Here is a 275,926-nt window from a genome sequence, read left to right as displayed (position 1 = left end):
GTCGAGAATCACTGCGTGATAGAATTGCGAAGAAAGCTGGTGAAGCTTGGCTTCTTCAATTGGTCTTGGAAATATTAGCTAGCCTGGAAGAGATAAATCCAACAAGCTTTGTTCAGGTATGTCAGAGGAATAGGATAGCTGGGTGGAAGGGAAATTTAGGACAGATTTAGACAAGTTCTGAAAAAACAGCAAGTGGAAACATTCATTTCTGGCCTCCATATGACAACAAACTCTCCGAGGTCCTGGGAAACGGTGCATGATGGATTTATGAGTATGATGATGGTGGCATATTACTGTTCACTTGGGGAGTCCAGGTTACTGTGGTAACGTGCACTTGTCTAGAATCATAGAATAGGATCATAGCATCCCAGCAGTGCAGTTCACGGTGACACAGTGGTTACACAGTGCCAGGGACCCGGGTTCGATTCCCAGCTTGTGTCACTGAGTGTGTGGAGTTTGCACATTCTCCCCATGTCTGTGTGGGTTTCCTCCAGGTGCTCCGGTTTCCTCCCACAGTTTGAAAGATGTACTGGTTAGGTGCATTGACCCGACCAGGCCCCCAAGTGCAGCGACTAGGGGAATTTTACAATAACTTCATTACAAGGTTAATGTAAGCCTACTTGTAACTAATAAATAAACTTTATTTTACTTTATTTTCTTTAATAAGGGCATTTGGTCCATTGAACCTGCTCCGACCACAATCCCACCCAAGTCCTATCCCCATAACTCCACATATTTACCCTCCTAATCCCCCTGACACTAAGGGGCAATTTAGCACAGCCAGTCTTTGGAATGTGGGAGGAAACCAGAGCACCTGGAGGAAACCCACGCAGACATGGGGAGAACGTACAGACTCCACACAGATGGTGATCAAAGCCAGGAATTGAATGCAGGTCCCTGGCGCTGTGAGGCAGCAATGCGAACCACTGTGCCATTATGGATTGTAACGTTGGCGGTTTCAACTTCCTTTCTGTCACATGACTGTCCCTTCCTGTCCATTCCTTTCACTGTTACGTGTTGAGGTGTTGGCAGTGTCATGAATACACCTCCCTAATGATCAAGGACTCGCATGGACTAAAGAACAAAGAAAATTACAGCACAGGAACAGGCCCTTCGGCCCTCCAAGCCTGCACCAACCATGCTGCCCCACTGAACTAAAACCCCCTACCCTTCCGGGGACCATATCCCTCTATTCCCATCCTATTCATGTATTTGTCAAGACACCCCTTATAACTCACTACCGTATCCGCTTCCACGACCTCCCCCAGCAACGGGTTCCAGGCGACCACCTCTGGAAAAAAAAATTGCCTCATTCCTTTCCTTTAAACCTTGCCCTTCGCATCTGGAACTTGATCCTGGAATTTCTGGTTCAGTACCCACTGCGCCACCAATCATTCCCGCACGTATAGAATCAGAAAAGTCAATCTAAGCTTTCAATTTGGACTTTCAATTAACACAGACTGTTCTCTTATAAAATTATAAACCTCTCACAAATCTGATTAATGTTAAATAAGCAGATTTTTTTTTTTGCAAGGAACAGCTTTCATTGCTAATGAGCGAGATTTGTTTTAGTGGAGAAGAATAAATTCCTTTAATTCCCAAAAGACGATGACTCAGAAATCTGGAAGACGAGACAAACTCACAACACATGAATGAGGCAAACCACTTACCATCGAGGAACACCTGAATTCGTCAACCTCCACATCAATCTCTTGAATAATTCCAAACATTTTTCATCCACTACCTGAACATATCCCAGGCGTTATGTAGAATTTTCACATCCCTACTGTAATATGGAAAGCAGAACTGTGCTCCGTAAGTAGAAACAAACTTATTTTTTATTCATTCATGGGACGTGACCCAGCATTTATTGCCCATCCCTAGTTGCCCTTGAGAAGGTGGTGGTGAGCTACCTTCTTGAATCTCTGCAGTCCATGTGCTGCGGGTTAACCCACAATGCTATTAGGGAGGAATTCCAGGATTTTGACCCAGCAACTGCGACGGAACGGCGATATACTTCTAAGTCAGGATGGTGAGTGGCTTGGAGGGGAACTTGTAGGTGGTGGTGCTCCCCATGTATCTGTTGCCCTTGTCTTTCTAGATTGAAGTGGGTTTGGAAGATGCTGTCTAAGAACTAAGGACTAAGAACTATTCTAAGTTTAACTTTTCAATTCTATCCCTTTAGAAATGCACTGCTTGCAACTTTAATGGCCCTGTTAACTTAGGATCCCGACGGTGCAGAAAGAGGCCATTTGGCCCATTGAGTCTGCACCAGCTCTCTGAAAGAACACCCCATCCAGGGCCCCCTCCTGTCCCTGTAACCCCATACATTTGCCATGGCTAATCCACCCAACCTGCGTATCTTTGGACACTAAGGGGCAATTTAGTGTGGCCAATCCTCCTAAGCTGCACATCTTTGGACACTAAGGGACAATTTAGCATGTACAATCCACCCAACCTGCACAACTTTGGATGCTAAGAGGCTATTTAGCATGATCAATCTACCCAACTGGAACATCTTTGGACACTAAGGGGCAATTTAGTGTGGCCAATCCTCCTAAGCTGCACATCTTTGGACACTAAGGGACAATTTAGCATGTACAATCCACCCAACCTGCACAACTTTGGATGCTAAGAGGCTATTTAGCATGATCAATCTACCCAACTGGAACATCTTTGGACACTAAGGGGCAATTTAGCATGGCCAATCCTCCTAAGCTGCACATCTTTGGCACTAAGAGGCAATCTAGCATGGCCAATCCACCCAACCTGAACATCTTTGGACTTGAGTTGCTAAGGTGTGTACATTTGTATCCACATCAGAGTCAAGACCAAAACCTGAATTCTCTGACTTTCCTGCAGTATCCTTCTTGCAGCAGGAGATTTTCCAGTCGGACCTGCCGCCAGACTGGAATTTCCCACCCAAGCTCCATCGAATTGTCCATCTCTCCCGTGATGATTCTCACAGTAGATGGGCGGGTCTGGAAAATTTACATCTGTCATTATTGTTGTATTTTCCAATACAAATTTCACATAGCACTGTGTCAAATGGCCTCTTAACGTGCAGTGATGACTCTATGTGCAGAACTTTGCAGCTTCCCCACAGCGGGGCTGACGAACCATTGGAATCTATATTCACCTCAGCAGGATTAGAAGATCCTGCCGGAGTGAAGGGCTGGAATAATGGTTGGCATTGCTGCCTCATGGTGCCGGGGAACCGGGTTCGATTCCTGGCTTGGGTCACTGCCCATGCAGAGTCTGCACGTTCTCCCTGTGTCTGCGTGGGTTTCCTCTGGGTGCTCCGACTTCCTCCTACAGTCTGAAAGACATGCTGGTTAGGTGCATTGGCCATGCTAAATTCTCCCCCAGTGTACCCGAACAGGTGCCGGAGTGTGGCAGCTAGGGGATTTTCACGGTAACTTCATTGTAGTGTTAATGTAAACCTACGTGTGACACTATTAAATAAACTTAAACTTAAACTTAAGCTTGAAATTCCGGTCTGTGTATATTTATAATAGTAATTAGCATGGTTGCCTCACAGCACCAGGGGCCCGGGTTCAATTCCTGGCTTTGGATGACTGTTTGTGTGGAGTTTGCATGTTCTCCCCGTGTCTGCTTGGGTTTTCTCCAGCTGCCCCTATTTCCCCTCACAGCCTGAACGGCATGCTGGTAAAGATGGATTGGCCATGCTAAATCCTCCCTCAGTGTATCCGAACAGTTTATGTATTAGTGCCACAAGTTCCTTCCCTACAGGAACCAGATGGGTTTTTCTAAAAATCAACAGTGGTATCAGTGAAACTCTTTGCCACAGAAGGCTGTGGAGGCTGGGTCATTGAGTGTCTATAAGATAGAGATAGGTTCTTGATTAATGAGGGGATCAGGGGTTATGGGGAAAAGGCAGGAGAATGGGGATGAGAAAAATATCAGCCATGATTGAATGGGGGAGCAGACTCGATGGGCCAAATGGCCTAATTTTGCTCCAATGTCTTATGATTTCATGGTCACCAGGAGTGTAGCTACTGGGGGATTTTCACAGTAACTTCACTGCACTGTGAATGTAAGCCTACTTGTGACGAATAAATAAACTTTAACAGAAACATAAGCATGAGATAAGCATAAGCATAAGAAATAGGAGCAGGAGTAGGCCATCTAGCCCTTCGAGCCTGCCCCGCCATTCAATAAGATCATGGCTGATCTGAAATGGATCAGTTCCACTTTCCCGCTTTCTCCCCATAACCCTTAATTTCCCTGTCTATCAAAAACCTATCTACCCGTGACTTAAATATATTTAGCGAGGTAGCCTCCACCACTTCAACGGGCAGAGAATTCCAGAGATTCACCACCCTTTGAGTGAAGAAGTTCCTCCTCAACTCTGATCTAAACTGCACCCCCCCCCCCCCCTTATCCTGAGGCTGTGCCCTCTAGTCCTGCTATCCTTTCTAAGCGGGAAGAATCTCTCTACCTTGATTCTATCCATCCCCTTCATTATCTTATACGTCTCTAATCTGGCCTTCATAGCGAGGGGGGTTGAATATAAAAGTAGGGAGGCCTTACTGCAACTGTACAGGGCACTGGTGAGGCTGTAGCTGGAGTACTGTGTGCAGTTTTGGTCGCCGCACTTGCGCAAGGATATTTTGGCCTTGGAGGGAGTGCAGAGGAGGTTCACTAGGCTGATACCGGAGTTGAGGGGCTTGAGCTATGAAGAGAGGCTGAATAGACTGGGTCTGTACTCATTGGAGTTTAGAAGGATGAGGGGGGATCTCATTGAGACGTATAAGATGATGAATGGGATGGATAGGATAGAGGTGGAGAGGCTCTTCCCGCTCAGAAAGGACAGTAGGACTAGAGGGCACAGCCTCAAGATAAGGGGGGGGTGGTTTAGAACGGAGTTGAGGAGGAACTTCTTCACTCAAAGGGTGGTGAATCTCTGGAATTCTCTGCCCGTTGAAGTGGTGGAGGCTGCCTCACTAAATATATTTAAGACGCGGGTAGATAGGCTTTTGGTAGGCAAGGGGATTAAGGGTTATGGGGAGAGGGCGGGAATGTGGAACTGAACCACGACAGATCAGCCATGATCTTATTGAATGGCGGGGCAGGCTCGAGGGGCTAGATGGCCTACTCCTGCTCCTATTTCTTATGTTCTTATGTTCTTATTATGTTCTATAAGATCCCCCCTCATCCTTCTAAACTCCAACGAGTAGACCCAGTCTATTTAGTCTCTCTTCATAGTCCGACCCCCTCAACTCTGGTATCAGCCTAGTGAACCTCCTCTGCAGTCCCTCCAAGGCCAAAATATCCTTGCGCAAGTGCGGCGACCAAAACTGCACACAGTACTCCAGCTGCAGCCTCACCAGTACCCTGTACAGTTGCAGCAAGACCTCTCTGCTTTTATATTCTATCCCCCTCGCTATAAAGGCCAGCATCCCATTCGCCTTCTTGATCACCTGCTGCACCTGCAGACTGGGTTTTTGCGACTCGTGCACAAGGACCCCCAGGTCCCTCTGCACCGTAGCCTGCTGCAGCTTTTCGCCTTTTAAATAATAATCCCTCCTACTATTAGGAAACCGCAGATATAAAATTGTCACGCTGAAATTGCAACTCCCACCAGTGGTGGCACTATAGCATTTCTATTGAGGGGGAGATGACAACTGCAACGTGACCAGTTCACATGGAAATTGTCCATTATAAATGTGAACAGTAATTTATAATGACAGTAAATGACTGTGTGCATGCACAGATGTCACCATTTCACACATTGTATAGCTGTCACGGATTGAAGAAAGATTTCTGTCACGAATTATGAACTTACAGGATTTTTTTTTGTCCTGTAAGTTACTTTTCAGCTTCATAAAAGGGCTTTTCAGTATTCAAACTGTTAAAATTGCAGGGCCATCAAATGCAAAATCTGTTCATTTGTGTTGGAGCCTCGGCTTCTGAAATGTGTAAATACCACAGATTGTTTCGATCACAGACTTTCATTCCTGGAAATTAATTCTTCTGCCATTTCAAAGGATAAGATATTCTTTTATTCTCTTCTTCTTCACATTCGCTGCATTTTATTTCCAAGTTACGACGGCACCCATGTTGCTATAGCAATGGAGTGAATGGGATATTTTGCCTAAGAGATCCAGCAATTTTGACTTTGGTGAATGCAATCGCAAGTATCCGTGTCTAATCTGAATGTAAGTGTCAGTTTAGCGGAGCTGGTCGCTGGTTCTGGACTCCAGGCCAACTATGGATTAGGCTAATGATCCAAAGCTAGATCGGCTGCCCTATTCACAGGGTGAGATGTTTAAAACCAGGGGTCTGTGTCTGTCAAATCCGGCGACTGTGGATGAAGAACGAGGTGGGAGGGTAGAGGAACCCGGGGCTGGTGGAGGGGAGAGGGGTACTTCATCAGTTCATGAGATATAACAGCAGAATCAGGCCATTCGGCCCATCGAGTTCACTCTGCCATTACATCATGGCTGATATGCTCCTCATCCCCATTTTCCTGCCTTCTCCCCATAACCCTTCAAGCCATTACCAATTAAAAATCTGTCTAACTCCTCCTTAAATTTACTCACTATCCCAGCATCCACCGCACTTTGGGGTAGTGAATTCCACAGATTCACAACCCTTTGGGAGAAGTAGTTCCTTCTCAACTCGGTTTTAAATTTGCTACCCCTTATCCTAAGACTATGACCTAGAATGCCCCACAAGAGGAAGCATCAACTCCACGTCTACTTTTTCCATACTTTTTATCATCTCGTTTTCCTCAATTTGATCTCCCCTCATTCTTCTAAATTCCTGAGAGTATCGGCCTAAACAATTTCTCTTCGGGGCGGGGGAACCTAAGCTGGGATTCTCCGATTCCACTGCCAGACAGAACGGAGAATTTGGCACTCAGCCAAAGTGCCATTCACTGCAGCGGGACTGGAGAATCCCAATCTCAATTTATCCTGGCCAAGTTTCTAATTATCCCAAAGGGTAAGCAGGAATTTTGCCAATGTCCTTGCCAACATTCCTATTTGAAAGGACGGTAATTAGCCATGGTCCCAAGAGAGTACAATCTCATCATTAAATAGAGATAATATTTATATTCAGAACAAATTTGTCCTTATTTCCTCTGCCCCATCTCCTCTGCTCCCTTTTTTTATTCATTTGTGGGACATGGGCCCCACTGACTGGCCAGCATTTATTGTCCATCCCTAGTTGCCCTTGAAGGGCAGTTGGGAGTCAACCACATTGCTCTGGCTCTGGAGTCACGTGCAGGCCAGACCAGGTAAGGACAGCAGATTTCCTTCCCTATAGACCATTAGTGATCCAGATGAGTTTTTCCAACAATCGACAATAGTTTCATTGTCGTCTGTAGATTCTTAATTCCAGATTTTTTTTATTGAATTCGTATTCCACCATCTGTCGTGGCAGGATTCGAACCAGGTCCCCAGAACATTAGCTGAGTTTGTGGATTAATAATGATAATAACACTGAGCCATCGACCCCCCATCTATAACTCTGTCATTTCTAACAATATAATTCTCTACATTTCTACCTTGCTTCAGTTCTGTAGAATGATCATATTGGTCATCATCAAAATGTTAACTGTTTCACTCCCCATGGATACTGCCAACCTGCCGTGTTTATCCAGAATTTTCTGTTGTTATCTGAGGTAATTGGGAATATGGCTTGAAGGGTATCATTTCACAAGTGTGAGCAAGGTGATGAGGCAGGCCTTCAAGAACACAAGACGTCAAGAGATAGGAGAAAGAGTAGACCACACAACTTATTCAGCCAACTCAATCATTCAACATGATCATAACTAATCTTGGGATCCAATTTCATTTCCCACCTGCTCCCTGTATCCCATAATTTCCTGAGAGCCTAAAAATCTATCCATCCCAGCCTTAGATGTATTCAACAGTGGCGTGTACACAATACTCCAGGGCGGAGAATGCTAAACACTTAGATGAGGAGAACCCTTCATTTAAAGACCTAATTGATCAGTTGGTTGGGTGGCTGGTTCGTGATGGGGAGTGACGCCAGGAGCCAGGTTCATTTCCAGTACTGGCTTATTCTTGAAGGTCCATCTTCTCAACCTTGCCCCTTGCCTGAGGTGAGGTGATTCTCAGGTTAAAATCTCCGCCAGACAGGTCCCCACTTCAAAGGACAGAGCAACCTAAGGCCCTCTCGGTCCACGGTGACGTTAGCTCACCTTTACAGGGATTGAACTGGCGCAGTTGGCATCATTCTGCATCATACTCCAGTCACTTGGCCAACTAACCTGTTTGATAACAACCACGGAATTATCTTGGTGTTCAACTTGCTGTGGCCTGCAAGGTCTGATCAAATGGCTAAACGAGAGAGTACGTGAAACTGAAAGGGGGAGAAACCACTGGGATTATAGAGCTGTAGACTTTTACAGCACAGAAGGAGGCCCTTTGGCCCATCATGTCTGTACCAGCCATCAAGCACCTATCTATTCTAATCCCATTTTCTAACACTTGGTCCGCATGTAACCTTGTGTGCTATGCTGTTTCAAGTGCTCATCTAAATGCTTCTTAAATGTTGCGAGGATCCTTCAACTCCACCTGTTCTGAACTTGCAATATTGTTTGAGTTCTATTTCTCCCCTTTTCATAAGATATAGGAGCCAGAATAGACCATTCGGCCCATCGAGTCTGCTCTGCCATTCAATCATGGCTGATGTGCTCCTCATCACCATTTTCCTGCCTTCTCCCCATAACCCTTCAACCCATTACCAATTAAAAATCTGTCTAACTCCTTCTCAAATTTACTCACTGTCCCAGCATCCACCTCACTTTGAGGTGGCGAATTCCACAGGTTCACAACCTTTGGGAGAAATAGTTTCTCCTCAACTCTGTTTTAAATTTGCTATCCTTTATCCTAAGATTAGAACATAAGAACATAAGAAATAGGAGCAGGAGTAGGCCATCTAGCCCTTCGAGCCTGCCCCACCATTCAATAAGATCATGGCTGATCTGTCGTGGCTCAGTTCCACATTCCCGCCCTCTCCCCATAACCCTTAATCCCCTCGCTTATCAAAAACCCATCAACCCGCGTCTTAAAAGTATTTAGCGAGGTAGCCTCCACCACTTCAACGGGCAGAGAATTCCAGAGATTCACCACCCTTTGAGTGAAGAAGTTCCTCCTCAACTCCGTTCTAAACCGCCCCCCCCTTTATCTTGAGGCTGTGCCCCCTAGTCCTACTGTCCTTTCTGAGCGGGAAGAGTCTCTCCACCTCTATCCTATCCATCCCATTCATCATCTTATACGTCTCAATGAGATCTCCCCTCATTCTTCTAAACTCTAACGAGTACAAGCCTAGTTTATTCAGCCTCTCCTCATAGCTCAACCCCCTCAACTCCGGCATCAGCCTAGTAAACCTCCTCTGCACTCCCTCCAAGGCCAAAATATCCTTGCGTAAGTACGGCGCCCAAAACTGCACACAGTACTCCAGCTGCGGCCTCACCAGTGCCCTATACAGCTGCAGCAAGACCTCCCTACTTTTATATTCAATCCCCCTCGCTATGAAGGCCAGCATCCCATTTGCCTTCCTGACCACCTGCTGCACCTGCAGGCTGGGTTTTTGCGACTCATGCACAAGGACCCCGAGGTCCCTCTGCACCGTCGCCTGCTGCAGTTTTTTGCCACGTAAGTAATTATGACCTCTCATCCTCAAATGCCCCACAAGAGGAAGCCTCCGCTCCACACCTACTTTATCCACACCTTTTATCATCTCAATTTGATCTCCCCTCATTCTTCTTAATTCCGGAGAGTATCAGTCTAAACTTCAATCTCTCTCCCAACGACAAACCCCTCACTTCTGAAATCAAATATTTGTTGTTCACTTTTAGTTTTAATTAAATGTTTTAAAATTTACAACCCTTCTGGTTTGAACCCCAAGTGGACTGGCTAGTCCTCGGTCAGAGAATATGGACATGCACAATTTTGTAACTGGAAATGATCAGGGACAAAAATAATGATCGCTGAATCCCTAATTAACAGCCCACTCGCTGACAGTAATAATTTAATCTTGAGCCTATTTCGGTAAGAGCTACAGACTTTATTGAATAAAAATATCTCAAGTTGCTTCACATGAGAGATTATCAAACCAAATTGGTTAAACCACTGAAACAGATATTCGCTGAGATGGCCAAGAGCCTGGGGAAGGAGATAAGATTTAGGGAGCGTCTTAGGGAAGAGAGAGTTATGAAATGGAAAGGTTTAGGAAGGAAATTCCAGCGTTCAGGGCCCAGGTAGCTACAGGTGGGAGAATGGAGTCAAGACACGTATCAGCCATGATTGAATGGTGAGGCTGACCTGATGGGCTGAATGGCCTAATTCTGCTCTGATATTTTATAATCTTTTAGGTATGGCTACCAATGATGGAGCAATCAGAATGTGGAAGAGGCCAGAAGAATGCAAAGTTCTCAGGGTCTTGTAGGGTTGGAGGAGATTACAGAGCTAGGGAGGAGAGAAGCTATGGAACAACTTGAAAACATACAAACATACGAATTAGGAGCAGGAGTAGGCCCTTTGGCCCCTCAAGTCTGCTCCGCCATTCAACAAGATCATGACTGACCCGATTGTTTCAATCCCAAGTTGCTGCCTCCCACTAATAACCTCTCACCCCCTTGTTAATCAAGAATCTGTCCAGCTCTAACTTAAAAATATTCAAATATTCTGCTTCCACTGCCTTTTGAGGAAGAGAGTTTCAGAGATTCATGACCCTTTGAGGGAAAGAAATTTTCCTCGCCCCTGCCTTAAATTAACAACCCTTTTTTTGAGCAGTGACCCTTATTTACAGATTCCCTTCACTTCCACCGAGGATTCCCTTAGGATTTTAAAGCTTTTGATCAAAATGCCTCTAATACTTCTAAACTCTGGTGGATATAAACCTAACCTTCCCAACCTTTTCTCATAAGACAACCCGTCTATTCCTGCAATTAGTGTGGACTAGCTTCCCTCAACTATTTCATTTCCAACTTTCCTCAGAAGATGAGGCAATAATCTAGTTGTGGTCTCACAGATGCCCTGTACAACTGAAGCATTTCCTCCCTACTTTTATAATCAATTCCCCTCACAATAAAACAATAACAGTCTATTAGCTTTCTTAGTTCATGCACTAGGACACCCAGGTTCCTCTGCACCTCACCGTTTAGATAATCAGATTCTTCCTTATTTCTCCTGTCAAAGTGGATAATTTCACGTTTGCCCGGGACTGGAATTCTAGTGGGCGATGGGGAGGCGGGGGGTGAGCAGACAATGTTCAGTCCATTGAAGTCGGTTGGGAATCTTTGGTTTTCAGGCGAGCCAGGCCAGAGAGTCCCACCCCAGATCTTTGTCCATTCACTTAACCTTTCGCTGTTCCTTTGTAACCTCCTTACATTCTCTTCTCAATGCACTTTCCCATTGATTTTTGTGTCATTAGCAAATTAAGGAACCATATGTCCACACCCTTCATCCAAGGCAATCATACAAATTGTATAAATGGTCCCAGCACTGATCCTTGTGGTCCACCACTTATTACACCCTGACAAGAGAAAGTCCCATTTATGTCACCTCTGTTTCCTGTTAGCTGGCTAATCTTCCATCCATGCCAATATCTTATCCCCTACACATGTGTTTTTATTTTCCAAATAACCTTTGATGCAGCACCTTATCAAATGCCTTCTGGAGATCTAAGTACAGTACATCTACTGGTTCCCCTTTAACCACAGCACCGGTGACTCCTTCAAAGAACTCCATTAAATATGTTAAATATGATTTCCCTTTCACAAAACCATGTTGACTCTGATTGCCTTGAATATTTTCAAGCACCCTGCTGTGACCTCTTTAATAATGGCTTCTAACATTCTCCCTGTGACAGAAACTAGGCTAACTGGTCTTTAGTTTCCTGCTTTCTGTCTCCCTCCCTCTTTGGATAAAGGAGTTACATTTGCTATCTTCCAATCGAATGGAACCTTCCCTGAATCAAAAGAATTTTGGAAAATTAAAACCAACGCGGCAACTATCTCATTAGCCACTTCTTTCGAGATCTTAGGGTGAAGCCCATCTGGACTAGGGGATTTGTTTGCCAAAGACCCGACAATCTGCTCAATACCATTTACTTCCCAGGCTGTAAATGTCCAGAGTTCCTCCCTCCCTTCCATTTCCTGATTTACAACTACTTCTGGGATGTTATTTGTCTTCTTTATAATGAAGGCTGACGTAAAATACATATTTAATTAATTCGCCACAGCCCTGCTTTCTGTTATCAATTCCCAGATAAAATTTCTGCAGGAACAAGACTCACTTTGACTCTTATTTAAATATTGATAGGAATACACTTATAAAACATCTTTGGATTTTCCTTCATTTTTATAATAACTCCACGGATGTGAAAGTCCTGTCACCAAGTTACTTTATTTACACCATACATCTGTACACAGCCAGCTCTCCAGTTGCTCCTGGCTGAATGCAGGCAGAGAGTCTGACACACCTGCTTTAAATAGGGAGCATGAGGTTCCCTGATTTAACCATCGATTAGGAACATCTTTTCATACCAACCAAGTAAACCAAGTCAAATTAACTTAGGGATAAATTGAAAGGGCCAGCTCCCCAAAAGGCCACTTACTATCTACCCTATCTCTGTCGCTCATAATTTTGTACACCTCAATTGGGTTCCCCACTCAGCCATCTCTGCTCCATGGAAAACAACCCCAACCTAACCAGTTTCTATTCCTAGCTGAAATGTTCAAACCCAGGCAGCATCCTGATGAATCTCCTCTGCACCCTTTCTCATTCAATCACATCCTTCCTGCAGTGCGGTGACCAGAACTGCACACAATACTCCAGCTGTGGCTTAACAAGCTTTCAACACAGATCCATTATCACCCACCCCCCCCCCCCCACCCACCCTGCTCTTATATTCAAAGCCTCAGCTAATAAAGGCAGGTATCTCTCACTGAAACAGAATGTAAAATTCAATCACAGTATGATTGCTGCTATCTAAGGGTGCCTTTGCTATGAGGTTGTCAGTTAATCTTATCTCATTGCACAATGCCAGGTCTAGTATAACTTGTCCTCCTGTTAGCTCCAGAATGTGCTGTTCTAAGAAACTATCCCAAAGACATTCTATGAGCTCTTTATCAATGCTACCTTTGCCCATTTGATTTTTTCAATCTATATGTAGATTACTATCTCCCATGAATAGTGCAGTTCCTTTCTGACAAGCTCTCATTATCTCTCTTTAGATATTCTGTGCTACTGTGTGGTTACAATTAGGGGGCCTGTACACCACTCTCACTCCTTGCCTTTATCATTTCTCATCTCACCCCAAAACTGCTTCTCAATCCCAATTTCTTGAAGTTAGGCCACCCTTCTCTCATGAGCAAATATCCCTGTTAATTAACGGAGCCACCCCTCCACCTTTCCCTCACCTCCTGCTCTTCCTAATTGCCACACACTCCTCAATATCTAGGTCCTAATCCATGTCATCCTGTGGTCATGTCCCTGTAAAGGCTAGCTACCACATCCTATTTATTCATTCTTAATTGCACTATTATCAAGAATCCAAAAGAGGGGTAGGAAATTTGATGGGTGGCACAGTGGTTAGCACTGCTGCCTCACAGCTCCAGGAACCCGGGTTCAATTCCGGGCTTGGATCACTGTCTGTAGGGTTTACACATTCTTCCCGTGTCTGCGTGGGTTTCCTCCAGATGCTCTGGTTCCCCCCCACAGTCCGAAAATGTGCGGGTTAGGTGGGGGGGATTGGCAATGCTAAATTGCCCTTAAGTGTCAGGGGGACTAACTAGGCTAAATGCATGGGGTTATGGGAACAGGGCCTGTGTGGGGTTGTGGTCGGTACAGACTCAATGGGCCAAATGGGCTCCTCCTGCGCTGTAGGATTCCAAAATTCTATGATATCAGGTCATTACTGGACCAGGAGCCAACGTAGATGAATGAGCACAGGGCCAATGGGTGAATGGAATATGATGCATATTCAGGAAGGAGAGCTTGCGATGAGCTCCAGAAGACTGAAGGCTGACCAGGAGAGCTTTGGCATGGTCAAGTCTGGAAGTATGGACGCTGGGGAGAGTCTGAGGCAGGAGTGAAGCTGAGCAGTGTCACAGGGGTGGAAGTAGACACCCTTGGCAATGAGACACATAAATACATAGCTGGAAACTCAGCCCTGGGTCAAATATGGCATGAAGTTTGGGAATGGTCTTGCTCGGTATCGGAGAGTTGCTGTGGAACAGGATGGATTATGTTTAAAATTTATTTATTAGTTACAAATCGGCTGACATTAACACTGCAATAAAGTTACTATGAAAATCGAGTCGCCACACTCCAGCGCCTGTTCAGGAACACTGAGGGAGTATTGAGCACGGCTGATGCAGCTAACCAGCGTGTGTTTCAGACTGTGAGAGGAAACCGGAGCACCCGGAGGAAACCCATGCAGACACAGGGAGAACATGCAAACTCCACACAGACAGTGAGCTAAGCTGTGAATTGAACCCGGGTCCCTGGACTGTGCCACAGTGCAATCTGTGTAGCTAAAGAGCTGAGTTTGTTCTGCCACACAAACACATTGACTTCACTCTTCCCAATATTCCAATAGAGGAAATCTCTGTTCAGCCAATATTAGATGTTGGACCAGGACTGAGACAGAAACTGTGAAGGGTGTTTTGTCATGTGTTCGGGGTCTAGATAGGGGGTTCTTTGGGATTTGTCTATTTTCACTAAGTAAGCTACCAAAGACATAGTTTGTTAAAACCATTATTTATTTACAGCTCTATGCACATCTTAGGACTCTGCAGAAGGTTAGATTTTGCCTCCCTCCAGGTCACTGTTACTTAATCAATTGAGTAACATTTGTGCCACTCAAGTGTCAGGTAACGACCATCTCCAACAGGAGACAATCTAACCATTGACCCTTTTCATTCAATTATATCACCAATGCCAAAGAGCCCACGAGCAACATTCTGGAGGTTACCATTGATCAGAAACTGAACTGGTCAAGCCATACAAATACTGTGACTACCAGCGCAGATCAAAGGTTAGTGACAAATAACTCACATGCAGACCCCCAAAGCCTGTCCATCACCTACAAGGTACAAGTCAGGAGTGTGATGGAAAATTTCCCACTTGCCTGGACGGGTGCAGCTCCAACAACACTCGAGAAGCTCAACACCATCCAGGACAAAGCAACCCATTTGATTGCTACCCCTTCCACAAACATTCAATCCCCCCCATCTAAGGTGAAACACATTCTTCACTCTCTCTATTTGATACTATTGTCCTTCTCCTGGGTGGCTGTAAAGCATTGTCTTGTTTCTGGTTCCATCAGAATCGGAATTGTGAGCCCAAGTTTCTATTGGCATTCTTTCTGAGCACATTAAGGTTCTGCAGTTTCTCCTGAGATTTCCCTGTCTCAATCCTGTACCATCACAGCTGTGGAAGTCTTTTTGATTTTTTTGCCTTCTATCTGATGATCTTATATCCACACTCTCTCTCTGGATTGGAACGCAGATAACTCTCGTGCCCTGTGGCTGAGGTTATGAGCTTGCTTGTGTCTCTGTTTAACTCTCTCATTGTCACTTGAGGTGATATTTGGTGTTAGTTTCTGTTGCAGAGCTGGATGCTGTGTTCTCAGTCATCTGCCCATGAGCAAGTCTGGTGTTGCAGACCCATTTTGTGGCAGAGAGACACTGTAACTAAGAAGGTCTAAGTTGAGATCCTCATTCTTCTCATCAAGTCTTTGATGGTTCAAACACCTCTCTCGTTACCCATTCACCTGATGGTGAGTATTTTGTAGTCACTATTAATCTTGTAGTGATGATTTTCTGCCAGCTTGTCTCAATCATTGATGAATGAATCTGGGTTTTACTTTGTTTCCGCCTGTTAAATTTAGCCTGTGCTATAATTAGATTTTTGTGAATGCTGAAATGCCAATCATATGCCTGGCAGACCTTATCATGAGAACTTGAAATCTTAACAACTCCCTGTCTCGCTATTACGTCATTTGCAATAATTAATCGAATTCTTCCACTTTTGGCCTCTTGTACATTGCAATGACTTCAACCAAGACATTGAGGTTGGCCTATTGGAAGATGAACTCCCTGGTTAAGGATCCAATTGATGGGCCAATCAGGGAGCCTTGTACTTAACTGGGTGTGTCAGTTCCTCTGGTACCCCCGGAGGTAGACTGCTGACTGCGAGTACCCTGTGTATCGCTGTTAGAGTTTGTAAATAAAGGGATTTTGGTGAAGGGATTTCTGCCTTCACAGACTTATTACATACATCCCCCCATTTTCTTTGCTGCATCCCTGCCTTTACGGCTGAGGGCCTCAGCTCTGGAATTCTCTCCCGAAATCTATCCTCCCCCCTCACATCTTTAAAACGCTCCTTTAAACTTCACTTACGTGATCAAACATTCTGTCACATTTGCCCGACCCTCTGCTTATGAAGCTCACATTTTATTTTCAGTGTTGTAAGATACCTAAAGACGTTTTACTGACTTAAAGATGCTATATCGATGCAAAGCTGTTATTTTTGCTTAATTAAAATGTGTGGCACGAATGTTCTTGTCAGTAGAAGGTGTATTGGCCAGGCATGACACAGCATCATAACTTTGTGAATCACCAGTCATGAGTTCAGACTAACTGCGCCTTCCTGACTTGGAAATGTATCGCTGTTCCTTCACTGTGGCTGGCTCAAAACCCTAGAATTCCCTCTCCAACAGCGCTGTGAGTGCACCTACACTACATGGACTGCAGCAGCTCAAGAAAGCCGCTCACCACCACCACCACCTCAAGGGCAACTGGGGATGGCCAATAAATGTTGGACTAGCCAGCGATGCCAATGTCGCACCAAAGAATGAAAACAAAAACAAAATTTGAAAATCTCCTGTTTTTGATTTGATTTATTATGGTCACATGTACGGGATACAGTAAAAAGTAATGTTTCTTGTGCGCTATACAGACAAAGCATACCATACATAGAGAAGGAAAGGAGAATGTAGTGTTACAGTCATAACTTGTGTGTAGAGAAAGATCAACTTAATGCGAGGTAAGTCATATGTTAAGAACATATGTTCTTATGTTCTTAAGTCCATTCAAAAGTCTGATGGCAGCGGGGAAGAAGCTGTTCTTGAGTCGGTTGGTACGTGACCTCAGACTTTTGTACGTTTTTTCCCAATGGAATAAGGTGGAAGAGAAAATGTCCAGGGTGTGTGGGGTCCTTAATTATGCTGTCTGCTTCGCCGAGGCACTGGGAAGTGTAGACAGTGTCAATGGATGGGAGGCTGGTTTGTGTGATGGACTGGGCTACATCTATCTCACCAAGAAAAAAAACACACAATGCTTGCTCTGAGTTTTTTCCACTCCACCTTTCAGAGAATCATTGGGCAATTCATCCTACAGTCATGGACGATTGACAGAGCATTTCTTGGCTCAGTGTGTGACTTCCACCCCCAACCTTTGGGGAAAAGTTCCAATCGGATTAGTTGGCAGCTCTGTAGTCCTGGCAGCAGCAGGCTTGAGTGGTGGTCATTGTTGGGTCTACAGCCAACCCCCAGTGAAGAGGAGCTAATGGCTCAGGTAAGCCTAATGGCAGGGTCTGGCTGGCGTGTGCCAGCATGAAGGAGGGTGGGAGGAGGTTCAATTTGAAAGGCAGGGGGAAGAGGGGGGGTTAAAGGTGTGTAATGTCTTGCAAAGGTGTGTGACCACCAAGTCTGAATAACAAACAAACGGTTTCTTAAGGTGAGTAATTATTTACAGAGAGTATAATTGTTCGGTACTCCGCGACTCCAGACCCCGAACTGGCAAAGAAAACCTGCCCTCAGCTCCAGGAATCGCATGCTCCAGCCCGACTGGGCATATGGGTCAAAAACCCTGCAAGAGCTTGTCCCTTACAGGGGCACCCAACCACAAGGTGTTAGGGTTAAAAGGGGGGGTTAACGGGCATTAAGATTAGGATTAAAGAGTGGCACAGTGGTTAGCACTGCTGCCTCACAGTGCCAGGGACCCGGGTTCGATTCCCGGCTTGGGTCACTGTCTGAGTGGAGTTTGCACATTCTCCCCATGTCTGCGTGGGTTTCCTCCAGGTGCTCTGGTTTTCTCCCACCAGACATGCTGGTTAGTTGCATTGACCAGACATGTTGGTTAAGTGCATTGACCATGCTAAATTCTCCCTCAATGTACCCGAACAGGTGCCCGAGTGTGGCAACTAGAGGATTTTCACAGTAACTTCATTAGTGTTAATGTCAGCCTATTGTGGCACTAATAAATAAACTCAAAAAATTAAACTTAAATCTTACGGGCAGGGATGCCTCTGATTGGCACGGAGATTCCCTAAAAGAGGTCACTGTCCTTCTTGCCCGAGGTGGGCCTCCCCATTGCTGTGGGCGAAATTGCACCAAGGAAATGGTAGACTCTTAAGTGGCCATTAATTACTCCCTTACTATGCCCAACCATATAGCATTTCGATTGCTGCCCCCCACCCCACCTCTCCCACCCCCCATCCATAGAACAAGAAGCAGGTTATGGCAAGCAGGGAACAAGCCATTCACTGAATTTTACAAGCCCGTCCTCCCCCTTCACCCACATTCACACCTACCAGTGAGAGACAGTAAAATTGCCCAATATCCAATCAATTAACCAGTTAATCCTCTCTTTCTCCTAATCGTGACAGCTGTTATTCTCTGATTCTCCTTGTAAGAGTGTATTTTTCTCTTTATCCTGCCTTTATTCCCATGTGTTTATTCATGTAATACTTCCATTTATCATTGTATTAAGCACTCTGTTCTATTCTGGTTTTCTTTCACTCGTCTGAGAAATTACATGGTTTAATTATTCATTACTGCTGATAATTATCTTTGCTGACTCCGTTTTAATCTGTCTCCTTCCCACCTCTGTCTCCTCTATTCATGTTCCCTCTCACGCACTCCTACGTGTTAATCCACCTGCCAGCCCAATCTTTTGCTCTTTTGACTTTTGCCTGTTTTATTTCTCTCTCTCACTCTCGAACTTAATGGCCTCAAACATATGAGCTCAAATACAGGGCATTGAAGTTGGGACTGGCATCGTGGCTGCTTTAAGGGGAAGGCTAGGGCCATAAGACCATAAGACACAGGAGCAGAATTAGGCCATTTGGCCCATCGTGTCTGCTCCACCATTCAATCATGGCTGATATTTTTCTCGTCCCCATTCTCCTGCCTTTTCCTCATAACCCCTGATCCCCTTATTAATCAAGAACCTGTCTTAAAGACACTCAGTGACCTGGCCTCCACAACCTTCTGCGGCAAAGAGTTCCATAGGTTCACCATTTTCTGGCTGAAGAAATTCCTACTCATCTCAGTTTTAAAGGATCATCCCTTTAGCCTGAGATTGTGCTCTCTGGTTCTAGATTTTCCTACTGGAGGAAACATCCTCTCCACATCCACTCTATCCAGGCCTCTCAGTATCCTACAAGTTTCAATAAGATCCCCCCTCATTCTTCTCAACTCCAATGAATACAGACTGTTTCTCGTACAACAAGTTCTTCATTCGAGGGATCATTCTTGTGAACCTCCTCGGGACTCTTTCCAAGGCCAGCACACCCTCCCTTAGATATGGGGTCCAAAACTGCTCACAATATTCCAAGTGGGGTTCAACCAGAGCCTTATAAAGCCTCAGAAGTACATCCCTGCTCTTGTATTCTAGTCCTCTCGACATGAGTGCTAACACTGCATTTGCCTCTGTAACTGCCGAGGGTGGAAGCTCTGTATTGAATCACCTGGGACACGTGTGCAGCCGGGGGAGCGGGGAGAATGGAAAAGAGTGGGGTTGGGGCAAACAAAATTGCATCTAGCCCTACTGCGAAAGATTCAGGTGTTGACTTTGAAGGCTGAGGAGAGAGCTGATGGGCACTCAAGGAAATGCCTGGTGTCCTGGTAAACAAGCTTCTGGGCAATGGCCCCGAGTATGGAGGAGTTCAGCTCCAACTTGTGTCAATCCTCCAGCAAGCAGCCAGCTCCATTAACCACTGCAATGGGGCCTAACGCTGACGGGCCCTCTGCTGGGTGCTCACTCTCTAAGCTCAGAGGCTTACCATTAATAGGATTTTCAAGAAAGTCATGTTTCCCCTGCTGAGATAGGAGGAGACTCAACATTGCAGCCCCAACATATTAAGAGGATAATAAAATGTAGAAGCAGAAGTAGGCCATCCAGCTGATTGAGTTTATTACACTATTCAATTAGACCATGACTGATCTGATGCTGGGCGGCATGGTGGCACAGTGGTTAGCTCTGCTGTCTCACAGCACCAGGGACCTGGGTTCGATTCCCAGCTTGGGTCACTGTCTGTGTGGAGTTTGCACGTTCTCCCTGTGTCTATGTGTGTTTCCTCCAGGCGCTCTGGCCTCTTCCCACACTCCAAAAATGTGTAGGTTAAGTTGATTGGCCGTGCTAAATTGCTCCTTCAAATCAGGGGGATGAGCAGAGTAAATATATGGGGTTACAGGGATAGGGTTTGGGTGGGATAGTTGTCAGTGCAGGTTTAACGGGCCAAATGGCCTCCTTCTGCACTGTACAGATTGTATGATAATCTGCAACTCCACTTTCCTACCTTATCCCCATAACCCTTGATTCCCTTACTGAGTAGACAGTATCTCCTCACTGGCAGTGACTGTGGGACCTTGGGAGGAGGCATTTGCTGCCCTCTCATAGGACTCATACTTCTCACCTCTGCCCGCACATCGTGCAGCCTGGCATCCAACCCACGGTGGGACCCTGCCGTCTACATCTAGTCTAGGCCCAGAGCTCACCCACCACCTGAACCATCCTCACACCTCCCAAGCTGTGTTCACTGTAAAAGCAACGGAAAGAGTTAAACAAGAGACAAGCTAAAGAAAGGGATTTCACAAGCGCAACTCTTAATTCTGCAAGTTGACTGGTGCTTAATTATGGAGTGAGTTTGCAGCCAGTTCTTCTGTGTATACTTGGCGCTGGCGTTGATATTTCTTATTAGGTGAGGAAGTACCCATGAGATTAGTGCAAGCAGTTCGATTGTAGCCATGAAGAAAAATCAGAAAATACTTGGCAATGTTCAGCAGGTCAGGTAGCTCCTGTGGAGAGAGGAGTTAAACGTTCCAGGTTTGTGTCCTTTCATTAGACCGGAGAAAAGTCAGGGTTTTGAGCGAATGAAAGGGGAAACGGTGGGAGGAAGAACTGAAGGAAGGGTCTGTGATGGGATGGAGGGCAGCTGAGATGAGGTGAAAGGTGCGAGGGGCAAGGTTTAAAAGAGATGTACGAGGCAAGTTTTTTACGCAGAGGGTGGTGGGTGCCTGGGACACGTTGCCAGGGGGAAACGGACTTTAAAAGGGCAGAATCTCTGGAATTCTCTGCCCGTTGAAGTGGTGGAGGCTGCCTCGCTAAATATTTTTAAGACGCGGGTTGATGGGTTTTTGATGAGAGAGGGGATTAAGGGTTATGGGGAGAGGGCGGGAATGTGGAACTGAGACACGACAGATCAGCCATGATCTTATTGAATGGCGGGACAGGCTCGAAGGGCTACGTGGCCGACTCCTGCTCCTATTTCATATGTCCTTATCTTGACAAATGCACGAATTGGGTGGGAATAGAGGGATATGGTCCCTGGAAGGTTTTAGTTCAGTCAGGCAGCATGGTCAGTGCAGGCTTAGAGGGCCGAAGGGCCTGTTCCTATGCTGTAATTTTCTTTATTCTTAACTTCATGGTGCAATGGCCAAAGGAAATGGGACACGGACAGAAGCAGAAGACATGTCTCGAAGAGGTGCGAATGCCAGTATAGCTGCTGTCTAAACGCAAAGTGAAGGAATGAAGGCAGAAAGAAGAGAGAGACAAAGAAAACAGAGCGGGGCAGGGGTTATGATCTAATATTGTTGAACACCATGCTCAGATCAGAAGCAGTAAAGTTCTCACTCAAAGGACAAGGGGCCAGGTTCTCCAGCCACCCGGACCCAAGCTTCCCGCCGGCGGGAGGTGGCGTGCTGTTTGCTCGCGAGGGATTCTCCAGTCCTGCCGACATCAATGGGAAATCCCACTGATGTCGGCAAACCCGCAGGGGGAGGGGGTGCACTGCCGGCAGGACTGGAGAATCCCACCGGTGTGGAAGATCGGAGAGTTCCGGCCAAGGCGCTTTTTTCTCAGGCCGGCTTTGAGCCTCATTGGAACAATGCGGCAGACCGAGGACGGAAAGGTCGGGGATGAGTAACAGTGGATGGTTAGAGTGACTGGCGATTGGTAGTTGTGAAGAGGTGGTGAGAAGGACAGCGCAATTATTGGAGGGGAGCGATAGCTCAAGGGTAACTCCATAGGATTGGTTGTTCCCTGAGAGGGAAGGCCAATGGATTCTGCTCCTGATCCTTGTACAGCAAGGAAGGAGGCCATTCAGCCTATGCTAGATTTTTGACAGAAGTGTCCAATTAGTCCCACTATGTTTTCCACATATCCCTGCGATTACACGGCATGCACACACACAGTCCCAATCTCTGTCCATCTCGTATGCGTATTCTCACTGTCCGTCTCCCTTTCCTTTACTCCTCTAGTGTTGCTGTCTATCTCCATCTCCCACCATCTGCCTTACTTGTTCTCCTCCGTCTCTCTCTCTCTCTCTCTCATGGTTTCGGCCTTGCCTCCCTCTCATCAAGGATTGTGCGGGTTAGGTTGACTGGCCATGCTAAATAGTCATGATATGGAGGTGCCGGCGTTGGACTGGGGTAAACACAGTTTACCATGCTAAATAGTGTCAGGGGGACCAGCAAGGTAAATATGAGGGGTTATGGGAATAGGGCCTGGGTGGGATTGTGTTTGCTGCAGGCTTGATGGGCTGAATGGCCTTTTTCTGCACTTTCCGGCTTCTATGATTCTATTCTATGATTTGTCTCCCTTCCCCGGAATCAGATTGTGCTCACTTAATTCCAGAACTGCAGGTGTTGGATATCGGTGAAGAGATTTAATGCCTCCAGTGTCTGTAGAACACTTTACCCTATCCCAGAATGCTACTTGCTACTCCCCCCCCCCCCCCCCCCGGTCTCCCTGACTCTGCTTGATTGAGATTGCCAATTAAAAATCAATTAGTATCTAATTATTTCCCTCAGTATCCTTACATCTGTTACAAACAGGATGCTTTCAACCCATCATTCTGGGCTTGAATCCAATTTCACTCCCCATGGTAAAAGAGCAACATACTGATCGCCTGTTCCACCCAGTTCCATGTTTGTTATCCTTCTTGAACTCAAACGTTGTTTGAGCTGCTAAATCCCATCCTAATTAGATCAGTAACATCAAGGCCGAATGTGCTCCTGCCTGATCACCACGCTCTCGACTTCCGTTGCAGCAACTGAACTGAATCATAGAAGATAGGGGCAGGAGGAGGCTATTATCCAAGCCCTCTCCCCACACCCTATCCCTCCGACCCCACACATTTACCACGGCTCATCCCACCTAACCTACATATCTTGACACACTAACATGGCCAATCAACCTAAAACACGCACCTTTGGAGTGTGGGAGGAAACATAGAAGATAGGAGACCATTTGGCCCTTTGAGCCTGCTCCGCCATTCATCCAACTCAACAGCCTACTCCTCCTTCCTCCATAACCTTTGATCCCATTCGCCCCAAGTGCTATATCCAGACACCTCTTGAATACATTCAATGTTTTGGTGTCAATTACTTCCTGTGGGAATGAATTCCACAGGCTCACCACTCTCTGGGTGAAAAAAATGTCTCCTCATCTCCATCCTAAATGGCCTACCCTGTACCTTCAGGCTGTGACCCCTGGTTCTGGGCTCCCCCACCATCAGGAACATCCTCCTACATCTACTCTTTCCAGTCCTGTTGGAATTTTATAAGTCTCTATGAGACCCCCCTCACCCCACCTCATCCATCTGAACTCCAGCGAAAACAATCCCAACCTAGTCGATCTCTCCTCGTACATCAGTCCTTCCATCCCCAGAATCAGCCTAGTGATGAGAGACTCGCACTTCCACAGCACCTCCCACGGACTTGGGACCATCCCAACACATCTTACAATCAATGTAAAGTGAAACGCGGCCACCGATTGACGCACAGCAAGATCCCACAAAGAAAAATGACCGGATCATTTGTTTTGGTGACACTGGTTGAGGGGGTAGGTATTGGTCAGGGCGATGGGAGGGGCTGGAGAACGGCATCACCCCCCCCCACCCACGCCAACTTCTCTTCAAAATGGTGACACACAGTCTTTCACATCTGCCTGAGAGAGTGGGCGAGGCCTTGGAAAGATGGCTCTGACTCCCTCAGGACTGCGGTGGGGAGTCGCTGTAGATCCAGTGCTCTAGACTCTGGAGTGTGGCAGCGGAGCGAGAAGGGTCAAGGGGAGGTCAGGGGGATTTGTTGGATAATTGTGTGGCATTACGGGGATAGTACCTGGGTAGGATTGTGGTCGGTACAGACTCGATGGGCCGAATGGCCTGCTTCTGCATTGTGGGGATTCTATGATTCTAAATAGGAAGACAGAAACATATTCAGAAGAATGGGGCCTGTGCAATTTCAGTAACAACTTGCATTTATACAGTGTTTTTAATGTTGAACATTCCAAAGGTACTTTCTGGGAGGGTTATTAGATAAAATGGGCACTGTGTTATCCAAGGAGATACAAGAGCAAAAGCTTGGTTGAGGAAGTTGGTTTTGAAGAGAATCTTAACGAAGTAGAGAGTCGCAGAGCGGTGTAGCAAAGAAATTACAGAGACTGAGGCCCAGGCTGCAGAACACGTGGCCACTAATGGCATGGCATGTCAAATCTCTTAAAGTTTATTTGTTAGCATCCCTAGTAGGGTTACATTAACACTGCAATGAAGTTACTATGGAAATCCCTGAGACGCCACACCCTGGCGCCTGTTCGGGTACACTGAGGAGCGATTCAGCATGGCCAATACACCTAACCAGCACGTCTTTCAGACTGTGGGAGGAAACCGGAGCACCCGGAGGAAACCCACACAGACACGGGGAGAATGTATGGACTCTGCACAGACAGTGAACCCAAGCCAGGAATCGAACCCGGGTCCCTGCTGCTGTGAGGCAGCAGCGCGAACCATTGTGCCAACATGTGGTTAGAATTGGAGGAACGCAGATATCTCAGAGGGGTGTAGAGTTGAAGGAGGTCATAGAGATTAACTACCTCCACCCTAACTGTTTTCAAACCCTCTCCCAGGCTTCCAATGCCGAGCGTTACCCTCATTTCATCAGTGACAGCTGTGACACCACCTCCAATATTTAAATTACCCCTGCAGCCAGAAAGTCATCTATGATCGGGGGGCGTATGTACTGCCGAGGGCTGGAGAATCACCTTACTTTCAGAAGGCTTCTGACAAAGTCCCATATAAAAGATTACCGTGTAAAATTAAAGCCTGTGGGATTGGTGGCAGTGTATTGAGATGGATAGAAAACTGTGAGACCAAACTGGGTGACCACTTTGCTGAACACTTTCCGTCCATCCACAAACAGGACCCAGGCCTTCCTGTCACCTGCTCCTTCAACAGCCCACCCTGCTCTCCTGTCCACGTGTCTGTCCTTGCAAAGTTCGAGCGAACCCCAACCCAAACCGAAGGAACAGCACCTCATCTTCCAATAGGCAACATTACGGCCTTCCAGACTGAACATTGAGTTCAACATCTTCAGAGGGTGAACTCTCCCCTCTACCTTCACCCCATCTCCATTTATTTTATTTCAACTCGTTCACCCATCCTTTTTCACCTCCATTTTTCCACTTCTCCATTCCCACTCTCCTTCTTGCCACAAACCCCCACCCCCAAACCTTTCAGGGCAACTGCCACATCCCTCAGGCAGGAGCTCTGTTTTGTCATTCTTGCATTCTGATCACTTAATGGATGCTTTCAGCACCTTCTCAGCCTTCTGTATCCTCACTAACATTCCCTTTATCCAATCTCTCTCTCTCACACACACACACACACACACGCATACATACACACACACATGCATGCGCATACATACACACACACACGCGCATATATACACACACACACGCTCATATACACATCACCCCAATAGTATAAATCTCTTTGCTCTCAGCTCTGACCAAGGGTCATTCAGACTCAAAACGTTGGCTCTGTTCTGAGTGAGTGGTACTCTTCATTCGCCTGATCAAGGGTCAGAGGCCCGAAAGCTCATGGGTTTTGCTACCAACTAAACCTGTTGGACTTCAGCCTGGTGTTGTGAGACTTCTTACTGTGTTCTCTCCCACAGATGCTGCCAGACCTGTTGAGGTTTTCCAGCATTTTCTATTTTTGTTTCAGATTACAGCGTCTGCATTATTTTGCTTTCATATTATGGATAGAAAACTGGCTGACAGGAAACAAAGATCAGCAATAAATAGGTCCTTTTCCAAATGGCAGGCAGTGGGGCATCACAGGGACAGTGCTGGGACCCCAACTGTTCACATTGTATATGAATGATTTAGCAGAGGGAGCTCAATGTAATATCTCCAAATTTGCACATAAGAACATAAGAACATGGAGCAGGCCATCTAGCCCCTCGAGCCTGCCCCGCCATTCAATAAGATCATGGCTGATCTGTCGCTGCTCAGTTCCACTTTCCCACTTTCTCCCCATAACCCTTAATCCCCTCTCTTATCAAAAACCCATCAACCCGCGTCTTAAAAATATTTAGCGAGGCAGCCTCCACCACTTCAACGGGCAGAGAATTCCAGAGATTCACCACCCTTTGAGTGAAGAAGTTCCTCCTCAACTCCGTTCTAAACCGCCCCCCCTTTATCTTGAGGCTGTGCCCCCTAGTCCTACTGTCCTTTCTGAGCGGGAAGAGTCTCTCCACCTCTATCCTATCCATCCCATTCATCATCTTATACGTCTCAATGAGATCTCCCCTCATTCTTCTAAACTCTAACGAGTACAAGCCTAGTTTATTCAGCCTCTCCTCATAGCTCAACCCCCTCAACTCCGGTATCAGCCTAGTAAGCCTCCTCTGCACTCCCTCCAAGGCCAAAGTATCCTTGCGTAAGTGCGGCGACCAAAACTGCACGCAGTACTCCAGCTGCGGCCTCACCAATGCCCTATACAGCTTCAGCAAGACCTCCCTACTTTTATATTCAATCCCCCTCGCTATGAAGGCCAGCATCCCATTCGCCTTCCTGACCACCTGCTGCACCTGCAAGCTGGGTTTTTGCGACTCATGCACAAGGACCCCGAGGTCCCTCTGCACCGTCGCCTGCTGCAGTTTTTCGCCACGTAAGAAATAGTCCTTCCTACCATTATTCCTACCAAAGTGGACCACCTCGCACTTGCCAACATTAAATTCCATTTGCCATTTCCTGGCCCATTTGCCCAGCCTATCTAGATCCTTCTGCAGACTCTCCACACCCTCCGCGCAATTTGCCGTTCCCCCAATCTTGGTGTCATCAGCAAATTTCGACACCATACACCCGGTTCCCTCCTCCAGATCATCTATATAAACGGTAAATAGCTGAGGCCCCAGCACCGACCCCTGGGGCACTCCACTAGTCACCAACCGCCAATCCGAATAGCACCCGTTGACCCCCACTCTCTGCCTCCTATTTGACAACCAATCCTCTATCCATGCTAACACCCTACCCCCAACTCCATGCCCCCTTACCTTCTGCAATAACCTCTTGTGAGGTACCTTGTCAAACGCCTTCTGAAAATCCAGAAAGACCACATCCACCGGCTCTCCTCTATCCACCGCCCTAGACACATCCTCATAGAACTCCAATAAATTTGTCAGACACGACTTCCCCTTAACGAAACCGTGCTGCGTCTGCTCAGAGATGGTACATAGTTGGGTGGGAGGGTGAGCTGTGAGGAGGATGCAGAGATGCTTCAGCATGATTTGGACAGAATGAGTGTGTGAGCATCTGCATGGCAGATGTAGTATAATGTGGATAAATGTGAGGTTATCCACTTTGGTAGCAATAATAGGAAGGCAGGTTACTATTGAAATGGCCATGAATTTGGAGAGGGGAATGTACAATGAGAACTGGGCGTCCTTGAGCACCAGTCGCTGAAGGTAAGCGTACAAGTGCAGCAGGCGGTGAAGAAGGCATGTTGGCCTTCATTCTGAGAGATTCCAAGTACAGGAGCAGGGATGTCTTGCTGTAATTACACAGGGATTTGGTAAGGCCACACCTGGAATATTTGGGGCAGTTTTGGTCTCCTTATCTGAGGAAGGATGTCCTTGCTGTACAGAGGGTGCAGAGAAGGTTTACCAGTCTAATTCCTGGGATGGCAGGACTGACATATGAGGAGGGCTTGAGTCGATTAGGATTGTATTTAGTGGAGTCCAGAAGGATAAGGGGGGGTGGAATCTCATAGAAACTTATGAAATTCTAACAGGATTAGACAGGGTTGATGCAGGGAGGATGTTCCTGCTGGTGGGGGTGCCCAGAGCCAGGGATCACAGTCTGAGGATTCAGGCTAGATCATTTAGGAAGGAGATGAGAAAGTTCTTCACCCAGGGAGTGGTCAGCCTGTGGAATTTATTATCACAGCAAGTAGTTGCGGTCGAAATATTGCATGTTTTCAAGATGCAGTTAGATATGACATGAAGGGGGTCAAAGAATATGGGGGGGGAGAAGGGATCGGGCTATTAGGTTGGATGATCAGCCATGATCATAATGAATGGTACAGCAGGCTCGAAGGGCCAAATGGCCTCCTCCTTCTCCTACTTTCTAAGTTTCTCCCTTTCCGAGAAGCAGAAAATCTGAGCCACTGAGCTTTTTTAAACAAAATAATTTCTTGCACAGGGATAATTGACCCATCACAAACATTCCCTGCAGGCATGGATGGTTTATGTTAAACATTGACTATATTCAATGATCCTGTAAAGTTCACATTGCTACTGAATTGTAAATAACCACCGCTGAAACCTCAAAAACAGTCCCATAAAAAACAAGTCACAAAACCTTCCGCCTTGTTCGTCATGTTGGATTGTCAGACACGGTGCAGTTTGCCTCAATGTCACACGGAAGTACACCCAAGTCAGGTCTCTCGTTGCAGTGCAGTACTGAGGGATTGCTGCATTGTCAGAGGTGCTTTGTTTTGGATGAGTTGTTGAGCTAAGGTTCCCACCCACCCCCCCCAGGTGGGTGTAAAATATCCCAAAGGGCTGATGTTGAGGAAGAACCTAGGTGGAGGGGGCAGGGCAGTGTGGGGTGGTTTTCCAGGGTGTTCCGGCCAATGTTCATCCCACAATCAACATCATAAAAATAAATGATCTGATTCTTGTCCTATTGGAGTTTGTGGCTCAACTGGCCACTGCTACAAGCGCTCTGGAGTGGAACACAGCTTCCAACTGTTGTGAAGTTGGGTAGAGTAACTGGACGTTGATGTTTATAAAATTGTAAAATGCTCCAACCGGCGGTGGGGTGGGGGGAGGGAGGTGGGGCAGCGGGGGGGTGCTGGGGCGGTGGAGGGAAGCATTGCATGGTCCCTTTAAAAGGTGGTGCTATTTCCGAGAGTTGTAAAGAGTGCAAGTACACAGAGAGCCCTGACTGAAACATTTGTATCAAAAGGCCAAACAGCAGTGTTACCCAAGACAACAGGCTTTTGAATTTAGCCAATCAATTTGAATCTGGCACTTTGATATCAACAATCTATTAAATTTAAATCTGATGGTTTTGACAACCTAGGGCCAATCCTATTGTGGGAAATATTGATACGTCATCACAGGTATCAAAGAAGGGGGCAGTGGGACAAAAAGGAGAGCAACTGCCACTTGCCAGGGTTCACAGCCCTCAGACAGTGAGAGAGAGAGAGAGACAGAATCGTTGGCTCTCATAGCTTCACCTGTGTCTTAGAGAAAGCACCGTCGAGATAGCAAAGCTACCAAAGAAGAAAGAAGTTCCAGACAGAAAAATCAACAGAGAAGGCCCAGAATATTCCAGAAGGCACAAAACCTGGTCGTAATTTAGAGAGTGACTAAATTCTATTTTTTGTTGATGAGCGGGAATTGTATTTATTGGAACAGCATTCCATTAGAATCTTGTTTTATTCAGGAATAGTTAATAGTTGGAAGGGATTTATTCGGTTTGTTAATAGTTCAGTTAATTTGCTCACTCTAATTAGATAAATAAATTATTATGTATTGACTTTAGAGAGTGTGTCAGGGGTTTATTTTAGCAGATTTATTTCAAGAATGTCTTCAAGTTCAATGTCAATGAAGTCACCTTGTAGACCTAAGGATATATCTTCTGTTTTCACTGGGTTATCCAATGAACCCAGCAAGTTGATTGGCTTGTACCTAATCTCACAGTCGTAACTTTGAATCTTTATCCCGAGACGTTGCCGTCTTGGGGAGACAAATAGTGATGTCTTGAGGAGTGTACATATTACAGAGAAGGAGGTGCTGGAAGTCTTAAAGTGCATCAAGGTAGATAAGTCCCCGGGACCTGATGAAGTGTATCCCAGGACATTGTGGAAGGCTGGCGCACTGGTCAATGGTTTGCAGCAAATCATTTCAAGGTGGCTTGTGGTCACTCTCTGCCACAAACCTTCTGCCAAAGAGGTTGGCCTTCACAACAACACAGTGCTGGTGACAAAGGGAATGATTGCCATTGCCAATGACACCACTAAAGCAATTAGAACAAACAGGAGCAGAGCAAAGCGTGGACAATAACAGCTGGAGCAGAGTCCTACAGCACAACACAACAACCTCCTCCCAAACTGGAATGACTGAGATGGGATTTTCCAGCCACACTCACCCCAAAACTGGAAAATCCCACCAGATATCAACGCACCTTTGCATAGTCTGCACCTCCCTCACATTCCCACCCCCGATTGCACCAGCCCCCCCACTCCCCGGTGCTCTTCCTAAAGTTATAAAGAGGATTCATGATGAGACAATAGAGCGGAGGAACTATTGTATAAGTCAGGATGTTATCCAGGCCACTTTATCACAACTGGGACTCAGCAACCTGGCTGCTTCTCTGTGAGGGCCCAAGGTCCATACACCAGGCCACATCCTGCACCAGAACAGACAGCTCGGTCATTCTACAAGTACTGATCCGGCAACGCTAAGCTTTGATTTTGAAAGATCGGCAAGATCAGAGCGAGCTGAATTTTCCAGGCTCTTTGGTGGCGGGTTTGGAGATGGACGAGTCAGGAAAATAGGAAGAAGCCGGGCTGGGAGCGCATCGGGAAATGTGGGAACATGGATGAACTGTCTGCTCCACAAAGACGGACAATTAATATATATTTACAGATTTAAGATCCCAATAAGGGGCAAATCAACAGCGTCACTGGAGCTTTGTGATTGTTGCCAATTCCATAGAAGCAACCTTCCTGCAGGAACTCAGAACAAAGAAAGTTACAGCACAGGAATAATCCTCCAAGCCTGCACCGACCATACTGCGTGACTGAACTAAAATCCCCTGCCCTTCTGGGGACCATCTCCCTCTATTCCCATCCTATTCATGTACTTGTCAAGGCACCCCTTAAAACTCATATCATATCTGTTTCCGCTACCTCTCCCGGCAGCGAGTTCCAGGCACCCACCACCCTCTGTGCAAAAAACCTGCCTGGTACATCTCCTTTAAACCTTGCCCCTCGCACCCTAAACCCATGCGGCACGGTAGCACAGTGGGTTAGCACTGCTACTTCACAGCTCCAGGGTCCTGGGTTCCATTCCTGGCTCGGGTCACTTTCTGTGTGGAGTTTGCACATTCTCCTCGTGTCTGCGTGGGTTTCCTCCGGGTGCTCCGGTTTCCCCCCACAGTCCAAAGATGTGCGGGTTAGGTTGATTGGCCATGCTAAGAAATTGCCCCTTAGTGTCCTGGGATGCGTAGGTTAGAGGGATTAGTGCGTATAATATGTACTATAGGGTAGGACCTGGCTGGGATTGTGTTTGGTGCAGACTTGATGGGCCGAAGGGCCTCTTTCTGTACTGTAGGGTTCTATGATCTATGCCCCCTAGTAATTGACTCTTCCACCCTGGGAAAAAGCTTCTGATTATCCACTCTGTCCATGCCCCTGATAATCTTGTAGATTTCTATCAGGTCGCCCCCTCAACCTCCTTCGTTCCAGTGAGAACAAACAAATTTTCTCCAACCTCTCCTCATAGCGGATGCCCTCCATAGCAGGCAACATCCTGGTAAATCCTTTCTGTATCCTCTCTATAGCCCTGACATCCTTCCAGCAAAGTGGCAACCAGAAGGGAAGGGGCTGGAGTACCCCTTGCAGGAATATAGGGCGATGTTCATGAAAGAACACATCCGTGGCCCAAAAGAGAAGGTACTGGAAAGTCTCGGCAGGTCTGGCAGCATCTGTAAGGAGAGAAAAGAGCTGACGTTTCAAACCCAGATGAGCCGTGGGGGAGATATCCCTCCACTCCAACCCCTCTATATCACTGTTAATTGATTACTGCTGTACAGGCCAGTGAGGTAGCCTCCATGCCCTCACGGTCCCCAATCGGTGATGTGCCACCAGTGCCCATGCCTGCTGGTGGTGTTGCCAACACTCCAGAGCTGCCAGCTCTCTGTTTGGATCGGGAGCTTTGAAATCCCAGCCATTATCATTAATAAGACACGGTGTCACTGTGGTTAGCACCACTGCCTCACAGCCATCTGAATAATACAGAGCTGAGTCACAGCTGACAAACTGGAAAGAAAGCAATTCAAATTCATTTCCACCCCGGAACCGCAACAAAAGAAAGCAAAAAAAAACTCACATTCAGGCCACACTGTCAATCAAAAATCTGTCTAACTCAGTCTCGCATATCATCAATGACCCAGTCTCCACTGCTCTCTGGGGAAGAGAACTCTAAAGGCTAACAAACCCTTGAAGAAAAGAATTGCCCCTAATCTCAGTCTAAGACGGGACGCATCTTATTTTGAAACTGTGCCCTCAGATCCCCCGGCTACAATTTTCAGCTGAAGAGCTCAGCACGTTACTGCCTTCCTCCAGTAAGTATCTAAAGGGGATCGCGTGTGTACTTAGACAGGAGAAATTTGCAAGGGATAAGGGCAAGGAGTCAAGATGTAAGATGTGTTGGCAGCACAGTGGCACTGTGGTTAACAATGCTGCCTCGCAGGGAATCGGGTTTGATTCCCAGCTTGGGTCACTGTCTGTGCAGAGTCTGCACATTCTCCCCATGCCTGCGTGGGTTTCCTCCGGGTGGTCCAGTTTCCTCCCACAGTCGGAAAGACGTGCTGGTTAGCTGTGTTGGTCATGCTGAATTCTCTCTCTGTCTACCCAAACAGGCGCCGGAGTGTGGCGACTAGGGGATTTTCACAGTAACTTCATTGCATTGTTAAGGTCAGCCTACTTGTGACATTAATACTTAAACTTAATTGAATAATTCTTTCATAGGAATGCGAAGAGTTGAATCACCTCCAACTGGAGCGGGATTTTACGGCCTCGCTCATCCTGAAATCATAAAATCCCTCCTGAGATCAACACACCTTTCTATAGTCCACCTGTCTGCCTGCTCCGATTTCTGAGTTGGTGGGACAGTAAAATTCTAGCCATATAGTCATAGGGATTTACAGCACGGATACAGGCCCTTCAGCCCAACTCATCAATGCTGACCAGGTTTCCTAAACTAAACGAGTCCCATTTCCCTCCATTTGGCCCATATCCCTCTAAACTAAAACAGATGGTGGGAGAAATAGCAAATGCAGTAGTGGTAATTTAGCAAAATTTGCTGGGCTCTGGGGTGGTTCCCGCAGGTTGAAAAATAGCAAATGTGATACCCCTGTTTAAAAAAGGAGGTGGACAAAAGGCGGATAACTATAAACCAGTTAGCTTAAGTCGGGAAAATGCTTGAAACTGTCATCAAAGAAGAAATAGCGAGATAACTGGATGTAAATTGTCCTATTGGTAAAACACAGCATGGGTTCATGAAGGGCAGGTCATGTTTGGCTAATTTGGTGGAATTCTTTGAGAACATTACATATGCAGTGAACAATGGGGAACCTGTGGATGTGGTGTATCTGGATTTCCAGAAGGCATTTGACAAGATGCCACACCAAAGACTGCTACATAAGATAAAGGTACACGCTGTAACAGGTAATGGATAGAGGATTGGTTAACGAACAGAAAGCAAAGGGTGGGGGTAAATGGGTGTTTTTCTGGTTGGCGATCAGTGGCTAGTGGTGTGCCTCAGGGATCAGTGTCGGGACCACAATTGTTTACGATTTAAGTAGATGATTTGGAGTTGGGAACCAAGTGTAGTGTGTCAAAATTCGCAGATGACACTAAGATGGGTGGCAGACCAAAGTGTGCAGAGGATGCTGGAAGTCTGCAAAGGGATATAGATAGTCTAAGTGAGTGGGCGAGGGTCTGGCAGATGGAGTACAATGTTGGTAAATGTGAGGACATCCATTTTGGTAGGAATAACAGCAAAATGGACTGTTATTTAAATGGCAAAAAATTGCAGCATGCTGCTGTGCAGAGGGACCTGGGTGTCCTTGTGCAGGAATCTCAAGGAGTTGGTTTGCAGGTGCAACAGATCATTAAGAAATGGAATTTTGTCCTTCATTGCTCAAGGGATAGAGTTTAAAAACAGCGAGGTTATGTTGTAACCGTATAAGGTGTTGGTGAGGCCACACCTGGAGTACTGTGTACAGTTTTGGTCTCCTTACTTGAGAAAGGATATACTGGCACTGGAGAGGGTGCAGAGGAGATTCACTAGGTTGATTCTGGAGTTGAGAGAGTTGGCTCATGAGGAGAGACTGAGTAGACTGGGGTTATACTCATTGGAATTCAGAAGAATGAGGGGAGATTTTATAGAAACATATAAGATTATGAAGGGAATAGATAAGATAGAAGCAGGGAAGTTGTTTCCACTGGTGGGTGAAACTAAAACTAGAGGGCATGGCCTCAAAATAAGGGGGAGCAGATTTAGGACTGAGTTGAGGAGGAACTTCTTCACACAAAGGGTTGTGAATCTGTGGGATTCCCTGTCCAGTGAAACAGTTGAAGCTACTTCATTGAATCTTTTTAAGGCAAGGATAGATAAATTTTTGAACAGTAAAGGAATTAAGGGTTATGGTGAGCGGGCGGGGAAGTGGAGCTGAGTCCACAAAAATATCAGCCATGATCTTATTGAATGGTGGAGCAGGCTCGAGGGGCCAGATGGCCTATTCCAGCTCCTAGTTCTTATGTTCTTAACCTTTCCCATCCATGTACCTGTCTGAATGTTTTTTTAAATATTGTAACTGTACCCAACTTTACTGCCTCCTCTGGCAGTTCATTCCACTTATGCACCATCGTCTATATCAAAAAGTTGCCCCTTGGGTCCCTTTTCAATCTTTCCCCCCCTCACCTTTTATCAATGCCCTTTAGTTTTGGACTCCCCTAACCTGGGAAAAAGAGCTTGGCTATTGACCTTATCTATGCCCCTCATAATTTTATAAACCTCTATAAGATCACCTCTCATCCTCCTGCACTCCAGGGAAAAATTTTCCACTTTATCCAGCCTCTCCTTATAATTCAAACCTTCCAGTCCCAGTAACATCCTTGTAAATCTTTTTTGCACCCTTTCCAGTTTAATAACATCCTTCCTATAGTAGGGCGATCAGAACTGTACGCAGTGCTCCAAATGTTGTGTACAGTTGTATGACATCGTGTCCCAACTCCTGTACTCAATGCACTGACCGATAAAGGCAAGTGTGCCAAATGCCTCCTTGGCCACCCGGTCTACCTGTGACACCTTCTTTCAGGGAATTATGTACCTGCAAACTTAGGTCTCTCTGCTCGACAACACTCTGCCATTATCTGTGTAAGTCCTGCCCTGGTTTGTCTTACCAAAATGTGACACCCTGCACCACATTACAGATTGTACCCTCTGATCCTCAATGACCAAGCCTCTCAGATTCAATGGACCTTCTTCCTCACCCAGGACCCTGCTGCATTTCAAACTAATTATTGCAACCTGGGTATAATTTGTATAATTCTCCTTTCACCCAAAAGGTGACAATAAAAGGAAAAAGAATGGCAAGAAATGAAAGAACCTCAACAGAAAATGTTGGAAAATCTCAGCAGGTATGACAGTGGACATAAGAACATAAGAAATAGGAGCAGGAGTAGGCCATCTAGCCCTTCGAACCTGCCCCGCCATTCAATAAGATCATGGCTGATCTGAAGTGGATCAGTTCCACCTTTCTGCTTTCTCCCCATAACCCTTAATTCCCTTGTCTGTCAAAAACCTATCTACCCGTGACTTAAATATATTTAGCGAGGCAGCCTCCACCACTTCAACGGGCAGAGAATTCCAGAGATTCACCACCCTTTGAGTGAAGAAGTTCCTCCTCAACTCTGTTCTAAACTGCCCCCCTCTTATTTTGAGGCTGTGCCCTCTAGTCCTGCAGTCCTTTCTGAGCGGGAAGAGCCTCTCAACCTCTACCCTATCCATCCCTTTCATTATCTTATACGTCTCTATAAGATCCCCCCTCATCCTTCTAAACTCCAACCAGTACAGACCCAGCGGAGAGAGAATAGAGCCAATGTTTCGATTCTGGATGACCTTTTTCCAGCATTTTCTGTTTTTGTTTCAGATTCCAGCATTTTTTGCTTTTATGGAGGAAGCTCTCCGTGTTTTAACTTTTCACTCGCCTCCCGTTGGTCCTGATCTGGTGGAGTGCCTTATCCACAGGGATCCACCTCTGTGCTGGTGGTGTATGTCTTAGCTTTGACCTCTCGTGTCTCAGTTAATGCCTTCCTTGTGCTGCAGGGGTGAAAGATGCAGAAAGCAGGAGCAATCAGACTTATTAATTGCACTTGAACTATGTGATGAAGTATAATTTCACAACCTTTAAATTGTGCCATACATCTTTCTGAAAGCTTTTAATTATTGAAGAGCCAGCTGTGCATCATTCCAGTTTTTTTTTTAACACAATTAGGTAGCTTCAAAGTTGGATTTGGATATTTCCGGGCAAAGATGGAGCCGCGAGCAAGAGTCCACGCAGTGCTGAAGTCACCGTGACAAAGGTTCAGTGTGAGATTTTGCACTGAGCCCTTCAGCACTGGGGAGCGAAACAAGCCAAAGGGACCCGTGAGCCTCATGTAGCTCGTCACAAGTGTAAGGAATGGAATTTTACCATCAAAATGCCCCTTAAAAGCTACTACCGTACCTGCTTCCACTACCTCCCCCAGCAGTGAGTTCCAGCCACCACCTTCTCAGTAAAAAATCTGCCTCATACATCTCCTTTAAACCTTGCCCCTCACATCTTAAATCTGTGCCTCCTAGTAATTAATTCTTCCACCCTGGGAAAAAGCTTCTGACTTTTCACTCTCTCCATGCCCAGAATCCTCAATCTTTCCTCATACGACAAGCTCTTCATTCCAGGGATCATTTTTGTGAACCTCCTCTGGACCCTTTCCAAGGCCAGCACGTTCTTTCTTAGATATGGGACCCAAAACTGCTCACACTACTCCAAATGGGGTCTGACCAAAGCCTTGTACAACCTCGGAAGTACATCCCTGCTCTTGTATTCTAGCCCTCTCGACATGAATGCTATCATTGCATTTGTCTTCCTATGGACTCAAGCTGCACATTAACCTTAAGAGAATCTTAAAGATGATTCCCAAGTCCCTTTTCATTTCTGATTTCCTAAGCATTTTCCCATTTAAAAATGCTCCTTCCAAAGTGCATAACCTCATACTTTTCCACATTGTATTTCATCTGCCACTTCTTTGCCCACTCTCCTAACCTGTCCAAGTTCTTCTGCAGCCCCCTGTTTCCTCAATACTATCTGTCTCTCTACATATCTTTGTATCATCTGAAAACTTAGCAACAGTGCCTTCAGTTCCTTCCTCCAAATCTTGCGAAAAGTTGTGGCCTCAACACTGACCCCTGAGATACACCACTAGTCACCGGCTGCCATCCTGAAAAAGAGCCCTGTATTCCCAATCTCTGCCTTCTACCAGTCAGCCAATCCTCTACCCATGCCAGGATCTTACCCTTAACACCATGGGCACTTAACTTAATTAATAGTCTCCCATGTGACACCTTATCAAAGGCCTTCTGGGAATCTAAATAAGTCACGTCCATTGGTTCTCCTTTGTTTAACTTTCTACTTATCTCCTCTAACAGAACTCTAACAGAATCAGATATGACCTCCCCTTGAAAAAGCCATGCTGACTCAGTCCTATTTTATCATGCACTTCCAAGTACTCTGCAATCTCATCTTTAATAATGGACTCTAAAATCTTGCCAGTGAATGAAGTCAGGCTAACTGGCCTATAATTCCCCTCCCTTCTTAAACAGAGACGTTACATTAGCTACTTTCCAGTCCTCTGATACCTTCCCTGCCTCTAGTGATTCCTGAAAGATCACCACCAATGCCTCCACAATTTCCTCAGCCATCTCTTTTAGAACGCTGGGGCGAAGTCCATCCAGTCCAGATGATTTATCCACCTTTAGACTTTCCAGTTTCCCCAGAACCTTCTCCTTATCTACACTCAGCTGTGCCCCCTGACTCTCCTGGAGCTCTGGCATCCCACTGGTGTCTTCCACTGAGAAGACTGATGCAAATACAGACCCAGACTATTTATTTCCTCTTGATGGAACAACCTTCTCATCTCTGCAATTAGTGTAGTGAATCTCCTTTGGACTGCCTCCAATGTTACAATATTTTTTAGGTAAGGGATCAAAATTGTATTCTAGGTGAAGCCTCACCAACACTCTGTACAATTGCAACAAAACCTCCCTGTTTTTAAACTCCAAGCCCTTTGCAATAAAGACCAAAATGCCATTTGCCTTCTTAACTATTTGTTGGCCCTGCCTGCTAGCTTTTTGTGATTCATGCATGAAAACACCTAGATCCCTCTGTACTTCACTCACCTGCAGTCTCTCTCCATTTAGATACTTCCTCCTGCCAAAATGCGTGACATAAGAACATAAGAAATAGGAGCAGGAGTAGGCCATCTAGCCCTTCAAGCCTGCCCCGCTATTCAATAAGATCATGGCTGATCTGAAATGGATCAGTTCCACTTTCCCGCTTTCTCCCCATAACCCTTAATTCCCTTGTCTATCAGAAACCTATCTACCCGTGACTTAAATATATTTAGCGAGGTAGCCTCCACCACTTCAACGGGCAGAGAATTCCAGAGATTCACCACCCTTTGAGTGAAGAAGTTCCTCCTCAACTCTGATCTAAACTGCCTCCCCCTCCTTATCTTGAGGCTGTGCCCTCTAGTCCTGCTATCCTTTCTAAGCGGGAAGAATCTCTCTACCTCTACCCTATCCATGAATATCCTACTCTCACATCCCCACATTAAACTCCATTTGCCAGGTTCTCACCCAGTCACCCTGTCTATCTATATCCCTTTACAGTGGCACAAAATCCTCAACACAACCTGCTCTTGCACCGATCTTCGTATCATTAGGAAGTTTGGAAACCTTACATTCTGTTCCTTCCTCCAGGTCATTAATGTAAATAATGAACAACTGTGGGCCAGGAACTGATTCCTGCCACTATTTATACCTTTTTACTCTGAAAAGGGCCCATTTATTCCAACTCTCTGTTTTCTGTGTGACAGTTAGCTTTCAATCCGTGCTAACATACTTCTTCCATGGGCATTCACTTTATCCATCAGCCTCTCATTTGGCATTTTGTCTAATACATTTTGGAAATCCAAGTACAGTACATCCACATGTTCCCCTCTATCCATTCTCCCTGTTACATCCTCAAATAATTTGAGCAAATTTGCCAACGCTACAGATGGGGGATTTTACAGCCTCACTCGTCCCGAAACCGTAACATCCCACCCAAGGTCAACGGACCTTCCCGTGCTCCGCCCCTCACCCATTCTGATTCCGGTGCCAGGCGGGGCAGTAAATTTCTGGCCTATGTCTCAAGGGAACTTGTCTATGCAACTTGCCTTCGTAATTTAACCCTTTTAGGCCAGATACCATTCTTATCTTGGGGCTGCTTGGCAACGCGGTGCAGTTCAACTTGGCATCTAGCACTTCCCACATCTACCCATTCATATAGAATCAGGAAGAGGTCATTCAATAAGATCACGGCTGATCTTTGCTCCATGTTCTCTTGACCCCCTCTCCCATCCTATCTATCTCAGTGCTGAATGCTCGAAATGTCCTTCAGAGATTTTTTTTATGAACTGGCTGTATAGCCTGTTTAATGTTATAAAAGAAAGGAAGAGCAACTTTCCATTTCTATCGCTCAAATCTCTGCTTGCCTGAAAGCACTTATAAAGTGCTTTTGAAGTGAAGCCACTGTTGAAAGATAGGAAAGAACGTGCGATCTCTCCACGTGCCACCTTTGCAGGGCAGGTGTGTAAAGCCCTCACACACGGAGCTCGCAGTTGGCAGACAGAGAGCGATTGGCAGAAGGCAGGGCAGGACAGCACTGGCATTGAATGCTGAAGCAGCGATACAACAGGGGAGGGGGGGAGCTTGATGCCAAAGTGGAAAGACTCCCGCTTGCTGGAAACGCAACAAACACCTCTCCAAATAGGGTGGCACGGTGGTTAGCGCTGCTGCCTCACAGTGCCGGAGAACCCGGCTTCGATTCCCGGCTTGGGACACTGTGTGGAGTTTGCACATCCTTCCTGTGTCTGCATGGGTTTCCTCCGGGTGTTCCGGTTTTCTCCAAAGATGCGCAGGCTGGTGGATTGTCCATGTTAAATTGTCCCTTAGTATCGGGGGACTAGCTGGGGTAAATGCATGGGGTAAAGGGGATAGGGTCTGGGTGGATTGTGGGCAGTGCAGACGCAGTGGGCCGAATGGCCTCCTTATGCACTGTAGGGATTCTATGATTCAAAGCTCTCTATTTTCTCCCCGAGTTTAACCCTCAACCCTCTCATGTTGGCCTTGACATTATCACCCGTATTGTCTCACCCGGCTTCCTGTCAAATAGCCGTTCTCTTTCTATCTTTTGCAGCCCCGCGTTGAGCAAGGTGCTCATTCATTCTCACACTCATCTCTTGCTGAATCAAGCAGAGCAGTCTTATATTGCAAGCACGCAAGCGAAGAGCGAACTAAAAGGCTCGTTTCTCAAAATCTCTAATTGCTTTACTTAATGAATCAATGTGTGTCAATGTGATGGGTCATGAAATTGTTGCTTGTATAATAAATTAGCCTGGTACTTATCTTAAAGGGGCAGTGTGCCCTCGGCAGGCAATTTCGCTTTTCTCCTCAGGTTTCTCCCTTGCACTGAGAGTGAACTCCCCCCCCCCCCACCCAGTGAAGCCCCGAATGAGGGTATAGAGAGATATGGGCAAAACACAGGCAGCAGGGTCTAACTTAGGGGTTCCAAAAAGGGGTGGCATGGACAATTTGGGCTGAAGGGCCTGTTTCCATGCTATAAATCTCTATGACTCTATGAAGCCGCAGCTATACCCCACCAATTCCTCTACCCCCTCAGTAGGCATGAGGTGGAAATGCCAGCATTGAACTGGGGTGGACATAGTACACCAGCAGCGTTGGACTGGGTTGGACATAGGACCTGATGAAGGAGCAGTGCTCCAAAAGCTCGTGATTCCAAATAGACCTGTTGGACTTTAACCTGGTACTGTGAGACTTCTTGCTATCCCCTCATTGGGCACCAGATTTCTTTCCCCTGACAGCTGATCACTCTATTACTCATTCCTGAGAATGTGGGCCAGTATTTGGTGCCTATCTCTAATTGCCCTTGAACTGAGTGGACTGCTAGTCATTTCAGAGGGCAGAAAAAGAGACAAGCACATTGTTATGGATCAACAGTCAAGTACCACAGAATCCTATAGAATCCCTACAGTACAGAAGGAGGCCATTCAGTCCATCCACCCTGCACTGTCAACGGCCCTACCCATGTCCTATCCCCGTAACCCCACTTGTTTACCTTGACAGTAAGAGGCAATTAAGCACAACCAATTAACCTACTCCATACATCTTTATAGAGTGAGAGGAAACCAAAACACCCAGAGGAAACCCACACAGACGGGGGAGAATGGGCAGACTCCATACAGTCACCCAAGCCGGGAATTGAACCTGGGCCCCTGGCGCTCTGAGGCAGCAGTGCCACTGTGCTGCTCACACATGTCGGCCAGGCTGCGTAAGGATGGCAGATTTCCTCCCTTAAAAGGGGCATTTGTGAATCAGGTGTGTTTTGTGACAATCAGTGATTAGTCATGGTCAATACAGTTCCGGGTTTAGATAATTGAATTAAAATGGTGGGATTTGAACTCTTGCCCCCAGAGCTTGAGCCCAGCATCTGGAATACTTACCCAGTGATATCACCACTCTGCTGCTGTCTCCCCTTTTAGGGAGTGGTTGAGTAGGATCCCTTATACCCCAGTCATCACCAACCCACCCTCCCTTGCTCTTTCTCCTTTGGGATCTTCATCAACTGTTCAACAAAAACAATTTATTTTACTGCAACTTCCTTCAGCCTAATAAAACATTCCAAGACACTGCATAAGGAGATTTCCAAAATAAAGTATGGTACGAAATATCATAAGAAGGTAATACATCAGATGACCATAGGTGCACACGGTGGCACAGTGGTTAGCTCTGCTGCCTCACAGTGCCAGGGACTTGGGCTCGATTCTCGGCTTGGGTCACTGTCTGTGTGGAGCCTGCATGTTCTCCCCATGTGTTTCCTCCAGGTGCTCTGGTTTCCTCCCACAGTCCAAAAGACGTGCTGGTTAAGTAGATTGGTCGTGCTAAGTTCTCCCTCAGTGTACCCGAACAAGCGCCGGGGTGTGGCATCGGGGGGATTTTCACAGTAACTTCGTTGCAGTGTTACTTGTGGCTAATAAACTAAACATAGGTGTGAATGTCATACTCATGAGGATTGGTGAACTATTTAACAACAGAGGGTATCACAGTTGATTGGCAGCCAGACGGGACCTCCTGGAAGGCTCTATTCCTCCGCCCTCGGGATTCAGGGGCATAAGTCCACGTGAAATGCCCCCTATTTCAACCCCTGCTGAGATCAGTTAGCTCAGTGGAAGCCAAGAAATGAAAGCTATTTTGCTCTAATACTTTATATATATCTCTGTCTATAAAAGCCATTCACAACACATGAGAGAATGAATTAACATCTGCAGAGATACAGTCATTAACCCCCCGGGTGCATCAACAATCGCAGTGCTCTGACTGTGAATGTTAATTCAGTTTCATCTCACTGTCAGCTTCTGAAGCTCCTTCCAGCTAGTTCCTTCCATGATGTCCTCATCACTCTCTTTTAATGAAAATATTTTTTTTTTTACAAAGTTTAACATGGGGGGAAAATAGCATAAAAATATTCAGAACTAATTTAATCTCTTGTCTCTCTCCTCTTGGCCAATTGCTGAGTGTTGCAGGGCGGGCAGTATTGTGGTCCCTATCTATGGCTCAGTCGATGGGTGCTATGTCTTGGTGCAAGGACTCCAGCAGATGATCTTGACTGACAATCCCACAGCGATTGCCACAGTATTGGAGATGCCATTTTATCTTTAATGAGACATTAGCACAAGATTCCCTCTTTCCTTCCAGATTTACCTCTGTGTTTATTCACTCTAGCATTTATTCTTTATTTGTTTAATCTTTACTCATTTAGAGCAGGAACGAGCTTGAGAATCGGGTGAACTGGTGCAGTGACGATAATCTCGCCCTCAATATCAACAAAACGATGGAGATAGTCATCGACTTCAGGAAGCGTAGTGGGGAACATGTCCCTGTCTGTATCAATGAGGATAAAGTAGAAAGGGTCGAGAGCTTCAAGTTTTTAGGTGTCCAGATCACCAACAATCTGCCCTGGTCCCCCCCACGCCAACACTATAGTTAAGAAAGCCCACCAACACCTCTACTTTTTAGAAGACTCAGGAAATTTGGCATGTCAGCTCCGACACTCACCAACTTTTACAGATGCACCATAGAAAGCATTCTTTTTGGATGTATCACAGCTTGGTATGGCTCCTGTTCTGACCAAGACCGCAAGGAACTACAAAAGGTCGTGAATGTAGCCCAATCCATCACGCAAACCAGCCTCCCACCCATTGACTCTATATAAACACTTTCCGCTGCCTTGGAAAAGCAGCCAGCATAACTAAGGACCCCACGCACCCCGGACATTCTCTCTTCCACCTTCTTCCGTCAGTAAAAAGATACAAAAGTCTGAGGTCACGTACCGACTAACTCAAGAACAGCTTCTTCCCTACTACCATCAGACTTTTGAATGGACCTACCTCGCATTAAGTTGATGTTTCTCTACACCCTAGCTATAACTGTACATTCTTCACTCTCTCGTTTCCTTCTATATGCATGGTATGATTTGTGTGATTAGCGCGCAAGAAGCAATACTTTTTACTGTACACTAATACATGTGACAATAATAAATCAAATCAAAGCATTTTAGGGATATGGGCATCTCTGTCTAGGCCCAGCATTTATTGTCCGTCCCTCATTATCCCTCGAGAAGGTGTTAGTGAGCCACCTTCTCGAACTGCTGCACTCCCTAAGGTGTAGGTCCACCTACAGTGCTGTTAGGGAGGGAGTTCCAGGATTTTGACCCAGCGACAGTGAAAGAATAACAACACATTTCCACATCGGGTGGTGAGTGGCTTGGAGGGGAGCTTGCAGGTGGTGGTGTTCCCAGATACCTGCTGCTCTCATTGGCAGTGGTCACGGGCTTGGAAGGTCCATTGTCAATAAACTGATTATCTCTTCACATCAAATTCCTCTTGTGAATAATCTGAAACTAACGATCACTATTTAAAAATAAGGGGTCATGTATTTAAGACAGAACTAGAATCATAGAAACCCTGCAGTGCAGAAGGAGGCCATTCAGCCCATTGAGTCGTGCACGAACAACCTAGGACCTATCCTTGTAACCCCACATATTTACCCTGCTAATCCTTCCAACCTACGCATCCCAGGACACTAAGGGGCAATTTAGCTAACCCGCACGTCTTCGGAGTGTGGGAGGAAACTGGAGCACCCGGAGGAAATCCACACAGACATGGGGAGAATGTGCAGACTCCGCACAGACAATCACCCAAGCCGGGAATCGAACCCGGGTCCCCGGCGCTGTGAGGCAGCAGCGCTAACCACTGCGCCACCGTATCATCCACTTGAGGAGAATTTCTTTTTTCCCAGCGGGTTATGAGTCTTTGGAACTCTCTTCCTCAAAAGGCAATGGAATCAGAGACTTTAAATACTTTTAAAGCAGAGCTGGGTAGATTCTTGATAATCTATAAATTTATTTATTTATGGGCAAATAAATAAATAAATAAGCAAGCGGGTGAAAGGGCATTGGTACAGGAATGTTAAGCTGAGGTGAAAATCAGATCAGTGCTGACTTTACTGACTGGTGGAGCAGGCTGGGGGGCCTAGTGGCCTTCTCCCGCTCCTAATTCATGTTAGTAGGCTTTTGCTCAGAGGTTTAGTGACACAGTGGGTAATGCTCCTCCCTCTGAGCCAGAAGCTCGAGGTTCAAGTCCCAGCCCAGAGTTTGATGATTTAAGAAAGTCATAATACAGCCAAAGATGCTCCATGTAAATCCTTCCAACATATGACAGGCAGTAAGAGTGGGTGAGATTTACCAACCAAGTGATGGAAAGAGAATTGGAATGCCTACCATCACTATCCATAAATCCTAAAGACTACAACATGCGTGTGGCCCCAACACCTTGGGAACAGGCTGGCACAGTTGGCTGGATGGAGGTGTGGATCAGATTGGTGCCAACTGCATAGGGTTAGGTCACTGGGGTCGATTTGGGGGCTTCCTTCCTTGCTCTGTCCATAGTGAAGGTCGTGCCACTCTGGGTCGGGACTGCCTATTGGGCAGACAGCTGGAGACGGAGCTTGCTGTTGATTGTTGTTCTGCCAACATTACAGCAGTGACTGCATCCCACAAACATGGGATGGCACGGTGGCACAGTGGTTAACACTGCTGCCTCACAGCGCCGGGACCTGAGTTCAAATCCCGGCTTGGGTCACTGTCTGTGTGGAGTTTGCACATTCTCCCCGTGTCTGCGTGGGTTTCCTTCGGATGCTCCAGTTTCCTTCCACAGTCCAAAAGATGTGCTGGTTGGGTGCATTAGCCACGCTAAATTCTCCCTCAGTGTCCCCGAACAGGCGCCAGAATGTGGCGATTAGGGGATTTTCACGGTAGCTTCATTGCAGTGTTAATGTAAGCCTACTTGTGACACTAATAAATAAACTTTACTTTAAAAGTGTTCTGGATGTTTAACTTCCCTCAGCCTTGAGATGGTGATTTTCCCTCAGCACGCTCTCCAATTAAAATTATCTTTCAATATCCTGATTTTTCGAATATTTTACTTATGTTGACTGCACTAATGATGCCAGCAGGAACTGCCTCGGGGGATGATATCCACATAAGAAAGTGTGCGCAACTGTTGGCAGTACTTCCAAGTTAACGGAGTTTATCAGGTTGGGATCTCTTTCTGCAGAGTTTGGAAAGATGAGTGGTGATCGCACTGAAACATATCAAATTCTTTGAGGGTTTGACAGAGCTGATGTGAGAGCCTGTTTCCCTGGACCTCGGAACCAGAGACCGTTCATACTGGGGGGGGGGGAGGATAGTCCCATCCCGCTGCAGTGAATGGAGATTTGGCTGGGCATCAAATTCTCTGCCTCGCCAAAGCAGGGATGTGGCGTGAATGGCCACATAGATCGCGCCCGTCGTTTCAAGATAAGGATTCAGCCATTTCCAATTGAGTTGCTGGGAGATTTCTTCACTCAAAGGATTGTGAGCCTCTGGAAGTCTCTAACCCAGAGGCCTGTGGACGATTAGTCATTAAGTCATTGCCGAGGTCATTAGATCTTTGACGTAACCACGGGGACGTGGCAGCAAAATATCCCAGACGCTGAAACTCTGAAAAGAAAACAGGAAGCGCCGGATAAACGTAGCAAGCCTGACAGTGTCTGTGGAGAGAGAAACAGAATTCGATGGTTCAAGTCAATGATGTTGAGAATTTTAGAATTCCTACAGAACAGAAGGAGGCCTTTTGGCCCATTAATCACATATAGAACACATAGAATCCTACAGCGCAGAAGGAGGCCATTCAGCCCATCGACTCTGCACCGACCACAATCCCACCCATCCCCTATCCCCATTACCCCTTGCATTTACCCTCACTCATCCCCCTGTCACTAATAGACAATTTAGCATGACCAATCCACCTAACCTGCACGTAGAATCCTTACAGTGCAGAAGAAAGCCATTCGGCCCATCAAATCTGCACCGACCACAATCCCACCCAGGCTCTATTCCCATAACCTCACATATTCACCTGCTAATCCCCGAACACAAAGGGACAATTTAACATGGCCAATCCACCTAACCCGCACATCTTTGGAGTGGGGGAGGAAACTGGAGCACCCGGAGGAAACCCATGGGGAGAATTTGCAAACTCCACACAGTCAGCTGCGGCTAGAATTGAAGCCAGGTCCCTGGCGTGTGAGGCAGTAGCACTAACCGTAGAGTCATAGAGGTTTACAAGCATGGAAACAAGCCCTTTCGCCCAACTTGTCCATGCCACCTCTTTCTTCTAAACCCTAAACCAATTGCCCGTATTTGGCCCATATCACTCTATACCCATCTTACCCATGTAACTGTCTAAACGCTTTTAAAAAGACAAAATTGTACCGGCCTCTACTCCTATGTCTGGCAGCTTGTTCTGTCACCAGAACTGATGATAGAAATGTAGGAGATCTTAAACCTGTGATTGTGTGGAGGGCAAGAGAAATTAAGTAACAAAAGGTCTTACGAAGCAGAACCATGGACTGATATAGTAAATGGATAATGTAAAGAAACAAACAAAGTGTCCAAATGAGGCATGAATGACTACAGAAAACAAACAAGGAATCGAAAGCAAAGGCAATTAAGTTGACGAAGCAGAAAATTGACGTTGCGGTGGAGAAGATTAACCGTGATTTTATTGAATGGCAGAGCAAGTTCAAGGGGCTGCTGCTCCTATAAGGTGGTGGTGTGTGACACATCACTCAGAGAATCCGGGTTGCTGTAGCAACGTGCAATCTTACAGGCACGGTGTTGTCTGGAGCTACGGACAGCGATGGTGGAGCTTCAATGTTCATTCCATCAGACAACACTAGGAATCTCTCCCACTCCAACAGCATGCCATTGGTATGTGACTCCAAGCAGTTAGACCTCAATATGGAAGCACCTTGGCTTTTAAGGGGTGTCTGGACATATACGTGCATAGGATGGGAATAGAGGGACATGGATCTGGAAGGGTAGGGGATTTTAGTTCAGATGGGCAGCATGGTCGGTTTGGAGGGCCGAAGGGCCTGTTCCTGTGCTGTAATTTTCTTTGTTCTCTTTGCTCTTTGTTGTGTTTTTGTTCACCTTCCTTGGCCATCAAGTGCTGCGATGGGACTGGAACCTGACTTCGAGGCAGAGTGCCCAGCATAGCTCAAGACCTCCAGTCACTCTGTGCAAACTCTGCGATATTGTCATTGATACAAACCAGACAGGCATCCATTTAAATAACTCATTGACACATCTCAAAGCTCCTCACATACAACAACTCACTTTGGATTCTCCTCTCTACTGTACCTTAGACTGAAATCTTGTTGCTGTCCAGTCTGGCAGGATCTTACAGTCCTGCTAACAGCACAATCCCCACTGCTGGTTTCCTGGTGGCGAGGCGTGCGTTCAATGGGAAACCCTGTTGACCATGGCTGGGCCATAAGGTCCCACCACCAGCGAATGGCATGCCTCCTCCAGCCACCACGAAATACGCCACAGAGAGTGAGAAAAATCACACTCATAGGGTAGGATTTTCCAGCCCCAAGCACTAGCCCCAAGACTGGAAAATCCCTTTGCATGGTTCGTGTCCCATCCGCCCAGTAAGATTCCCATGGCAGGCAAAATTCTACCCATCGTCTCTCTTTCTCCCGTGACCCTTACCAGCGAGAAGGACAAGATTAGAAATGTGAAGGGAATGCTGTTGGGTCCATTCATTCGTTTGAATAGATGAGAGGACAGCACTTGGTATGAGTTTTAAAATCATTTTCTTTTATTGAAAAACACGATAGAAGCAAAAAAAAGTGAACTTGGAGACTTCACAGTCAGGCCTTGAACTGAACTGAAACACTCTAATTCCAAACTATATTTCAACTCTTATCTGGTTATTAGGAATGTCCTTCACAGGTTGTCTCCATCTAGAGAATCAATCCTTGCAGCTACTGGCACTGTTGTTTCCCTACATTGTGTACCCTTCAGGAAAACAATCAATTTCTAGCTAACCCATCGTGCCTTCTGGTACTACATGTAGTCAAGCCAGCTACAATTGGTCAGTTTGCAGAATTAGCTTCATAGGCAGAAATATCTTAAAATGAAGGTTTTGCATACACTGAAGCAGGTAGGGCTACGCATACACAGGATCTCTCAAACACAGTCACTTGCAAATCATCCCGACCAGAACATTTATCATTAATCTAAGGCAAAATACTGCAGTTGCTGGAATCTCAAACAGAAACAGAAAATGCTGGAAAATCTCAACAGATCTGATGGCATCTGTAGCAAGAGAGAATAGTGCCAATGTTTTGAGTCTGGATGATCTCTGAGTCAAAACATTGGCTCCATTCTCTCTCTATGCACCATTGATCCAAGACCACAAGGATCTACAAAAGGTCATGAATGTAGCCCCGACTATCGCGCAAACCAGCCTCCCATCCATTGACTCTGCCCACACTTCCCACTGCCTCGGCAAAGCAGCCAGCATAATTAAGGATCTCATGCACCCCGGACATTCTCTCTTCCACCTTCTTCCTTCAGGAAAAAGATACAAAGGTCTGAGGTCACGTACCGACCGACTCAAGAACAGCTTCTTCCCTGCTGCTGTCAGACTTTTGAATGGATTTACCTTGCATTAAGTTGATCTTTCTCTAGCTATGACTGTAACACTACATTCTGCTCTCTCTCTTACTCTATGAACGGTATGTTTTGTCTGTATAGCATGCAAGAAACAATACTTTTCACTGTATGTTAGTACACGTGACAATAATAAATCAAATCAAATGATCCTTCAGTGATGTAAACATCCTAGAATCTCCTGCTTAACCATTAACACAGGGTACCATCCAAAGACCAAAAACTGCAGTGGCCCAAGAATAAAGCCCATTTTCTTCAGGCAACTAAGGTTAGGCAACAAGTGCCAACCTTACCAGCCATGCCCATGGCCAGGGAGAAAAAAATGTTAAAAAAGGCGTCAATTCTGCAGAACAAATTAAAATAATTAAACTCCCCACTTCTAATCAGATTGGTGATACCAGGAGGAATTCTAAATGAATTGTTTGGTATTATTAACTTGGAATTGAAATTGGGATTGTGAAACTTTACTTTCTACAGTTTCACTAAAACAGAGAGGTATTTTTTTCTGCTTTATTGTCAGTATGTAGAACACAACCTCTGGTTTTACGACCTCCGCTTTATTAATTTCTGCTTGAAGCTTCAGAACCTGTTATTCCTAAATGTGAGTTCTGTCATATTCTTGTGTGATTGGATACTAATGTAAATAGCGCACTTCCTTTTTTTAATTCATTGAAGAAATGTAATTGCGACTAAGCTCATTTCTGTATGCAAATGAGTCCTGACCGTTCTAATTTTCATTTTCAGACAGATAAGCTTAATTACAATTTCTGATACAGTGCTTTCCCTAAGGGGGTGTCTAAAAAATTCATGAAACAACCCCAAACGTACAATGCTCGATGCAGAATTGGAAGACCTATCCTCCCAGAGGCTGGTGACTTTTACAAAACAGTGGGCTCCACCATCTGTGTGGGAATGTAGCAAGCTTAAGATAGATCGGCTGCTATATTCCCACATCGCAATTACTTCCTTTATGCCAACCAAGCCCATTGATATTCTCCAGCCAATCACCCACTCCTTGGGGCAATCATTCAAACATCAACAGTGATTGGCAGCACGGTGGCACGGTGGTTAGCACTGCTGTCTCACAGCCCCAGGGACACGGGTTCGATTCTGCCCTGTCTATGTGGAGTTTGCATGTTCTCCCCATGTCTACGTGGGTTTCCTCCTAGTGCTCCGGTTTTCTCCTACAGTCCAAAGATGTGCAGGTTAAGTGGATTGGCCATACTAAATTGCCCCTCAGGGGGATTAGCAGGGTAAATGCATGGAATTAAGGGGACAGGGTGTGGTGTCAGAGAGTCAAAGCAGTCTCGATGTGGAGCTGAGTCCAGAGAAAGATCAGCCACGATCTTACTGAACGGTGGAGCAGGCTTGAAGGGCCAGGTGGCCTTCTCCAGCTCCTAGTTCTGATGTTCTTATGAGAAGCTGGTGAACATCTTGTCATGAGACAACTGAAGGAACTCCTAATAAACTTGTACATTTGTGCCAGAGACCACGGGGTGTCAGTGAATTCTTGAATCTAACAGGAGGTTATTCTCTCTTCCAAATTATTAACATATAATGTGAATGTGAATAAAACAAGCTTTATTTGACAATGCAGTTAAAATATAACAAAATGAATTAGCATAGCTTTCATCAATTGAAATATTTAAATATAACAAGTTTAATTAACTGTTAGCAATTTCTATTAGTTCCAATTTAACCAACAGATGCAATGCCTACATGTGACTCTAGAGCCACGGCGATGTGGTTGACTCTCAGCTGCCCTTGAGCAATTAGGGATGGGCAATAAATGCTGGCCCAGCCAGCGATGCCCATGTCCAATGAATTCTTAAAAAATACCCATAGATGTAAATTCCTCACGGAATCAGTTAGCAAGACACACAGGAATTCCCAATCCTCCAGCCTTACCACACCTCTGAGGTACAGAGCATCTTCTGACTCTCAGATAGCAGATTCCAGAGGAAATCCTGTCTTCACACAGCAGAACCCCAATGAAAGTGACTTCACTCTTTAAGAGTGCTCCTAAGAGTGCTTCAGCTACAAAGTCAGAAGACCATAAGATATAGAAACATAGAAGATAGGAGCAAGAGTAGGCAATTTGGCCCTTCAAGCCTGCTCCACCATTCATTACGATCATGGCTGGTCACCCAACTCAATAACCTAATCCTGCTTTTTCCCATAACCTTTGATCCCATTCGCCCCAAGTGCCATATCCAGCCGCCTCTTGAATACATTCAATGTCTTGGCATCAACTACATCCTGTAGTAAAGAAGAAATTGGGTGAAGAAATGTCTCCTCATCTCCGCCCTAAATGGTCTACCCCGAATCCTCAGACTGTGACCCCTGGTTCTGGACTCCCCCACCATCGGGAACACCCTCCCTGCATCTACCCTGTCTAGTCCTGTTAGAATTGTATAAGTCTCTCTATGAGATCCCTCCATTCGTCTGAACTCCAGGGAAAACAATCCTAACCTAGTCAATCTCTCCTCATACATCAGTCCCACCATCCCCGGAATCAGCCTGGTAAATCTTTGCTACACTGCCTTAGGAGCAAGAACATCCATCTTCAGAAAAGGAGACCAAAATTGCACACAATACTCTAGGTGTGGCCTCACCAACGCCCTGTATAATTTCAACAAAACATCCCTGCTCCTGTACTCGAAACCGCTCGCAATGAAGGCCTACATGCCATTTTCCTTTTTTACCTCCTGCTGCACGTGTATGCCTACCTTCAGTGACTGATGCACAAGGACACCCAGGTCCCACTGCACACCCCCCTCTCCCAACTTACAGCTATTCAGGTAGTAATCTGCCTTCTTGTTTATATAGCAGCAGAATTAGGCCATTCGGCCCATCGAGTCTGCTCTAACTTTCGATCGTGGCTGATATGATTCTTATCCCCATTCCCCATTTTCTCCAAAAGTCAGAATCTAGAGTGTCAGTCGCCCTGACACTCCTCAATATAGACGTAGGTGAGATTGTTGATTGGGCAGGCAATCATTATTTCAATCAGGGAGCTCATACTCCAAGGGGCCCACCTCATGGGTCTCATTGATGTCATTACACCAGTGACAACAAATGTACAGATAGAGTCTTCATTCAGCAGGGCAATTTTCCAAACCGGCATCTACTTAACTTGCTGAATTCTGAAGACATTTCAACATAGAATCATAGAACCCCTACAGTGCAGAAGCAGGCCATTTGGCCCATTGAGTTTGTACCAGCCACAATCCCACTCAAACTTCATTGCCATAATCCCACATATTTACCCTGCTAATTCCCTGACACTAGGATCAATTTAGCCTTGCCAATCCACCTAACCCGCACATCTTGGAAAGAAACCAGAGTATCCAGAGGAAATCCACGTGGACATGGGGAGAATGTGCAAACTCCACACAGATAGTGACTCAAGGCTGGCATTGAAATTGGGTCCCTGGTGCCATGAGGCAGCCCATGCTAATCACTGTGCCACCGTGCCATCCTCTGTGCAATATCTGAGATGAAACTTATTTTCCCCACAGAGGGGAATCAGCTTTAAACAGGCAGTGTCCTTATCAAAGAAGCAAGGATGGCTTTGTCGTGATCTCAGCAAGGGGCTCCACTCCAGGGGACGTCAGCAGTCACGTGAGTAATCAAAGTTTGAGCTCGGGCACCAAGTTGTGAAGTGGCTACAAACTTTCTGCTGTGATTTTTTTTTAAACAAAATAGAAACTTCTCCCTTCCACACACTTCAGTGGAAAGTTACCGCAGCTCGGAGTTTGCCTCATGTCCGGTTGAAAACTTTGTCGCTAATCGCTGGGTTTAGCGGAGTTTATTAGTGTTTAGTGATAGTTGCTGAGACCATGCATGCCCCCTATGGCTCTCACCAACTTTTACAGATACACCATAGAAAGCATTCTTTCTTGGTATGGGCTCCTGCTTTGCCCAAGACTGCCAGAAATTACAGAAGGTCGTGAATGTAGCCCAATCCATCACACAAACCAACCTCCCATCCATTGACTCTGTCTACACTTCCCGCTGCCTCAGAAAAGCAGCCAGCATAATTAAGGACCCCACGCACCCCGGACATTCTCTCTTCCACCTTCTTCCATTGGGAAAAAAGATACAAAAGTCTGAGGACACACACCAACCAACTCAAGAACAATTTCTTCCTTACTGCTATCAGACTTTTGAATGGACCTTTTGCATTAAGTTGATATTTCCCTACACTCTAGCTATGACTGTAACATTATGTTCTGTGCTCTCTCCTTTCCTTCTCTATGTACGGTATGCTCTGTCTGTATAGCATGCAAGAGACAATACTTTTCACTTAATACATGTAACAATAATAAATCCAATCAGAAGCATCTATGGAGAGTGAATAGAGCCAACATTTCAGGACTAGAAGACCCACTGTCAGACCTTGGAATGTCTTTATTAAATATGCTACATAAACATATACATGTTTACTTTATTAAATATGTTTACTTTATTAAACATACACATATCTTGCTTTATTAAATATGCTAGATAAACATGTTTTGTTGTCTCTGCATCTTCCTTTTATGTTTATTTCATAGAAGCCTTACAGTGCAGAAGGAGGCCTTTCGGCCCATTGAGCTTGCACTGACAACAATCCCACTCAGGCCCTATCCCAGTAACCCCATGTATTTACCCTGCTAATCCTCCTGACACTAACAGATAATTTACCATGGCCTATCCACATAATCTGCACTTCTTTGGAGTGAGGAGGGAAACCAGAGCACCCAGAGGAAGCCTACGCAGACAACGTGCAGACACCGCACAGACCGTGATCTGAGGCCAGAATTGAACCTGGGTCCCTGGTACTGTGAGTCAGCAGTGCTAACCACTGTGCCACCGTGCTGCCCATGATAATTTAACAATTATTTTCTGGCCTGATACCCCAACATCAATTTTCTCCCATTATTTCTAGAAGATTTTGAATCCTTGGCTTTTTTCAGTGCTTCTCCCGAGGTGATCATTAATGACATGAGACATTGCGTCTAATGCCAGCCATTACCCGAATATGAAATGCGACACCCCTGGAAGGGTTATCTTTGGAGTGAAACATTAAACTGAAGACCTGTCTGCCCACTCAGTTGGGTCTTTTGGGACTATTTGAAGAAGAGTGGGGAAGTTCACCCCAGTGTCCTGGCCAATATATATTTATATATCCCGCAACAAATATCACCAAAAGCAGATTATCACCTCATTATCACATTGCTAATTGAGGAATCGCTCTGCAGAAACTGGCTGCCTCGTTTCCTATATTACAACGGTGACTACCCTTCGGAAAGTACTTAATTGGCTGTCAAGCACTTCGGGACATCCTAAGGTTGTAAAACATGTGATATAAATGCAAGTCTTTATTGCCTCCACGATGCCAAAGTGACATCTTTCGATTTCCCACATGTGCCTCTCAGATTGAACATGCCAACTTTAGTATCAATTAGGGCTACACTTAGCTTGCGTTCGGATGGAGTTCCACGTTTCACAGAGTTAGCAGACTGAGGGAATGAACCCATCAATCTGGGCTTCATTTCAACCCAGATACTGGAGGTGAAAGACCAGTGTTTCGAACATTGCACACTTAGTACTGCTTTCTCAATGCAGACATATTAACAGCTATATGATGCAGTAAAGTCGCTTGAGTTGTAAATTCAATCATCCCCGCACACAGGGTTACTAGCTTTGTGCCAATTAATGAAATTAATTAAAATGCCTTTCCCTCAAAGATCCTTACCCTTAACTACTGTTATCTCTGAACCAATTGAACCTTTCTCTGTGCTGCAGTCACAGTGTGATACTTCCTCTCACCATATCTAATGTTACACAGGACTCCAATGGAATTAAGAATAGAACATAGCAATTGCTTCATTAGGATGTGGAAATCCCTCTAATTGCAGTAATGAATCCCAGTAATCTCTTCAACCATTGCAATGCACATTTCAATTATATTGTCATCCCAGCAATACTAGTGTAAGAAAACATTCCAATCAATATTATCCTGAGATAAAGACTTAATCCCATCTAATTAACCAGTTCTCTGTTGGTTCATTTCACCTCTCCTGCCTGGTGTCACTGCCAGCTATTTGTCTTTCTTAAACTTTCCAAAGTGTGTTAGCACTGCTTTTGTGGGGAACACTCTTGCCTCTGAATCCGAGAGCTGTGTTCCCACTCCCACTCACACAACATCAAGGCTGACACTCCCAGCACAGCAAAGGAGTTGGAGGTGCTATCTTCTGGATGAGACATCAACCCAAGGCTCCATCTGGTAAAATAACCCACTATTGCATTATTGCAAAGCAGTGCTACTGAATGTTTCTGCCATAGCGTCAGGGACCCAGGTTCGATTCTGGCCTCGGCTGAGCGTCTGTGTGGAGTTTGCATGTTCTCCCCATGTCTGCATGGGTTTCCCTCTCAGGTGCTCTGGTGTCGTTCTGCAGTCCAAAGATGATGTGGAGGTGCCGGTGATGGACGGAGGGGGGAGGTGGGCACGGTAAGAAGCCTCACAACACCAGGTTTATTTGGAATCACAAGCTTTCGGAGCACTGCCCCTTCACCAGGTGAATGGCTCATGAATTCAAATAAACCTGTTGGACTTTAACCTGGTCTAGTGATACTTCTTACTGAATCCATTAATGTGCAGGTTACGTGCATTTGCCATGCTAAATTGACTCTTGGTGTCAGGGGAATTAGCAAGGTAAATACAGGGTCATGCAGGGTTAGGACCTGGGTGGGATTGTTATCAGTGAAGGCTCAGTCGCTGAATAGTCAACGATGGCGATGAAGTCAGTGCCTTGGACATGAAAGAGGTCAGACCTTGTTTTGGATTAAGGATGGTTAGGAGGGTTGTATGGAATCGGAGGCTCTTTGTGTTATCCTGGCAGAGGCTCTTGACATAGCTCGCACATCTTGACCTTGGCAGCATAGTAGCACAGTGGTTAGCACTGCTGCTTCATAGCTCCAGGGACCTGGGTTCAATTCCCAGCTCGGGTCACTGTCTGTGTGAAGTTTGCACATTCTCCTCGTGTCTGCGTGGGTTTCCTCCGGTTTCCTCCCACAGTCCAAAGATGTGCAGGTTAGGTTGATTGGCCATGCTAAAAAATTGCCCCTTAGTGTCCTGGGATGCATAGATTAGAGGGATTAGTGGGTAAAATATGTAGGGATATGGGGGTAGGGCCTGGGTGGGACTGTGTTTGATGCAGACTCGATGGGCCGAATGGCTCCTTTCTGCACTGTAGGAATCTATGATTCAGTGTCATTGTTCATATTTGGCCAATAGGCTGCCTCACTTGTGCGTCTTCTCATCCAGTCAATGCCCATGTATGAGTGATGAAGCTGTTGAAGAATATCAGGTTGTAAAGATTCTGATGTGATGATCTGCCGGCTTCCCAGTTGCCAGGTGAACTTTTATGGTTTCCTTGTCTGGGTTCAGAGACACCTGAATCGAGAAACCATGGCCGGAATTCTCTGACCTCTCCCACAGCTGGGATTCTCTAGTCTCACTGCAGTCAGTAAAGATATAGTTCAGCACCAACTTTCCCACACTCACTGGCAGGAGTGGCGACGCGGGAGAATGCTGGCCCAGAGGTCTACACCCTGTTTTGACATTTGGAATTCTGACAGTAAGCCATCTGCATTCTGACTCAAAGTGGGAGATTTTGTGAAAGTTTTGACAATAACCTTCCTTCTGCTATAGAACCTGGAATGAGAATTGCTGTCGCCACTTTCACATACTTTTCTGCTCATTATAATCACAATCTTCTCTGGCCCGACTTTTCTGATGGCTTTGTTTGTTTGTATTTACGTGACTCTCCCTTGCTTGCTATCAGTCTGGCCGACATCCTGGCTCCAGCCCTTCCTGACTAAGTTAACCCTGTTCTGGTCCTCTCGATGCAATGTCCCACTTACTGAACTGACAGACTATGTCCTGCAGTCTTACCACAAGGGATCTGTCAAGCAATGGCCAAGGACATTCAGCCTCCGATCTTCAGGTTAGCGTTCTCCAAGGCAGCCTTCAAGACAAACAACAATGCAGAATCACCAAGCAGATACTGATAGTCAAGTTCCATATACATGAGGATGGCCTCAACCGGGATCTTGGGTTCATTCACACTACATGTAACCCCCACCATACTGCCTAGGTTTGCAAAATCCTACTAACTGTTCTGCTTAAGACAATTCACACCTCTTTAACTTGTGATTATCCCTCTCTCCACTCACACTGTCTATACTTGTAAAGACTCGCATTCCAACCATTCCAATCTGTAATTATCTTGTAATTCTGTCTTTGTCTATATATGCTGTATTTATGAACTAACCTCCACTCACCCGATGAAGGAGCGGCGCTCCGAAAGCTTGTGATTCCAAATAAACCTGTTGGACTTTAACCTGGTGTTGTGAGACTTCTTACTGTACACAAGAAATCTGGTTGCTTTCCAGCTGTTTATTTCAACACTATTCTGGCACTGCGTCTTCAGAATATCCCTGTGCAAGCTCCACACTGCACTTTCAGCACTCTCTCCAACGTTGTGACTTTGTTACAGCCTAACCAAAACATCGAGGGCCGTCTCACACAATGCGACACAATCTCAGCCTGTTAGCCATGTCATATCTGTATGTAATCTTGCTGCAATGGTTGCTTGACTATTGCTGAGCACAATGGCGTGTTGTTGTAATGATATAAAGGCACCAATCACTCATCAGATATTGAGTAAACATGCTCACTGATTGGGACGCATATAGAAAGTGTGATGATATCAGTAGCAGAGCTGTGAGTGTGTGCTCTGCTCAAAGGCAAAAGTGACACTAAGACTGGGTCCCATGAGATATTTCCCTTGTAGTGATGTTATGCTGCTGTTCCTTAAATCAAATTACAACACCTTGTCTTTCAGTGAGAAATTTGACAACCTCCTGAACTCTGGGTAAAATAATGTCCATTAATAACCTCATCTCCATTTTCCAGGCAGCAGTTGGTGGCAATGATACAGTTCCCACTCACACCTCTTTTAGACCCACATTGTGGCTCTGTAATAAGTCTGAGGGGGCGGAAGTCCCTTCACCAAAACCCCTTTATTTACAAACTCTAACAGCGGTACACAGAGTACTCGCAGTCAGCAGTCTATCTCTCGGGGGGTGCCAGAGGAACTGACACTCCAGTTAGATACAGGAAAAAGACTCTCCGATTGGCCCATCAATTGGATCCTTAATCAGGGAGTTCATATTCCAATAGGCCAACCTCAATGGCCTGGTTGAAGTCATTACAGGTTCTTTATTTGTGCCATTATCATGCCCTCTTGTCTTTCTTCAACATCTATTTTACTATTGTATCCCTCCCTTCCACCTTGTTCTTTACTCCCCTCTTTTTCTCTGCCTCTCCACTTGCTTCAAACCTGTTCCAACTCTAACTTTTTTTTTCCATTCTTGCTGAAAGGTCAGTGACCTGAACTCTATTTTCCCCTCCATGGAAGTTGTCCTGGCTTGCTACCTGTTTCCAACATTGTCTAGTTATGTGTTTCATGTATCCTTCTATTCGTTCTTGGCCTCCACTAAAAGGCATCTGCATTATACAACAACAACAACAACACACATTTATATGACACCCCTAATATAATAAAAACTACCCTACATTCTTCACAAGAGTGTTCTTAAATAATATTTGATACTGAATCACATAGGGAAACATTAAGACCAAAAGCTTAACAAAGATATCAGTTTTGTTGCGGAAGAAAAGAAAGTGGGAGAGAGATTTTGGAGGGAGTTTAGGGCCCAGGCAGTTTGCAACATGGCTGCCAGTGATGACGTGACGAAAATTGGGATTCGCCTCCAAAGCTCCGTATTCGAAATACTCTCAAAGAATTCTTCTGAATTCCTGATCGGGCTGACTAATGGCAAACCTATCCGTGGCCTCTAGCCTTGAGCCACAAGGATAGAATCATAGGGTGGGACTTTCCAGTCACCCTTGCCCCGAAACCAGAAAATCCTGCCCATGATCAACAGACATTTCAATAGTCCACCCCTGTCCGCTATGATTCTCATAGCAGGTGGAATGGGAAAATTCTGCCGTTGAACCCCTACCGTACAGAAAGAGGCCATTTGGCCCATCGAGAGTGCACCAACAACGATCCCACCTAGCCCTATCCCCATAACCCCATGTATTTATCTTGCTAATCCCCCTGACATTAAGGGCATTTTTTTTTAGCATGGTCAACCAACCTAACCTGGATCTCTTTGGACGGCGGGAGGAAACCGGAGCACCCAGAGAAAACCCACGCAGATACGGGGAGAATGTGCAAACTCCACACAGACAGTGACCTGAGACTGAATTCGAACCCAGCTCCCTAGCACTGTGAGGTAGCATAGAATCATAAAATCATAGAATCCTATGGTGCAGAAGGAGGCCATTTGGCCCATCGAGTCTGCACTGACCACAATCCCACCCAGGTCCTATCCCCATTACCCCATGCATTTACCCTAGTTAGTCCCTCCGACACTAGAGGGCCATTTAGCTTGACCAATCCACACAGCTTTGGATTGTGGGAGGAAACCAGAGCACCCGGAGGAAACCCACGCAGACACGGGGAGAATGTTCAAACTCCACACAGACAGTGACGGAAGCCAGGAATCGAACCTGCTAACCGCTGTGCCGTCCCAGTGAAAACATTTCCTGTCTGTTTGCCATTTCAGACCCTACTGTCATTTTCAGAGTTTCTATGAGGTCAGCGTTCAGTCCTCTCTGTACAGGAAGGAGCTCGAGGCTGTTGTTCACTCTCAGAGTTGCTGCAGTCTGGCTCAGACCTGTTTGTCTCTCATTGGCGCCACTGTCTTGGGTCTTCATGCTATTTAACAGCAGCGTCAGTCTCCTTTGCAGCTCTGGTTTATCAGCTGGAATGTAGTGTTTAATTATTAACCTTGCTTTATCTGTCGTGCCATGCCTTTTGGGTCACGTTTTACAGCCACTTTGGACCCAAGTTTAAAAGGGTTTCAAGGAAACAGTGTCTGGAAGCTTCTCGAAGCAGGCAATGTGCCCAGAGGGTTCGGGGCCATAGGAGCTCAGGGCTCACAAACATCTCAATCTGGATGAAGAAATCCTTTCGAACAGTTTGATCTCCAGTGTACTGTAGCCACCCTCTCTTTTTTTATTCATTCCTGGGACATGGGCATCGCTGGCTGGCTAGCATTTATTGCCCATCCCTAATTACCCTTGAGAAGGTGGTGGTGAGCTGCCTTCTTGAATCGCTGCAGTCCACGTGCTGTGGGTTGACCCACAATGCCGTTAGTGAGGGAATTCCAGGATTTTGACCCAGCGACTGCGAAGGAACGGCGATATATTTCCAAGTCAGAATGGTGAGTGGCTCGGAGGGGAACTTGCAGGCGGTGGTGTTCCCATATATCTGCTGCCCTTGTCCTTCTAGATGGTCATGGGTTTGGAAGGTGCTGTCTAAGGATCTTTAGTGAATTGCAGATCTTGTAGATGGGACACACTGCTGCTACTGAGTGTTGGTGGCAGAGGGAATGGATGTTTGTGGATGTGGTGTCAATCAAGTGGGCTGTTTTGTCCTGGATGGTGTTGAGATTCTTTAGTGTTGTTGGAGCTGCACCCATCCAGGCAAGTGGGGAATATTCCATCACACTCCAGATTTGTGCCTTGTAGATAGTGGATAGGCTTTGGGGAGTCAGGAGATGAGTTACTCACCACAGTATTCCTAACCTCCGACCTGTTCTTGTAGCCATTGCGTTTATGTGGTGAGTCCAGTGAGTTTCTGGTCAATGGTAACCCCAAGGATGTGGGGGATTCAGTGAGGGTTACACCATTGAATGTCAAGGGGCGGTGGTTAGAGTGTCTCTCATTGGTGTTGGTCATTGCCTGACATTTGTGTGGCGTGAATGTTACTTATTACTTGTCAGCCCAAGCCTGGATATTGTCCAGGTCTTGTTGCATTTGGACTGCTTCAGTATCTGAGGAGTCGCAAATAGCGCTGAACATTGTGCAATCATCGGCGAACATTCCCACTTGTGATGGAGGGAAGGTCATTGATGAAGCAGCTGAAGATTGTTGGGCCTAGGACACTATCCTGAGGGACTGCTGCAGAGGTGTCCTGGAGATGAAATGACTGACCCTCCACAACCACAACCATCTTTCTATATACCAGATATGATCCCAACCAGCAGAGAGTTTTCCCCCTGATACCCATTTCCAGTTTGCTAGGGTTCCTTGATGCCACACTCAATCAAATGTGGTCTTGGTGTCAAGGGCTATCACTCTAAACTCACCTCTGGAATTCAGCTCTTTTGTCCATGTTTGAACCAAATAGCATTTGGCTGTTTCTTTAACGTGCCCAGTATTATAGGCTCAGCCGCCCATCCTGACAACCTGTGGTGTCAGCCATGGTTCTGTGGCTGCATCACTTGTCGTGGAATCGGATGATTGTGGCTTCACATCCACCCCGGGAACCTGAGCGCAAAATTACAGAAACACAGAATTGCTACAGCACAGAAAGAGGCCATTTGGCTCATCACATCTGCACTGGCTCTCCAAACAAGCAACGTGGCAGCATGGAGGCACAGTGGTTAGCATTGCTGCCTCACAGCGCCAGGGACCTGGGTTCGATTCCTGGCTTGATGACTGTCCCTGTGGAGTCTGCACATTCTCCCCGTGTCTGTGTGGGTTTCCTCTGGGTGCTCTAGTTTCCTCCCGCAGTCCTAGGTGGTTAGGTGGATTGGCCATGCTAAATTGCCCCTTAAGTGTCCCAAGTCGTGTAGGTTAGGGGAATTAGCAGGATAAATGCGTGGGTTGAATGAATGGGGTGGAGGTTGTAATATGGTATGTTGGAGAGTCGGTGTAGTCTCAATGGGCTGAATGGCCTCTTTCTGCACTTCAGGGATTCTATAATTCTGTGATGTGGTCTGGCACATCCTGAGATCGTGAAAACACTTGTTTCGGGGGATGAGGGGAGTAGGGTAGTGTGGGAGGGTAGAGCGTTTTGGGGTCAATGGTTGGCAATGGCTAAATCTACAGAAGATGACAATGTATTTCAGACCCAGGCCATGAGGAAGCGAGAGACGAGAACTTATAAAAAAGCCTCTTGTCACCCTTGAAGTCGTGAGTGACTGGCAGTGCCAACAATGATTAAAATAGCACAGAGTAAGAAGCAAGAAGTAGAATGGCGAGGGCTGTGTCAGCGAAGACACACTAATTGATAGGTTATGGATGGATGGTCATTGTTGTGGGGAATAAATAAGTTACACCAGAAATGTCTTCATAAAAATGAAAAACAGAGCTCACAATTTCTTCATGATCGTTTGGGAACGAGTCGTGCTGAGTTAGATATCTTTCTCTTTGGAGTTAATCTTGACACCAAGCCCACGCATAAAGAAATAATGTACATATATATAGCACCTCAGGACCTCCCAAAACCATTGACATGTAAGCAGGTGAGGCAACTTACTTAAATATCGCAAGACACAATCATAGAATCGTAGAATCCCTAGAGTGCAGAGGTGGCCATTCAGCCCATCAAGCCTGCACCCAAAATGATCTAGCCCAGGCCTATCCTTGTAACTCCAGATATTTACCCTGCTTATCCCCCTGACACTAATGGACAATTGATCATGGCCAATCCTGGTTGCCCCCATGTCAAAACCACAGTTAAGAAAGCCCACTAATGCCTCTACTTTCTCAGAAGACTGAGGAAATTTGACATGTTACCTACAGCTCTCACCAACTTTTACAGATGCACCATAGAAAGCATTATTTCTGGTTGTATCACAGCTTGATACGGGCTCCTGCTCTGCCCAAGACCACGAGGATCTACAAAAAGTCATGAATGTAGCCCAACCCATCACACAAACCAGCCCCCCATTCATTGACTGTGTCTACACTTCCCACTGCCTCAGCAAAGCAGCCAACATAATAAGGACCCCATACACCCCGAACATTCTCTCTTCCACCTTCTTCCGTCGGGAAAAAAATGTGAAAGTCTGAGGTCACGTACCAACCAACTCAAGAACAACTTCTTCCCTGTTGCCATCAGGCTTTTGAATGGACTGACCTTGCATTAAGTTGATCTTTCTCTACATCCTAGCTATGGCTGTAACACTACATTCTGCACTCTCTCCTTTCCTTCTCTATGAACGGTATGCTTTGTCCATATAGCGTGCAAGAAACAATACTTTTCATTGTATGTTAATACATGTGACAATAATAAATCAAATCAATGCACCCTAACCAGCACATCTTTCAGACTGTGGGACGAAACCGGAGCACCTGGAGGAAACCCACGCAGACACAGGGAGAATGTGCAAAATCCACACAGACAGTGACCCAAGCTGCGAATCAAACCCGGCTCCCTGGGGCTGTGAGGCAGCAGTGCTAATCACTGTGCCACGGATGAGATAAGTTGCTAATCATTCATGTCTTTCAGATGAGGCATTACGCTGAGGCCTATCTGAGTGGATGTTAAGAGCCCTATTGAACTACTGTGAAAAACAGAAAGAGAGTCCTCCCTTGTGTCCAGACTAATATTTATCCCTCAGTCAATGTCACAAGAACAGATTATCTGACCATTATCACATTGCTGTTTGTGGGATCTTGCTGTGTGCAATTTAGCTTCCTGCATTATATCAGTGACTACACTTCAGAAGTACTTCTTTGGCTGTAAAGCGCTTTGAGGAACCCAATGGTTATGAAAGGCACTCCTAACCGCAATCCTTTCTCTATTTTCTGATGTTGGTTGAGGGTCAAGTTTTGGCCAGGACCCTGGGTGGGTGGGGGTGGTGGGGGGGTGGGGGTGCCTCTACTCTTCTTCTACCATGGGAGCCTTCCCACCACAACAACCTGAGACACCAGAGCAATGAGATCTCTGGCAATGCAGAAACCCCCAAGTGCTGCAGTGAAATGTCAACCAAACCATGAGATTAGACTCCGAGCGAAAAAACCTCCAATCCATTCAGATGACATCTGCAGCAAGGGATTACAAGGTAATATCATGAAGTTTTAAGAGAAGAGGTAAGATGGAACAACAAAAGGAGATTTGAGGATGTTAATAAGGATTTAGTGTGGGAGTCCAGAACTCGGGGACGTAGTTTGAGGATAAGGGGTAAACCTTTTAGAACTGAGGCAAGGAGAAATTTCTTCACCCAGAGGGTGGTGAATGTGTGGAATTCACTCCCACAGAAAGTAGTTGAGGTCAAAACTTTGTCTGATTTCAAGAAGAAATTAGATATAACTCTTGGGACTAAAGGGATGAAGGGATATTGGGGGGGAAAGGGGGAAAGGATATTTAATTTGATGATCAGCCGTGATCAAAATGAACGGCGGAGCAGGCTCGAAGGGCCAAATGGCCAACTCCTCTTTCTAGTTTCTATGTTTCTATGATTTGTGTGCAGAGAGGCAGTAAAGCCAGGTTGACAATAAGGCTGATGTGTCCATCACTGACTGAATACAAGCCCCAGAATACTGCATGAATTAGATTCTGTGTAGGATGAGGCTGGAGTTTATTGAAGTCAGAACAAAGTGTTTTGAGTAACGGACAGATGAGGTGGGGTGTGTGCAGGTGAGGTTCCGGAGGTAGGAGAAAATGATCTTCTCAGTGGACTGGAAGAGGTGTTAATAGCTGGTGAAGTCAAAGCTAAGGTGCGGGTGCCTTTCACTGCTGAGTTTATTAACTTTGTTTAGTGTCATAGAATAGAATCCTTATTGTGCAGAAGGAGGCCATTTGGCCCATTGAGTTTCACCAACTCTCTGACAGAGTATCTTACCCAAGTCCTCTTTCCCATCCTATCCCCATAACCCCACGTATTTACCATGGCCAATTTCCCTAACCCACACACCTTTGGACACTAAGGGACAACTGTAGCATGGCTAATCCCCCTAACCCATTCATCCTTCCACTGTTGGAGGAAAGCGGAGGACAACCCACGGACCATCCATTTCAGACGGAAATGAGGAGGAATTTCTTCTCTCAGAGAGTCATTAGTCTGTGGAATTCTCTATCACAGAGAGCTAGCAGGCGGATCATTGAAAATATTCAGCCGTAAGTTAGACAGCTTGTTCATAGAATCCTACAATGCAGAAGGTGGCCATTTGGTGTCTGCACTAACTCTCCAAAAGCGTATCTTACACCAAGGCAGCCTGTAGCAAGAGACCTTGACGTGAGGTCCCTGAGAGCACCATTCTCCTTGGCTTTGTTTCACCTCAGACCCTGGTTACTAAGAATTGTTTCTGCATTGTCAACCGGGAGAGAGAGATAAGAACCTTCTAGTTAGGTGGATCAAACTATGCCCACTAATTGTATAATAATTCAATGCCATTTCACACAGTGCTACTGTTAACGCTATTCTTAAATCTTTCATTTAACTCTATCTGCATAACCCTCTACTTCCTTCATCCACAAATGCTAATAAGCTTCCCCTTAAATGCATTCATGGTCTTTACTTCAACCATTCCCTGTGGGAATGAGTTCCACATTCCCACCACCTTTTGGTAAGAGCTGTCTCTGGAATATCTTGCTGTGTTTCTCAGTGATTATCTTATATCGGTGGCTTCTGGTTTTGCTATTCCCCACAAGTGGAACCATTCTCTCTCTGTGCCAGTAAGGATTAAGAACATCACCATTATGTACTTGCATTGATTCTTATTGGCTTACTGAGCTCTGTTGTGTTAACGTTATCACATATTCACGGCGACACAGTGGTTAGCACAGCTGCCTCATAGCGCCAAGGACCCGGTGAGAGATCCTAAGTATGCTAAGCTCTATTTTCATGTCTATGCAGAGACTTCAGTCTATTCAAAGACTTCATTTTAAGATAATTCTGCCTTTGCAATTACACTTAAATGCTAGACTGTAGGGGGTAACTAACTCTGCTATCTTGACTACATTTAGAATTCAGAAGTCATGCTGTGTTAGCTAAAAATTGACTGCATTCCTGCAGGGTACACGATGCAGGCACAACAAGGCTTGTTTTTCTAGTCAGAGACAGCCTGCAAAGGACGTACAATAACCAGATAAGGGTTGAGATATATTGTGGGTTTTAGCGTGTGTTTTCAGTTCAGTTTTAAGATTCTGTTCAAGCTCAGTTCGGGATTGGCTCAGCAGCCAGTCACCCCCCAGTTTGCTTTTTCTTTGCCCTTCTGTTATGTTAATCCTCTTAAGTCCTTTTCAATAAAATACATCCATTTTAGGACCCTGTATCAGTGCTGTCCCCTTGTCTGTTCAAAGGAATGAATGAATCCAACACCTGGGTTCAATTTCCAGCTTGGGTCACAGTCTGTGCGGAGTCTGCACCTTCTCCTCGTGTCTGCATGGGTTTCCTCCAGGTACTCCAGCTATCTCCCACAGTCTGCTGGTTAGGTGCATTGGCCGTGCTAAATTTTCCCTCAGTGTACCTAAACAGGCGAGCAGGGGATTTTCACAGTAATTTCATTGCAGTGTTAATATAAGCTTACTTGTGACGCTAATAAATAAAACTTAAATGTTCAGCGGAGGTGATTTTGTAAATCCCTAGCGCGGGAAAACAGCAGAGAAGAAGCAGTGAATACACACCTGTAAATAAAACGTCATAGTTTTAAACCCTCCGTGCTCCTTCACATCATTCTCTAATGTACAACACTCACACCTTTCTTTTCACCCTCCTCTTGGCTTCCCATCACTTGCAGGAGCCAGTGTTCCGTACAGAGCACTGATTTGCTGGAAGTTGCTTGGAAAAAAAAAAGCCCAGTGGCTGTGGCACAATTGTCCCACCAGGCACGGGACTCAATAAAAGGCAACCCCACTGGCATCTGTCATGTTACATCTGGCCCACTGTTCATTACTTCAGTCCTCCAGCCACAGCTCCAACCTGCTCCCTCACGACAGATGTATTTGCATTCCAGCGGCTGTGGCTAAATTTATTAATCATATTTTGGCCTGTAGTAAACATTTTACTCAGAGCTTCGATCATACAGAGCGACCTTCCGTTGCTCCTTTCAAGTCAACTGAGAAAACTGTTTTTTTTTATAGAGAATCATTCCAGGCATGGCGCTCAAAAACCTGTTTCTAAGTATTCCTCTCAGAGCTGTTTTCTTTGCTTAAAGAGCGCATGTGGAGAGGGAGGTTGGAGAACAAACTGTTTGTCTGAAGTTATTTACCCAGTGTTGATCTGAAGAGCATCAACTTATAGAATCCTTACAGTGCAGAAGGAGGCAATGCAGCCCACCCAGTCTGGACTGACTCTCCGACAGAGCATATTACCCAGGCCCATCACTTCCCCGCCCCATTCCCTTAGCCTCACACATGGCCGATCCCCATAACCTATACACCTTGGGACACTATGGGACAATTTAGCTTGGCCACCTTCCCCTAACGCACACCCCTTTGGACACTAAGAAACAAGTTAGCATGACCAATCCACCTAACCTTCACACCTTGGGACACTAAGGGACAATATAGCATGGCCAATCTCCCTAACCAACACACCTTGGGACACTAAGGGACAATTTAGCATGGCCAATCTCCCTAACCTACACACCTTGGGACACTAAGGGACAATTTAGCATGGCCAATCTCCCTAACCTACACACCTTGGGACACTAAGGGACAATATAGCATAGGCAATCTCCCTAACCTACACACCTTGGGACACTAAGGGACAATTTAGCATGGCCAATCTCCCTAACCAACACACCTTAGGACACTAAGGGACAATTTAGCATGGCCAATCTCCCTAACCAACACACCTTGGGACACTAAGGGACAATTTAGCATGGCCAATCTGCATTTAACCCTACATTTATAAAGCACCTTTAATGTGGAAAATTTCTTAAGTCGCTTTACCGATCGACTTGGCAAGTGTGAGGTGGTCCACTTTGGTAGGAAGAATGGTAGGAAGGACTATTACTTACGTGGCGAAAAACTGCAGCAGGCGACGGTGCAGAGGGACCTCGGGGTCCTTGTGCATGAGTCGCAAAAACCCAGCTTGCAGGTGCAGCAGGTGGTCAGGAAGGCAAATGGGATGCTGGCCTTCATAGCGAGGGGGATTGAGTATAAAAGTAGGGAGGTCTTGCTGCAGCTGTATAGGGCATTGGTGAGGCCGCAGCTGGAGTACTGTGTGCAGTTTTGGGCGCCGCACCTGCGCAAGGATATTTTGGCCCTGGAGGGAGTGCAGAGGAGGTTTACTAGGCTGATACCGGAGTTGAGGGGATTGAGCTATGAGGAGAGGCTGAATAAACTAGGCTTGTACTCGTTAGAGTTTAGAAGAATGAGGGGAGATCTCATTGAGACGTATAAGATGATGAATGGGATGGATAGGATAGAGGTGGAGAGACTCTTCCCGCTCAAAAAAGACAGTAGGACTAGGGGGCTCAAGATAAAGGGGAGGCGGTTTAGAACGGAGTTGAGGAGGAACTTCTTCACTCAAAGGGTGGTGAATCTCTGGAATTCTCTGCCCGTTGAAGTGGTGGAGGCTGCCTCGCTAAATATTTTTAAGAAGCGGGTTGATGGGTTCTTGATAAGAGAGGGGATTAAGGGTTATGGGGAGAGGGCGGGAAAGTGGAACTGAGCCACAACAGATCAGCCATGATCTTATTGAATGGCGGGGCAGGCTCGAAGGGCTAGATGGCCTACTCCTGCTCCTATTTCTTATGTTCTTATGTTCTTATGTTCTTATGATCATAAACATACAAACAGTGGGTCAAAAATAGGAATAGCAGGAGGATGACTAAAATCTGAATAACAGCACTGTTTAAGTTTAAGTTTCTCTATTAGTGACATAAGTAGGCTTACATTAACACTGCAATGAAGTTACTAAGAAAATCTCCTAGTCGCACACTCCAGCACCTGTTCAGGTATACTGAGGGAAAATTTAGCATGGCTAATTATCCTAACCAGCACATCTTTTGGAGTGTGGGAGGAAACTGGAGCACCCAGAGGGAACCCACACAGACATTGGGAGAACATGTAAACTCCACTCAGACAGTGACCCAAGCTGGGAATCGAACCCAAGTCCCTGGTGCTGAGAGGCAGCAGTGCTGACCACTGTGCCATTGTGCCACCCACTGAGACCACTGTCTTTCAGTTTGGAGATGATACCCAAAGGATGAGAGGCCTGTGTGGCGAATAAATGAGAAAAAACATTTCTGTTAAATTTAGTGAGGTTTGTGACAGAGAATCAAGGCTCTCGTGATCTCTTTGGCCTTATTAAGGATGACATTTTGGGGGCTGATGCATATTTGGTTCTTGTGACGTTCAGTTCAGCCAATTTTTTAAGCAGATAAAAGCCACAAAAAGACCTCAGGAATGTGGGGGAATGAAAATCCAGATGTCAGACCACCTCAGTTTACAAAGAAAGATTCGGAGACTAACCTAACTGTTTCTTCTCACAATGAATCTACCTAAGACAATGTCCAGGACCAGTGTGCACCCAAGTAGAAACTCTTAAAGGGCACCATTCTCATTCACAAACAAACCATTCTGTTGCTTCAGTTGAGGTTGGCAAAGACAAAATCTTAAGGTTCAGGAGCTATAGACACTGTCGGAGCTAAAAAGATATTCAGACGCAGCTTTCGCGAATGATGGATCCTTTATTGCCTTCTTATCGATAAGGATAGGAGAACTGAAAAATTCCTAAGGCTTCTTCAGTCTGCTCTGTTCAATTGAATACAATCAGCCTTTTTTATAGGGTATAACTTCGAGGAAAGATAATTGCTTCTAGTCACGCATACTGGTAAATTATTTACATATGATACAAAGTGGTAGACTCAAGACAATAACTTTTAATCACGTCCCATCAGTAATTTCACAATCTTTGGTGGTGAACGGATGGAATGTCTGTTCAGACAATGGTCACTTAATCATGTCTTAGTTACAGTTTTGGTGCTGTTAGCAAGGACATTCAGCAGTGCCCTGTTGATAGACATAGTAAAACATCCACCTTTTGTCTGCGCTGTCTATTTCATGTATGTGCAGAGACAGCCAGTCTACAGTGAGGGTACTGCTAATTTTTCTGGCCCCATGGCCAACCCCTGCTGAGCTCAGTTCCCTTCTCTCCCTCAATACCCAATGAAGTAACTCTTCAGAAGCCAGTATCCCTTCGCCAAATGTCCTTTATTTACAAACTTATCCCCACTCCTAAAAGTGCTTCAGGTACACAGTCAGAATCTGGAGTGGCCCTGGCTCTCCTCAATATATACACAGGTGAGATTCCCTGATTGGGCAGGCAAACATTACCTCAATCAAGAAGGTCGTACACCAAGGGGCTCATCTCATGGACCTCATTGAGGTCATTGCACACAAACAGACAGTCGACTAGTCATAAGGACTTTTAAGATGGTTTATTAAGAAACAATAGTTTAAATCTGATAAATTAATTAATTATGCAGAAAAAGTGCATGACGCATGAGAGTAAGAAGCAGTTTGCTCATCCCGGAGGATCTCGGAGGTGGCATGGTGGCACAGTGGTTAGCACTGCTGCTTCACAGTGCCAGAGACCCGGGTTCAATTCCCACTCGGGTCACTGTCTGTGTGGAGTTTGCACATTCTCCCCATGTCTGAGAGGGTTTCTTCCAGGTGTTCCAGTTCCTCCCACACTCCAAAGATAGGATCATAGAATTCAACAGTGCAGAAGGAGGCCATTCGCCTATCAAGTCAGCAGTGACCACAATCCCACCCAGGCCCTAGTCCCATAATCCCATGCATTTACCTAGCTAGTCCCCCTTACACTAAAGGCAATGTAGCATGGCCAATCCACCTAACCCACTCATCATTGGGGTGTGGCAGGAGACTGGAGCACCCAGAGAAAACCCAAACAGACACAGGGAGAATGTGCAAGACTCCACATCAACAGTGACCCAAAACCAGGACTTGGTGCCTGGCGCCATGAGACAGCAGTGCTAAACACTGTGCCACCATGCTGCCCATAAAGATGTGCAGGTTAGATGGATTGGCCATATTCTGAAGTGGCCTCCATGAACATCCATACCCCCTGGTCACCTGGCAGGATTTTAATTCATTGCAGCATTCCATTCTGCAGCAGAGATGTTCCCTTTCTCCCTTTCAGAATCTGCAGGTGTGAGCAGGCCCCTTGAAATCCTCTGACAAAGAGGAGATGTCAGTTTTATCTGGGAGAGTCCTGGGAAGAGAGGGGAGGGGTGGGAGTGGTGAAGGGGGGTGGTTCCAGTCTGCTCGGCTGTGAATTCAGCCCCAATGTATTCACACAGCTTTGATTTGAAGTAGTTGTGGCTTTCCAATGAGCAGGAATCTTTGAAACCCACTGCATTGCACTTGAAGGGCAGGATTTCCCGGCAACACTCACGGAATGAAACAGGAGTATCCAGCTGGAAATCAATGCACCTGTCCATGGTCCGCCCCTCGCCCACTATGGTTCCCATGGCGGACAGAACAGGAAAATTCACCCCAAAGTCTTTGACCTGCAACAAGTTCAACTGCAGTGCCTCATAAAGGATCCAGTTCTCAGAACAAGGGCTTTCCATCAGCTTCCAGCTACCTGTGTTTATTGTAAATTCCCTTCACAGTTGGAAAGAGGATGTGAAATCACAGGCTGTCAATCAGGATTAGATTCTGTCAACACTGCGGTCAGGATCAATGGGGTACTTGAGGTACAATCAACTGTGAAGGGGAGTGGAAATAAGTTGGACTTACCTAGTGAGACAAGAGGGGCTCGAACAAATAATTTTCCCTGAATAAAAACAGTCGCGCTTTAAGAGTTTGGGCTGCGCACGTTAACCAAAGAAAGAGACGGAGAGAAAAGAGGAGACCTCACTTTACATCTCAATCTCCATAATTAAGTCCTGTCATTATTCAGAAGTGCATTGGGAACAACTTGTACTGAACACAATGACACTTTAACAAAAGAGAAAACGAGGTACGTTTGACAGGAGTTATAAGGTTTATTTTGGTGAGAAATGTAACTGAAGCCTTCATCAACTTTAAGAAAAATGATGTGTAACACAACAGTAAGTCACCAATAACCCACCAATTACACTGGGAGCATTTGACAGCAGACATGATACTCTTGAGAGTGCGGTTTTGTTAGTAAGTCACCAATTATGGATGAAAGAAACACTGATTTTATTCTGCGTATTAGTTATTGTTGAATGTGTGCTGTTTGTTTTTTAACAATAGCTGGGGTACCATTAACAGGTGAAGATTTGAGCTCAGAGCATTTCTACCTTAACATTATTAGAGATCTCCGTTGGATACCTGTATAGTTATGTTGTGAACTAACAATAGATTTATACCAGTAGGAGATTCTAGACATCTATTAACATACTGTAATAGGGAAAATGTCTGCAGGGACAAAGGGGAGGCTTTTCTCTGCATTGCTTTCGAGACTGGTTCCTCACTCAATAACGAGTAAGAAAGCTTCACTCGGTTATGGGAACTGAGATTCAGACTGGGGTGACTTGAAATTAGGGGAACATTTGTGGCCACAGTATAGTTCAGCTCTCTGCAAGAATGGAAAAGAGAGTGAGAAGCTGAATAAGCAGGGATACATATCTGGTCAGAAATAAATGATGGTGAATACTAAAAGGATTAAAAGAGGGAGGCATGAGCAAGGCCAAGTGGTATTATTCCTGACTATTAACCCAGAAACTTAGCTGGTGTTCTGGGGACCTGGGGCCACAGCAGTTAATGGAATATGACTTCAATAAAAAAAATCTGAAATTAAGAATCTTCTGATCATCATGAAACCATTTTCGATTGTTGGAAAAATCCATCTGGTTCACTAATGTCCTTTAGGGAAGGAAATCTGCCATCCTTACCCTGTCTGGCCTACAGGTGACTCCAGATCCACAGCAATGTGGTTGACTCTCAACTGCCCTCAGGCCACTAGGGATGGGCAATAAATGCTGGCCAGCCAGTGACGCCCGTGTCCAGCAAATGAATAAAGAGAAAAAGGAAACATTGCAAATGGAGCTACAGAAGAGGCCAAAGGGAAATATTTAAACTGTAGACAAAGGAGCGGCAGTGGTTAGCATTGCTGCCTCACAGCACCAAGGGACCTGGGTTCCATTCCAGTCTCAGGTCACTATCTGTACGGAGTTTGCACGTTCTCCCCGTGTCTGTGTGGATTTCCTTCGGATGCTCCGGTTTCCCAAAGATGAGCATGTTAGGTGGATTGGCCATGCTAAATTGCCCCATAGTGTCAGGAGGACTAGCAGGGTAAATACCTGGGTTTAGGGGTATAGGGCCTGGGTGGATTGTGGTTGGTGTGGACTCGATGGGCCGAATGGCCTCCTTCTGCACTACAGGAATTATATGATTCTATGAAGAGTACAACTCAAATACATGTCAAGGCAGTAAGGGTGCAAAGAAGTTAAGAGAATAAAAAGACAAACAGAATCTGTGATTTTACATCTAAACATATAGAATATAAATGAGGTCATATTGCAGCTGTATAAAACTCTGGTGCAGCCATACTTAGAGTATTGCGTACAGTTCTGGTCACTGCGTTATAGGAAGGATGTAGAAGCATTGGAAAGGGTGCAGAGGAGATTTACCAGGATGTTGCCTGGTATGGTGGGAAGGTCTTATGAGGAAAGGCTGAGATACTTGAGTTTGTTTTCATTCGAGAGAAGAAAGTTAAGAGGTGACTTAATAGAGGCATATAAGATGATCAGAGGATTAGATAGGGTGGACAGTGAGAGCCTTTTTCCTCGGATGGAGATGGCTAGCACGAGGGGACATAGCTTTAAATTGAGAGGTGATAGATGTAGGACAGATATCAGAGGTAAGTTCTTTATTCAGAGAGTAGTAAGAGGGTGGAATGCCCTGCCTGCAGCAGTGGTGGACTCGCCAACATTAAGGGCATTTAAATGGTCATTGGATAAACATATGGATGATATTGAAATAGTGTCGATTAGATGAGCTTTAGATTGGTTTCATAGGTTGGTGCAACATCGAGGGCCGAAGGGCCTGTACTGCGCTGTAATGTTGTATGTTCTATATTCTATGTTCTATAAAAGCAATGTAGTAATGTTGACTTGACACAAAACCTTGGCAGCATTGCAAACAATTTTGAGCAAAGGGTGGCATATGCATTGGGTCATTGATTAGCCATGATCTCAATGGATGGTGGAACTGACTTGAGAAGCTAAATGGCCTACTCCTGTTCCTACTTACCTCAGGATGTAAAAGCAATGGGGCAGCACGATGGCACAGTAGTTAGCACTGCAGCCTCAGAGGGTCAGAGACCTGGGTTCGATTCCAGGCTTGGATCACTGTCCATGCGGAGTCTGCACATTCTCCGCGTGTCTGCATGGGTTTCCTCCGGGTGCTCCAGTTTCCTCCCACAGTCCAAAAGACATGCTGGTTAGGTGCATTGGCTGTGCTAAATTCTCCCACAGCGCTAGACTGTGATGCCTAGGGGATTTTCACAGTAATTTCATTATATTGTTAATGTAAGCCTACTTGTGACACTAATAAATAAAGTTTAACATAATGGAGAGGCTCAGTGTAGATAGATTAAAATGTTGCCATGGACAAATAGCTGCAATTATAAATAGAAACCAGAGAATACTTACACTCAGGTTATTGTCTAAATGTGTGCTCTTTGTGATGTATCTGAGAGGCAGCACCTCCAGCAGCTAATTTGTTTTTATTCATTCATAGGATGTAAGCGTCACTGGTTGGACCAGCATTTATTGCCCATCCCTCATTGCCCTTGAGAAGGATGTGGTGAGCTGCCTTCATAGAATCCCTCCAGTACAGAAGGAGCACTCGGCCCATCGAGTCTGTACCAACCACGATTGCACCCACAGTCTTGTTTCTGTAACCCCACACATTTACCCTGTTAATCCAAAGACATTAAGGTCAATTTAGCATGCCCAATCAACCTAAACTGCACATCTTTGGACTGTGGGAGAAAGCTGGAGCACCCAGAGGAAACCCAATCAGACACGGGGAGAACATGCAAACACCACACAGACAGTGACCCAAACCGGGAATCAAAGCAGGGTCCCTGGTGCTGTGAGGCAGCAGTGCTAACCACTGTGCCACCATGCTGCCTTCTTAAACCACTATAGTGCATGTGGTATGGCTTTGCCCACAGTGCTTTTAGGGAGGAAGTTCCAAGAATCTGACCCAGCGACAGTGAAGTTATGGTCATATATTTCCAAGTCAGGATGGTGAGTGGCATGGAGGCGAACTGCCAGGTGGTAGTGTTCCCAGTTATCTGTTGCCCTTGTTCTAGTTGATAGGAGTAGTAGGTTTGGAAGGTGCTGTTGAAAGAGCCTTGGTGAGTTCCCGCAGTGCATCTTATAGATGGCATATATTGATGCCAGTGTGCATGAGTGGTGGAGGGATTGAACATTTGTGGATGAGGTGCCAATTGTTTCATCCTGGATGGAGTTGAGCTTCTTGAGTGTTGTTGGAGCCGCACTCATTCAGGCATGAAGGGTATTCCATTCTGGCTGCCTTATAGGTGGCGGGTAGGCTCCAGGGAGTCAGGATTTCTAGCCTCTGACCTGCACTGTTGGCCACAGCATTTATATGGCTAGTCCAGTTCAGTTTTTGGTTAATAGCAATCCCCAGGACGTGGTGGTTCAGCGATGGCAAAGCCATTGAATGTCAAGGTATGGAACAGACATTTCACAAAGTATCAGACAATTCCATAATCGGACTGCAATAGATGGACTAGGAGTTAAAGACAAAACCGCCCCAGAGTTATAGACTGATGTATTTATTGTTGTAGAGCTAGTTAAGTGAAATGGATAATTGCCAATGTTGTACATGGAAAATAATGATGGGGTTAGAATGCAAATGTCACTGGAGCTATCATCAATGATGGTGTCAATAGAACAATTGTTTCTGATAGAGAGGGAAATATACAGATGAGGAATGAAGGGGCATTGCAGGGGATAGTGTTCAGTTTCTCAGAGAGTCAGTGCAAGCACAGGGTAGGGAATGGCCTTCATTTGTGCTGTTGAATTCAATGATTCCAGGTGATAACTGAAGCTTTTAACTAGCCTGTGATTTTCATTTCCTGGTTACTTTATAAACGGCAGTTGCCTTATTACCATTTAAACATAGACTTCAACAAAAGCTTGCAGTAATTTTCTTCTGAAAAGCTGAAATCTCACCAGCAAGTACAAAATAGCATCAGAGAGTTCTTGATTGATGTTAATGCAACAAAGGAGAGATTTTTTCAAATGTCTGTCACGTCTTGTTATTCTCTGCTTTAAACCTGACGAAAGAACAAACTATTTGCATTTCTAGATGTCTACCATGGCCTCAGAACATCCCAAACGAGAGGAATACTTTTGAAGTCTAGTCAACAACAACAATAAACCCGCGATATAGGACATGATGAAATTATCTCTTGGAAAAGCAGCCAGCATAATTAAAGACCCCACACCAGACATTCTCTCTTCTAACTTCTTCCATCAGGAAAAAGATACAAAAGTCTGAGGTCACCTGCCAACTGATTCAAGAACAGCTTCTTCCCTGCTGCTATCAGACTTTTGAATGGACCTACCTCGCGTTAAGTTGATCTTTCTCTACACCCTAGCTATAACTGTAACATTACATTTTGGACTCTCTCCTTTCCTTCTCTATGAACGGTATGCTTTGTCTGTATAGCACTCAGGAAACAATACTTTTCACTGAATGTTTAATACATGTGACAATAATAAATCAAATCAAAAGCATCTGTGGAAAGAGAGTAGAGCCAACCTTTCAAGTACAGATGACCCACTGTCAGAGCCTGGAATGTCTTACTGTGCTAACTATACTAGATAAACATTGTTTTTGTTGTCTCTGTATCTTCCTTTTGTGCTTATTTCGTACAGTGCAGAAGGAGGCCATTCGGCCCATCGAGTCTGCACCATCAACAGTTCCACCCATGCCCTATCCCTGCAACCCCACATATTTACCCTGCTAATCTCCCTGATGCTAAGGGGTAATTTAGCATGGCCACTCAACCTAAACTGCACCTCTTTGGACTGTGGGAGGAAACCCATGCAGGGCACGGGGAGGACATGCAAACTCCACACAATCGCCCAAGGCCGGAATTGAACCTGGGTCTCTGGTGCTGTGAGGCAGCAGTGCTAACCACTGTGACTGCTGTGCTGCCCCATTGCTTTTGTCTGTACAGCGCTCAAGGAACAATACTTTTCACTGTATGCTGATACATGTGACAATAATAAATTAAACCAAATCAAAACATGAGGCAGCCCAACTTTTGTACAGCAAGATCTCACAAGCAGCGATGTGGTAACACCAGTTCTTCTGTTTTTAGTGATGGCCATTAAAGGATAAATATTAGCCAGGATACCAAGAGCTCATCGTAGTATCATGGCCTCTTTTACATCCAGGGGACAGACAATAGTATCGACTGAATATCTCAGTCACAGGACACTGGCCAGAATTCTCTGGTCTCACACAGCCCACTTTCGCTGCCAGTGAGAATGAGACATTTTGGCACTCAATCAAATCTCCATTCACAGCAGCGGGACTGGATAACCCCAGCTTTGGACGAGGTCAGAGAATTCCAGTCAGCATCCCTCAGGTATAGCACACCTTTGGTACCGGCTCACAAGTGTCGGGGCTGGGTTTTGTGTGTGGGAGTTGGACTTGGAAACACAACTTTCTGATGCCTAGGGCAAGAATGCCACCTACTGAGGCTTGGCTAACCACTAAACAGACTCAATCAAATTTAATGTGATTACAAGTATACATCTAAGTCAAAGGGATAACAATGTTGTCACAAAACCACTCTTCAAATGATTATATTAAAAACTTTAGGGGCAAGAAAATGTCACTTTTTGCAACAAACCTGCATTTGGCCCTTAAACAATCCTGCTCCATTGTACCCTGTTATCTTCTTTAATTCCCAATCTTCCTGCAAATGTATCCATTGTCTTCTGAATCCATTGCACCACTTGGTTCACTATCTTCCCCCAGGAGGCACAGCTCCATTAACCTACAGTGAAAACATTCTATCCAAATTCGTCATTTGAACACTCTTTACTTGTCCACTTGCAACTGGAACTCTTCCCTGGGTGAACATCAATGTAGCCAGTTTGACTTCTTCGATGAATTCAGACCGGTAACATTCTATCGCAAACACCAGACCCAGGAGTGGACAGGTGAGGTGATTTCAGCTATTCGAGCCTGCTCCGCCATTCATCTTCATCATCGGTAATCATCAAATTCAATATGCTGATCTCCCCACTTCCCCCCATATCACTTGCCCCCTTCCAGAGCTATATCTAATTCCTTCTTGAAATCAGACAATGTTTTTGATTCTGATTTGATTATTGTTACATGTATTAGCATACAGTGAAAAGTATTGTTTTTGTGCACTTTTCGAACAAAGCATACTCTTCATAGAGAAGGAAAGGAAAGAGTGCAGAATGTAGTGTTACAGTCATAGCTAGGGTGTAGAAAAAGATCAACTTAATGCAAGATAGGTCCATTCAAAAGTCTGATGGCAGCAGGGAAGAAACTGTTCTTCAGTCAGTTGGCACATGACCTAAGATTTTTGTATCTTTTTCCTGATGCGAGAAGGTGGAAGAGAGAATGTCCAGAGTGCTTTGCCGAGGCAGTGGGAAGTGTAGATAGAGTCAATGGATGGGATGCTGGTTTGCATGATGGATTGGGCTACATTCATACCTTCTGTAGTTCCTTGCAGTTTTGGGTAGAGCAGGAGCCATACCAAGCTGTGATACAACCAAAAAGAATGCTTTCTATGGTACATCTGTAAAAGTTGGTGGGAGTTGTAGCTGACATGCCAAATTTCCTTAATCTCCTGAGAAAGTAAAAGTGTTGGTGGGCTTTCTTAACTATACTGTCTGCATGGAGGGACCAGGACACATTGTTGGTGATCTGAACACCTAAAAACTTAAAGCTCTCGACCCTTTCCACTTCGTCCCCATTGATGTAGATAGGGGCATGTTCTCCTTTACGCTTACTGAAATTGATGACAATCTCCTTTGTTTTGTTGACATTGAAGGAGAGATTTTTGCTACCACATCAGTTCACCAGATTCTCTATCTCATTCCTGTTCTCTCTATCATCATTGTGTGAGAGCTGACCCACTATGGTGCTGTCGTCAGCAAACTTGAAAATCAATTTGGAGAGCAATTTGGCCACACAGTAATAGGTATATAAGGAGTATAGTAGGGGGCTGAGAACCCAGCCTTGTGGGGCACCGTATTGAGGATGATTGTGGAGGAGGTGTTATTGCCTATCCTTACCGATTGTGGTCTGTGAGTTAAGAAGTTCAGAATCCAGTCACAAAGGGAGGTGCTGAGGCCTAGGCCACAGAATTTGGCGATGCGTTTCATGGGAATAATGGTGTTAAAGGCTGAGCTGTAGTCAATAAGTAGGAGTCTGACATTGATGTCCTTGTTATCTAGGTGTTCCAGGGTTGAGTGTAGAAACAGAGAGATGGTGTCAGCTGCAGATCTGTTAAGAACATAAGAACTAGGAGCAAGAATAGGCCATCTGGCCCCTCAAGTCTGCTCCACCATTCAATAAGATCATGGCTAATCTTTTTGTGGACTCAGCTCCTCTTACCCGCCCACTCACCATAACTCGTAATTCCTTTACTGTTCAAAAATCTATCTATTCTTGCCTTAAAAACATTCAATGAGGTAGCTTCAACTGCTTTACTGGGCAGGGAATTCCACAGATTCACAACCCTTTGTGCGAAGAAGTTCCTCCTCAATTCTGCTCCTCCTTATTTTGAGGCCATGCCCCCTAATTCTAATTTCACCTGCTTCTATCCTGTCCATTTCCTTCATAATCTTATATGTTTGTATAAGATCTCCCCTCATTCTTCTGAATTCCAATGAGTATAACCCCAGTCTATTCAGTCTCTCCTCATAAGCCAACCCTCTCAACTACAGAATCTTCTCTGCACCCCCTTCAGTGCCAGTATATCCTTTCTCAAGTAAGGAGACCAAAACTGTACACAGTATTCCAGGTGTGGTCTCACTAGCACCTTATACAGTTGCAACATAACCTCACTTTTTAAATTCCATCCCTGTAGCAATGAAAGATAAAATTCCATTTGCATTCTTAATTATCTGCTGCACCAGCAAACCAAATCCTTGTGATTCATGCACAAAAATACCCAGGTCCCTCTGCACAACAGCATACTGTATTTTTTTACCTTTAAATAATAGTTCATTTTGTTGTTACTCCTACGAAAATGGATGACCACACATTTACCAACATTGTACTCCATCTGTCAGACCCTCGCCCACTCACTTAGATTATCTCTATCCCTTTGCAGACTTCCAGCATCCTCTGCACACTTTGGTCTGCCACCCATCTTAGTGTCATCTGCGAATTTTGACACACTACACTTGGTCCCCAACTCCAAATCATCTATTTAAATCATAAACAATTGTGGTCTCAACACTGATCCCTGAGGCACACCACTAACCATTGATCGCCAACCAGAAAAACACCCATTTACCCCCACCCTTTGCTTTTTGTTCATTAACCAATCCTCTATTTATGCTAATACATTACCCGTAACACCGTGCATCTTTATCTTACACAGCAGCCTTAGGTGTGGCACCTTGTCAAATGCCTTCTGGAAATCCAGATACACCACATTGCCCACTACGCATGTAAATGTTCTCAAAGAATTCCACCAAATTAGTCAAACATGACCTGCCCTTCATGAACTCATGCTGCGTCTTACCAATGGGACAATTTCTATCCAGATGTCTTACTATTTTTTCCTTGATGATAGATTCAAGCATTTTTCCTACTACAGAAGTTAAGCTAACCGGTCTATAGTTACCTGCCTTTTGTCTACCTCCTTTTTTAAACAGTGGTGTTACATTTGCTGTTTTCCAATCTGCGGGAACCACTCTAGAGTCCAGCGAATTTTGATAAATTACCACTAGTGCATTTGTTATTTCCCCCACCATCTCTTTTAGTACCCTGGGATGCATTTCATCAGGGCCAGGAGACTTGTCTACCTTTAGCCCCATTAGCTAACCTTTTACATCTTTTGTGATAATGATAGTTTCTAGGTCCTCACCTGCCATAGCCATCTTGTTATCAATTTTTGGCATGTTATTTGTGTCTTCCACTGTGAAGACCAACATAAAATACCTGTTCAATGCCTCAGCCATTTTCTCATTTCTCCCTTCTCATCCTCTAAAGGACGAATGTTTACTTTAGCCATTCTTCTTCATTTTATATATTTGTAGAAACTATCTGTTTTTATATTCTGACCTAGTTTACTCTCATAATCCATCTTACTTTTCTTTATAGCTTTTCTCATAGCTTTCTGTTGACCTTTAAAGACTTCCCAATCCTCTAGTTTTCCACTAATCTTTGCCACTTTGTATGTATTTTCTTTCAATTTGATACCCTCCTTTATTTCTTCAGATATCCATGGCTGATTATCTGCTATACTGCAATCCTTCTTTATCACTGATATGCTTTTGCAGAGCACTGTGAAAAATCGCTTTGAAAGTCCTCAATTGTCCCACCATAAAGTTTTTGCTCCCAATCTGCCTTAGCCAACTCCTCCCTCATCCCATTGTAGTCTCCTTTGTTTAAGCACAAGACACTGGTATTAGATTTTGCCTTCTTCTTCTCCATCTGTGTCTTAAATTCAACTATACTATGATCGCTTCTTCCAAGAGGATCCCTAACTGTGAGATCATTAATTATTCCTGTCTCATTTCACAGGACCAGATCTAGGATAGCTTGTTCTCTCACAGATTCCATTACATACTGTTCAGGGGAGCTCTTGCGGATACATTCTATGCGCTCCTCCTTAACACTGCTTTGACTGTTGCAGTGGGAGGCAAACTGTAGTGGATCCAGGTAATCCAGGAGGCTGGAATTGGTTTGTGCCATGACTAGCCTTTTGAAGCATTTTATAATGATGGGTGTCAGAGCCACTGGCTGATAGTCATTAAGGCACACGGCCTGGCTTTTCTTAGGTACCAGGATGATGGTCGTTTTCTTGAAGCAGAAAGAAACCTCAGATCGTTGTAAAGAGAGGTTGAAGGTGCCTGTGAATATGTCTGCCAGCTGATCCGCTCAGGAACTGAGTGCTCGTCCAGGTACCCCTTCTGGGCCAGTCGCTTTCGATGGGTTGGCCTTCGAGAAAGCTGCTCTGATATCTGCAATGGTGACCCCCAGATACAGGTTCATCCAGAGCTTCCAGGGTGGAGGGTGTGCTCTCACTGACCTCTTGCTCAAAATAGGCATAGAATGCATTGAGCTCATCAGGGAGGGGTGCTTTGGAGTCAGCGATTTTGCATGCCTTCATCTTGTAATCTGTTATGTCCTGCAGATCTTGCCATAGTCGGTGGGTGATGGTGGGTGACCCAGCAAGATGGGACTCTTGCTTGGTTCAGAATGTAGTTGAGGCTAATGTTTTGGCTTCAACTAAATTGGGTGGTCGTGAATTGCACCCATTCACCACCCTCTTAGTGGAGAAATTTCTCCTCACCTCAGTCCTAAAAGGTTAAGCCCTCTTCTCTCAAATTTAAGCCCTAGGTCTGGACTCCCCCACCATTGGGAATATTCTTTCTGGAAATAACCTGTCTAAAACTGATGAAATTTTATAAGTTTCTGTAAGATCCCCTCTCACTTTTCTAAAATCCAATGAATATCATCCTAACTGACTTGGCCTTTCCTCATGGACTTGATGGTTTGAGTTATAAGGAGAGACTGGATAGACTGAGACTTTTTTTCTCTGGAACATAGGAGGCTGAGGGGTGATGTTATAGAGGCCTATAAAATAATGAGGGGCACAGATCAGCTAGGGAGTCAATATCTTTTCCCAAAGGTAGGGGAATCTAAAAGTAGAGGGCATAGGTTTAAGGTGAGAGGGGAGAGATACAAAAAAGTCCAGAGGAGCAACTTTTTTCACACAAAGGGTGGTGAGTGTCTGAATCAAGCTGCCAGAGGTAGTAGTGGAGACGGGTATAATTTTGTCTTTTAAGAAGCATTTAGACAGTTACATGGGTAACATGGTTATAGAGGGTTATGGGCCACATGCGGATAATTGGGACTGGCTTAGGGATTTTTCAAAAAAAGGGCAGCTTGGACAAGTTTGTGCCAAAGGGCCTGTTTCCAGGCTGTAAACCTCTATATAACAAACCTGCCATCTGAGGAATCAGTCTGGTAAACATTTGCTGTGCTCTCTCTATGGAAAGGTCATCTTTCCTCAGATAAAGATACCAAAGCTGCATACAATACTCCAGGTATGGCCTCACCAATGCCCTATACAATTGCAACTAAACATCCCTACCCCTATACTCAAATCCTTTGTCTATGAAGGTTAAGCTATAATTGCCTTCTTCACTGCCTGCTGTACCTGAGTGCTTACTTAGCAGTGACAGAGATAGAGTGAGGTTAGAGTGAAGACAGGCTATTTGACAGAGGTGAAAATAGGTTGTCTGTCGAATAGCAAGTATTGGTTTCTGGAGCGCAGCTCAGGGTCAATTAGGACATCAAATTTTAAAAAGTCCATTTCAACCTGAGACGAATTTAAATTTAACAAATTAAAAGTGTGCATGCAACACAATATAATTTCAATTTTGCCAGCGGATCATTGGCGTGTGTGTCTGAAATTTGAAAATAACCATCAAAATTGAAAGATAATGAATTGTATTTGTTCCATTTGTCTGTTATTTTATTCAGGGTAACATGATGAGATAACAGTGGACTAGGCTTTGATCCTGTCAAATGCCTCGGGATGTTTTGACATTTCACTAGAATGCTCCACATTTGTGCTGCTTTATCTGCAGCTTTGTAGCCCACAATGCTCATTTCTGCTGCTGCGCGGCATCATTCATCAAGTCGTGGCAACACGCTTGGGCTGTGCCAGGAGGAACTGACTGTCTCATCAGAGCGGGAATTTCCACTAACAGCTTCTTGGCTTTGGGCTGACAGAGAAGGCTGCCGCAACGAATGTTGCCGAGTTGCTGAGGATAACAATACAGGTGTCGCCGTCAGATATAGCTCTGCAGTGAGTAAAGACACCAGAGTGAGATCAGTGCAAAGTTCCTTCAGGTTAGATTGAATCAGAGACAGCCAGGAAGATGTTAGTTGAATTTCAAGCACCTTGAATTGCTGATGCGATGTGTGCATTTTTCTTCCGCTCAGTATTGGAATGATACATTGCTTTTCTTCAAATGTACAACACAGAAATAAACTATTTAACCAACCAAAGCGTACTGATGTTTATGCTCCATCTGAACCTTCTCCAACCCTACTTTCTCTCACCCAATCAGCATATTTTGCTATTCCTTTCTCCCTTGTGTGTTTCTCCAAATTTCCTTAAATGTACCCACGCAATTCACCTCAACCAATCCTTATTGTAATTGTTAGAAAGGGTTTAGGAAAACCACTCTTTTTATTTAAATGATTCACAAATACAAACTACATTACGCTTTCAAATTACAAACTGCACAACACCTGGTTAAAGTCCAAACAGTTTATTCGGCATCACAAGCTTTCAGAGCGCTGTTCCTTCACCTGGTCAGAGGATAGAGAGTTAGGTTCACAAACAGGACATCTATAGACACAATTGCAAGATAATGGTTGGAATGTGAGTTTTTACAGGTAATCAAGTCTTTACAGGTACAGACAATGCGAGCGGAGAGAGGGATAATCCCAGGTGTGAATTCTCTCAAGCCAGTACAGTTAAGAACATAAGAAATAGGAGCAGGGATAGGCCATCTAGCCCTTTGAGCCTACCCCGCCATTCAATAAGATCATGGTTGATCTGAAGTGGATCAGTTCCACTTTCCCGCTTTCTCCCCTTAACACTTAATTCCTTTGTCTATCAGAAACCTATCTGCCCATGACTTAAATATATTTATACCACTTCAATGGGCAGAGAATTCCAGAGATTCACCACCCTTTGAGTTAGTAGGACTTTGTAAGCCCAGGCAAAATGGTGGGGGTTACGTAGTTGAGGCAGGTTGAGGCCATCCTCATGTGTGCAGAACTTGGCTATAGATTACTGCTCAGCGATTGTGTGTTGTCATGTGTCTTGAAGCTGCCTTGGAGAACACTTACCTGAAAATCGGAGGCTGAATGCCCTTGATTGCTGAAGTGTTCCCGGACAAGAAGGGAACATTCCTGCCCACTCACCTGATGAAGGAGCAGTGCTCCAAAAGTTCGTGATATGAAATAAATCTGTTGGACTTTAACCTGGTGTTGTGAGACTTCTTATTGTGCCTACCCTGGTCCAGTGCCGGCATCTCCACATCAGATTACAAACCAGAATACAACACAATCATGCAATAACAAATCATAAAAATAACACCCGATACAACACAATATCAACAATAAACATGCCATTTTTAATACAGCAGCACAAATCAACATAGCACAATAACAAACAGCTAGTATGCATTGTGAGTTATCCACAACCAGCCTTCCAAGATTTCAAACAATGCACAAACCACCAAGTTATAATATAAACACAAACTGACAGCTTACATGCTGTCCTTTATCCAAGAACAAACAACTCCCTTTCAATAAGAATGGGATTCATTGTAAGTTATCTGCAATTTTCCAAGGCTTTGCCCCCTGTATTTTCTCCTTCCAAAGGTTTCACCTCCCAGGGTTCTGCTCCCAGGGCTGTTTTCTTTTTGGGGACTAAAAAGATCAGAATAAGTTAATTCGGAGTGAATATGGTACAGTAAAAGTACAAAGTACCTAAAGTTACAAAAGTACCATTTGCATAGAAAGGCATATAACCACTGTTGGATAATTTAAACTTTATTTTTGAAAACATATTATATTCTGTATTAAAGCCTTTACTTGCCCAGGCCTGGTCCACATGCATAGAAAAACAATCTGAGGCACTCAAATTATTCTAAATGTCATTGTTATGGAATTTAATGTTGGCAAGTACGAGGTGGTCCACTTTGGTAAGAATAATGGTAGGAAGGATTATCACTTACATGGCGAAAAACTGCAGCAGGCGACGGTGCAGAGGGACCTCGGGGTCCTTGTGCATGAGTCGCAAAAACCCAGTCTGCAGGTGCAGCAGGTGATCAGGAAGGCGAATGGGATGCTGGCCTTCATAGCGAGGGGGATTGAATATAAAAGTAGGGAGGTCTTGCTGCAGCTGTATAGGGCATTGGTGAGGCCGCAGCTGGAGTACTGTGTGCAGTTTTGGGCACCGTACTTACGCAAGGATATTTTGGCCTTGGAGGGAGTGCAGAGGAGGTTTACTAGGCTGATGCCAGAGTTGAGGGGGTTGAGCTATGAGGAGAGGCTGAATAAACTAGGCTTGTACTCGTTAGAGTTTAGAAGAATGAGAGGTGATCTCATTGAGACATATAAGATGATGAATGGGATGGATAGGATAGAGGTGGAGAGACTCTTCCCACTCAGAAAGGACAGTAGGACTAGGGGGCACAGCCTCAAGATAAAGGGGGGTGCGGTTTAGAACGGAGTTGAGGAGGAACTTCTTCACTCAAAGGGTGGTGAATCTCTGGAATTCTCTGCCCGTTGAAGTGGTGGAGGCTACCTCGCTAAATATTTTTAAGACGCGGGTTGATGGGTTTTTGATAAGAGAGGGGATTTAGGGTTATGGGGAGAGGGCGGGAATGTGGAACTGAGCCACGACAGATCAGCCATGATCTTATTGAATGGCGGGGCAGGCTCGAAGGGCTAGATGGCCTACTCCTGCTCCTATTTCTTATGTTCTTATGCAATTACGTATTTTTCAAAAATCATTTTCCCACCTACTCTGCTCACTCTACCCAAACATCTGACAGATTGAGAACACATGGGTCGTAGAGTCCGAAAGTTCATAGCATACATCTTAAAGCATACATTAAAGCATACATCTTGGCCAATTACACATTGCTCTAAGCATGGTAGGCTATAGCTAAGTAAGGAGATCCACATTCCTTGAAAACAATACAGCTACTGAGAGAAGTAAAGGAACTTTTTTCATCAGTGTGGGCTTTAGAAAGTATAAGCTTCCCAGACAGCAGAATGAATAGAGTAATACAATTTCTCCAATAAGAGTTTGCTAAATCGACAGTGGGAAAGAACTTTTGAGCTCTATGGACCTACATGTTGGAGTTGCTAGCAGACAGTGGGCAAGAACTTTCGGACTCTATGACCTATGTATTCTCAATCTGCCAGATGTTTGGGTCAGGTGAGCAGAGTAGGTGGGAAAATGATTTTTGAAAAATATGTAATTGCAATACAGATAACAATGACATTTAGAATAATTTGAGTGCCTCAGATTGTTTTTCTATGCACGTGGACCAGGCCTGGGCAAGTAAAGTACATCTACAAGCAGAACTACTGATTGGAATTTTACCGGCCTGTTTGCCATGGGAATCGGAGTGGGCAAAGGGCGACGCATACGAAGGTCTGATGACTTTGCTGAGACTTTACGGTTTTGGGATGAGTGAGGCCAAAAAATCCCACCCATTGTCTCCATGAGCTCTTTGACAATTCATGCCTCTTTAACTTGTGCTTAACCCTCTCTCCACTCACATTGTCTGCACCTATAAAGATTTGATTACCTGTTAAGACTCGCATTCCAACCATTATCTTGTAATTGAGTTTGTGTCTATATATGCCCTGTTTGTGAGCCAAATCCTGCATTCACCTGATGTAGGGGCAGCGCTCCGAAAGCTCGTGCTGCCAAGTAAACCTGTTGGACTTTAACCTGGTGTTGTGAGACCACTTACTGTGCCCACCCCAGCCCAATGCCGGCATCTCCACATCCTGAATTCTTTGTATTTGCCGAGTTGTAATTAATAAAGAGAAAACTCACGCACGAAGAGGTTTACTAGGCTGATACCGGAGTTGAGGGGGTTGAGCTATGAGGAGAGGCTGAATAAACTAGGCTTGTACTCGTTAGAGTTTAGAAGAATGAGGGGAGATCTCATTGAGACGTATAAGATGATGAATGGGATGGATAGGATAGAGGTGGAGAGACTCTTCCCGCTCAAAAAAGACAGTAGGACTAGGGGGCACAGCCTCAAGATAAAGGGGAGGCGGTTTAGAACGGAGTTGAGGAGGAACTTCTTCACTCAAAGGGTGGTGAATCTCTGGAATTCTCTGCCCGTTGAAGTGGTGGAGGCTGCCTCACTAAATATTTTTAAGACGCGGGTTGATGGGTTCTTGATAAGAGAGGGGATTAAGGGTTATGGGGAGAGGGCGGGAAAGTGGAACTGAGCCACAACAGATCAGCCATGATCTTATTGAATGGCGGGGCAGGCTCGAGGGGCTAGATGGCCTACTCCTGCTCCTATTTCCTATTTCTTATGTTCTTATGAAGGCCAGCAAAATACCTCGGTCTCTGAAAAGCTCCTGCAGTAGTGAGCAAGTCTCCAGGTTGATACATTTCTCCTGAATTCTGTTTGGATTTATTAGTGACCAATTACTGTTTATCACCTCTAGTTTTGGACTTCCGCATGGGAGAAAACGTTTCCTCTGCTTCGAGTTCCTTCATTGTCTCAAATGCCTTCGTCTGGTCATGCCCTCAGTATTTTGTTTTCGAGAGGAAAGTGTCCCAGCCTGTTCTGCTTTTCCTGTGTGAGTTGCTCCGTCTGCACGTCAGTCTTTTGCGGTCCTGCCTGCCCTTGGGCAGGCCTGCAGGAAGAAGCCTGCAGTGTTTACTGGTATGCTTGCAGCCTTGATGAATGCTGGGCATAGAAAGGTGAGCAATGTGTGAATAATATTATTATTTACACTTCATGCATTTCCTTTGCACATTTTCTTTCTTACTGACTTTTTTTATTGTTGGTCCTCTGCAAAAATGGTGGGGATGGGGTTTTGTGGGGGAGAGAGGGGGGCACTTTTGTTGTGTAATTTATTTTGTTTGATGGCCGTGAAGAAATCCAATATCTCCTGAGAGTTTAGTCAGAAAAGTCATCTCTTATTTTCTGACCCACCGTGGGCAGACATATCATGGGTGGGATTCTCCGTGCGCTCGCGGCATGTTTCGTGGTGGAGGGAGGCACGCCGCCATTGGCCAGTGACGGAATCAGGAAACTCGCGATAGGATTGGAAGATCCCACCAGCGAAAACAGCCGGAAAATTCCGACCTCTATCTTTTTACCTATCAGATCAAAACCCAAGTTACATACTCTCCAATGCCAAGTGTACATCACAAAATCAGACAATTGTTACAATGCAGAAGGAGGCCATTCAGCCCATTGAGTCTGCACTGGGTCTCCAAATGAGCATCTTGACTTACAGCCACGACCCTGCCTTTTCCCCACAACCCCGGCACATTGTTTCTATTCAAGTAATCATCTAATGCCCTCTTGAATGCCTCGGTTGAACCTGCCTCCACCACACTTCCAAACAGTACACTCCAGACTCTGTACCACTCAGTGTGTTAAAATGATTTTTCGCACATCACATTTTCTTTTTTTGCAAATCACATCACATTTGCTTTTTTTTGCAAATCACTTCGCATTTGTGCCCTCTCATTCTCAACCCTTTTACGAACGGGAGCAGTTTCTCCCTATCTACTCTGCCCAGTCCCCTCATGATTTTGAACATCTCTGTCAAATCTCCTCTTAGCCTTCTTCTCTCCGAGGAAAATAGTCCCAACCTCTCTGAATTATCCTCATAACTAAAGTTTCTCATCCCTGGAACTATTCTTGTAAGCCTCTTCTGCACTCTCTCCAATGCGTTCATGTCTTTCCTATATAGTGGATGCCCAGAATTGTACACAATATTCCAGCTGAAGTCTAACTAGTGTTTTGTATAAGTTCAGTATAACCTCCTTGCTCTTGAACTCTATGCCCTACTAGTAAAGTCATGATGTGGATATGCCGGCGTTGGTGTTGTCAGACTTTTTACTCTACTAGTAAAGCCCAGGATACCTTATTAAGACTCTCTCCATCTGTCCTCCCACTTTCAATAATCTGTGCGCTTATACATGCAGGTCCCTTTCCTCATGCATCCCTTTAAGAATTTTACCTCTTATTTTGTATTGTCTTTCCTTGTTCTTCCTACCAAAATCCACTATCTAACACTTTTCCGCATCGAACTGCCCATCTGCCAACTTGCCTATTCCTTGTGAGGTTCTCTTCACAGTTTACAACATTTTCAAGTTTTGTATCCCCCAAAAACTTTGAAATTGTCCCCTGCACACCAAGATCTAGATCATTAATATATATCAGGAAAAGCATTGATCCAAATACTGACCTCTAGGGAATACCACTACAAACCGTCCTCCAACCATTTACCATTACTCTCTGCTTCCTATTATTTTATATCCATGTTGTTACAGGTGAGCAGTATCTTTGCTCACAAGTCTGTTGTGTGGCTCTGGATCGAATACTTTCTGAAAGTCCATGTACACCACATTACCCTCATCGATCTTTCTGTTACCTCCTCAAGAAACTCTAGCAAGTTAGTTCATCATGATCTCCCTTTTAGAATTCCACGCTGGCACTCCCTAATCAACTCACACTTTTCCATGTGACTACTAAATCTATGCTGAATGATTGTTTCTAGAATCTTCCCCACCACTGATGTTGAACTGACTGGCCTGCAATTGCTGGGGTTATCCTTACAAACTTCTTTGAATAAGGGAGTAACATTTGCAATTCTCCAGTGCTCTGGCACCTCCCGAGTCTACAGGATACTGGAAGATTATGGACACAGCCCCTACAGTTTCCATTTTTACTTCCTTCAATTTCTACAGATGCATCTCATCTGGTCCCAGTGTCAAATTTTAGTACCTGCCACAGCAACCTCTGCAAGATGTGTCGGGTCATCGACACGGATGCCATCATCTCACGTGAGAACACCATCCACCAGGTACACAGTACATACTCTTGCGACTCGGTCAACATTGTCTACCTCATACGCTGCAGGAAAAGATGTCCTAAGGCACGGTACATCGGCGAGATCATGCAGACGCTACGGCAATGGATGAATGGACACTGCTGGACAATCACCAGGCAGAAGTGTCCCCTTCCAGTCGGGGAACACTTCAGCAGTCAAGGGCATTCAGTCTCCGATTTTCGGATTAGCATTCTCCAAGGTGGACATGACAATGCAGAATTGTTGAGCAGAAAGTGATAGCCAATACATGAGGATGGCCTCAACCAGGATCTTGTGTTCATGTCACACGATGTGTAACCCCCACCATTTGGCCTGGGCTTGCAAAATCTCACTAACTGTCAGCGAGAAAAAGTTGAAGCTGAGCAATGGGCTACCTTCAAAACAGAAATGGTCCAGACATGGTCTGTGTATATTCCCTTAATAGAGGCAATTCACACCTATTTAACCTGTGCTTAACCCTCTTTCCACTCACATTTTCTGTAGCTGTAAAGACTTGATTACCTGTTACCTGTCACATTCCAACCATTACTTTGCAATTGAGTCCGTGTCTATATATGTCCTGTTTGTGAACTCAACTCTCCACTCACCTGATGAAGGAGCAGTGCTCCAAAAACACATGCGACCAAATAAACCTTTTGGACTGTAACCTGGTGTTGTGAGCTTCTTACTGAATTTCACCACCGACAGTCTATTCAACAGTTATTCCCTCATCAATTTTGAACCCTTCTAGGGACAGAGTTTCCTTGCCTGTCACCATGTCCTGGGTAGCATCTGCCTCCTTGATAAAGATGGATGCAAAGTATTCATTTAATACCTCAGCCATGCCCCCAGATACCAGGTGTAAATTCCTTTTTAGGTCCCTAATCAGCCCTAATCCTCCCGTTACCAGCTTTTTATGATTTATATGCCTGAGGAAAACTGAGATTCCCCTTTTTGTTGGCTGCCAGTCTCTTGCCATAATCCCTCACAGCTTCTCCAATGTGCTTTTCCCCTCCCCTCTAAACCTTCCACATTCCTGTTTACAGCTTGTGTTTTCTATCTGATGCCCATCATAAAACTCTTTTTTCCCTTAATTTCTATCTGCTTTTTCACCCAGGGAGCTCTGGATTGGTTTGTCCTACCTTGTTCTATTAAGGGAATATACATGGACCGTGTTCAGACCATTTCCGTTTTGAAGGTAGCCCATTGCTCAGCTGCGCTTTTTCCTCACTGACCTTTCATTCCAGTCTAACCGGTTTAGTTCCGTTCTTATCTCATTGAAGTCGGTTCTGTCCCAGTTAATTATTTTTATTCTGGCTTCCTATTTTCCATTTCTATCATCGTCCTAGACCTTACAATACAATGGTCACTGTCTCATAGAATCCCTACAGTGCAGAAGGAGGTCATTCAGCCCACTGAATGTGCACTGACCACAATCCCATCCAGGCACTATTCCCATAACCCCATATATTTACCCTGCTAATCCCCCTGACACTAAGAGGCAATTTACCATGGCCAATCCACCTAACCAGCACATCTTTGGACTGTGGGAGGAAACTGGAGCACCCAGAGGGAATGCACACAGGCATGGAGAGAATGTGCAAACTCCGCACAGACAGTGACCCGAGGCCGGAATTGAACCCGGGTCCCTGGCACTGTGAGGCAGCAGCGCTAAGCACTGTGCCACTGTGCTGCTCACCGTCTCCTGACACTTGACCTACCTGGAAATGAACAGGGCTAAGAACCAAATCCAACAGTTCATAATTTCTTGTTGGATTGGACACATTACTGTAGTAAAATTCTCCTGGACACAATCTAGGACTTTTTGCCCTTTTCCACCTTGTTACACGACCACTGTCCCAGTCTACATTCAGGTAAATCAAATTCCCACATTATAACTACTCTATAATGTATGGGTCTCTCTGTGATTTCCCTGCAGATTTGTACTTCTACATCCTTCTCATTAACTGGTGGTCTGCAGACTACACCGAGCAATGTAAATGCACCCATTTTCTTCCTTAGCTCTAGTTAAATTGCTTCAGTTCTTGAACCCTCTGGTTTTTTAGCACAGCAATGCTCTTCTGAACCAACCTCAGCACCCCTGCCCCTTTAGCATCTTTCAAAGGAAAATTTCCCATTCATAACAATGTACTAAAATGTACTGTCAAATAAACATGGTTAATCAATGGAGCATCACAATGCTCATCAGCTAATTGCCTCTTAATCTGTAAGGTTCAAGCACCACCTCTTGATTTTATGTGATACTTTGATTTAATTTACATTTGCAATGAGTTGTATACATTGTCCAGGGTAATACAGGTTTGTGTGGCACTGAAGGAGGATGGCATTGTCAGAGATGGAGTTTAATTTAGACAAATGCGAGCTGATGCATTTTGGTAGATTGAACCAGGGCAGGACTTACTCAGTTAATGGTAGGGCATTGGGGAGTGTTACAGAACAAAGAGATCGAAGGGTACATGTTCATAGCTCCTTGAAAGTGGAGTCACAGATGGACAGAGTGGTGAAGAAAGCACTTGGCATGCTTGGCTTCATCGGTCAGAACATTGAATACATGAGTTAGAATGTCTTGTTGACGTTGTACAAGACATTGGTAAGGCCACACTTGGAATACTGTGTGCAATTCTGGTCATTCTATTATAGAAAGGATATTATTAAACTAGAAAGAGTGCAGAAAAGATTTACTAGGATGCTACCGGGACTTGATGGATTGAGTTAGAAGGAGACACTGGATAGACTGGGACTTCTTTCTCTGGAGCGTAGGAGGCTGAGGGGTGATCTTATAGAGGTCTATAGGGACCTCGGGGTCCTTGTGCATGAGTCGCAAAAACCCAGCTTGCAGGTGCAGCAGGTGGTCAGGAAGGCGAATGGGATGCTGGCCTTCATAGCGAGGGGGATTGAATATAAAAGTAGGGAGGTCTTGCTGTAGCTGTATAGGGCATTGGTGAGGCCGCAGCTGGAGTACTGTGTGCAGTTTTGGGCGCCGCACCTGCGCAAGGATATTTTGGCCCTGGAGGGAGTGCAGAGGAGGTTTACTAGGCTGATACCGGAGTTGAGGGGATTGAGCTATGAGGAGAGGCTGAATAAACTAGGCTTGTACTCGTTAGAGTTTAGAAGAATGAGGGGAGATCTCATTGAGACGTATAAGATGATGAATGGGATGGATAGGATAGAGGTGGAGAGACTCTTCCCGCTCAAAAAAGACAGTAGGACTAGGGGGCACAGCCTCAAGATAAAGGGGAGGCGGTTTAGAACGGAGTTGAGGAGGAACTTCTTCACTCAAAGGGTGGTGAATCTCTGGAATTCTCTGCCCGTTGAAGTGGTGGAGGCTGCCTCGCTAAATATTTTTAAGAAGCGGGTTGATGGGTTCTTGATAAGAGAGGGGATTAAGGGTTATGGGGAGAGGGCAGGAAAGTGGAACTGAGCCACAACAGATCAGCCATGATCTTATTGAATGGCGGGGCAGGCTCAAAGGGCTAGATGGCCTACTCCTGCTCCTATTTCTTATGTTCTTATGTTCTTATGTTCTTAATGAGGGGCACAGATCAGCTAGATAATCAATATCTTTTTCCAAAGATAGGGGGGTCTAAAACTAGAGGGCATAGGTTTAAGGTGAGAGGGAGAGCTACAAAAGTGTCCAGAGGGGCAATTTTTTCATACAGACGGTTGTGAGTGTCCGGAACAAGCTGCTAGAGGTAGTAGTAGAGACGGGTACAATTTTGATTTTTTAAAAGCATTTAGATAGTTACACGGGTACAATGGGTGCAGAGGAATATGGGCCAAATGCAGGCAATTAGGATTAGCTTAGTATTTAAAAAAAAGGGTGGCATGGACAAGTTGTGCCAAAGAGCCTGTTTCCATGCTGTGAACCTCTATGAACAGCTTTGAAATAATGAAAGGTCTCCATTTTTATTGCACCTTTCACAGCCATGGCTATCCAAAAGCGAGTTACAGCCAATGAAGTAATTTTGAAGTCTAGTTAATATTGCAATATAGGAAATATCTTTCTGATCTGTCCTCTAGGGTACATGTAAAGAACTCATAGCCATATCAGAGGAAGGATGGGTGAGTTCTCAGTGGTGTCCTGATACCAATATTTATCCCTCATCCAACATCGCAGAAACATAGGACTTGAGTTCAAAGGTAGATGATTGCTAAAACATTCTTGATCAGCGCTTTGCTGTTTGTGAGAGATTTCTCCGACAGACTGGTGACATTCACTACAGTACAATAGTTTATCCTCTTTAAAAGGAGATCCTTGACTGTAAATGTGACAGCTTGAGCTAATGTAATGAATATGAGAAAGACAACAACCGATTTGCACAAAGCAAGCTGTGACAAACAGCAATGCGTTAATGACCAGGTTATGTTTTGGTGATGTTGAGCTGTGTTGTGGTGATGTTTGGTTGGGTTTTGGTGATGTTGGTTGTGTTTTGGTGGTGATAATTGTGTTTTGGTAAAGTTAGTTAGTGGGGTGACACGGTGGCACAGTGGTTAGCACTGCTGCCTCACACTGCCAGGGACCCAGGTTCAATTCTGGCCTCAGGTCACTGCCTGTGTGGAGTTTGCATGTCCTCCCCGTGTCTGCATGAGTTTCCTGCAAGTGCTTCGGTTTCCTCTCACAGTCCAAGATGCGCAGGTTAGGTTGATTGGCCATGCTGAATTGACCCTTAGTGTCTGGGGGATTAGTAGGTTAAATACATGGGGCTCCAGGGATAGGGCCTGGGTGGGACTGTTGTTGGTGCAGGGTCAATGTGCTGAATGGCCCCTCCTACACTGTCGGAATTCTAGTTATGACATTAGCTGTGTTGATTTTAGCTTGCGTTTTGTCGATGTTTAGTTGTGTTTTGATTATGTTAGCCGCAAGATAAAAATTTGCCCCTGAGGTGAAATTCCCCTGTTCTTCTTCAAATAATGCCATGGGATTTTCTCCTCTGCGTGTGTTAAAGAGAACAAGGAAGAAACAGAAACAGCCGGAAATGCTCAGGAGGTCCTCTTCACAGGCAGCATCTGTGGAGAAGAAAATGGAGTTAATTTTGAGTCAAATATCAGCAGAACACCCCACTCCAGGGTGCTCCAGCATGGTCCCCCTCCACCCCAGGATGCTCCAAGTTCTGTCCCCCAACCTAGGATGTTGCAGTATTGTTCTTATCCACCGCAGGATGCTCCAGCTCTGCCCATATCCACCCCAGGATGTTCCAAACATTGTCCTCCTCCATCCCAAGGTGTTGCAGTATTGTTCTGACCCACCCCAAGATGCTGCAAGCTCTATCCTGCTCCACCGCAGGGTGCTCCAAGCACAGTTCCCTATCCTCGGCTGCTCCAAGCTCTGTCCCCGTCCACCCCAGAGTGCTCCAAGCTAAGTTCCCCATCTGAGGCTATTGCAGGGTGCTTCAGCTCTGTCCCCACCCCAGGGTGATCCAAATATTGGCCTGCATCCCAAGTTGCTGTAACGCAGTCCCCCTTCAAGCACTGTTCTCCAGCCTAGGGTGTTGCAGTATTGTTCCTACCACCACAGGGTGCTCCAGCTCTGCTACATCAACCCCAGAGTGCTTCAAACATTGTCCTCCTCCACCCCAGGGTGACCCAAATAATGTCCTGCATTCCATGTTGCTATAACATTGTCCCACTCCAGCCCAGGCTGCTGCTATCAGTGTGCTCCTTCCTGATCCAAAGGATGGAATGCATTCACATATCCCCAGGCAATGTGGATGGTGCTGCTCTGATGTCCCCATCCCACCAGCCACATTCTGGGCAGGGACTGAACTACAACTCCCAGCATACCCCGCGCCAGGCGCGCTGCCTGCGAAATGACGTCAGGGCGAGTGCGGCAGCTGCGTGATGACGTGAGGCGGTCGGTGCGCTCGAGCTGCTGCCGGGAGACAGGAGGCCGGAGGAGGGGGTAGGTAATGGAGGGCAGGCCCATTGCTGATGTGTGTGTGTGTGTGTCTCTCTGACTGGGGAACCTGGGGAGGAGGAGACAGTGCTGGAGCACCCTGCGGTGGGAGGGGGTAACAGTTCAGGAGCACCCTGGGGTGGGGAGATGACAGTGCCGGAGCACCCTGGGGTAGGGGTAGGGGTAGGGGTAGGGGTGGGGGTTGGGGTTGGGGTGGGGGTTGAGGGTGATAGTGCTGGAACATCCTGGGGTGGGGGGCCGGGGTGACAGTGTGCAGGAGCACCCTGGGCTGGGAGGGTGTCAGTGCCGGAGCACCTTGGGATGGAGGGCGGTGACAGTGCCGGAGCACCCTGGGGTGGGTGGGGGTGACAGTGCCGGAGCACCCTGGGGTGGGTGGGGGTGACAGTGCCAGAGCACCCTGGGGTGGGGGTTGAGGGTGATAGTGCCGGAACATCCTGGGGTGGGGGGCCGGGGTGACAGTGTGCAGGAGCACCCCGGGGCGGGTGGGGGTGACAGTGTGCAGGAGCACCCCGGGGCGGGTGGGGGTGACAGTGTGCAGGAGCACCCCGGGGCGGGTGGGGGTGACAGTGTGCAGGAGCACCCCGGGGCGGGTGGGGGTGACAGTGTGCAGGAGCACCCCGGGGCGGGTGGGGGTGACAGTGTGCAGGAGCACCCCGGGGCGGGTGGGGGTGACAGTGTGCAGGAGCACCCCGGGGCGGGTGGGGGTGACAGTGTGCAGGAGCACCCCGGGGCGGGTGGGGGTGACAGTGTGCAGGAGCACCCCGGGGCGGGTGGGGGTGACAGTGTGCAGGAGCACCCCGGGGCGGGTGGGGGTGACAGTGTGCAGGAGCACCCCGGGGCGGGTGGGGGTGACAGTGTGCAGGAGCACCCCGGGGCGGGTGGGGGTGACAGTGTGCAGGAGCACCCCGGGGCGGGTGGGGGTGACAGTGTGCAGGAGCACCCCGGGGCGGGTGGGGGTGACAGTGTGCAGGAGCACCCCGGGGCGGGTGGGGGTGACAGTGTGCAGGAGCACCCCGGGGCGGGTGGGGGTGACAGTGTGCAGGAGCACCCCGGGGCGGGTGGGGGTGACAGTGTGCAGGAGCACCCCGGGGCGGGTGGGGGTGACAGTGTGCAGGAGCACCCCGGGGCGGGTGGGGGTGACAGTGTGCAGGAGCACCCCGGGGCGGGTGGGGGTGACAGTGTGCAGGAGCACCCCGGGGCGGGTGGGGGTGACAGTGTGCAGGAGCACCCCGGGGCGGGTGGGGGTGACAGTGTGCAGGAGCACCCCGGGGCGGGTGGGGGTGACAGTGTGCAGGAGCACCCCGGGGCGGGGGGTGGGGGGTGGGGGGGGGGGGCACCATGGGCAGAGGGTGTTGAACTGGGTGGGCCATCTTTGGGGTTGGAATTTCAGTGTTTGGATTACAGTGTCAGAGATGATCTTCTGGGAATGGTGTTTCCAGCGTTAGATAATGGATTTCAGCAACTGGTGGGCAGTAATGGACTATCAGTGTCTGTGGCAACCTCTGGGAGCCTGGATGGGGGTAGCAGATATACTCGGGTAAACTCTGTGGAAGGAGATGAGGAAGAGATGCCAGTGTTGGACTGGGGTAAACACAGTAAGAAGTCTCACAACACCAGATTAGAGTCCAACCAGTTAATTGACTAATATTTATTATATTTATATATAAATAATATTTATTATTATTATATGATATTTATTAACCAATAAACTGGTTGGACTCTGACCTGGTGTCGTGAGACTTCTTACTAAGGAGATGAGCACAATGGAAACCCCAGGGTGGAAGGATATATCAGGAGCAGGCTCAGACAGGTTTGGGTCTGAGTCTGATTTGAGAATTAGAACATAAGAACATAAGAAATAGGAGCAGGAGTAGGCCATCCAGCCCTTCGAGCCTGCCCTGCCATTCAATAAGATCATGGCTGATCTGTCGCTGCTCAGTTCCACTTTCCCACCCTCTCCCCATAACCCTTAATCCCCTCTCCTATCAAAAACCCATCAACCCGCGTCTTAAAAATATTTAGCAATCCCTAGAATTTGTCAGCAAAGTGACACTGGGAAGTTGGGGGAAGGGGGGGTGGTGGGGGGGAGGGGGGGATGCGGTTGTGTTGAGGGGGTGGGAAATGAGGGGGGGGTTGATGATAAAATGTTGGGCAATTGTCACTTCTCCATTGTCAGTATAAAGATCAACTTGCTTTGCTGCATTGGAATTGGGGCATCTTAATTTTAAAGACACATTTTGTCATTGAACCCTTAAAGAAGTTCTTTTCAGTGTGTGTAAAGAAATGTTGATGTTCTGTCCAGAGACTTTACCAGAAACTGGCAAGGATCTCTACTGTGGAAAAAACATCACCTTATGTCGATGAATTCTGATGGGCCTGTTGTGTATTACCAGTGGCTTGTGTTTTTAAAACCTTCACAGTTTTATGTACTTTTCCCTTTATTGTTGTCATTGCTTTTTTCAGTAAAGTGTAATGAGTGAGAGAGTTTGTGGAAATACTCCCAACAGTAAGATAGATTTAGTCTTTACAAAGTTGAATTGAGTCTGAAGAGAGCAATTTATAGCAGTGAAGTACCAATGAGAACAATTGTAGTGATGAATGTTGAGAATATTGAACAATAAGTGCATTGCCTTGCTTTAAAGCTTATTAGTGTGAAGCGTATTCTGTGCATGGTAACTACAAGAAGCAGATTGTCGTCTTGATCCAACTCTCCTTAACACTGAGTCAACATAAACCTCAGTGCCTTAATGTTAATGTGATAAAGCTTTTGTTTTTAATTTTCTTTATGCGTACGTAAACATGAGGCATGGTGGCACTGTTGCCTCACAGCACAGGGACCCGAGTTCGATTCCCAGCTTGGGGCATTGTCTGTATGGAGTTTGCACGTTCTCCCCATGCCTGTGGGTTTCCTTCGGGTGCTCCGGTTTCCTCCCACAGTCCGAAAGACACGCTGGTCAGGTGCGTTGACCCGTACAGACGCCGGAATGTTGTGATTAGGGGAATTTCACAGTAACTTCATTGCATTGTTAATGTAAGCCTTCCTTGTGGCTAATAAATAAACTTTACTTTAAACGGCTAATTGTGTCCATCACATTATCAGATTGAGGTGTCCTAACACCTTTTTCAAGATGTTCGCAACAAGACAATGACTCCGAATAAACTTTTTCAGGGCTGAATAATTGGCAACTTCTCTCACCTCTGGGATGAGGTATTAAAGTGGAAAGATCTGTTCTGATCTGATCTGTTAATGACTGGTGGCACACACATTGTTGACCCAGCAACAATGAAAGGACGTTGATATAGTTCCAAGTCAGGATGGTATGTACTTGCAGGGAAACTTGTAGGTAGGTGTCCCCATGCTACTATTAACCTTGTCCTAGATGGCAGTAATCACTGGCTTAGAAGGTGCTGCCGCCTTGGTTTCTGCAGTGCATCTTGTAGTTGGTGCACATAGCTGCTACTGTACTAATGATGGAGGTAGTGAATGGGGTACCAATCAAGCGAGCTGTTTTGTCTTGGATGATGTTGAGCTCCTTGAGTATTGTTGGAGCTGCACTCATCCAGTAAAGTGAAGAGTATTCCATCACACTCCTGACATGTCTTGTGAATGGTGGACAGGCTTTGGGGAGTCAGACATTTGCTAGAGGAAATCAGCTTTATTTTTGGCTTGACGGATTTCTGTCTTTGGGAAAAGAGAAGGAATTTAAAAAGTTGTTCAGTGTTCCAGTGTGCTGCATTTGGAGTATTGTGTACAATTCTGGTCGCCACATTACCGGAAGATGTTGTTGCATTGGAAAGGGTGCAGAAGAGATTTACCAGGATATTGCATGGTTTGGAGGATATGGACTATGAAGAAAGGTTGAACAAACTTGGATTGTTTTCATTGGCACATCAGAGATTGAGGGGGGACCTGATGGAGGTTTACAAGATTATGACAGGCTTGAATAGAGTGGACAGTCAGTCTTTTTCTCAGGGGCGTAGGTTAAGAGTGTGAGGGGGCAAGTCAAAGAGATATAAGGGGCAAGTTTTTCACACACGGGGTGGTGAATGCCTGGAACAAGCTGCCAGAGGAAGTGGTGGAAGGAGATTCTATAACAGCATTCAAGAGGCAGCTGGATAGATACATGAATAGACAGCGAAAAGAGGGATATGGTCCATGTAGAGGCAACAAAATATTAGCAAGGCATCTGTGTCGGCACAGACTTGGTAGACTGAAGCCCTTGTTCCTGTGCTGTACTGTTCTTTGTAGAAAAGGGCCAAGCCATGCAACCTGTCTATCCTGCATTGCCATTCAGTTAGACCATGGCTGATCAACTACTTCAGTGTCTCGTTTCCACACTATTTCTGTAACCCTTGATATTGCTATCCAGAAACCTACTGATTTCTGTCACAAATAAGTTCCGTGATTGAGTTTCCACAGTCTCCCGGGGTAGAGAATTCCAAAAATTTACTACCCTCTTGAGTGAAGAAATTTCACCTCATCTCACTTTTAAATGGCCTTCCCCTTATTTTGAGACTATGCTCTTGGTTCTCAACATTCGAGCCAAGGAAGCTGTTGAATTACAATGCTGAAGATGCTGCAATTTATATCACTTTGATTCTTTTTGTGAACAAGATGGGGATAAGACACAAAGCAGACGTGTGGCTATGTTATATAATCCTTAAGATGTGATCCACGTGTTGATCCACCATTGGACTGAAATTTGCATCACATCTGCTATCATGAGTAATTAAAGAATACATTTTGAATATAGCTGAACTATATTTAGAAACTTTGCAAAAGAAAATGGGTTGTTGTGAATTGACAGTACTGCATGTCATTTGGAAAAGTGCAGAGTATGTTTAATAACCCATCTTTTCTAATGGATACAAAGGTAGTAGCTGATCACACTAGATGGATTGCAATTTTTGCTGATTTATGTGTGAATGCAAGTTCCTTTTCATAAGGTTAGAAGAAATTGGAAGGTTTCAAACTTGGTGCAAGACTTCTTGATGTAAGAAAATGTTTTTGTTATTTCAAACATCAGCATTGAATTCTGGTGGTTGTCCCATGTTAATGGCCAAGTTAGGTTGCAGACAAGTTAGGTTTGATGATTGTGAGAGACATGGTGAGTTGTTGAAATGAAGTATTTTTATTCTTTTCATGCTGTTTCTAAACTCCCCTGATGGAAAGCTACTTGTACATTTTGAGCTGATTAGAAGAAAACATTGAATATATATTTCTGTTCTTATGGTGTTCTACAAATGACTAACCTGGAGATTGGTGTCCCAGGGCTGCACAGTGCAATTGAATGCTTTTTAGATAGCATCAGATAAAGTTTCCCTATCTGCAGGTAAGGTGATTGTTTGGCCAGTACCATTCAAAACAATGGTCTAACAAAGTTCAGACCTTGTGCTCTTAGAAAAATTATATTCGTAATATCCAAAATATATTATGCTCCCGTAGCACTAAAAATTGCCACATCTTTTATCAAGAATTCTTCTTGGTCCAGTTGTAGTAGATCTGTAATCCTCTCTCTGCTAGCCTTCCAACCCATCGGAGCTGTGTTGTTAACATCATAGCTTGTGTACTTCTGTATAAAATATCATTCAGTAAAGTAAAATTGATAGAGCAGACGCAGCACGGTTTTGTTAAGGGAAAGTCGTGTCTGACGAATTTATTGGAGTTCTATGAGGATGTGTCTAGGGCGGTGGATAGAGGAAAGCCGGTGGATGTGGTGTTTCTTGATTTTCAGAAGGCGTTTGATAAGATGCCTCACAGGAGGTTATGACAGAAGGTAAGGGGGCATGGAGTTGGGGGTAGGGTGTTAGCGTGGATAGAGGATTGGCTGTCAAATAGGAGGCAGAGTGTGGGGGTCAATGGGTGCTATTCAGATTGGCGGTTGGTGACTAGTGGAGTGCCCCAGGGGTCGGTGCTGGGGCCTCAGCTATTTACCATTTATATAGATGATCTGGAGGAGGGAACCGAGTGTATGGTGTCGAAATTTGCTGATGACACCAAGATTGGTGGAATGGCAAATTGTGCGGAGGGTGTGGAGAGTCTGCAGAAGGATCTAGATAGGCTGGGCGAATGGGCCAGGAACAAAGAAAGAACAAAGAACATCCCAGCACGGGAAACAGGCCCTTCGGCCCAACGAGCCCGCGCCGCCGCATCTTCCCACACCTACCCCGCCCTGTGTGTATGTGAGTGGAACCCCTAATGTAGCCAGATTCAGGGGAGAAGAGTGTCAATTTGGTACACCAGTCAGCCTAAGAGTGCATCTTTGGGGTGTGGGAGGAAACCGGAGCGCCCGGAGGAAACCCACTCAACCACAGGGAGAATGCGCAAATGCCCACAGACACAGGCCCAAATCCATGTATCTGCAAATGAAACTGGCAAATGGAATTTAATGTTGGCAGATGTGAGGTTGTCCACTTTGGTAGGAATAATGGTAGGAAGGATTATTACTTACATGGCAAAAAACTGCAGCATGCGACGGTGCAGAGGGACCTCGGGGTCCTTGTGCATGAGTCGCAAAAACCCAGTCTGCAGGTGCAGCAGGTGGTCAGGAAGGCAAATGGGATGCTGGCCTTCATAGTGAGGGGGATTTAATATAAAAGTAGGGAGGTCTTGCTGCAGCAATACAGGGCACTGGTGAGGCTGCAGCTGGAGTACTGTGTGCAGTTTTGGTCGCCGCACTAACGCAAGGATATTTTGGCCTTGGAGGGAGTGCAAAGGAGGTTTACTAGGCTGATATCGGAGTTGAGGGGGTTGAACTATGAGGAGAGGCTGAGTAAACTAGGCTTGTACTCGTTAGAGTTTAGAAGAATGAGGGGAGATCTCATTGAGACATATAAGATGATGAATGGGATGGATAGGATAGAGGTGGAGAGGCTCTTCCCGCTCAGAAAGGACAGTAGGACTAGGGGGCACAGCCTCAAGATAAAGGGGGGGCGGTTTAGAACGGATTTGAGGAGGAACTTCTTCACTCAAAGGGTGGTGAATCTCTGGAATTCTCTGCCCGTTGAAGTGATGGAGGCTGCCTCGGTAAATATATTTAAGACGCGGGATGATAGGTTTTTGATAGGCAAGGGGATTAAGGGTTATGGGGAGAGGGCGGGAATGTGGAACTGAGCCACGACAGATCAGCCATGATCTTATTGAATGGCGGGGCAGGCTCGAGGGGCTAGATGGCCTACTCCTGCTCCTATTTCTTATGTTCTTAAAATGTGAATTCTGTGTAGTTACAGTGCAGTTTTGTTACATGATACAGGAGAAAACATTAGCACCTTAGAGGTCTCACGCACATTGAATCATGTGCTGTTCCAAGGTCAAGATAATTTAGTAACTGACTTGTGCGTTTGGTTTGGGATCTCAAAGGTTATTTTCTTCTGTTGAACGTTTTGATGCTCTCTTTCAGCCCCCATTTGTAGGTGAGGCGCTATGTGTGGTGGAAGTTCAAATCCTGTTGATTCAAAGCCAGTATTTCTCTGGTTGTTACAAACAACAGGTTCATCCATCTATCATGTGGGTTCTCGTTTGCTCGAAGACTTTGATGATGAATGCACTATTCAGCTTTGAATTGAATAATAGAAACCAGGAAAACCCCAACCACCTCTCTGTCTCTCTCTCTTTGCCCTGAGGAAACACAGTCTGGTTGGTATTAGGTGCTAAATAGTTATTTTCAGCATTCTTACAAGTACATGGAAAAAGCAACAAGAATTCTGAGGTCCAAGAATCCTTGAGTCCTGAGGGAAATTGTTCATTTGAGGGCAGGATTAAGCTCAGTCTTGATGGTCCCCAATTACCTTGCTTTGAAGGATTCTCCGCTCATGTTTGGACTGGTTCAGTTGAGGCACCAGCATGAGTTGAGGAGATAGGAAGAAAATAATTTCTAGTTGGGAGGGGAATGGGGAAACCAGTTAACATGTTGTTTACTCATGTTTGAACCTTGATCACAACATATATTCTCCTTCACAGGGATTCCTCCTGCTGTTATTTTCCTGCCAGCAGATATTTTTAATAAATTGATGTTAATAATATCATTGTGACTTTTATGATTCTGAGAAGGCTTGATAGGGCAGTTGCTGAGTGGTTGTTACCCACTGACTGGTGAATCTGAAACCATGGGATATTGCCTCAGGATAAGAGGTCAGTCATTTAAAATTGAAATACATAATTTTTTCACTCAAAGGCTTGTGAATCTTCAGAATTCTCTATCCCAGAGAGCTGCAAAAATGCTCCAGCATCAAACATTCTCAGGATTGAGTTTGATAGTTGCTTTGGACATTTAAAGGAATCAAGGAATAAGTGGACTGTGCAGGAAAGATCAACCACGATTTAGTGGAAAAGTGGATCTGGTTTGATAGGCTGTATGACCCACTCCTGCCTCTTACTAAAGTTATATTCTTATGGGAAATATAACTTCCATCCATATTCAGTTAAAACCTACTGACATCCAGCCTTATGCCACCTCATTTCTCAGGCAGAGGCAAAATTTTTCTGCAAACTTTTGGGATGTTTTCCACAACCGTTGTGATTCTACTGAACCAGTTGAAGACGCCGTGGTGTCCATAGTTTGCCCCTGATCTCTTCCTCGTTGGCCCTTCTCATTTGTGACTCCTCTCCTGCTGTCGATTTATTTATTCATTTATTTTTATTTAGTCATTTACAGGATGTGGGAGGCGCTGGCTAGACCAGCATTTATTGCCCATCCCTAGCTGCCCTTGAGAAGATGATGGTGAGCTGCTTTCTCAACCCAGCAAAAGTGAAGGAATGGCAATATATTTCCAACTCAGGATGAGTGGCCTGGGGGGAATTTCCAGGTGGTGGTGGTGTTCCCAGGCACCTGTTGTTCTTGTCTTTCTAGAATCTAGATGGTAGTAGTTGTGCATTTGGAAGGTGCTTCCTGAGGAACCTTGGTGAGCTCTTGCAGTGCATCTGTAGATGGTACTTATCGTTGCCACTGTTCAACTGTGGTAGAGGGATTGCGTGTTTGTAGAGGGGGCATTTATCAAGTGGGTTGCTCTGTCCTGTATAGTGTTGAGCTTCTTGAATGTTGTTGGAGCTGCACTCATCCAGGCAAGTGGGGAGTATTCCATTACACTCCTGACTTGTGCCTTGTAGTCCAAAGTAGCCTGGGTTTAGGGGGCTAGGAGGTTAGTTACTTGCCACAGGATTCCCTATGCCACAGGATTCCCTAGCCTTTGACCTGCTCTTGTAGCCATCAAATTTATGTGGTTAGTCCAGTTCAGTTTCTGTTCAACCCCAGGATGTTGATAGAGCGGATTCATCAATAGTAATGCCATTGGATGTCAAGCGGTGATGGTTATTGAATTGTGTGACATGAATATTACTTGCCACTTGTCAGCCCAGACCTGGAAATTGTCCACATCATTTTACATTTGGACATGGACTGTTTCAGTATCTGAAGAGTCACGAATGGTGCTGCACATTGTGCAATCATCAGCAAACATCCCTGTTTCTGACTTTTTGATGGAAAGAAGTCCTTGATGAAGCAATTGAAGATGGTTGGGTCGAGGACACTACCCCGAGGGACTCCTGCAGTGATGTCCTGGAACTGAGATGATCGACCTCTAATCACCATAACCATCTTTTTTGTGCCAGATATGACTCTGAACAATGAAGAGCTTTCCCTCTGATTCCCATTGATTTTAGTTTTGCTGGGGCTCCTTGATGCCACACTCTTGTCAAATGCTGCCTTGATGTCATGGGCAATCGCTCTCACTTCAGCTTTGGCATTCAGCCCCTAGTTCATGTCTGAACTGAGACTGTGATGAGGTCAGGAGCTGTGATCCTGGTGGAACCCCAACTGAGCGGCAGTGAGCAGGTTATTGCTGAGCAAGTGCCGCTTGATAGCACTGTTGGTGACCCCCTTCTTCACTTTGTTGATGACTGTGAGTAGATTGGTGGGGCGGTAATTCGCTGGGTTGAATTTGTCCTATTTCTTGTGTACAGCATACTTGTGCAATTTTCCCCATTGCTCGTTAGATGCCAGTGTTGTAGTTGCACTGGACCCACTTGGCTCAGAATACAGCAAGTTATGAATTACAAGTCTTTTGTACAATTGCCTCAATATTGTCAGGGCCCATAGCGTTTGCTGTATTCTGCCTGCAACTGTTTCTTGATATTACATGGAGTGAACCGAATTGGCTGAAGACTGACATCTGCGATACTGAGGAGGAAGCCAAGATGGATCATTCACTTGGCATTTCTTGTTGAACATTGTTGCGAATACTTCAGCCTTACCTTTTATACTGATGTGCTGGGTTCCTCCATCATTGAGGATGAGAATATTTGTGGCTCCTCCTCCAGTGAGTTATTTAATTGTCCACCACCATTCATGGTTGAAGTGGCAGGACATAAGATCTTAGATCTGACTCGTTGGTTGTGGGATCACTTAGCCCTGTCTATTACTTGCTGCTTATGCTGTTAGGCACACAAGTAGTCCTGTGTTGTAGCATCACAGGTTGCTACCTCATTTTTAGATATGCCTGATGTTGCTCCTTGTATTTCCCCTGCATTCTCCATTGAACCAGAGTTGAGCCTCTGGTTTGGTGGTAATTCTAGAGTGGGGGATAAGCTGGGCCATGAGGTTAAAGAATGTGATTGGATACAATTCTGTTGCTGCTGATGGCCCAAGACATGGATGCCCAGTTTTGTGTTGCTTGATCTGTTCATAAGAACATAAGAAATAGGAGCAGGAGTAGGCCATTTAGCCCTTCGAGCCTGCCCTGCCATTCAATAAGATTATGGCTGATCTGAAGTGGATCAGTTCCACTTTCCTGCCTTCTCCCCATAACCCTTAATTCCCTTGTCTATCAAAAATCTATCTACCCGTGACTTAAATATATTCAACCAGGTAGCCTCCACCACTTCAATGGGCAGAGAATTCCAGAGATTCACCACCCTTTGAGTGAAAAAGTTCCTCCTCAACTCTGTTCTAATATCCCTGTTCAAATAATAACTCTAATAACTCTGTTCAGAGTCTATCCCTTTAAGTAAGGTGGTAGCACCACACAGCATGTTGGAGGTTTTCCTCAATGTGAAGATGAGATTTCGTCTTCACAAGGACACTCCTACAATGCTTTCTTGGACAGTTACATCTGCAGCAAGCAGGTTGGTGAAGATGAGGTCAAGTATGTTTTTCCCTCATGTTTGTTCCTTCACCACCTGTCAGAGTCCCTGTCTAGCAGCTATGTCCTTTAAGACCTGACTGTCTCGATTTGTGGCGGTACTACCAAGCCATCTTCATGATGGACATTAAAGTCCCCCACCCAGAGTACGGGTCTGCATCCTTGCCACCCTCAGTGCTTCCTTCAAGTGGCATTCAACATGGAGGTGTACTGATTCATCAGCAGTGTGCGATAATCAGCTGGAGGTTTCTTGCCCATGGGTGCCTTCATGGCATCCAGGGTCAATTTTGAGGACTCCCAGAGCAATTCCCTCCCAACAGTGATGCTACCTGTGTAGGAATGATGATAGTAGTGTCTGGGCCATTATCTGTAAGGTATGATTCTGTGAGTATGACTGTGTCAGGCTGCTGCATGACTAGTTTGTGAGACAGCTGTCCCAATTTTGGCATTAACCCCCCCCCCTCAAATGTTAGTGAGGAGGATTTTGGGGGGTCGACAGGGCTAGGTTTGCCATTGTTTTCAATGCCTTGGATGATGATGGGTGGTCATTTGGTTTCATACTTTTTTGTTTGAATTGAGTGGTTTGCTAGCCATTTCAGTGTCTGGAGTCAGATGTAGGCCAGGCCAGGGAAGGATGAAAGATCTGAAGTGGATCAGTTCCACTTTCCCGCCTTCTCCCCATAACCCTTAATCCCCTTACCTATCAAAAACCTATCTACCTGCGTCTTAAATATATTTAGCGAGGCAGCCTCCACCACTTCAACGGGCAGAGAATTCCGGAGATTCATCACCCTTTGAAGGAAGATGTTCCTCCTCGACTTCATTCTAGACTGCCCCCCCCCCCCCCCCCCCCCCCCCCGCGCGCACGCGCGCGGCTGTGCCCTCTAGTCCTACTGTCCTTTCTGAGCGGGAAGAGCCTTTCCACCTCTATCCTATCCGTCCCATTCATCATCATGTACATCTCAATGAGATCTCCCCTCATCCTTCTAAACTCTAACGAGTACAAGCCTAAGTTATTCAGCCTCTCCTCATAGCTCAACCCCCTCAATTCCGGTATCCGCCTAGTGAGCCTCCTCTGCACTCCCTCCAAGGCCAAAATATCCTTGCGCAAGCGTGGCGACCAAATACAAGTATATTTTGTGCTTGAACTGAAAATAGTCCAAAGATACGCGGGTTAGGTTGATTGGCCATGAGATGTGTAGGTTAGAGGGGTTAGTGAGTAAACATGCAGGGATATGGGGGTAAGGCCTGGGTGGGATTGTGCTCAGCATAGACCCAATGGGCCAAATGGCCTCCTTTGGCGCTGTAGAGTTTCTATGATTTCTGTGATCTGGTGAATTATATTTGTGCAGTACAAGGTCTGATAACGTATTGGTACTAATTCTGCAAGCAAGACACATTAGTGCTATTCTCCTCCCTTTTCCCCATGCCCTGCACATTGTTTCATTTCAATTCAATTAATCATCTAATGCTCTCTTGAATGTCTCATTTGAACCTGCCTCCTCTACACTTCTAAGCAGTGCATCCCAAAGCCAAACCACTCATTGTGTGAACAAGTTCTTTCTCACATTGCATTTTGCTCCTTTTGCAAATCACTTCAAATTTGTGCCCCCTTTTGTGAGCGGGAACAGTTTCTCCTTAATTACTCTTTCTAGCCCCTCCATAATTTTGAACAACTCTATCAAATCTCCTTTTAACCTTCTCCTCTGCAAGGAGAACAGTCTCTAATCTATCTTCTTAACTGAAGTTTTTCATCCCTGGAGCCATTTACGTAAACTTCTTCTGCACTCTCGCTAATGCTTTCACATCCATCCTACAGAGTGTTGCCTAGAACTGGCACAGTATTCCAACTGAGATGCAACTAGTGTCCTGCACAGTTGCAACATAACTGTCTTCTCATTCCGAATAGCTTTCTCTACACCCAACTTCTACTGACCTGAAATTACTTGACATTCACAGAACTATAGATTTATTAAATCATGGAAGAAGGTCAATTATCCCATCAAGCCTCTGCAGCTCTTCTGAAGAGTATTCCAAATAGATTAGTAATTTACTAATTATGCAACTTGCCTTTAAAAGCTTCCTCGCAAAAGGATTGTGGCTGAAGTGAAAATCACATAATCTACAGTGCAGAAGGAGCCATTTGTCCCATCGAGCCTGTACCGACAACAATCCCACCAAAGTCCTGTCCTATTTCCATAATCCCCACATATTTATCCTCCTAACTTTAAGGAGCAATTTAACATGGCCAATCAACCTAATCCGCACATATTTGGACTGTGGGAGGAAGCCAGAGCACCGGGAGGAAACCCATGCAGACACGGGGTGAATGTGCAGATTCCACACAGGCAGTCATCTGAGGCTGGAATTGAACCTGGGTCTGGCGCTGTGAGGCAGTAGTGCTAACCATTGTGCCGCCCAGTCTTTAAGATAGAGAATGAAACCATTGATTCACAAATTATTTGGATAGTAAAATTAATGATCATTTATGGATTTCCAACCCATGCTCTTCAAAATGTCAAACACCGGTCTATTGCCACTGCTTACGGGAGGTCAGGAAAGGCAAAGAGTTACCAGGATAGTGTTTTACTGAGTTACACAGTGTTTTATTCTCCTGCAGAAGCATAGCCGTGTGTAAATTGATTTGAGGCCACTCAGTGTAATTGCTGTTCCTTTCTTGGGTTGATTAGAAGCTGATTGATCTTGTTATATTCTTAGGTTAATTAGGGGGCAGTCTACCTTTCATCTGCATTTTGTGCAAAAGGAATTTCCATTTGTGACATCTGAATTTTGATAGAGGTGCCTCGTAATGTTGAAATATTTCAACCTACAGTCTTACATTTATTGCTTCGTAACGGGTAGTATGAAGTCAGATGTCCTGAAGAATGAAAAGTTGCATACCCTCCATTTAGACATGTGAACGGCACATGTTGTTCAGTGCCTGGGGAAGAGAAGAAATAATTTTCATCTCGAGGGCATTCTCAACACTCAGTCTTCCTGATTTACTGTGGAGTAAACAAGGAAGAAAGTCTTAATTTTTCACCAATTTAAAGTAACATCATTAACATCTGTTTGGAAGATAAGTCTTTCCAACTGAAAACATTTATTTTTTGGATGGCATGATCCAACCAGAGCTTGTTGAAATTGGGAGAAATAGAGATTTTTGACACTTTTATGAATATAAAACCAGTCCAAGCTAGAAATTGAGTTCCAACTGGTAATGAGGTTTTTAGTTGCTTCTGATGTTCTCTGGATAGACTAAATGGATTGCATCTTTAGGAAAAGCTGGATTCTGAACATCTTTAACCAAAACATACAATAATGCAGACAGTGGAGATTGTGCCAGTTGAGAAGTGATCCAATGTGTGCTTACACAAAGTCATGATCCTCTTGAAGAACCAGTGGTCTTGATTTTATACCTGTGGAAGTTGGCTGGAAGAGGTTGATACCCATCACCCATTGTAGAGTTTATTGGCTGTGTAAAATGTAGTAGTGGAATGGAGTTTACACATTACTCATGGACCTCTTGTGGTACTACTCCTGGTGAGCAGCGGATATTCTGAAACGTTATGGAAGGTTATGAAGTAACTGTTATGAGAATGCATTCTTCGATTTTTGTTAAACCCAATCTGGATAAATGGTACAGTATTAACATTTTTAAATATACAACGATACATTCAAGCAAAAGAATAAAAACAGTTGATGAGAAAAACATGGATGTTGTAAGACATAAGGGAGGAAATTCTAGTGGGTGGGAGGGCAGACCATGTAAAGGTCCATTGAAGCTTGTGATTCCAAATAAACCTGTTGGACTTTAACCTGGTATTGTGAGACTCCTTACTGTGCCCATCCCAGTCCAACGCTGACATCTCCACATCATTTGTCATCTGTTCATGGACGTTGCAGGTGTCGCATTGTTTTGAAAGATGTGACATTATGGCTGAATGGCATGGGCTGATTATAGATAGAAAATGCTGGAAGTACTCATCAGCTTTGACAGCATCTGCGGAGAATGGAGTCAACTTTTCAAGCATTTCCAGCATTTAGTTTTATTTCAGATTTTCAGCATCCACCGTATTTTGCTCATAGCTGATTACAGATGTTTGTTAAAGTTGTGAGGGTGGGGATTTGTGTGTTTGTGGTGGGAGAGGTGTGGCAGGGAGGGAGGCAATAGAAGGGGATGTGGTGGAAACACCCAGCAACATAATCCTAGATTTTAAAAATTCTTCCGAACTTGGGCTGTATTTGGGGAGAGAATATTGATCCTAACACTGGAATGAAATAGCAGTAATTGCATGTTTGTCATTGTTGGTACCAGGAATGGAAGCAATTTAAGGTGATGAATTAAATGCATTAGCGAACCTCTAAGTGCCTTGTGTTAACTCTAGTGTATTGGTGCCAATATGCTGAATGCTGTCAAAAGCTTTGGAAAAGGTTTTCAAAGTAGTTTGAAGATTCTGACTTTGTGCCACACTCCAATAGTTTCTCAGGGAGGGGAGTAGAATAAAACATGATTAGCTGCTGTAGTCTATTAAACCTAGACTTATGTTTCTGAGGCTGAAGTAATCAGAAAATTAATTTTGCATCTGGCCAGGTATAGCTAATATTGGGTGCAGCTTGTGGTTAAATGAGATGCTAATAACTGCGGCGCTCATTTATCATTTGAGGTGATGGTGCCAGCAAAAGATGGAGTCTCTTTATAGGGCCTTTAATATAAGATCCTTGACAGACCTTTGCACCACTGATTGATGATCCAGGTTAGCTGAACCACAATGCGTTTGGATCCCATTGTTGTTGCTGTGAATTTTTTTGCTCTGTATAATTTAGAAGAAAAATGTCCAGACTTGGCAATCGTAACGTGGAGCTGTACAAATTGACAGCACGCGGTTTTACGGGCATGACCACTTACATAGCTAGTTCCTGATCATAGTCATTTATTTACATATGAAGAGCGGTGATGATGCATTTCTTTACAGATAAATGATGGAGTAATTGAAATGTAATTGAACCTGGTGTGCACAGATTTGTTTCCAAGCATTAAGGCACGAAGAAAAGAAATTAAGCTTCCTTGCTTGATGTGTCAGTGGGTAAATATTTCATGTGAAATGGGGCAGTGTTATCCTTGCTTTCAAATCCCTTCACAGTCTCTCCACCCCTATCTTTGTAACTAACTTCATCCCAAAACCCTTCCAAGATTCCTGCATCTCCAATTTTGACCTTTTGTACGCTCCTGATTTTAACTACCCCACCATTGATGGTCAGGTTCCAGCTTCTGAAAGTAAAGTTTAAAAAGTTTATTTATTAGTCACACGTAAGGCTTACATTAACACTGCGATGAAGTTACTGTGAAATTCTCCTAGTCGCCACACTCCGGAGCCTGTTTGGGTCAATGCACCTACCCAGCACGTCTTTCAGACTGTGGGAGGATACTGGAGCACCCAGAGGAAACCCATGCAGACATGGGGAGAACGTGCAAACTCCACACAGACAGTGACCCAGGCCGGGAATCAAACCTGGGTCCCTGGCGCTGTATGGCAGCAGTGTGCTACTGTGCTGCCTCTCACTAACCACTAACCACTCTGCCACCGTGTCACCAATCTGGGCCCCAAGCTCTGGTATTCCCTCCCTAAACCTCTTTGTTTCATCACCTACCCCATCGACCATCTGTCCTGATATGTTCAGTATCATATTTTGTTCAAAACGCTTGGCATGCTTCACTGTGTTCAAGACACTGTGTGATTGTAAGTTTTATACAGGGGAATCCTGGTTTCAATCTCTCATAAAGGCAGGGGAGTTCTCCCTGGTGGCTGCGCAGTATTTAGCCTTCAATCAACGTCAATAAAAACAGATGACCTGGTCGTTTTAACTTTGCTGGCTATGGAAGTTTAAATTGCTGTGTTTCTTAATTACAGTAATTAACAGAGATACTTCATTGGCTGTGAAGTGCTGTGTGACATTTTGAAGTTATGAAAAGCACCAGAGAAGTGCAGGTTTTTATTACTTTGAATAGACTGTGGTGTGGATGCAGAAATATGACTCCATGTCCCAGGACTGACTCTTGATTATTATTCATAAAACCCCTACAGTGCAGAAAGAGGCCATTCGGCCAATGAACCCTGCATTGTCAACAATTCCACCTAGGTCCTATCCCCCTACACCCACATATTTACCCTGCTAATCCTCCTGACCCTAAGGGGCAATTCATCATGGCCAACCAACCTAACCTTTTGATTTGATTTATTATTGTCACATATATTAGCATACAATGAAAAGTGTTGATTCTTGCGTGCTATACGGACAAAGCATACTGTTCATAGAGAAGGAAATGAGGGAGTGCAGAATGTAGTGTTATAATCATAGCTAGGGTGTAGAGAAAGATCAGCTTAATGCAAGGTAGGCCCATTCAAAAGTCTGATGGCAACAAGGAAGAAACTGTTCTTGAGTGGCTTGATACATGACCTCAGATTTTCTATCTTCTTCCTGACGGAACCAGCACATCTTTGGAGTATGGGAGGAAACCGGTGCAGATACAGGGAAAACATGTAAACTGCACAGGACTGTGACCCAAGGATGGAATTGAATCCAGGCCCCTGGCAGTGTGAGGCAGCAGCGCTAACCACTGTGCTGCCCTGGGATTGCTGCTGGAAACAATATGTGCCTGATCATTGGCCATGAGCTGTTTAAGGCTCATCAACATTGATATTTGTCTTTTCCTTGGACCCCAAAGTTGAATAGCTTGCTGCCACAGAACGTTTAAACGCTGACATTGGACTTGGCAATGGCCGAGGGGTATTATCGCTGGATGATAATCCAGAGACTCAGCTAATGTTCTGGAGACCTGCTAGAGTAGGTGGTGGAATTTGAATTCAATAAAAAATATCTGGAATTAAGAATCTACTGATGACCATGAAGTCGATTGTCAGAAAAACTCATCTGGTTCACTAATGTCTTTGATTTGATTTATTGTCACGTGCATTAACATACAGTGAAAAGTATTGTTTCTTGCATGCTATACAGACAAAGCATACCATTCATAGAGAAGGAAATGCGAAAGTGCAGATTGTAGTGTTACAGTCATAGCTAGGGTGTACAGAAAGATCAACTTAATGCAAGGTAGGTCCATTCAAAAGTCTGACAGCAGCAGGGAAGAAACTGTTTGTCGGTTGGTACATGACCTCAGACATTAGTATTTTCTTTCCAAAGGAAGAAGGTGGAAGAGAGAAGAGTGGGGTCTTTAGTAAAGCTGGCTGCTTTGCTGAGGCAGAGTCAATGGATGGGAGGCTAGTTTGCATGATGGACTGGGCTACGTTCACGACCTTTTGTAGTTCCCTGTGGTCTTGGGCAGAGCAGGTGCCATACCAATCTGTGATATAACCAGAAAGAATGTTTTCTATGGTGCATCTGTAAAAGTTGGTGAGAGTCGTAGCTGAAAAGCCAAATTTCCTTCATCTTCTGAGAAAGTAGAGGCGTTAAAGCGCTTTCTTAACTATAGTGTCAGCATGGGGGAACCAGGACATGTTGTTGGTGATCTGGACATCTAAAAACCTGAAGCTCTCGACCCTTTCTACTTCATCCCCATTGATGTAGACAGGGGCATGCTCTCCTTTACGTTTCCTGAAGTCAATGACAAACTCCTTCGTTTTGTGGACATTGGGGGAGAGATTATTGTTGTCTCATCAGTTCACCGAATTCTCTATCTCATGCCTGTACTCTGTCTCATCAGCGTTTGAGATTTGACCCACTATGATGGTGTCATCAGCAAACTTGAAAATCAAATTGGAGGGGAATTTGGCCACACAGTCATAGGTATATATGGAGAATCGTAGGGGGTTGAGAACTCAGCCTTGCAGGGTACCAGTGTTGAGGATGATAATGGAGGAGGTGTTGTTGGCTATCCTTACTGATTGTGGTCTGTGACTTAGGAAGATCCAGTCGCAGAGGGAGATGCCGAGGCCCACACCACGGAGTTTGGAGATGAGTTTTGTGGGAATAATAGCGTTGAATATCCTTTAGGGAAAGAAATCTGTTGTCCTTATCCGGCCTGGCCTACATGTGATTCCAAAGTCTTAGCAATGTGGCTGACTGTTAACCGCCCTCTGGTAACTAGGGATGGGCAATAAATGCTGGCTAGCCAGTGACACCCATGTCCCACGAATGAGTTAAAAAAAACTTTTGCATTCCAGAGGATCATTGAACGAGGAATTGAGGGGCAGCCAGCACCCATACACTTGTGGCCCAGTCACCATCAGCAGTAGAACACTGGAGACAATTATGAATGGTGCAGAGAGAAGCACTGACATTAACTTCCACCTCCAAAATATGGCTGTTCTGCATCTTTGCTTCATACGACTGAAACTCTAATCAAGTGGACAGGTGCAAAATGGTGATGACTGCAATGGTTTGTTTAATATTTATAATGCCTTTTTTGGAGGTAGAACTGAGGGTAAATTAACTTCACATATTAAAATATATTTTTTAAATATTTGATGGTCTTGAATCTTTGTGAGATGTCACTTGTAGGCCTCGGGCATATTGGCGCAATTCTTATTAGATTTATCTTGAATTGGTCTTTTCACTTATTTATTAGACTGCTGACATTTTGACCCCTAAAAATGTAACTGGGTACTAAACTTATTTTTTGAAATATTCCCAATTATTTTGAAATTGTGTGGAAGAAAATTGCTGCTGTTAGATTAATTTCCTACCTGTTGGATTTTACCAACACCTCAATTAACCTTCCCTGCTGAAGTAATATTAATTCACTTAACTGAAAATACTTTTAAGGATGTTCAAGATATTATGTTGTTTTGTCAGCTTTTCATTGCAGCACAGTTGTGTTTTTTTTGCCATTTCCCTGTCATAGGCGGGCAGCTTCTGTTTTGCAGTAAAGCGGAACCTGGAATGTTGGTGGTCTGAGATGCTGCATATTCCATGGAGTGTAAGTCATGTGTGATGACAAACTTAATTTAGTGTTAGTGCTGTCAGGCCAGTACCATGAATGTGATAATGGGATATACAGTGTGGCTCATGTAGCATCCGCATAGTTGGCACAGTGGTTGGCACTGCTGCCTCACAGCAACAGTGACCTGGGTTTGATTCCCAGCTTGGGTTATTGTCTGAAAGACCTGCTGGTTGGGTGCATTGGCCATGCTGAACTCCCCTCAGTGTAGTTTACAGTTTACTTATTTGTGTCACAAATGTAGGTTTACATTAACACTGCAATGAAGTTACTGTGAAAATCCCCTAGTTGCCACACTCCAACGCCTGTTCGGGTACACTGAGGGAATATTTAGCATGGCCAATGCCCCTAACCAGCACATGCAGTGTACCCGAACAGGCATCTGAATGTGGTGACTGGGGGATTTTCACAGTAACTTTATTACAGTGTTAATGTGAGCCTACTTGTGACACCAATAAATACGCTTAAAACTGCTCAAAATGGATGCACGTCGGTCACCATTGGATGCGGGATAATGGTTGCAAAGCTGGAGAAGGAAAACCTTCCTGAAAGCGTGCAACAGTGACAAAAGTTGCGTTGAAATCCCACGCATTACAGCAGTGGCATTGCAGTGAAATTGATGCCTGGATTCTGTTTCTTCCTCGCTGACAATAGCAATCATCCTTGAGTAAAACCTTTCCTCTATCACTCACCACTATTCCCACTCCCCCCACCCCACTTGTACGGAGGAAGCCAGTCGAGGAATATCAAATTTTCTTGACCTGGCCTGCCATGTAAACAATGAATAATTCATGTTGAAATGGCCACATCTGTCTCTTTGAATTCAGTTGTGAAAAATAATGGAGCAGATTTTGCTGTAGCATGGTAGCTAACAGCAGCTGCCACTAGTTCGAATTGTCTCTGCACCTTTCATCTCAAAAGGATTTTGCCAGCTAATGTGCTGAACGTGAGAGTTGATAATGGTGCAGCAGGCAACATGGGACATCTGGGACATGAGTGAACAGTGACTGTGGATCACCTTAACCAGAGACATCTAATCAGGACATAAGCAGCAAAAGGACTGAGAAGGCAGATGAACAAAAGGGGCTGAATTCAATGCCAAATCAGGCTCACAGAGAGAGAGATGGGAAAAAAAAGAATAATTTGATGGCGTAAAAGACTATTTTTGAATTATAGCTTTGACATTTTTGGAATCTCCCAAAGCAATTCATAATCTGAAAGACTGCCTCTTCAGTTTTTACAGTTAATCTTTGGTGCCAGGAAAGTTGATTGGCAGGTACTAACACTTACCATGTATTAAAAGGTATTTGCACTTGTACTTAGTAGTTCTAATATCTGCAGCCAGCTCAGTTCATATCTACTGAACAAATACAGCCATTTCCCAGTGTTCAATGCCTGTTAATAAGGCAGGTAGCGAGACACCATTTTTGCAAAGCTGACAGAGTGGTGCAACTTGGATGGTAGGTTTTAAATTTTGAACACGTATCAACTCCTGCCTGAACTTTGTGTAGCATTTATTCATAAATAACAGTGAGCGCCATTAACCCCACCATTATTTTGGCAGCAAAATCTATCCTAATGGTTATGTGTTTTCTCTCCTACATTCTGAACCTGATCTGGTTGAATACATATTAGATTTAGAGTTCTGGCACTGAGAAGATTGCACTTAGCAGAATCAGAAAAACATACCTTTTTAAGAAAAAAAGGATTCTTGTGTTCCTTTAATTTAACCTCTCTCCCATCTTCTGGATGAGATGTTAAATAGAAGCCCTATCTGTTCAAATGAACGTAAAATTTTTTTTGTCAAGAGAAGCAGTGAGTTCTCCTGATGTCCCTGCCACTTTCAACTTTATAATCGTCACCATCAAAACATTTACTGAGTCATACAGTGTTGTGTGGGATTTTGCTGTGCACATACTGGCCAATCTGTTTGTCTGCATAACAATACCAGCATTTGAAAAGTGATTGGAATGTCTGAGGATGCAACGGCTGCTATATAAATTAATTCTTTTCTCTTACTGATATTTGATTAATATCACTAGAGAAGTTGGAATCACAGGACCTTGCTGTTCAAAAGATGGAGGCCATTTGGCATGCCCACGCAGAATCTGAAAGAGCAAGGCTGGAATTTTCCAGCCATTCAGGCCCTGCCAAAGCTGCAAGCAAGGACAGAGAATTTAGGTGCTCGGCCGAATCTCCGTTCACTGCAGCGGGACCAGAGAACCCCACTAGGATGAACGGCTGGAAAATTCCGGCCCAGATGCGCCTAGTTCTCCACCCCCTTGACTTTTTCTTGTCCGTAACCCTGTAATTTTTTTTCATCCTCAGGAACCTACCCAACTTCCTTTTGAAATTATTCATGGAATTAGCTTCCACCAACTTTCCAGGTCAGGCGCTTCAGATTCTGACAGCAGAGTGAAAATGTTTCTTCTCGTCTCCTTTCTACATCTTTTGCCAATGATTTTAAACCTTTCACCTCAAAAGATCCATTCGCCTGGTGGAATTGTTTTTTCTCTAACTACTCTGTCAAATCCTCACATCTTGACTTTCCCAGAATTATTATAATTATCAGTTAAGCAATTTTATACCAGGAATTAGCTCCTTAGTCCTCTGCTTTGTGAAAGGTGGAATGGAAGCTGTATCATGTTAAAATGTCGTTGAGTGAAACTCTTGTTTTAAGGGATTTTTCTGATTCATTTTCTTAGTCTTCCTGCACTGACCAAATCTGGGCAGAGTTTCATTAGAATCTCCCCTCCATGGAGGACATTGGCTGATGAGCAATACTTTGCTCAACACCAGCCTCGAACTTCCCCTTTGCAATTTCAGACATTGTTTTTGCTTATATTTTACAATGCCTTGACATAGCTAGGCTGAGCTTCATTGCTCTTAAATTCCAAATTTTGATTTATTACTGTCACATGTATTAGTATACAATGAGAAGTATTGTTCCTTGCATGCTAGACAGACAAACCATACCATTCATAGAGAAAGAAACAAGAGAGTGCAGAATGTAGTGTTACAGTCGTAGCTAGGGCGCAGAGAAAGATCAACTTAGCGTGAGGTATATCATTCAAAAGTCTGACAGCAGCAGGGAAGAAACTGTTCTTGAGTTGGTTGGTATGTGACCTCAGACTTTTGTATTGTATTCCCGACAGAAGAAGATGGAAGAGTGTGTGTCTAGAGTGTGTGGGCTCCTTAATTATGCTGGCTGCTTTTCTGAGGCAGCGGGAAGTGTAGACAGAGTCAGTGGATGGGAGGCTGGTTTGTGTGTTGGATTGGGCTGTGTTCCACATTCCCATCCTCCTCCCTAGATCTTACATTTCTTAAATCAAGCATAACTGCCTTGTATTAATACTTGATGTGGAGATGCCGGCGTTGGACTGGGGCAGACACAGTAAGAAAGCTCACAACACCAGGTTAAATTCCAACAGGTTTATTTGGAATCACGAGTTTTCGGAGTGCTGAGTCCTCACTTGATGAAGGAACAACGCGCTGAAAGCTTGTGATTCCAAATAAATCTGTTGGACTCTTTACTGGTATTGTGAGACTTCTTACTGAATTAACACGTGGCAACTCCTTGCCTTCCTCCTCCACATTTCAGTTGTACACAGCCAAGCCTAATAGACCCTGAATACCTTTTAATCACTCTTGCCCTTGTTCCAAACTCTGTTCAGCCCTGATGATATCCTACACAATGAGCTTTCCTCTTTATCTTCACTTTCTCAAAAAAGGTGCAACTATCCAAAATTTGAAATTTACTCCTCACTAAGTTGAGCCTACGCTAAATTTCTCTCCAGATAACACCAATTTGATGTTTTCACTTTGTGTGTTATCTGAAGTATATGTTCTGTGGGCCTTGAATTAAGGCAAAGGTACTTCCTAAGTAAACTTTAGACATTGAAGATGTTTAGAATCACTAAATGTTATTCATCTCTATTGTGAAACTAAATTTCTGTAATTTCCTTTTATTTAGCATTTTAATAATATGATTACAATTGTTTGCTCAACTCTCAAATATAATTTTTATTTAGTGAGATTATTCAGGGGTGTGGGCTCAAAATGAGTGCTGCCTAACAACGTGGTGACTGTCATAAAAATATTTAGATATTGTGAAGAAAAGGAATCACTTATCTCATTGAAACGTCACAAACTACTTCAAGATGAATTTCTTGCGGTGAAGTAATTTGTCTAGAGCAATTTGATAGTTGTTCAGTACCGCGGGGTTAAAGACACTATATTAATGCAAGCTGCTATTGTTGTTCCCCATTCTGAGCCACTAGAATAGGACCTGGCCTTGTGTATTGTCCTCAGGGTGATACCTCCTTTACTGCAGCACACCCTCCTGTATGGGACTGTGGTGTCAGCATTGGACACAGCCCTGTTCTTAAACTTTGATATGGAGGTGAGATAAGCACTTCACGTTTGGGCCTTATTTTGGAGCATTCTAAAGCAGAAATAACCTAGGGTTAGTAACTGTACCTGGCTCTGTCGTTTTGTCCGACTTTGTACCTCTGTAACCCAGATTTCACATATTAAATTGAGATTTTTACCATCAGCTATTTACCATTTATATAGATGACCTGGAGGAGGGAACCAAGTGTAGGGTGTCGAAATTTGCTGATGACACCAAGATTGGTGGAACGGCAAATTGTGCGGAGGGTGTGGAGAGTCTACAGAAGGATCTAGATAGGCTGGGCGAATGGGCCAGGAAATGGCAAATGGAATTTAATGTTGGCAAGCGTGAGGTGGACCACTTTGGTAGGAATAATGGTAGGAAGGATTATTACTTACGTGGCGAGAAACTGCAGCAGGCGACGGTGCAGAGGGACCTCGGGGTCCTTGTGCATGAGTCGCAAAAACCCAGCTTGCAGGTGCAGCAGGTGGCCAGGAAGGCGAATGGGATGCTGGCCTTCATAGCGAGGGGGATTGAATATAAAAGTAGGGAGGTCTTGCTGCGGCTGTATAGGGCATTGGTGAGGCCGCAGCTGGAGTACTGTGTGCAGTTTTGGGCGCCGTACTTACGCAAGGATATTTTGACCTTGGAGGGAGTGCAGAGGAGGTTTACTAGGCTGATGCCGGAGTTGAGGGGGTTGAGCTATGAGGAGAGGCTGAATAAATTAGGCTTGTACTCGTTAGAGTTTAGAAGAATGAGGGGAGATCTCATTGAGACATATAAGGTGATGAATGGGATGGATAGGATAGAGGTGGAGAGACTCTTCCTGCTCAGGAAGGATAGTAGGACGAGGGGGCACAGCCTCAAGATAAAGGGGGGGCGGTTTAGAACAGAGTTGAGGAGGAACTTCTTCACTCAAAGGGTGGTGAAACTCTGGAATTCTCTGCCCGTTGAAGTGGTGGAGGCTACCTCGCTAAATATTTTTAAGACGCGGGTTGATGGGTTTTTGATAAGAGAGGGGATTAGGGGTTATGGGGAGAGGGCGGGAATGTGGAACTGAGCCACGACAGATCAGCCATGATCTTATTGAATGGCGGGGCAGGCTCGAAGGGCTAGATGGCCTACTCCTGCTCCTATTTCTTATGTTCTTATTTCACTTATTAAGATGTTTTAGGATGACTTTTTAAGATTGGTTTAACACTGATGCTTTAGCTAAGTTTTTTTTCCTTTTTGAAATGCTGAAGATATATTTATGCTTCCACTCCAAGTTATAACTACTGCAAACCTTGGCAATGATAATGAACAGACAGAGCATTTTTTGTGCCCAATGTCAATGCGATATTGATATTACTGGATTAAACTGATTCCAGCTTTATTTTAATGTTCATCCGTTTAATTCCTTCTGGTCAGCGGAAATTGTAGTGGATCTGGAAGCTTTTGCAGGAATGTTATTTTCATGTTTTTCATTCAGATTTTCACCTCATCTAGCAAATCAATAAAACCACTCCTCCGTTTCTGGAGAAAGCTTCCAAGATCTGCACAGGACGTTGCAGATGGATAGTTGTAGACTATTGTAGGGTGTAAATTCTATTGTATGTTTGGTCAGTGGCTGAATTAAAGCAGCGTTATACTAATTGCAACAACATCACATTGATGAAATTGCCTGGCAAAAACAAGCTCACCACAGACTTTGGAGAGGGCATGGAGTTTGTCTCAAAAGAAAGATCAAAGACAATCAGACCGTGGTTCTCACATCACTTCTCTATAGTTGAGGGGAGGCGATGGCCTTATTGTGGTATTATTACTGGACTATTAATCCAGAAACTCAGCTAATATTCTGGGGACCCATGTTCAAATCCTGCCACAGCAGATGGTAGAATTTGAATTCAATAAAAATAGCTGGAATTAAGAATCTACTGATGACCATGAAACTATTGTTGGAAAAATCCATCTGGTTCACTAATGTCATTTTAGGGAAGGAAATATGACATCTGTGACTCCAAATCCACTACAACGTGGTTGACTGTCAGCTGCCCTCTAAGGGCAACTAGGGATGGGACAAAAGATACTTGCCAGCCAGCGATGCCCCATGTCCCACAAATGAATTTTAAATAAGCATGAGGAACCTAACTGGTGTTGTATAAAGAAATTAGATGCATTCCGCCTTCACAGCTGAGATCAATCTGCAACATAAAATGTCAGGATGAAAATCCTTAACATGGGATATAATGTGTACGTAACATTGTGAACAAGCTCAACAGAGCTCAGCTTTGCTGAGTCACCATGTGGTTCGCATGGCGAACTCTCACATACCAAAGGGGATATTCCACATTCATCTGAGCATGGGAACTCACACCATAGAACAGCCTAAAGTCAGATCCAAAGACATCCTGAAAGGCAATCTTGGAGAGTGTGGGTTAGACCCCACTAATTGGGGAAATAAACAGCCCTGAGCAGATCCAAATGTAGAAGTCTTAATTGTCCAGCAATCTTAATATTTGAGGAGGAGAGTCAAGCAAGCATGAAACTAGGCCCATGCCTAGTTACACTCACCCCTTGTTTGGTATGTGGGAAACTGCCATCTGAACCCCATGATCAACTCGGCGAAGGTGAGCTCTAATGGGCATGTCCTCTTTCAGGTACACAACATCTCACATCCCCTTGTTAGGGACCTTGTCCTGCCACTTGATGTTGAGATGGATCTCAGCAGTGAAGGTGGAATGCATTCAATTGCTATCTGTGATGCCTGGAGGTTATCCATGCCTCTCAGCCATAGAGACATGACGTCGGAACGACTGCCTGATAGACTTTGGAAAAAGTCATATTGGACTTCTGTTTCTCTTTCCACACATGCTGCCAGAGTTTTTCCAGCATTTTTGTTTTTATTTCAGACTTTGACCTTTGTTTTGAGACAAGCTTCATGCTCTCTCCAAAGCCTATGGGTGAATCTGCCCAATGCTGAGCTTGCTTTTGCCAGGTGATGGGCAATTTTGTCAACCAATGATGCATTTACTATTTTAATTCAGCTGCAACTGTTAACAATCAATTCTTTAATTCAGCTGCTTGTCAGACATAGAACAACTTACACCCTGTAATAATCTAAAACCATTCACTTGTTGAAACAATGAGAGAATGCATTATATTATGTTCACCCAACACCATGTATGTGGCACAGTGGTTAGCACTGCTGCTTCACCGTGCCAGGGACCTGGGTTCAATTCCGGCCTTGGGTGATTGTGTGGAGTTTGCACATTCTCCCTGTGTCTGTGTGGGTTTCCTCCCACAATCCAAAGATGGACAGGTTAGCAGGTTAGGCTGACCAGAGTGTCCTAAGATTGTAGGTTCGGGGATAAATACATGGGGTTACCGGGATAGCGTGTGGGTAAGATGTTCTGTCAGAGGAGAGTCAATAGGATGAATAACCACCTCCTGTGCTGTAGGAATACTGTGATTCCATACTGAGGTGATGTAGGAACATATCAACATAGGAAGAGGAGTTAGACGTTTAGTTCCTCAGCCCTATTCTACCATTCAATTCAGTCATTGTTGATCTGCAACATGACTGCATCCACCTACCCTGCCTCCATATTTGTTTATACCCTTGTCTAACAGACTTGGCCTGACGGGAGCAGAATCTTTTCTTGTGAGTTTTGTAAACAGTCACTGGATTCATTGAGTCAGCTTCTGTCCGGTTTGTGAAGAATGGTGCCCACGTTGGACACTGCAAACAAAAATCACCAATACAGTTCTGCAGAAGGGTGCCTTGGGAGCCAGTACTTCTGAACTAACAGCAAATATCGGTAAATTTTGCCATTTGACTTTGAGTTCTAGGGGTTTTCTGTAAAGAACTTGATGTTAGTACAGCCAGTAAAAGGCACCATCACTCTCAGGAAAACTGACTGCTAGCTGCTGTAAAATGTTTGCAGGATTCGGAGGAGAGTATTTCATGGTTAAACTATAAAAGAACTGTGTCTGTAATCAATCTGGCTTGACTGGGCCTCTCCTGGTAATTGTCTCTTACACTAGCTTTTCAAAGTTTGTACTGTGTGTGGTTATAAATTGTATGAAATGACTGTCACGTGTAATGTCTGACCAACCAAACCTGCGAATATTGTCATTTGGACTTTGGGAACGGTTTGCTTGCCAGATTTTCTCTCAGTATCCTGTTGAACTATAGGGGAGTGGAATGCAAATTCGCAACAGTGCAATTCTCGTTTTGTCTTTCCAAATTGGGTTGTGCCTGAAGAGAATCTTTGGAGCTCCCAACGCAAGAGTGAAGCTTTGTACTTGATCAATCTCGTCACCGCTACTGTTAGCGGGTTGGAGGGAATGAATTAAGAACATCCCATAGTGTGCAAAGATACTGCTGTGCTGGCATCCGCTTCCAATACGTGGGTGTCTTTTGCAGTTACTGGCGGTGTCAAAGCAACCTTGTCAGATTTGCCAAAGCTGGCAGTTAGCAAGATGTACTGCCTTGGTGAATCTGGCAGGTTTGCTGTAATGTTTTCAAGTTGTCCTCAGGCATTTTTGCTGAGTACAGTAACGTAACAAAGGCAGCAATTAAAATTCATGTACCTAAATGTGCGTTTTCTTGTCTTGTGGTCTATTGTTACCATGTGTCAGCCCTGCTTCCTTGGTCATTTTAAATGTTACACCAATAGGTCCTTATGCAAAAGTCTCTTTTTATTGGGAAGCTACAGTGTTTGTTCCAGGATGTGTTGGAAATTCAGTCATTCAAGGACAGAGGCCATGTCCCAGCAATGCAGTAAGTGGAGGTTGAAAGTGTTTTGGCTTGATCTGCTTCTGCTTTACTTTCTAGGTGCAAGGTTAATTCATTTTTATCGATACAACTATAGATTAGTTGTAATTTAAGGAAACATTTGAGACTAAAATTATTGCCTATTGCTAGGAAGAAAGTTATTTGTGGAAAATTATTTTACTGGCACTGTACTAAAATACTGTAAATCTCTTTCAAAGATTTGTGTATTTTTATCCTTTAATTCTTGCAAAAAATTGAAACTAGGTTTTTGTAAATGAAAAGAGGCATGTTTATTTCAATCCATACTCAAATGTTATCACTCAGCTTCTTCACGTTTCCTGCAAACTTGTTCGAGAAAGGGAACCGCAGCAGGACTGCAGTACATGGCTGTCGGAATTATTTATGAGCCCATAAAAATTGTATTGCAACATTAAACGAAATTTGTCAAGAAACTGATGTACGTGAAGCATTATGCAAAAGTTGGAATGTGGTGACCTTATTTTTGCAGTAGTAGACCTTGAGTAGAAATCATCTGGACAGTGCCAAACCCATAGTTTTTTTTAATATATGCCTATTTTTCCTTTGCATTCTTGAATATTGCAAGTCTTTGCTGGAGCTGCAGTTCCATAAGTACTTTAGCATTTGCCATCTTAACATGTTGACATTGTTCCTGGGCTGGCCCTGCCTACGAGTGTTAATAAGCAAGTTAATAAGGGACTTCACAGTTGATCTGCACACTGCCCTCATCTGATATCTGCATTTTACTTAATCAGTGGTCGTTAGTGGCTAATTCTGCCTGATTCTTTTAAATATTTTTTTGATGAGATATGGGTATCTTTGACAAGGCCAGCATTCGCTGCCCATCTCTAATTGTGCTTGAACTGAATGGCTTGCTGGGCCATTTCAGACAGCAGTTAAGAGTCAACCACGTTGCTGTGGGTTTAGAGTCACGGATGGGTTAAGGATGGCAGATTTTCTTTCCTTAAAGAACATCAGTGAACCTGATTTGTTGTCAATTATTTTATTATATTATGATAGTTTTATGGCACCATTATTGAGACAAGCTTTCAATTCTAGAATTTTATTAGTTAATTCAAATTCCACTAGCAGCCATGGGGCTCTTTATTACTGGTTCAGTGATATTACCACTGTGCCACTGTCTCACCTAAAAATTAAGAACACAGGACTTGGAAGCAGGAGCAAGCCTTCAGAGCCATCTCTGCCATTCAATAAGATCATAGTTGATTTGGTTGTGATCTCAACTGCACTATGCCTTGAATAAATTCAGTGACTCAGCCTCCATGCTTTCGGGGGAAGAGAAGTCCACAAACTAATAACCCTCAGAGAGAAAAATGTCTCATCATCTCCGTCTTAAACGTAGCTGTCTTATTTTTAAACTTGTGACCCACAGTTCTAGTCTTTCCTAAAAGCGGAAATATCCTCCTGATATCTGCTCTATCAAATTCCCTCAGAATCTTATACGTTTCAATAAGATCACCTCTCATTTTTCTAAGCTCCAATGGTAGAAGTTTATTTATTGGTATCACAAGTAGGCTTAGATTAACACAGGAATGAAGATACTGTGAAAATCTCCAAGTCACCACATTATAGCACCTGTTCGGGTACACTGAGGGAGAATTTAGCATGGCCAGTGCAGCTAACCAACATGTCTTTTGGACTGTGGGATGAAACTGGAGCACCCGGAGGAAACCTATGCAGACACGGAGAATGTGCACATTCAGCACTTGGGCCTTAGTGATCCAAGCTGGGAATGAACCCAGGTCCCTGGCGCTGTGAGGCAGCAGTGCTAACCCACTGCGCCACCGTGCTGCCCAACTTGTTCAAACTTTCTTCATAAGCCCCTCATCCCAGGAATGAGTCAAGTGAACCTTCTCTGAACTGGTTCGAACAATTATATCTGTTTTCATATAAGGTGATCAAAACTCTTCATGATATTCCAGATGTAGCCCTGTTCAGTTCTAGGTCCCTATTTGCATATTCCAGTCCCCTTGCAATAAATGACACCATTGCATCCCTAAGCACTTGGTGTACCTGCAGAGCATCCTTTTGTGATTTATGCACCAGGATACCCAGACCCTTTTGCAATCTCTAAATCCAACTTTCTAAAGGCACTCAACACTTCCAGTTTTCCAGCATTAGCTGCCTAGCTTCCTTCGCAGCTCTCTTTAAATGCGGTTATGAATTAAGGGCACTTGTGAGAATTGTGTTTTTCCTATGGCCTGTAGCCACTGGGATTGAGGATAAATATCAGCTTATACTTTGAACACGTTCTGTCTGTGCAAAGTCTGCACATTCTCCATGTTCTGCATGGGTTTTCTCTGGGTGCTGAGGTTTCCTCCCACGGTCCAGTGGTGTGCAGGTTGTGTTGATTGGCTATGGTAAATTGCCCATTAGTGTCAGGAGGACTAGCAGGGCAAGTACACAGGGTTAGGATGATCTGATCAGGGTGGGATTGTTGTCGGTGCAGGCTCGATGGGCAAAATGGCCTCCTGCGCTATGGGGATTCTATGATTCTACAACTTTTAAACTCAGAATGATGGGCAATATAAATACAACTTACCTAATATGTATGTGTGTGCACGTGGCGATGCTTTCATTCCATGAAGATAATCTTACTTTATTTTGAGCCTTAGGATTCGTATTAATAGAGGAAGGTTTTGCTGTTATTCATCTCCAATTTTAACGAGTGCTTTTCCTACCACTTTGGGTGCTTTTTGAAAATTAGTGCACTGCACTGTAGGTTTCATGGTTTCTTCTTACGTTGGGCGATCTTTCACAGGACTGTACAATTCATGGCTTAGTTTGCTTGTCCAAATTGTCAGTTCTGAAGCAAGTGTCTTAATCGTTGGTGGAGGGAGCTCCGTCTGCAGTAGTTTTTAAGTGGTTTCTAAAACCCATTTCATAACACTTAGAATCATAGAATCCCCACAGTGCAGAAGGAGGCTATTCGGCCCATTGAGTCTGCATTGACCACAATCCCACCCAGCTCCTATCCCTGTAGCCCCACGTATTTACTCTGCTAGTCCTTCTGATGCTATGGGTCAATTTACTTTGGCCAATCCCCCTAACCCGCACATCCTTGAACCAATCTCCTGAAGCTAGTGCAACCATTTTTGAAGAAATGACAGAGCATGGAAGAAGGTTACAGCTAGGGTCAACCTTGTTTGTGCCTATTTATTAGGCACCCGTTGTTAGGTAATTAATCAGGACGTATTGAACACGAATATTTCCCACTGCCTCTCTAGGGGGATTGCATTATTGACCGACTTGCTGCAGTTTTCGAGCGTGCTTGGAGAGGGCTGGGTTGGAGGTTTCTGGGATGACGTCAGGTGATACAGTGACAAATCTTCCTCCAACATTGACAAAGTATGTACGAAAACTAAAATAAGAATTCAAAATCTCTGCATTTTTTAGAGCTGGATGGTTTTAATTATATAATCACTCAGGACCTTAATGTGATAGGATTTTTATGACCCTTTTCCTATAAACTGCAAACCCAATAATGCAAATCCTCCTGGTTGGAAGGTTTTGCATCTTATTGAATTCTCCCTTTTAAGTTATTATATCCCACATTTCCAGTCAGCAGCAGTCGTTTGATAACATACAGCTGGTCTGCCACAGAAAGCTAAATAGTGCTTCATTTTCTCAGTGACTAATACCAAATTTCAGAGGAATTACATTTGTGTGTTTGTAGTAATTACTGACCTTGCTGCTTTTTCTGTCCTGGATGCATTTGTTATTGAGAAACCCAGATCAAAGCTCTGTTGCAGGACATGAGCAAGGTAACAAGAATAGAAAAAATTAGATTAATCACAAGTTATTAAGTACAGGCATGTTGGCTTTCATGGATAGCTGATTTTCTTTTTCGCACCGAAGCTATCAAAAGCATTAAACTCCCAAGATGTGAAACTAACTTTCAGAGGGGTATCTCACATTCAGAAGGTCTAAGCTTTGAGCGGGGGATGGGGGGAGTGTGGAGGTGCTTGGCTGAGATAAATCATTGCAGTGTGAAGTCCTTGGGAAGGAAGAATATGAGGAAATGGCACATTGAATATGAATCGCAACAGAAAGTTGCACGGGGGTGGGGTGGTGTCCATAAGACATAGGAGCAGAATTAGGCCACAGGGCCTATCGTGTCTGTTCTGCCATTCAATCATGGCTGGTATTTTTCTCATCTCCATTCTCCTATCTTTTCCCCATAACTCCTGATGTCCTTATTAACCAAGAACCTATCTATCTCTGCCTTAAAGACACTCAATGACCTGGCCTCCACAGCCTTTGCGGCAAAGGGTTCCACAGATTCACCACTTTCTGGCTGAAGAACTACCTCCTCATCTTTGCTTTAAAGGATCGTCCCTTTAGCCTGAGGTTGTATCCTTTGGTTCTAGTTTTTCCTAATAGTGGAAATGCCCTCTCCACGTAAATTTTATCCAGGCCCCGCAGCATCCTGTAAGTTTCAATAAAATCCCCCCTTATCCTTCTAAACTCAAATGAGTACAGACCCAGAGTCCTCAACCATTCCTCGAGGGAAGAGTATATTTTGAAGGTTAGAGCAAGGAAAAAGATTTCACAAGAGCCATAACCATAGTCATCTTGTTGAAATGATGGTATTTTGTGATTAACTGTTTTGATCAAATGGAGTGTAGTATAATGTCAGTGTGTGTGTAATAAGCATTTTTAATTTTCCATATGTTGCAAATTTTAGAGTCAGGCTGTGCGTTGAATACTAACCTGAAGCAGGTACTTTGCATTTGCTTGTACTTTTTCTCTGGTCTGTCCACCAGCTGTGTCCCAGGCTTCTAATAATGTTGCTGTAAATGTGGAAGTTTACAGAAGCATCCACTTTTTTAAAGTTTATTTTTTAGTGTCACAAATAGACTTGCATTAGCACTGCAATAAAATTACTGTGAAAATCCCCTAGTCGCCACACTCCGGTGCCTGTTCAGATACACCGAGGGAGAATTTAGCATGACCGGTGCACCTAACCGGCATGCCTTCCGGACTCTGGGAGGAAGTTGGAACACCGGAGGACACCCAGGCAGACATGGAGAAAATGTGCAGACTCCACACAGTGACCTGAGCCAGGAATCGAACCCGGGTACCTGGCATTGTGACATAGTAGTGCTAATGGGGAATCTGTTGGAGTTTGCACGTTTTCCTCATGTCTGCATGGGTTTCCTCCTGGTGCTCTGGTTTCCTCCCACAGTTCAAAGATGTACAGGTTAGGTTGATTGGCCATGCTAAAATTGCCCCTTAGTCTCCAAAGATGTGTAGGTTAGGGGGAATTATGTGGGGTCACAGGATAAGGTGTGGGTGGGATGCTCCGTCAGAGAGTCGGTGCAGACTCTAGCTCCTTCTGCACTGGGTTTTATGATTCTAATTGGTGAATGAAGTTTCTCTCATGCCCTGTGGGGAAGTGCAAGTGGCATTTTGCCGTTGTTTGACACATAAAACCCATACCTCAACAGTAAGGATTTGTGGTTCCAACAGTTGTCCTGCTGATCTGTGAAAACACCTCGGGCTTGAAATTAAGAATCATAACTATATTCTTTTGGATCCTTCCCTGTAGAGGCGCCTTGTGGGTCCAGCACCTAATAACCTCCCATCCAATTATAAATCACAATAGCTGCACCTTCTAGGGGTAAGATACAAGCTGAAAACGACATATTTTCAGTTTCTTTCTCATTTTTAGCACAAGACTTTCAGATTCAAACTCCATGCCCAGTTTCCTCAGCCTGCAGCTGCAGGATCTGATGTTCAAAGTTACTTCATTGAAATTCTGATGAATTCAGTATTTTACTTCATTTAATTCAAACTTCGCTATTTACTATGCTTAATTCAAAGTTATCAAATAATCCAATTTCTTTAGTGCAAAAAGTTGAATTATCTGTTGTCTCTGCAGGGCAGGATACATGGGCTGTGGAATAGATTGTTCACCTGGGATTGCTTCATCTGTAAATGTTTGCAACGATTTATTGAAGAGCTTTTATGTATGCATGCTAGTAGCCTAGAATAGGTATTGTCTTTTTGAATTCTCACTTAGGGCTTTGTTGTTTGGTTCAGTAATTCTACTCAGTGTGAAAGAAAGAACTTGCATTTAAATACTCTCCATGACCTCAGGACATCCCAAAACTCTTTACAGCCAATAAAGCACTTTGATTTTGAAGTGATGTCAGTGATATCATGTAAAGAATTGTGGTGGTGTCTAGAATAATATTTCCAATTGGTTATCTTCTGAATTGATGCAAGCGTTGTAAGACTGGTCCAGTCACTCTTCAATTTGAATATGCCTCTGTCTAAGTAAGAAGATCAAGTCTGACATTGGAAACTAGAAGTAGGAGTAGGCCATTTGGCTCTTTGAGCCTGCTCTGCCATTCATTTTGATCATGGCAGATCATCAAATTCAATATCCTGATCCCCTCTTTACCCATTCTCCATATCCCTTGATCCCTTTAGCTCCAGGAGCTATGTCTAATTTCTTCTTGAAATCAAGCAATGGTCACAGCTACTTCCTGTGGTAGTGAATTCCACACATTCATGTATGTGGTCTGAAGGTATCTGACAAGCTGTCATTGAGAATCATTCATTGGAATGAATCAAAGTTCTTTGCGTCCAATGAAGTATTCTTGAATTGTGATCACTGTTTTAATGCAGCTAGCACAGCAGACTCATTTTTGAAGAACTGATCCCACCTCAAACAGGATTTGTTCTGAGCCCCACTGTAACTGTATATTTTCTCCATCGGATTCCATTCTTGCCCCAAGTATCAAGCCTCATATGCCTTTGCCTCTGTCTTTAGCAGGCTCCCCCTTCATCAGTGCTGACTTACCCCCAAAGCTGTTGTCCCAATACCATAAGCACAAAATGCTGCAAACACCTGGCAGATGTGAAAACGGCTGTGGAAATAGAAACTGTTAGCATTTCAGGTTGGTGAGATTTCATCAGAATTGGAAAATGTAGAAGATGTGATAGGCTTTAAGTAAGTTTCAGAGACAGGGAAAAAGCAGGTGAGGGGAAAAGTGAACAAAAGGGAAGGTTTGTAATAGGGTGAATGGGAGGAGTGATTAAATGCCAAAAGCAATAATGGTGCGTGGCAAAAGGAGAGAGAGAGCTGGTGGTAAGAGGGCAAGTGAAAAACAGAAAGATGAGTCTGGAAGAGATGACAATGAGAGGAAAAAGAATCAGCACTTGAGAAAATGGGAGCAGTGAAATTGTTGAACTTCATGTTGGATCCTGAAGGTTGTAAAATGCTTCATCATAAGTAGTGCTGTCCCTTGAACTTCTTTGGAACATGTCATAGAATCATAGAACCCCACGGTGCAGAAAGAGGCCCTTCGGCCCATCGAGTCTGCACTGACTACAATCCCACCCAGGCCCTACCCCATATTCCTGCATATTTAGCCACTAATCCCTCTAACCTACGCATCCCAGGACACTAAGGGGCAATTTTAGCATGGCCAATCAACCTTTGAGAGGAAACCAGAGCACCCGGGGGAAACCCACGCAGATACGAGGAGAATGTGCAAAGTCCACACAGACAGTGATCCGAGCCAGAAATCAAACCCAGGTTGCTGGAGCTGTGAAGCAGCAGTGCTAACCACTGTGCTACCGTGCTGCCCTGTAGGTGTGGGAAGACAAGGAGAGGACAGAGAGATTAGAGGCAGATTGGGGTGAAGAATGAATACCAGTGTCACCAGAAGCTTGGAGTCACACTTGCAGGTTGAAGGAAAGTTTGCAGCAAAGAAATCATCCAGGCTGTGTTTGGTTTTCCCCAGGTTACAGGAGACCACACTTCGAACAACGAATACAATATATAGTGCCGGTGGTGGTTCTGCTGTTGCTATCTCCTCTCAACCTATCTTTTGTTTCTTTACTTATCCTTTTATCACTTCCTTTTGCCTTGCACCATCATCCTTTCTGTCACCTCTATCATTCTTCTGCTCTTTGTTACCCTTTTTCTGCCATTGATCTGAAACATTAATTCTATTTCTTTCCCCACAGATGCTGCCTATCCTGCTGAATATCTGTGCATAGTGGGGGTGATTCTCCCATCCCACACTGTGCTAAAAAATTAGCGCGGCGGGCAATGTGCAGGATTTGCACATGTGTTCCCACCCCGATAGTGTCTCCCAGTGCCGGATTTCTGGCGGCATCAATTCCGCGTCAGAAACCAGCATGTGCAGGAATCATTTAAATAAAGCTTTCAATATATTTTAAATACAATTAGCAGGACCGAAACTGAATTCTGCAGGCCTGCTAGCATCTTCCCCCCCCATCCGACAAGAGCGGTTCATTCCAGCAGGGTTTACAGTGGCTCTTGTCTAACGGGGGACCAGCGTCCCAACCCCAGGGGTGGGGAGGTGGCAACCCCGGGCATTGGCACCTTGGCAGTGCCAGCCTGGGCCTCTAGCACTGCCTACCGGGCATGGAACAATGCCAAGGGGGTGGAGCATATGGGGAGGCTAGGGGGAGTCACGTCGCCATTCTACAAACAGGATTGGTGGGGGAAGAAGGGAGGCCAGCAGTTGGGGCTGGCTGGGGGCTGGGATCAACCTGCTTGAGGGGGGCAGCCGGCACTGCAGTTGGGGTAGAGTAACTGTTGTGGTGGGGGGCGGGCGGGTTGGGGTGTCAGGGTTGGGCCCGGGAATGGTCGGGGGAGCCAAGGATCGAGCTGTGAGGGGCTGGCGTTGCGGTGATCGTGGCCAACAGTACAGGGCTGCTGTGCATACGCCAGTCTTGGTGCTGACAGATGGGTGCATGTGCAGTGGGCTGTTCAGTGCCATGCTGCAAGCCCCTCCAGCAGGAATAGACCCCATCCACAGATTTTTAATAATATACGTGCTGGTGACCTCTGCAGTGCACACTGTGCAAGATTCTTCTCTGAACTCCCACTGAAAAAACCAACGTGAATTACATCAGTTTTCACGTGAATATGGTACTTAGAATTTTTTGGAGAGAATTCCGGCCAGTGAATTTATAATTCACATTTTCTGACCTCACGTTGTTCCTTTGGATTAGCTACTGTGCCCCTAAACACATCTTTCCCACCGGTTATTCACTTGTTTTCTGACACATATGGTTGGAACTAAGAACAAGATCAAAAGAGGTTTAATTTGATTCTTTGATCATGTCTTTCCATCCTTCTGCTTGGTGTTTGAAAATTTCCTTTGTGTTAAGTGCAATGAGTTATTTTTGTATAAGTGCTCTGCAAGTGCAATCAAATCGGCTTGATTCAAAGTTGTTTAATTTGGATTATCTGTTAACATGAATTGCCTGTTTGAAAACCTGTGTTGATTTATTAAAATTGTTTGATTCATGCAGCAGATTTTCCTGTTCTGATGTATTGTATTGCCTTGGCACAGCACGCAGTCGTATGTCAGGCAGCAGTGATCACACCTTGTATGTGTGAGACACTGCAGAGCTATTTTAACTTATTATTAAATCAAAGATAATTGAAATTCGAACTTCCTCAAAAATGATCACTTTTGTCAATGTGCTGAAGCTTCCAGCTCTTAGCTGGAGGTTTAATTAAAAGCACTGACTTCAGCGTGCGCAGTGTACATAACCTTTTCACAGACTCTGAACTGCGCATCTGGTTATATGGATCCCTGTCGAACAGACAGGCTCTATACCTACAGCATGCTTTGCGTATGGCTCCCTAGAGAGCGTCTAATGTAGATCTGTAGCTGTAACTGAGACTGATAACGGTTGTAATGCCTCCCTTACGTGGATAACATTCTGTGAATTTTTTAGATAAATACAGATAAAATGTTCAAGTTTCAAAGAATTCTGACTTGGTGATCAGAATAGCTTCTGCGATTGTTGGCATTTGCTTACATTGCTTTCCTGCAACTTATCACGTTACAATCAGTAAGAGCTCCATCAGTTCCAAAGAAGGAGCCTTTATGACTGCATTTTCTTGCCAGCTCAAGACAGGCTGGTGCAGAGGTCTAAAGAATCATAAACCATGTTAATCTTGGAGCACATTTGTAATGGTAAAGAAGTAGCTGCTGAAAAGCTGCGCAATCCTCGTTGTGCTTACTGGAAAATTTAGTGAAATTCCCTACTTTCCTAAGTTTAAAAAAAAGCTAGCATTGATTGCAAATGGGTAATCTTATCAAGGGATTCAGGTGTCAGTGATCTGAAGCCCAAGATAAGATACTAGCTGACTTAAAAGTTCTTTGTAATATATTAATATGTGTGATAGTTTTTTTATTCATTGGGCACTATTGATGAGGTAGGCATTTATTGTATATCCGTAGTTTCCCTGCATACTATTGAGTGGTCCACCAAAGAGGTCAATTAAGAGTCAGCTATATTTGTGTGGGACTGACTGGAGTCGCATGTAAACCAGACCAGGTAAGGATGACACTTTTCCTTTCCTAAATGACATTAATGAAGCCCTTTTGGTTTTTTAACAGTTTGACAACTTTATGCTCACTTTTGCTGGGAGCACTTTTAGATTTTAAACTAAATTCATATTCTCAAAATGCTGAGGTCAGATTTGAACCTTGTCCCCTGGAACATTCATCCAGACTTTTAGATTACTGATCAAATGACATGATCGTTTTGCTACTTATACCAGTATGTGCCCTCAATTCCTGAAGGGACTGACAGATGCTAGGGATGGCATCTTGGCAGTTATCATTTATTGTGTGATTGGTATTGGCAGGCTCTTTGATTATACAATTTGACACTATTTTGCAACAAAATCCCCTTCATGTGGGAGTGTTGCTAGCAGCAACTGAATTATCATCAACAGTGACAATCCCAGTTTTTCTCCCGAGTTCTACAGTCCAAAAGACGTGCTGGTTAGGTGCATTGGCCGTTCTGTATTCTTCCTCAGTGTATCCAAACAGGTGCCACAGTGTGGATCGAGGGGATTTTCACTGTAACTTCACTGTAGTGTTAACATAAGCCTACTTGTGACACTAATCATCAGAAGTTGCATTTGACCCATAAAGTTGTCTTCAATCAGCCGACCATCCATTTATTAAGCATTTTTTTGTTGGGCATGGACCCTAGTCTGCAAAATTTTCCACAACTTTTGTTCACAGCAGCACACTGGATAGCACTGAAGCGTTGCAGTGCCAGGGTCTCAGGCTCGATTCCCAGCTTTGGTCACTGACTATGCTGAGTCTGTACATTCTCCATGTCTGTGTGGGTTTCCTCTGGGTGCTCCAGTTTCCCCTCACAGTCCAAAAAATATGCTAGTTAGGTAGATTGGCCATGCTAAATTCTCTCTGTGTACCCAAACAAACACCAGTGTGTGTTGACAAGGGGATTTCACAGCAACTTCACTGCAGTGTTAATGTGATACTAATAAAATAAACTTTAAATCTGAACACTTTTCTGTCAACATTTACATTGTAAATTGCCATGTCAACATTTCCAGGTAATTTTTTTGCTATGCTGTCTAGATGTAGTTCTGCATATGAAGTGGAAATGTGAAATAAATGTATGCAATTTCCTAACTCCGTCACTCAAATTGTGCAGCAAAAAATAATCTATTTACTAAAACTGACTGTGGGCAATGCCACAGGCATTTTACCACTGTACCAAATAGATTTTTATCATTTGATCTCCTGACCCAAGTGAATAACTCCAGATGAACGTGCCAATAGATCTTTTACTTAACCTCCAAATGTAATTGAATACAAATTCAAGACTTCGAATGCAACATAATTAAGTCCACAGATTTACAATTTTCACACAAAAAGTGGATGGATTTGTACAGCACAATCCCCAAATTGTCATAAAAATCCATAAATCCCCATGTAATAAAAACAGAATTTAATTGAATAAATCACCATAACTCTTTAGGTCTAATTATAAATGGGTACAGTAAGTTAGGTGGTGGCCTGGGACAGCAGCTAAAAATCCCAGATAGCGATTTGATAAGGACAGCATTTGATTTGACCAAACATCATAAAAGTGGTCCTAAATATAAACAACATTATTGAGCCTCATGGGTACTGAGAGCCTGGAGAAATAATAGTTTTTGCATATATGAATGTCAGGACCCTCACCACAATACTTAACCAGGCATGCTAACACTATTTTTAATCCTCCTATACTGCTTATCCTCTGCTCCCCAGTTTTCTTCTGTTTTCTAAAGGCAGAGACACATTGGGCATGCTTTCAGATAGGTGGCTTTTGATGGTTTGCTCGAGTGGCCATTCTTCATGGGTAAGGCTTTCCAACACTGAATGGACCAAAGATCAAATCATCCTGCTCTGTGTATGGATTAATATTACTCCAGGTGGTGTATTCAATGCATGATCCACACTTGAGAATATAACCTGCAGCTGGTAGCCAGAAAGGAATGTTTCATATGTTAATGCATTGTACCTTGACTTTGCACTGCACTCTAGTATAGCCTTCATAGTTCGATTGATTCTCCATGGACTCCTTCCATTTGTTTAAAGGAACTTTTATCACTGTACAGAGTATTCTCTTCATTGAATGCATTGTAAATTGTAAAGCATTGTAAAGGTGAACTCTGTTCTGCCAAAGCTATCTGAAACTTGGCATTGCTTGTATGAGAGAAGCATTAGGTGATAATACATCTCAATCACTGGCAGGCTGGATAAGTTTACAAATCTTTGCTTCACTGCACCCTTAAAGTGCATCAATCATTGAATCGTAGAATCTTGCAACGCAGAAGGAGGACATTCGGCCCATCGAATCTGCACTGACCGCAATCCCACCTAGGGTAGAATAAAAAGTTAGGCATTTTATTCATAAATTAGAGCTACTGTGGAACTACCAGTGTCTTTGAAGCAGGGTGGTGTGCTTTGATTATTAGTCTAATCAATGCCACTACTGATTATTCTATTGATTTATCACTGAACAGTTTAGTCTTCATTTAAAGGATGAATGCTGATGGAAAATTGAAAATGTGGATGAAGAATTTAAAAAAGATGGTAATAATTTTTCTCATTCTGTGAACATGAACATTCACCTATTTCATGTGCACCCTCCGAGCAGTGATGGCAATAAATATGGTCCATTGTTAATATCTTTTGCCGAAAGTTGGCTGTGAAGTGTTCAGTGCTAGTTGGGGTTGAGGGTTGCCCAGAACAGGTTACAATTCATTTCCTTTGTCTGAATGAACCCTAAAGAATCAGGAAAATCACTTTTTATGTTCCAATTACATTTCTTTTTTATCTTCCTCGCATGTGACTACCTCAGTGTTGTTTGGCTAGCCATCCATCTCCTCCCACCTCAGTCTAATCTACTGGTGTTCATGTACTACCTGACAAATATTGCAGGTCGTTAGTTCACTTCTCCATTGCATTATCACATAATGACTCCAAGCCATTCTCCTCTGTGTCTCTGGGGTTCAGTTTGCAGCCAGCTTTGCAGTGAGCTATTGCTAAGACTTGGGCTTAATGGTGATGCCAATTCTCTTTCCCTGGCTGTCTGGTGAGACTGAGCAAGGAAATACTGGTGTGACTTTGAGACTATCCCACAGCACTAATAAAATGGCCACTTAACTATTTGTACTGCGATGTGGATTGTATTATAGCATTCATATATGCAACAGCATTTGTGCGCGTTCTCATTCCATTTGCCTGTGCATTGAATGGCAACTTGTTCTTGAAAATGATCCATCTGGAAGGCATGGCTTAGGACCTTGGCCACGGCTAAATGCTATTGGGTCATGTTGATCCAGTCAGGTTAACAACAGTAAACTTTGTAAACTAAAATAACTGCAAGGGTTTATGTACTCAGGATATTATCCAATCAACATGTCTAACTTCTAAATGATTATATGGCTGCTAAATGTTAGTAATTGCCACGATAGCTTTTAAATGGTTTGAATCTTATTCTTGCAATTTTTTTTGTTCTTCTACCCTCTTCCTTTAGTTCGCTGTTACCTCTGTGCAGATCCTCACTGAGCTGCTGTTCATCCTGTCTAGGTAAATTATATTTACCAGAGCATTAGAGAGCCAGATTATTAATAAAAGTTTAAGTGAGCTGGAAAATTGCTGAACAGCCATAACTGCAGCATATTCTCCAAACCCATTTGGGACAAAATATCTGTCATATCCAGAAAGGTTTAGTGTCTGTCTTTATTCACTAGTGCATACCTATTTGCATGGTACAGTAGGTGTCCCTGCAGCTCTTTCTATTTATAGTTAGGAAGGCTTCCCGGCTCTCACTTTAACAACTTGCACTTGAATAGCATCTTTCATGCAAGAAGCATCCCAAGACCTTTGACTAGGATTGAAATTCAGCAAGCAGCAAATGGGAGCGCAGTTAAGCTATTCATCTTGTGTTTATTTGTGGGAAATGGGGGCGTCGCTGGCTAGCCAGCATTTATTGCCCATCCCTAATTACTTGAGGGCAGTTGAGAGTCAACCACATCGCTGTGACTCTGGAGTCACATGTAGGCCAGGCCAGGTAAGGACAGCAGATTTCCTTCCTTAAAGGACATTAGTGAACCAGATGGGTTTTTCCAACCATGGTTTCATGATCATCAATGGATCGTCGTCAATTCCAAATATTTTTATTGAATTCAAATTCCACCATCTACCATGGCAGGATTCAAACCCAGGTCCCCAGAACATTAGCTGAGTTTCTGCATTAATAGTCTAGCAATAATATCCTCAGGCCATCGCTTAGTGAGGTGACAGGATAAGAGGCAGGTTTTGAGGAAGCTTTTGCAGGTGTAGAAATGGTGGGAAGATTTAAAAAGGTTCCTGCTACATTGATTTGACGTTCTTCCAATAAATAGTGAAGTGCATTGAAAGGATGTACTAGGCTATAAGCTGGAGGAAGACAACAGATATAGGGCTGAAGCAAGATCAAGAGCATTTTGGATTTTCAAAAACCTGACCCTTGTCATTGGTTCTCACTCAATACCACTGTTCTAAAAGCCCCCACTCCAGGGCACTTTTTGGATCCTTACATTCCATTCTTCTCAACTTCCCCCCTTGCCACTCAGCTTCTGTTTGTGCTGAGTGTGTCTTTGCTTCTCTAGAAAGTTTATTGTCAGAATTTTTACTTTTAAAATGAATAATCATATTATATAGCATTTTGCACAATTTAAAACACCTCAGTGCTGAGTGAACTATTTCTTTGAAGGAGTGATATGTTGTGGATAAAGGTGGGTGTACTGTGCTTTGATTTCCAGAAGGCATTTGATAAGGTGCCACATCAAAGGTTACTGCAGAAAATAAAAACTCACAGTATAGGGGTAACATACTGACGGGGATAGGAGAATTGGCTAGCTAGCTGGAAATAGAGTGGCATAAATGGACATTTTTCTGGTTGACAGGATGTAATGAGTAGTGTGCCACAGGGATCAGTGCTGTGGCTTCAACTTTTTACAGTTCGTATAAATGATTTGGATGAAAGGACAGATTGTATGGTTGCGTAATTTGCTGATGACACAAAGATAGCTAGGAGAGTTAATTGTGAAGGGGACATAAGGAAGAGGCACAGGTTAAGTGGGGCAAAGATCTGGCAAATGGTGTATAATGTGGGCAAATGTGAAATTGTCTATTTTGGCGAGAAAAATAGAAAAAAAACTTGCTGTCTAAGTGGTGAGAGCTCTGAGATTTGGATGGATCGTCCTAGTGCACGAATTACAAAAGGCTAGTCTACAGGTAATGTTTTTAAAGTTTATCATTAATATCACAAGTAGGCTTACGTTAACACTGCAATGGAGTTACAGTGAAAATCACCTACTCGCTACACTTCGGCACCTGTTCGGGTACACCAAGGGAGAATTTAGCATGGCCAATGCACCTAACCAGCACTTCTTTCAAACTGCGGGAGGAAATCGGAGCACCCGGAGGAAAGCCATGCAAACACAGGGACAACTTGCAAACTCCACACAGGCAGTCACCCAATGTTGAAATTGAACCTGGGTCCCTGACTCTGTGAGGCAGCAATGCTAACCAGTGCCAGAAAATTAATGGAATTTTATTATTTATTATAATGGTAATTGAGTACAAAAATAGGGAGGTTATGCTTCAGTTATATAGGATAGTGGTGAGACCACATCTGGAGCACTGTGTACAATATTGGCCTCTTTATCTAAGGAAAGATGTAAATGCATTAGCAGCAGTTTAGAGAAGATTTATTTGACTAATACCAGGAATGGGCAGGCATTTTCTTGGGAGGGAAGATTGGACAGGTTAGACTTGTATCCACTAAAGTTTAGAAGAGTAAGAGGTGACTTGATTGAAACCTTTAAGATTCTGAGGGGTCTTGGCAGGATGAATATGGAGAGAATGTTTCTTTTCAAAGAATCTAGAACTAGGGTGTCACTGTTTATAAATAAGGGATCGCGCATTTAAGATAGGGATGAGGAGAAATGTTTTTTGAGTCTTTGAAAGGCTCTGTTTCAAAAGTTGGTGGAAGCAGAAACCTTAAATAATAAGACAAAGCTAGTTAGTTTCTTGATCAACAAAGGTGTGAAAAGTCATCTAGAGGTAGGTAAGGATGTAGAGCTGAAGTTACAGTCAGATCGACCATGATCTTAATAAATGGTCATGGAGGCTTGAGTGGCCAAGTGGTCTACTCCTAATTTGCATGTTCATATGAATGCAATGACTATTGTACAGGCAAGCACATGGCCATCTTGTGGTGGCAAAAAGCAGATGCGTTGGTGGTCATCTTCCAAAGCTTTGTACATTCTGGAATAGTCCTGGCAGATTGGAAGCACGGTGGCACAGTGGTTAGTTATGCTGCCTCACAGCATCAGGGACCTGGGTTTAATTCCGGCCTCGGGTCACTGTGTGGAGTTTGCACATTCTCCCTGTGTCTGTGTGGGTTCCTTCAGGTGCTCTGATTTCCTCCCACATTCCAAAGATGTACAGATGAGGTTAATTGGCCATGTTAAACTGCCCCTTAGTGTCAGGGTAAATGCATGAGGTGACAGGAATAGGGCCTGGGAGGGATTGTTGTCAGTGGAGACATGATGGGCCAAATGGCCTCTTTCTGCACTGTAGGGATTCTATAATTCTATGAGATTGGAGGGCTGTAATTGTAATAGCGCTATTTTAAAGAAAACAGGGAGGCAGAAAATGGGGAAATTACAAACTAGCTAGTTGAACATCAGTAGTAGGTAAAATGCTGGAGTCTGTTACAAAGGATGCAATAATAGCACACTCAGAAAAAAATCAGTGAGATTATAAAAGATCAATATTAATTTACGAAAGGGAAATCATGTTTGACAAAACCACTGCAGTTTTTTTTTAGGGATGTAACTAGTTGAATAGATAAGGGAGAACCAGTGGATATGGTGAATTTGGATATTCAGAAAGTTTTTAATAAAGTCCCTCATGAGAGATAGTGTGCAAAATTAACCGTGCATGGGATTGCTATCAGTGGTACCATTGGTAATCATTTAACATGCGTCTTTTGCTGCATCCAACTGTCAGTGGACAGTTGTGAGTAATTGAGTACCATGTCCATAGTTAGAACATGTCAGTATGTTTGCCAAAGAGTGCCAGGCTGCCATCTTTCCTTTGTCCCAAAAAATGCTTTTTGGTTCAGCTGCCGGCTAAACTTATCAAAGTGCTGTACAATAAATCAGGCACCAAAACACAGTACCGTATGTTACTGTAAGAACTGATGGAGGGTTTGAAAACTGTCTGATGCACTGGAGTGTCGGTAACTCCTGAGGCTTATAATAAAGTTGGAATAATGCAAAAAATTGCATATTATTGCTCCCTTAAAACTTCACCCATCTTCCCAGTTCTAAATACAGGCATCATTATTAATCTATTTTCTCTGATAGTATCATGTTTGTGATAATTATACTTGAATTACCCATAATCATCATCTTCATCAAAAATCCAATAAAATGTATGGATTTTTCATATTGTATGCAAGGTGGTTTTGCCTATTGTTAACACATGCTGCAAATTTTATCTGTTTTAAAGCTTGCATTCTAGTATCAGAACTTGCAGATGATGTGTCTATAATCATACACCTTTATGATGTGTCAGCTACTCGCCTGTGAGTAGCTGATGTGGCCACAGCCATCTTTTTTCACTACAGATATGCAAAGCCATTTTGAGTTATTATGAGCATCTTGTAGTTTCAGGCTTTTGCATTTGTCTGGATTCTTATAACAAATCTTAAAGAGCCGAGCTTTACTCCTCAGTCAGTTTTCTGTTCTCTTCTTGAGCTATGCTATGCTTCCAAGCCTTTGGTCCTTCTGGTGGATGGGTTTGTTGATCAAGCATCGTCTGAAATTGTTGGCAGGCTGTTTTTCAGTGGGACCATCACAGCCAGGGTGAGCTGTCTCCAAGCCCTTTGTCAGTATGCGTGCGTGCTCCCAGCACTGGCTTAGAGTGAAGAAGGGGGAAATAGTAACCTAGTTTTTGTTCATTACTGAAGCAGTTGTACTGTTTTCAGTATAAAACTGTCGACACTGTCATAACTTTAACACGGAACACTATCTCAAGGCGCTTCATAGAAGTACAATTGGTTGAAAATTGGCACTGAATCAAAGGAGGAGATGTTAGGATGGGTAACTAAAAGCTTTGTTGGAGAGATGAGTTTTAAGGAGCATTTGAAATGAGGTGAGGGAAGTAGGGAGGGAGCTTTAGGGAGAGACAATTGAAGACATTTGTATAGTATTTTACAAATAAGTGAATTTTTAATGACTTTGCTGTTGCTGCTGCTTGCAGCTACTCCTGCCAAGAAATCAGCTGTCGTGGCATTTCACTCTCAGCCATCTTGCGCCATCCTCACATCCGTGGTAGCTCATCTTCCACAGCTCTGTGATATCTGTCATCCAACTCTTTGTGCTGCCCTCCACCTTCTCCAGGAGGATCTCTGTAGCTTCTCAGCTCTGATCAGATGGCCAAATAGTAACAATTTCTTTTCTCAATGTCATTTTTTTTTTATTCTTGTGATTTCAAGCGCCTCTTCATTTGCCTTGTACTCGGTATTTTGTCTAAGGCCTCGATTTCCTTCCACAGATAATTTTATTGATTATCATTGCTTTCAGCCAATTCAAGCCTTTAATATATTATGATTACATATTTTGTATCTGTGACACAATACAGTGCTATGTTTACAGGAGGAATTTTTGCTGCATGAAGAGTAAATTGTAATCCTTGGACAAATGGAGAACGTGTTGCAAATGTATTGCACTTGTAGACTTGAAGTGTAGTAATGTGGGCCAACAATCAGCAAAATAATAATAGCCAGATAATCCGGCGATGTGGATTGGGGGGGAAATATTGGTCAGGATACTGGGGAGAACTTCTGGACTGTTCTTTGAAATAGCCCCTTGGGATATCTTACGTCCAGCTGAGAGGGCAGACTTAGCAATGGCTTAACATCTCATTCAAAAGTTAGTGCCTCTAACAATGTAGTGGTCCCTCAGCACTGTGCTAGAGTGTGGAAGAACTCAAATCCATCGAGTTAAACAAACTGTAGGATAACATTTGTTTAGACTTGACAGCAAAAATAAGGCTTTGTATTTCAAGCCACGATATCATAAAGCACAGTCACAATGCTTCCCAAACCAGTAGTTGTAGAGTGTAGTGTTAAATGTGGCAGACAAGAAAATTGGCTGATCAGTAAGTACGGGAAAATAAAAATTGGAATTTCTGTATTGGAGCAATTTGCCTCATTTTCAGTTGGAATCAGATATCCAGTTGCTTGTGAGTAAAGAACCTTGCATCAAAAGAATTCTAAATTAGTACCTCAATCCAAGAGGCCATGGCTGTATAGGAAGACGTGAGATACGCAGCGCAATAGGGAGTGCTGTTAGTTTTGGACTGAAGTGCAAATTCGGGGGTAAAGTTGGGAAGGAATACATGCTACCTGCTCAATTATACCTGACATGGCAATGCTTGATGCTGACACTGGGTGCCCAAATAAAAAATGTCATCCAGCAGTAACATATATTGACTCTGTTTGCACTTCCTGCCGTCTCAGAAAAGCATTCAGCATAATTAAGGGCCTCAAGCACCCTGGGCATTCTCTCTTCCACAACCTCCCATTGGAAAAAAGATACAAAAATCTGAGGTCATGTACCAGCCGACTCAAGAACAGCTTCTTCCCTGCCGTTGCCAGACTTTTGAATGGGCCTATTGCATTAAGCTGATCTTTCTTTACACCCTAGCTATGAATGTAACACTAGATTCTGCACCCTCTTCTTTCGCTCTCTATGAACGGAACGTTTTGTCTGTATAGCACGCAAGAAACAATACTTTTCACTGTATACTAATACATGTGGCAATAAATCAATTCAAATCATGTCTTGCCTTGAAAAACCCCAAGGGCATATTTTTCTTACAGCAACTTTTATTTATGGTTTGTCTTCAATGCCACAACATATTTCAGACTGACTTATTCACTGTGTTTGATAGTTATGCAAGATCCATTGTTGAATATGCAGCGTCTGTTTGGAATGCTAGACTAATCAAAGAGCATGAAAGCATTAAGAAACTAGCACAGACCAATTCTGTGTACCGCAGACTAAAGCTACTTTGTTCCCTTGCTCTAAGACTGAACATACACTTCCTATACTTTGCCAGACAGCAGATTCCATCTCTCATTGCTACTATCTCTTGCCACAGTCACATGAAAGTAACTGTGCAATGGAAATGGAGAGAAAAGGCACCATTTTCACAAAAATGGTATAGAGGCAGTCTAATCTCTGACTTTATAAAGCTTATAATTTGTATGTAATTGATTGAGAATTATTTTACAGTTATTTTTTAGGCCAGTATTTGTTGTCCATCCTGAATTTCCCTTGAACTTGGTGGCTTACTGGGCCATTTCGGAATCATCCACAATTGCTGTGGATCTGGAGTCAAGCATAGTCCAGACCGGATAAGGATGGCAGATTTCCCACCCTAAAAGGCATTAGTAACCCAGATAGGTTTTCACAACAGGTGGTGGTATCTATTGTGCTCATTATTACTGAGACTAGCTTTCAGTTCCAGATATATTTTTAGCTAAATTTAAATTTTACCAGCTGCCGTAGTTGAATTTGAACTCGTGTCCCAAGAGCATTAGCCTGCGCCCCTGGATTGCTATCTCAGTGACATTGCCACTGCTTCACCAGCTCTTCATTTAAAGGACCCTACCTGACAATGTATAATCTATGGACTTTACTGCAGATTGCGGTAGATCTTTCATCTTTATTTTGTAATTGAAGGAGATGATATAATTATTTGTGTGCTGAAATGCTCATAATTGTGCAGTCCTTTTGTTATCTGATATTTTTATTTTGATTTTAATTACTGTCTATAATTATGTCATGAACTTACTTGTATTGTCATTACAATTCTGCATTTGCTGCCATGATGATATTTTAATAAACCAATTATCCATCTATCTAACATAAAACATCTCAGGATGCTTCACAGGAGCATTATAAAGCAAAAGTTAACAATGTAAGGTGATACGAGAGCAGATGGCCAAAGGCTTGATCCAAGAGATTGGTTTTAAGGAGGGCCATAAATGAAGAAAGACAGGTGGAGAGGTTTAGGGAGGAAATTCCTGAGCTCGGCTCAGGCAGCTGAAGGCTTGGCTACCAGTGACGGAGCTGTTCCAAATCTGGGATGCACAAGAGGGCAGAATTAGATGAGCACAGAAATCTCCAGAGTGGTGTGGGCAGAAGGAGATTACAGAGAAAGGAAGGGGCAAGGCCCTGGAGAGATTTGAAAGCAAGAATTTTAAAAATAAAGCGTTGCTTTGAGATTTTTCAGATGGTTAAATGATAAAGGCACTGCATGAACTGTATTGTGTCAACTGAAATCCTAGTTTCAATCTTGAAATGTGTGCTGAATTACCTAATCTCAGGTAAGATAATTTTGAGGGTGCAGTAGCCCTCTGGGCTATGAATGGATGGGGTGAGGAGGTGACTGGTGTGGGGGAAATGGTCCAAGTTCTCATGGTCACTGTCCAGCATCCCTTGTTGAAAAATGTACATGTGTGGACATTGGGTAGGAACAGGATTGGACAGACCCACCCTCTTGCAGTCAAATAGCTTCCTCATACCTGTAATCAAGGCAAAAATAAAAACAAAACAGTGTCTGGGTGATGTACCGGTGCTTAGGAACACTGTTCTCAAGATCACTTACGCAAGGATGTTTTGGCCTTGGAGGGAGTGCAGAGGAGGTTTACTAGGCTGATACCGGAGTTGAGGGGGTTGAACTATGAGGAGAGGCTGAATAAACTAGGCTTGTACTCGTTAGAGTTTAGAAGAATGAGGGGAGATCTCATTGAGACATATAAGATGATGAATGGGATGGATAGGATAGAGGTGGAGAGACTCTTCCCGCTCAGAAAGGACGGTAGAACTAGAGGGCACAGCCTCAAGATAAGGGGGGGCGGTTTAGAACGGAGTTGAGGAGGACCTTCTTCACTCAAAGGGTGGTGAATCTCTGGAATTCTCTGCCCGTTGAAGTGGTGGAGGCTGCCTCGCTAAATATATTTAAGACGTGGGATGATAGGTTTTTGATAGACAAAGGGATTAAGGGTTATGGGGAGAAGGCGGGAAAGTGGAACTGAGCCACGACAGATCAGCCATGATCTTATTGAATGGCGGGGCAGGCTCGAAGGGCTAGATGGCCTACTCCTGCTCCTATTTCTTATGTTCTTATGAACATAAGGGTGGATGAAAGGGGATAGGTGTGAGTAAGGACATGGGCAGCAAAGTTTCAACTTTGATTTCAACTTTGCAGGGTGTGGGAAGTCAACAAGGGGTAGTCAAGTCTGGTGGTAATAAAGGTATAAATGAAGGCTTCAGCGTCACATGAGCCAAGGCAGGGTTGGAGCCAAGCAATATTATAGAGGTGGGAATAGGCAACTTTGATGATGGCACTGAGTTGTGGTTGGAAGCTCGCCTCTGGATAAAATATGGCACCTAGGTTATGACATATTAGTTCAACCTCAACATTTGCCAGAGAGAGTGATGGAGTTGTTGGCTAAGGCTAAGTCTGTAGCTGGGATCAATCACAGGGGTTTGTTGAGCCCAATATTTAATTGAAGGAAACTTTTGCTCAGCCAATAAAGTCAGATGACCATTGGCTGCTCTTCTCCTTGAGAGACAGAATTGGCTGGTGGGGATATAACCTGAGGAAAACAATACCTCGGGCAAGGGGCAAGATTGAGAAGGTGGGGCCTTCATGAATAACTTCAGCTGGTACCAGAATACCTAGAGGAATTTACCCGTTGGGAGGAGGATCCAGCCATTCACATTCTGCTACCGCTGCAAGTGAGGATGGAGAATTTGGCGCGCAACCAAATCTCCATTCACTGCAGTGGGATCAAAGAATCAGCTGGATGGGACAACCCTTGCTCCTTACCTTCCAGGGATCTGTTTTCGATTGGAATAGTTTGAATTGTAAACACTGCTGCCAAGCTGCCCTGGTAATGCCCACAGCCGGAACTGGCATCCTTCCATCTGTGAGAGATGATGAGAATACAGCCTCGGAATTTTGGTACGGCCAGATGAGATCATCTGCACTTCCTCCAATGGCCGAGCAAGCTGATTCTGGAAAGGCAAAGTCTGCTACAAATGCCACACGTGAAGTTATCACTCTCCAATTGGTGCAGGGTGATCTCTGCTGACACCTTGTTTGAAGGGCTGGCGTCTGCTTTGGAGTTTATGAAACTGCATGTCAGCATCTTGGCGAACCCCATCCACAGCTGGTGTCACAACTAGCACTAGCCGCCAGCTACAGTTGTGATTGATGTTGGCAGCTTTCATGTCCCCTTTGACGGCACATTTGAATCAAAGCTTTGGACACCCTGCTGGTCTCTTGGTACTGGCTACAACCTCATATAGCATGTTCTTAGAAATGTGGCCACCTTTCATCCTGTGCCCATGCCTACTCTATTCCCCAAAAAAGCAATTCATTGCGTAAAGTATTTGAAATGTTTCAACATGATAAACCTCTAAATATAATTTTGTGTGTAGTTATGTGTCGTATTGTGTGTGGAATCTTTCATCGAATAAACCTATTAACATCTTTGTGCAATTTTTAAACATCAAAATGCAGCTTCACAGTAACACTCCCAATGGCAAAATCAGATTCTTTATACGATCAATTGAAAACAGCCCTACTTGAGCAGGATCTACCCAAGCCAATCCAGATAAGAAAATGGAATTTTAACTGAGATCAATTGCAAGATATCCTATTTTAGTGCAAACTACACATGAACCTAGCATTAGCACATAAGTTGCAATGAGACAGTAACTGCAATGAGGATGTTGGCATGAGGTAACTGCATTTTTGAGGAATTTCACTGAAGATCCTAGTCCCAGAGAACAGGGCAAGACCAGATTGAAAATAGGAGAGAAGGCAGGGTGGATCATCAGACATTATATACTGAAGATGGCTAAATCAGGGTGATGGTAATTAGAAACCTAGAAACTCGAAGCAGGAGTAAGCAATTCAACCCTTCGAGTCCGCTCCGCCATTCCTTTTGATCATCGAATTCACTACCCTGATCTCCCTCCCCCCACGCCCCCGATATTCCTGATCCCTTTAGCCCCTCGAGCTATATCTAATAACGGCACAGTGGTTAGCACTGCTGCCTCGCAGCGGCAAGGACCCGGGTTTGATTCTCAGCTTAGGTCACTGTCTGTGTGGAGTTGGCACATTTTTCCTGTGTCTATGTGGATTTCCCCTGGATGCTCCAGTTCCTTCCACAGTCCAAAAATATGCAGGTTAGGTGAATTGGCCATGCTAAATTCTTTCTCAGTTACCCAAACAGGCACCGGAGTGTGATGACTAGGGATTTTCACAGTAACTTCATTGTGGTGTGAATGTAAGCCTACTTGTGACTAATAAATAAAAAACATTAACTTTAATTTCTTCTTGAAATTGGACAACATTTTAGCCTCAACTACATTCAATGGTAGTGAGTTCACCTCTGTGCTAAAATGTTTACCCCTTTTCCTCAAGCTATGACCCCTTGTTCTGGACTCCCCCAGCATTGAGAATATTCTTTCTGAATCTACCCTGTCCAATTCCGTTAGAATTTTATAAGTTTCTATGAGATCCCCTCTCACTTTTCTAAACTCCAGTGAATATAATGCTAACTGACTTAATCTGTCTTCATATGACAGACCTGCCATCCCAGGAATCAGCCTAGTAAACCTTCGCTGTATTCCCCAATTGAAGACCATATTCTGATAATGTGTTGAATGGGTTTGGGGTGGGGGGGTGCGTGAAATGTCTTTCAGTACAGGCATGAAGAACTATATACTCTATGAGAAAATGTTACCATGCTGTCCTAATGGCACATCTTTATATATACACTAGCTGTTTAGTTATTGCTTGGGACATACATGATTCATTCTGTATTAATGCTGCTGCATGTGGTAGATGCAAAGTGCAAATAAAGTCCAATTTCCTAGCAATGTTGTTCATCTCTTATCGCAATCAATTATAGGAGTTTATAGCCTGCTGTCCTTTCACCTTGGGGACTTTGGTTTGAATCTGACCCAGACTGATGGGATGACTGTCTCCTCTCTCTGATAATGAGTCTGGGACAGTCTCAACCCACTTCCTATTAAACATGAGTCCAAAGCACAATGCTGCTCATAATTCATTGTTAATTGACATTAAATTGACAATCTCACTCTGAGATGGTCATAAAGATGTCAGGGCTAGGAAGTGGAAATGTCATGGTGAAGTAATAACCAATGCTAGTTTTGAGACTATGGTCACGCTACTTTATTGGGACAGTTAAGCTGGCTCTTTACCTTTGTCTATCTTACATTATGCTGACAGGGACTTAATGCAGAAGGCAAAATCTTATTTCACTCTTGGTAATGCAGTTTCACCAGCAACAATAACTTAGTCCGCACCTTTAGGCGATTTTTAAAAATCTCTGTGTCACAGAAGCGTTATTAAATTTACACCAAAATGCAAGGAGACGTTTGGACAGCTGACCAAATACTTTATCAAAGAGGTAGGTTTTAAGGAGCAGTTTAAAGTAGAGAGCGAGGTGCCTGGAGAGGCTATGAGGTTTAGGGAGGGATTTCTAAAAGTTGGGGCCTAGGCAGCTGTAAGTGCATCTGCCAGTGTTGCAGCAATGAAGATCAGGGACACAACATTACTGGGTCAGAGATAGGTCAGAATTAGCTAGAGTTCCATTTCTGAACAGAATTGGTGATTCCTGCTGGAAAGTATGTGTGGAATAGGGCAAGATCAAGGATTGAGCTTAGCTGTGATGCTTCCCATCTCCCCAACCCCAATCAGGTGCCCCCTGAGGTGAATAAATCTACTGGCATTCATTCTCTGGGATGAGAGCAGTCACCATTTGCAGAGTTGTACCCCAGCATGAGTTGCTGCATGGGTGGGAGCTGAACAGAAAAGTGCAAAACCCATCTCATGTACTCTACCACAGCTTAGGAATCAAGATTCACCTCAGTCGCAACAGTCTTCTGTGAGTTAAAACTTTATGAACCTTTATGTTGAGATTGTCCTGGGTAGGTAACATATAGTACTGAGTGACCCCATTCACTTTTGTGAACAAGAACATTTAGCAATGAACTATTGAATGATCTAATTGCAAACTGTGCTCATTTCCTCCTGCACACAGGCAATTTCCCTTTGAGGCCTTTTGATTTTACGAGCTGCCTTCAGCCGTACACTATTAAACATATTAACAGTATTTTTGTTTTCTATTATGCTGGCAGACCAGTTTTTATTGATGATGAGTAAACGTAGCCTTCTGTTGACTCTGCTGTCTGATGCCACTGCAGCTTTGATTACCCACCCCACTGTGTCTCGCAGTTGATTACATCATCGAGGGATATGATGTTTGAACCGAACGTAATCTGCACCTGGAAATTCTGAATTAAGCATTTAGGCTGATAACCTCCTGATGGTTCAGGCTAGAGATCTGAATCACTGATGTATTTGATCGCTTCATAATGCCCAAGGACAGCAGAAGGAGGCCATTTGGCCCATCATGCCAGCCCAACTTTTTGAATGACCAATTTATCCATGCCCTTCTGTCTCCTCCTTGTAACCCTTCACATTCTCATATTCAGATAAGTTTAATTCTGTCTGAACACTTTGAGCCGCCATCTCTCTCAGGCAACTCTAACCATTTACTGCGTGAGCATATTTTTACTCATACCACATTTGCTTTATTTTAAACCTGTGCCTTCTCATTCTTGATCCTTTCAGAAGTGGGAGCAGCTTTTCCCTATCTACTTGACAGACTCCTTGTGATTTTGAATCTCTGTCAAATCTCCTCTCAGCCTTCTTTCCTCTAAGGAAAACAATTATATCTTTTCCAGTTTGTCTACGTGACTGAAGTTCCTCATCCCTGGAACTATTCTCATTAATCTTTTCTGCACCCTCTCCTATGCCTTCATGTTCTTCCTATTGTGCTTAGATCTGGGCACAATATTCTTAGTTGAGGCCAAATTAGTGACTTATACAAGTGTTAAACTTGTACAAGTCACCAATTTGGACTCAACCTCCTTGCTCTTGTACTGTTTGCATGGCACAGTGGTTAACACTGCTGCCTCAGCGCCAGGGAGCCAGGTACGATTTCTAGCTGTGCGAAATCTGTGCATTTGCCATGTCTGCATGGGTTTCCTACCACAGTTCAAAAGATGTGCCTGTTAGGCGTATTAACCATTTTAGATTCTCCTTCAGTGTAGCCGAATAGTCACCGGAATGTGGCGACTAGGGGATTTTCAGAGTAACTTCATTGCAGTGTTAATGTAAGCCTACTTGTGACACTAATAACTAAACTTTGAATAAACTTAAACTATTAATAAAGCACCACTTTCTGGGTAAAGAAGTTGCTCCTGAAATCCCTGTGGGATTCGTTATTGACTATTTTGTATTTAATTATTGCATCTTCTCTCCATTCATCACAATATTACCTTGCAGTTTCAGTAAAGCTTAGTGGTTGTATGCAAAAGAAAAGTCCTGCCACGTTACTTTGAACTGCCAGAAATGCCCAGCAATGCAATCACCAAACTTTCCAACTCTACTCCAACTTACTGCCCTGCATCTCAGTCACCTCCCCACTTCCAAATCTGAGTTATGTCTGACGAGTTGCAGAACACTTGATCAAGGTTACAGATTTTGCACTTATGACAGAAAAGAGCACTGCCCGGCACAATATTAAAATCTGTCAACTCAAATGCTAGTGTCCTACTGCATAATTGCTAACGATTAGTGTAGACATAACACTGGTCACTAAACAACTGAATTAAACAAATGAAAGAAATAAATCTGGGAATATTTTTGTACAGGGTGATACTGAAGATAATGAGCTGTTTCCTGAGGATTTTTATTTAATTGCGCGATTAGATCAAGTTTCCCTTAGTTTACTTCCACTCTCTGCGCTAATAAACACAGAGCAGGAACTAGAACAGAGCTCTTTCCATAATGCTGATGTGACGTATTAGAGGAGAGCTCAAATATATTTTGTCAGTAGCTTGTCAGTGAGAAATAGTTTTTGTGGAATCAGGTATCAGAGACTGTCAGCAGGGAAGATTTTCTTTTTTAATATTTCCCCTTCTTTATTGACCTCAGTAATGAAACTTGGATCAATAACTGGTTTGAGCAAGGTTGTGGCAGCCAATGTATCAAATCTGATCATTGCTCCTAGTGTTACAGATTCTGACTGTTGCCCAATTATAGCCATGTAATTCCGGTACGTTGACAAGAAACAATGCTTCAGAAAAAAAATGAAATGAGGTTTTGTTGTGAGCGACATAAAGTGAATCAATAATCATTATTGTTTTGTGGTATATAAATATGGCTGTCAGGCTATGTCTGTGGTTAACTATGATACTGCTTTTATTTCTTATGCTTTTAAATAAATCAAAAGTATTCATTTCTACTGAATCCTGCCACAGCATGTTTGTGGTAACAACGATTAGATTTTCTTTTCCTCTCTCCTGAAAGGTGTTTGGGTAAGGGTGGGTTGAACGCGATGCTGCAGTACCTCCTGAGCATTTTCCATGTATATCTGTTTGCAAGTATTCAACCATGAGAGAGAGAAGACAGACGCTGAGTCCATCCCACATCCACACGACATCTAAAAGCGCGTGTATTTTCCAGCAGGGATCACCAGATGATGGTTGTGTGCAGGAATTCTGATGTTTCTCTCCACCTCGCATCTGGATCCTTTTAACTTCCCTCTCCAGTTGACAACATTTCAGCACATTTATCCGAACACCAATTGAAACACGTCCTTCTGTACATTGGCTTGATTTACTTTAACCTTTTCTTTTTTTTTGTTCATTTCTTTCTTATCTGATTGCACAGTCTATGATGTTTCCACTTGGAAAGGTGTGCACATGTTTGTAATGTGCATCTGCTTTAGTCAGCAATATATTAAGGTGCTATTCAACTTGGCTGCCTGGAGGGAACTCCTTGAAAATATTGACATTACCATGAATGTTCTGCAAATTATAATACCATTGGGGGGCTCCCTTTGCTAAAAGTAACATATACCAAGGGCAGTCCCACAAATTTTATGCACTGTAGGAAATGCTAATATATTGGCACATCCTTAGATAATGTCACATTGCCTGGGATCTCTTGATGCTTCTGAGACACCTGCAAATGCTTACCTTCTCCCAGACGCTCACCCTCAGTGCTAATTCTCAATAACAGAGTCAGCTACTGTCAGGAAACTAGTGTCAGTATTGTCAAAATATTATTTAATACAGCAACAGAAATAACTTTGCTTCTCAGTTGATGAATGTCAATACTGCAGTAAACTAACCAATACTTCATTACAATACAGATTACCTGAGCATGTGGTGCACCCACTCTCAGATGAGGCAAACTTTGACCTTGTGAATCTTCTCGGACTCTTTGGCAAATAGAACCTGAGGTCAGAGTATTCACATTGACAAAACTCTGCAGTTTTCTCTCCCCTCTCATGGACACCTGCTCCTGTCCATTATTTAGAGATCAGTATTTGCAAGGGATCTTCAGACAGAAGAGGTGAACATGAAGATTACCTTTGTTAACTTCTTACTTCATTAGATACTGCTGGATCTTTGACTTGGCTCGGCTCAGCCTACAACTTGCTGCCCAGGATGATTCTAGACAGGGAAGGATTTATAGAATTGCACAATGTTTTTGTCGATGCTTCAGAGTAAGCTGTGAACAAATTGTAACCTTGTTTTCTTCCAATATCTAAAATGCTTCAGAAAATCAATTGGAAATTGGCTTCAAGGTTAAGAAAATTGTGCAGCTTTTGTATTGATTTATTTTTAAAAGTTGAGTTTCCAGTAAAACTCTTCTCATGTTGACTTGCCTTCCCCTGGTCCTATAAGCCCACACAAAAAAAATTCTCTCTGCCTTTTCGAAAGGATTCATGCACAGTTAAATCACTAGAGGTTAGTGAGTGATAGGAGAACTGCCTTTTGCTGGTGAAATGCATAAATATTAATCTACAAGTCCCACAAGTAGAAATATGTGAGTTAAGTTGTTTGTGCAGTTCTCACCACTTATCAAGATATGTAGCATTGCTAAGCTATTGAGAATGTTCAGCACTTTGGAGCACTTGTGGTCTGATGTCTAGAATACACCTTTGTGCTAAAATCTCAACGCTACTCTGCTCAGGTGTATTCTCATGCATTATGTATATTGACAAGCTGAAAATCTCATTACTACTGGTTGATGCAGGCTCGATGGGCTGAATGGCCTCCTTCTGCACTGTAGGGTTCCATGATACTCTTGTTCCCTCACTCAATTTCATATCTCGGCGTTTTTCAGACTTTATAAATCAGTTTAGGTTTGCTCAGGCCAGCAGTCATGGCAGTGGGGTTCATGGATCCATCAATCTGCTGCCAGAGTAAGGAAGTCCCAGCAGTGTCAGCCCTGAGATCTGGTTTACTCTGCCAGTCTCCCAGAATTAGCTTGCAGGACGATATGGATGGGCAGGTCAGACGGGCGGAACAGTAGCAAATAGAATTTAACACTGAAAAGAGTGAGGTTATTTATTTTGGGAGGACTAACAAGGCAATGGAATACACAATGAACGGCAGGGCAGAGGGTCAGAGGGATCTTGGGGTGCACATCCATAGATCCCTGAAGGCAGGACAAATGGTTAAGAATGCAAATGGGATATTTGCCTTTATTAGCTGAAGCTTAGAATACAAGAGCAGGGAGGTTATGATGGAGCTGTATAAAATACTTGTTAGTCCACAGCTAGAGTACTGTGTGCAGTTCTGGTCACCACAATATAGGAAGGATTTGATTGCACTGGAAAGGATGCAGAGGAGATTCACCAGGACTTTGCCTGGGCTTGAATGTTTCAGCTATGAATAGAGTTCGGTTAGGCTGGGATTGTTTTTAGAACATAGAACATAGAACATTACAGCGCAGAACAGGCCCTTCGGCCCACGATGTTGCGCCGACCAGTTACAAAACAATGACCCACTAACCTAAACCAATCCCTTTTCGTCCATAAACCTATCCATGGATCTCTTAAACGCCCCCAAACTAGGCGCATTTACAACTGCAGCAGGCAGGGCATTCCAATCCCTCACCACCCTCTGGGTAAAGAACCTACCCCTGACATCTGTCCTATAACTACCACCCCTTAATTTAAAGCCATGCCCCCTCGTGCTAGATTTCTCCATCAGAGGAAAAAGACTATTACTATCCACCCTATCTAAACCTCTAATCATCTTATATGTTTCAATAAGATCCCCTCTTAGCCGCCTTCTTTCCAGCGAAAACAACCCCAAATCCCTCAGCCTCTCCTCATAGGACCTCCCCTCCATACCAGGCAACATCCTGGTAAACCTCCTCTGCACCCTCTCCAAAGCCTCCACATCCTTCCTGTAATGTGGGGACCAGAACTGCACACAGTACTCCAAGTGCGACCGCACCAGAGTTGTATACAGTTGCAACATGACGCTGCGACTCCTAAATTCAATCCCCCTACCAATAAACGCCAAGACACCATATGCCTTCTTAACAACCTTATCTACTTGACTCCCAACTTTCAGGGATCTATGTACACATACACCTAGATCCCTCTGCTCATCCACACTATTCAAAGTCCTCCCGTTAGCCCTATACTCGACACATCTGTTATTCCTACCAAAGTGAATTACCTCACACTTCTCCGCATTAAACTCCATCCGCCACCTCTCGGCCCAGTTCTGCAACCTGTCTAAGTCTTCCTGCAAACTATGACACCCTTCATCACTATCTACCACACCTCCGACTTTGGTGTCATCAGCAAATTTACTAATCCACCCAACTATACCCTCATCCAGATCATTAATAAAAATTACAAACAGCAGTGGCCCCAAAACAGATCCCTGAGGCGCACCACTCGTAACCGAACTCCATGATGAATATTTACCATCAACCACCACCCTCTGTCTCCTATCCGCTAGCCAATTCCTGATCCAATTCCCTAGATCACCCCCAATCCCATACATCTGCATTTTCTGCAGAAGCCTACCATGGTGAACCTTATCAAACGCCTTACTAAAATCCATATACACCACGTCCACTGCCTTTTTTCAGAGCAGAGAGGGCTGAGGGCAGATCTGATCGCACCGTACAAAATTATGAACATTGATAGGAACTTTTCCCCTCATTAAAGGGGTTAATAACCAAAGGGCAGGAAATTTGAGGTGATTTAAGGAAACACCTTTTCACCCAAACGGTGGTGGGAATCTGGAATTCACTGCCTGAAAGGTTGGTAAAGGTGGGAACCCTCACAACATTTAAGAAGCATTTAGATGAACACTTGAAACACCATAGCTTACGAAGCTACAGACCAAGTGCTGGAAAATGGGATTAGAATAGATAGGTGCGTGACGGCCGGCATGGACATAATGGGCCAAAGGGCCTCTCATTGTGCTGTAAATAAAGCTCTATGACTTTGACACTCTGACTGTGACTAACCTGAACCAAAAGTGAACTAGTGCAAAGATGGCTTGAGAATTGAGAGAATGATACTGCTTGTGTTCCTAAACCATGCATAGAGTTTTTAATGTATTGGGCAAACTAATAAGTATACTGATAATGAGTTTTACTGAAAGAATAAACTACTGCTAGATTTGGCAAAACTACCATACTTTAAATGCAGAAAATTGACCAAATGAATGTTTGCCAATATTTCACTCTATCCTTTGATTCATAGAAATTTACTGGCAAGCTGTATTGTGTCAAAGCACATTGATGACAATCGAGTGCCTGTATGGGTGGATAATATTAAAGCAGGTCAGGGATAGAAAGGGTAGGAGTAAATAAGAGCAGTTTTTTATCTTCACCTCACAGTAATAAAATTGGGCAGAGAGAAAGCACAGCACAAGATAACAATAAATCTGCTGCAGCAGCCTGAAGATTATTCAGTATCTCGGTGTTGATTGTTGTATAACCTTCCTTTTACTGTATGGTAGTCAACAGGGCAGAAGGGTAGGGATCTGGAGCAGTCCCGCTTCCCCACACCCACAACTATCACTGACACATGAAAGGAACATTGCAATTTTTAGGAATGAGAAAAGGCTGTTCTATTCAATAGGAACATCCCTTTTTTGATAGATTCCCCATTTGGCTGGAACTCTAACCTTACATTGTGCTGATATATATAAAAATGTACTGCGCCTATCAGCACAGTCATTTTGATTTCGATGAGTTTTGGTATATTGCACTCCCTATGCTCTAAAGGATTTATAATCAGTCTTACAGTTTTGATCATAAATTCTGCTTTTAACTTTTCTATAATGTTGATATCCATGTGTTTTTAAGAGTTTGTGGAAGATCACAGTGCTAGTATTCTGTGAATTCCTCGCTATGTTGGTCCCGCAGCTCTGAAGCAGAATAATTGACTTGCTCTGGTCTTGTTTGTTTTCACAGTTGTAGGTAATTAATCTCCTCAGAAAGCAGAGGCACTGTTATTGATGATTTATCATCTGCAAGGACAAAATGCCTTACCTTTTTTTCCATTTTATATTTTTTTTCTTTTAATCCAGTCTTATTGATCGGCTCAACATCCACATCCAAAGGCAACAAATGATGAAATTGGTGCATGATTACAGGCCAGATCCTTCAGTTCTGTTCAATTAATTTCAGTGTGTCCTCCCTGATGGGCAGGATGGATTCAAGTTTCATATAATTTAAAAAACAAGATTAAATGCTTTCCTTCTGCTCTGTGTTGATGCTATTGGGAGCCAGCTGATTTGGATACACCCCAGGCAGATTATGCAGTTCCATCCAAACCCACAGTCACTACCAAGTAGAAGGATAAAGGCAGCAGACACATGGGAACAGTACCACCTGGAAGTTCCTCTCCAAGTCACCATGCTGGCTTGGAAATATATCAGCCATTCCTTTACTGTTCTTGCTCAAAATCCTAGAATTCCCTCCTTAACAGCACTGTGGGTATACCTACAAGAACTGCAATAGTTCCAAAAGGCAGCACACCACCACTTTGTTGAAGGCAATTGGGGATGGACAATAAATGCTGGCCTAGCCAGCGATGCCCGCATCCCATAAATTAATTTTTAAAAATCATGCCACAATTTTCCCTGCATCTCTTCTCTGTTGAAATTAAGATTAGGCCTCTTGACTCTTAGTCACAATTTATTTTTTTCCAGAACTAACGGTTTACCTTGTATTTTCCCTTTTTCTTACCTGTAACCCAACCTCCTCCAGGCTTTTCCAAACTCACGGTTCACAAAAGCTCAATGCCACCTTGTGGTTCTCTTCCTCTTGTGTCATGCTGTTTTCAGCCTTACCTTCCAGCTTTGCCTCATCACCCAGCTCTCTAAATCAAAGACAATTTTGTTAATGGTAGAATTACACTCAGCTTTCTCTGGTCGGTGGAAACAAGAATGGAGAGAGATGATGAGTGCCAGCCATAGGTAAAGAGAAATAAAATTAAACTGGCAGTGCAGTCCTATAGCACACAATCATAACCGTAAATGCTTACTAGGTTGAATCCAGAGGTGTTGATAGTCAAGGAAAAGATAAGACAGACAGGTTAAAAAGGAAACTTCATGGCAGATGACAGGCATAGTAAATGAATGAGTTGCATTGGGTTTCACAGCAGTGTGTGATGGCAAGAACAAAAGGCGAAGCAGTTTAGGCGAGGTGACTAAAGCCAAAGCGATGGCACTGGACACAATGCTGGTTGCATGTATGGGGAAAATTAGCTCTGTTGGCTTGTATTCTAGAATGTTGAGAGATGTGACAGGAGAAGATACTTTAATCACGACATTTGACTGGAAGAACATGAGATGATACATTTTAGTAAGAAAGTACAAACTCAATAGTAAGGTTTGAAAGGAGTAAAGCAACAGAGAATATAAGAGGTTCAGTTATATAAGTCTTTAAAGGCAAGGTAGGGGGCATGTTGGAAAGCTGTGGGAGTGGAAAGAAGGCACATGTGTACATGAATTGGTAATGATGACCATCAAACTATTGATTGTCTGGTTCACTAATGTCTTTTTGGGGAGGAAATCCTCTGCCCTTACCGAGCCAGACTCTCAGCAGTCGGGCTTAACTTCCCTCTAAAATGGCTCAGATAGTTGTATCTTACCAGTAGAAGAAAATCTACCTGGCAGCAGTGTGGCTGTACCTATATCACACGGATTCAAGAAAGTGGTTCACCATCACCTTCTCAAGGGGTCATTGGGAATGGACAATTAATACTGGCCTTGCTAGTGAAGCTCACTTCCCCGATTGTATCAAACAGAACCATAGTGACAACTTATATTCGCATAGCATCTTTAACGTAGTGAAGAGTTCCAAGATGCTTCATAGGAGCATTGCCAAACAGAATTTGACACCATGGACCAAGATGAGTTTTGCAGAAGGCATATTGAATGCAAAAGCAAAGTGGTAATGCTAACGCTATACAAATTATTGACTGGGTCAGTTTGTCCACCTTTGAACAGCCTATTTTAAGAATGATGTCAAGGCTGTTGAGAGGGTGTGGAGAGATTTATTGTCCTGATACCCAGGTGAGAGGCTTTAGTTAGAGGATAATCTAGAAAACTAGGCTTTTTAAAACTAGAACAAAGAGGAGATTTGATGATATGAGGTGTCACTGTGATAAAGAGAAAAAAATCTATTTCCACTAGTCAGTGAGTCAGTAATTAGAAGTCGTAAATCTAAGATAATCACCAAAATAATCTATAGTTATTTAGTAGTTTTATAAGGGGCAATTGATAAATATTTGAGAAAAAAAAGCTTAAGGTATGAAGGAAGAACAGGGGATAGAATAGTTTACAGAATCATTTAACTGTTACAGGGCAGAAGGAAACCACTCGGCCCATTGTGTCCACACCGGCTCTCTCATTTCAGCATTACGACTTAGTGCCATCTCCCTGCCTTTTTCCCATAACCTGCACATTGTTTCTATTCAGATATTCATTTAATGTCCTCTTGAATGCGTCGATTGAAACTGCCTCCACCACACTTCCCACAGACAGTGCATTCCAGACCCAAACCACTCATTGTGTGAAAAAGATTTTCCTCAATCGTATTTGCTTCTTTTGCAAATCACTTTAAGTCTGTGTCCTCTTGTTCTCAATTCTTTTACAAGCAGGAACTGTTTCTCCCTGTCTATTCTGTCCAGCCTCCTCATGAGTTTCAACAGACCTATCAAGCGTCCACTTAGCCTTCTCCTCTCTTCTCACAAGTCAGTTATTCAGAGAGGTACTGCATCGAATGCCATTTGGAAGTCCATGTACAATCCTCATCAGTCCTCTACAAAAAACTCCAGTAAGCTAGTTAAACACGATCTTCCCTTAAGAAACCCATTTTAGTTCAATGTAATCAATTCACTCACATTCCAACCATCATCTTGCAATTGAGCCTGTGTCTATGTATGCCCTGTTTGTGAACCCAACTCTCCACTCATCTGATGAAGGAGCAGCACTCCGAAAGCTCGTGAAACCAAATAAACCTGTTGGACTTTAATCTGGTGTTGAGACTTCTTATTGTGCCTATCCCAGTCCAATGCTGCCATCTCCACATCATGATTTTTACCCTGAGTAACTGTTTCCAGAAGCTTCCCACTCCAGAATTTGAACTAACTGGTTCTTTCAGGGAGTAAACATATGCATTGTGGGTCAAATGACCGCCACCGTGAAAGTCGATGATTATTTTAGAAAGTGACCAGGGTGATTTGAAGACGATACAGAAAGGTTCAGGTGAAGTCAATTTACTTTGGCTGAGAAGAGGACTGAGAGAAGACACGGGAAAGGTCTTTGAAATAGTGAAAGATCAGTTTAAAATATTACCTTTCAAAAAGCATTCTATTTTGCTTGGATAATTAAATGACATGAGCATAAACTTCACAGGCCTCCAGCAAGATTAAAATCTTAGGGATTTAGACATTTTGATTTGAAAAGATACTGCATCATAAGAAATAGGAGCAGGAGTAGGCCATCTAGCCCTTCGAGCCTGCCCCGCCATTCAATAAGATCATGGCTGATCTGTCGTGGCTCAGTTCCACATTACTGCCCTCTCCCCATAACCCTTAATCCCCTCTCTTATCAAAAACCCATCAACCCGCGTCTTAAAAATATTCAGTGAGGTAGCCTCCACCACTTCAACGGGCAGAGAATTCCAGAGATTCACCACCCTTTGAGTGAAGAAGTTCCTCCTCAACTCCGTTCTAAACCGCCCCCCCTTTATCTTGAGGCTGTGCCCCCTAGTCCTACTATCCTTTCTGAGCGGGAAGAGTCTCTCCACCTCTATCCTATCCATCCCATTCATCATCTTATATGTCTCAATGAGATCTCCCCTCATTCTTCTAAACTCTAACGAGTACAAGCCTAATTTATTCAGCCTCTCCTCATAGCTCAACCCCCTCAACTCTGGCATCAGCCTAGTAAACCTCCTCTGCACTCCCTCCAAGGCCAAAATATCCTTGCGTAAAACTGCACACAGTACTCCAGCTGCGGCCTCACCAATGCCCTATACAGCCGCAGCAAGACCTCCCTACTTTTATATTCAATCCCCCTCGCTATGAAGGCCAGCATCCCATTCGCCTTCCTGACCACCTGCTGCACCTGCAAGCTGGGTTTTTGCGACTCATGCACAAGGACCCCGAGGTCCCTCTGCACCGTCATGCAAATATTACTTCCCTTCTTCAGGCATTGTTACTTCCATTCCTGCTAGGAATATCTAATCCTGGAAGGTGAGTAGGATTAGTAAACATCCCTCTTATATAGAATTCCAGCACAGAAACGGCTGTTTCTCATTCTTTCGCACAAGGAAGTCCTAGTTACTGCTTGAAACACTCCACTTTAGCAGTTGGACATTTGATTGGAAGGTATGGCAAGCCCAGGTCTGTTAAATTGTTACTCCCCTCCCAGTCTTAAAAATTCCTTCTCTCAGTTCTTGACAGGACTCAGCAGTGTATTCACCGGCATCCATTGATTGCACTTCAGGATGTGTACAAGAGTACCTGGGACAGCTCAAACTCAGTTGATCACTTTCTTTAATCCATCTGGCCCAGCTAATCAATCAATCCGTCTTTTATTACCTTTCCAACAACGCAGCCGGCTGCCATGCTATGCAGTGGATATATTACCAATAATCAGAACCACTGATATTTGGTGAGCAAGTTGTTTTTATCATATGGAAGACCAGATTTTTAACATCTGATTTGGGAATTTTGTCCAATATTTTTCTATTTCTCCTTGCAAACAGAAATGCAGTGCTTTGCCTTTGATGTGGTAAATATTTGACTTTCTATATTACAAGTATAAACTCATTTCCTACCATTCTGAGGTAGTACATTGGGGCACCACACTGCTGCCTATGTCAGCAGCTCTGGAGGGTAGTGATACTGATTATCTGATTAAAGGTCCCATCACTGGTTCATATCTTCAAGTCCCCAGGTCCTTTTTGTCACATTTAATTAAATCTTAAAAAAAAGTCTGCTACCTCAAATGTATATATTTCACCCACTGTGATAGATTTTTAACAGAGAGCTTTTGCTGTCTAGGTTGATTAGCCCTGCTACCGCTGAGGGAATGATACCCTGATTTGTACTGAAAAATTAGCCTATTAAAAAGTACATTTTTAAAATTATGGTGCACTGAGGCACTCTTGTTAATGATACAAAAATTGTAGATTTTTTTTAACAAGTTCCTGAGCCCTTAAAACTGTAAGGTTAATTTCAGTAAAGACAGAAGAAAATGGGACATGCATGAAAGAAGACAGAGAAATACCAACTGGATGGTAGATCCTTTACTCTTCCAACAAGCACTAAATCCATTGCATTCATGTAGTCTTTGGGAAGAGTGTGGGAGAAAAAGAGAAAAAAATGGCTTGACATATTTAGGAAAAAGAGACTCTGGAAAATTAATCTTCAACATTCCTCCACTGTCGCTCAGCCAAGTGTAAGGTGTTCACTGTGACTGATAATTCATTCACCATTCACTCACCCATCTGCTATAATTTGGGATTTCACCTGCTTGTGGGAACGTTTGAACATTTGTTATGGGTATGGATTCACTCCTATGTGCTGAAGGCTTGTTGCAGGAGCCCTTGACTTCCTGTAAAAAAAAGAGTTCTTTTTGACATCTAACAACGCAATGCTTCTGTAAGTTGTTTTGGTGTCCTTTAATCTTCCACCTGACTATCTAGCTGAAGTGACCTATTCATATGGGCAGAATCAAATCTCTTCATTGGGTTTTGTGAACTTTAGTCATATCTTCTTGAAGACTATGCTTTTCCAAAGTGAAAATAGAATAGTTTCCTTCGTCTATCTTAGTGATGGAAGGGCATTAAATTACATAGCAATTAGGTGGTCTTCCTTTGAACATTTTCCACAGTTTTCCTAATATGGGAAGTAATCAAAGTTGGAATTAGTGGTCTAGATATACAAGACCCTGGTCTGGCTTGTATTTGTTTCATTTAACAGCTTTGCAAAACTGGTCATGAACCTTCAGTCATTCACAGGTGACAGTTTGATAGTTCACCAGATCCTTTTCCTGCACTGCAGCCTTGAATGGGCAAATGTACTTGCTGTAGATGTATTTGGAGTTGCCCTAGCCCAGAAGCATTGTGCTACACTTGCCTGTATTCAAAGACATCTACTAGATACAGGTCCATTCCACCATCATGACTAGATTTTCCTCTGGCGTAGATTTCAGATGATGGTAAATAAAACAGGACGTTAAGTAGGAAACAAAGGAACATAAACAGATTAAGCAAGTGAGGAAAGCTATGACAAATGGAGTTCAGTGAGAAAGTGTGAGGTGCATTCAGTTAGGACCCAGGAAAGGTAGATTGAAGTTTGTTTTAAATGCTCAGAAATATGAAACTGTAGATATCCAAAGTGTATTGGGAGTTCAAGTACAAAAATCATTAAACAAATCGTTAAAAGTCAGTCGACCAGTTCAGAAAGGCTAATGGAAGTGTAAGCCTTTATCTCAAGGGGTATGGAATACAATGCAAAGGAAATCGTGCTACAGTTGTATTGAACATTGGCTATCCCACACCCACTTGGAATACCACATACAGCTTTGGACATTGCAGCTCAGGAAGTACATATTGGTCTTAGAAGGAGTACAGCACATAATGATGTCAATCTTTAAGGGGTTAATTTAAGAGGATAAATTGCATAAACTTGACTTTACATTCAAGGGATGTGAAGATTAGGGAGATCTTATCAAGATGTTTGAAATATTCAAAGGATTTGATAGGGTAGCTATGCAGAGCCTGCTTTCTCAGGGAAAATAGAGAACAAAATCTTTACATTAGTATCAGGGAAGTCAGGAAGCATGTTTTCACATGAGGTTGGGAGGAATCTGGAAGTCAGTGCTGTAAAGGTTTATGGGGCAATTGGGGTCTTCAAGGCTGAGGTTGATGATTTTTTGTTAGATATGTATGTCATGGTGTATGGAGCAATGGCAAGAAAATGGAGTTAAGGTGAAATTAGCCACGATCTAATTAAGCGGCAGAGAAAATTTGAGAAGCTGAATGGCCTCCCACTGTTCATCCAAGGACTCCATACTACATACCTTTTGCGTCCTGCACAAATGTGCAGGCTCATCTTCCATGTTGCAATACGTTAGTCAATAGTGTTTCCATCATCTACCAACTTCATACCTTCTGCAAAAGAGTTCAGACAAGTTTATGTGAGTGGCACCCCTTTTCCAGAAACCATTCTATGTTTCCTTAATAGTCCTCCGTTCTTTCAAAATCATGCAAGATACCTTCATCCTCCTAGTGATTTCCCAAAGCTGATAAGCTTTTGGACTTAGTTTTCTAATTTTGACTTACTGCCCTTTTGAAATATGGACACCTCCTGGAACTCTCTCCAGTCCAATCGAACAATGCCAAACGTCATTGAGCAATTAAATATTTGAGCCAATTGTGTGATGACATACATGGATCCAATTTCTTTAAGCACCTCAAGGTTAAACGGATTGGGGGCATTCTTTCAGGTCGAACCAAGCAAACAAACTTAAATTCGGACAGAGAAAAAGGGGGCAGCTCCCCAAAAGGAGGGGGAACGGCCCGAACAGAAACAAAAAGTACAAAGGAAACTTAAGAGTTGCCAAATCAAAATGTGATTGCTGGGGTCTATAACGTACCTCAGCCCCTGCGGTGCCCAACGGGCACGGAAGACGGATTGGGGGCCTGTAGCATGATCTGCTTGGAGCTTTAATTCTAGCAATGACTAGTTGCTCCACTTGCCTCCACTTTCACACTTAGTGGCAACAGTTAATGTTCAAACTAACTTTTCCTTGTTCATGGGATGTGTGTTGTTGACTGTCTATAATTGACCTTCAGAAAGTGGTTGTGCGACACCTTGAACTGTTTCAATTGTATAGCACACTCAAGTCCTTCCGGGAAGGGACTGCCAGGACTTTGAGCCTGACAAGTGAAATAAATGATCTTAAATTGTGAAGAATGATGAAAAATAGCAGTTAAAAAAAGTCAGCCATATCTTGGCACTTTCCTAAATTAGTCTTGCCACATTCTTTAATGGCCCTACATGTTCCTTAATGACCCTCTGGCTTCCAACATAGTTGAGAAAGATATTGTCTTCACTACCACAAACTGTGCCCTTTTAGCCAATTTTGTAGCAGAATTTGCTGCCTTCATTTGCCCAATTGGAATAGCAGTGATATTTGAAGAAGAATAGGGTACGTGGTTATAGTTTCTATAGTGGAAAAATGTGGGTGATGGCAGACAGAATAGCAGCGAGGAACTACGTAAGAGCCACATGGTGTGAGAAATGAATTGCTAATTTAGTAGAGGGCAAAAGTCATCACTAGTGCTGTCACCAAGTTTGTTTAGTACATTACTACCAACATTCTCTATAGTGAAATCTTAAGCCAGTACATGCTGAGAGCATTCCATTGGAATGCTCTCAGTTCATCATTCCTAATTGTTTCAGTTGCCGCCTGTACATATGCCAAATCTGTGACCACTGGTACTTCACCTTTAGTACTGAATGCTGCCACCCCACACAGCTGAGGCATAATCGTACTCCTGGGGACTTCTCAAAATGGGGACGATACAGATACCCAGTGTTCAACTTTTTTGGAACATCAAGTCACAGCACAGATCGTGGTTCTTTTTCAAAAGTATGGTAGCAAGATAAACTGTTCCCTTTTCCCAAATTAGGATGGGTACAAATTAATGCATTCTCCTATTGTTGATGTATTTTGAAGATAAATCCAATCTCATCCCTCATGCTGCCATCTCATTGAAAATCTGTCTGCTTTTAGTCACTGCCTTTGGGTTTTGCAGTAACCCACCCTTCTCTTTGAATCTTTAAGTTTAGTTTCTCTCAGTGCTTTGCCTCTAAATCCCCATTCTTGCTGCAGCAAAACTCAGCTCAGCCTCTCCTGTGCTAGGCTGCCACATTCTTCCACGGTAACAAACTATTGACGAAAGCGAATAAAATCAAACTCAAAAGCTGGATATATGAAATCGGAAAACCGCAACAGTGTCTGAAAGAAAAAGGTTGATGCTTCAGGCAAGTGCTTTCATCAGAGTTCTGACGTTTTGGTAGCATGAAGCACCAGATGGGTATTTGAACTATGGATTAGTTCAGTGCTGTATCATTCGCTACAAATATTTAATGCTATATATTGGAAACTTGGGGGTAGGCCATTCATCCCCTTGAGCTTGCTCTGCCATTCAGTTAGATCATGGTTAATCTATGCTTAAATTTCTTAACTCCATATCCCTTGATACTCTAACCCGATAATCTATCAGTCTTGAAAGATCCAGTTGACCCAACATCCACAGCTCTTTGGGACAGAGAATCCTAGATATTTGCAACCCTTTGTTTAGTTAATCTTCCTCTACGTCACTAGCTATGACTGTAACACTACATTCTACACCTTCACTCCTTCTCTGTGTATGGTACCATCAACCTCTACTTAGAAGACTAAGGAAATTTGGCATTTCAGCTACAATTCTCAGCAACTGTTATAGATGCACCATAGAAAGCATTCTTTCTGGTTGTATCACAGCTTAGTATGGCTCCGGCTCTGCCCAAGACTGCAAGAAACTACGAAAGGTTGTGAATGTAGCTCAGTCCATTACACAAACCACCCTCCCATCCATTGACTCTGTCTACACTTCCTGCTACCTCGGAAAAGCAGCCAGCATAATTAAGGACCCCACACATCCCAGGCATACTCTCTTCCACCTTCTTCCATCGGGAAAAAGGTACAAAAGTCTGAGATCAAGTACCAACCAACTCAAGAACAGCTTTTTAAAGTTAAAAAGTTAAAGTTTATTTATTAGTCACAAGTAAGGCTTACATTAACACTGCAGTGAAGTTACTGTGAAATTCTTCTCTGTTGCCATCAGACTTTTGAATGGACCTACCTTGCATTAAGTTGATCTTTTTCTACACCCCAGCTATGACTGTAATACTACTTTCTGCACTCTCTTATTTCCTTCTCTATGAACACTATGCTTCATCTGGATAGTGCAAGAAACAATACTTTTCACTGTTGTTTACCAATACATGTGACAAATCAAATCAAAAATGCTCGTCTTGATTTCCCTCCTAAGTAGCCTGTATTTAGTTGTAAGATTGTGCCCCCTCGTTCTAAATACCTCCTTGGAGGAAATAGTTTCTTCATATCCAGGCTGCCGAATCTGTTTACCATTTTAAACACCCTGGTGCCCGCCAGCCTGAGCATGGGCTGGGAACGCATCCCGGCTGGCCAGACACAGGAAATATTGAATATTTAAGCGTCCTTATTTTTGATGTGTGCAAGTTGGAGAGTCAGAACGACTTCTTAGAATGGAGCTATTAAAGAAGGTTAGCAAATAAAGGGAAAAATTCCACCCGTCCTTTAAAGCAGTCATTACTAAATATAGGGCCATTGAAGATAACTGATAGTCAACACGGAGTTAGACAGTAGTAATTCTGTCAGATGTTATGGAGTCATAAACCAATACTGAAGCTTTAACTGCTTTAAGTTTTCTGTCAAATTCTTGTTTCTTAAAATATACAGTTTCTTTTCATCCACACAGTTAACCTTTTTAAACTACAGTTATGATGGAACTACTATTGAAAATGCAATAAAGATGTAGAGATGTTTATCATACTTCCATTCCCAATCCTACATCACAATAACAGATTATCAGCAGATCTGCACTGAGATAAATTACTTGATTATAGGAAAGGCCTTAATTATCTGTCTGTCAGAGTATTACACGTTATGGTAGCATAGTTATTATGTTACTGGGGCAGCATTGTGGCACATTGGTTAGCACTGCTGCTTACAGTGCCAGAAACCTGGATTCAATTCTGGCCTTGGGTGACTGTGTGATTTTGCATGTTCTCCCCTTAACTGCACGTATTTCCTCTGGGTGCTCTGGTTTCCTTCCACAGTCCAATAATTTGCAGGCTAGGGGGATTGTCCATGCGAAATTGCACCTTAGTGTCCCAAGATATGTAGGTTAGGGGGATTAGTGGGGTAAATACGTGGAGTTATGGGAAAAGAGTCTGGATGAGATGGTCACCTTTCGGAGAATTTGTGCAGACTCAGTTGGCCAAATGGCCTCCTTGTGCCCTGTAAAGTTTCTATGATTCTAATTCAGAAGGCTGCGTGAATGATCAGGAAACAATTCAAATCCATCATGGCAGTTAATTAAATATATCTGTAATACACAAGCTAATTTAAATAATAATGAAACTGCTGGACTTCTGTAAAAACCCATCTCATTTACAAACATCCCCCTGCCACCCTTGGCTGGCCTGGCCTAGTTTGGCCTGTGTGTGACTTCAGACACACAGCAATGTCCTCTGAAATGACCCAGCAAGCCATTCAGTTCTGCTAAACGTTGCAGCAGTTCAAGAAGGCAGCTCACCACTTTATAAAGGCAGCTGGAGATTGACAATCAATGCTGTCCTTTCCCATGGTATTCATATCTCAAGAATGAAATTTAAAAAATGCCTTGTAACCAATAAACAACTGATTTTATTTTGTTTTCATACTTGATGCCACTTTTGTAAATCTCTGCTGCTGTTAGATTTCTCTTGTATTGAGCTGCAAAGTGAGGTTTCACAGGGTCAAGGATTCCCAACATTTTGGGAGGCACTTCTCCAATCAGTGAGCGTGTCACATACAGTTTATTTTAAATTTCTCATATGCCTCACCCAGCATTGAAACCAAATGCATTTTAAATTATTACTGAATTGACTGTTGGCAGCACCCTTTTTGCACATTGACACTTCCATAAAACAAAGTTCAACACCCATCTGTTTTTTCAAAAAACAAATTCCAACAACCATATGTAAAAATTGGTTGGCTGATTTCTGGCTTTGTTGGTATTCCCCACGCTTCAGCTGCTGTTCTTTACTTCCTGAACTGCCATAGTCTGGTCTACTCCATTTTAGCCAATTGCCCACAATCCCATGTTTGGTCTGCGTGATTGAAAGTGCAGTACATTTGACAGATCAGCCAGAACGTTGATTTGAGAACTGAAGTTGATTTCTATATCCATGGCTGGAAAGAGAACAGAAACCAAACTAGTGAGGGTGGCACAGTGGTTCGCACTGCTGCCTCACAGCACCAGGGACCCCTGTTCGATTTCAGCCTCAGGTCACTGTCTGTGTGGAGTTTGCACATTCTCCCTATGCCTGCGTGGGTTTCCTCTGGGTCCTCCGGTTTCCTCCCACACTCCAAACACGTGCAGGTTAGGCAGATTGGCCAGGCTAAATTGCCCTTAATGTCTAAAGATGTGTAGGTTAGGTGGATTAGCCGTGGTAAGTGCAAGGGATTATGCGATAGGGTGAGGGTATGGGCTTCGATAAGTTGCTCACCTTTCAAAAGATCAGTGCAGGCTCAATGGGCCAAATAGCCTCCTTCTGCACTACCAGGATTCTATCATTCTTCTGTGGTTCTAACTGAACCAGTCTCTTGCCCTGCTATGCTTGTTGCTGTGCTCTCCACAATCTTATATTCCTCTTTTGCAGTTTTCTGTCTGAGGATGGCATTATTTATTTTGTATTTGACAAAATATTTGCAGCAAAGAAACAGGCCATTCAACCCAATAGATCCATATCAATATTAATGTTCCACTTGGAACTCCTTCTGCTCATCCACATTGAACCCTAACTTTTTATTCCTACCATATATTGTTGTTTATTTGGTATCCCCATAAATGCATCTCAAATGCACTTCAGCTACTCCGGGTGGCAACCAGTTCCACATTTTTATACTCTCTGGGTAAAGCAGTTTTTTCTGAATTCCCTCTTGGCTTTGTTATTGACTTTTGAGAGTTCTAGCCTTTTATGCGAGTGAAGGTATATTCTTTCTTTCCCTATCCTATCAAACTCTTCCATAATCTTGAAAATCTCTTATGGGTTCATTCTTGCAGTGTTTGGAATGATCTGGCCCTGACTGATTGGTAAGGGCTTCCTAATGATTGGTGGAAAAAGGCATTTCCCTCATTGCGTTCAATCTGCCTCTTCCTCCCCACTCCCAAGTTCCCCATACACAGAAAACTCAAATGAGGAAGCAAATAGTGGAATAAACTGCTGCACGTCAATGGTAACAGGCATCAGGTTCTAAATACGGAAACATTCTAGCTCAATGTTCAGATATAGTCCGCAGACTATGTGTTTAATAGCCCTATAGTTAGCCAATGTGCCCTCTTACATTGGTAGTGCCGTATAGTACTAATATTGTTAGGGATCAGCAAAGATTCACTTGCGTTAGGCCATCACAATGCCACAGGAGGGAATGGTGCCAAAAATTAGCTAGAAATTGATTTTGGAAATTGCCCTTTTGAGCTTATAATAGTGCAACTACATTCTGACCTGGCTGGCAGTCTACCATCCATCTCCTCTTCTCCTGGAGGCCGTAGCTCCTCTTGGAGTTTCTCTCCACAATCTTCTGGTGCTTTTCAAACCTAGACAGTGTGTATCAATACGTGGTACTTGTGGGACATCAAATATAAAGCCAATAGCAAGGGTGCCAATTAGGAAGGATATTTCTGCTTAAGTTGTTTGGTTTGGTTCCCATTCCCTTCTTAGTCCAAGAACAATGAGACTGAGGTTCTCCAAATAGTATTGTGGCTGATCTGTTAACGTGTTGTGACTTTTCAACCAGAGGTGGTGAATCTGTGGTATTCATTGCCACAGAGGGCCAGGGCGCCAGGTTATTGAGTGTATTGAACTCAGAGATATGTAGGTTCTTGACTGGTGAACAGATTAGGGTAAAGGTTATGGGGGAAAGGCAGGAGAATGGGGTTGAAAAACTTAGCAGCCATGATTGAATGGCAAAGCAGATTGGATGGGCTAAATGGCCTAATTCTGCTCCTATATCATCATTTTTTCTGGCTCTTAGCAACTCCCAATTTAAAAAAAAATTTTTTTTACTCCATTCTTAAAGTTTCAAAGCCAATGCTCAGAGAGGACTGGATAAACCCAAATCCACTCCTTGCTTGCTCCAAAACAAAATTCAAATTCCAGTTGACTCCAATTCAAGGTCCCCACAAGAGAGGCAAACAAGATCCAAGGTGATAAAATAAAGCATTGCCCCTCATCTTGAGCTTGACTGTAGTTCATAGAACCCCTGCAGCACAGAAGGAGACCATTCGGCCCATCAAGTCTGTACCAACCACAATCCCATCCAGGCCCTATTCCCATAACCCCATACATTTAGCCTGCCAATCCCCCTGATTCTAGGGTCAATTTAACATGGCGAACCTGTCTGACCCACACATCTTTGGACTGTGTGAGGAAACCGACAGAGACACAGGGAGAATGTGCAAACTTCACACAGGCAGTGACCCAAGGCCGGAATTGACCCTGGTGCTGTGACACAGCAGTGCTTCCCCACATGATGCTTGATCTCAGCCAAAAATTCCAATTTTCATTTCACATGATTACTAATGGTTGAATAAAGTTGCTCGAAAATTGGAAAACGGCTAATGTTACGCCGTTGTGATTGGAAAACGGCTAATGTTACGCCGTTGTTTAAGAAGGGTGGCAGGCAAAAGGCAGGGAATTATAGGCCGGTTAGTTTAATGTCTGTTGTAGGTAAAATGTTAGAATCCGTGATCAAGGAGAAAATAGCGAGGCATCTTGAGCAGAATTGTTTGACAGAGCAGACGCAGCACGGTTTCGTTAAGGGGAAGTCGTGTCTGATGAGTTTATTGGAGTTCTATGAGGATGTGTCTAGGGCGGTGGATAGAGGAGAGCCGGTGGATGTGGTGTTTCTTGATTTTCAGAAGGCGTTTGATAAGGTGCCTCACAAGAGGTTATTACAGAAGGTCAGGGGGCATGGAGTTGGGGGTAGGGTGTTAGCGTGGATAGAGGATTGGCTGTCAAATAGGAGGCAGAGAGTGGGGGTCAACGGGTGCTATTCGGATTGGTGGTTGGTGACTAGTGGAGTGCCCAGGGGTCGGTGCTGGGGCCTTAGCTATTTACCATTTATATAGATGATCTGGAGGAGGGAACCGAGTGTATGGTGTCGAAATTTGCTGATGACACCAAGATTGGTGGAACGGCAAATTGCGTGGAGAGTCTGCAGAAGGATCTAGATAGGCTGGGCGAATGGGCCAGGAACTGGCAAATGGAATTTAATGTTGGCAAATGTGAAGTTGTCCACTTTGGTAGGAATAATGGTAGGAATGACTATTACTTACATGGCGAAAAACTGCAGCATGCGACGGTGCAGAGGGACCTCGGGGTCCTTGTGCATGAGTCGCAAAAACCCAGCCTGCAGGTGCAGCAGGTGGTCAGGAATGCAAATGGGATGCTGGCCTTCATAGTGAGGGGGATTGAATATAAAAGTAGGGAGGTCTTGCTGCAGCTGTACAGGGCACTGGTGAGGCAGCAGCTGGAGTACTGTGTACAGTTTTGGTCACCGCACTTACGCAAGGATATTTTGGCCTTGGAGGGAGTGCAGAGGAGGTTTACTAGGCTGATACTGGAGTTGAGGGGGTTGAACTATGAGGGGAGGCTGAATAAACTAGGCTTGTACTCGTTAGAGTTTAGAAGAATGAGGGGAGATCTCATTGAGACATATAAGATGATGAATGGGATGGATAGGATAGAGGTGGAGAGGCTCTTCCCACTCAGAAAGGACAGTAGGACTAGAGAGCACAGCCTCAAGATAAAGGGGGGGGCAGTTTAGAACGGAGTTGAGGAGGACCTTCTTCACTCAAAGGGTGGTGAATCTCTGGAATTCTCTGCCCGTTGAAGTGGTGGAGGCTGCCTCGCTAAATATATCTAAGACGCGGTTTGATAGGTTTTTGATAGGCAAGGGGATTAAGGGTTATGGGGAGAGGGCGGGAATGTGGAACTGAGATACGTCAGATCAGCCATGATCTTATTGAATGGCGGGGCAGGCTCGAGGGGCTAGATGGCCTACTCCTGCTCCTATTTCTTATGTTCTTATGCACCTGAATTCTGGAATTCCCTGCCTAAGTTTCTACCTCACCTTTAAGATGCTCGATCAGACCTCAGCTCTTTGGCCTGTCCTTATGTCTGTTTGATAATGCTGTGCTGAAGTACCTTGGGGTGTTGTACTATGTAATGGGAGCTATGTAAATAAAAGTTGTTAACGCTTGAATGGTAAATACAGTGTTGAAGGAATTATGTTTACCATCCTTAATTTGTTGTGCTGTGGGTACAAAAACATTTATCAAGTGGATTATTGGTGATATCATATTGACAATCAAGCTAACTCCACTCATTTATTGCAGCCAATAGCACCAAACTTGAAAACCATTGAACACATTATGGCAGAGATATGTGTACATTTCACTTGTGCTGATACAATGGCAAAGAGCTGTTGATGACAAGAAAAGCACTTAAAGCGAAGTAAATTAAGGAGTGTTAAGATGATTACACCATCTGTAATGAAGCAAGAGAATCCATATAACAGGCCAGATAGGGAAATGAGCAACAACAAAGCCATTTGCACAAGATAATATATTGCTCTGTTCAACAGTATGAGGAGGCAGGATGATTATGCCAGCATTAAAGCTGCAACTGCTCTAAATTCCCTAGGCCAACTTTAAAGCTTTGCTCTGACGAAGGGTCATCTAGACTCGAAACATTGGCTCTATTCTCTCCCCAAGAATGCTGTCAGACCTGCTGAGATTTTCCAGCATTTTCTGTTCTTGTTTAAAGCTTTGGAACTTTGTTCTTGTAATCGAAAGGGGTGAGAGGGAGGCTTGACTGCAGGAAGTGTGGTTTAACTGTTTAGCGAACATGGCATCCCAATAGCCAGGCACTACTGACCCTGGAGCCTTCATTATCTCCCAGTAGACTGTCAATGTTCAAAGGATGTGTGTTTCCTAAAGAGTCCTAAGCACTGTCTAAAGTTTATTTATTTATTATTGTCACAAGTAGACTTACATTAACACTACAATGAAGTTACTGTGAAAATCTCCCAGTCGCCACACTCTGGCGCCTGCTCAGGTACACTGAGAGCAAATTTAGCGTGGCCGATGTACCTAATCAGCATGTCTTTCAGACTTTGGGAGGAAACCAGAGCACTCAGAGGAAACCCATGCAGACATGGAGCAAACGTGCAGACTCCACAGACAGTGACCCAAGCCGGGAATCGAACCCAGCCCCTGGTGCTGTGAGGCAGCAGTGCTAACCACTGTGCCACCCACTGTATCATGAGTGGTAAGGGACTGGGTCCACAGTGACAATCACAATTATGACAAGTTTGCAGAGTTTGGAACGGGTGGAGAGGAATTAAGCATCACACGCTCTGGCACTGATTGCACAATCTGACGTTACTGAGCTGCACAAATTTGCTGTTTGCACTGCGTTAGGAGGGCGCATTCTAGTCATTGTTCCTATCCCAATCGCTCTAATCAGAAGATGAGTTTATGGATTTATGGACAAAGACAGGGTCAGAATCAAGTTCAGGCCTGGCTTTGGTGCTGCTGCTTGTTGGTTGGCCTGCTCTTTGTTGCCTAGGCTGGAACACACAGAATACCCGACCCTTCAGAAAATTAAGAGAGAAAATTCACAAAGAGCAAAAATGCTGTTCCCCTCTTAAATTCTCTGCCCAACCCCAACCAGTGGCAGAGAAAATGTGGGTGGAATTTGGATTATTCTTGCATCACTTGCAGCATGCAGTATTTGCAGAGAATAGTAGAAAGTTCAGTTGGATTTAATGGGGTGTGATATGTACCATGCCTTTCAGCATTATCAGGTATCATGCATTCTTATCTGAATCAGAGGGTTCTGGCTTCAAGTTGCTCTCCAGAGAGTTGAGCACAAAAACTAGGCTGGTGTTCCCAGTGTAGTACAAGGAGTGCTGCACACTCTGTGGTTCTGTCTTTTAGGTGAAATACTAAGTCAAAGCTTCTTTGGAGCATATAAGATCCAGTGATGCTATTCCAAAGGAGCAGGAGAGATTGCTTCTTCTTTGCCAAATCTAGACCTCCTTGGTGGCACAGTGGTTAGCACTGCTGCCTCACAGCGCCAGGGACCCAGGTTCGATTCCCATCTGTGTGGAGTTTGCACGTTCTCCCCGTGTCTGTGTGGGTTTTGTCCAGATGCTCCAGTTTCTTCCCACAGTCGAAATGTGTCTGGTTTAGGTGGATTGACCATATTAAATTACCCCCTAGTATCCAAAGATGTGTAAGTTAGTGGGATATATGTGTAGGATTGTAGCGAGAGAGGGCGGAGAAATGAGCCTGAGTACGATGCTCTATTGGAGACTCTGTGCAGATTTGATGGGCCAAATGGCAGCCTCCTGCACTGTAGGGATTCTACAGTAGGGAAGTAGGGATGCACAACAGTGCATTCAGAGCATGGTAAAGCAAAACAGGAAGCTTATGACAGATGTGAAAAAGCTCAGTACTGCAGAAAACCTAGGGGAGTATAGAAAATACAAATTCAAAAGGAAGGTGAAAAGAGGACGTGAAAAAATATTGGAGAGGGAAATCACCTGGACTATCATGCCCAGAGACAGAGAGGATTTGCACATGTTTGCCTTGTTGGTGTTAACCAAGTCCAAGGATTTGGATGGAATATAGCTGCTGGTGAACGTAACTTGATGGCTGAAATGATTGAATAGGAAGTGAGAGGATCAAATTTGTAACTGCATGAAGCGTGTTTTTGCATTAACTATTTAAAATGAAATGTATCTTTTTACTTGCGATATCTTTCGCCTGTTAATTAATGTTTGAGCTATGTTAGAAACATAGAAACTAAAAGCAGGAGTTGGCCATTCAGCCCATCGAGCCTGCTCCACCATTCATTTTGATTATGGTTAATCACTGAATTGAATATCCTGGCCACCCCCCCCCCCCCCCCCCCCCCCCAAAATCCCTTGATCTGTTTAGCCTCGAGCTATGTCGAATTTCTTCTTGAAACCAGATGTTTGGGCCCCTATTTTTAGTTGGTTTGTTACACTAAGTGAAATCTTGCCCAGCGCTTTTCTTTCCAATGGCTCGTAAGGATTTTTGAAAAAAAATTATCAGCCTCTTGGGATTGTTACAAGGAACCTTGATGGCATGGGGATGAAGGATTTATTTCCATTAACAGATAGGTCAATAGCCAGGGGCATAGACCTAAAGTCATTGGAAGAAGGATTAAAGGAGAGTTGAGTAATTTTTCATCCAGAGAGTGGTAAGGGACTGGAACTCACTGCCTGAAAATTTGATAGAGGCAGAAAACCTCATCACACTTGAAAAGTACTTGGATTTGCATTTGAAGTGTTGTAGCCTACAGGACTACATATCAAAAGCTGGAAAGTCGGATTAGACTTGATAACTCTTCATATACTTATCCCTTAACAACATCACTAAAGTGGATTATCTGGTAATCAGGTTGGTGTTTCTGGTTCCCTGCTATGTCATGTTTCCTATTTTACAACAATGGCGGGATAGTTGCACAGTCATTAACGCTGCTGCCTCATAGTGTGAGTAACTGGGTTTGATTCTGTCCTTGAATCTGTGTGGAGTTTGCACGTTCTCCCTGTGTCTGCATGGGTTTCCTGCGGGTGCTGCGGTTTCCTCCCACAGTCCAAAGATTGTGCAGGTTAGGTGGATTGGCCATGCTAAATTGTCCCTTAGTGCCCAAAGATATGTAGGTTAAGGGGATTAGCCATGGGAAATGCATGGGGGATACAAGTTAAGGTGAGGGGATGGGCCAGGGTAAGATGCCCACCTTTTGGAGAGTCAGCGCAACCTCCATAAGCCAAATGGTCTCCTGCACTGTAGAGATTTTAAAGTTCTCTGTCTGAAGTTGCATAAAGCGCCGAATAAGTGCAATTTATTTATTTCATGTTCTCTGTATGTCCCAAAGCAATTCCCAGCCAGTGAATTACTCTTTGGGGTATAGTGACTGTTTCTGTAGGTAACTGTGGCAACCATTTTGCACAAAGCAAGGACCATGGATGGCAATTGCATGAGCTACTGGACTGTTTTAATGACGTTGATTGAAGATTTAAATTTTTTCCATGATGGTGGGAGAATTTCATACTTGCCCTGAAAGTGACATGGAATTTTTTCGATTTTCATCAAGAAGCCCTCAGGTGCTTGATTCAGATCTTATTGGTAAGGTGGAACCTTTGACAATGTAGCAGTCCCTCCGAAATGTCAATTTTAACTGATTTGCTCTTCTGGAATTGAGTTTTAGTGCGTGTACCTCTGACTCGACAGGGAAGAGAATATTACCATTGAGCCAAGAAAAAAAAACTTCTAAAAGGGAAGAAAATACAGGCGGGTGAAGAAAGATTCTCTGATCGTCCATGAACTGACTTTTGAGTTAGGAAAGTCATGCAAAGCCTGAATTAAGTGATCCATCAGGGCCGTGACTTAGATAAATGGTAAATTAATTAAGAAGCAAATGTGTGAAAACCAGTTAAGGAATTGAATTCGCATCACTCTATTATACCCTTCACTAAGCTAAATCTACGCATAGTTTGAACTGAACACTTTCAGGATAGCATTGCAAACCAATGCAAAAAACAGCAAATGCTGGAAAATCTCATCTGGTCTGATAATACCTGTGGGGAGAGAAAAGAGGCAACATTTCGAGTTTAGATGATCCTTTGTCAGAACTCTGTTTAGCTGCATTGTCCGTGTTAAATTCTCCCTCAGTGTACCCAAACTGGTGCCGGAGTGTGGCAACTAGGGGATTTTCACAGTAACTGTAGTGTTAGTGTAAGTTACTTGTGACACTAATAAATAAACTTAAACAGTATGAAGAGGTAGGATGATTATGCCAGCATTAAAGGTGCAACTGCGCTAAATTCCACAGGCCAACTTTAAGGTTTTGCCCTGAACAAAGGGTCATCTAGACTTGAAACATTGGCTCTACTCTCTCCCCACAGATGCTGTCAGATCTGCTGAGATTTTCCAGCATTTTCTGTTTTTGTTTGATTCCAGCATCTGCAATATTTTGCTTTTATGTTACTGTTATTATTACAAACCAATATTTTGATCCATATTATTTGCTATTTTTGAGAAACCAAAAAGTCTTTCACCTACGTGAAATTCTGTGAGAGGAAATAAGATAAAGCGCAACTGACATTTATTTTGTTTTAAAAAGAATATTGCAGCAAATGCAGTTGAATTTAAACCATGATTATGAAACAAGCAGTGGACCAAAGAAAGTAGCTTACAACCCATACATTCTCATGATAGTTTCCAACTTGGTGTAGTTGCAAGAAATAAACTGCTCTGGGCTGGCCAGGGCCACGTTTATAGTGCCATTATATTTTGCTATTGTGAGGAGTTCTACTTACGGGGATGATTGCAGATTGCTCAGTTACGTTGCGACTGTTTAGAAGATGAAGTAGTCTGTGTCCACATGCAGCAAGACTTGGGCAACACTCAGGGTTGAGGCTAGTCAACAACAAGTAACATCACCATCATGCAATTTTTCTTTTTATTCATTCACGGGCATGGGCTTCGCTGCTGGCCAGCATTTATTGTCCATCCCTAGTTGCCTTTAGAGGGCAATTGAGAGGCAATCGCATTGCTGTGGCTCTGGAGTCACATGTAAGACAGACCAGGTAAGGATGGCAGATTTCCTTCCATAAAGGGACATCAGTGAGCCAGATGGGTTTTTCCAACAACTGACAATGGTTTCATGGTCATCACAGTAAAAAGTCTGACAACACCAGGTTTTCGTCCAACCTATTTATTTGATAATATTCTCACAAGCTTTCGAGGGGTTACCCTCTTCGTCAGGTGAATATTCACCTGACGAAGAGGGTAACCCCTCGAAAGCTTGTGAGAATATTATCAAATAAATAGGTTGGACTAAAACCTGGTGTTGTCAGACTTTTTACTGTGTTTACGCCAGTCCAACGCCGGCATACCCACTTCATGGTCATCAGCAGATTCATAATTCCAGATTTTTTTTAGTGAATTCAAATTCCACCATCTGCCATGATGGGATTCGAACCTGGGTCCCCAGAACATTAGGAGAGTTTCTGGATTAATAATCTAGCAATAACATACTTGGCCATTGCCTCCCCCGAGTGTTAGACAATGACCCATTTCCAGGAAGAGAGAATCCTCTTGACATTCGATGGTATTACAATCGCTGAATCCCCCACTATTAACATTCTTGAGGTCATTATTGACCAGAAGTTTAACTGGACCAGTCACACAAATACTGTGATTCCAAAAACAGAGCAGAGAATGGAAAATCTACTGGAGTAACTCACCACCCAATTCCCCAAAGCCTGTCTACCATTGACAAGACTCAAGTCAGGCATGTGCTGGAATATTCCCCACTTGTCTGGATGAGTGCAGCTCCAGAAACACTCTAGAAGCTCAACATTATTCAGAACTTCGATTTGATTTATTATTGTCACATGTATTAGTATACAGTGAAAAGCATTGTTTCATGCGTGCTGTATAGACAAAGCATTTCATTCATGGAGAAGGGAATAAGGGAGTGCAGAACGTAATGTTACGGTCATAGCTAGGGTGTAGAAAAAGATCAACTTATTGCAAGATAAGTCCATTCAAAAGTCTGACAGCAGGAGGGGAGAAACTGCTCTTGAGTCAGTTGGTACGTGACCTCAGACTTTTGTATCTTTTCTTTCCTTACGGAAGAAGGTGGGAAAGAGAATGTCTGGGGTGTGTGGCGTCCTTAATTATGCTGGCTGCTTTTCCGAGGCAGCAGTAAGTATTTATATAGAGTCAATGGATGGGAGGCTGGTTTGTGTAATGGATTGGGCTACATTCACGACCTTTTATAGATTCTTGCAGTCTTGGGCAGAGCAGGAACCATACCAAGTTGTGATACAACCAGAAAGAATGCTTTCTATGGTGCATCTGTAAAAGTTGGTGAGAGTCGTAACAGACATGGTAAGAACATATTTTTTGAGTTTCAGATAGCAAGGACAAAGCAGCCTGCTTGATTTGCAATCCAGCCACAATCCTAACATCACTCCCTCTGCCACTGACACACCGTGACAACAGTGTGTATCATCTTCAAGATGCAATGCAGCAATTTGCCAAGGCTCTCTTGATAGCACTTCGCAAATCTATAACCTGAACCACCACTAAAAGGGTGAGGTCATCAGATGCATGGAAGTACCACCAACTGCTGGTTTCCTCCACTTTGATAGATTTGGAAATATATCATTATCACTTCATTGTCGCTGGGTCAAAATCCTAGAACTCCTTCCCCAACAGCATTGTGTAAGTATCTGCACCTCAGGGACTACAGTGGTTCAAGAAGGCAGCTCACCACCATCTTCTCGGGGATAATTAAGAGATGGGCAATAAATGCTGGCCTAGATAGCGATGCCCATATCCTGTGAATGAGTAAAAACAGCTTTTTATTGTGCCGGTGAGGTAGTACTGCATATTGTGGAAAATTTCACCCCGGCCCCCAGGATTTACTTTTCTGAAAAGCTAGCAGCAGTAACACTGTACAGCATTGCTTTAAATCTTAATTTCAACATAACTGGAGGATTTACTGAGAGAAAGATATCAATGACACAGAAGGAGCTGTCCAAAATATCAAAAAAGAAGATCAAAAAGATTGTGAAAGGGAAAGACGGACAGCAAAAGGCAGTGGAATATTCGTATCTAGTGCAGGTCAGTTGCTAAAGAACTCCCTCAGCCAAAAAAGCTGTTCTCAAGTATTTGATACTATGAAGAATTTAAAAACTTCTGTTTACCTTTTTTCTACAAAGTGTAAACAGAGTTAATTTTGAGCCAATGTTAAGATTTTATGGAAAGTGCTTATTTGAAGCATAGATAAAAAGGAGTTTTTTTTCTCTAAGAAAGCTGCCCCATGTTTCAGTGCAGATTGGAAGTTCCATGCATTGACAATGGAACAGATGTTTAAAATCCCTGTGAAGCAGTTCTAACAGTGGAAATCTCAAGACGAGATGGGTAATAGGAATGCTATGCTGTTATCTTGATCACTTCTCTCTCTTTTGTTCCCCATGTTGATTTATAAGAGCTTCAATAACATAAACTTCCTATGCAGCACTCGTAATGCAGCAAAATGGCCTAAGGCACGTTATAGATTGGGGTTGGACTTGAGCAGTAATATGCAAAATACTAGGCAAGGCACTGTCCAAAAAGAAAAACATATTTAAGGAAGATTTTGCAAGTGCTTAAGGAGGAAGTTTAAAAGTGTGATGAATGGAGGGAAGAGAGGGTGTGAACAAGAACACAAGGCTCAAAGGTTGCAACGTGTTAGCGATGCGGCTGAGGAGGGACTTTAAGATGACAAAAAGGATTGTGTTATCTGATTTTCCATGATCTTGGACACTAATACTTATTTACAATTTGCATATAATTTATATGCATTTGGCCCAACTGTCTCTGCTTGCATTAATACGCTTCATGAGCATAGAACATAGAACACTACAGCACAAACAGGCCCTTCGGCCCACAAGTTGCGCCGATCACATCAATACCTACCAATCCATAGACCTACCTATAACCCTCAATCCCATTAAATCCCATATACTCATCCAGAAGTCTTTTAAAAGACCCCAGCGAGTTCGCCTCCACCACCACTGACAGCAGCCAATTCCATTCACTCACCACCCTCTGAGTGAAAAACTTACCCCTAACATCACCTCTGTACTTGCTTCCCTGCACCTTAAATCTGTGTCCTCTCGTAGCGACCATTTCAACCCGGGGAAATAGCCTCTGAGAATCCACCCTATCTATTCCTCTCAACATTTTATAAACCTCTATCAGGTCGCCTCTCAACCTTCGTCTGTCCAGGGAGAAGAGTCCCAGCTCCCTCAACCTACCTTCATAAGGCATGCCTCCCAATCCAGGCAACATCCTTGTAAATCTCCTCTGTACCCTTTCAATAGCTTCTACGTCCTTTAGTGAGGCGACCAGAACTGCGCACAGTACTCCAAGTGGGGCCTGACAAGGGACTTATAAAGTTGCAGCATTACCTCCCGACTCCTAAACTCAATCCCTCGATTAATGAAGGCCAGTACACCATACGCCTTCTTGACCACATCCTCCACCTGCGAGGCCGATTTAAGAGTCCTGTGGACCCGGACCCCAAGATCCTTCTGCTCTTCAACACAGCTAAGACTCCTGCCCTTGATAGTGTACTCGTTCATCCCATTGGTCCTGCCAAAATGGACCACTACACATTTATCCACGTTGAAGTCCATCTGCCACTTCTCCGCCCAGTCTTGCATCCTATTTATGTCCTGCTGCAACTTCTGACATCCTTCCAGACCATCCACAACACCACCGACCTTCGTGTCATCGGCGAACTTACTAACCCATCCCTCCACTTCCTCATCTAGGTCATTTATGAAAATGACAAACAGCAAGGGTCCTAGAACAGATCCCTGGGGCACTCCACTGGTGACTGACCTCCATGCAGAAAAAGACCCATCCACAACCACTCTCTGCCTTCTGCAGGCAAGCCAGTTCTGGATCCACAAGGCCAAAGCCCCTTGGATCCCATGCCCTCTCACCTTCTCCAGAAATCTTGCATGGGGGACCTTATCAAACGCCTTGCTGAAGTCCATGTACACCACGTCCACTGCTCTTCCTTCGTCAATGTGTTCAGTCACATTTTCGAAGAACTCAACTACGCTCGTAAGGCACGACCTGCCCTTGACAAAACCATGCTGACTATTTCTGATCATTCTAAACCTCTCCAAATGCTCATAAATCTTGTCCCTCAGAAGCCTCTCCATCAGCTTACCAACCACTGAGGTCAGACTCACCGGTCGGTAATTTCCCGGGCTATCTCTGTTCCCTTTCTTGAAAATAGGAACCACATCCGCAATCCTCCAATCCTCCAGAACCTCTTCCGTCTCCATCGATGACGCAAAGATCATCGCCAGGGGCTCTGCAATCACCTCCCTCACCTCCCACAGTAACCTGGGGTACATCCCATCTGGTCCTGGCGACTTATCTATCTTGATAGAATTCAAAAGTTCTAACACATCCTCTTCCTTAATATCCACATACTCAATCTTTTCCATCTGCTGCAAACCTGTAGCAAATCTCCCAGATCAGTTTCCCACCCTGTTTCATCTCACCCTCCCATCTGATCTTTCTGTCCTGTCTCCTTCATGTACTTGTCTAGCGTTCCCTCAAAAGCATCAATGCTTCAACCACCCCATGTATGGTAGCAAATTACACATTCTAACTGCTGTATGGGTAAAGGAGTTTCTCCTGAATTCTTTAGATTTATTAGTGACTATCTTAACTTTATGGCCATTTTCATTTTAGTCTTTCCCACAATTAGAAACATCTTGTTCTAGCCATCATTAAGCATGTGGTTGATGCAGTGTGATGTTCCCTCCATGCTGCCTAACAATTTACCTCAAAACTACTGCACATAGGCCATTTGACCTCCCAAGCCTACTCGGCCATATCAACGTTATCATGGCTGCTTCTCTATCTCACCAACATACTCCTGCTTTCTCCCCTTAACCTGTGAAACCTTTACTGTCTAGAAAAGCTTAAAGTTCATCTATTAGTGTCGCAAGTAGGCTTACATTAACACTGCAATGAAGCTTCTGTGAAAATCCCCTGGTCGCCACACTCTGGCGCCTGTTCAGGTACACTGAAGGAGAGTTTAGCATGGCCAGTGTACCTAACCAGCACGTCTTTCATACTGTGGGAGGAAACCGGAGCACCTGGAGAAACCTATGCAGACACGGGGGGAACATGCAGACTGCACAGACAGTGACCCAAGCCAGAATTGAACCCAGGCCCCTGATGCTGTGAGGCAGCAGTGCTAACCACTGTGCCACCGTGCCGCCCATTATCAACGAGATCCTGGTTGATCCTCTATTTCAGCAGCATGCTCCTGCTCTGTCTCCCCGTACCCTGTGAAACCTTTACTTAATAGAAATCTATCTACTACTTCTTTAAATGTATTGGGAGTCATGGCGTCCACAGCCTTCTATGGCAGAGAATTCCACAAGTTCACCACCCCCTGAGTGAATAAATATCTCCTTATCCTCAGTCCGAAATGGCCTATTCCATATCCTCAAACTGTGTCCCCTGCTCTAGATGCCAAGCACTGACATCATTTCTGCATCCAGTCTGTCCAGCCCTGTCAGAATTTTATACATTTCAATGAGATCCCCTCTCATGCTTCTAAACTCTAGTGGTTACAGGCCTAGTTGATCCAATCTCTCCTCATACGGCAATCCTGCCAAGCCTGGAATCATTCTGGTAAACCTTAGCTGTACTGCCTCAATCCAACTATACCTTTCTTAAGTAAGGAGACCAAAACTACACACACTTCTCCAGGTATGATCTCAACAAGACCCTGTACACGGCAGTAAGACATTTTTGCTTCTGTACTGAAATCATCTTACAATGAAGACCAATCTACCATGAGCTTCAGTCTCAATTTCTAATATATTCAAGAAGGAAATAGATTTCTCGACTCTTCTTGAGGGATATGGGGAGAGTGTGGGGGTATGGTGTTAAGTTAGAGGATTATATTGAATGGCAGAGCCATAGAACCAAATAGCCTACTTCTGTTCCCATTTTCTGTGAGATCCATACTGATGTTGTCTCAAGGTTTGCTTCGCATTTCTTATTAATGGGGGAAAAAAATTCACACTTAACCCACACGCTAATTTTATGTGATGCTCTTAAATCATTATCATTTCTGCTAACACACAACTAGACTGGCTCACATCATTACTTACCCTGAAATCTGTCCCCACACACTTCAGCAGGATTGAATTCTTTTTATGGTTCAGGTGGACGCTGTTTGAGAATTTCACGTTACATTTTACTTAACTCCCAATGACAAAGCTGTGTCTTTATGCCAGATTGTCTGACTTCTCTACAATGGGAAGGGCAGACTTGTCTCTTCTTTCAGTACCTTTGAACCTTTTTTTCTGCCTTGACCATGATTTTCAGAACAAGAATATTTTAACAATACTTCCCTTTCAAGCTGAAGGTCTTCACGATGGCGCAGTGGTTCGCGCTGTTGCCTCACAGCACCCAGCAATCCGACTTCAGTTCCCAGCTTGGGTCTGTGTGGAGTCTGCACATTCTCCCTGTGTCTGCGCAGGTTTCCTCTGGGTGCTCCAGTTTCTTCCCACAGTCTGAAAGACGTGCCGGTTAGAGTATATTGGCTGTGCTAAATTCTCCTCAGTGTACCCGAACGGGCGCCAGTGTGGCGACCATGGGATGTTCACAGTAACTTCATTGCAGTGTTAACGTAAGCCTGCTTGTGACACTAATAAATAAATTGTATGTGCTGTTCTGTCCAAAAAAGCCAGTATGAAAACATTAGAGGAAAATATTCTGTTGAAGGGAAGCTCTTTGATTTAAACAAAGGTTAACTGCTGTGTAAGGAGTGACATCTTTTATTCAGCTTGACAGAGCTCTCTTAATTTTCAGTGGCCAAAGTAGTATAAGTGAGTTGAAAATTTGACTCTCTTTGATTGTCTTTTAGATAAGAAAAGAAATCTGTATGGATCGGGAATACAGCAAGAGCAAACCACGGTCAAAGAGGCCAGACAAGGCTCTGTACGTTCCCAGAGCTCGACGGCATGTGAGCGTGAAGCAGCAGCCAGAGTGTGATCCCAAACAAGAGGGAGAAGCCAGAAAGGTGCTCACAAACACAACAGAGGCAGCAGAAAAGAGTGAGTTGAGCGGTGTTGTGCAGGTATCTTGCAATGACTTGGGAGTGCCCCATGGGCAGATGTGCACAGACACCAACCTGCCTCAGCAGGAAGAAAGTAAAAACGAGCTTAAAACCAAGGATTTAAAAAAGAGGCAAGGCTTGAACTCTGCCCAAGACAGGAGGTCAGGTGAACGAAGCAGATTGGAATCAAAGCACTTAAAAGGAAAGAAGGCGACCCAGCAGAAATGTAGGGCAGAATCAAACGGGAGTAAATTGCACAGTAGCGAGAAAGAACTGATGCATAAAGAGGCAATGCCTGAAAAATGTAATAATATTGATGTAGCAGCAAATGGTTTACTTGAAGTTACCAGTTCGATAGCTGAGAGTAATGCAGACGGAATAAAATCCAGTTACACAGAAATCCCAGCCCCTGTACAACAGATTACTGTAAATACATCTGATGATGAACAATCAGAACACAGAAATAACTACAGACCCAATAAGTTAGATTCAATTGCAGGAGAACATGAGACTGATGTAAACAAATCTCTCTGTCCAAATGCTGCCTCCCTTTTCAACAGAAGCCCTGATTCTGACAATTTTCTTCAGACAAATGAGCTATCTTCTAAACTTGCCATCTGTAAATGCTCAGATCCTGTGAAACACACTGTATTAGAATGCTCAAAAGGTGTAAATGAAGCACAGCAGATGGAAAGAAGCAGTAGACAATACTCGTGCACTGAAGCAACTGCAGTAAACAGTTCTTACAAGACCTTTGCTGTGAACAATGCAACAGAGCATGAAACTAGGAGAGATAATGACTCTTCCTCGCAGGAAACTGAGAGTACATTGCTGAAGGAGATCAGTGTTACTCCACCCATCACTTCATTTGGAAATGTAGTATGCTCGGATTCTCCGGGTTTCAAGTTCGTTGCCCTTTCAGCCATGCAAGAAATGCAGCAAGGAACAGAAGAGGCTGGGCCCTTAAATGAAGAAAGCAATGTTACATTGGACCTGATAGACAGTAAACCTGTCAGCACAGAGACGGATGCTGAAATTGGTGTTGTTTTGCAAAGCGTCAACCAAATCTCACTGGCTTTGGGCCAACTAACTGCTGACATACAAGATTCTGAGTGTGTTGAAATGCCAACGCCTGAAGAAACTGAGGATGACTCTTGGGATACCCTTTTCAATGATGATGGAGATTGCTTAGACCCTCATCTCCTGGAAGAGGTAACGGAAGCTTTTTCTTCAATGTGGTTATCAGGCAATTAGTAAAATAATTTCCAAAGTTGTATTTTTGCATTTAATGTAGGAAAGTCTGATTATATTTCCACATTCACTTCTGGAAATCTGAACTTTTGAGGCAGGATGCATGATGCTATGTTCATGATTTTTGAAAATATTTTCTCTTAGATGTGGGTAATGTTGGCAAGGTCACATTTATTGTCCATACCTGCTTGTCCTGAAAGGTAATGGTGAACTTTTGTGAATCATTGTAGATCCTTTCAGGATGGTTGGAAATTTGACCTATTGGTAATGAAAAAACACTAATATGTGTCAGACTCAGGGTAGTGTGATAGGCAGAGGCACTTGACGGTGATGATGTTTCCATGATCTCTCTGCTCTTGTCTTTCTTGCTGGAGGTGGTAACGGAGTAGGAATGTGCTGTTGAAGTAAGTGGGTTACCAGTACCAAAAGGAACAAACAAATAGTTCAGTAAGACAGGAGAAAGGGTTTTTTTTTGTAAGTTAGTACTCGCTGCAGAAGTTGTTTTATTTCGGCAGGATATTGAACTCTGTGGCAGGAGTAAACTGCTTTGTTTTGAATGGTGTTGAATGTTCTCAGTGAGGTGGCTGGTGAGTATCCTATCACATTGCTGAGGTTCACCTTACAGTTGGTGCAGGAGCTTTGTGGAGTCCAGAGTCTTTGTGACTCACTCATTGGCAGGCACACAGTCTCTGACCTTGTAACCAAACTGTTGTGTCTGATGTAGTTAACCTTCCAGTCACTGGTTAGCCACCAGGATGTTAATGGAATGGGGCATCAGCTGATAGTGGTACTATTCAAGGTCAGGAAAAGGCTTGGGCTCTTTCTTCTTCAAGATGGTCATTATCCAACAGTTGTGAGACAGGAACATGTCAGCCCAAGCTTGAATGTTGGCTAGTTCCTACTGTCAGCTGGCACTGGGGTGCTTCGGAACAAATTCTTTATAAACTGGGAAGAAATGAAAATCATTTGGATCATCTGTAAGGAATTGGTATCCAAAGACTGAAAGGGACAAACTAATAGCTCAAGGGGCAAGGCAGGGATATTTTCAAAGCTCCAAAATGGGAAAGATAATGAGAGGTAATTGGGATCTTATAGATATGAAAGCCAGTTGGGGAAGGATATAATAATTGGAGCCAATCTTTACTTAGTCTATTTATTTATTTAGAGGCTGAACATTACACACACCTTTACTCGACTATACTCCGATGTTGCTTGGTATCTACTCAAGTGAAACCCCAATTAGTTCCCTCCACCTGCATAAAATGAAATACAAGGAACGGCACAGTGGTTAGCACTGCTGCCTCACAGTGCCAGGGACCCTGGTCAATTTCGGCCTCAGGTCATTGTCTATGTGGAGTCTGCACATTCCTCCCATGTCAGCATGGGTTTCCTCCCACAATCCAAAGATGTGCGGGTTAGGTGGATTGCCATGCTAAATTGCCCCTTCGTGTCACAAGGATTTGCAAGGGTAAATGCAAGGGGTTACGGAGATGGAGCCTGGATGGGATTGTGGTCAGTGCAGTCTAGAGGGGCCGAATGATGTCCTTCTGTACTGTTGGGATTCTATGATTCTAAGGAGAAATAATTACAGAGCCTGGTATAAAATCATTCAGGTCAGCACTCAAAACAAAGGTCTTCAGAGAGTCCATGAATAGCAAACACAGATGAGGAAAATCATTCAATGCAAGTTTATACATCCAGCGTGACTCTAAATTGTCTCTAATTGGTGTTTAAGTTAAACCAGGACTTTTGCCTACCCTATTGTTATCAATCTGCTCCATTTGTTGGCCACTGTTTATAAGGAGCGACCCAATATCAATTCTCCATTTAAGTTCAGGTTCAGTTTGAACTTGTTGCCCACATCCTATTCTTGCAAGTTAATTTGAAGGGATTTGCCTTTTCCTTGACAATGCCTGGTCTCGCATCCCTCCAGAAGCCACCTTTTGACACTAAAAAGCCCTTAAGTATTTCCTCATAGCTGAGACGTGCTACGAAGCAGCTTTAAGTGATAAGTTCTAGCCCCTCATGCCATCACCCATTTCAAAATCTGAATTGGATGCAGTCGAACAAAAATTGAATTCTATAAACTGGGGGTGAGTAACAACAAACACTAATATTTTTCTGTGAAAAGGTGGCCAAACAGAATAATTATCCTTCAGCATGAATTCAGGGACGCATGTAAAACACCAGCAGGTGGAGCTAAGATACCTCCAGGTTCCTGGAAAATTACAGCACTAGATTAAAAGAAAATTCAAGCAGCCAATCACAATGCATAATTCTGTCTTTTTTTAAAAGGGTAATCCTAAAATTAACCTACTTTATTTTCCAAGATAAGCTGTTTGCTATCAACTTTGATGTAAGAATCCCTACAGTGCAGAAGGAGGCCATTCAGCCTATCGAGTCTGCACCGACAACCGTTCCACCCAGGCCGTATCCCCATAACTCCACATATTTACCCCACTAATCCCTCTAACCTACACATCGCAGAACACTAAGGGACAATTTAGCATGGCCAATCAACCCAACCTACACATCTTTGGACTGTAGGAGGAAACTGGATCACCTGGAGGAAACCCACGCAAACATGGGGAGAATGTGCAGATTCTGCACAATGACCCAGGCTGGGAATTGAATCCAAGTCCCTGGAGCTGTGAGGCAGCAATGCTAACCACTGTGCTGCCCTTATGCCAGCATGCTGTCCTCTTGCTAATGTCATGCTGATTGCAGCAAAAGACCCATTTTAAGTTATTTTTACCCTCAGTTTTTGCCTCCAGTTTGAGAAGCAAAGCTTTTCTTTGTTCAGAAGCCAAGTAGACGGGATACAGACTAAAGATTCTAATTATTCCTGCGGATGTGTTTTAGCTTCAGGGGACTCCCCCTCCATTCCCCCACCCTCCGCTCAAACTAAACCAGTATCCGTTTCTTTGCTTCCATTTTGCACAACATTATTTTATCCATCTGATGGATGGAAGTTGCCATGTTTTATTGCACACACTCAAGGTTTTCACAAGGGCCCATATCCACTTGAAATGGGCATCATATGGCCCAAATTCATGGAATATAGATCCTCGGCAATCAAAAACAAAAGGATGCTTACATTTCATAACGCCAAACTCAACTCTGAGAAACCCAATCTTCAACACTAGAGAAGTTGCAGTCCCAATATGTAGAATATTTTCACATCAGGTTAAAAGTCTAACAGGTTTATTTGGAATCACAAACTTTCGAAGCACTGTGCCTTCATGAAGGAACAGCACTCAAAGCTCGTGATTCCAATTAACCCTTTGGACTTTAGCCTGGTGTTGTGAGGCCCACCCCAGCCCAACACCGGCATCTCTACATCATGTAGAATATTTTGTGTATCCTAGATTTCTGACCTTGTGCACCAGCTGCCATGTTTAAATACACTGCAACTTCCTTGGCCTCTGGATACACCTGTTGTCTTTGCGTCTTGGAGTTCATAGGGCCTTTGGAAATGAGATACTTGTCATTGTAACTGATTCCCAGGCTGATGGTTTTCAGCACTCCTTATGTCTGACCACTGGTAACAGTTCTCCAGAGAGCTGACCAACACTGCCGAAGCATGTCATAAGAACATAAGAACATAAGAAATAGGAGCAGGAGTAGGCCATCTGGCCCTTCGAGTCTGCCCCGCCATTCAATAAGATCATGGCTGATCTGTCATGGCTCAGTTCCACTTTCCCGCCCTCTCCCCATAACCCTTAATCCCCTCTCTTATCAAAAACCCATCAACCCGCTTCTTAAAAATATTTAGCGAGGCAGCCTCCACCACTTCAACGGGCAGAGAATTCCAGAGATTCACCACCCTTTGAGTGAAGAAGTTCCTCCTCAACTCCGTTCTAAACCGCCCCCCCTTTATCTTGAGGCTGTGCCCCCTAGTCCTACTATCCTTTCTGAGCGGGAAGAGTCTCTCCACCTCTATCCTATCCATCCCATTCATCATCTTATACGTCTCAATGAGATCTCCCCTCATTCTTCTAAACTCTAACGAGTACAAGCCTAGTTTATTCAGCCTCTCCTCATAGCTCAACCCCCTCAACTCCGGTATCAGCCTAGTAAACCTCCTCTGCACTCCCTCCAAGGCCAAAATATCCTTGCGCAGGTGCGGCGCCCAAAACTGCACACAGTACTCCAGCTGCGGCCTCACCAATGCCCTATACAGCTGCAGCAAGACCTCCCTACTTTTATATTCAATCCCCCTCGCTATGAAGGCCAGCATCCCATTCGCCTTCCTGACCACCTGCTGCACCTGCAGGCTGGGTTTTTGCGACTCATGCACAAGGACCCCGAGGTCCCTCTGCACCGTCGCCTGCTGCAGTTTTTCGCCACGTAAGTAATAGTCCTTCCTACCATTCTTCCTACCAAAGTGGACCACCTCACACTTGCCAACATTAAATTCCATTTGCCATTTCCTGGCCCATTCGCCCAGCCTATCTAGATCCTTCTGCAGACTCTCCACACCCTCCGCACAATTTGCCTTTCCCCCAATCTTGGTGTCATCAGCAAATTTCGACACCCTACACTCGGTTCCCTCCTCCAGGTCAGCACAACTCTTGACATGGGACCATTGACAAATGGAACCCTTATGAAAGGCTGTGAATTTTTGGAATTCTCTACCCCAGAAAATTATAGTTCAGTCATTGGACGTATTCAAACAGGATTAATAGTTATTTGGTTAGTCAGAATTGGAATATGGTATTAGTGCAGCAAGCTGGAATTGTAGAAGGTTCAAAGGGCAGAATGGCTGATTCCTCCTTCTAATTCTGGTATCCTGGGACCCAATGATAATGCTGCAGTAAAGGCTGAGGAAATCTTGAATAGTGATACAGGGACGTATGCCTATTCTGCAGACTTTGTTAGTGTTTGTTTTGGGGATAGCTATTTATATAGAAAGTTTACACTAGAGATTAAATGGTCTGTGGAAGACAGGTTTATAAGCTGGATAACCTTTGCTTGTTCAAGCCTTCTCATTTCTAAAACTAGGATTTTGAGGCATAATCTTTCTGCCATGATCCTATTAAAGCTCTTTACGATGCAAAATGATAGCTGCTCAGGCTTAATGCTCCAATGATCCAATTATTTGCCCTGCTCTACTCTTGTTATAGTCCCATCTAGCTACATTGAGTATGTAGATTTTATTTTTAAAGCAAATAGGCATGTCAGGATTGAGTAATCTTTTTGTTAAAGCAAAACCTTCTAATTCTCTTTTGAGAGGTAACGGCACAATGCAAATGCAACAACATAGTGTTCTGAATGCTCAGCACCCGGTCATCACAGACCATTTAATCTCCAGTGTAAATACCGCACCCCCCCACCGCCGACTCTCCACACACCCCCAGGACTCTCCGGGAATCAAAGATCGATCTCAATGACACTGAACCTCAGGAGAAAAATAATGGGGGCTTTAAATAAAATGAATTTTTTTTTGGACAACTTATTATAAAAATGAGAGGTGGGGTGAGATATGTAGTGAAAGATTGTCTAAACGTATTAGGAAGAGTCTATTTGTTTACTGTTATGAACAGGAAGGAGTTAATTTAAACATTGCTAATTTCTCCTTTCATCACCCATCTCTAAACAGAAAAGTACTTTAATTTACTTCGTCCTTTATAAGCAGTAGTGCATTTACCAACCCCTCTGTTTTGCTGTGATCCAATTTCTACTAATCCCACAGCAAACTCAGGAAATGATGAATTCAAAGGGTTAGTTTATTTGGACCCATTCTAAACATAGAAGGAACATTGCTGCTTTGCATTTATACAATAAAGGAAGTATAAAGAAAAGAAACATTTATGGTGCAGAGATCATAGAGAAAAGAAATAGTATTTTCATGTGGTTTCCAGAGTCCAGAATCAAAATCCAATGAGGCACTCCTTCATGGAGCTTAAAACCAATGAAGGTTAATTTACTTTTCTGGTGCTGTTGACTTCACATGATGAGATAGGTGAGCAGTGATGAATCAATCTTGTAAACAATCGCACAGAATTTCCAGTAGAAACAGTGTAGATGGAGCCAGGTGTCGAACCTAGACCAGAGCCCCTCGTCTTTGAGGCTGTTAATAAGATAGTCAAATGGCAAACTCAGACTTTGCAATGCAGCAAGGCAATATTACTGGTTCTGCAAACCAGAGGTGACATAACTTCCACCTCTTCACACTATCTGTGACAACGAGAGTGTATCCATTGTCTGTGTCCTCCAGACTGTTGAATGTCTCAACCATTCTGAATTGAAAGGCATGTTGGAGGGCTCTTTTGTCCCAGCAGACGATAAGACTCCAGTTGGCCTTTGTATAGATCTCTTTGACTTTGGTCTGAATAACTCACAGTGTGCCGTTAATGGTGCTTCAGAGATTACGAAGTGTGAGTTCCACCGTTACTACTAGCCAGCTTCTTTTGTTCGAGGTTCACAGACAGACGGAGGTTTAACCATGTTAGCTCTTTGTCTAATTTGAAACATAAAGAGATAGCACTGCACATCTATATATATTATTTGAAAAATACAGCTTGATGAGGTCTTAGTCCTCACATTACTAATCGCAGAGGAAAATGGATAAGCCATGAGAATGACAGAGTTGGGAGACCAGCAGTGGGAAGAATAGGGTTAGATTGGGGCAGTGGGATGCCATCTAACCAAACTTCCAGAATGCATTCATCCAGAATTGACAATCCCAGGACAGTGCCCTGGAAAACATTACAGGAGAGAGATTGAGGGACAGGCTGTGGGAGGTTGTTGTGGTGAGGCCAAAGGCAGAGAGATTAGAAACTGGCTTTTAAAGGTCACAGGGCAGGTGTCGGGGGTTAAGACATTTGAGGAGGGCAGAAGAGGGAGCGTTTGAAAGAAAATCTGCCCGTAACGGAGGATGTAAGTGAGCTGAATGATGGAAGGGATTACAAGAAGGAATCACCTTTCCCACATTAAAGCAGTGCTGATGACAGCCAGTGTTCCTTTTAAAATTTAGTGATTGTGTGCAACAAGTTTTTAATCAGTGCATAGTCCCTTTAAATATTTTTCTGTGGCTGCACACGTCCGTAATTTCTCACAGACTAAGGCCCACGCTGAACCTTTCAGGCTGCGACACAGTTTAATGGCAGCAACATCACTGGGTTGTCATTTCTTTTGCTGTGATATGAGTGACACTCTTGATCAGCACCTTTTCATTCATGCAACCGCAAACTGAGCTGGAATGGTTTTCCAATGTGTCAAAACGATAGATGTGTTTCATGATGCTCTTTACAAGCTTTTCCTGGCTGTAGTTCTCTTTCTAGTGTACATATTCAGAAGAAAAGTGTGAGATAAAAGTTTGGTAATGAAATATTGAAGCTTTTTTTTTCTTCGTGCTGTAAAACATTCTAAGATATCTCCCTAATGTGCAAGTTGTTGATCAGATTGGGCAGTATCAATGATTTCTTCTTTTTCTGGTGCATCAAAAAGAGCTATCTCTGCATGTGTATTCACCAAACACTTGGTTGCAAGGGCATTTTGTGAAACAACTGGGCCTAGGGGATTGATAACGGAAAGCAGGGCTATGACAAATGAATTAAACAAGTATTTTGCATCAGTTGTCACTAAAAAGGTCACAAGTAACATCCCAGAAGTAGTTGTAAATCAGGACATGTTTATTTATTTATTTGTGTCACAAGTAGGCTTACATTAACACTGCAATGAATTTACTGTGAAAATTCCCTAGTCACCACACTCAGTGCCTGTTTGGGTACACAGAGGGAGAATTTAGCATGGCCAATTCACTTAATGCGTGTCTTTCGGACTGTGGGAGAAAACCAGAGCACCTGGAGGAGACCCATGTAGACAACGGGGAGGATGTGCAAACTCCACACAGACAGTGACCCAAGCTGGGAATTGAACCTGGGTTCCTGGCGCTGTGAGGCAGTAGTCCTAACCACTGTGCCACTGTGCTGCCCCCGGAAGGGAGGGAGGAACTCTGGACATTTACAACCTGGGAAGTAAATGGTATTGAGCAGATTGTCGGGTCTTTGGCAAACAAATCCCCAGTCCAGATGGGCTTCACCCTAAGATCTCGAAAGAAGTGGCTAATGAGATAGTTGCTGCGTTGGTTTTAATTTTCCAAAATTCTTTTGATTCAGGGAAGGTTCCATTAGATTGGAAGATAGCAAATGTAACTCCGTTATCCAAAGAAGGAGGGAGACAGAAAGCAGGAAACTAAAGACCAGTTAGCCTAGCTTCTGTCACAGGGATAATGTTAGAAGCCATTATTAAAGAGGTTACAGCAGGGCACTTGAAAATATTCAAGGCAATCAGAGTCAACATGGTTTTGTGAAAGGGAAATCATTTTTGACATACTTACTGGAGTTGTTTAAAGGAATCTGGTGTGCTGTTGATTAAAAGGAACCAGTGAGGCCTTAACTTTTTATAATTCATATAAATGACTTGGATGAAACGACTGAAGATATGGTTACTAAATTTACTGACGTAACAAAGATAGGTAGGAAAGTAAATTGTGAAGGGGATGTAAGGAAGCTACAAAGGGACATTGAAAGGCTAAATGGGTGGTCAAAAATCTGGCAAATGGAATATAATGCAGGCAAATGTGAAATTCTCCATTTTGTCAGGAAGAGTAAGAAAGAATCTGATTATCTAAATTGTGACTTATTGCAGAGCTCTGGGGTACAGACGGATCTGGGTGTCCTAGTGCATGAATAACAAAAGGTTAGTATGCAGGTACAGCAAGTAATTAGGGAAGTTAATAGAATGCTATCATTTATTGTGAGGGGAATTACCATTTATATACATGATCTGGAGGAGGGAACCGAGTGTATGGTGTCGAAATTTGCTGATGACACCAAGATTGGTGGAACGGCAAATTGCGCGGAGGGTGTGAAGAGTCTACAGAAGGATCTAGATAGGCTGGGCGAATGGGCCAGGAACTGGCAAATGGAATTTAATGTTGGCAAGTGCGAGGTGGTCCACTTTGGTAGGAATAATGGTAGGAAGGATTATTACTTACGGGGCGAAAAACTGCAGCAGGCGACGGTGCAGAGGGACCTCGGGGTCCTTGTGCATGAGTCGCAAAAACCCAGCCTGCAGATGCAGCAGGTGGTCAGGAAGGCTAATAGGATGCTGGCCTTCATAGCGAGGGGAATTGAATATAAAAGTAGATAGGTCTTGCTGCGGCTGTATAGGGCATTGGTGAGGCCGCAGCTGGAGTACTGTGTACAGTTTTGGGCGCCGTACTTACGCAAGGATATTTTGGCCTTGGAGGGAGTACAGAGGAGGTTTACTAGGCTGATGCCGGAGTTGAAGGGGTTGAGCTATGAAGAGAGGCTGAATAAACTAGGCTTGTACTCGTTAGAGTTTAGAAGAATGAGGGGAGATCTCATTGAGACATGTAAGATGATGAATGGGATGGATAGGATAGAGGTGGAGAGACTCTTCCCGCTCAGAAAGGACAGTAGGACTAGGGGGCACAGCCTCAAGATAAAGAGGGGGGGGGGTGGTTTAGAACGGAGTTGAGGAAGAACTTCTTCACTCAAAGGGTGGTGAATCTCTGGAATTCTCTGCCCGTTGAAGTGGTGGAGGCTACCTCGCTAAATATTTTTAAGACGCGGGTTGATGGGTTTTTGTTAAGAGAGGGGATTAAGGGTTATGGGGAGAGGGCGGGAATGTGGAACTGAGCCACGACAGATCAGCCATGATCTTATTGAATGGCGGGGCAGGCTCGAAGGGCTAGATGGCCTACTCCTGCTCCTATTTCTTATGTTCTTATGTACATTTAATTGGTTGGCTCAAAAAGATAAGCAGTTGATTACGAAAGTAGGGAGGTTATGTTTTAGTTATACATGGCATTGTGCAATCACATTTGGAGTATATTTTTACAGTATTGGGCTCCCTATTTAGGGAAAGATGTGAATGCATTGTAGGCAGTTCAGAGAAGGTTTACTAGACTAGTATCAAGAATGGGTAATGATACAAATGTGTTAGAAGCAGTTCAGAGAATGTTTACTAGACTAATACCAGGAACGTATGACTTATGAGAGAAAAGGTTGGCGAGGCTTGGTTTCTATCCACTCGAGTTTAGAAGATTGAGGTAATTTGATCGAAACTTTTCATGTCCTGATGTGCCTTGACTGGGTGGATGTGGAGAGGAAGTTTCCTCTTGTTGAAGAATCCGAAAATAGGAGGATCACTCTTTAAAAATAAGAAGTCACCTCCTTAGGACAGGGATGAGGAGAATTTTTTTCTGAGGGTTGACAGTTTCTGGAACTCTCTTCCTCCATGGACAATGAAAGCAGAGAAAGTAGAGCTAGATAGATTTGTGATTAACAAGGGGGTGAAAGGTTATCGGGAATGTGAGGTCAGCCATGATCTTTTTGAATAGTGGTGCAGGCTCGAGGGGTTGAGGAGCCTCCTATTTCTAATTTGCATGTTTATATCCTTAGATCTTGCTTCTTGAAGGCTTGCATAGAGGAATGTTTCAATCAGAAGATTGTTTAAGTACCACATCACAACAGTGACTACATTTCATAAGTATTTATTTCATTAATTGTGAGGTGTTTTGAGATGTCCCATGGTCATGAAAAGCAATATGCAAATATAAGTCTTTTTTACTGGATTTATTCGCGGGAGTGGTCTTAAGGAATGAGCAATTGCTTCTGAGAAAATATTTAGTGTTTAAATAGGAACTTTGATGGAGTTCAGGCACTGAGTGCTGGTATTGAAGAAAGAGAAAGAAAGGTTCTTGGCAAATATAAATTCTTCCATGACTCCAGCATGTCCCAAAACACTGCATAGCCAATGAAGTAGGTTTGAAATATAGTCCCTGTTGTAATATAGAACCTAAAGAAGCTGTTCTAGTTTCTTAAAATTTAAAGTTTCAGTGATCTGTTTCAGGTTCAGCTTTTGGTCCTAACTGTCACTGGAGCACTTTACCAACTGACTGGCCGTTTATGTTGATTGAGGTTTCCCACCTTTGCATGTGCTGTCAGGACATGGACCTCCATCAGTATTCTGATGGATTCATTGTCAGCCCTTGCAACCTTCAGTTGACGTGATTTCAGCACAGTCTCTGCTTTCCCCAACCCTCTCCAAAAATGTTCTCATCGTGTCTGTTTTTACCTGCTGAAGATATTGATTTCTGTTCCCTTGTGCTTCCAAGTGGTGGTTCTTAATATATGTTGGTTAGGGGATTAGTGAGGCAAATATGTGGAGTTACAGCGACAGGGCAGGGGCTGAGCCTGGGTAGGATGCCCTGTTGGCAAGTCGCTGGAGACTCAGTGGGATGAATGGCCTCCTTCTGCACTGTAGGGATCCTATGATTCATGTGCATCAAATGTACAGGAGCATCCTGGCTTCCATTCTATTTCCTCAAGGGATCGGGGGCAAGAATGTTTAACTTCTTGAAATTCCTGATGGATAATCCTACTGGGTTACCCTTTTCTTCATCCAGGTTGATTCCGGGGATAGGAGGACTGACGTATGAGGAGAAATTGATAGGATTGTTTTAGCTGGAGTTCAGATGAATGAGGGGGGAACTCTTAGAGACTTATAAAATTCAAACTGTACTAGACAGGGTAGATGCAGGGAGGATGTTCCTGATGGTGGGAGAGTCCAGAACCAGGGGTCACAGTCTGAGGATTCAGGGTAGACATTTAGGACGGAGATGGGGAGACATTTCTTCACCCAAAGAATGATGCGTCTGTGGAATTCATTACCACAGGAAATAGTTGATGCCAAAACACTGAATGTATTCAAGAGGCAGTTAGAGATAGCACTTGGGGTGAATGGGATCAAAGGATATGGGGAGAAAGCGGGATTAGGCTAATGCGTTGGATGATCAGCAATGATCACGATGGATGGCAGAGCAGGGTCGAAGGGCCAAATGGCCTCTTCCTGCTCCTATCTTCTATGTTTCTACCCTTGAACCTCGTGACTCCTTCAAAGATTTGGTCAAGTTGACTGTCATCTTGGGGAGAAGATTCGAGCTCGTTTTCATTCTCCATCATGGTGAAACCCTCATCAGGCACCAGCATTGTCCCCTTACTCCCTTCTAGTTCAGTCCCAGCCGAGCTCAATACCTCTCGGTCTCTAGCCTGCACCTCCTGTTCTACTAAGAAACAGCCCTCTCTTCCAGATTGTGGCATTTGCTCTTTAGAAGGCTGTCTTTGTCTAACTGGTTACATAGGGCACCTCTTATACCTTCAAGCGTCTGGCCTATTACGGAAGTACTCTCAAATTAGCCCTTGGCTGTTTTTCTTTTATTGAGGCCATAATAATAATTAGAATTGATGAAGGAAAGTGAAGTAAAGGCCATAACTTATTTTTAAGGTGCAATTAACTTCCACTTGTGCTTTTTGCCCCCATAGTTTACAGCAGCCTGGAAGCTTGTTGATGTAAATCAGAGCCACGTTGCTCCTGACTGTCCATTATTCTGCATTGGCATGCTGCTTCACAGACTGGTGCTATATGTTTTTGACAGGAGAGCAATGCAGCACCTCAATGTGACACGGTCAGTGAAGAAATCCAATTAGTACAAATGTTAACACGCCTGGGTCGCTCTCTCTCTCTCTTCCAGAGGAGATGAAGTGCAGTAGTTAAGTAAACAGCCCCACCTCCCACTTTGATTGGGGCTTTTTTTTGTAATTACGGAGACGGATAATGTCTTGGTGAGAGTTTTGTTCTAACACATGCAGCAGTTCTATTGATGAAGTTTAGATGCAGCTGGCAAACGAGGAAGCCAGGCCAAGTGAGTTTTACTCTAAATGTTCTGCAAGGATCCAGGCTTTAATTGCCGCAGGCGGTTTTTTAATAATAAATTATTGTTTTGTTAGTAGTTTACCTTTTTAAGGCTGGGAGGAGTTCCTCCAGGCCCGCCTGGAGAATCAAGAGTTGGTGGGAAAGCGGGTTTTACACTGGTCACCGAACCCACTGTGACCCTCCCAAGCTGTGCTGCCAGTGTTGATCAGGTTCTCGGCCAGCTGGACAAGAAATCTATTAATATTTAAATGCACGCATTTAAATACAATGACTGGACTTGCAGCCCAAGTCAAATGGCCCTTGCTATTCATCCCCCTACCTACCCAGTGGGATCTGCACCGGGCAGGCTTTGATTTTTGATTTGATTTATTATTGTCACATGCATTAGTATACAGTGAAAAGTATTGTTTCTTGCGCACTGTACAGACAAAGCATACCATTCATAGAGGAGGAAAGGAGAGAATACAGAATGTAGTATTACAGTCATAGCTAGGGTGTAGAGAAAGATCAACTTAAGGTAAGTCCATTCAAAAGTCTGACAGCAGCAGGGAAGAAGCTATTCTTGAGTCAGTTGGTACATGACATCCGACTTTTGTATCTTTTTCCCGACGGAAGAAGGTGGAAGAGAGAATGTTCAGGGTGCGTGGGGTCCTTAATTATGCCAGCTGCTTCATCGAGGCAGCAAGAAGTATAGACAGAGTCAATGGATGGAAGGCTGGTTTACGTGATGGATTGGGCTACATTCACAATCTGTTGTAGTTCCTTACAGTCTTGCTCAGAGCAGGAGTCATACCAAGCTGTGATGCAAATGGAAAGGATGCTTTTTATGGTGCATCTGTAAACATTGGTGAGAGTCTCAGCTGACATACCAAATTTCCTTCGCCTTCTGAGACGGTAGAGGCATTGATGGGCTTTCTTAACTATAGTGTCGGCATGGGGAGACCAGGACAGGTTATAGGTGACCTGGACACCTAAAAACTTGGTACAGGTCTTCACAAGCGAGGACCTGGCATGTTGAACCCTGAAGGTCGAGGAAGCACCACCAACGAAGCACCATATCATTTTTTTTTGGGCAGGAGTGTAAATGGGATCGGAAATGACCATTTAAAAATGGCAGCCCGGACTCGAAAAAGCAGGGCTGGCTGTTGGTTTGTTCGCTATGAATAAATTAGTATCTAACAGCTGGGACTCTGATAGATGCTGCAAACACCAGAGGGAAGCCCTTCTCCCATTGGCAGGGTCACTTAGTCCCAATTTGGTAATTCGCAGCTGTTGTGTTCTTTAGCAAGAAAGAAGATCGTCTCCGAAATGGGAACTGCAGCTGGCATTTTGAACGCCCCTCCTTTGTGGGGGAGCGAGGTGTCTGATGGATGAAAGCTGGGGTGTGGGTGGGTGGGGAAACTGAGAACTAGGTAGCTAAAATAAATTTCTCTCATCTATAGCTTTTTTCACAACGGAGTTGGCAAAGCTTTGACAAAGAGCCATCTGGACTTGAAATGCCAGCTCTTTCCTCTCCTTACAAATACTGCCAGACCTGCTGAGATTTTCCAGCATTTTCTCCATAAATTTCACCTTGGAGTCAAGAGGAATTAGCAGGGTTGTTAGGTGGGGTTAGGGCCTGAATGGGATTGCCCACACAAGCTCGATGGGCCAAATGGCATCTTCTGAATCATAGAATTATGATTCTCTGGTTCATATCCAGACCAGCAAAAGTAAGAAACAAGCCAATGGAAGTTAGCAATTGGCACAGTGGGAGAAAGGAAGAATAAAGGAATTATAACCTCACATCTCCACACCGTCAAAAAATGTGTGGAGTGTTTGTGTCTCATTGAATCAAATATTGTTATCTTGCTCCTTGAACTTGCTTTCTTTTCTTCTTTCAGCTCACCGCTAATAAAAAGCCTAAGAAGATTATTCAGGATCCTTGTTTCAACTATTACAACTACCAGCCAGCGGAGCCAGACATTGATGATTCAGAATTTTCACACATTGTTGAGATCTATGATTTTCCTGCGGAATTTAAAACTGAAGATTTACTACGAGCTTTCTCCAGTTATCAGTACGTATCCAGTCATACTATTAATAAGGTGGAAGTTGTTGAATCCTTGGATGACTGCCAAGTTAAACCAAAAAAAAGCCTCAAATTGTTTACTTGATTCATGCTCTCATTGTTTAGTGTCTCCAAGATATAATCAGTGTGGCTCCACATCTCATGCACATCACTGAGCATGTTGCAGTACACTGTGGAAACAGCCTCTGGTCACCTATTTAGGGAAAAGAATTGCTGATTCTAATCCTGAGGTATACAAACCAGAAGATTCCAAGTTCAATTCATGACCTAGATGGAGTCAGCTGATCCCATTTGGAACATTATAAATGGCTGTGTCATCGCCAGGGTAAGGATGGGAAAGGCTGGCAGAATTGATCACTGCTGATAGCCTGTGTAGCCTGTGATTGGACATTTGATGAAGACAGTATTAGATTCAGCTGTGACTTGTTTTAAGTAGACGCTTACTGCATTGACTCACGTAGGAAGGATGGTTACACAGATAAGGTACCGATAATGCTATTCTCCAGCACAGCTTGACGCCTTCAGGATAGATGAGGAACAAAATTAAGTTTGGGTAGGCATTATTGTAGAATGCGGAGTGGAAAAGAGTAACAAGTTGAACAAGAATGAGCAAGTTGAATATTATATCTTCAGAGATGTGACTTCACAATAATTATCTACATCAGAAATGTAATTGGAAAGTAAAATACAGAATCCTTTTCAACAGAATTGAAATGGTTCCATTTCTTGTACTGTACGAAAAGGACGATCCTCATTATCATCTTCAGCCACCTGTGGTGTTGCTGTTCCGTTCTCTTACAGCCTCCTCCAAGTATGTATCTTCTGCCCTTCCAATTTGGGTCAGTTTTATTCCTCTTACTGTTCTAGAAATGGTTGCAGAATTTTAATGTACTATTCCCTTTCATCTTGATCTATCTCTCTCTCTCTTTCAATATATCTTTCTTTCTCCCTTCACTGTCAAAAATCTGAACAAAGTTTGCTCTTGGACTCCCAGTGGAGTCTCTTCCAATATTGAGCTGAGGTGTTGAGTGAATAGGTTGTGATATCTGGCATTCTGGTTTCACTTAGTTTTCATCCCTGCCTTCTCCAAAAGCCCTAGGTAACAGTTCAGTACTCCTCCCTGTGGCGCAACTGTGATCAGTCTTGTCGGATACCAACAGTTCAAACCCCGACCTTGCCCTCTACAGTGTGCCAATTTGAAGGACCAATACCTTGCATTTCACTTCTGGATAATGCATATGATTTTCTTGCTCATATCCCATTCAGTCACTCACTAGTCTAATTGGGTACATTCAAGGTGCAGCATAGACATTCGATCTGAAATAATTGAATGGTATATTTAGTAATTTGCACCAACTCTTTTTTTTGTGTGAATCTGATTTGCATTTAGACTGTAGCCTTTAGGACCAGGAGGCAAAACCTTTCATCAATGCACACTTGAAACTCGATGTAGTAGTTTGTTTTAATGAATGCAGTTTAGATTTGGAGGTGGATTCTTTTGAAGGCCTGGATAATTGATCCTGGAGGAAGGGCCTTCTCATCGCAATTCTGCATTAATGTAGAATTCAACTGACATTAAATGTCTGACATTTTTAATATTTGAACTTAATTTTTGGCAGGTATAGTGCAGGTTACAAAAAAACTGATATTGACTCTTAATAAATCGACCATTCATCTCCTGAAGATGATTTATTATTCCATGCTTGGCTGCGCTTATTGCTGTGAGGAGAAAAATCTGAAATGCTAGGCTCATTAACTTGCATCCAAAGCGACGCAACTATTTCTGACCAGTATATAGAAGTCCTCCTAACCCTTGCCTGGCCACATAAGCAGCAACTCCAAATAATTAGGACAACAGAGATACAACTAGAAGCTTAGATTCAATTCATCTCCCTCCTATTCTTAACAAAAACGAGTTGTTAATTCTGAATTTTCAAACAGCAACAGGTTCAACAAAAATAAAAACTGAAAGCACTGGAAAGGTTCAGCATTTTTGGCAGTAACTGTGAGAGAAAGAGAGTTACTGTTTAGAGTCCAATATGAGACTTCAGAACAGGTTTTTTAAAATTCATTTGTGGGACATGGGTATTGCCCGTCCCTAGTTGCCATTAGAGGGCAGTTGAGAGTCAACCACATTGTTGTGGCTCTGGAGTCGCATGTAGGCCAGGCTGGGTAAGGATGGCAGATTTCCTTCCCTAGAGGACATTAGTGAACCAGATGGGTTTTTTCGACAATGGACAATGGTTTTATGGTCATCAGTAGATTCTTAATTCCAGATTTTATTTTACTGAATTCAAATTCCACCATCTGCTATGGTGGGATTTGAACCCAGATCCCAGAACATTAGTTGAGTTTCTGAGATTGATAGTTTGGTGATAATACCACCAGGCTGTTGCCTCCCCTTGGGTTCAACTATTTTGGTTGGCACTTAAAACAGCATTAAAGGTCGACAGTCATATCTGCAACATTGGTAATATTCAATTCTGTTACAGCCATTTTAAGCAGTTTATTTTCTTAAGGTCGCTTTCTTTATAATCATAATGGCTGGTTGGAAATAAGTGCGAAAAAATTATTTTGAATTTAGGGTTGATGAAATGGAATACAGTATTAGGCAAGGGTAAAACTGAAGTCAATGCAGAGAGGTAGAAGACTGAGAAAAGAGAACATAATGGAAATTAGTTTATTTAACATTTATTAAGTGTTGACTGTTCCCTTTAATAGCTTGGGGTTTTTGGAGTTATATCCCTCCAGAAACCATTTTGGTTTTTTTTACAATATTACAAGCCTATAATAGGTTGAAAAATTCTCTTCCTCACTGGTCATTTTTCATGAACGTATATCTGTACATTCATCCATTGAAAGTTATATACTTGGCAAGAAAATCACTTGGAAATGGTTGATGGTTTTGCTGATTTATTTACTTCGGAATCTTCATGTCTAGAATTTCTGAGAAGTCATAAATAAGGCTTTCCTCTACTCGGCTATTTGAGGTGCATCTCTTTTTTCCAACCAAGATTCCAGAATACTTTGCAGTAAGCTGACGGCTCTGTTCATTTTTGTCTTCTTCTATAAATGTTTCCTTTATGTCATAGTTAAAGCTACCCCAGTGGCTCAGTAAGCGAATCCTGCAAGCAGTTACCTTATCACAGGCCAAGAATCATGGTTTACAGCATTGAGCTAACTGATCCCAGAGAGGTTGGTGGTAGAGAAGCCAGCATTGTTCTCGATGTCCCCTGGTTCGGGACCCACTAGCCCTGGCTCCTTTCAGTGAGATAGTGACTGACCTATATCCTAACCAACTCTATCCAGCAGACTTGGCTCCAAATCCTTTAATACTCTTGGCTGGCTTAGCTAGCAATCTCAGAAGTAAAATGATTAAATTATCATCTGCTGCCTTTTGAGAGAGAGTGTGAGCTCCATGCTTTTGCCACCCTTTTCATGAAGAACTTTATCCTAACCTTTCCTGACTTATGGTCCTGGTCTTGATGACATTCCAGCAACCTCTGCTGAAATTGTGCAGATGTGGATGTGAGCCGAGGACAGAATTGAACTTAATGAAATTTAGAAGCCACCAGACTCTGATGTCGGGATTGAAAATACTCCCAATGGAACACAGTTGGCTGGTAGATTCATCAACTAACCTGTGAGAGTTGAGCTGATGAATCACTGAGCAGATTCTATAACGTAGGTGTATATTTATTTGAGTCTGTTGGAAGGTTGGCTTTGAAGCTTGCCACTTTTAGACACAACTACGGGGGAAAAAAATGAGGTTTGCATCAGCAACTTCAAAGAGTTAAAAAATCATATCAAATTTTTACTTGTGACCAGAGTGGATATTCTCCTTTTGAATGTTTACATTTAGAATCAAAGAATCCTACAGTGCAGAAGGGGGTCATTCAGCCCATTGAGTCAGCTTCGACCACATTCCCACCCAGGCCCTATCCCTAGAACCCCATGCATTTACTCAGCTGGTCCCCCTGACACTAAAGTTTAATGTAAAGTTTATTTATTAGTCACAAATAAGGCTTGCATTAACACTGCTATGAAGTTACTGTGAAATTCCCCGAGTTGCCACACTGCGACGCCTGTTCGGGTCAATGCATCTAACCAGCAAATCTTTTAGTCTGCGGGAGGAAACCGGAGGAAACCCCACACAGATGCGGGGAGAATGTGCAGACTCCACACAGACAGTGATACAAGACGGTAATTGGATCCAGATCCCTGGCGCTGTGAGGCAGCAGTGCTAACCATTGTGCCACCGTGCCACCCTCATTGATCACCTCATCGTATCAAAATATTTTAAAACACTCCACACAATGAATTGTTGTTACTGGGACACAGCAACTGTTAACTGGGCAAACAAAGCTTATTGTTGTAGTCTTGAAGCTTCTTGCAAATGGGTGGGCCTTTGAAACAAAGACAGAAAGTTTTAGGAATGCACAGCAGTTGAGTTAACATCTGCAAGGAAAGCAGCTTTTGTTTATATAGAGCATTTACTATAAAGTCCCTCGAACGAGCTTTGTAGGAGCATTGAAAAAAAACAAAATCCGACGCTGAGTTTCATTAGGAGATACTCAGGCAGAAGAACCAAAAGCTTCGTCAAAGAGGTGAGCTTAAACGAGGAAAGCAAGTCAGAGCGGTTTAGAAAGGGAATTCTTGAGTTTAGGATCCAGGCAACTATGAGCGTGACTACCAGTGGTAGAGCAATTAAAATCAGGATGCCCAAGAGGTGACAATTGGAGAAATGCAGATATCTCAGAGGGTCGTAGGTCTGGAGGAGATTACAGGAATAGCTGTGGGCAAACACACAGTAGGATTTGAAAACAAAAGCCAATTTAACATGTAAGCATGGAACTCATTAGTACTCTTTAATTAGCAGTTGCTTTTTTCAATGACTTTGTTTAAAGGAATATTGCAGGGTGATAATTCTCTGTTCCTCTTTGAAACTGTGACAAGATTTTTCATGTCCATCTAAATAAAGGAACAAGGAGAAAGTCCCTTTGATTTAACACCATATTTAATTTGCAATGTAGTCCACCAAATATTGCGTTGTGTCAGGTTATGAGTTGAAGCCTGAAATAGGGTTCAAATGCACAACAGTGAGTTTGCCAACTGTTTTAAATTCTGAAGTGAATTCTCGAGTTTGAATCTAAGCTCAAAAGATCAGTGAAGTTGCCACTAAATTGACAAAATCGCAGGGATTACTGGTGAGAAGTGCACGTATTATACTGATACGATAGTGGATATTCCTTTGTTGATTTTTGGGGTGAGGCATTAAAATTTCAGCTGTGTAATGTGGAACTGGAGTCAGGTGTAGGCCGGTGCATATAAGGGATAGCAAGTTCCTTTCCCTGAGGGCCTTTCATAGAGAACCAGTTGGGTTTTTGCAGTAATCTGCCTGCTGTCATGGTGAGTACTTTCGGATACCAATCCACAAATAATTGAATTCAACTCTCAATGTCTGGACTGCTAGCCCACTATTACAACCATCATGGCATTGTGCCCTATATAGATCACAGAGGTTTAAAGCATGGAAACAGGCCCTTCAGCCCAACTTGTCCATGCTGCCCTTTTTTTAAAAAAACTCCTAAACTAATCCCAATTGCCTGCATTTGGCCCATATCCCTCCAGACTTATTGTACCCATGTAACTATCTAAATGCTTTTTAAAAGACAAAATTGTTCCCGCCTCTTCTACTTCTGGCAGCTTGTTCCAGACACTCACCACCCTGTGTGAACAAATTGCCCCTCTGGATACTTTAGTATTTGTCCCCTCCCACCTTAAACTATGCCTCCTAGTTTTAGACTCCCCTATCTTTGGGAAAAGATATTGACTATCTACCTTGTCTGTGCCCCTCATTATTTTATAGACCTCGCTGAGGTCACCCCTCAGCCTCCTACGCTCCAGAGGAAAAAGTCCCAGTCTATTCAGCCTCTCCTTATAACTCAATCCATCAAGTCCTGGTAACATCCCAGTAAATCTTTTCTGCATTCTTTCTAGTTTAATAATATCTTTTCTATAATAAGGTGGCCAGAATTGCATGCGGAATTCCAAGTGTGGCCTTACCAATGCCTTGTACAACTTCAACAGGTCGTCACAACTCCTGTATTCAATGTTCTGACCAATGAAACCAAGCATGCTGAATGCCGCCTTCACCACTCTGTCCACCTGTGACTCCACGTTCAAGGAGCTATGAACATGTACTCCTAGATCTCTTTGTTCTGTAACTCTGCCCAACTCCCTACCATTAACTGAGTAAGTCCTGCCCTGGCTCACTCTACCAAAATGCATCACCTCGCATTTGTCTAAATTAAACTCCATCTGCCATTCGTGAGCCCACTGGCCCAATTGATCAAGATCCCATTGCAATTGGAGATACCTTTCTTCACTGTCCACTATACCACCAATCTTGGTGTCATCTGCAAACTTACTAACCATACCCCCTATATTCTCATCCAAATCATTAATATAAATGACAAATAACAGTGGACCCAGCACTGATCCCTGAAGCACACCGCTGGTCACAGGCCTCCAGTTTGAGAAACAACTCTCTACAACCAATCTCTGGCTTCTATCAAGAACAGTAAGAAGTTCAACGCCAGCATCTCCACATTCTGTCGAGAAGCCAATTTTGTATCCATTTAGATACCTCACCCTGGATCCTTTGATTTTATGTGACAACCTACCATGTGGTACCTTGTCAAAGGCCTTGCTAAATTCCATGTAGACAACATCAACTGCACTGCCCTCATCTACCTTCTTGGTTGCCCCTTCAAAAAACTCAATTAAATTTGTGAGACATGATTTTCCACTCACAAAGCCATGCTGACTGTCCCTAATCCTTGCATCTCTAAATGCCTGTAGATCCTGTCTTTCAAAATATCTCCCAGCAATTTACCTACCACAGATGTGAGGCTCACTGGCCTGCAGTTCCCAGGCTTTTCCCTGCAGCCCTCTTTAAACAAAGGCAAAACATTTGCCACTCTCCAATCTTCAGGCATCTCATTGATGATTCAAATATTTTGGCTAGAGGACCTGCAATTTACTCCCTGACCCCCCACTACGTCCTGGGATATACTTCATCAAGTCCGGGGGATTTATCTACCTTGATGCACTTTAAGACTTCCAGCACCAACTCCTCTGTAATAGGTACACTCCTCAAGACATCATTATTTATTTCCCCAAATTCCCTATCATCTATGCTTTTCTCAACAGTAAATACTGATGAGAAATATTCATTTACGATCTCATGCATCTCTTGTGGATCCACATGCACATAGATAACCTTGTTGATCCTTAAAAGGCCCTACTCTCTCCGTTGTTACTCTTTTGCCCTTTATGTATTGGTAGAAGCTCTTTGGATTCTCCTTTGCCTTATCTGCCAAAACACTTTTGTGTCCCCTTTTTGCCTGTCTGATTTCTCTCTTAACTCTACTCGTACACCTCCTGTACTCTTCAAGGGATTCACTTGATCCCAGCTGCCAATGTATGTCATGTGCTTCTTTCTGCTTCTTGACCAGGGCCTCAATATCTCAAGTCATCCAGGGTTCCCTACTTCTGCCAGCCTTGCCCTTCACTCTAAGAGGAATGTGTTTACCCTGAACCCTGGTTAACAGACTTTTGAAAGCATGCCACTTACTAGCCGTCCCTTTTCCTTCCCACAAACTCCCCCAATTAACTTTTGAAAGTTCCTGCCTGGTACCATCAAAATTGGCCTTGCCCCAATTTAGAATTTTAACTTTTGGGACAGACCTATCATTCTCCATAGCTATCTTAATACCAATAGAATTATGGTCATTGATCCCAAACTGATCCCTCACTAACACTTCTGTCACCTGTCCTTCCTTATTTCCCAAGACAAGGTCAAGTTTTGCCCCCTCTCTAGTTGGGCTATCCACATACTGAATGAGAATTCCTCCTGAATACACTCAATGAATTTCTCTCCATCCAAAAGTAGGGAGGTCTTGCTGTGGCTGTATGGGGCATTGGTGAGGCCGCAGCTGGAGTACTGTGTGCAGTTTTGGGCACCGTACTTACGCAAGGATATTTTGGCCTTGGAGGGAGTGCAGAGGAGGTTTACTAGGCTGATGCCGGAGTTGAGGGGGTTGAGCTATGAGGAGAGGCTGAATAAACTAGGCTTGTACTCGTTAGGGTTTAGAAGAATGAGGGGAGATCTCATTGAGACGTATAAGATGATGAATGGGATGGATAGGATAGAGGTGGAGAGACTCTTTCAGCTCAGAAAGGATAAAAGGACTAGGGGGGCACAGCCTCAAGATAAAGGGGGGGCGGTTTAGAACGGAGTTGAGGAGGAACTTCTTCACTCAAAGGGTGGTGAATCTCTGGAATTCTCTGCCCGTTGAAGTGGTGGAGGCTACCTCGCTAAATATTTTTAAGACACGGGTTGATGGGTTTTTGATAAGAGAGGGGATTAAGGGTTATGGGGAGAGGGCGGGAATGTGGAACTGAGCCACGACAGATCAGCCATGATCTTATTGAATGGCGGGGCAGGCTCGAAGAGCTAGATGGCCTACTCCTGCTCCTATTTCTTATGTTCAATCCTCTAATACTATGGCTGTTCCCGTCAATGTTGGGGAAGTTAAAATCTCCGACTATTACCACCCTATTTTTCTTGGAGCTATCTGTAATCTCCCTACATATTTGCACCTCAATTTCCCACTGACTCTTTGGGGGCCTATAGTACAACCCTATCAAGGTGATTTCCCCTTCTTATTTCTCAGTTCTACCCATATAGACTCAGTGACTGAACCCTCGGATATATATAAGGCAGGTTAGGGTGAATAAACCTAACCTGAAAGAGTAAATTGTTGCTCCCTCACCATAATCTCCCCTAAATGTTCATACTGCTTAAATGCCCTTTTAAGTTTTTGTGCGTCTGAGGCTAAAATACTCAGATGCTTCGAATTAAGTAAAACTTCACATTTTAAAGTTAGCATTAAGAAACACATTAGCTATGATTTATTTTGTAGCCGACATTGAAGTAGTCCAGAATATTTACATGGAAGCAAATCCCTCCTGGTTTAAAATGGCCTTTTGTATTGCCTATGCATAGGGTAAGGAGAGGTGTACTATTAAAGAAATTGGTTTATTAAGCTGTCACCAGGAGGCAATTTAGTGGAAGAATCTTGTTCAGCTTTACACATGAAGGAGAATTGTCTCTTCCTGCCCCTTTGCACTGCTTTTCCTGATGTACTGCAATTTCAATAAATTACTCGTTTTCTTCCTGTATAATTACTCTAAATATTGACAGAAATGCCCATGTACTTTGACTGGAACACTCTGGTCACCAATCACAGTAAGAAGTCTCACAACACCAAGTTATAGTCCAACAAGTTTATTTGGTAGCACAAGCCACTAACTTCCGGAGCGTTGCTCCTTCATGAGGTAAGCATCGCCACAGTTGATATTCTTTTTGTGTTTTTGTCTGCCAAACAACACGGGATGCTGGTCTAAAGGTAATCAGTTCTAGCCTGTTTTCATCTTTCTTTTTTCCCATTTTCCTATAAACGTGCAATTAGAATGAGATGAACTGAGATGAGAAGAAATTTCTTCACTCAGAGAGTGGTGAACCTGTGGAATTCACTACCACAGAAAATAGTTGAGGCCAAAGTGTTGTGTGACTTCAAGAAGAAGTTAGACATAGAGTCCAGACAGTGCAGAAGGAGGCCATTTGGCCCATCAAGTCTGCACCAATTCTCTGATGGAGTATTTTATCCAGTCTCTCTATCTCATCCTATCCCCATAACCCCACACGTTTACTATGGCCAATCCACCTAACCTACGCGTCTTTGGACTTTGGGAGGAAACCGGAGCACCGTGAGGAAATCCATGCAGTAAGACTGTAAGGCACAGGAGCAGGATTAGGCAACTCGGACGTCGTGTCTGCTCCGCCAATCAATTATGGCTGATTCTTTTTCTCACCCCCTTTCTCCTGCCTTTTCCCTATATCCCTGATCCCCTTATTGATCAAGAACCTATCCGTCTTTGTCTTAAAGACACTTAATGACCTGGACTCCACAGCCTTCTGCGGCAAAGAGTTCCACAGATTCGCCAATCTCTGGTTGAAGAAATTCCTCCTCATCTCTGTTTTGAAGGATCATCCCTTTAGCCTGAGGTGTTTCTAGTTTTTCCTATTTGTGGAACCATCGTCTTCACGTCCACTCTATCCAGGCCTCGCTGTATCCTGTAAGTTTCAATGAGATCACCCTTCATTATTCTAAACTCCAGTGAGTTCAGATCCAGAATCCTCAACCGTTCCTCATACAACAAGCTCTTCATTTCAGGGACGTTCTTGTGAACCTCTTCTGGACCCTTTCCAAAGTCAGCACATCCTTCCTAGATATGGGGTCCAAAACTGCTCTCAATACTCCAAATGGGGTGACCAGAGCCTTATACAGTCTCAGAAGTACATTCCTGTTCTTGTATTCTCCCTCTCTTGACATGAATGCTAACATTGCAATTGCCTTCCTAACTGCTGACTGAAACTGCACGTTAACCTTAAGAGAATCTTGAACAGTGACTGTCAAGTCCCTTTGTGTTTCTCATTTCCTAAGCATTTTCCCATTTAGAAAATAGTCTATACCTTCATTCCTCCATCCAAAGTGCGTAGCTTCACAGTGATGGGGAGCTCTGACGCTGACCCAGAGCTGAAATTGAACCCGGGCCTCTGGTGCGGTGAGGCAACAATGCTAACCACCGTGCCTCCTTGGGACTAAAGGAATCAAGGGATACGGGGGGGAAAGGAAGGATCAGGATATTGAATTTGATGATCAGCCATGATCAAAATGAATGGCGGACCTCCGCCTTGTTTCTATGTTCACCTGTTTTACCAGGTAGGTCAGAGTCAGACAAATATAGCAAAAAAACCCAGGCTCAAAAGGTGACAGGTGATGGGGAACATTGTAGGGACCTACATGTGGTGTGCTAACAGTTAACCCAGAGCCTGTGTTCCAAGTTAGATCGCACAAATGTGTTACAAGGGGACATGAAGGTAAACTAGTAAAAGGCAACGATACTAATGTCAGCAAGCACAAATCGTGATTAATACCTGGAATGCCTGATTGGGTACTGGAGGCAAAAGCTTTCAAAATACTCAAGAGCTTGTTAGCTGCAATGATGGAGGAGAGACCACAAGTTTAAATGCAAGAAGGGTGTATATGGGTCGATTGGCATCCCTTGTCAGCAATTACTATTCATCTTTTGTGACCTATTAGGATTGTTGGCGAACTTTGCAACTTTGCCCACAAGCTTGGTTACGCTGTAGATCTTAAAAATGTACAGTCTTGGTACTTAGATTTTCAATTCCAGTGTGAAAGATTGTCAATAAATGCAGTATTCACAGTTCGGACTGAATCTAAGCTGAGGCTTCAGTACACTGGTAGCAGAAACCTGCAGTGTTCAAGCTCCTGCTCTCATTTCCTTGTCCAGGTCAATGTTAACAGAACCCACGATGCCATTCAGAGAAGAGCAAGGAATTCTCTTGATAATCTGACCAGCCTGCTTTCCTCAGCCAACTAAACCAAAAATAGTAGCTTGCTTCATGGAATGTTGCTGTACACAAAACAGCTGCCGCCATCAACAGTTGCCAAATGATGCAAACTAATTCATTGTGAAGTGCTTCTGAGTGCTGATAAGGTGCTATATAAATGCAAGTCTGACTTTCTAATCAAGCTGTATTGTGTATTGCACAGAATTGCATGCCATTATGGTTAGGGGTTACAAGTTCAGCATTCAGTTGTGCAAAATTAATTTCTAAATGCCTTGTAATTATGCCATTACTTCAATAATCAGATTCATTGCTGTCGCAGTGCATCACTTTGTTATATTTGTGCTAGGAGGAAGATAATCAGATTTGACAATTCCAGCTGTATTGCCCTGCCTGTGAAGTTTTCATATCTATCTGTTGCTAATTACTTCTTTTCACATCTCCAAGGCTGATTAATTGTGATTTCTTTTGTCAAAGTTGTGTCTTTCTCTCACTTTTTTTTGTTTTCCGTCTGGTGAAGTACGGGCAACATGGTGGCATAGTGGTTAGCACTGCTGCCTTACAATGCCAGGGACCCAGGTTCGATTCTCAATTTGGGTCACTGTCTGAGTGGAATTTGCATGTTCTCCCCGTGTCTGCGTGAGTTTTCTCTGCGTGCTCTGGTTTCCTCCCACATTCTGAAAGACATGCTGGTTGGATGCATTGACCTGAACAGACGATGGAGTGTAGTAGCTAGGAGAATTTCACAGTAACTTGGAGAATTTCACAGTAACTCCATTGCAGTGTTAATGTAAGCCTTACTTGTGACTAATAAATAATCTTCTAAAAATTATTTGCTGTTGAGGCAAATAGGTGACCGGTTGGCAAAGCTCTTAAGTACAGTTAAGTTTAAAGTTTACTTATTAGTGTTACAAGTAGGCTTACATTAATACTGCAATGAAGTTTCTGTGAAAATCCCTTAGTCGCCACCCACTGGCACCTGTGCAGATGCACAGAGGGAGAATTTAGCACGGCCAGTGCACCTAACCAGCACGTCGTTCGGACTGTGGGAGGAAACTGGAGCACCTGGAGGAAACCCACGCAGATACAGGGAGAACATGCAAACTCCGCACAGGCAGTGACACAAGCTGGGAATCAAATCCAAGTCCTGGCAATGAGAGGCAGCAGTCTTAATCACTGTGCCAAGGGAAAGTATTTCACTTTCCCGAACGATTCTCCCTATGGGGCCTCGCTGTATGTGGAATAATGTCGAAATTTCAATTTGGCTCACTCTTTATGTCTCCAAATTTTCTCTCCCCCTTTGTTTTCCTGTGCTCTCCTCACTGAGGTATGGTTCCACTGACCCCATTTACTTCTGTACTTCTTTCCAACTAGCCTCGCCTCGTGTGAGGCTAGACAGTCAGTGTTGGTAATTACTTAGAATTGAGCCAGTTCACCCTTGTCTATACAACCCTAGCTAATTTCCCCTCCCTAACCCAGGGTGCTGAGGCCAATTAGCTGCTAGCTTAGCTGAAGCAAGTAATTTAATATCAACTGCGACTAACCCAGGCACTTGCTGATTAGTCTGGCTCAGCTTTTGTTAACTGTGACACTGGAGAGCCTTTCCTTTTTGTCTGCATGGATCTGTACAATTCTCAACAGTTTTGATTCAAACAGCTATCTCTCTTGTGCAAAAGGTTGGACTCTAATTCTGAATGCTCTTTTTCTGTCAGGAAGAAAGGATTTGATATCAAATGGGTGGACGACACACATGCTTTAGGCTTGTTTTCAAGTGCAATTGCAGGTACGTTCTGATTTTGCATTGAATTGTATGAAACTTATCCAAAAGTTACTTACTTTAAAAAAAAGGGCATCGGAGCATGGCAACTTCTTGCGAGCTGTCCCCAACATACCCTCTGTAATTCCATCTTTTAGTCTCGTTCTATGCTCTTAAAACTTAACTTTAACTCCTTTAAACTTTCTAATAATGTTCTGATCTTTCTCTACACCCTATCTGTAACTGTAGCACTATATTCTGCACCCTCTCCTTTTCCTTCTCCCCTTTGTGCTCTATGAACGGCATAGCATACAACACTTTTCACTGTATCCCCATATACACGTCAAATCAAAAAAATCAAGTAATCCTCATTTGAATTTGGTATCTGAAAACTATTGTACATGCAGTCATGGCATTTTGAACACAACTTGTTGTTTAGTTTTCCAGTTCTAGGTGGTGCCTCCATCTTTAGGGCCAGTTGGCTAATGAGTGGAGCATTATTTAGATAAATGTGAGGTGATGAATTTTCATAGATTGAACCAGGGCAGGACTAACTCAGTTAATGGTAGGACATTGGGAAGAGTTACAAAGAGATCTAGGGGTACGTGTTCATAGCTCCTTGAAAGTGGAGTCACAGGTGGACAGAGTAGTGAAGAAGGCATTTGGCATGCTTGGTTTCGTCAATCAGAACATTGAATACAGGAGCTAGGACGTCTTGTTGAAGTTGTACAAGACATTGGTAAGGCTACTCTTGAAATACTGTGTGCAATTCTGGTCACCCTATTAAAGAAAGGATGTTATTAAACCAGAAAGAGTGCAGAAGAGATTTACTAGGATGCTTCCGGGACTTGATGGTTTGTGTTCTAAGGAGAGGCTGGATAGACTGGGACTTTTTTCTCTGGAGCATAGAAGGCTGAGGGGTGATTTTATAGAGGTCTATAAAATAATGAGGGCACAGATTAGCTAGATAGTCAATATCTTTTCCTAAAGATAGGAGAGTCTAAAATAAGAGAGCATAGGTTTAAAGTGAGAGGGGAGAGATACCAAAGTGTCCAGAGGGGTAATTCTTTCACACAGAGGGTGGTGAGTGTCTGGAACAAGCTGTCAGAGGTGGTTGTAGTAGAACTTGGTACAACTTTATCTTTTAAAAAGCATTTAGACAATTACATGGGTAAGATGGGTATGGAGGGATATAGGCCAAATGCAGGCAATCGGGATTAGCTTATGGGTTTAAAAGAAAAGGGTGGCATGGACAAGTTGGGCCAAAGGGCCTGTTTCCATGCTGTAAATCTCTATGACTCTAGAACTCTAATTGAAGACCGCAGACTGACCCCTTTCATTTTAGGGATTTCTATAGTGGTTGTCTTAAAAGTGTTTGCTGAAATCTCCTATTGTCGAGTAGTTTTGCCTACCTACGTGGGTGCCACTTCATTTTTTTCTTCCATTCCCTTTGCATCAACACTGATCCTCCTCCTTATCAGCTCTCTTTCTTAGTCTTCTCCTTTCTTAATCACCTAAGGAGGGAGAGAGATATCAATATTGTAGGTTTGAAACACCAGTGTGTTTGCTGGTTCCCAGCTCCCAGCATGTTACCTATCACTGAGAAGGAGAATGGGACCAGGACACTGTTTGACAGGGGTCACATGGTTAAGGCAAGAGGGAATCACTCTGAGCGGCTTGGAAGAGTTGGAAAGTGACTTCCAAAACTTTGTGAAGGCAGAAGAACTTTATTTATTAGTCACAAGTAGGCTTGCATTAACACTGCAATGACATTACTGTGAAAATCCCCAAGTTGCCACACTCCGGTGACTATAGGAGGAAACCGGAGTATCCGGAGGAAATCCAGGCAGACACGGGGAGAATGTGCAAACTCCACACAGACAGTGACCCAAGCCAGGAATCGAACCCAAACTGGCGCTGTGCCACCACGAGGAAGGTCAGGTATCATACCTTGAAAGAGTTAAAAAAGCACTTCCACTCTGATTAAATGAAAAAGAACACATAAAAATACACCAATGTTATAAATATTTTCCAATTTTTTTCCCTTAGTGGTTATCTGTTTTGGATTGTTACATTTTTTTAAAAAGCAATTACTGTTCTATGCCCCTATTTTTGATGTGTGTAAGTTTGTTTATGAATTAAGTATGTGTGTACACAAATATAAGGAAAGTACCCAGGAAGAAAGAAAGAAAACCTTTCTCAGTCTGGTGAAATGTCTAATTTCAATTTGGAAGCTTTGCTGATTTCACAGAAAGTTATTTGAACATTGCATTAGGTACACCCAGCTGTTGTTTACTGATAACAAGTCTGTGCCTGACGTTTAAATAAATGTTTCTGATTCTTGTCATTTATTTTTGCCCTTATTTTTCGCAGGCAACATGTGTAAAGTGACTAACGAGTCTTCACTTTATCATGTTTCCTTCAGAGAATTGTTTTGCACTTGTCAGGCTGAATGATGGTGGTGCTGTGAAATGGAACACGCTTTCCTTTTTGTTCTGTTCTGTCAAAGGTGAACTTGCGTTAGCAGAGTACCATAAGCAATAAATGAACAGGGCCTGCTTCCCCCAACAGCGTTCATTCCTATAATTAGTCCATAAACAACACACCCACATTTTCATGAGTCTTACGAACGAAGGTCAGGTCCTTAGACGAGCATAAAAGCCAAGATTCAGATTCCCTGCTGGAAACCAGAATCCTGGATCTGCAGCCTTGATTAGAACATTGGCAGAAAAGGAAGTGAAGAGGAGAGAGCAGCATGCAGAGGATATGGATTTCTGTCTGAACACTGCTCTTTCAGTCCACTCTTAAAATGTGAGAAGCATTTCCAGGAACAAAAGAACAGAAATGGGTCATTTAGCCCTTGACCTGTTCCTCCATTCAATCTGATCAGGGTTAATCCGAGGTCCTGGCTCCATTTAGCTGCTGTGGTTCCTTATCCCTTTAATATCCTTGCTTAACAAAATCTATAGATCTCAATTTTGAACGTTTGAACTGACGCCCAGCCTCAGCATCTTTACGGCGAAGAACCTTCCAGATTTCTCCTGCCCATTGTGTGAAGTTCCCCCTGACATCATCTCTGAGTAGCTTAGCACTAGTTATAAGGTTGTGTCCCCTGTTTTGGTCCTGCCCACCACAGCAAATAATTTGGCTTTATCAACCGTTAACAACTCCTGCAATCATCTTAACCCATTTCAATTAGAACAGCTGCAACTTGCCAATGGAGTAAAGTCTCCTGCGCTGCTCTCCTCCCCCCACACACACCGCCTCCCCCCCCCCCCACCCAACACACACACACACACACACACACACACACACACCCCTGTGCCCATCCATGGGCTCAAATCCCACCCTTTAAGTTTTCTCTATCTGTACCAATCATAATTTAACCAATTTCCACAGCAGTCAGCCTTGTCGTATTAATTAGTGTTGAACTGAAGTGGATCGTGACTGCTCATTTTATGCAGTACCCACACAGGCAGCATGCAGAGGGAGAAACTTAGAATTTTGTGCTGGCTACAAAGCCAGGCTTCAGAACTAAATGAATGCTGCTGTCCTTTCTATGCAGAGGCATTGCTCCAATTTTCAGTATTATGGCTGTGAATGTAAGGTAACAGATGGCTGTCAGGGATCTGCAAAACCATATTTCAGTTGGATGGACATAAACTGTAATGGTGCTGTTGTGTTTGTGTGGCTTACTAACAGGAGCAGACTGCAGGTTTTGTCACAAGCATACCTTTCCGCTTTCCCCACTGGCTTGTGTGAATAGTAAGTGGAGATGCACGGAGCCACTCCTCTGTCTGAACTCATCTGCATTACAGCAGTAAAGTGAAACTCTAAAACTGACGCAGCAGGAAGTGCTGGAAATTCACAGCATATTAGTCAACATTTGAAGGAGAAAGATATGACAACATGGTGCATTTTAAACTATAACTAGATGAAATGACCAGAAGTTTGGGACTCTCTTTAGCAAAAGAAGGCTGAGGGGGTGACCTATTAGAGGTCTTTAAAATTATGAAAGCTTTTGGTAAGATCAACATAGAAAAGGTGCTTCCCACTTGTGGGAAAGCCTGAAACCAGATCTCTAAATATAAGGTGATTGTAAATAAAGCCAGGGAAAAATTCAGCTGAATGTCTTTACACCGAGAATGGTTTTATTTTATATTCGTACGTGGGATGTGGGTGTCACTGGCTAGGCCAGCATTTATTGTCCATCCCTAATTGCCCTCAAGAAGGTAGTGGTGAGCTGCTTTCTTAATCCCCTGCAGTCCACATGTAGGTATACACACAGTGCTCTTGGGGAGTTCCAGCAGTTTGCCCCAGTGACAGTGAAAGAACGGCGATACAGTTGCAAGTCGGGATGATGTGTGGCTTGAAGAGGAACTTGTAGCTTGCAGTCCTCCCATGCATCTGCTGTCTTTGTTCACCTAGATGGGAGAGGTTATGGGTTTGGAAGGTAGTGTCAAAGGAGAATTGCTGCAGTGCATCTTGCAGATGGCAAACTAATGCCACTGTTGTCGGTGGTGGAGGGAGTGAATGTTGAAGCTGGTGGATGGGATGACAGTTAAGCAATCTGCTTTGTCCTGGGTGGTGTTGAGCATCTTGAATGTCAAGTGGAGAAGATTCCATTACATGCCTGACTTGGGTATGTCCTGGGTGGACAGGATTTGGTGGGGGTGGGTTGGGGGGGAGAATAGAAGGGGAGTTACTTTCTACAGAATTCTCAGTCTCTGAACCGCTCTTGTAGCCACAGTATTTTTTTGACTTCAGCTTCTTGTCCATAGTACCCCTGGAAGTTGATGGTGCAGGATTCAGTGATGGCAATGCCTTTCAATGTCAGTGGAGGATGGTTTGATTCTCTCTGTTGCAGATGGTCATTGCTGGCACTTGTGTAGTGCAAATGTTACTTGCCATTTACCTGCCCAGGTCTGGTTGCGTAAAGGCAGGGCCTTCTTCAGTATTTGAGGAGTCACAAATGGTGCTGAACTTTGTGCAGTGATCTGTGAACCCCATTTCTGATATTACGATGGAGAGAAAGTCATTGATGAAGCAGCTGAAGTTAGTTGGGCCTAGGACACTCCCCTGACAAACCCCTGCGGTGATGTCCCAATGCTGAGATGATTGACCTCCAACAACCGCAACCTTTGAGCTTGGTATGACCCCAGCCAACAGAGAGTTTTCCCCCTATTCCCAACGACTTTAGTTTTGCAAGGGTTCCTTGATACCATACTTGGCCAAATCTAGCTTTATGTCGAGGGCAGTCGCTCCCACCTCATCTCTGGAATTCAGCACTTTTGTCCATGTTTGAACTAACCCTGGCATAACCCAGGGATGTGCAGGTTAGGTGGATTCACAATGCTAAATTGCCTCTTAATGCCCAATGATGGTTTGGGGAAATCAGTGGGATTGAAGGTGGATAAATTTCCAGGGCCTGATCATGTTCATCTCGGAGTAATTAAGGAAGTGGCCCTGGAAATAGTAGATCCATTGGTGGTTATTTTCTAAAATTCTCTGGATTCTGGAATGCTTCCTACAGATTGGAGAGTAGCTAATGTAAAACCACTATTCAAGAAGGAGGGTAGAGAGAAAACAAGGAACTGTAGATCAATGAGCCTAAAGCTGGTCATAGGGAAGTTGCTAAAATCCATTATCAAGGATTTCATAGTTCAGCATTTGGAAAGCAGTGGTATAATCAGACAAAGTCAGCATGGATTTACAAAAGGGAAATCATGCTTGATGAATCTACTGGAACTCTTTAAGGATATAACTGGTTGAGTTGTCCGGGGAAACCGGCTGGTGTGGTTTATTTAGACTTTCACAAGGATTTTGACATAGCAGACTACTATGTAAAGTTAAAGCACGTAGGATTTCAGGTCATGTCTTGAGATGAACAGACAGCGGGTTAGCAGTCAAGAAACAAAGAATTGGAATAAATGTGCCTTTTTCTGATTGGCAGGCAGTGGCTAGTGGAGTTCCACAAGAATCTGTGCTAGAACCCCAACTGTTCACATTATATATTAATGATTTGGAAGAGGGAACTAAAAGCATTATCTCCAAATTTGCAGATGATATAAAGTTGGTGGGAGGATGAACTGTGAGAAAGATGCAGAGAAGCTTCAGCATGATTTGGACAGACTGAGTGGGCAGATGCAATATAATGTGAATAAATGTGAGGCTATTCACTTCAGTATCAAAAATAGGGACCAGATTATTATTTGAATGGGTGTAAATTGAGAGAAGTGGATACTCAGCGAGACCTTGGTGTCCTTGTGCATCAGTCGCTGAAAGTAAGCGCGCAGGTACAGCAGACAGTACAGTCAGCAAATGGTATGTTGACCTTCACAGTGAGAGGATTTGAGTATAGGAATAGGGATGTTTTGCTGTGATTGTACAGGGCATTGATGAGGCCACACCTGGAGTATTGTGTGCAGTTTTGGTATCCTCTTCTAAGAAAGGATATCCTTGCCATAGAGGGAGTACAGCGAAGGTTTACCACGCTGATTCCTGGGATGGCAGGTCTGCCTTATGAGAGACAAAATCACTGTATTCATAGGAGTTTAAAAGAGTGAGAGTGGATCTCATAGAAACTTATAAAATTCTAACAGGGTTAGACAGGGCAGATTCAGAAAGAATGTCCTCAGTGGTGGGGAAGTCCAGAACGAGGGGTCACAGCTTGACGATAAGAGGTAAACCTTTTAGAACTGAGGTGAAGAGAAATTTCTTCACCCAGAGGGTGGTGAATGTGTGGAATTTGCTACCACAGAAAGTAGTTGAGACTAAAACATTGTGATTTCAAGAAAGAGTTATATATAGCTCTTGGAGCCAAATGGATCAAGAGATATAAGTAAAGGCAGGATCAGGATGCTGAATTCGAAGATCACTAATCATAATGAATGTTGGAATAGCCTAGGTTGAATGGCCTATATCTTCTATTCCTATGCACGTATCTATGTAAAGATGTATAGGTTAATGGATTTGCCTTGGTAAATGTTCAGGGTTATGGGAATAAGGTGGGAATTGGGCCTTTGTAAGATCCTGTTTGGAGAGTCGATGCACACTTGATGGGCTGAATGGCGTTCAGCACTGTAGGAATTCTATGGCGTATTATTGAGCAGGTTATGGGTCACTTGATAGTACTGACACTTTTCGTCACCTTACTGTTGATGGAGCTGTCATTGACCAAGTTGTATTTATCCTGCTTTTTGTGGACAGGACATACCTGCGCAATTTTCCACTAGTTGCCGGCTAGATGCCAGATTTGTAGCTGGACTAGAGCAGCTTAGCTCAAAGCCTGGCTAGTTCTGAAGCACATGTCTTCTTTACTATTGCCAGAATGTTGAGGCCCATAGCTCTGCAGTATTCAAAGTCTTCAGCCGTTTCTTGATATCATGTGGAGTGAATCAATTTGGTGGATTACTTGCATCTGTGACACTGGGGACCTCAGGAGGCGACCGAGATGGATCGTGCATCAGGCACTTCTGGCTGAAGATGACTGCTAATGCTTCAGCCTTGTGCTGGGCTCCTCCATCATTACAGGTGGAGATATCTGTGGAACCTCTTCCTCCAGTAAGTTATTTTATTATCCACCACTGTTCCCAATTGGATGTGGCAGGACTGCAGAGCTTAGATTTGATCCGTTAGTTGTAGTCGGATCATTTAGCTCTGTCTGTCGCATGCTGCCTCTGCTGTTTGGCATGCAGGTAGTCCTGTGTTGTAGCTTCACCAGGTTTATACCTCATTTTTAGATATATCTTAGATATATATTTTAGATATATGGTATGCCCTCTGCACTCTGAGCCAGGGTGGGAATAGTAGAGCGTGGACCATGAGGTTATGGATTGTGATTATATTCTACTGCTGCGTCTGATCCACAATGCCTCATGGATACCCAGTTTTGAATTGCTAGATTTGTTTAAAGTCTATCCCATGTAGCATGAAATATTCAACTCATTTAAAAGGTACTTGGATCTCCATCTGACGCACTGTAACCTGCAAAGCTATGGACCAGATGCTGGAAAGTGGGATTATAATGAGCGGCCAGTTTATTTTTGGCCGGTGCAGACATGATGGCCCCTTTAAATCTGTAACTTTACTACGATTGCATGATTTTGTGGTACTATTACTGTTCTGGAAAGATACATCTGCGGCAGGTAGATTGGGGAGGATGTGGCCAAGTAAGTTTTTCCCTCTTGTTAATTCCTTCACCACTACGAAAGACCCAGTCCAGCAGCTATGTGTTTTAGGATTTGGCCAGCTCAGTCAATGCAGGGTCACTCTTGATGATCAATATTTAAGCCCACTCATCCACACCACCGCCCCTCCCTCTGCACTATATTCTTCCCATCCGTCTCTCAGCCCAGAGTACATTCCATGCCCTCGCCACCCTCAGTGCTTCCTCCAAGTAACACTACATTCTGCACTCTCTCGTTTCTTTCGCAATGCTTTGTAGTGTGCAAAAAGCAATACTTTTCACCGTGTGTTGATATATGTGACAAATATAAATCAAATCAAAATCAAAGTGGTGCTCAACATGGAGGAGTACTGATTCATAATCAGCAGAAAGTTATGTTGCCCATCAGTCACCTGGTAGTTAAGGAAGCACATCAATGCTTCTACTTTCCCAAGAGAATAAGGAAATCTGGCATGTCCACTAAGATTCACCTTTGCATCATTGAAGGCATTCTTTCTGATTGTGTTACAGCTTGGTATGGCTTCGGCACTGTCCAAGACTGCAACAAAATACAAAGGGGCGTGAAGGTAGCCCAGCCCATCACTCAAACCAGCCTCCAATCCATTGACTCTGTCTGCACTTCCTGCTGCCTCAGAAAAGCAGCCAGTATAATCAAGAGCCCCACGCACACCAGACGTTCTCTCTTCCACCTTCTCTGTCGGGAAAAAGATACAAAAGTTGATCATGTACTTACTGCCTGAACAGCTTCTTCCCTGCTGCCATCAGACTTTTGAATGGACCTACTTTCTGCACTCTCTCCTTTCCTTCTCTATGACTGGTATGCTTTGTCTGTACAACCCACAAAAAACATACTTTTCACTGTATGTTAATACATGTGACAATAATAAATCAAACCTGGTACAGTGACATTTCGTGGAGTTCAGAGTCGACGTTGAAGACCCTCAGGACAACTCCCTCCCCACTATATAACACTGTGCCATCTGCCCTGTTGGTGAGATAGGACATACCCAGAGATGGTGGTGTTGGGGATATTGTCTGTAAGTTTGTTTCAGTGGACATGATTGTGTTAGCTTGTTACTTGCCAATGTCTACAGGACAGCTGTCCCAATTTTGGCACAAGCCACCACCTATTAGTAAGGAGGACTTTGCAGGGGCAGCAGCACAAGGTGCATCATTGTTGTTTCTGCCCAGGTCGATATCAGGCAGTCTGTCCAGTTTCATTCTTTTTAGATGTTATAGCAATTTGAAACAATTGATTGCCTTACCAGACTATTTGGGAACCAGGTGGATTTTTACAACAACCAACAATTATTTTGTGGTCATCATTAGATTAGCTTTTCAATGCCATGTTTATTTAATAATTGAATTTAAACACCATCAGCTTGTGTAGTGGGATTTGAACCTTTATTAACAGAGCATTAATCTAGACTTCTGGATCACTAGTCTGGTGACATTATGACTATTCCATCGCCTCCCCGTTGTTTGATTAAAAACGTGCAGGAGAAAAAATGAGAAGGATATAGAGACATAGAAACTTAGCAGATGGGGGAAGGAAAAGGCCATTTGGCCCTTCCAGCCTGCTCCGCCATTCATTATGATCATGGCTGATCATCCAACTCAATTGCCTGATCCTGCTTTCTTCATATAAGCTTTGATCCCATTCGCCCCAAGTGCTATATACAGCTGCTTCTTGAATTCATTCAGTGTTTTGTCTTCAACTACTTGCTGTGGTAATGAATTCCACAGGCTCATCACTCTTTGGGTGAAGAAATGTCTCCTTACCTCTGTCCTAAATAGTCTACCCTGTATCCTCGGACTGTAATCCCTGGTTCTGGACACCCCACATCCTATATGCTAATAGGATGAATAGTAGGATGAGATGAAGTAGAATGGGAGGGGGCTCCTGCAGAGCATCAATGCTAGCATTCACCACTTGGGCTGAATGGGCTATTTCTGTGCTGTGTGAATGCAGCCGAAACAGAAGCCTCTTTCTCTGTTAGACGTGGATTGACCTGTTCCAGCACCATATATCCCTCCCACTCCACAATATTCAATAGTCGCATGCCTTCCTTTTGATCAGTCAGAACTACTCTCTGGTCACATTGCGGTCATAAAGTTGAAGGATTTTTAATTATGGGATCATTATTTTGACTTGCTGCTAATATTATTAATATTTGTGTCTAAGGAACTCCATGAATGTAGATGATATAATATGGAGTTATAAAATGTGATTTCCAATTCCATAGGTGGTGTGACCTGAGGGAGAATAATGGTCAGTGTCATGAATAAGATTTTTTTTAAATTATCTTTCATGGTTCCTCAACATTTCTTCAGTTCAAACAACATATTGGCTCAATAATTAAAACATCCAACTTGCTGTTTATATTAATTTTAAATGCCGACTATATTGATGTGGAGATCCTGCACACTTACAACGATCATTTTGCACTCTTCACCTCTTCAGAAGGTTTTTTTTTTGGTTGTGACTGATATTTCTCCCACCTGGATCCAACAGTCCCTTCCAAAAGCAAATGCTTGCCTCTGGAATCCACAGTGTTACTTGGTGTGCACAGTATCCAGCAGTGCAACATTGTCCATTGTCGAATATTTCTGTTACTGTAATTTCCTTACTAGAAAAGTCATGAGCCTTCCTAAGTTCTCGAAAGGTAAAGTCGCTATACTGAAAGCAAACATCGAAGAGGAAAAGATCAAGTTAGCAGATTTAGCTTTCAACACTGGTTTACAAAGTAATAAAAGACTTTGTCAACACTTAAATAAAATGCTTTGCCAACACTTTCTAATAAAACTGAATCTAGATCAGTGTTTATGATATCGTAGAATCCCTACAGTGCAGAAGGAGATCATTCTGCCCATCAAGTCTACACTGACAACAATTCCACCCAGGCCCTATCCCCGTCTTCCCACATATTTAACCCGCTAATCCCTCTAACCTACACATCCCGGGACACTAAAGGGCAATTTAGCATTGCCAATGTACCTAATCCACACATCTTTGGACTGTGGGAGTAAACTGGAGCACCCAAAGGAAACCCATGCAGACATGGGGAGAATGTGCAGACTCTGCGCACAGTGACCCAAGCCGGGAGTCAAACCCAATACTGTGACGCAGCAGTGCTAACCACTGTGTCATGTATATAATTTATATACAAGATCACATTTACTCCTATGAAGCTTTTCATTCTAATTAATGGAAAATGGAAACCTTCAGTGCAGGCTGCAGAATATATTTCCGTCTGAATGTGGAACAATCCGTCTTCCTCCTTACAGGTGAGACTTGCAGGATGCCTCTTCCCTGAGTAAGAGCTACTTAAGAATTGCTCCTCATCAGTCAAATTGAATTCATGCCTCACCAGTATCTGCAGCAACCAGCCCAACCCCGGATTCCCCCTGGCTGGAATACAGTTTAGATGCTAGGCACAAATTCCATTTTGACCAAGCTGCAAAACCCATTTAGACTCAATTGAAAGAAAAAATCTGGTCATTCAAAGAAAAGAACCAAGCAGCTGGTTCCTACTTTAGGCACATCCACTCTTAATGGGCTTTACAGACCAAATGAAGAATGCTTCATCTCTATAAACTGGGCTCACTCAGTGTTACCATCTTGGCTCCAGTGAACATGGAAGCTGCTGGATAGTGCTTGACGATGCTGATATTCACGAGCAAGTCGGAAACCTTGTCAACTCTTTCCAATCTATGAATTGTCTGTAGATTTTGAAATCATGCCCCGCGCACCACAGGGTTGGTTGTTAATTTTTAGTAACATTGACCCCTGGAGAACTCCACTGCCACCCTTCCTTTAATCGGGAAAATAATAATTTATCACAACTCTCTATTTCCTGTCACTCAGCCAAGTTCTGATCCAAGCATCATTAATATTAATGATTTGGGTGAGAATGCAGGAAGCATGGTTAGTAAGTTTGCAGATGATACCAAGATTGGTGGCATAGTGGACAGTGAAGAAAGTTATCTCCAATTGCAGCAAGATCGTGATCAATTGGGCCAGTGGGCTGTCAAATGCAGATGGAGTTTTATTTAAATGCGAGCTGATGAATTTTGGTAGATTGAACCAGGACAGGACTTACTCAGTTAATGGTAGGGCGTTGGGGAGAGTTACAAAACAAAAATACCTAGGGGTACATGTCCATAGCTCCTTGAAAGTGGAGTCACAGGTGGACAGAGTGGTGAAGAAAGCATTCGGCATGTTGGTTTCATTGGTCAGAACATTGAATACAGGAGTTGGAACGTCTTGTTGAAGTTGTACAAGACATTGGTAAGGTCACACTTGGAATGCTGTGTACAGTTCTGATCACCCTATTGTAGAAAGGATATTATTAAACTAAAAAATGCAGAAAAGATTTACTAGGATGCTACTGGGACTTGATGGTTTGAGTTATAAGGAGAGGCTGGATACACTGAGACTTTTTTCTCTGGAGCATAGAAGGCTGAGGGGTGATCTTAGAGAGGCCTATAAAATAATGAGGGGCATGTATCAGTCAATATCTTTTCTCAAAGGTAGAGGAGTCTAAAACTAGAGGGCTCAGATTTAAAGTGAGAGGGGAGAGATACAAAAGTGCCCAGAGGGGCAACTTTTTCACACACAGGGTAGTGAGTGTCTGGAACAAGCTACCGGAATTAGTAGTAGAGGCAGGTGCAATTTTGTCTTTTAAAAAGTATTTAGACAGTTACATGGGTAGGATGGGTATAGAGGGATATGGGTCAAATGCAGGCAATTGGGACTAGCTTCATGGCTTTTAAAAAAGCGCAGCATGGACAAGTTGGGCCGAAGGGCCCGTTTCCATGCTTCAACCTCTGACTCTTTAAGTGCCTACTTTCCCTTTTATTCCATGAGCTAGAAATTTGCTCACAAGTCTGTTGTGTGGCAGTATATCAAATGCCTTTTGAAAACCACATACACTACATCAACAGTATTTCCCTTATCAACCTGTTAGCTCAAAAAATACAAAGTTAGTTAAATGTGATTTCCCTTGGCAATTCCATGCTGGGTTTTCTTAACTATCCTGCACTTGTCTAGGTGACTACTGATTTTGTCCCAATCTATAGTTTCCAGCAGTTTCCCTACCACAGAAGTCCAGCTGAGAGGTCTGAAATTGTTGGCTTTACCCTTGCTCCCCTTTTTGAACAAAGGTGTAACATTGGCAATTCCTGAGGCACCACCCCTGTGATTAAGGAAGACGGGAAGATTATCACCAATGCCCCTGAAACTTCCACACTCATTTCTCTCAGTATCCTTGGATGTATTTAGAGTCATAGGGTAATATTCATTTCAACCAGTCCTGAACATCTTATCAATTTTAAGTAAAGAAAGCATTTTTAATACCTGCTGTTTCACAATTACAAATTTTTCTAGTGTACTAGTTATCTCCTCTCGCACCTCGGCCTGGGTAGCACCATCTCCCTGATGCAAAGTACTTGTTTAATGACTACTATTTCTTCTGCTTCCACATGCCAATCTGCCTTTTTTTTTCCTAATTGGCCCTATTCTTTTACCACCTTTTTGTTATTTATATACCTATAGAAGACCTTGGGATTTCCTTTTATGTAAGCTGCTGGTGTCTTTACATGCTTTCTCCTTGCTTTTCTTACTCGCTTTTTCACTTCCTCTCTGATTTATTCAGCCTGATTCTCCATTGTGTTTTCTACCTGACATCTGTCATGTGCGCACTTCTTCCTTTTCATCTTCAGCTTTATCCTCCTTTTCATCCAATGTACACTGGATTTATTTGTTCTAATTTCCCCTTGACGGGAATATACCTAAACATTGACTGTAATACATTTTCTTTAGTAAGTTTGCAGACGACACAGATTGGTGGAATTGCGGATAGTGATGAGGACCATTGGAGGATATAGCAGGATATAGATTGGTTGGAGACTTGGCAGAGAAATGGCAGATGGAGTTGAATCTGGACAAATGTGAGGTAATGCATTTTGAAAAGTCTAATACAGATGGGAAATATACAGTAAATGGCAGAACCCACGAGAGTATTGATAGACAGGGGGATCTGGGTATGCAGTTTACAAAGTGGCAATGCAGGTGAAGAAGGTAGTCAAGAAGGCAAGGCTGGAGAAACTTCATTTGTTCTCACTGGAACGACGAAGGTTGGGGAGGGCGACCTGATAGAAGTCTACAAGATTATGAGGGGTGTGGACAGAGTGGATAGTCAGAAGCTTTTTCCCAGAGTGGAAGAGTCAATTCCTAGGGGGCACAGGTTTAAGGTGCGAGGGACAAGGTTTAAAGGAGATGCACCAGGCAAGTTTTTTTACACAGAAGGCAGTGGGCGTCTGGAACTCGCTGCCAGGGAAGGTAATGGAAGCAGATACAATAGTGACTTTAAGGGGCATCTTGACAAATACATGAATAGGATGGGAATAGAGGGATTTGATCCCTGGAAGGGTAGAGGATTTTAGTTCATTTGGGCAGCACAGTCAGTGCAGGCTTGGAGGGTCGAAGGGCCTGTTCTGTAATTTACTTTTTCTTTGTTTTTAGTTGGCTGCTGTCATCTGCCTGTGTGCTTGAACCTAGAGTCAGGGTCACATGCTAGTGTATCACAGGAAGATGTCCAGTCCATCATTCTTGAAGTGATCTCAGTGCCTTCAGTCAGTGCAAATTTTTTACACACCGTGACTCGAGCTGCATTTTAAGATCTATTTTCTTTCTCCCCTACTGAAGTTGATGACTCCAGTCGGGTTTATGTCCCACAGTGTTGGCAGGCATTATGCACCAAAATAGGTGAACCTTGGCAGTGAATATTTGCAGTTTGCAGCTAATTCTCCACCAGCCCTCTTTAAACGTAGAGATATCATGACCAGTTGTGTTGTGAGGCTGAGTTTGCGATAGAATTTCCTTGAGTGTGTTGATCTCTGGTCAGCCAGTTAATGAAGGATATTAGATCTGACCTTTACTCAATCTTGCGTTTATTTACAGCATTAAATATTGCAAACATATCCCTCCTAACTCAACCACACCACGTTTCAACAAGTGTCTCTTTATATGTGCTCAAGTTAAACCCACAGTTAACGCCCACCACGTGCACGTCATCCATGGCTCTGACGTTCATCATTTTGAAGTGCTTCAAAAGGTTAATCATGATAAGAATCAATTCCAGACTGTCTAGATACACTACAGTTTGCCTACTGCCGCAACAGGTCCACAGCGGACGCCACCTCCTTGGCCCTGCACTCAACACTGGAACACCTAGATAACAAGGACACCTATGTCAAACTCCTATTTATTGACTACAGCTCAGCTTTCAACACCATTATTCCCATGAAACTCATCTCCAAACTCCATGGCCTGGGCCTTGGCTCCTCCCTCTGCAACTGGATTCTGAACTTCCTAACCCACAGACCACAATCGGTAAGGATAGCCAACAGCACCCACTCCATGATCATCCTCAACATCGGTGCCCCACATAGTGGTGCTCTCAGCCCCCTACTATAATCCTTATACACCTATGACTGTGTGGCCAAATTCCCCTCCAACTCTATTTTCGAGTTTGCTGACGATACCACCGCAGTGGTTCTGATCTCTAACAATGACAACACAGAGTACAGGAATGAGATAGAGAATCTGGTAAACTGGTGCGACAGCAGTAATCTCTCCCTCAATGTGAACAAAACAAAGGAGATTGTCATCAACTTCAGGAAGAGTAGTGGAGAACATGCCCCTGCCAACATCAACTGGGATGAGGTAGAAAGGGCCGAAAGCTCCAAGCTTTTCAGTGTCCAGACCCCCCCCTCCATGCCAACACTATAGTTGAGAAAGCCCACCGATGCCTCTACTTTCTCAGAAGACTAAGGAAATTTGGCATGTCAGCTATAACTCTCACCAACTTTTACAGGTGCACTGTAGAAAGCATTCTTTCTAGTTCTGTCACAGCTTGGTCTGGCTCCTGCTGTGTCCAAGGCCACAAGAAACTAGAAAAGATCGTGAATGTAACCCAATCCACCACACAAACCAGCCTCCCATTCGTTGACTCTGTCTACACTTCCCGCTGCCTTGGCAAAGCAGCCAGCATAATTAAGGACTCCATACACCCCGTACATGCTCTCTTCCACCTTCTTCCGCTGGGAGTCTGAGGTCACGTACCTATTGCCATTAGAATTTTGAATGGACTTACCTTGCATTCAGTTGATCTTTCTCTACACCCTAGCTATGACTGTAACACTACATTCTCCACTGCCTCCTTCTCTATGAACAGTGTGCTTTGTCTAGCTCACAAGAAACAATACTTTTCTCTGTATACGAATACATGTGAAAATACTAAATCAAATCATATAATTAAACAATTAATACACAATTAACAAGGAGACTGTGGTGTTCTCTCAACCTTGCCCTGTAACTTCAGTGGAAAGTTGCTGAATGGATTATCTTTGAGAATTCCACAGAGGTCACAGGAGGTTTGGAAACCCATGTGGAAATTCTGCCTTCAGTTCTTTAGCTTGTTTATCCAGGCGTTTTCCTGTTCGTAATGTGGACACTTCATCCCTGAGCGAGCACTTTACAGGGTTCCAAGGCACTGGACAGAGGTCCCGAGCCTCCGGCCAGACCCCCGACACTCTGGGCTGGGCCCCCCAACACTCTTGTCAGGGAAACTGTGTAGCTTCTCTGCCTGGAAATGCTAAAGGCTTGATGAGCCAGCTGGCCTTTTACTGCCTGTTAATTTGGAATGTTTTTACAAAGTTGTTGATGAACTTCCTATTTTTGTTCCCTTTGATTTTTCCCCAGGTGGGGGAGCGGTGACATGTGGGGGCAGTGGAGTACATGTCCCTTGTGATAATTAGAGATCAGGAACTCACCACAAAAAATTGTAGAAGCAAATCTGCGCTGTAGCATGATTTATTAGCACCCACTATCTGACACTGCTGTGCACGATGCACTTTTCAGTAGTAAATCATTTTTAAGACTGAATTAAATATGGATAATGAAACGCCTTTGCACACTCAGCGAATGGATTTGTCTCTCAGCCAGCAGGTTCTGATTGTTATCAGCATCTGCGATGCAGAAGGCTCGAGAATATAGGTGATCAACATCTCTTGCGGAAAATGTCCTAACATCCAGTGAAGGTTGAATCTCATCTCATTTAAACTGCTATTAGTAAGTAGAATTTAAAAAAAAATCCAAGCAAGTTGCCAGAGTTAAGGGGTAAGGAGAATTGCACAGATCAGATCATTTACTCGCCAAAGCAGAAAGTAAGTTTGAAGAATAAAGGAAGTCTTGCATTTATATAGCCCTTCTCATGACCACTGGACGTCTCAAATGGCTTTACAGCCAATGAAGCAGTTAGATTCTACGATTCTATGATTCTACAGTGCAGAAGGAGGCCAATTGGCCCATCAAGCCTGTACCGACAACAATCCCACCCAGGTCCCATCCCCACAACCCCATATACTTCATTCTCCAGGGCAGCACGGTGGCACAGTGGTTAACATTGCTGCCCCACAGCACCAGGGACCGAGGTTTGATTCCTGGCTCGGGTCACTGTCTGTGTGGAATTTGCACATTCTCCCTGTGTCTGTGTGGGTTTCCTCCCACAGTCTGAGAGACGTGCTGGTTAGGTGCGTTGACCCAAATAGGCAGCTAGGAGAATTTCACAGTAACTTTGTTGCAGTGTTAATGTAAGTCTCACTTGTGACTAATAAATAAATTTAACTTTATTTTTACTATATTTATCCTCCTGATCCCCCTGGCACTAAGGAGCAATTTATCATGGCCATTCAACCTAACCTGCACATCTTTGGACTGTGGGAGGAAACCAGAGCACGTGGATGAAACCCATGCAGACACGGGGAGAATGTGCAAACCACACAGAGTTACCTGAGGTCAGAAATCGTGCTGGTGCTGTGAGGCAGCAGTGCTAAGCACTATGCCGCTCCGAAGTGCACACTTTTTGAAGTGTGGTCATTGTTACGCAATAGGGAATACAACAACCAAGTGCTGATTTTGTTCATTTGTTCACTCTGTGTCATGTTGATGAACCCTGGTCCCCCTGCAAAGTTAGTGGCTGGCAGGAAAGGGTGATTTGTTTTGGGTTTGTTAAGCTATTAAAAGTGAATCATAGATTGTGGGACCAGTTCATATTCAGGCCAGACCAGACAAGTGGGTGGCAGGTTCCCTCCTGAGAATGGCATTAATGAACTAGTTGGTTTTCTTTTACAAGACACAGCAGCTTTCACTGTGACATTGTGGCACCATCCTACAAGCTGAAGTCATGGTCATAAGCAGTGCCATTATTATAATGTACTGGGTGTGTATATGATTTATTTATATATGTGAGAGAATATTTCACTTTATAATCGTGTGTGTACTTTCCCTAATCTTGAAGGGATTGTAATTGTCAGGAAACTCTATAAAACATTTGATTTATCGTTTAAAGTGGTGAGTATGGGTGATATTGAAGAAAGAGCTCGAAGGACTTACTGCACCAGACAACACGAATTGATAGCAGCACTGTAAGATGCGGCACTACTGGGTTAATAATCATATCTGTTAATGTTGATTCAGCTCTTTCACGGTGCCTATTTTAGTGTTTCCTCCCAGTCAGTTGCCCTAATGTCATCCACATTCCCTCTTCAAACACAACTGTTCAAACAGTAAGATATCAATTTTTGTAACCACTTGTCCTGTATTATGGGAAAGGTCTTATCCTAGCATGCAGGGTTTTGGATATATCTGCTGGCGTTGCATGCAGGATTGGGTGCCACTGAAGCATACATATTATGTACATAGTCATTCTGACAAGCACTCCCATACATATCTAAACTCCTGCAGCATAAAATACCGGTGCCAACAATTCTGCAGTCTCTAAATTGACCTCTGAATTCACCCTGTGTTCAGTATTCGACATTGTGGCCTTAAAGAGGCACAGCTTCATTTTGACAACAGAATATCTCATTTAGCAATGCATGGAATAATGTTCCTGATTTTACAGAGCCTTGTATCCTCTGAGCTCAGGGAACAATGGTAAATCCAGTGCAACATTAAGCAGACTGACTTAAAACTGTTTTGCTCCATTATAATCTCTGGGTTTGATTGGCTCTTGTGGGTAAAGTTGTGGCGGAATGTTGATTTGCGTAAAACTGCATCTCCTCTCCCCAGTCATTTGTTTAAAAAAATACATAAATCTATTTGGGTCTGATCAATTTGTTGTCTGATTCAAAGATGTTTCAAACTCGTGTATTGAATCTCTCTCTCTTTGACGATCTAGCTTCAAGCAGTCTGCTGCATTATCAAGCTGTATCTCACTTTAACCCTCTCACCCCCGCTCCTCCACTCTCCCAGTCATTTTAATTTCTGTTGGTGGATTTTATCTCCCTCTTCATTTTTTTAAATTTGATTTATTATTGTTATATATATTAGTATTTAGTGAAAGATATTACTTCTTGCATGCTATACAGACAAAGCATACTGTACAAGGGAAGGAGAGGGAGCAGAATTTGGCTCTCCCTTTGACACAAACATTGTTTTTAAATACCCAGAACATGCCCCCTTTGGGGTGGCACATTGGTTAGCACTGCTGCCTCACAGCACCAGGGACCCAGGTTTGATTCCTGTCTGTGTGGAGTTTGCACGTTTTCCCCATGTCTGTGTGGGTTTCCTTCGAGTGCTCCGGTTTCCTCCCACAGTCTGAAAGTCGTGCTGGTTAGGTGCATTGGCCATGCTAAATTTTCCTTCATTGTACTCAAACAGGCACCAGAGTGTGGCAACTAGGGGATTTTCACCGTAACTTCATTACAGTGTTAATGTAAGCTGACTTGTGACTAATCAATCAACCTTGCTTTTACTTTTACTTTTACTTTAATTTCATTGGTCTTGGTTGCATTTTGATACAAGCTCCAAAGATCAAGAGAGGACTCCTCCATGGCAGGTGATGCCCTGAATCTCACTTTCCCTGATTCCACTGTGCTGGTCAGTTGGCTACTTTCGTACTAAGATGTACTGAAAATACAACACACCCTTTGTTGATATTTTCCCTCCGCGTGTTTGTTGACCTTGGAAATCTACTTAGCTCTGGGTGCTCAGTAAAGTTAATTAGGGTAGAAATGCTTTGCTTAGCTGTATTTACGGCTGCTCCTCCAGACGCAATTAATCATGGCTGTTCTCTTGAATCTCTGTAGCACGTGACGCGATCAGTACCAAGCACCCCATGCTGAAGACTCGACCTTTGTCACAAGCATCTAGATCGTCGAAGGTTAAGGCTAGAAGCTGTGCAGGTGAGAAAGAGCCTGTAATTGCAGTCAATTAAGGCTTTCACAGTTTGTTGATTAAAGAGACGATTTAATAATCTGACCCACATTTGTCAGAAAAAGCATGTAAAGTGAAGCTCGCACTCTCCCGGCACCGATCTACATGGTCCCTGCAGTGGGAGTTGCTCATTGTTGATCAGGCTGAAGATGCTACTCAGGTTAAGCAATTACCGTATATGAGATTCTGTTTCTACTGTTTGACTACTTTCTTTTGTCACTGATATGTGATCATCCCACAGCTGAACCTTCCAGCCCGCAAATGGCAGCACAGTGGTTGGCACTGCTGCCTCACAGTGCCAAGGACCTGGGTTCGATTCCCGGCTTGGGTCACTGTCTGTGTGAAGTGTGCACGTTCTCTTCGTGTCAGTGTGGGTTTCCTCTGGTTCCCTCCCACAGTCCAGGGATGTGCAGGTTAGATGCATTGGCGATGCTAAATTGTCCCTCAGTGTCCTGGAATGCATAGATAATAGAGATTAGCGGGGTAAATATGTGGTGTTGCATGGATAGGGGCTTGGTGGGATTTTTCTCAGCGCAGACTCAATGGGCCGAATAGCCTCTTTTTACACTGTAGGGTTTCCATGATTAACCCAATCATGTTGTTATTTGGCCACCATAACAAAAAGAAGAGCAATACTAGCAAGAACAAAGGTTTTTTAGTTGTGACGTTCAATTGGCTTCAGTGCCTCAGGCTTAGTCACAAGGAGTTACAAGTCTCAACCAGACTTCTTGCTCTTACTGACTGGTGACTGGATTCTCTTCTCGAGCTTCCACCCTCTCTTTCCCTGCAGTCTGGCTTGTGTTGTCTTTCGATTTCTTGTTAATACTACTAATGTCAGTTCTCTTTTGAAATATTCCTGCCATGCTCCTTCAAAGTTTCAGCTACGGTGCCCGACAAACTAGCTACAAATAGAAACTTTTACACTTGTCTTGCCTTCCTTATCTATTGATACCAAGATTTGCCATCATAATTCCAAGCCTTAACACACCTCGCCACGGTGACACAGCGGTTAGCACTGCTATCTTACAGTGCCAGAAACTTGGGTTCAATTCCCAGCTTGAGTTACTGTCTGTGTGGAGTTTGCATGTTCTCCCCATGTCTGTGTGGGTTTCCTCCTAGTGCTCCAGTTTCCTCTCTCAGTCCAAAAATGTGCAGGTTAGGTTGATTGACCATGCTAAATTGTCTCTCAGTGTTTTGAGATGTGTGGGTTACGGGGATTAACAGGGTAAATACATGGGACTACAAAGATAGGGCCTGCGTGGGAAGCTTTGTCAAAGAATCAGTACAGACTTGATGGGCCAAACGGCCTCCTTCTGCATTGTAGGGATTCTATGAACTCAAAATATGGAAGTGATTACCTTCTCCAGTTTCTCCTTCGTCTGACAAACTTTAGTGTTTTTTTAATGCAGAATAATTAGGCTGTGCTATACCTGCTTCCTCTTTCAATATTTCTGATGGCTGATATCTTGTCCAGTAAGACTGAGGTGTGGGCGCTGTTGAACAGAGTTCCATAAGAGTTAGTCAGGAGAAACAAGAGCAATGAGAAATGGATGTACTTACGCCAGATCACATAGAACATAAAACAGTCCATTCAACCGCGCAGGTACATGCTAGTGTTTATGCTTACCCATCAGCTTTACATCTTAAACTATATACATAGTCTTGAGGAAAACATTTCACAGGGCTGAGCGGAAAGAACAGGGGAGTGGATTGCTGTACCAAATAACCAGCACAAGCATAATGGATTGAATGGCCTCTTCCTGTGTTGTACCATTCTCTGCTTCTCGTTGAGATAGTTTGGTAGGAAGAATGGTAGGAAGGACTATTACTTACGTGGCGAAAAACTGCAGCAGGCGACGGTGCAGAGGGACCTCGGGGTCCTTGTGCATGAGTCGCAAAAACCCAGCTTGCAGGTGCAGCAGGTGGTCAGGAAGGCAAATAGGATGCTGGCCTTCATAGCGAGGGGGATTGAATATAAAAGTAGGGAGGTCTTGCTGCAGCTGTATAGGGCATTGGTGAGGCCGCAGCTGGAGTACTGTGTGCAGTTTTGGGCGCCGCACCTGCGCAAGGATATTTTGGCCCTGGAGGGAGTGCAGAGGAGGTTTACTAGGCTGATACCGGAGTTGAGGGGATTGAGCTATGAGGAGAGGCTGAATAAACTAGGCTTGTACTCGTTAGAGTTTAGAAGAATGAGGGGAGATCTCATTGAGACGTATAAGATGATGAATGGGATGGATAGGATAGAGGTGGAGAGACTCTTCCCGCTCAAAAAAGACAGTAGGACTAGGGGGCACAGCCTCAAGATAAAGGGGAGGCGGTTTAGAACGGAGTTGAGGAGGAACTTCTTCACTCAAAGGGTGGTGAATCTCTGGAATTCTCTGCCCGTTGAAGTGGTGGAGGCTGCCTCGCTAAATATTTTTAAGAAGCGGGTTGATGGGTTCTTGATAAGAGAGGGGATTAAGGGTTATGGGGAGAGGGCGGGAAAGTGGAACTGAGCCACAACAGATCAGCCATGATCTTATTGAATGGCGGGGCAGGCTCGAAGGGCTAGATGGCCTACTCCTGCTCCTATTTCTTATGTTCTTATGTTCTTATGAGATTGTTAACCTGAACTACGTGTGTTCGTTTGGCTGCTTTTCCTGCCAGAGTTAACAATCCATATAGTTGACAAGGGTCTGCAATAGGCGCACGTGTAGCAGAAAAGAGCCACTGAGTAACTTAGCCCCAATTTATTTTTCAAAACAATTGTAATGTCTGCTTATATTAACATTCAAATGCTGAGGAAAGGCCATCAACTTCTGAAATACGTCCATGTTGTAACAACTGGCAGCTCATAAATATCGGATTCGGGAAACACTCAGCACGTAGCCAGCATCTGAAGAGAGGGAGGCGGGGATAGTGTCAGTAACTTCCTGGCAAAATCTGCTTAGTGTTTCAACTTAAATTTATATGGTGCGTTCAATACAACTATGCATCCCAAGGTGTTTCACATTTGGTTTATTATTGTCAGATGTATTAGTACACAGTGAAAAGTATTGATTCTTACGTGCTATACAGACAAAGCACACAGTTCATAGAGAAGGAAGGGAGACAGTGCGGAATGTAGTGTTACAGTAATAGTTAGGGTGTAGAGAAAGATCAACTTAATGCGAGGTAGGTCCATTCAAAAGTTTGACAGCAGCAGGGAAGAAGCTGTTCTTGAGTCGGTTGTTATGTGACTTCAGACTTTTGTATCTTTTTCCTGATGGCAGAAGGTGGAACAGAGTATGTCCAGGATGCATGGGGTCCTTAATTATGCTGGCTGCTTTTCTGAGGCAGCAGGAAGTGTTGACAGTGTCAATAGTTAGGAGGCTGGTTTGCTTGATGGATTAGCCTTTGTAGTTTCTTGTGGTCTTGGGCAGAGCAGGAGCCATACCAAACTGTGATACAACCAGAAAGAATGCTTTCTAGGTGCAACTGTAAAAGTTGGTGAGACAGCAAATTTCTTTAGTCTTCTGAGAAAGTAGAGGCGTTGGTGGGCTTTCTTAATTTGTGGTGGCATGGGGGGACCACAACAGGTTGTTGGTGATCTGGACACCTAAAAACCTGAAGCTCTCAACCACCTGTACTTCATCCCCATTGATGTAGACAGAGGCATTACCAACACATTGGCACTGAGTTACTTCAATGATATTCAGACCATAGGTGAGTTTTAAGGATGACCTTCAAAGAGAAGCAGAGACAGGTTACAGAGGAGGAAATTTCAGATCTAGGCAACTGAAACAATGGCTGCAAATGTGGTGGACCTGTGCAAAAGGCTCGAATTCGAGCACAAGCGAGTGAGTTGTGAGGGCGGAGTAGAATACAAACATAGGGAGGAGTGAGGCTATCGAAAAATTTGAAAGCAATGATAGGAATTTTGAAATTGGGACGCCACTGCAGGTGTCAGTGTGGGTCAGACTGTGGGAGGAAACCGGAGCACCCAGAGGAAACCCACGCAGACACGGGGAGAACGTGCAAAGTCCACACAGACAGTGACCCAAGCCAGGAATCGAACCCAGGCCCCTGGTGCTGTGAGGCAGCAGTGCCATCCATTGTGCCACTGTGCCAACAGTGAAGGAATGGTGATATATCTCCAGGATGGTGCATGAATAGAGCTTGATCTGAGATGGTCACAGTAAGAAGTCTCATAACACCAGGTTAAAGTCCAACAGGTTTATTTGATAGTAAACACCACAACCTTTCAGAACACTGTTCCTTCAGCATTCCGAAAGCTTGTGGCCTTTACTAGTAAATAAACCTGTTGGACTTTAACTTGGTGTAGTGAGACTTCTTACTGTGTTTACCCGAGTCCAACGCTGGCTTCTCCACATTAGGAGATGGTCAGCAGAGCTTTAGATGAGACGAAGGTAGGCACAAAGGCTGAGGTGAACGGCTAATCAGAAGGGCATTGCCAGCGTGTCATGTTTTAATTTCAGATATTGTGCTGCCTGGAGACAGATGTTCCTATGCATAGTGACACCCACTGACTTGGGATAGAAGTGCTGTGAACTGTTCTCAGTCTGAGCAGTGACACCTAGTGATGGAGAAAAGCAGTGTTGTAAACTGTGTTCAGAAATGTATTACTTTTTGACAGATAATTTCCCAGTAATAATATTTCTGTCACTTCTCAAGTGGCGCCTCTCAGGCTCTTGTCACAGAATTACATAATGCCCATCACAAAATGCGCTGTTGATTTGCAGGTTGACTGCGTGAATGCTGAGAGTAGGAACACTATGCAGTATATTTGAGCAAAATGTGTGCTCCCAGTGGGCAGCATGGTGACACAGTGATTAGCACTGCTGCCTCTCAGCACCGGGGACTCGGGTTCAATTCCGGCCTTGGATCACTGTGTGGAGTTTGCACGTTTCCTCCGGATGCTCCTGTTTCCTCCCACTCTCCAAAGACATGCGCGTTAGATGGATTGGCCATGTTAAATTGCCCGTAGAGTCCAAAGATGTGTAGGTTATGGGATACGGCAATAGGGGCAGGGTGAACCTGGCAAGATGTTCTTTTGGAGAGTCGGTACATACTCGATGGGCCGAATGGCCTCCTTCTGCACTATGAGAATTGTTTCTTTGTGGTGTTGTAAGTCGGTATTTGAACTGCGTAACTGATAACTGTGCATAAACCCTTTATTGCTTAGTTAGTCTATTAGCGAAAGGCAACATGGTTTTGTGAAGGGGAGGTCGTGTCTCACGAGCTTGATCGAGTTTTTTGAGGAAGTGACGCAGATGATTGATGAGAGTAGGGCAGTAAATGTTGTCTACGTGGACTTCAGTAAGGCCTTTGATAAGGTCCCTTATGGCAGACTGGTGCAGAAGGTGAAGTCGCATGGGATCAGAGGTGAGCTGACAAGGAGGACACAAAACTGGCTCGGTCAAAGAAGACAGAGAAGACAGCGGAAAGGTGTGTTTCTGAATGGAGGGCTGTGACAAGTGGTGTTCCTCAGGGATCAGTGCTGGGACCTTTGCTGTTTGTAATATATATAAATGATTTGGAGGAAAATGTAACTGGTTTAATTAGTAAGTTTGCGGACTACACAAAGGTTGGTGGATTTGCAGATAGCGATGAGCACCATCAGAGGATATGGCAGGATGTAGATCGGTTGGAGACTTCGGTGGAAAGATGCAAATAGAGTTTAATTTAAATAAATGTGAGGTAATGCATTTTGGAAGGTCTAATACAGACAGAAAATATACAGTAATTGGCAGAATCCTTAAATGTATTGCTAGGCAAAGGGATCTGGATGTACAGGTACACAGGTCACTGAAAGTGGCAATACAGGTGGAGCAGGTAGTCAAAAAGACATATGGCACGCTTGCCTTCATCAGCCGGGGCATTGAGTTTAAAAATTAGCTAGTCATGTTGCAGTTTTATAGAACCTTCGTTAGGCAGCACTTGGAATATAGTGTTCAATTCTGGTCGCTACACTACCAGGAGGATGTGGAGGCTTTGGAGAAGGTACAGAAAATATTTACCAGGGCATTGCCTAGTATGGAAGGCAGTAGCTATGAGGAGAAGTTGGAGAAATGTGGCTTGTTCTCACTGGAATGATAGAGATTGAGGGGTGACCTGATAGAAGTCTACAAGATTGAGGGGCATGGACAAAGTGGATAGTCAGAAACTTTTTCCCAGGGCGGAAGTGTCAATTACTAGGGGGCACAGGTTTAAGATTCAAGGCACTAGGTTTAAAGGAGATGTACGAGGCAGATTTTTAACATGAAGGGTGGTGGTGCCTGGAACTCGTTGCTGAGGAATATAGTGGAAGCGGATATGGTAGTGACTTTTAAGGGGCATCTTGACAAATACATGAATAGGATGGAAATAGAGGGATATGGTCCTGGAAGGGTAAGGGGTTTTAGTTCAGTCAGGCAGCATGGTCAGTGCAGGCATGGAGGGCTGAAGGGTCTGTTCCTGTGCTGTAAATTTTGTTGTTCTTTGTTCTTTCCTTCTCTACCCACACTTCTCGACTACAATGTGCCTCATAAAGAAATAACCTCAGGATGTCCCAAAGTAATTCACAATCATTATTAATTGCTCTTGAGAAGTTGAAAGCTTTCTTGAGCCTCTGCAGTCCAAGTGGTGTAGGTACACCCACAGTGCTGTCAGGGAAGGTGTTCCAGGATTTTGACCCAGCGACAATGAAGGAATGGTGATATATTTTCAATGCTTATGAAATGTATCACTGGCGTAATGTCGGTAACAGGACAGTCAATTTGTGCACAGTAAGCTCCCACAGTCATATGATAATGACCAACTAATCTGCTTTGTTGGTCAGGAAAACTGGGGAGAAATAGCACCATGGGAAGTTTTATGCCCCTCAAGGGGTCTCACCTGGTACACAGCGCCTCTGACAGTCCTGCACTGCCTCAAGTACTGGACTGGAGTGTCGACCTAGATTTTTATGCTCAAGTCTCTGAAGTGGGACAAGAACCTACTCGGACAAGAGTGAACCACAGCTGACGTAATAATAGGTGGGCGAATTCTCCTGGATTAACTGTGTGTGAAGTTGGACCTGGCAGAAGTAATGAGCTGGAAATACAGTAATTTAGAAATATGTTTTCTGATCTGATCATCATTGTATCTAATTATAAATAACGTTCTGTGGAACTTAATCAAAGCTGTTCATTCACAACAGGGTCACCTGAAAGATAGGTTAAATTTCTGGTAAAGAGTCACAGTTGCTTTTGTCTGCGTGTCAGTAAATTGGATGTGGCATTTCTTGCATGATGCTTTTATTGCAGGTTCACCACATTTGTGATTTTCCGTTTTTTGAAGAATGCCTGACGTATTAACAACTAGAAATAATAGCTTCAGAATCCAGATAACTGCATTTTATGAGCCACAGTTGAAATCATAGCTGCTGTGTTTCCATTGGGTGGGTCGTGCTATAATAATCCTGTCATTGAGCGATGCATTAGGGTTCTCCAGCGTGCTGGAGCCACAAAGCAACAGCTGATCCTGAAAGACATGTAGCTTCCACATTGCTCAGTGTCAGGGAATGAATTATTCCTCCATAATTCCATTGCTCCCAAATCAATCCACTTTTGTGCAAGGCATTAATAATAATATAAATATGTTGTTAAACTGCTAGGGGCCATCACAAACCTTCGGCATTAACGTAACATCTACATCGCTGCCTGGTTAGAGCGTCATTGTTGCAAATTTTATTTTTCCAGTTGCATATCAGGTGTGGATGCCGCTGTCATAACTGTGTCTATTACCAATTCTCGAATGTCCTGATAGTGTGGTGATGGGCTGCCCTGAACTGTCTGATCCTTTGCTCTCTCAGTGTATCTAAATAGTCCAGTACCTTGACCCAACAAAGATGCGGAAATGCCAATGTATGCCAACACCAGGATGGTACGTGAGTTGGATCTGATGGTGTTCTTTCTTATTCACTCATGAGATGTGGGCATCGTTGCATGGCCAGAATTTATTGCCCATTATTAATAGCACTTGAGAATGTGATGGTGATGAGTGACTTTTTTGAGCCGCTGCAGTCCAAGTGGTGTTGGTACACCCACAGTGCTGTTAGGGAAGGCGTTCCAAGATTTCGACCCAATGACAATGAAGGAATGGTGATATATTTCCAAATCAGGATCACTTTACTGATAATTGAGAGTAGACTGATGGAGTGGTAATTGGATAAGTTAAATTTGTCCTGTCTTTTTGTGTGTACATACCTGGGGAATTTTTCACATTGCTGGGTAAATACTAGTGTATTAGCTGTACTGGAGCAGCGTGGCCAGGAGCACGGCAAGTTTTGGAGCACAAGTCTTCAGTACTATTGCCGGAATGTTATCAGGGCCTGTAGCCTTTGCAGTATCTAGTGCCTTCAGCTGTTTGTAGGCATCATGTGGAGTGAATCGAATTGGCTGAAGACTAGCATCTCAGCTGCTGGGGACCTCAGGAGGAGGCCATAGCATCTCTACCTTGCAATTTTCAGATAGTTGAGATCACAGGCCCTGAATTCACTATCAAAGTAGACTTTGAGATTCTGCAGTACATCCTGTAGATAATAAATGCAGAAAGCAGCCAGAGTGAACAGGTGTGGAGGTGGATATTGGATTTGTGCTATTGCAGACTGCAGCAAAAAATAAAAATTAGCAACTGGTAATAATGCCTCATTAAAACTGCTGACTGAATGTGACACTAAATTGTAAATCGCACATCACATCCCACTCATACATTGTGCACACCATGGTCTGGTCCATTAGAGTTTTATCTTGTGAATCTGGGTTTACAGATAATTGCTCCAATGCATTACTATTTGTGGCTGATCTTTAAGGCGAGGAGCACTGCAATGTTTCCACGATTTGACATTCAAAGATGGTTTCTGATTTGGCGATTTGTAACCAGTTAATTGAATAATGTGCGACAGATGTATTTATCCAGGGGCAGGTGAGAATAAATTTGTATTTTCCTACCTGTGTTTTACCCATCTGTGGAAAGTAGATAATTATTTAAATAAATCAAAATTGGAGGGCATGTCCATTTTGCAACCTTCAGCAAACTCCGCCAAGACATGCAATAACGGACCAGGAGATAAAACATCGAGTGAGCAAAACCCATAATTTAAAAAAAGCAATGACATCTGAATAAATGTACAGAGATAATGCCGATGCTTTTTCAAATATGTTCTAGCCTATTAACGTGACAGATTTGTGACCTCTAAACAATAAAATATTGCTCTGTTACAAAGAGATTATAAGATTTCATTTTCCAGAGTAATTCTCTTGCAGCTTTTTTGAAATGATTTATAAAAACCATGTAATTGGAAAGGAATGTAATTGTTTTAATGTGGTCATAATTGATGTGTATACTAGTATTAAATGCACTGTTATCTATGAAGTTGCAGTCCGTTCCCCATCAATATGCTGCTCGCATTGCCAGTCGGGGAAAGAAAAATCCATTTGGCTCATCTGATTCCCAACATGACATATGGTATGTTTTCACTGGGAAAAAAAAACTAATCTTCCTTTTGTTTTTGTCCCCACCTCTTGTTTGTCTAGAATTTCTTCTACCTGCAAAGGAACGCCCTCAGACAAGCGCCATGCTCGCTAGAAGGCTGGTCATTGGAGCGCTCGGTGTAAGAAGCAAGCAAACCAAAGCAGAACTGGAGGCTGAGCGTAAAAAGTTGAAGGAAGCTAGGGGTAAGTTGGACAGTGCATGCGTGCATGTACACAAGAGCAGGAGAGGTGAGCAGCAGATTCCTTGTCTCAGCAGATGTTCCACTCGATATCAGATCAGTTGCAGTGTTGAATCGGGTTACACAAAGTTGATGATTTCTCTGTTCACTATGTAAAATAACCCAGAGTCTTGTCACCTTCAATCCCGCAAGCCATACTTCCTATGAGCTAGTGCTTTACTCCTGTCCAGTGATCAAAATGCTGAAAGGTTATTGCCAATTTAAGTGCTGGTATTGTTAAATTCATTAATCTTTGTGTACTGTGTTAAATGGCTGCCTGTGAATTACCGCCTTGTAAATTCAATGACAGATATTCTATGCCCTCAGTATAATATACATAGGGAGGTTATAATATATATAGGGAGGTTTTAATTTAGTGTAAAGCCTATCAATGCTGCACAACAAGGTTGTACATTTTGTTTGTGAGGGACCTGCCTTTGCCAAATGTGGTAGCTGATTTCTTAATTAATCTTCCTCTGTTATACAGCAAAGATGCTGAGCCAGAATCAAGTGGTGATAATAATGTCATCACAAGTTAGACAGCTGGTATTAATGAAACGTAGCAGACTTTCAAGAGCAAAGTCTTGAGATTTAAAAAAGTGAAAAATCACAAATAGTAAACGAAAATACTTGCATATTGCAATAGTGACAACCTTCACTATCTCACCTCGTGTACGAAGAATAGTCATGTAGGCATGTGACCCAGATGGCACCCAATTCACTGGAGGTGTACTGCCCTTCTGTCAGCACTTGAAAAGAGAAAATATAATGGTTGTTGCTGAGGCATTCCTCATATCCTTTGCCCCACCATTGATAGCCATTTCTTTAGCACAAAGTACCCTCAGAAGAACAGGCCCTTTGGCCCTCCAAGTCTGTGCTGATCATGATCCCCTAACTAAACTAAAAAACTTCTCCTGCCCTCACTCGGAATATATCCCTCTGTTCCCTCCTTATTCGTGTACTCATCTAGATGCTTCTTAAATGCTGCTAAGATGCCTAGGCCCCTCCCTAAGCTCTGGAATTCCCTTCCTAAACAGTCGCCTGCTCCCCCTTTTAAACAGTTCCTTAAAACTCACCTCTTTGACCAAGCTTTTGAGCACCTCTCCTACTATCTCCTTCTGTGACTTTGTGTCAAGCTTTATTTGGATATCAAGCCTGTGAAGCAGGCTTTTTAGAATGGGTCCAAACTAAATATGGAGAGAAAGGCACAGAGGGAAAGCTTCACTCCACCACAGTTTCAGAATATAAAGCATCATGGAGGGAGATTGGGAGAGCTGGAGAGGGGGCTGATAATTTTACTCAAAAGTTTATTTATTAGTCACAAGGCTTATGTTAACATTGCAGTGAAGTTACTGTGAAATACCCCTAGTCATCATGCTCCGGTGCCTGTTCGGATCAATGCACCTAACCAGCTCATCTTTTAGAATGTGGAAGGAAACCAGAGCACCTGGAGGAAACCCATGAAGACACAGGGTGAACATGCAAACTCCACACGGACAATGACCCAAGCTGGGAATGGAATCCAGATCCCTGGCGCTATGAAGCAGCAATGCTAACCACTGTGCTACTGCCCCCTTGGAAAGTTCACTACACGTACCCACGCTTGGAGTATTTGCATAAGCCCTTTGCTTCTTCCGCCAATTGTTGAGTACTGGATGCTGGAGACCAGCAAGTAGCATCTATGGACAAAAATCACAAATAACTGAAAAGGGGACAGAAAATGCTTTTCCCTCATCGTTGGCCATCATTGTTGTCGTTCTTTTTCCCCACAAACATCCAGCTTAGCCCAACGTGACTGGCCCCTGAGGTCTACTTTTTCCCATCTTCTGAGCAGAGTCACTGAGATGAGCTGGAGTCTTCCACCAGTCACCTAACTGGGATCAGCATATTTTAAGAATTGAAACTGAGTACCCAAGACCGCAAGGGACTTCAAAAGTTTGTGAATGTAGCCCAGTCCATCACACAGACCAGCCTCCCGTCCATTGACTTGTGAACACTTCCCACTGTCTTGGAAAGGCAGCCAGCATAAATAAAGACCCCATGCATCCCGGAAATTCTCTCTTCCTCCTTCTTCCGTCGGGAAAAAATACAGAAGTCTGAGGTCATGTACCAATCAATTCAAGAACAGCTTCTTCCCAACTGCTGTCAGACTTTTGAATGGACTGACCTTGCATTAAGTTGATCTTTCTCCCTAGCTATGACTGTAACACTACATTCTCCACTCTCTCATTTCCTTCCCTATGTGCCGTATGCTTTCTCTATATAGTGCACAAGAAGCAATACTTTTCACTGGATGTTAATACATGTGACAACAATAAATCAAATCAAAATCAAATCAAAAAAGCTAAGCTGTGAAGATAGGAAGTTAAACTCAGTAACTCTCACCCATTCACCCTCCGCATGTTTAGATACTCAGGCTTCATATTACCCTGATGTTTGGCATCCTGTAATAATAGTAGCTCATCCTCCTGCATTTCTGATTGATAATCTGTGTAAATAAAATTGTGTTTGATTTGTAGTCATCGCACTGCAGTCATGGGTTTGCCTGAAGAGTTGATAACCAGAAGATCCAGTTGCGCAGCAAGTGCTTGTGGTTTAGAGTGCAGTACCTGATAAGGTGGTGGTAGCAGATTTAGGAGAAGCCTTGAAAAGAGGAAATGGATACATGCTTAAAGAAAACATTGCAGGAGTATGGGGAGAATCATAGAATGCATACTGTGCAGAAGAGACTATTCGGCCCATCGAGTTCGCACCTACTCTCTGACAGAATATCTTAGCCAGACGCTCTCCCCTGCCCTAACCCCACACATGGTTAATCCATCTAGCCTGCATATCTTGGGAACACTTAAAGGGCAATTTGAGCAGGAGAGTAGGACTAACTGGGTTACATTTTGGTAGAGCCAGTGCAGACTTGATGGTCTAAATAGACTCTCTCTATGTTGGGACTATTCAATGACTGTGTGATTTAATCTTTTCATGGAAGTGTTCACACATCAACTTCCAGATACTCCCAGTTTCTAATGTCCTCCCTTACATCCCAGGGGTGGAAGAGGAAGTTGTCCCCAACAATTGGATTGCCTGTCTAAGTAATCCAATTCTGAGTACTTAGGAGTGTCTTCTCGACTGTAATCCCATCTCTCAGTTCATATAACAGTAATAAACCACTTGATTGCTTTTGTGGTTTATTATTTTGTCTAAAGCCCTCTTGTGAAATGACATGTAATCACGATCCTAGTATCCATTATCCCAAAGCGTTACCTAAAAATTTCAATACTGATAACTAAAGACAATATTCAAGTTTTTCTTTTATATGTAAAAAGAATCAATTTCAAGTTGTTTATTGGCATGAATTTTTGTTGAACTGGATTATTTTAAATTCAAATCTTGATATTGAAGGTGTGCTTTGACACAAGGTGACACATCTGTATTCCATGTGCATACAAACACACAGGCTAATTTATATCCAAACCATCAGAAATCTTTCATCAAGTTGCCAAGGGCAAAATATATTCTTGCAAAGTTTCTCTCAACTCTGATTCAGATCCTCACTCTAGTACAATATTTTTTCTGCAGCAACGAATGTCAATAGCATTCTTCTTGGGGGCAAAAGAATGAGTAGCAGACTCATTTTAACATCTGCAGCATTTCGCTTTTGTTTCAGTGAAATAAGGGTTAGTTTTTTCCAACATAAATGCCTTGCTGAAAGCAAATAAAGTGACACCAAAGAAGAATCAACTGGGCAAGTGATTAGCAAATAGGAATCGGGAGTTGGTAGGGGATTGCTGTAATTGTAAAACAAGATATGCAATTGTATTGTAAAGAATACTTCACACAAGCAGTTTATGGGTTGTACTGTGATTATACTGGTTAGTGCAGCAGGCAGCAAAGAAGGCAAATGGCATGTTGGATTTCATTGCGAGACGTTTCGAGTACAGGCGCAGGGATGTGTTGTTGCAATTATACAGGGTTTTGGTCAGGGTACAGCTAGAATATTGTGTGTAGTTTTGGTCCCCTTTTCTGAGGAAGGGTGTTTTTGTTCTCGATGGAGTGCAGTGAAGGTTTACCAGGTTGATTCCGGGGATGGCGGGACTGATGTATATAGGTTAGGATTGATTTCGCTGAAGTTCAGATGAATGAGGGAGAATCTCATGGAGACTTATAAAATTCTAACAGGACTAGATGGGTAGATGCAGGGAGAATATTCCTGATGGTGGGAGAGTTCAGAACCAGGGGTCATAGTCTGAGGATTCAGGGTAGACCATTTAGGATGGAGGTGAAGAGATATTTCTTCACCCAAAGAGTGGTGAGCCTGTGGAATTCATTACCACAGGAAGTGGTTGATGCCAAAACATTGAATGTATTCAAGAGGCAGCTGGATATAGCACTTGGGGTGAATGGGATCAAAGGTAATGGGGAGAAAGTGGGATTAATTAGGCTTTTGAGTTGGATGATCAGCCGTGATCATAATGAATGGTGGATCAGGCTTGAAGGGCCAAATGACCTCCTCGTGCTCTTATCTTCTATGTTTCTAACCTGTAACATTCAATTCATCCGTGAGTAAATGGAGACTAGAGGTGTGGGTTATGCTGTGATGGGAATTCTTTTATAACCCGTTGGGCATGGGAGCAATATTGTCACTGATTTTGGTCTTCAAGTAAGGTTAAAGGGATGTTCTTGTCGACTGTCTGCTTGTTTTTAAGACATTTAAGACTTATCTGGATAGACATATGAACATTCAGGGGATAGAGGGATACAGGCGGTTGGACTAGATAGGACAAGGTGGTCGGCGCAGACTTGGAGGGTGCAGGGTTTGATCCTGTGCTGTGCTGTCGTTTGTTACTTTGGAGGGATATGTGATGGGGCAGTAGTGAGATTGGAGTCTAATTAAAATAAGTAGAATGTCAGCAAAGATTAAAATTCCAAACCAAACGTGGATTTAAGAGGGACCCAAATTCACTGAGACACATTAGAATTGGTGGTGATGACAATGTATTTTGGTATTAAATATCCTGACCTTCAGAAAGCATTTGATAGAATCTTTAACACGGGAGAGAAATAAGGAAACAGACTGAGTGGCAAGCGAGAAATAAGCAATTGTATTTAGTAATAGTTCTGGTGGAGATTGTGCTGTTTTTATGTGGTTGAACCAGCGATCCTGCTGATAATTTTTAGAAACTATCTCAGAGTATTCTAAATAAAATGTGCACATTTAAAAATTATTGAAATAATATTTTGTGAAAAGTGCAAAAACCCAAGAAGATTTTTAAAATTTATTCATGGGACATGGGTGCTGCTGGCTGGGCCAGCATTTATTGCTCAACCCTAGTTGCCTGAGGGCAATTCAGAGTGAACCACATTGCTGTGGCTCTGGAGTCACAGATTGGCCAGACCAGGTAAGGATGGCAAATTTCCTTCTCTGAAGCAAATTAGTGAATGAGGTGGGTTTTTCCAACAGTCGACAGTGGTTTCATGGTCATCAGCAGGTTCTTAAGTCCAGATTTTTTTTTATATGGAGCATGTGCAGGAAGATGGGATTAGAAAAGGTTTTGGGTCAGCACGGACAAAATGGACTGAATGGCCCTCATTAATGCTGTTTCATATAGTTGGTTCTATCTACAGAGAAGAATCAGCTGGGCAGGTGATTAGCAAATAGGAATCGGGGGATGGAAGGGAGTTGCTGTAGTTGTAAAGGAAGGAATGCAAGAAGTATATGTGATGTAAAGAGTACTTCACACTTGCAGTTTATGGGTCGGACTGCGATTATAGTGGTTAGTGCAGAACCTGGAATGTTCAAAAGAATAACAGCTTTGACTGGGAGGAAAAGAACAAAGTCTTGATGCTCAGGTAAAAATGAAAATGCTGGAGATCGCGTTCAAATGAGGAAATTCTGGAAACGCATGGTGCGCAATCATCCAAAAGTGGACTTTTATAATAAAATTTCAGACATATACCAAAGTAATGAATTAGAAAATGGTTAATTTTGAGGGACTGCGAATGGGACTGGGAGAAGAAACTGGATTAAACACATTGACAAAGAAATGGAACAGCTGGGGAAAACATTTCAAACAATGATCTGCAGGGTTCAAGGAAAATGTATCTCACTGAAATGTATCTCACAAAAAAGGGTTAGGAAAAAAGCAGCAAAACAATTAGAGTGGCAAAGAAAAGCTACAAAATTAAATTATTAATTTATTAGACTTTATTACACAAATATAAAAAGATTTCACAAATTTTTTAAAAGAAAAAATTGCATAAAGTGACTGAGGGTGACACATGATGAACTCAGAAGTGATGAGAGAGCAGAAATGTTAGGCCATGATTTCCAGTGGATTAGCAATTGAGTCGGATTGCCACACTGTCATAGAGTTATAGAGTCTTAGAGTTATAGAGTTTTACAGCATGGAAACAGGCCCTTCGGCCCAACTTGTCCATGCTGCCCTTTTTTTTAAAACTCCTAAGGTAATCCCAATTACCCACATTTGGCCATATCCCTCTATACCCATCGCACCCATGTAACTATCCAAATGCTTTTTAAAAGATAAAATTGTACTCGCCTCTATTACTGCTTCTGGTAGTTTGTTCCAGGCACTCACCACCCTCTGCAAACAAATTGCCCCTCTGGATACTTTTGTACTGCTCCCCCGCTATGACTTTCAACCTATGCCCTCTAGCTTTAGACCCCCCCCCTACTTTTGGGAAAAGATATTGATTATCTACCTTGTCTATGCCCCTCATTATTTTATAGACATCTATAAAGTCACCCCTCAACCTCCTACGCTCCAGAGAAAAAAGTCCCAGTCTAGTCAGCCTCTCCTTATACCTCAATCCACCATGCCCCGGTAGCATCCTAGTAAATCTTTTCTGCACTCTTTCTAGTTTAATGATATCCATTCTATAATAAGGTGACCAGAATTGCACACAGTATTCCAATGTGGCCTTACCAATGTCTTGTACAACTTTAACAAGATGTCCCAAGTCCTGTATTCACTGCTCAACATCAGCTGAAAATCCAGGCAATTCTATCTCACCCAACCTTCTGACTCAGGCTGGGTAAGAACTGCACACGGCATTGTGCTTCTAGAACTTAGTCGACGAAAGATAAGTAAACCAGGCCCCTTTTTGTATGGTACCAGCACCTGGGTACCAGAGCACTCACCTGAAGGGGGAGGGTAGTATTCATTTGTGGGACATGGGCGTCACTGGCTAGCCATTATTTATTGCCCATCCCTAGTTGCCTGAGGGCAGTTGAGAGTCAACCACATTGCTGTGGCTCTGGATTCACATGTAGACCAGCCCACGTAAAGACAGCAGATTTCCTTCCGTAAAGGACATTAGTGAACTAGATGGATTTTTCAGACAATCGACAATGGTTTCATGGTCATCAGTAGACTCTTAATTCCAGATACTTTATTGAATTCAAATTCCACCATCTGCCTTGTTGGGATTTGAACTTGGGTCCCCAACACGTTTGCTGAGTTCTTGCATCAATAGTCTAGCGATAATACCACTAGGCCATCGCCTAAGGGGTTTTTGCAGTCAGGGAGGAAAGCCTGAGAAAAGGGAGCATGTGCCGGACAGTCCTTGGGTGGGGAGGTAGTCGGGAGTCAGGCCTGGAGGAGGGGGAGAGTCAGGCATTGGTGGGATGTCAGGTGGAGTTGGATTTGGAGGGGCAGACGCCAAGCCTCGGGAGAGGGGTTTGGGAGCATCGGGCCAGGGAGGGGAAGAAGAGTGAAATCTGAGTTCGTAGGGAGGGAGAATGTCGGGCTTGGGAGCCGGGCATAGTTGGGGGTCAGTCAGGGGGAGTTTGGGGGGGCTGCTGTAGGAGACCCTTGGGGTGATTGTTGGGGGGGGTGGTTGGGATGGGTTAATGCTTCAGTTATCCATACGTTATTAGTGGTTTTAATTTTTCTAACTAAGGAAAATAATGAATCCTTTAGTCAAAGATGTAGTGGAAGCCATCTATTAGAAACAAAATGATCATAAATGTGATTTCACAGGGAAGATTAATCTTGACCAACCTTGTTGAATTACTTGAAGTTACAAGAAAGATGGATAAGACTAATCGAGTAGATGCAGCATATCTTGACTTCCAATAAACCCTTTGATAAGAAACTGCACAGTAATGTCAAGACTAAAGACAGAATATCTAGAAGCAGGGAACAATGGATAGTAAGCCATCTACAAAGGGACAAACAGAGTAAATGTTAAAAGTGTCACTTTTAATGGCATGGTGGCAAGTGGTTAGGACTGTTGTCTCAGCGCCAGGGACCCAGGTTTGATTCCTGACTTGGATCACAATCTGTGTGGAGTCTGCACATTCTCCCATGTCTGTGTGGGGTTCCTCTGGGTGCTCTGGTTTCCTCTCACAGTCCGAAAGACCTGTTGGTTAGGTGCATTGGCCGTGCTAAGTTCTCACTCAGTGCACCCGAACAGGTGCCAAAGTGTGGCAACTAGGGGATTTTCACAGTAACTTCATTGCAGTGTTAATGTCAACCTAATAAATAAACTTTAAACTTTACTCAGATTAGCAAATGGTGGGAAGTGGTGTTCCTTGATGCTTTGTGCTGATGTCACTGGTGTTCAGTCGTCACATAAACAATCCGGACTCAGGAGCCAGAAGTATAGTTTCAAAATTAGCTGATAATACCAAATTGGGGGACATACAGAGGAAGCCTGTTACGGAATAGAGAAAGACGTTAACAAACGTGTAGAATGGGCATGTGATTGACAAGTGAACTTTAACATGAGTATGTGTGAGCTAATACATCTCACTGGAAGAGTAAGGAGATCACAGACTAGAAAATAAGTGTTTAATTGGGGTTAAGCCCCAGAGTGATTGCATAGCATGTACAGCACAGAAAGAGGCCATTCAGCCCAGCCAGTCCATGTAAGTGTTTATGCTCCACTCGAATCTTCTCCCACCCTTTCTGATCTAAATCTCCCTATGTAACCTTCTCTCATAAACTTGTCTAGTTTCCACTTAAGTGTATCCATGCTATTCATTTCAACCACTCCCTGTGATAACAAGCTCCATATCCTCCCCGCTCTTTGGATGAAAAGGTTTCTGCTGAATTCCTTTTTTGGTGACTATCTTATTTTGATGGCCTCTTGTTATGCTTTTCCCCACAAGAGAAAATATTCTCTGCACATCCACTCTTCTCAAAACCTTTCATCATTTTAAAGACCTCTATTAGGTTGCCTCTCAGTCTTTTGTTCAAGAGACATGAGTGTGTGTTCTTTGCAAGCTACTCAGCTAGCTCTAGTCCCCTGTCTTTTTCCTCGAGCCCTGCAAATGTTTCCACTTCAGATAGTGACAGTTTTTAAAATCTTATTATGTATGAATGCAGAGGTGCACGAGAGCAGAACTCCAGCAAGGCCAGTGACCTCCAAGTTCCACAATTTAATTTGCCAGTGTACTGGGGAAGTGTTTCCATGACATGTGGAAATGACGCAAGCATTCTCCCCTGCGTCTGATTACCAATCTTGGGACATAGGTAACTCCTAAGACTTGGATTCATCACCTTTATGTTGGCGGTGGTTGTAGTGCTCTCTTCCTGCTAGAAATTGCAAATCATCAATGTAGAAATATTTTGTTAAAGAAAGAAATGCACTTGTATAGGATGTTCCAGAACATTTCACAGCCAGTGAAGTATGTTTGAAGTGTAGTCAGTGTTGTAGGAAATGTGGCAAATCATAGAATCCCTTTAATGCAAAAGGAGACCATTCAGCCCATCAAGTCTGCACCAACCATCATCACACAGCCACTATCCCATAACCCCATGCATTTACCTCGCTAGTCCCCCTAACATTAAGGGACAATTTAGCATGGTTAATCCATCTAACCCACACACCTTTGGACTGTGGGAGGAAACCAGAGCACCCAGAGAAAATCCACGCAGACACGGGGAAATGTGCAGACTCCATGTAGAACGTGACCCAAGCCAGGAATTGAACCCAGATCCCTGGCACTGGGAGGCAGCAGTGCTCGCCACTGTGCTATCTCATGCCACAAACATCAATGTGATGACGATTAGAGAGCAGTCTTTTAGTGATGCTGATTAAGGGGCAAAGACTGCGAAGACATGAAGGAGAACCCAGCTTTAAATAGTCCATCCGAAAGGGCACATGGGGCTGCAGTTTAACTCCTGCGCTGAAAGGTCTATTTAGAGACTAAATAGACTGGGTCTGTACTCATTGGAGTTTAGAAGGATGAGGGGGGATCTTATAGACGTATAAGGTAATGAAAGGGATGGATAGGGTAGAGGTAGAGAGATTCTTCCTGCTCAGAAAGGACAACAGGACTAGAGGCACAGCCTCAAGATAAGGGGTGGGGGGGGGGGGCAGTTTAGAACGGAGTTGAGGAGGAACTTCTTCACTCAAAGGGTGGTGAATCTCTGGAATTTTCTGCCCGTTGAAGTGGTGGAGGCTGCCTCGCTAAATATATTTAAGACGCGGGTTGATCGGTTTTTGGTAGGCAAGGAAATTAAGGGTTATGGGAAGAAAGCGGGAAAGTGGAACTGAGCCACTTCAGATCAGCCATGACCTTATTGAATGGCTGGGCAGGCTCGAAGGGCTAGATGGCCTACTCCTGCTCCTATTTCTTACGTTCTTATGTGCCACCTCTGACAATACGGTAATGCTTGGACTGCACTGCGTGGATCATCTGCTCAAATTTCTGGGATGGAGCTTGCATGCATGACCTTCCGACTGTGTCAAAATTCTGTGGAGGCTTGAAATCTAAAATATAAACAGAAAACGCTACAAATACTCGGGGGGCTAGACGGCAGAGAAATTGTGACCACTGAGCCATGACTGACATATAAAAAAAAAGAGATTTTGACTCTCTTTAGGCATAAACGCCTGCTGAATAATGTACAGCAAATGCCCAGCTTCCGTCTCCAGTTTGCTGAGTGCCTCCTGTTCCTCTGGGATCAGCAGAGCTTTGTCCAGATGCTGCTGCCACGAGTGAGCTGTGACTTCCCCCACAGCATTCTCCCGAGGCAGTCTGCTACACACTGCACCCTTGATTTACAGCTGTAGCCACTAGATGAGGCTATGCAGTAAGATTTACCTCTTCTGGCAACGTCTACCCAATCTGGCTCAGGCCTTTAGGAGAAAAAAGGAATCAAAATTAATCTTTGGAGGTTGTGAAGATAATTTATTTTTTTATATTTTATGTATTACTGAATCAGAAGGATATTCATCTATCTAACTTCCCCCAAGAGTAAAATAAATCTTCATATTGCACATTGAAAAACTTTTGGTCTTAGCAGTGCAAGTTCGTTTGTGTCTGTGCTTGTCTGTATTTTCTGTTGAAAATTTTACTTGTTTAACTTTTGTTATATTTGTTGCTTTTAGACTTGGAGAAGATATTTTCTGTCTGTAGTATGTATTTTTAAAAATTAACCCCTCATACACTTCCTGCCACATTCTATTAAACTTCCAAGGCCCAGATTTATAACACAAACTCTCTATGTATTGTTCTGTAATAATCAAACTCTTCATCTGTGCAGCATGTCCCCTGTGACAGAGAGCCTAATTGCATTGTGACAAAAGTTTACATGGGTTGTTTCCATTATAAATATGAATTTAAAGTTAATTTATTAGTGTCACAAATAGTCTTACATTAACACTGCAATGAAGCTACTGTGAAAATCCCCTAGTCGCCACATTCTGGCGCCTGTTAAGACACACCGAGGGAGAATTTTAGCATGGCCAATGCACCTAACCAGCACATCTTTTGGATTAAGAGGGGAAACCAGAGCACCCAGAGGAAACCCACACAGACACGGGGAGAACGTGCAGAGTCCACACACACAGTGACCCAAGCTGGGAATCGAACCCGGGTCCCTGGCGCTGTGAGGCAGCAGTGCTAACCATTTTATTAAGCAAGTGCTCACTTAAAGCAGTGGTTGCATTCCTTTAAATAAAGCGTGCTTTCCCATAGGAATCAATGTTAAAGCCAGACTTGAATTCCTAAAGACAATCCTTGCTTGGAAAAATCAATGTAAATACTGAGACACTGTACCGTACACGTACAGCGTTGCATATTCCTAGCTAAAATAACTTGCAATTAGGCTTTTAGTTGAGATGTCCCCTCAGATGGGCACTTGAGATCCCTGCAACATTATTTCAAAGCAAGCCAAGTGTCTCCAAGTATCCTCACTAACATTTATCCCTCAATCAGTGGATCATCTGGTCATTAACTCATTGCTGTTTGTAGGATGCTGCTGTACACACATTGCCTAATCTTTTTCCTCCATTCCAATTGTGCGTTACAGAAGCCCCTCATTAGTGGTAAGGCACTTTGGGACACCCTCGGGATTGTTAAAGGTGCTGTAAAAATAAACATAAGAATTATGTTTTTCCTTTGCAAATGCAAGTCTTTTTCCCTGGTGTAGCCATTCAGAAATGAGAGGCTGCAGTTAAATGAGTTAAGGACCAGAGTTAAATGAATAGGAATGTCAAATTAACACTTAGGACGCCATTCATAATCAAAAGTCTGTGCGCTGATCCCTCTCTAACCAGGAATTTGCCTTTCATTGGGTTTTGGGGAAATCTAATCGAGCATCTTATTCAGCATTAGTCATGTTGCTTCCAGATTGTTGAGTTGCAAAGCTCAAAGCAATAACCAGCATGCAATCAAATCTCAATCAGCATAAATATTTTTCCAAATCATATATTTGGGTATAGGCTGATTGAAAGTCAAAATAAAAGTAATTGAGTTTACAAATCTTTTGACCATTCATCTATTTAACCTCAACAGGGATCAAAAGCATAGTTCACACAGAAGAATTATAAGGTTTCTCAACTTAATTGCCTCCGGTAGGAAATTTGGCAGCGAGTTGCAGTTGGAGCGTTCTGGACACTTTGTAAATTTTTCTTTGTGGATTCTATTTCACTCTGAGCTGAACTTTGAGACCCCTTATCCTCTCCATTGCGAGATGGCTTACTTTACGCCTCTGTAGAACCCTCCCGCTACACCCGTACCTATGTTCACCTTGCTGTTGGTGCTTAAAACCTGTTTTTGAAGCAGCGTGGCCACTGAGTTGACCCTGTGCAGCAACTGTCCTTTCTTGGCAAGCTGACTGCGCCCTGGCCCATGCTGGTTGATCTGTAAGCTGATGGAGTGTTTTATGTGAGCACCACTGCACTTGCGACAGAGGTTCTTCAGCGAGCCAGCTGGCTTCAGTTCAGAACATTAGTCTGTCCACAAAACTGACTTGTTTAAACTTGGAGAGACCATGAACACCTGCGTTTAGCCTGTTTCGTGCTAACAGTTGCTGACCTTGATCAGAGAGTCTTAATATTTATGGTGGAGTCAGCCATTCAAGCGCAATCCAGTGGTTTTATAAAATATTGCAAACCAGATTGTTGCTTGATTTTAGAATTTGTTGAAACCTGACCAGTCTTAAAAGCGGCATTGTCTGTTTTTCTGCTACTCCCAGGTTGCACTGTTGACGTAAGCACATTCATCACTTGGCTGTGAAGCATAAGCATTTACGAAAGGTCATTTTATTGTCGATTCTTCAACATTTCTAAGTGCATCATCTCGTGGTTGCTGCTTACCTGTTTGGAAGAATGATAAAAGGCAATCTGCTGCTTTTTTGGGCAAAGATATGACCAAGGGAGGGTGAATAATAATCCTGTATAAATCACTAGACTTCAGTTGGAAAGTTGAGTCCAGTTCTGGATGCTGCACTTTAGAAATGATGTCAAGACCCCAGAAATGATGTGGAGATGCTGGCGTTGGACTAGGGTGGGCAGAGTAAGAAGTCTCACAACACCAGGTTAAAATCCAACGGATTTATTTGGAATCACAAGCTTTCGGAGCACTACTCCTTCATCAGCCACTCAACTGAGGAAGGAGCAGTGTTCCAAAAGCTCGTGATTCCACATAAACCTTTGGACTTGAATCTGGCGTTGTGAGACTTCTAAAGACCTTGGGGAGGGTGCATAGGAGATTTACCAGAATGAGATTTGCCAGGGAGGAGGGATTTCACTTACGAGGCAAGGTTAGAAAAACTGTAATTGTTCTCCTTGGAGCAGGGCAGGATGATGAGGAGATTTAATGGAGGTGTTCAAAATCATGGTGGGTTTTAACAGAGTAAATAAAGAGAAACTGTCTTTGACTGGCAGTGATGTAAGTAACTGGAGGACACTAAGATAAATAGCAAAATCTCCAGAGAAGTTATTATGATCAAAGAAGGATAGTGGAGATAGGTGGCGACTTTCGAAGAGGAATTGGACAATTACCTGCAAAGGAGCTATTTGCCGGGCTATGAATGTTGCCATCCTCACCCATCCACTATTGTTGGTCTGTGATGTCCATCATCCAACTACACCGCGATTCAGGCCTCTTTCCTCTGCCCTCCACCTTGTCTTCTGTCAAAGGTTTCTGTCACTTTTCAGCTAAGATCAAAAGCTGAAATACTGACATTTTCTTTTCGGAATGCCCCTTTTAGTTTGTTTCAGCTTCCCTTCATTTCAATGTGAGTTATATATGGAATTTTAAACATGTCCTAACATCCACATTTCAAAGGCCTCTACTTTCGCAGACATCATGACATAGCATGACAGCAGGTCTCCTGGTAGATGTAGTTACAAACAGCAGTAGTCACTGTCTGTGTGGAGTCTGCACATTCTTCCCGTGTCTGCATGGGTTTCCTCCCACAGTCCGAAGGATGTGCTGGTTAGGTGCATTGGCCATGCTTATTTCTCCCTCAGTGTCCCCAAACAGGTGCTGGAGTGTAGCGACTAGGGGATTTTCACAGCAACTTCTTTGCAGTGTTAACGTAAGCCTACTTGTGACACTAATAAAGTTTTTAAACTTTAACAGGGCAATGGGGAGAGAACAGGAGAGTGGAATCAATTGGATAACTCTCTCTGACACCCAACGTAAGCAAGAAGGGTTAAATACCCATGACCTCTGCTCTGTAATTATATATGAAATAACGTTCTTCTTTCACTTGCAGCACAGAAACTGCTTGCCGCACAGCAGATAGAAGATGCTTGGGAAGGAAGGTAGCGCAAGAAATCTGAGAGATATGCACCGGGTGGACAACAGCGATCGACAGTGTTCTCCGCACTCTGATCTCAGTGTGAAAGTGCCTCAGTCTGTAGCACTGGGAGGGGGATTGAATGCAACACGTGCCTCATGATGTACACAAGTGTTGCATTATCTGGACAGGAGAGAGGCCAAGAAGGCCATGAGAGGGAATCTCTACAAAATGAACTTGTGAAAGGGCAACGAGTGTGCATTTGTTGATGAAGTCACTGGCTGCCTTGCATTGAAGATGCTTTTAAATCTTTTTTTTAAGGCTGTTTCTTTCTTTAATTTGTTGAACAACTACTATCGCCCATTAACAGTTGTATTCCAGTGAACAGGTTTCAGTTGTACCCTGACTGTTTTAAGCAGTAACTTTTATCCACTCCTGGCGTGTTTTGGCTGCACAGATTTAGTCAGTGTGGGTTGCTGTTTTGAATTGGGACAGCAGGAATTATTTCAGTACTATTTGGAGAGGAAAGTTACAGGTTGTTTCAGAATAGTTGGGCCAGTTGGCGCTCTCTCTCTGATAATCCTGAAAACTCTTGGGCTGCTTTCCCTATTTCCTTGCCTTCTATTTTGGCAGCTGTGAACAACCCGTGTCTCAGTCCAGTATGTCTTCATAGTGGCAACAGAGACGGTGTTGCAATGTTGTGGTGTTTTTGTTATCCTCTCTCCTCTCCACCTACCCACCATCTCTCGTGTGGAGTGATCCCATTTCTGTGAGATGCAGGCAGTGGCAATCCCCTCCATCGGTGCATACACTGTCTTTAAAAAACTCTTCATTGCCAGTCTCCTTTTGTGTGACTACAATCAGTAGTTTAAGTTTTGATATATAAACACAGGAGCCACTTGGTCTGATTGTAGTTAGTCAGGAAACCAAGACCTTTGAAACTATCCCTGATGTGTATTATTTTCACTTGGAAGGTAAATGTTTGACTTCCACTAAACGTCAGGAGTGTTCAAAGAGGCAAAATGCTGGGTTATTTTTGGAGATTAATTTAATAATACTGGAGTTTATTTTCTGGTTAAACACACCGTCATTTGGCCGTTATGCTGTGTGATTTAATCTTACAGACATTTGATGCAAAGGCTCAAGTTCTGAAAGATTTTTATCATATATTTATCAATCTGCTGCTTTAATGGAGAGGTGCCCAAGTTAAAAACAGAGGGCATGTAAGGGTGTTGACCAGTTATGACAGCAGTATACAGTAGCTAATGTCATTGATGATGTGGAGTTGCCGGCGTTGGACTGGGATGGGCACAGTAAGAAGTCTCACAACACCAAGTTAAAGTCCAGCAGGTTTATTTGGTAGCATGAGCTTTCAGAGCGTGGCACTCACGCAGTGCTTCAAAAGTTTGTGCTACCAAATAAACCTGTTGGACTTTAACTTGGTGTTGTGAGACTATTTACCATGAGTATTGAGGCAGTGTTAGCTCAAGAGTGGGTCAGACAGGTAACCATTTCCCCCCCACTCTTCCCCCTCAACCTTCACTAAAAAACAAACACATTGCAAAGTTGAATAATACAGAGTGATATGGAGATAATGAGCAAATAGGGTGGGGGAAGCAAAGCGATTTCAAGACCACCCTTTGATTCAGCATTTAGCTGACCTACTGGCTGGAATTTTACCGTTCTGCCCGCCACAGGAATCAGAGCGGGTGAAGGGCAGACAATGGAAAGGTCCGCTGACCTCGGGCAGGATTTTATGGTTTCAGGACGAGCGAGGCCGTAAAATCCCATCCAGTGTGTCACTGGTGGCCCAGTGGGTGGTGACATTCTCATCCCTTAAGCCGCAGGTTTGTGGGTTCAAGTCCCACTCCAGGACTTGAGCGGAATAAATTGAGGCTGGCACTCCTGTGAAACACCGAGGGAGAGCTCACTTTCAGAGATGTGGTCTTTCAGATGAGGCATTGAACCATGGCCCCTCACCTGCCATCTCAGATGGGTGTGGAGAACCCGTAGCGTTATTTTGAGGAAGAGCTGAAGGTTTGAATCTGATGCCCTGACCATATTTACTTCTCAATCAACATCACAAACATTATCTGGCCACTATCACACTGAAGTTTGCTGTGCGCAAACTAACTGTTACATTGCAGTGTCTACATTTCAACACTTCTGTGAACAGCTTTGAGGCATCCACCAGTTGTGAAAGGTTCTATATAATGCAAGTCTTTCTTTAATTTAATCTGTGCTTCTTAAGTTTCAATTTAGGGGCTTTAAGTTGAAAATAAATGGCTTAACTGTTGGAATTAGAATAGGACATGAAGAGAATTTACCAAACCAGCACATTGTCAGGAAATCAAACCCTACTTGCTGACTTCAGCTGAACCCTTCAACTAATTTATCCACCTTTTTATTACGTTGGAGCTCAGTTTGCAGCTTATTCATCGAATGTAATCACCCAAGTAATTTACAGAGCCAGGATCACAAGTGTGAGATGGTAATACTTTGAACTTGTGGAGACGCAGTCAAGGCTGCTGGTTTTGCAGCAACTGAATAGTCAGATTTGGTTCTTGTGTGGAATTTTTTTTAATATATCAGCATTTTGTTTCTGTGATTCTGTGTATTTAACTGTGAAAGGAAAACAGTGACTTGGGGCATGGTGTGGTACTCGAGATATGTTCAATCGTTATTAAGTTGACGATGTGAGGACCCGAAGAGTTGTGTGTATATTTACAGTATTCACAGGTCAGCGCACAGTTCAAACGCTCAGTCACAAATTCTGTATCACTGATTGTAAAATCTGGGCTGTTCACTTGCATGAGAGTGCAAGTTAATCAAACTATTTGTGGTTGCTCTGACTCCCATATTCCTCCATTCCCATGACATCTTTTTTCGGAAGCAGATCTTTCTCTTGAACCTGTTTACTCAATCTGGCTTCAGTGACCTTCTGTGGGGGTAACATGTTATTCCACAATTTGATTATCCTTTCTTTAAAGTCAAGTTCTGTCTGATTTATTTTCATCTGTTAATTTAATTTTTTTTTAACTAATCCTCTCTCAGGAATTTAAACCTCTGGCCATGCTGTGCATTTTCTCCAGAACTGACCTTTCAAAATAGGACAAAAGTTTCAAGCAAGGTATTAATTTACTAGTGACCAGGAACTGAGCTGTGCAAGTACTCACGAGATACGGAAACCATTGTCTTAAATTTTAAAATAAACCTCTGCCATGTATGTCTTTTTAAATATTCAATAAATACAGCAATGTTTTTTGATTTTACGAATCTGTTTTATTTTACATTGATCGTGCAGTCTTGCCAACCATTTTGTGATGGTCATTTCAAATGTGTTTGTCTTTTCAGTTTAAAACAATGTTTTCATTTGAGCTTTTTGTTAAATTGCTTTAGGCCAAGCAACCTCCCTTGGGTAGCTGCTTCCTATGTATTTGTGCTTTGATGGGGTGTTTGTGGTAGAGAATGCTGGGCACCCCCTGCCACTGTAAAGGTAGTTCCAGTTGCCTATGGAACACTGGATTGTCATGCAGAAATTGAATGTCCAACTATCTCCTAAACCCCACAACCTCTTGACTCCCAAGTGAAGGGAACTCCATCACTTCCAAGCCCCTTTCCAAGTCTGGGCCACCATTCCAACTTCAAAAATCCAACCAGTATCACTCAGTTCCTTCATCATCACTGGGTCAACATCCTGGAACTCCCTCCCTAAGAGCACTGAGAATACTTACAGAATACCGAGATGCCTAGATAGAGTGGACATGGAGAGGATATTTCTGCTAATGGGAGAGGCTAGAACTCAAGGGCACAACCTTAGAGTGAAGGGGCTCTCCTTTAAAACTGAGATGAGGAGGAATTTCTTCTGCCACAGAGTGGTGAATCTGTGGAAATCATTGCCATAGAGGGCTGTGAGGCCAGGTTATTGAATGTCTTTAAGACTGAGATGGATAAGTGAATAAAAGCAAATTACTGCGGATGCTGGAATCGGAAACCAAAAGAGAAAATGCTGGAAAATCTCAGCATCTGTAAGAAGAGAAAAGAGCTGATGTTTCGAGTCCAGATGACCCTTTGTCAATGGATAGTTCTTGATCAATAAGGGGATCAAGGGTTACGGAGAGAAGGCAGGAGAATGGGGATGAGAATCATATCAGTCATGATTGATTGGCAGAGCAGACTCGATGGGCCGAACAGCCTAATTCTACTCCTATATCTTATGGTGGGTCAAGAAGGAGATTCATCGCCAACTTCTCAAGCGCAACTATGGATGGGCAATAAACGCCAGGCTTGCCAGGGGCACCACATCCCACGACTTAAATTATTTCCATCCATTGCTAATGCAATTCCCCCTCCTCCCACATCATTCCCTTCACCTTTCCGCCAGGAAGACTATTGGAAGCAAGTCTGTAGTTTGAAAAGTATCAGCAGTTGTTTTCGCACAGACCTTTCCAAGCAGCAACAAATTTCCCAAACACACAAGTAACCCCTACCCAGTAAAACAGCCAATCACAACAGGGTGCATCTGGAAACCAGCTCACCCCCACCGCACCAGCCTCTTCCAATGGGGAATCAACCAAGGAGGAAAATCCTTTAACACTTGGTTTCTGAGGAGTAGTATAAACATATTTTCTAAACAACTTAAATTAATTATCAATATGTGGGTATCGCTGGTAAGTTTATTGCAAAAGGGAACTGATTACTTTCATAAATCCAGACTTTGAGTCTCTTTGTTAAAAGTTTCAGTACCTGCATATGTAACTTACACTTTCAAAAGTAATTCAAAACATAAAGTACATTTAGAACTCCCTTTGACATGAAAGGCATTCTATAAATTCAAGTGTTATCATATTTCCAGACAGCTAACTGTAAAACCAGACAGTCTACCCTTAACCAAGGTTGTGTGCAAGTTTCCAGTGCTGTCATTGTGTTTCTATTTTTTACTGATGTAGATCATGATCACATGATAGGATAATTAGCAATGGGGAGTGTGTTGACAGTATCACTGCAGTAATCAGCCGTTGTACATGGTGACCTATTGTCCCATATAATTATGGAATTTGATTGTCCCTACATTCCCTGGCCAACTTTGTTTGCCTATGATTTCTAGGACTAACTGCTCCGGGGAGACCTGAACTGTGGTCGGAATACGGTGGTCAGAGTGTGTGTGGACGGTGATCCCAGAATGTGGGCCGGTGAGCTGAGGGCGTGGGCAGCGGTCGGAGAGTGTGGGGACCCATGGTAGGAGAGTGCGGACCAGTGAGAGTTTTGATCACCTTCCCTGTCTACCTCATTCCCCCCATCCGCCAACACACACTGATGGCCACATGGTCATCCACAGCCCTCCCCACCATCCTAAGGTTGAAATGTCCATGACTTTATTTCAAGAGACTTGGTCATCCATTGTGATATCTGTGCAAAAGTCCAAATTCAATGCAAAGGACAATAACCTCACAACCTGACACTTTGTCAAGTGGACCATTGGCTCAACTGTACACTGAGGCCCAACCCTGCCATTGGCCCAGTTATAGCCCTGGTCTGATCAACCTCTTGAAACAATGTCAGTCTGTTATTACCTGTTTAAATTAAGAAGCAGCAAAATATAAGTTCATGAGATGTAGGAGCAGAATTAGACCATTCAGCCCATTGAGCCTGCTTGCCATTCGATCATAGCTGATATGCTCCTCATCCCCATTTTCCTGCCTTCTTCCCATAACCCTTCAACCCATTACCAATTAAAAATCTAACTCCTCCTTAAATTTACTCACTGTCCCAGCATCCACTGCACTTTGGGATGGCGAATTCCACAGATTCACAACCCCTTGGGAGAAATAGTTTCTCCTCAACCCTGTTTTAAATTTGTTACCTCTTATCCTAAGGCTATGACCTCCCGTCCTAGAATGCCCCATAAGAGGAAGCATCCATTCCGTGTCCACTTTATCCATACCCTTTATCATCTTATATATCCCAATTTGGTCTCCCCTCATTCTTTCCTGTAATACTGCACTGTAATAGTTCTGACCAGCAGCAGAAGATTAAACTCAATGTATTAGTAGAGACAGTTTTATTCCTTTAAAGGAGTTAAAGGATTTGTAAATATTTAGGTGACACTAACTGAAAGTAAGCACTAATTAGCATTAGTCATTGCAAAACGATGTCAGCATTCCCCTTTGGATGGGTTTGTGTAACACACTGCATGTTTATCTATTCTACACGCTGGCCCCTTGATTTGTTTATGACCTGTCGTGTGAAGAATGATCTCGGAGCAATCGATCATGTGCTGTTCCAATTCAACAAAGAACAAACTCTGCAGTCAACACAACGTGGATAGTGCGCCCACAGGGAATCCATGTGCTAATGCTATTTGCAGCTTCCAGATCCAACAACCAGGGGCTGAATTAGGTGCTGGCTTTTCAGCTTCGCACACATGAGAAGGATAGTGAATTTGGAGGTTGTTTATAATTCTGTAACAAAAGGCTTAAAACAAAAGAGCAGAAAGTGCAGGAATTGAGCAGTGAGTCTTTGACATCTGAACAGAAAAATGAATTGTGTGTCTGGGCACTCATTTCAGCATCTAGAAACTGGGAGGTGAGCATGCAAACTCTTCTATAGAATTAAACAAAACAGTGATGAGATTCTTAAAGAATCTTTACTGAAACTTCAATGGTTTCTGGCTTAATAGCCTGGGAGCCAGATCTTTTCTAAATCTGGGAGTAGCTGAAAGTAAAGCCTTTAGAAACATAAATTATGTAAAAACAATTTGATCTGACAGTAAAAATCCATCAGTTGGAGGAACAGGGAAATATCTTAAAGTGGTATGTCCGTGGGAGGGAGGAAGTGGAGGACAACGTCTGGAGTTATTTTGTATGCTAGCCTCGCAGAATGGCCAAGACCTGTGAACAAGACGGTTTACTGAATAATTCACATTTATCAACTTCAGAGAACATGGGCATCTTTGCAGAAGAAGCACACTTCACTCAGAAACAGTACAACTGGAGCAAAAACTGAAATAATAACTGAAAATTCTGGATACACTCAACCAGTCTGGCGGCATCTGTAGAGAGAGAAATGGAGTTAACATGTCCAGCCTATATGTCCCTACTATAGAAATGAAATTAATTATTTAGTGGGAGAGGTGGGTGGAGGAGGCGGGATAGAATGAAAGGACAGGGATAGGTTGGAGCAAAGGAGATTGGTGCAGGTGTCAGGGACATAAGATAGTGCAGTGTGTTAATGGTACTTTCAAGGGCCAAAGAGTCTTAATAGCAGCAAAAGGTAATATAGCAGAATGTGTTAATAGGAGAAGAAAAGGTCAGAAGTGTTTTGTTTTGAAGGTCTTTTTGTGCTTTATTTTAATTTCCTGGTTCTCCAAAATTTGTTACAAAATCTCACGGTTCAACCAAGTATTGTCTTATGGCCTTCATTATCCTTTCTAACATACTGACACACCATCTTTCTCTGCTCGACAAGGCATCCAAAAGATAGCACTCCCAACAGTGCAACACTCCCTTCAGTACTGTACTCACATCCCTGGAGTTCGACTTGTACCCATGAGATTCAGGCTATCAGATGAGATTGCTGCCAGGGCTGACGTTAAGTGGATAGTTTACGGTGGGGGAGCAAGTTGGAAGGGCAGAAGTTGGGTGTAGGAAGTCATGAATTTTCCCAACTCCATGCATACGGCTTGGGCACCAGAATTCGACCCTTGGCCTGTAAAAAAAAAAGAGCTCGGTTTTCATGTCCAGAGGATATATAGATGGTATAAAAGAAGAACATTCGGAGATGCAGTAAGTAATATCAATAAAGGTAGACAGACATGGTACACAGCTCTCCCTCATTGCTTCAAACAACGTCAATTTCGCTTTTAACTGAGTTAATTGGCTGTAGAATTCCAAAAATGTGAAGTGTTCAACTTCTCATTGCCGGGAATATGTGGGAAAAGCCAGCCTGAATCAATGGTGTGATTGAGCCTGAACTACGGGAAGGCACGCAGATAAACACTGATGTTGCACTGCAGGGAGGGGCTGAGTACCCGTAATGGAGAGTGCGTTTTGGCTAACGTCTGCCTTAGATCAGATGCCAAGCTGGTGCATAAGCTGCTTCCTGAACAACACAGCATGAAGCAATACGAGACAGGAAATGAAGTGATTTTTAAAGTAATCTTCCTGCTCGACCTGTGTTCTTTCATTTGAAAATCAATCTTAAAAAGGTCAGACTTTCATAAAGTAGGTGTTTTACTTTCAAATTCCCACTTTTAATGAGTACTTTTTATTTTCTGCATGAAGTAATGAGGAACTTCACATAAAATACTATGGCAAAGGAGGGCATTCGGCCCATTGTGTCAGTGCTGGTTGTTTGGAGGAGTGACCAATTAGTTCCAACTTCAGAGCTTTTCCCCCACAATTTCGCTACAACTTTCTTCCCCTTCAGGTATTTCTCCAGTTCCCTGGTGAAGTTACTATTGATTCTGCTAACTCCGTACTGGATAAATAATTTTCACAACTTGGGCTCCTTGTATGTCACCTCACTCACTGGAGACACAAAGCAAAAATATGACCCCGTATATCGTGTTCACTTATCAACATCCTGGGGGTTATCACTGACTAATGAACTGCACTAGCCATATAAATACTGTGGCTACCTGAGCAAATCAGAGGCTAGGAATCCGGCAGTGAGTAACTCACCTCCACCATCCACAAGGCGTAAGTCAGGAGCGTGATGGAATACTCTTCGCTTGCCTGGATGAGTGCAGCTCCAACAACACTCAAGAAGCTCAACACCATCCAGGAAAAAAAACAGCCTGTTTGGTTGCCACCTCTTCCACAAGCATTCACTCCTCCAACATTGACGCACAATGGCAACAGTGTGTACTATCTACAAGATGCACGGCAAGAACTCACCAATGTTCCTTAGAGAGCAGTTTCCAAACCCATGACCACTTCCATCCACAAGGGCAGCAGATACCTGGATGTTCTCACCAACTCGCTCACCGTCCTGATTTGGAAATAAATTGGTCGTTCCTTCACTGTGGCTGGGTCAAAATTCTGGAACTCCTTCCTTAAAAGCATACTGGGTGCACCTACACCTCAGGGTCTGCAGCAGTTCGGGATGGCAGCTCACTACAACCTTTTGAAAGGGCAGCTAGGGGTGGATAATAAATACTGCCACGCCAGCGGAACCCATAGCTCGTAAAAAAAAGGCTACCAGCAATGCCTGAACTTTTGACCTGTATTCTTGATGACTGATGGCCTGTGTTGGGTGGTGCAGTTAGTAAATGCCCATGAATGTTCTCCAACTGGCTTTAATCTCACTAGATGTAAGTTAATGATTGTGTTCTAACAACGGGCCTCAAGTTAAACCTCAAAAAAGCAATTTCTCCTAAAGCATTAAGTAGGTTTCTATTTCCAATACCAGCTTTCATATTGCCTCAATGAAAAGCACATTTTTATCAAAATCCCTTCCCTATTTCTGGGAACCTCTGACAACCTTACAAGATCTCTGAGCTCCTCCAATTCTGGCAACTTAATCACTGATTTTCATTGCCGCACCATTGCTGATCCTGCCTTTAGCTCGCTGAAGCTCCTAAGCTGTGGATTCGTCTCCCTAAAGCTCTCTGTCACTTCATTTTCCTTAAAACGTGTTTGCCATGCTTTCAGCCGTCTAGGTCCGAAACTCCAGAACTCCCTCCCAGATTCCCATCATGTCTCTCTTCCTTTAAGTCATACCCATCTCCTTATCCAAGCTTTGGGACACCTGTCCTTCATGTGACACATTTCATCTGATTACAGTTCCATGAAATACCGCTACTCAACACATCTTCCCCTCGCCCCTCCTGTCAGCATTCCGCAGGGACCGCTGTCTCCGGGACACCCTGGTCCACTCCTCCGTCACACCCAACACCTCAGCCCCTGTCCACACCATCTTCCCATGGAATCGCCACACCTGTCCCTTTATCTCTCCCTGCTCACCGTCCCAGGTCCTAAACACTCCTTTCAGGTGAAGCAGAGCTTCACAGGCACCTCCTTCAATCCAGTCTATTGCAGTCACTGCTCCCAGTGTAGCTACTGTATATCAGAGAGACCAAACGCAGGCTGGGTGACCACTTTGCTGAACATCTTTGGTCTGTCTGCAAGCGGCACCCAGACCTTCCTGTCCCTTTCCATTTCAGCAGCCCACCAGCTCTCCTGTCCACATGTCTGTCCTTGGCCTTTTGCAATGTTCCAGTGAACCCCAACGCAAACTGGAGGAACAGAACAGAACCTCAACTTCCGATTGGGCATTTTACAACCTTCCAAACAGAACATTGAGTTCAACAACTTCACAGAATGAACTCTCTCCTCCCCCTTCACCCCACTTCCATTCATTTTATTTGATTTCATTTCATCTCATTCTCCATTTTATCGCTCTCCTTTCCACCCCTGCCAACACGCCCCTTCTTCAGGCCAACTGCCACATCCCTCAGCCAGTCCTTTACCAAGCTGTACCATTCTGATCGCTCAGTGGACACTTTCAACACCATCTCAGCCTTCTGTATCCTCATTTGCATCCCCTTTGTCCAATTCCATCACCCCTCCCTACCCTCATAGTATAAATCTCTGCTGAATCCCTTTCCTCCCAGCTCTGACAAAGGGTCATCTAGACTCGAAACATTGGCTCTATTCTCTCCCCACAGATGCTGCCAAATCTGCTGAGATTTTCCAGCATTTTTCTGTTTTTGTTCCATGTAACTAGAACATAAGAAATAGGAGCAGGAGTAGGCCATCTAGCCCTTCGAGCCTGCCCCGCCATTCAATAAGATCATGGCTGATCTGAAGTGGATCAGTTCCACTTTCCCACTTTCTCCCCATAACCCTTAATCCCCTTGTCTATCAGAAATCTAGCTACCTGTGACTTAAATATATTTAGCGAGGTAGCCTCCACCACTTCAATGGGCAGAGAATTCCAGAGATTCACCACCCTTTGAGTGAAGAAGTTCTTCCTCAACTCTGATCTAAACTGTGCCCCCCCCCCCTTATTTTGAGGCTGTGCCCTCTAGTCCTCCTATCCTTTCTAAGCGGGAAGAATCTCTCTACCTCTACCCTATCCATCCCCTTCATTATCTTATACATCTCTATAAGGTCCCCCCTCATCCTTCTAAACTCCAACGAGTACAGACCCAGTCTATTCAATCTCTCCTCATAGGCTAGCCCTCTCATCTCCGGTATCAGCCTAGTGAACCTCCTCTGCACTCCCTCCAAGGCCAATATATCCTTCCGCAAATGCGGCAACCAAAACTGCACACAGTACTCCAGTTGCGGCCTCACCAGTACTCTGTACAGTTGCAGCAAGACCTCCCTGCTTTAATATTCCATCCCCCTCGCTATAAAGGCCAACATTTCATTCGCCTTCTTGATCATCTGCGTTTACTGAAAGGCGCTATCTAAATGTAAGTACTTGATTAACATCCATTTTACTTTATGCTAACAAGATTGGCAAAGAATCTGGTTGTGAATAAATGCATGTAATTTTAGGTATAATGTGATTCTGTCCAAGCAAGAAACTTAATCCATCTGCTTTGTATATGTGACAATAAGTGAATGTGGATTAATCTCATGTGTATTGGTCACCGCTGATAAATACAGACACAAAGAGCCTGGGGTAATTTGTGAAGTGCTTTGAGATGCTTCAACATGAAGCTACAATCTAAATGCTGGAAAGACATTATTATAAATCACTGTAATACCACTATATCAGAATTTAAGATAATTCTTTAACCAGGGCACGGACCCAATGCATTAATTTTTTTTCAAGTTCTTCTTTAAGAATGAAAGCATTCTTTCTGGTTGTATCACAGCTTGGTGTGGCTTCTGCTCTACCCAAGACCGCAAGAAACTATAAAGAGCTGTGGACGAAGCCCAGTCCGTCACACAAACCAGCCTCCCACCCATTGACTCTGTCTACCCTTCCCATTGCCTCGGCAAAGCAGCCAGCAGAATTAAGAGCCCCACACACACCAGGCTTCCACCTTCTTCTGTCAGGAAAAAGATACAAAAGTCTGAGGTCACATACCAACCGACATAAGAACAATTGCTTCCCTGCTGCCATCAAACTTTTGAATAGACTTACCTTGCATTAAGTTGATGTTTTTCTACACCCTAAT

The 275,926-nt window shown here is 43.7% G+C and overlaps 1 protein-coding gene across 2 annotated transcripts; it reads left to right on the top strand.

Annotated features, from left to right (window-relative positions):
• Positions 1 to 97,445: 97,445 nt before the first annotated feature.
• r3hcc1l (R3H domain and coiled-coil containing 1-like) lies at positions 97,446 to 267,038 on the top strand. Of its 2 annotated transcripts, none has more exons than XM_080205928.1 (7): positions 97,446 to 97,501; positions 189,083 to 190,486; positions 205,159 to 205,334; positions 218,565 to 218,635; positions 238,953 to 239,048; positions 248,616 to 248,756; positions 263,767 to 267,038. In XM_080205928.1, the coding sequence occupies exons 2-7, from the start codon at positions 189,101 to 189,103 to the stop codon at positions 263,817 to 263,819; spliced, it is 1,923 nt and encodes a 640-aa protein (XP_080062054.1). In that variant the 5' UTR covers positions 97,446 to 97,501; positions 189,083 to 189,100; the 3' UTR covers positions 263,820 to 267,038. The 2 variants fall into 2 exon arrangements, with proteins under 2 accessions (XP_080062054.1, XP_080062055.1); XM_080205929.1 differs by lacking the exon at positions 97,446 to 97,501 and adding an exon at positions 137,045 to 137,143.
• Positions 267,039 to 275,926: the final 8,888 nt, after the last annotated feature.

The sequence above is a fragment of the Carcharhinus amblyrhynchos genome, chromosome 17, assembly GCF_965287045.1.
Source record: "Carcharhinus amblyrhynchos chromosome 17, sCarAmb.v2.hapA, whole genome shotgun sequence".
In the NCBI taxonomy this organism is placed as follows: Eukaryota; Metazoa; Chordata; class Chondrichthyes; order Carcharhiniformes; family Carcharhinidae; genus Carcharhinus; species Carcharhinus amblyrhynchos.
The sequence above is the reverse complement of the archived record's forward strand: the minus strand, read 5'-3'. Positions and strand labels throughout refer to the sequence as shown.

Bases quoted from the DNA above. Each gene is read 5' to 3' on its own strand.
- r3hcc1l (XM_080205928.1), top strand. From the start codon at position 189,101: ATGGATCGGGAATACAGCAAGAGCAAACCACGGTCAAAGAGGCCAGAC. The intron at 190,487-205,158 runs GTAACGGAAGCT...TTCTTCTTTCAG, and splicing joins ACCCTCATCTCCTGGAAGAG to CTCACCGCTAATAAAAAGCC. The intron at 205,335-218,564 runs GTACGTATCCAG...TTTTTCTGTCAG, and splicing joins CGAGCTTTCTCCAGTTATCA to GAAGAAAGGATTTGATATCA.